General features: G+C 39.2%; 2 protein-coding genes across 2 annotated transcripts; one reads left to right on the top strand and one right to left on the bottom strand.

The window, feature by feature from the left end:
• Window positions 1-87,531: 87,531 nt before the first annotated feature.
• On the top strand, window positions 87,532-177,713 carry MBP (myelin basic protein; the record flags this gene model as incomplete). The annotated part of the gene is made up of 8 exons (XM_082015653.1): window positions 87,532-87,582; window positions 119,457-119,547; window positions 157,810-158,240; window positions 171,774-171,914; window positions 173,162-173,197; window positions 173,789-173,821; window positions 174,794-174,919; window positions 177,538-177,713. 8 exons carry the CDS (start codon window positions 87,532-87,534, stop codon window positions 177,592-177,594), a joined length of 966 nt encoding a protein of 321 aa, XP_081871779.1. The 3' UTR covers window positions 177,595-177,713.
• Window positions 177,714-182,908: 5,195 nt separating this feature from the next.
• On the bottom strand, window positions 182,909-271,458 carry ZNF236 (zinc finger protein 236). The gene is made up of 31 exons (XM_081996443.1): window positions 271,316-271,458; window positions 259,238-259,380; window positions 257,774-257,938; window positions 253,285-253,463; window positions 249,985-250,109; window positions 246,456-246,628; window positions 244,030-244,176; window positions 236,720-236,923; window positions 232,474-232,702; window positions 230,377-230,649; window positions 228,030-228,233; window positions 224,802-224,946; window positions 221,618-221,878; window positions 221,119-221,369; window positions 220,316-220,417; window positions 218,767-218,832; window positions 215,209-215,360; window positions 213,993-214,099; window positions 213,747-213,898; window positions 213,419-213,631; window positions 212,717-212,996; window positions 212,145-212,248; window positions 208,240-208,605; window positions 207,285-207,430; window positions 205,804-206,047; window positions 205,188-205,367; window positions 202,120-202,310; window positions 200,275-200,406; window positions 195,852-196,049; window positions 187,947-188,076; window positions 182,909-183,652 (listed from the first exon to the last, which is right to left on the bottom strand). The coding sequence occupies exons 1-31, from the start codon at window positions 271,374-271,376 to the stop codon at window positions 183,468-183,470; spliced, it is 5,508 nt and encodes a 1,835-aa protein (XP_081852569.1). The 5' UTR covers window positions 271,377-271,458; the 3' UTR covers window positions 182,909-183,467.
• Between the last annotated feature and the right edge of the window lie 7,937 nt (window positions 271,459-279,395).

The following is a 279,395-nucleotide window of genomic DNA, read 5'->3' as shown; positions in this document are numbered from 1 at the left end:
CATATTCAAGAGCAGGCTTAGAAATCAAAAGGATTTGAGAAAAACCGAGCACCAGTGCCAATTCCTTCGTGGCAAGGTAGCATCTACACACATCCAGGTGAAGAGTAACAGGTGAGGCAGTGGTGCAATAGAAGAAGTTCTTGGGACCATTGTGGATTTTAGGCTGGACCATTACTAAACAACATGATGTTATTACGAAAAGGCAAATACATACTTGAACATATAAATAAAGCTGTCTCCTAAAATTCTTGGCTAAAACAAAGCAAAATGTTATTTGATTTTACTATGTGCTTTGTGAACTACTGAAGACACATTAATAGACGAAGTTAATTACTGAAAGCCTACTAGTTTATAAACTTCATCTGAAATGGGAAGCAGAAAACAGCCTCCTATTTATATTTTGTTTTGTGGGGTCACATGCATTTAAAATAAAGTTTGGGGTAACCAGCTTTAAATGGCTGCTAATATTGAAAAGTTTACCAGAAAAAACAGAAAAAGAATTTGGCTTTTGGGAGCGCTTAAACCAAACACCTGTACTAAATTTGGAAACTGAAGTCTTAAGTTTTCATCAGTGTATTTAGGCATCAGTGCTTTGAAAACTATTGGGATCTGCATATGTAAAATAGCATTTACAGTCCTAAATGTTAATGGTGGTGATCCACCATAATTTTCTTAGCCTTTTTCTCACAGTAATAGATGAAATATGGGGTCATAATTGAAATGAATGTTCCTTTTAAGAGATGATTTCTTAAGATGATGGTCTGAAGAATTCAGCAATGTCACTGGCAGCATATCCAGACTCTCCTGTGTAAGGGCATGGGTTCACTTTCCAGCAAGTTGAGTTTTAACACTGCCACATAAAATTAATGCTGCCCTTTTCTGCATTTTTTTTATACAGTATAAAGTGAATCAAGTTTTTCTACTTCATCAACTTAATACTTCTAAGGAAAATGAGAATTCTTTAACTTTCTTACTGTATTGTCATTAATCGTAGAAATTGTACAAAAACATGTTTGGTTTTCTTGTTTCAAACACTTAGGATTGCAGCCTTAATGTGGTATTAAATAATCTTTTAATTGCATGCTAGCTCATGCAATAAAATTGGTATTTGAGATAATTACTTTAAGAACTTGAATATAATCCAATTTAACATCAGGCCGAGTACTATTTTAATTGGAGTTGTAGCTAATCCAGTGAAAATACCCTGCAAGAGCATGTAATGATTTAGGAGTGGATGTGCTGGCATTTTGAGTGCTCCTCAATAGCGGGACACCATGAAACAACTCGCAATGATTGCATGGTATAGGAAATATGACTGCAATTTACCATCAGAATTACACTTTTTTCCTCTCAGAGGTAAAATCTGGCACTTTATGTGATGCCATATCCTCAGTTCCCAACATCTGTTTGAATGTTTATATCTTACCCTCTGAAAAGTCCAGCAAAGGTACGATGTACAGTGTTACTGGTGCGATAGCGTCTCTTTAGCAGTTCCTCTGAGCGATTGTAGGTACCGAATAAAGAGTAACGCGCTGAAACAAGCCTCGGAAATTGTGGGAAAGAAACAGCTTCTGTTTGCTAAACCTCCTGCTCTCTGTTTTATGGTACAGCCTCTCGGATTCACAAGTTGTTTCACGGTGTGACAGGATCCGGTCCTGGAGAACGGCAGATTGGCACCGGAGCAGAGGGAACTCTGTGGTTGGAGTTTCTGCACTTTCAGTAAAAACTCGGAGGAAACGGTAGGAATTCCCTTTGTTTGCGGTCGCTGTTCCTGACTAGACTCTCGAACTGGAGGGCAGAAGGGAAAAAGCCAGCCTATTTCACATATTAGCACTATCTCTAAATAAGACTCCCTATATAAGACTCTCGTATCGTACATTGTATTGTCTTCTTAAACAGGGAGGGCTGGATTGATTCTTCACCTTTGATTAGGTATCTTTGTAGGGCAGAAAAAGAAACCAGCTACCCCTGGGAAAAGGACTTACAGCTGGAAGACTGTAGAAGGTGTAGACTCAGTTCTTCCCATGGCAGTTTTTAATGCTATACTGAGGAAGTAATGAGAAATTTTTTCCCTCCCTTGCCATTAGTAAATTCCCTGGGAGATTTTCAATTGCTCAGATACGTCGCTGGCCAGAGATGTTTGAATACTAATGCAGAAAACAGTCGCAATATAATTTTCCTTTCTGGACCTGATGGCAGCGGGTGAACTGTGTATCAGTTCCCTGCTCGTGCCTGTGAGTTGTCATTTCTCTAAAAACAAGCCAGCGCAAAGAATAGTTTCCTCATTTGTTCCCACAATGTGAAAGTGAGTCAATTAATAAGAACAGAAACCCTGAGCTCAAACATGCAGCTGTTTCATCTTCCTAAACAATTGCATCTTATCAGCAATTCTAAAAGCTCTCCTGGGTTTTATTTGTCCTAAAGCAGAAAAAAAACCTTCAACTTTAAATTACTGTTATGACAAGTGTCCATGATCAAATAATATCTAATTACTTCATATGTTGAAAGGAAATGCAAATGCTCAATTGCTGCTCAGACAGTCATGTGGAAAATAACTGTACATGTAGTGAGCTATATAGCTCCTATAGATAAGGAGTATCATAGGATATCTTACCGATTTCTGTAGAACTAACAACCAGCTAATCATGTGCTTAAGTGGTAGTACCACCAAAACCTTGAAAGCTTAGAAGACATTTTGTTAAAGCGCACCCAGGTCTAAAGCTAAATAACCAGCTCTTAATGTCAAAAGGTTTTAATTCTCTTTTTCCTTTCCCTTGGGATAATGTACATACATAGCATGCTATTGCTACCAAAAAAAAAAAAGTTTCCTTTCAATCAGTACACTTTTATCACTAACGACAGTTAAACCACTGGAACTGGAGTTCTTGCCTGCTTGGAAAGATTTATAAAAGAGCATTTGTTGCCTTTCATGATTGGAAGGGTGAGAGCATTACGGCCCATTTCACAGATGAAGATTGGGCTGAGGTCAGTTCTTACAGCAGTGAGCAGTAGCTGTCTGCATTGCACATGACGTTATGAACTGCAGAGTCGGGGGGGAGAAGGAAAAGGAAAAAGCAGAGCATAGAAATGTGACTGTGAAGCAGGAGAGACTGGGAAACAACTCACTGTGCACCCACTGCCTGAAAATCTTTCAACACAGGGAAAATTTAGGGTTGATTTACAAATTTAGTCTAATGCAAATCCCTTTAATAAGGCCGTCTTGTGACATTTCATTAAGATCTTCAAACATGAACATGAAATGGGAATACAATAAACTTCAGTTAAATTTTAACTCAAGGGCCATACAAACAATAGAAAATACACCGGTAAGGAAAGAAATAGCACCCCAAAAGTAATTTTCAGGGAAAATGGACAGAACTTCATTTCATGGAATGATCTCCAGTTTATCAGTTATCCTGAGTCTTTTTTGTAAGGTCTACACAAGAGATACTGCTGTATAAATAAGCCATCGGTATTGCAAAAAGAAAAGCAATTTGATTTTGCAGTATTGAAGTCAAAGGGAAAATTTTCCATCAAGTTGCTTGGAAAGAGAATCAAATGCCAAATTTGGTTTGTCATAGTTCCCACATTTTCTGCAAATAAGCCTAAATAACACTAGAAAGGGATGAAGTTTTGTAGGTCTGGTAAAGCTAATAGATTTGTAGTGACTGATTTTAATACTTGAGCTGCCATCTTTATGCTCAAACTCAGGACATGTTGACCAAGAAAGACATAGTGTAATGAGATGTCATTTCCTGAGAAAACTGTAATTTTAGGGTAATATTTCTGTAAATATCTGTTTCTGCAGGGATTTCTTTTACTCATATAAATAACATTGCTACACTGTTTCTCTGGGATAAAGTTTTTTTAATCACTGATTACTCAAAGAAGATTATGTTCATGTTGGAAAAGAAGAATAATTGATTATGATTTCAAAGGCAACATTAAATTTGAGGAAAAAGCAGCAAGAACTCTAAAAAGACAAGAGAAGTTGCTTAAAATTATTGCTTCTATAATGATGTTAAACACTTTACTGGTACTAGTTATTTGTTGTAATGCAGGGGTGTATGAACAGGCAGGAATAAGATCAGGAATAACAGCAACAGATGAAATCAGGCTGCGAGCTGCAATGCTAGAGGCATGTGAAGCTTAGCTAAGAGGTGTAACAGAAATCACAGCGACATCCACGCTTTGGACTCTTCACACTACTTAAAACCGTCATGATCAGGATCAAATCCACATGCTTTCAGAACAAGGTCCTTTCCATTTGAAGCACCCACCTGCTTCCACATCAGTGACTGGCTGAGATACAATCTCAGGTGGTTCATAAAGATCTAAACTGCGCTCTGCCTGTGGGCTACGTAGGCAGCAGTTCACGTGAAGGAGTCGGGACGAGCCCTGGTCCATCTCTAGTTCATTAGACATCTGTTGTTTCAAGAGTAGCATCCTCTATGCCTGCGTTCCCCCTTAACAATGTGTATCTCGTCAAGACCATACACAAAGTGCATAGAAATACAAGGTATCATGGAAATTACCATAACACTGTAGTTAATGCAAAACTTGACAGTTTGCACTATTGACAGTTTGACTATTTGACTTGACTAGTCAAATAATTCTAGGTAATGAGGGGAATCCTACTGTCAGAGCAATCCCGGTCTACTGAACAGAATGCCAAATTGGTCACTAAAATTTGTGTTAGAAATATTCATTCTCATCACAAACTATGAAAAGAAAAGTTTCAAAAACCTTTTTCTTCACCAAGTTTATTAGAATTAACATTAATAGTCTAAGAAATACCCCACAATTAATGTGTCTTACTTCGGCCATCTCCTTATTCTGTGCATTTTCATCTGAGAACGTGATTGAAATTTTGGATAAAACAAAGCTAAATGATACTGAACTCAGGTTCAGGCCAGTACAAAGATACTGGAAGGATAAAATGACATTGCTTAATTAATCATCATTAATCAACATGGTGGAAGGTCTGTTATTTTTCACTGTAAATTCAAAGGCAGACAATCAAGGAATGGCTTCTCCTACATTTAAACATATTTTTTAAGCACCAAACATTGCCTTCTTTCCATGCTGGCCATACTATAGAACCATATTTTGCTCTGAGAAATTTGGTTCAAATTTGCTGAGTTAAATTTATCTCACACACACCAAGAAAGAATTAGTTTCAACTGCAACAGACCCTGGAGTCAGTTACTTGAGCACAATTAGCAGTACAGGTCCATACAGACTTTTTGTTATAAACCCCGCACAATAGATTGTCTTATGTATTTGTTTTAAAGGCTAATATTCCCTTGAATGACAAGGAGCTAATATGTTGGAAGGGCAAACCAGTGAGTTTAAATGAAATAAGGAACTGGATAAAGAATTATGTGCCAAGAACAATCCCTGTAGCAGTGGAACGTAATGTATACAAATAGCTTTAGATAAGGTTATTTGCCCTAACGTTACAGGTGCAGTTCAGCCAGAGATTTAAACTTGCATAAATTAGGCTCTGGAGATTTACTCCCAATAATTCTTGCCTAAATTCTTTATTAAGTACAGAAAACACATACAATAAGGCTGAATGCAAGGAAATTGCAAGTGAATCCAGGGATTCACTTAGGCTATACCTACATTAGCGTATTTTGATCAAGAGTGTGTTTTTGAAGCAAATCCCGGGCTGACCCTCGTTCCTGTCCTTCGGTTCTCCCCAGGCAGGCTGAGGCTGGGGGCTGCCCTCCAGCTGGAGCTGCGCTCCGGAGTGCACACCGTGCGCTGCGGCAGCGGATGGGTGCTCGGTGCCTCAACCGGACTGAACTGGGCGTAGGGGAAAACCCCTGGAAAAGTGTGTCTTGTGGAGTTCGGGTCCTCAGGATTAAGTGTTTGGTTTGACCGACCGGCTCCCCTTGTGCCATGCTACCTGGTCCCATAACGCTGCCAAAATGCAGCTCTTGCCTGAAGGCAGGATGAAAATCATCTTTTTAGAGCAGTAATTAGTCTGAATGACAGGTTAAACAGTTGGTTGAATTTGGGCCAAAGTTAGGTCCCTTAGTATAACTGTGGGTACGTTTTATACTCAGCAGAATAATTGCAACAGGTTTTGCTGCTGTGCTTGTTGTGAACAAGTATGAAGCCCGTCACTTGAACAGCAGGTGTTTACGGCTGACATTTCCGTAGCCCAAATATCCCTCCTGAATGGGTTTGCGCAGGGTGATGAGTGTTACACTTGGCAGTGGATCTGCCCCTCTGTCTCCTTTACTGAGGGCAATGAGAAATAGTGAAATGAAATCTGGAAAATAAAGAAGAATTTGCAGAAAGGATTTGTGGCTTGCATCCTTATTCAGTTGATGATGCTATTATATGACATGTAAAAAATAATAATAATCAGATAGTTATCTCAGCCCATTCTAGTCTTTCATAACTAAAGCAGTTTCATAATAGTAATCTTAGAGATTTGAAGTGATGTTTAGAAGGGATTTCATAAGAAAAACAGATTTGAGCAGTGCTTGCCTGAGTCCCCCTGTTAATCATCCCTGAAATTCGCTTAAGAGTCTGTGCTAAAGAAATACATTGCAGTGGGAAATAATTATGCTTAGCTTCTTGCATTGCTAGATTCACTTAATGAGTTATTAAAAGTCAGGGCCTTTCATATTGAACTTTATTAATTACATAAAATATAGATATAGAAATAAACCCAGATAGTGTTTACTTTGAATTCATAATGGCTTGCAATAAACTTACTTCTTCTCTGAAAAATAATAATCAGCTGCAGCTGTGGGTCTGTTTTTTTAAAAATGCCAAATATTTTCCCTCTTTCCTTCACATGCATCATACAAATACTGTGAAGATGCTTATAAATACTGAACAGAATTGAAAATAATTTGAATTGATTTCTTTGTCAGCTATATAAAGGAATCCAGGTCTAGAATTCAGGTCTAAGGCCTTCTAGGTCAGTGTATTGCAGGCAGTCGCTGTGGAAAGATGAGGTACAGTCGTCGTAGTGTCATGGAGCAGCAGGAATTTCATCATTATTATCAAAGTACTGCTTCTTTGAAAACATCCAATTTTGTTTGCCTTTTGCTTAGTCCATGGTTCTCAGAGAATGTTGATTTCAAAAAAAAACCACTTTAGAAAAAAAACGCATAGACATCACCTATGTAATTTTCCTATTAATTAATAAAGCAATTCTGCATTTTTATGACTTTGGTTTTAAAAATTCAAGAGTTGGGAACCAAAATTTGATCAGTTCAGACACCCAGTCTGGTATGTGCAAGGTTCTCTTTCATACGATTCTTCCAAATTCTCACATCATGTTGGCTTTTCTTCTCAAGGAATTTAAGTACTGACCGATCGTAGGCATCCTTTGGATCCAAACAAAGGGCAAAATCAGCAGCAAAAGATGCCATTCTTTGTACATCACCTCATTACTCACATGAGTCAACCTAACAGGCAAAATGGGTTAGAAAAGCAAACATTTTCAAGACACGTGTAAAAGAGCTTCCCAGTAATTTATATGAATGGGGGTATTCTGATAAAGTACATTCACATGTACAAGGCTATGTTCTCTCATTCATTCTATTCATTTTATGTGAATCAGTCGTTAAAAATATGGTTACCAGGTAAAGCTGCTTAAAAGCTCTTGCTGACTTGCTCACCTTGACAGAAAAAGATTAAAAGCAAATTCTGACCAAGGTCTGCACTTACTTACGAGATCAATATACACTACTGAAACTTTAATGATGCAGCATTTTTTTAATGCTCGGAGATTACCTAATTTATGTGCCTTCACTAGGGAATCTAAGCTCCAAGTAAACAACAGAAAAAGATGAATTTAAGTACTCTAAAATGGCCTCCAAAGGTCAACTATCTCTGCTGACTACCAAGGAAAACTGGACTACTCACCCATGTGACAGCTCTACAGCAAATGATGGTATGCACCACACTGAGAAGTAAAAACATAAATAGAAAAAGACGCTCTCAAGTTCCCACAGGTTAAAAACACTGTTCAACCCAATTGCTCTCACATACATCAAAAGTCAGTGACACTGTCCTGTAAACACACGGTCTATTGGAAAGACGACACACCAGTTATAATTAGAGTGTATTACGTGGACAGATTCCAGACTGCTTTCCCACTCTGTGTGCTTGCCTCCTGTGATGTGATGTCTGAAAATTAACAGAGCCATCTTTGAGATGAGTCTTTTTGCCTGATTTACCAGCAAAATTTATTTCTGGAGGATAACTACAAAATATAAAAAACAAATAATGATTTATTTTTATAACTGTGGGAACTCAGTTATGTGCTGTCAATGTATATATATTAAACTAATCGTCTTTCCAGTTATTCAGTCAGCCCCAACAGAGCTATACCAAGGTATGTGGACATTATTTTACAAACACTTCTGTAAAGTGATTGGAGCACTAAAAATAAGGTAAAAATTCCTCCAAGACAATTAATCTTTAGTTTTTCTTTCTCTTTTTCCTTTTCTTTTTCTTTTTCTTTTTTTCTTTTTCTTTTTCTTTTTCTTTTTCTTTTTCTTTTTCTTTTTCTTTTTCTTTTTCTTTTTCTTTTTCTTTCCCTTTTTCTTTCTCTTTCTCTTTTTCTTTCCCTTTCTCTTTCCTTTTTTCTTTCCCTTTTTCTTCTTTCTCTTTTTCTTTTTCTTTCCCTTTCTCTTTCCCTTTTTCTTTCCCTTTCCCTTTTTCTTTCCCTTTTTCTTTCCCTTTTTCTTTCCCTTTTATTTCTATGCTGTTCCAAGGAACTTGATTTTTTTTCCTGCTAAATGGCTTCCATTTTATACACAACATTTTCATTTTCACACTGTCCAAAAAATAGTGCTCACATAATTGTATACATCCTAATAGATACCAGATTAAATTCAGCTACAGCCTCCTAAGTTTTGAATACAGGTACTCCTGCTCTCTTTGTCCGGTTTGGCTACATTGGCCCATACCCTACAGAAGAGCAATGGGTGACCTGGGTTGCCCTTCTCAGCAAAGGCATGTCTCTGCAAAGACAGCTTGGGACTGACTGAGAGAAATCTCGCTCTGGACGGTGCAGAATTGTGCAGGACTCAGGAATCTTTCTGGTAGGAAGACGCAGCTGTTCAACCCTGGCACAGGTCAGTCAGCAACACTGAACTATGCCGATAACCTTCTGATCAACAAAATGTTTTTATACAAACTGCGTGACACTGCACCTCTACCACCAAAGTTTTACACCATTTCCTAAACATCTAAAAACTACTGACTCCCTTGTCCACAAAGTAAAACTTACCAACTTACTTCCAGGCTATACTTGTTTAATTCCGTGAGAGAAGAGGAAAGAACCCACTGAAGGGTCAACACTTCACTGTTTAAAGTCAAAGAATTAGGCTTTAATCAAATCCATGTGAAAATCAGCACTAGTGTAATCTTACTTTCTGCTTCTGTGATACGTTACATGGGGTTGGTTCCAAAACATGTTTAAAAAAGGGGTAGTCAATTACTTTTAGTTTAAACAGACAAAACAAGCTTCTTGAATTGCACATTAACTGATTTTTTTTTTTCATAGATGTCAACTTAGTAGCAATAGTCTTCATAAATACTCAGTAAAGGCACTGGATTATATGGCAGAGCTGCAATGGTAAAAATGTCACTATACCACCGATGTTGAAGTGCACAAGAAATGATCCTTAATCCCAGCACTGAAAAACTGCTGGACACTTCTGTGCTTGCCACTGGATTCTTGTCAGAAATAAGGAAATAAAATAATTCGTTTCTGAAAAAGTATCTGGGAGAAAGTCCTTTAAATTAGAGAGGAGGTGGATGTGACAAGGGAGAATTCCTTTAGTGCAACGCCTTTTTCTGTTTTCCGTGCATTCAAACTCAGGGGAGACTGTATTGCTGGTAATTATCTCACTACCCACAAAACTGACAGCAAATCTTGTTCCAAAGATTTGAAAATGTTGTATGTGAGAAATGTTGAAAATTTGAGGCTTTATATTCTCAATCGTTTTTTTAAATTCTGAACTGTTCTGATAAACCCGATAGACATTTTTCCTTTGTAAACCATGAAGAGCACTACCGCAAGAGTACTCAAAAAAGCACTACTGTAAAGAGAGAGAGAGCGCGCTATTTTTGAATGAATCCAGATGTAATTTAAGAGGCTGCTTGCATTTGAAGGCCAGGTTGCCATGAATTGCCATTCATGAAATTCATTTTCCTATTTATCCCGTACTACTCTACGTAAATGATCTTCACTCTTTGCTTTTTTTCCTTCAGACATGCATCTAACTGTGCAGGCCAACCACCCAAGGCCAATTAGAAGAATTTTGAAATTTACAGTAAAATCCTCTATTTCTGAATTCTTAGTCTTACCCTTTTTTTCTCACTGGGACTACTTGAAAAACAACAGAGAGCTCTGTGGAGTTCCTGGAGGTTTCTTGGAACTTTCTTAAATATCAAAAAATAATCTGAGAATTTTGTAATCCTACTGCCTTAAAGAGTGAGACTTTTGTGTTTTAAAACCTCTTTATCAGGGAGGATATGTTTCACCGGTTATATCCATGAAATCTGTACTAGCGTAAAGACACGACAAGAGAAATTAAGGTCAATATAAGTCGGTATTTCCTTGGCAAGAGAAACTGTGGATAGTCTTCAGTTTACTGTCAGAAGTACAAACTTCCACTTGGAATGCAAGCATAACTTCGTAACTTCAGATGCTATTTTTAGCCTAGCTTTTTCTGCCTAGCTATCCAACGTGTGTCTCCCGTGTATAATGCATAATCAGGTAAAAGCAATGCTGAAGAAAACAAACAACTGGAAGCCAAGACTTAGGCTAGTTATTACTACTCATGCTCTAAAGAGAAGAAGTTGTGAGATTTCCTTAAGCAGGAAGTAAAACTGGAAGACTGCCTCAATTTTTCCCAGCCTTCACCTTGCAGAGAGTTGAAAGCTGCTGAAAAAGTGTTTACATCTCCCTTGTGTCTTGTTTTACAGCTCCTGGCAGTAATATGAAAATCATTCACAAAGTATTATTATGCATTTTCTATTTTCTTCAAGCAAAACACTTGTGTGTGTGTGTAAACATTGCTATGTGCATGTCTAAAATCAGTGTTTGCTGTGGTAACAATTCACCAGCTGAGGCCCTGTGGGCAGATGTGTGATTACTACTCATGAGTTCAGAGCTTTCAATAGCAATTTGCAGAAGTCTGGCCTTAGTTCTTCTTCATAATGGTGCTGTCTTCTGGCACCACCGGTCCAGTTGTCTTTCAGCTACCCAGCTGAGGGCGAAATTGGACCAAAAGTAATATTTTGATGATATTCTTCCTCACTACATTGTTTTTTCAGGTTGTAAAGAATTAATTTTTTTTTTAGGGCTCGCGCCTAAATTGCCTCTGCAGTTTCCAGTTTCAAGTATTTTTCATGAACATGAATTATATCAGCAGCAGTTATGGCTGCAAAATACCAATTTCAGCTTGTTCTCATCTCGATAATTATTTTGCTCACTCTGTCTTGTTTGTTGGGTTATAATAATTGCATTATTAATATGCTTATGCATATCCCTTGTGCTGCTTAGTGGGCTGCCTTCTCTCCTCAGACAGGATTTATCTTAAAATCCATATATTTCCCTCAGAGGGAAAAAGAAGAATTTCTTATTTGAAATTCAAATACAATGTTCATGCTAAGGTACCTAGTGTTTTAGGTCCACTTTGGAAAACTGTGGTACCAAGCAGTTAATAACTCAGAGAAGCTGCATAAGCAGGAGCTGTTCTCAGCCTTTTCCTAAAACAGCAAGTGCACAAGGCAACTTACTCGTTCTGCTGAAAGTTTTGTCTTCATTTTTTAAACTTAAATAATAACTCAACTGAGATGAAGGTTGTTGATTTTTTTTTGTTTGAGCAAGCTGCTTCTCCTTGCATAAATGGGCTCATGGGGTTTGCATGCACAGGTTGCTCAGCACAAAAACCCCCAGCAGTCCAGCACAGGATTTTAGGTTCTGGCAACTAAGTCTAAGAAGCCGTGTTAACAACAATCCAAGGGGAGTTGAAAACACAACAAATCTACAGTGCCTGAAGTTTTATGAATCTGTTGTAGCCGAAACACTTGTGGCTGCCTTCCCACTATACCTGGTCTGCATGACAGCTCTTGATACACTTGTGTGGTAGTGAGTGATTTGAGGACCAGGCAATTGGAAAGGATATTTTCTAAAGAAGTACTTGACTTTCTTTTATAATCTTTGAAGTGGACACTTAAGAAAAAGACATAACCATTGAGAAAATATTATTTACGTCTATAAATGTCTATGTACTTTAGAATCTCGGTTCCTTTTAAATTCTGCTGACCTCAAAGTAAGTGGTCCCACTGAGTATGCTTGGGTCCTGGGTCAGACTTACATAAGTAAGTATATTCCCCTTCCCCTCTCTGTGTCGTACTATGGCAATCAGCAGAGCTGCTCCCAGAGAGCTGCTCACACAGAGCCACCTCTTTTATCAAGTAGGGAGCTATTGGCAGTACATTCCAACTAGGAGTACTTTGACTTGCTGCAATTATTTTGGCCTGGGTTACTTAATCTTTTAATTTGACTTCCTTGGTGAAATGCATGGGAGACCTTGGGAAGTTTAGTTAAACCAGTTTTACGGGGCCTGTTATGAAAAGTTTCTTTATGGAGCAGGGGTGAGGGTGAGGGTGGGGGTGAGGGTAAGGGTAAAGGGAGAGGAGAGGAGAGACATCTTATAGGGATCAGTCTGCTGCATTTAACATTGCCCACTGTGAGCCCTCTCTTTCATCTCCACGCCCTGTGGAGAGGACATAATGTGACTGGCCTGCGGAAGGACCAATACTGTTACCACCTGTTAAGCTAACGCTTAAGAAATGCTCATTATATTGATTTCTGCTCTGGGTCAGATAAAATACCAGAAATGTCCCTTTCTGCCTATGATTTTCGAAGTGTGACACTTTATACAGTCATTTATTTTATTAACCTTCTTTGTGTAGCTAAAGGAGAAAGACAGGATCAGGCCCAGCCAGCATGGGTTCATGAAAGGCAGGTCCTGCTTGACCAACCTGATCTCCTTCTATGACTAGGTGACCCGCCTAGTGGATGAGGGAAAGACTGTGGACGTTGTCTACCTGGACTTTAGTAAAGCCTTTGACAGCGTCTCCCACAGCATTCTCCTGGAGAAACTGGCGGCTCGAGGCTTAGACGGGTTTACTCTTCGCTGGGTGAGGAACTGGCTGGATGGCCGAGGCCAGAGAGTTGTGGTGAATGGCGTTAAATCCGGCTGGCGGCCGGTCACGAGTGGTGTTCCCCAGGGCTCGGTTCTGGGACCAGTCTTGTTCAATATCTTTATAGATGATCTGGATGAGGGAATCGAGTGCTCCCTCAGTAAGTTTGCAGATGACACCAAGCTGAGTGGGAGTGTTGATCTGCTGGAGGGTAGGAGGGCTCTGCAGAGGGATCTGGACAGGCTGGATCGATGGGCAGAGGCCAACTGTATGAGGTTTAATAAGGCCAAGTGCAGGGTCCTGCACTTTGGCCACAACAACCCCATGCAATGCTACAGGCTTGGGGAGGAGTGGCTGGAGAGCAGCCCGGCGGAAAGGGACCTGGGGGTGCTGGTTGACAGCCGGCTGAATATGAGCCGGCAGTGTGCCCAGGTGGCCAAGAAGGCCAACAGCGTCCTGGCCTGTATCAGGAATAGTGTGGCCAGCAGGAGCAGGGAAGTGATTGTGCCCCTGTACTCGGCACTGGTGAGGCCGCACCTTGAATACTGTGTTCAGTTTTGGGCCCCTCACTACAAGAAGGATGTTGAGGTGCTGGAGCGTGTCCAGAGAAGGGCAACGAAGCTGGTGAGGGGTCTGGAGCACATGTCATATGAGGAGCGGCTGAGGGAACTGGGGTTGTTTAGTCTGGAGAAGAGGAGGCTGAGGGGAGACCTTATCGCTCTCTACAACTACCTGAAAGGGGGTTGTGGCGATGAGGGTGTTGGTCTCTTCTCCCAAGTAACTAGTGATAGGACAAGAGGAAATGGCCTCAAGTTGCGCCAGGGGAGGTTTAGATTGGATATTAGGAAAAATTTCTTCACTGAGAGGGTGGTCAGGCATTGGAACAGGCTGCCCAGGGAGGTGGTGGAGTCGCCATCCCTGGAAGTGTTCAAAAAACGTGTGGATGTGGCGCTTCAGGACATGGTTTAGGGGACATGGTGGTTCTGGATTAATGGTTGGACTTGATGATCTTAAAGGTCCTTTCCAACCTAGTGATTCTGTGATTCTGTGATTCTGTGATTCTGTGACAGTTCCCAAAATAGCTCATATATCTTGTTACTACAGTTTTTGGAGTTCTTCTGCACATTTTAAGTCAGCTGCTAAATAGACATGAAAAAGGCATGATAAAAATTTTAGTTATTTTATGTAGTTGAATGACCTTGGACACATTAAAAAACTGTGCAGCACTTTTGAAGGAGTTTTGTACAAAATATTCATAGGAGAGAAGATCATTAAGAACAAAAAAAGTGCTAGTGAATTTCTACTTTATTAATTCTCCATTTCTTTTAAATCTCCATGGTGCTAGGAAAGGCTTTTGTATGATTTAGTTTCGAAAGTCCTTTTGAGCAACTCACATCCCCTAGTCTGACTGAAAAATATGTTTGATAGAATACATTGATTCAACTTATTTGAAAAGTATCCAGTCTACTAACCTGATGACTCCCAATGAAGTTCCATTATTATACACGGGAGCAGAACGAAAATATTTTTCTGTATTTCACAGTCCAACATTTGGTCTCTCTGGGGCTTGGGTGAGGGAAAGGAAGAGGTTTAATCTGTAAAGTTAGTATAACTACTTCCCCACACAACTGGATAATTAGACTTTTTGTTAACTGATAATGTGAATGTTTGTCATCCTTGGCTAGATGTGCAAAAAAGAGGGGTATGTAGAAAGAGTAAAAATTATTTCTCTTCATAGGTAGAAGTAGCCTAACTTCTACAGACAGAGGAGCAGCTACTATTGATTTTCCTTGTCTTTATTACTTCAGGACCAGTGGAGGCATTACTAGTGAGTGGGAGAGGGAGGGGAAAATCCTAGCAGGAATTGCAGTGATGTTCTCATTTAAAGCATGAGAGTGAAATAGCCTAAATGGAAGAGACAGTGACTTTCAGGACTTTTAGCCAGCTTGTTTTCTAGAAATTCAGGAAAATAATCCATTATTGATACTGCTTAATTGACAGAACTATTCCAAAGGAGCTTAGTGTCAGCAAACTGCAGTTTCCTTGTTTAGACATTCATACAAAAGCTGTGCTTTTGTCTGTACTGAACCATTCTCCAAGCCATTGAAACAAAAGACGAAGTTGCAATTATATATGCCATGGGTTTTTTTAATCCATATTTTCTGACAGGAGTAAACTGTCAGCGTCAAACAATCTGAACATTCAGCATGTCAGAAAAGGTCCCCAAACCAATTTGATACCAGTGTACTTTTCAGCCATTAATTTCAGATGTATCTTGTTTTTATGACATGCTGAAGGAACACTGTTACAGATGTATTTTTCTGCAGCTTGGCCACTTTTGAGTCAACTCTGGATTTCCTCAAGAAATGCCCATGGCCACATGCCTGCTTTATTTAATCTTGAAATCAGAGCTCGCTCAAGTGCCTAACTACAGGTCAATAGGCTATGTGAGCATTTACAGGTCCAACTAATGGATAAATGACTCATATGCCTAAAGGTATTGCCCAAGGTAGCGTGTCTTTGGAAGACATCATAATGCAAGTGTCAGGTTGTACTTCCTCTGCTGTTTCTTCTATGTCACTTTGAAACCTGACTAATTTTTTTATCCATGTGAGATTCCTCAAGCATTCTTCAAGTACAGGTATGCATCATATGAGTCAATACAGCTGTTGTCAATGCTCACTGATGAAACAACATTTCTTCCTGGAAAAGTATTCCTGTTGTATTATAGCTGTGAACATGTTGCTATTATCACCTTCAAAGACCGATGGGATCTTCACTACTACTTTTCTACTGTCCTGGTTTCAGCCGGGATAGAGTTAATTTTCTCCACAGAAGCTAGTATGAGGCTCCGTTTTGGATTTGGGGTAAGAAAACGTTGATATCACACTGATGTTTTGGGTTGTCGCTAAGCAGTCAAGGACAGTCCAGCTTCTCGTGCTGGCCTGCCAGCGAGCAGCCTGGGGGTGCACGGGAAGCTGGGAGGGGACACAGCTGGGACAGCTGACCCAGGCTGGCCAAAGACATATTCCATACCATACAACGTCATGCTCAGTATATAAAGCTGGGATGAAGAAGAAGGAAGGGGTGGAGGGACGTTCGGAGTTATGGCGTCTGTCTTCCCAAGAAACCATTACGAGTGATGGAGCCCTGCTTCCCTGGAGATGGCTGCCCATGGGGAGTGGTGAATGAATTCCTTGTTTTGCTCTGTTTGTGTGCGTGGCTTTTGCTTTACTTATTAAACTGTCTTTATCTCAAACCATGAGTTTCCTCACTTTTACTCTTCCGATTCTCTCCCCTGTCCCGCCGTGGGGGAGTGAGTGAGCGGCTGCGTGGGGCTTAGTTGCCGGCTGGGGCTAAACCATGACCTGTACCAAGATGCAAATATAACTGATGACTAGATGGGAGTGACACAGAAGTGTGGCAAGTTTATGGAGGAATTACTTTGCAGGAAAACAGAGGTACCACATCTTAGCAAGGCCTTGTGTAAAGGTCCTGTAAAAAAAATGCTTGGGACAAAACCTTTGAAGGTTTTCAGTAGAACCTGCACAAATTTATTCCACAAATCATATAATTTAACAGAGAATAACACATTTTCTAGACAAAAGCTTTCTTTATATTTCTATAAAAGGAATGCAAAATGAATAAGGGTAATCAGAGAGGTTGGACTAGATGACCTTAAAACGTCCTTTCCAACCCAAAGATTCCATGATTCTATGATAACGCCATTCTCTACTTTGAGACCGCGCGATTTCCCAGTGAGAGTGTGCTGGGTGAATTGTGCTGTACAGTGCTTCTTAGAAGCGTTCATGGAAAAAACATCTGTGCAACCTCCTGCACTAGGACTTTTTCTTATCATGCGGATGACAGGACCTTTGATATGGCCCGTGTTTTCATAGTTTGCTGATGGCTGCCTGTGGAGATGCATGTGTGTCAAGACCAGCACTCTACCTTCAGTTCTTAATGCGCTGAAGTTAGGGCAACCTTTTTAATACCTTCAGTGGTACAAGGAACACCAGAAGCTTTGCTCAACGCCATTCACTCTTGCACCAAAACTTATCCATGGGCACCAAGCCAGAATCTTGCCCTTTTTGCTGCTTAGCTTTTTGCTGCCATTTTACATGATATTGAATACTTTTTCCCCCTTCTTTATATACTTGTCATCATGAAACCAAGGCTGCAAAATAATCCCTAAATCATATCCCTGATAAACTTTTCATTATTTCTGTTGGTGTTTTCACCTACTACAGATCAAATTGGCAATAAAAGAAGTCCTACCATGCACTATTTAACAAAGTGCACATAGCAGCTCTTCCTCTGATAGCACTGGCTGCCTCTTGTCTTCAACAGTTGCAATTTTTGTATAAAAAATTTAGTTTTAAAAAATTTCACAGAATGCATTTAATTAATATGGAATTGGTTAACTGTCGCACTATGTGAGTTGAAAAGTGCTTGAGATATAAAACATGCAGGGATGACACTGTCTTCTTAAGAATTTCAAGAAAATGAGCTTTTGTAGAGGAACTGATTTCATAAGGAAAAGCACAGTTCTTGTTCAAAATTGGAGTGATATCATATGGTTTACGGCTCTTAATTTAATCTTGTTTATAACTTGAAATACCTGCAACAACTTGCTTTGTCTCCACAGAGCTTTAAATCTTTGTCTCTTTGTTCCTTTGTTCACTGAAGATACCATTCGGGAAACAGGGTGTTTGTTCAAGCGCTCAAGCACATTAGAAGACTACACACTCATTCAAAGTGCCTATAACAAAAACATTTCCTCTGAAGTCCTGATGGGAATTACAGTAAAAGAAATCTTCTTTCTTTAGCTTCAGAAATGTTTTAAAGGAAATCCATGAATACAAGATGGGGGAAACTTAAAAGAAATGTTACAAACCCGAGGATAATAAAATGGAAAGCGTTTTTCACACTGACATTTCAGAAAATGTTGTAAGAGAAATAATCATTTTCACACAAACTAGCAGCCCATAAATGTCTTTTGTGTTCATATACAAATGTGGACTCTCTTTTCTTGAGGAAGAATAATTTTTCTTTAAGAATAATAATTAGTGCTAGAAATAAACTCTTACAGTTAAAACAAGCATCAATGAGTGCAATTACTATAGAACTGTGAGCCAGTAACATGTCATATCGCTGTATTATCTGGGATCTTATGTTTCCTGAGCTATTTGCACCAAATTTCTTGCAGTTTTTCAGGTGAAATCACAGGGATTGCTCATGTTTGTTTGATAAAATAAGATTTCACTTGTCATACATTCCATTGCTTTCAAATAAGGATAATAGTTTTAACAGAATATTGTGGGGTTTAGTTTGGCTTTTCTGTATAGTTATTCATTAATGCTCTCTTTTTAAAGATTATTGGTATTGGAACCGATTAAAACATAGATTTTTTTATGTCATGAAAATTTTTCACGTTGTCAATTTCTTTGTAAATGGAAGCAAAGACAATTTAAAAAAATATCTTTCTCACAAAAAGTATGACATACTTTCATCTGGATAGTTAACAAAAAAAAAAAGAAATAAATTTTTAAAATATGCATTGCACTTACCTCATATTTCATACCATACCATATCACTTACTGCTGTTCCGAGCATCATCATAAAAACTATACCATGTCATGCAATTCTACCGTGTCGTGAATTACTGTAAGAAGGTCATGAAAATTGTTTTGGTATGATTTCTTGAGTTTTCTAAAACAGATACACTTTCATTCCATGAGGCTCCATTTGCAATTCCTTTGTTGTTATTTGTGGGAAACGTTGCCAAAACCGGTATCGCTTTTTGCAGAACAGGACTTGGCTGAGATGGTGGGTTCAGCCAAAATCTACTTGGGGAAGCCCCTCTGGCCAGCTCGACGGCTGCGCACGGTCTGCAACGGAGCAGCGCTCGCTGCTGGGCTGCCAGGGTGGGCACCGGCTGTGGGGCTTTACCCCTCTCATTTGCCCAGGGCACAGCAAAGTCCTATCATTCGCCACGCCAAACTGTTTGTTTTATCCTTCCTACGCGTCTTTTGCTACCCAGGATTGCCGTTCGAGCTGGCACCACGCGGCACGGCCAAGTCAAGGTTGCTGTCGCGATTTAGCCCGTTTCCAAGCAAAGACGCCAAGCTTGTCCCACGGCATACTGCGTTTGAAAGAAAACAAGTGAATTCACACGTTCCCTGAGCACAAAGGCTAACATCTATTTTCAGAGCATATCATCACAGAGAAGAACAACATGTTTTCTGTTTAATGTGACTCCATCGCTTGTGCTGGAAGATAAAAACACGAAGTATTTCTTCGGAGAGGAAGCTCTTATTAAAAGTATCGTGTAGATAGCCCACATAATTTTATTCAAGTTGTCAAGTATTTGATGCCTTACAAAGATCATTTAAGCTACGATGAAGATTATTTTTACATTGTTTAATATAACTTATACCAGTTGTGAGTGAGGCTTGTAAGGCTCTTCTCTAGCTCCAGGGGTAATGTCACAGAAGATGATTCAAGCCCTAAATCTGTATCACGTGAGAGAGGAAACATCAAACAGGCGAGGGAAACATTCAGCATCTGACATGACACATGCATGTAGGTTTATCTCTGCAGAATGGTCACATGCATTTACCAGAGATAAAGACAAATGGTGATGATTAATTTCTCTCCCAACAAAAAAATCATTTTCCAGTGATTTTCCTAGAATGTTTGCAAGACAGTTTATTTGCAGCACCTGCTTTGTATATCTGTTTTTCTCACAGGAAAGAAAGAATTTTATCTAATGAAAGCAAATCTCCCCTGGCTGTGTTGAAGGCTCATGCACTGAATATTCCTGGGTACTCTGCAGCCATAGCTAACAACCCTGACATGGCTCGCCTAGTACAACATTATTTTCTTCTGCAGAACTCTTTTATCTGAGAACTTTTGGCTTGTTCCTAATGAAAAGGCAAATTCTTCCCACCAACTGCAAAATTATCCTCATTCACAGGGTGATATAAGCAGAGTCTTTCTTAGTATGTCCCCTCCAATAATGGAGAATAAAAGAACTGGTATAATACGAACTTCACATTATTGCTCCTACTGCTGCCACAGTCCCTGCAGAGCTTCTCTAATAAATCCCATGGGCGGTACAACTGCACTGTTTCTTCTGCCTGAGAAATCTGATGGCCCATGAATATGGCAAGGATGGTATTAGTATCGGTTGGCAGAAAAGTTCCTGATATTCTAGTGTTTTCTAACCTGCAAAAGTCCCCAGGTTCCTTTTATGATTTAAAGAGGATATGAGAGTGTTATACACTGAAGAAGAGCATGCACTGTGAAGCTTATATCAAAACAGGTGGACCCACTATTATTTTTGAGTCATGTGCATGAGTGTTTACGTGTGGATATGCACAAACATATACTAGCCCTATATTTTGGTAGGCTTTTCTTTATGGGAATAATATAAGAGCATGCTCAGGCCAGGAAGGAGCGATAGGATGTTCGTCTACCATGGGTCAATCTCAGAGCAGCCCCAGAATTGTTTTTGTCAGTGTGTCCAGATGAGCTGTTATTGCTATAGAGAACTGACGTAGAGAAGGAGAATGATGCTGAGCCAAAGAGAACGGGGGAGCTCCTGCCTTGGGAATACTGGGGTCCAACCCAGCAGAACCTCGTACATCATACTAAAACCTTTCTTTGTCATCCTATCTTAAATGTAATGTGTGTGCAGCACAACACAGGTTGTAACAAGGAGGAAACATTCCACAACAAATGCAAGATGTCAAAAGTTACAGCATCTACCAACGTGTAGTTTCCATATATGTATTTTTTTTATTAGTGCTTAATCCCATCATAGAGTTTTCACACGTTTGTCCACCTGCAGTGGACAGTACCACTCAGTATGGAATTTCTGGCTATCCCCAAGCTTGCAAAGATGAGCATGTGGCAATTCAGTCTTAGTGCAAAAAGGGGCATGTAGCAGAAAATTACAAGGCCTTTCCGAAAGTAATGGTTATTTTATCTGTTTTCCAAAATATAACATCTAAGTCACCTTGTTTTCTTAGTATTATTGTGTTACTGCTAGGAATAGCATATACTGTTCTTGTTTTGTGCCGTGCTGCTCACTGAAGTATCAACTGTGTTACACACACAGAGGTTTGCACTTGTGCACAAATCTACCACTAAGTTTTCTGCTGAGACCTTCACCAGTCAAAATGTGTTAGATTTACCACTGATGATGCTTCATGCTAACTAGCCTCTAGTGAAACATCATTCTTTACTTGTGTTGGAGTGGTTGATAGAAATATCTTTTTCAGAGCCTCACTGAAAAACTCTTTTAATTTTCTGTGTACACTAGTTACACTTAAGAAGGTAAAAAACAAGAGAGCTAAGTTCATGGCTGTTGCTTACATCCAGTTCCCTCCTGCAGTGTGCTTAGTAATTGCACACATCTTTTCATGGCCATCCTTCATGGTACACAAGAGCAAGAGCGGGAAGCGTTCTGTTGGCAATGATGTAATGAAGAAACCAAACCAAGTATCAGGGAAATGGTCCAGTTTCAACATATCAGCCAATCACATCAGATCAGCCAATGCACCTACCTGTCCAGCAACTACGAAGAACAACAAAAATGTCAGAAACTCAAAGGAAAGGTGATAGAGCCAGTGGCATTTCACATGGCAAGTGTTACTACATGTATGTTTTTAGTGGGCTGCGGTCATTACCCTTAGAGGCATTAACGGTTGATTTAGACTGCCTTACATGGTGTCCTTCTGTCGATGAGAGACTGCAATTCAGCAACGTAGCCCTTACAGCAGACTGCAGAATGAAGGAAAAAGTGTAACTAACCTTGAGGAGGAGAGAATTAAACATTTCAATAATAATAATACCGACAATAATAATACCGACAAAGGAATGTACAAGAACAAGTGATGCCCAATACAGCAATTGCTCACCACCCTGTGATCGACAGCCCATCCCCGAGCAGCGATTTCCGCCCCCCGGCCAACTCCAGTTTATGTGCTGGGCATGACGTCGTGTGGTAGGGAATATCTCTTCGGCCAGCCTGGGTCAGCTGTGCCGGCTGTGTCCCCTCCCAGCTCCCCGTGCACCCCCAGGCTCCTCGCTGGCAAGGCAGCACGAGAAGCTGGACTGTCCTTGACTGCTCAGCAACAACCCAAAACATCAGCACATTATCAACAGTTTCTCATCCCAAATCCAAAACTCAGTCTCACACTGGCTTCTGTGAAGAAAACCAGCTCTATCCTGGCTGAAACCAGGACAAGGGGCAGTGCCGGGGTTTGAGTGAGAAAGGCTAAGGCAGAGCAGGTGTATCGGCAAGGTGTTGGCAAGGACTGCGAAGTGATTTGGGTGGGGAATATGGTGGCCCCTCAGGAGGACACACCAAGGTGCTTCAGCAGCTTGAGAGGACAGCCTGAGAGGTTTCCTCTCCTACCTTGCATACGCTGTGGCTCTTATCCTAGTATCCGGGTCTCTTCTTTTATGCTTCTTAATACAGCTTTTCCAAACTTCCCAGTTTGGAACCTTGTACGTAGAGACGATTACATTCACAGTTGTCTTTTTCACTCCCACCACTGTTTCATTAGTTTAGGTGTCACCGCTGTCCCAGTCAATGCCCAGTCTCACCCTTTTTTCCCCAGTATCACATCTGGTGGAGCTTTGCAGCCAGGACTCAAGTTTCCTCCTCCTGTTGTAGAAGACATGAGATTTTTGTTATGAAGGAAAAGTAGGGACTGAGGAGTCTAAAATTACCCTGGCAAGATGTTAGTTTTTACCCTGCTTCTACATATTGAATAATTAACATTCTCATTTTCACTGGAAGACAACAATTCTTGTTTTCCCCATCGCAAAATATTTGCTGCACAGTTATGTTACCAGGGAAAAAGCACTGATTACTCAAAAAAATACCATGTCAATCTGCAAGGTATACACTTGAAAGCTTTGAAACCAAATTCTGCTTTAACACACACCAATAAAATTGCACCACACAGCCATGTTAACTTTGCAACAAGCCATTGGAGTGTTTCGGTATTGTGGACCTAGCCTGTTTTTGTTTCTCTATTGGTTTTATTGGTCTCTCAGGGGAAATTAGGAAGTTTTCCTGTAGGAATTTGTTGATATGGAGTGTTACTGTAGGAGGAGTGATTTATTTTGTCATGGCTTACCTCTGAGGCGCAGTATGGAAGGAAAGAAGGACACCAGTTTAGGGAGAGCAAGTGGGTAGTTTTGGGCAAAGCTGAGGGTGCCTGAGCATTGCTGTGGAAAGCTAATGTGGGGGTGGGCTTCGAAAAGTGGGGAGCCCCCAGGCCTTCCTGGCTACCTCTGCCTCTTTTCTTCTGCCTAACCAGCCTGAGGAGATAGATCAGTGCTGGAGCATTCCCCAGCATGACAGTGAATCCCTGCAAACTTGAACCTCAAAAAACCCCACAGAAAGTATGAGTTCGTTGCTTCTCATATCACTATTATAATTAAATAAAGATCAGAAAGAACCTCAGGCTCATCCTGATTAAAGGGAGGAACTGGAACGCAGCACTCAGCCCAGTGGTGTCCTTGAGATAGAAACTCCATGACCTTGAAGAATATATTATTATAATATCTTACCTATCGATATACTTTATATAATAATGCATTAAAACTCAGAAAATCTCTTGCTGTCTTTACCTAAACAAGAATAGGGGTGTGGAGAGTTGTGGGGGAGTGGTAGTAAATTATATTCACCTGGGAGAAGGGTGGTGTCTTGAAACTGGGAGCAGTCACACCAGAGCTGGGCAGCTGGGAAGAGAGGACTGGGTAAAGCATTGCTATGAGTATGGTTGTGCTCTGTTTGTGTGAGGTGAGTTGTGAATTAGAGTAGAGGTGGGAAGAGTGTAAATTTGATTTTACTATGAATTAGAGCTCAGATTTAGTCTGGATCCATTGTTCAGGCTCTCTTTATGCAGTGTCATGATCTGGAGCCACTGGTAGTGCAAGAGCTAAACTGGAGTCTTTGCTTCAAGATGGGAAATGTACCCATGAACCAGTTTAAGAAAAGAAATCACACTGATGCGTTGCTATACTTAGGGTTTCTTTAAGCGGGGGAGGTCATCTGCGCTTACCACTAGATCCACAAACCTATTACTGTAAAAGCTAAAAAAAGAAAAGGAGATAGAAATAAAAGACAAAATAAAAGCAGGTAAGTAAATAGTAGAATAATATGCTATTTCTAGATTTTTAAAGCTGAGTAGTATTCCAGGTTTATCTGGACTTTGAACGCCAACTTGAAGTAGCTTGGTAGCACAAAGGCTCAGAAGTACAAGGTATCTGGGGCATACGAAAGCTGGCAATACCTCAGGCTGTTGCAAGGAATATGTGGTTTGGGTGAGGAAGAAAATTACACTGTGCCTAGAACACGCAGGATATTGCTACGCTGTTGACGGCGATGCACAGACGTTATAAGCAAATTGCCATCGGTTTACAGAACAGATGCTTCGGTACCCAAAGTGAGAAATCCTGAACCAGGGCTGAGTGTTGGCACAGACCTACTAACCCTTGTTTGCTTCTCTCCCTGCTTGGCAAAGGCATCGCTGGTATTCTTGTATTACCTGCCTGCACCTTTTTTGTTGTGGATCGCCCCTACTTTGTTCAACGAGTGTTTCTTAGTACTATCAAAAACTACCTTGAAGGGAAATAATTTCTCTTGGAGCTCGAGAAAGTTTCCCTCTCTGGGAAGGGAAAGGACTGCAGCTGTGCAGCCGTAGTACAGCTGTCCTGAGTCATGCATTTCCCCTGGCAAAGATAAAAGTCCAACCTGTGTAATGATCTATAAAAGCCACTGAAACTTTCCTTGATTTCTGCAGAATTAGAGGGCTGTTCTTGGCAGAATCAGTAGTATCATAAATAGGCAAATTGTTCAATGAGTAGCAGAGAGGGAATGTTGCTGGCCATGCTCCTTTCCTAATTTTGTATAAAAAGGGGGGTTTTTTGGTCTCTGCTTGTATGTAGATCAGCCTGCTTCCCCTGAGTTGACCCTCTCCACTAGCATCGGTCCTAACAAAGTAAAAACATATCCAAGGGGTTCAAAAAGCATTCAGCAGTTAGAAAATGAAACGGTTAACTAAGATTTAAAGGTCTCATATGCCTAATTATTTGAAAATATATCCTGTTCATACACTGATGCTGGAGGAAGTTAAACAAAGTTAATTAGCAGGTATTTTGGCAGTCTGTTCAGTTTAATTCTCTTGCTACATCCTGCTAGGTCAGAGTATCCAGATGGTAATAATAAAAAAGCTTTGGAAAATTCTGTCTTGGCAGCGTGTCTGTACATCATGAGCGATTGCTCTTAAACCCTTACTGCATGTATTATTTTATAAGTCACCTAAGCTGTTAGAGAAGCAAGTGGACACTTTCCCACATTGTTAAGGTTGGGAAATAGAAGGAACATTTTTTTCTTGATTCAGTTATTTAGACAAAACCACAATAAAGCCACAGCATTCAGGTGGTATTCTGTTACCCGACTCACCTGAGCCTCTTAAACTGAGGAGGAAGAGGTGCTTGCAATGACAAGACAGAATGACAGAATACCCATCAGAAGATAGCCCGGATCCTTGGGCCGAGATCTCTGCCACAGGTAGAGTAATGGTGCAGAAATACGGGTTTAACAAGTCAGGGCGTGTGATTTCTCAGGGTAAGTTGAGATATTACAGTTTGTACACTATACATATACAGTTCTTGGAGCAGATAGCATGTTTGGTAAAAAGAGATATGACTACTGTAAATGCAAAGAATCATCTTTTTAGAATCTAAAATCTGTCTTTTGGGTATCCCTGGAAGCCTGGTGCTAGACTCTTGAACCAGAAGCTCACAGTAGCCTAAGCGAGCAGGCTCACATGGCAAAAAAGCCTGAAGTGCCAGATGCATTTAGTGCACATGGCTCAACCATATTTCAGTTTTGCAGAAACACCAGAAGTAAACGGTGTAGAGATGTGCTTTTTCCAAGCATCCACACTCATGCAGTGGAAGAGCTCTCCCAGAGAGCAGGTCCTCATGATCACATAGGTCTCACCAGCTCCCTCTCTACTTTCCCACTGCAGCAGCCCAGGAGGCAGGAACCAGCTGCGCAGAGCAGTTTCTGAAAGAGTCCGTCACTCACATAGGCTGTGTAAAGCCGTGCTGCGTTTGCTTAAGCTCCTTCTTCAACCCTGCTAGATGAGGAGCTGCACTCTTTACCGCGGATAGGGTGGTAGGACCTGTACATCTCACCCAAAAGCCAAGTGCAATTTGCTTCGGCTGGTAGGACAGCGTTTCCCACAGGATCAGCTGCTCAGAGGAGAGCAACCTTTCCCTCATGCAGCAGTTGTTCCTTCTCCTAATCTAACCTGCTTCTTGCTCTCTCGCTCCAGCTCTGGCTGGATATTCCAGATGCACAATGAAAATCAAAACATCCTGCAGAAAGCCAAACCAATGAAAAAATCCCTGACTTGCAACGCAACTTCATACCCTGACAATCTTGCCCTGAGTTCCAACGCTAGGGTCCAGTCGACACGCTGGTTTTTGCAGGAGTCATCCAGCACAGGCAGCAGTGGCTCTGAACTCCTTCAGCCTAATCTTTTCACTAATACCAACATTTTGTGGCTGATTGTGCATCTGGCAACTCCACAGGCTCCAGTGGAGCTGCATTCCTTGTTCCAAGGGAACAGTTCCTCTGCTGTACCTTCCTTTATTTTCTCGTGAGACGGAAGCCGCTCCATTCCAACCAGAACTTCATAAATCTCACTAAAATCTTTCTTTGTCATTCTGTGCTAATGAACGTTGACACGCAGTGGCAACATAACTCAATGGAGGTAATGTGTAATTACAGAGGTAACATCTAACAAGTTTTCATATGTGTGTATATATATATTTATTTTTCTAACACTGAAATGCGTCATAGAGTTCTCATGCGTTGGAGCACCTGCATAGTAGTCTTCACTGGGATTTTGCTGACTATCCCCAAGCTTGCATAAGGCAGGCTTGTGGCAACTAGGGCTAATGAAGGAAGGAGACATGTGAGAGAGAGTCACAAGCTGGCCTTTTACAAGGAAACAGCCTTTTTTTCCACTCCCCTCCCTGTGTTCCGAAGTATAAAAGCTAAATATTTTAATCTTGTTAGTATTATGTTGGTAATGAGTCACCCATACTGCTCTTATTTTCTGTAATGTTGCTCTCTCAAACTTCCATTACTTGTACACATATGCATGAGTCCACTGCAAAATTTTATAAGATCAGGTAAAGAGCACTGCTACCAGGGAAGATGAAGTCTAGGTTAGCAAAGGGTTCAGATTTAAACTTTTCTTTAGCAAGTATAGGGACTAATTAGTCTCATATTTGTTTCTGGAACTTAATTATTGTACTAAATGACTTTTGAGTGATGTACTGTATACAGAGGATAAGCATCTGTTTGGGCCTGTGGTATGTTTTTTAAAAAAGTAAATATTATGCAGTACAGTCTTTGAATCTGCATAATGTCACCACAGACATCTGCAGATCTTCAATTCCCTCTAATCCCATTACTTTCCTGACAGCTATAAACGGATGCCTCAAAATGCAACACTATGGGCAATAAGGTTTTTTCTCACCAAACAGAATTCCTCTGCTGGAGAAATAGTCCAGTGACAACTGTAGCAGTAAGCTAGGGCTTGAGGCACTGTTGTGCTGAAGAGGGAACAGAAGTCATTCACAATTCTTATTAAAGTGCCAAAGTCTCAGTCCTCTACTGTGGCCCTTCAGATATTAGTGGGTTTTTTTCCTTAAATTATCAGCTGTTCATGACACTTGACTGCAGCCTCCTCCAAGTTATTGTTCCCTCTTGCAGCTGACTCAAAAGCCAGAATGCAATGAAAAGGTATCCATGCTTCCATTGTTTTAACAGTTTTTAGATCAGTTTCATGGTTTTAGGTGCTGGACTGGCAAGATTTTGTCCTTTTTAGACTATTTGGGCTAGCAATATTTTAATAATTAGAAAGCAGCTGCAGATGGATTGGGCTAGCCTGCTAGCCTTTTATCATTACAGGCTTGTATTTTCACACATGGTTTGGAATGGCCACCAGTGACTTCAGCCGGTTGCAAGAATTGATAATTCTATAATGAGGAAGAACAATTTGGATAAGTACTACCCGCTAGTGGGATAAAGTTCGCATAGATGTTCACAACAGATAATTTAAAGTTCTCATTCTTTCTATTATCTAGTGTTATCTAACATGACTTGTGTTATGTTTGTGTTTTCTGGCAGTCCCTCTTTCTTGCCTGCTTTAATCAGAAGTGACAGGTAATTTCAGACACGATGCAGTGAGATGAACAGTTAAACTCATGATGAACTCATAAAGCTGTTGGGTCAGTTGGCTAACAGAAAGATTGAAGGATATTGCACTGTTTCACAGTTAGTCCAGACTTTGCCGGGTTCCTATCTAGTCCCAGAACAAGAAGCTTTAAAGCATTACCTGCCATGCACAAGACTGCTGAATCACCAGGCTGTTTCAGTCTGGTGAAACTATGTACGATCAGGTTTGTGATACAGGTGAAAGAATGAACAGAAGTTTGTACCTGGGTCTGCTACTTTCCAGAGTGTGTTAATTCACCATTTTTAAATAAAAGGCGTTACATGTAGAAAACCAAGTCTTCCCCTTTTGCCAACATATCCAGTTACTATTTCAGGCTTGCCATGCTAGTTGAGAGTCCCATATCTTAGTACAGAGGCATCGTCTTCTGAGTGCAGCAGAAGCATATGTAACCCTGCCAGTCAGGGTTTTAACTTTGCCCTGGGAATGTTCACATGGATGGAGCTCAGTGGCATAGAGTCAGCTGGGTCTTGTCTTTCTCCCTACCTTCACCCTTTCTACTTGAACCAAATCACTCTGTCGCTTCTGACCAGTAAGACAAAACACTAAAATTGACTTTCCTTTGATTCACCATATGTGGCAGTTATTATGGAAACATAAAAGATTGTGGAATTGTTTTCACAGGTTTATTTCTGGTGCTATTGTTGGTTGGGAAATAGTCACTGTCAGAAGGATTATTTGACACAGCCATAAAAAATATTGCGTGTCTACCAGGCAATGAAGGTACCAGGAAAAATTGTAGACAAGAAAAATCTCCGTAATCGAGGCAGAGCAGATCTAGTGCTTTAAAAAAATACCTTGACTACCTGATCTAAAGTTGTCCAAAGATTCAAAAACAGTGAAGAAAAACATGAAGACTTAAGACCATTTGATTCAATAGTGGCTGTTAAGTGTGACTTTTTGCAACTTACATCACTTTCAGGAATTTAAATTAGAATAGATTTTCTTTTTAGCTTGATTAATTCAGTTGGGTTAACCATTATAATATTTTTTAATTAAAGGTTGGTTTAATTGAAAGTAAGAAGAAATTTTGTCATTATAGTAAATCTTTATCCATTGGAGTCAAGCTTCTAGAAACATGTATAGAGGGGTTTTAACTGGTTTTAAGTGGTGGAACTAATGCTGTGGGCTGAATCTTATGCAGGAGATAAAAAACCAGATTATTATAATAGTCCTTTTCAGTCTTAGTCTTAAAAATTAGTCTTTTAGTCAATGCATAGTGAGACAGATGTACAGCTATATGTGAAACTCTGGCAAGGCAAGGCGAGAAATGTATTGGACTAGAATTTGAAAATTCATCAACAAACCTTTAAAAATAATGCAGGTTGAACACATTCAGCAGATCAGAGGAAAACTGAAGTAGGATAAAACTGCCGAATAAAGGTGCATACTAAAAGCCAGTTTCACAGTAAGTAGTTCAAGTTCCCTGTAAGCAGTTCAAATGCTCTGAAGTTTGCCAGCACAACTGCAACCATCGTTGCAGTTTTATTTTAGAATAAGAAATCCACTTTCTGATACTTGCAGTCTCCCTAAAAGGTTTATCATTAAATTGTCTGAACATTCCTTTATGAGCAAAATGGATGCTGACAAAGTTCTAGGGAAAGGAGCGTTTTCCTCAGCTAAAAGCAAAGAGAAATTCAGAGGTTTGTGTCTTACATTTTAGCAGTGAAAGAACCCTTTCTACACTCAATGGGAAGATGAGTAATAAATATGGGAAGCCAAACTATTTTCTTCATTTCTTTGATTAGCTTTTTTAACCTATTTATCGGTGAGGATATGCTTTTCTAATCAGATATAATGGCTAAAACTTGAAAATATGAGAAGCAGTTACAATAAACCAGTGAAGAAGAAGTCTAAACGTGCTTCAGTTCTTCTGATTTAAATGACATTGATCTTCTATGCTAGTAGTATGAAAAGATTGGTGGAAGAAAATGTTGTTTTGAGATGCAATTATAGAACATACCAGACCTGGATGTTTGATTAGATTCAATTTACAAATCCTATTCTGTATATTCACACCCATAACTCAAGTGTATACAGGTCTTTCTTCTAAATTCAGAGGCTGCCAGGTGCAGACGATAAACATGAAATAGTAGAATACTTGCTACAAAATCTGAATGTACTACTTTGAGGTAACATCATTTGACCCACATGTGTTAGATAGCTGTTATCTGATTTTTTGAAACAAGTAAAAATTCATTCTGTGAACAAAAAGGCCTCTGCTACTTTGCTTGTCTGATCAAGGCGATTGTATTTGTCTGGTTTTGCGTTGTGCCATATTTAAGGGCCCAAAAATGTTGCAGATTTTGTGCCATAGACTGATTGCATCATTCATATAGGTCAAACTGTAACTGTCAGAAAGCCAATTTGTAGCTGCTATCCCTGATGTGCATGACGGCAGTTATAGTAATCTTGTCTCCTATTTCAGCGGTATAAACAGTCGTGTGGAATAAGGAGAGTTTTTATTTTTCGTAATCAAACGTTAAGGCGAACTGCACTTCAGATTTAGAAAATCTGAGAGCTTATCAACGTACAAGCTATGTACTTACAATGGGGGTTGCAGTTTCATCTTGCATTGGCGATAGAAGTTTTAATGTAAATTTAACACAGGTTACAGGGTAAGCGGTATCCCCGGCCCAACCTGTGGGGCTGCACAGCCATGACCGTCCATACTAACAGCCAACCTACATTTTTGCACCTTCACTATCAAAACCCCTGGGTGGATAACATTCATGCAGCTGATGCTGGAATCAATCCGGTTACCTTACTCCTTACCTTGTTTGATAGCTCCTTCTGACACAATCTCAGACGTAGGTAAATGCCAAATCCCAAGAATAAATTGCTAGGAAGAGAGAATCAAACTTCTAAGGGATGGTCTTGCAGAAGAACTTCTTGCTTGAATGTAAATGCTGTACAACAGAGCTGCTTAAATCTTAATGCAGTAAAACCAAGTGTGAAAACAAATCGGATGTTCGTACCCTCAAACTGAGAAAGCCTCCATTAGAAGAACGAGAAGGACAACTCTAAGTCCATCTTCTTTTGTGCTGTTGTAGCGTGCTCACAAACTAGTAAAGTCATTGCAATACCAAAACGCAAATGGAAAAGGCCTGCAGCTCGTCCTTTTAGGTCTACCTACAAACTTTATTGTAGTTCATTCTCACTTACAGAAATGCAAGACATTCAGGCTACAACTTTCCATTCCCTGCTTTTGTACCAGGTTACATTTTTTCAGAGGGCTTGAGCTAGACCAGTTGTGCCATCTGAGACTGAAATAAGGAAAACGTGGACCTTTCTTACGAATATTAACAAATAAAGCTGGGAAAACTCTACAAGGGTAATCTCCAATCATATCTGCCCTGAAATATAACGCTGCAGGCAGAATCAGACTTTGGTGTGGGGTGGCAGAAGAAGCAGTAGTGACCTCAGAGTTTGTGCAGGAAACTGGTACCTGTGGCCATGAGATGCTCTTGTAGCTGCCACTGTCATTCTTGAATTTTGGCAGAAAAGCATACCAGTGTTGACTGCTTTTCTTTTGGGCCTGTAGTGTGCTGCTTACATAGTATGATAGTTTATGTAATCACACTATATTTGCTCATTGAGGCGTGGTTTCACTAGAGTGAGGCCATTAAATGCTATGGGCTAAATTGAATTCTCTTATGCCTCTGCTCTACAACTACAAGCGAAGCCAAGGAGACCTGTACTTTCTACATCAAAAATGTGACAATCCAGTATTTATTAAATACTTTGAAACCAAGCTGTGGACATTTCAGATTTGGTATCTAAATGAATAGAAACCTCTGTCTTCAATTTCTGGCTGTATGCTTCTCTTTGTGAAAGCAAGAGAATACCGTATCTTTGTATCATGTGAGACTTGTGAAACACCCTAGTGCTATATTTACAAGCAGTATAAAAATTTGTGAGAAGATAAACAATTCTGCTTTTAGAACAGCATTTCTGCAATGCAGGGTAAACATGAGAAGTCATAAAAAGGCATTACCTGCACATTGATCAGAAGTGGGGAAGAATAGACAAAATACCAAATAGCTGTCTAGCTATAGCACACTGGCCGGCCCATATGCTGAATGAGACAGGGGTCCCGCTGAAGAATATAATTTGATTATGCAGTTAGACAGTTAATTTCTTTGCATTTCTTAACTTTAGAAACCTTGACTTAATAGCCTTCCTGCCTTAGGTTACTTGGTTTTGTAAATATTAAGTTTTCAAGGAATACTGAAGTTCTTGTAACATGTAAACAACAATCAGGAGTTCACGTTTCCTTACTCAGCAGTTGCAAAATAATGACTTCTTTCACATCATTTAAAAATGGCCTTAAAGGAAGAGGCAGAACATAGAGGAAGGTTCATAAACGTTACAAGAAAGTTGAAAAACTTTGCAGTTTTATATAATTTTGCCACGTTTTTTCTTTTTCCTTTTTTCTGCTGATTTTTCTTCAGACTTTTTCTTTTCTGCTTCTACATTCTGCGTTGTCACCTGCATTTCAGCACTGTTACTGCTGAAAATATAGGTGAGAATAACTATTTCTAAATCTCTTTCATCTCTTCCAAATCTCTCTGTGTTTCTCTATGTAATATGTACTTACAAGTGTCAAAATTTCACAAATAAGATCAAAAATAAAATAATTTTTTAAAACCTGTGGAAAAAATTTATACTGTACTAACATTTTGAGGGATGTTTTTCCATCAATGTCAAATTCTGTACTAAAACATTGCATTAGTTCCTGGCCAGTCAATTGCAAATCTGCAATAAAATGGAAGAAACTGTAAATCAAATGCAGTATGAATTGCTAAGAAGTTGTTAGTAATAGACATGCAAAAATGTATCTAAAATAAACTGTTATCTTTAATAACAAGATCCTGATTTTTTTCTGTTCAAATTTAGAAACGACTGCGAGTTTTGCTTTCCAGATTGAATTGTCAGCTGAATTCTGAAAAATTGTAAACCAATTTTTGTAAAACTCCTCAGATCCTAAAAATTCAGTAAGTCTCCTTTATTCATTCTTGTTAAGTCTTCGAGCCATTTCCTACTGTAAATTTTAGTACTGTACCATTGGGATGTGACAGCAATAGCTGTTGTAAGCTTCACATAGATCAAGACTAAAAAGCTTGTGACAAACAACCTGATAACATCATGTATGTTTGTCAACAGTTTGTAGGCAAAGTTCCTCTTATTTCCATGTTGTCGTAGTTGCTATAAATTAAGCAGACTCATTCAATGCAAAGACAAAGGAAAAAGGTGTAAAGTTGCATAAATATTCAATTACTTGCAATTGTTTAAAGCTAATAAATAATTATGTAGCTTCAGACAAATTTATGCCATATCTGCCAAAGATCATCATCTAACACGTAAATAAACTGTCCTGTACATCTACTGTCTTAGCAACGTGCAGTAGTTTTCTGTGTTTTACACAGTTTATATTTGAACCCGTGCCATCTGCATGACACTGACAAACGTCCACAGTGATGTCAGTTTTTCCTGACGCTGCAATGGCATGCCAAGGATAGAGCATGAGCATCAGTGCAAGACTGCAAAATTCAGGAGGAAGAGAGTTTAAGAATATCTGCATAGGCTGTTAGTTTTCTTTCTTTTACTCAGGAAGGACAGTACCACCACCAGCCTTAAGTTCAGGGGCACCTTCCAGGACAGTAAGTGCATAACAGCATTTTCATGTTTCACAGAATTGATGTTTCATTTGTCTTCATATGCCACCAAGTATCATAGCACTGTTTAAACCTTCGGAGAGAGGGTTCAGTGAGTGTTGGGTGGAAGACCACGTCCAGGAAAGGCACGCTGGTACCAGATGGCACAGGGATGGTTATTTAGGGCAGTGTAGAGAGTCGTAGGAGAACTCAAGAGACCTAATACCCCAGCAGTGCTGAACAGCATTGCCAACTGACCCTTTTTATGTCATCTGGAATCGCAGACGCTTAACATTGCAGTACTGATGTAGTAGAAGAATATAGCCCATTACTTTTAATCTTGAAAAAGAAGTTTCAAGAAATAAAGGTACTTCCTTGACAGACCACAGGGATTTGTGAGGTTTCCGCTGGTGTTCCTCTTCCTTTCTGCTCAAAGTGGGCTTTCTCAGCCTTTCATAGGAATTACCCAAACCCTTTGGAGTTACATCTGCTAATGGAACACAGATGCCTGGGAGAAAACCTACAGTGTCCCTAAGGCGTAATTCTGACACAAAACAGTTGCTAAAGTTTATTGTCGCAAAATGGTATTGTCTTCGTAATCGATGCCTAAATCAGCTGTTGGGGAAAAGACTGGTAAGTCTTGGGGCTCTTCTGTCCAGAGGGCCCTCCTTTTTGCTATGGTCCTCTTAGTTGCCTGCTCTGGGGAAATGACTGACAGTAAGGATAATAAATGTACTGACTCACACTTCTGTTAGTGATTAAGGCATATTAAAGATTCTCCCTCTGTGTGGGTGGAGGAAGCTGGGCGTCATTAGGGGTTCAGAAGGAAAGATCGATTTATTAATTAACGCACTAGAAAATGACAGCCGGGATCTCTGGATCTGATTTCAGGCTGTGTTCTAGCCTGTAATATTTTCTACGACAGTTCTTCTAGATTCAGTCAGAATTTATTATGTTAGAAGACTGTTCATACTCACAAATTTGAATAGGATTTTCCATTGTTAAGTATCAAGATTAACAGCTTATATTCCTTCTGAGAAAAAAGAACTTATGAAAAGTTCATCACTGTATATCATTGACATAGCTCTAGTTACCCTCTAGTTACCTCAGTGCAAAACTGAAGGTGAAACCCAAATAGAATTATTCCCCATATTCTTGTAGTAGTGTAGCCAAAATACTTAAAAATGGAAGCGTTCGATTTATAATGATTGTCTTTGCTCAGGAAAGGCTCATTATCATTTTCTGTGGCCCTGTAAATCATGATAAGTAAACAGGATAGGAAATTTTGTGGCGCTTCATTCTGCAGCCAGACAAAAACATTTGGTTTTTTACTATTAATTTTCAAAACCTTAAAAACTTATGTGCATGAAGATGCCATTTTTTAAACTGCAAGGCTTTCTCACAGATGTCAAATCTTGTGTGTACTGAAGATTGGGTTTGGATTTTGGATTCAGAAAAGGATTGCTTATACAGGCAGCAAGGACAGAAAGAGTTCTGTAGCTGGTAAAAACTACCGTATTTAGAACCTGGTGCACCTGATCTACTATGTCAGGTAATTATCAGTGTTGCAACAAGACCTTCTTCTAGATGGGCTATCTCACCTATTTCTAAAGATTTGCAGTGTATTGTAAAAATATTTGCATCCTCCACTGAAATATTTGGAGGTGGGTAACAGAAAATACAGTAAAGGAGAGGCGATGGTAGCTGATCCACCATATTCCTAAGTGCTAAGCTTATTTTCTGGTGTTTACTGTACCCTCTGTCATTTTGGGGCAATCAAATTACTGCTGCCAGCTAAAGGAACAAGAAAGGTTATTAGAAGCCAACTAAAGACTTCGCTGCATTCAGCCCTTCTTTCATTCAACTTTTGTTGAATGCCACTGACCTTGCTCCCTCTTCCCCAAGCTTTCTATTCCCATGTTTCCACTGTTGTTAAATACTACTTTAATGCACTTTTTAGCTGGATGATGAATGATTGGAGTCCACAGAATATGGTAAATACAGTTGCCTTTCACATGATTTTGTTTGCTTGCTTGTATCACCGATTTCTTGTCTATTATCTTTTTAAATTGTAAGTTCTTTCAGGCAAAAGCATTATATTTTTCCATACATTCACTTGCTTCATTTTCTCTAGGTTCACTTTAAATGTGTTTTAACTGGTAATCCCAAAAGAAGATTATTTTTTTTTCTAATCAGTTTTACCTGTATTATTAACTTGCTTGTAAAATACTTAGTTTAACTTTTTCTAAGACTTTTTTCCCCATACATTTTTTCTTCACCTTAGAAAGTAACTGCTCAAACTGCTGCTCAGGCTTTGAAACCACTGACAGTCTGTTATGCCTTTTCAGATGTTGCTAAAACTCAACCTCATGTTTAACGATTCTCATTAGAAAAGAAATAATTTCTTAGATCCATTAATTTAAATGTACTTTGGCAAGAGCTGCTTATGACAGTTATTAATATTCTGTTCTCATATTGCTCATCTCTGAGTGACTGCAACTACCAGCAAGTATTTTGGGATGCATATAATTAATGAGAACCAGGAGTATGCTTGGTTAATGAAAAAACATTAGAGGAAGAATTAACTGTCCTCCTGCTGAGTCATACTCTTTTATCCAAGGAAAGGACAGCTGATGGGCCTGGGTGGTGTTCACCTTAGCATCACTTAATTCTCGCATTTGGAAGGGATTATGCTTTTCTTGTTTGAGGCAAGAGGGGCAGAACATTTTCTGCTGCGGTGTATTACTCAGTGTCCTTTCTTTACCTGCTCTCAGCATTTTCACTCCATCGTTCACCTTCAACATTTCAGAGAATCACAAGCAAGCAAGGTCCTTGGTGTAGAAAATGTACAGGAATAACTAGGTCTAAATCATTGTGGATACATTTCAGATGGGAAGAACAGAGTTTCATACTGGCCCATTTTCTGTGTCTAAGTTGGACCAAAAGCCTCAGAAAATACATACCCATCCCTCTGTTCAGCAAGAGCAGCTCGAGTTCTCATGCTATTTTTCCAGGACCAGGTGAGGACAGGCAGGCTGGTGGTGCCTCATGACGCTGGGCCATGACATTGCTGTTAGAAACAAATGTATTGTTTCAGCTTCTTCCCCACCGAGAGGAAAACACTGTGAGTACAAAAAAGACCAAGAAACTATTTGCATTGCTGGAGATATTCAACTACAGGTAACGCGGTGAAGAGATGGGTGCATACGTTGCCAAGCAAGAGTTGCAGAGCAGTGAGAGAAAGGTGGGACCTGTGGCATGTGGTGGAATAATATCATCTCTTTTAATGTTGCAGAAGAACCTACCGGGGTGAAAGAGGTATATTAAATCATGAGTGAGTTTCCAGAAGAAGAAGAGATTTGGCCAATAAGTGAACTTTTTGTTGGCACAGGTAGTCTTCTTTAAGGTTGACTGTGCTTGCCTGTGTACCAATTGCACTATGTTACAGGCAACAGCACAGAACTGTCAATGATTGAGACAGGGTGAACACTAAACATTCTTTGACTTTACCTCTTCCATGCTCCATTATATGCGTATAGAATCATACAATTGTTTAGGTTGGAAAAGACCTTTAAGATCATCAAGTCCAACTGTTAACCCAGCACTGCCAAGTCCACCACTAAACCATGTCCCTCAGCACCACATCTACATGTCTTTTAAACACCTCCAGGGATGGTGACTCAAGCACTTCCCTGGGCAGCCTGGTCCAATGCTTGACAACCCTTTCGGTGAAAAAATTTTTCCTAATATCCAGGCTGAACTTCCCCTGGTGCAACTTAAGGCCATTTCCTCTCATCCTATTGCTGCTTACTTGGGAGAAGAGACCAACACCTGAACTACTTTCAGGTAGTTAAAGAGAGCGATAAGGTCTCCCCTCAGCCTCCTCTTCTCCAGGCTAAACCATCCCAGTTTTCTCAGCTGATCCTCAGAAGACTTGTGCTCTAGACCCCTCACCAGCTTTGTTGCCCTTCTCTGGACATGCTCCAGCACCTCAGCATCCTTCTTGTAGTGAGGGGCCCAAAACTGAACACAGGATTTGAGGTGCGGCCTCACCAGTGCTGAGTCCAGGGGCACGATCACTTCCCTGCTCCTGCTGGCCACACTATTTCTGATACAGGCCAGGATGCTGTTGGCCTTCTTGGCCACCTGGGCACACTGCCGGCTCATATTCAGCCGGCTGTCAACCAGCACTCCCAGGTCCCTTTCCGCTGGGCAGCTCTCCAGCCATTCCTCCCCAAGCCTGTAGCGTTGCATGGGGTTGTTGTGACCCAAGTGCAGGACCCGGCACTTGGCCTTGTTAAACCTCATACAGTTGGCCTCTGCCCATCGATTCAGCCTGTCCAGATCCCTCTATAGAGCCTTTCTACCCTCCAGCAGATCAACACTCCTGCCCAACTTGGTGTCATCTGCAAACTTAAAATGTTCTATTGATTTTAGTTTGATTAATGAGGTGACTTTTGGATTTCTAGTATTTCACTGTTAGCTGGTTTTCTGAGAGTGAAGGCTGAACTTGTTATCACATATCTAAGAGGAATTCTTAAGTTACCAGAGCAGATCCTGACTCTCAGTGTAGTCATCACACACTATCGGAAAAGCTTCCTGAAGTGACAGTGTCAGAACGCCGATTTGTTCCCAAATCTTGTCCAGAAGTTTTGGCTAGAGCTTTAGTAACCTGCCACAGTTGGATGCCACCGGATGCAGTAATAGTGGTACGTATGTTGTAGTTGCTGACTATAGAAAGAAAAATATATATTAGGATTACGCATATCCACCTAACAGCAGAAAACAATACATTTTTTTCCTGTTGATCTGCTTTGGAGACTGAAACCAGGTGTTGTGTGCCAGTCAGTGAGTATACAATTTATATGTAGTACATTTCCTTTAAAAAAACAAAGCCTGTAATGGATCTTGTCTGTCCTTTATTTCTTTACCTTTCTCCACACTCTTCTAACGGTAGTATTGGCTCTTTAAGAAAGAAATTCTGTCACATTTCTCAATAACTGCGTTCCACTATCAGACTAGAGTTCTTCACACAATAAGCATGCAGGAATGCATTATATTGTATTTTTCAGTTCATAAAGTGCAAAGAATGGAGCAAGCTATTCCATTATTGATTGCAGCTCCATGCCTTTTACTCCTCCATCTTCACAGGTGTGCAAGCCCGTACTAAGACAAAGATGATAGGTTTTGACCGCTTTTTGGTGAAAAGCATCTTTGCTCCATGCCCATTGCATAGCATTCAAAATTAAGTGGTGAAACAGTTTTTTGAAACCTTGTTTGATTTCATCATGCTTTGTTCACACAAAGTACTCGGCCATATGCAACGTAGGCTAAACGCTGCGTAGGGATTTCTACCTCAGAACTGGATGCTTCAAACGATGTATCTTCAGATGATTTATGGGAAAACTAGCAATTGTCTTGGTTAATTTTTCTATATTTATGAAGAGTGACTCATGTTCCCTACCCACACAGATTCACTCGGGTTTCTCATTACTCTTTAGCCAGAGCGTACCACAGTGCCTTCCTTCTGATGTGAGGCATCAGCCAAAACTTAGGGATTATGTAATGCGTGATGCTTTCTCTTCACCATTGACCATGACCCTTGGGGACAATTTGCTTACAGGGAGTCATCTGATTCACAGATGATTCTGTCTGTAAGCTCATTTCTGTACAATTTTTCAAGATCTGGAGACAGATATCACTAGGCTGAAGGGAACTAGTGAGGAATGGAGAAGCAGTTTAATAAAACAAATAAATCAGATGCACATGGGTTGTTTCATGGTTTTAATTTTTCCCCGAATAGCTTTTCTGTAGACTTTGATTTGTGAAATTTGAGTGAGATTAACTGTGGATTTCAGATGTGTGACCAAACTTTTTCAAAGTTTAATTCACTCAGATCTGACAGTTTTGTTTCAGTAAGATCCAGGTTTTCTGCAGCCACTGTCACAGATAAGCTTTGCAGATTTAAGCAAGCAATTTCATCTGTCTTCGCATCCATTTGTCTCTTAATTTGGCTTGTCCACCTAGGCTAGTTTTGCTTCAGCACTATGACCATTACTGTGCTGTTATGACAGGCAAATATAATCTTGGCAGGATCTTGCAAACAACGCTGTAATAACAATAATTAAAAATGTAATAACCAATATATACTTGGAGACATTGACTTAAATAATGACTACTTTGTTTCTGTAAATGATTGCAGAACATACAAGTGTTAAAGACATCTTTTTGCTTCTGAGCATCAGAGACCTCCACTTAAGCCTACGCTTTCAGAGAGATATAGAGAGGTAAAGGCAGAGTAAGAGGATGGAAGAGCAATTCTAGATTATGAATTCTCATAATACAGATAAATATGAAGTCTAAATGTCAGCTATATACAGTGATTTTCCCATTTTGGTTTTGAATGAAACATCTACTTCTCTCCTCCCTTTACAAAAACTCCTGCCTTTGGAATTCATATCATTCCACTGATCAAAAAGGAGAAAACCGCTGGGGGAAGCAAGAGCAATGCATTGTAAAGCTTTTGGAAAGAGCCTGCTGCATTGGAAGATGATATTGTAGGCCTACTGGTTCATTGAATGTTTATGCCTTATCTCCTATATAGCTTTCACTCTGAAGTTTCTGAGCAGCTTGTGGAGCATGTGGCTTTGTTCTATTTTTTAAAAGATTCTTTCAGACTTTAAGGCAGTGGAAACCAGTAATGATACTGTGACATTTTCCCTGCAAGCCTCATGTTTAGCCATGACTCTCTCCTGACGTCTGTGGTGCGAGCCCCCCATCTGACTTGCGTGACTGAAATAGCCTGTTCTGTTTGTTACCCTTTCAGTATAGGAGTATGTACTAAGGAGGCAGGGTTTATTGAGATAAACCGGTATACAGATTTTTTTAGGCGAGCAATGTCGTACTCTTCCAGTTACTTCATCCCACTCAAGCTCAGTTATGGTAGAATGCAAATACAAGCATTCATTCACAACATCCCAAACCATAACAATTACAAATCATTACAAAAAAGATACACGTGCAGAAGTGACAGAAAACCTTGTCTAGTGTACTTAAAGCAAGGTCATGTAAGAAAAGTCTTTCTCCCTTATTCATGTAATACTATGGCCATTCTGCAAAGTGATCGTTTGAGGCTTGGGTCTGTCCCTCCTGTCTCACATTGCATCTTCTCCGTAGCCTCCACCTCAAGTCTTGCCCATTACAGCTTCTTTTAGCTTCCAACACCTTCACAGTGCACCTTCAGATACGCTCACATCTCCGCTTGCTCCCCTTCCTACCATTTGGTGGAGTGTTAGCTCTCCTCCCCTTCAATCCTTCAAGGATATCCAGACAGACCTAACTCATGTTAATCCATGCTTACACAGGAGATAATCAGGCCATTTTTCTTAATGAAAACCAGAATTGTTTCCCCTCCTTCAATATATATACATTGCTCTGTTAGCCAAGGGGTTGCTGCCTATATACAACTAGCTAGTAGACAATACTTTCCTTCAGTGAGTAAAATTCTTTCCTCCTCTCTTTAATGGCTGCTTGCCATGTTTCAGTGTGGGATGTAGCTTTCACTGTACTTTGTATTCTATGTCAATCTGTACATTAAAACCATAATTGAGATACTTAGGTGCTTGCCTGCATCTCATTATTGGCTGAGTACTGCCTGGACTGACAACAAACTTTGGTGACTGATCTCCAACCTACTCCAAAGCATTCAATTGTATGTCCTAATGGTCTTAGGATAACAAAGCTATAAATGTTTTGGGTTGTTTTTTTTAACTTAAGAACATGGCTATATTAGGAGAGATGTAAGACTAACTTGTGCTTTTAAAAATGTTAATAATATAGGGACTTCTGATCAAGTTTAAAAAAAATATTGAAAACTCCAGATTTTTGTAAAAAGTTGCATTTTGAAGACTAGACAGACTCACTACCATCAAAAACACAATTCAATCTTTTATTTCAGATGTGGAAATGGCAGGTTTTCTCTGAAATGATACTGGTGTTGTTGAAAAACATCTTAAGGTAGGAAAATGCCGTTTGTGAGACAGAGCTGAAAGAATAATTTATACCAGGGTCTTCGATGAACAGAAAGTGAGGTTAAACTTGTCAAGAAGCTTCCACACTTTTCCCCAGTATTTTTCAGTATTTCAGTTTAAATTTACTAAGCAAATCTGACTTGATTGCAAAGGGATTCTTCTACCTAGTCAGTAGCATCTAAAATTGAAGCTTTTTGAAGAGCCAGAAGAACTAGTCACTGTGCGATGACTATTGAGTCTATGTGCTTATTAACTTTGATTCTTCGAAACACCATTGATATCCAGCTTAAAACACGTAACTAAATCCCACTGGAGTTGCTGTAAGTGCGTGTTTAAATGTCTTTTGTGTGTAAAGATGGACAGAAATCTTGTAGAGCTGCTTTTCAGATCTTGTGCCTTCTTTCCATCCTCCAAAAGTTAAAATCCCTGCGGCTGTTACAGCCCTGAAATGGTTAGGGACTTCCAGGAGATGCTGTCTTCTAGACAATCTTTGCTTTTTTGGGAACGTAAGTCCTCTATCTGAAGCATAACTCCGAAAAGAATTAAGATCCTGACAGTGTAAGTGGCTGAATGCAAATTTTAATTTTCTCCTGTCACTGCTGGGCAATCCACCGTATATGCCTGAGCCTTCCCAGTAATGAAGGAGAACTTTGATCAATAGCTCGGTTCGTTAATAGCCTCTCTACCAGGGCTCTGACAAGGCTTAAAGAGCTCTCGTCACTATTTCACTACCCTGCAAGGTCTCTCATCTAATCTATATGCCACCTCAAGAGTGAGTAACTGTATGAGCATTTCACTTCAGCCTTCTTGACTCCATGAAATACTCGTCCCAAACATTTATGACAGGAAGCCTCAAGCAATGACATCTTTTTCTTCATGGGAGCTCAATATAAAAATGGAGAGAAAGATGGAAAAATTAATGTTTTTGGTTTCTTTTTTTTTTTTTAACTTGATTGAATGCATTCAGAAAGCATTGGCAATATTTACACAATTCAACTGCTAACTTTTCACCTTATTCTGTTCAGAGATCCAATCTAACAATTTCACGGACCTGGTGGAGGGAAAACAGTTTCATACTTGACAAAACTGATCTTATCCACCAAAATAGCTAATGGGCACAGCGGGTGCTAATAGCTGTGCATGAACTTTGTGTGGGGTGTCATGATTATCACATCATCCTTTCCCAAACCATCTGCATTTATTTCCCAATGACAGCCTTTTTCTCTTAATTTAATTGAAAATAAATAGGAAAAACAAAGGAAAATAGCTGAGTTTTTCCTCAATGAGACTAATTTTTCAAGAGCAAAATGTAAATTACCTTTCTTCATCAAATGAAAAAATCTCAGAATATATAAAATGAAATCTTCTATCTCTTGCCCCAGAAAAGTGTAACATCCACAATTTTTATCTCTTTTCAGAGTGATTCAATCTGAAGCCTGTTATAACTGAAAAGTTAATTATCAGTCTCAGCAGAAGCTAGACATTGAATTGGGCCGTACAAGCTGAGGACTTAACTCACAGGTAGCCTTGAAATGGAACGGCTGTGACACTTTCTGTGGAAGAAGGCAGGTGGCAGTGCATCTATATTACATAGTTTTCTAATCATGAGGACAGACAACAACACTTTCATAGGTCTATTAGCTCTGCACCTCTCTTGAGCAGTACATCCACATGTGAGAGGCTCTTGAGAAAACACATCGTTGTACAAAAGGCAAATTCACCTATCCTAACACTTCATATAGTAAATAATTTTGCAACTAATGTAATTGTTTTTTAATAGGTGTTTTTGTAAAAAAAGTCCTCTATCCCGCATTAAGAAGTTGCAGGATCTAATCCTAAATCTAATCCTTGTTTTTTTCCAAGTACAGGCATGTAATAATGATGCACTGTGTCACCAATTCTCAGTATTACTGGGTAAAGCAGAACTACATATTTACTTTGTGATCTAATATTTAAGACACGGACACAGAGAGAGAGAGAGAAATTGACAACACAAAATTAATTTTCTTCCAAATTGAGTACTTTGCAAGGGTATTAACAGAGAATGTGAAATTGGTAATTATTATTGTATTATTGAAGAAACAGAAGACTTCATTGATAGATAGTGCTGAGAGACATGTGAAGTATCCATAAATATTAGTTGATGCTTGATCCATATTATTTTAACCTAATATTTCACTTGAACAGCAGCCTTATGACAGAGATTGTCATTAAAATAGTCTTTTCTCTACGTAATAAAATAGTTTCCAGCCTTTTTTGTAACTACTGTTATCATCCTGAATTAAATCTCTGGCAGCAGGCTGGATGCCACACATCACAGAAAGTTCAGTTCCTTTCCCTGAAGAGCTTACGGTCTCATTAAGCTGACATTAAAATCAACATAGATCTGCTCATTAACTTAAGAGAAAGAGACTGATTACATCGGTCCAGATTTAGAGTTAGGGGTCACAGTCGCATTCTGCTTTGAATAGGTAGCTTCAGTGACTCCAAGTGCAAGATGACGTTCAGCAAGCTGTTCTTTGCAAGTGGAACACCCAGTCGAAAGCGCCTTTTTCCCCCCACCCAGAGATGCTTTCCACTGAAGAGGTGGGACGCTTTTCGGTGCCACTCACAGCACTCAGCGCAAGCAGAGCAAAACACAAGATTTCCAGCGACGCTAGAGACATTCCGCTTGGCTCGTTCAGCCTTCAGGATCAGCAAAAGGGCCTTGATCCTGAAAGGGATCCTTTAATTTTTGCAGTTTAGTTTCAGCAAAGCAAGTGGAATCTTATTCTATAAATATATTACTTCTCACATTTACTGACAGTTTTTAAAGACATGCATAAGATTTGAAAACACCAATTTAGGTAATTTCTGTCACATTTCATGGGAAAACCAGGAGCTAACTAATAGCCATGAACTAAATACATTCGTTCATTGTTAAAACAGACATTTTTCCCCCATCTGGCAGCAAATTAGATCGTATTGGAGCCCTTGGCTTGTGCCAAACCAGCAGAAAGGAGGTAGTACAGAATTTTCTTCAAAGATCTTCATGAACTACAATCCCAGAGCATGAGAATCCGATGTAGTAAAAAAAAACCCAGCTATAATAAAAGTGTACTAGCTGTCATAATGTTTCTTAAGGTCACAATGAACCCAAGACCTTTTCCTGCTAAATGCTGTTTCCAACGTGAAAGTAAAAGACGGCAGCTACTACAAAGACTTTAAATAATAGACAAGACGGCAGATGGACACAGGCAGATGGGAAGGAGTATAAAGAGGCAAATACTATCGGTCACAAATACGATCGGTCAGCTTGCCTGGCTGTTGTCTCAGCACACCAAGAGCTTAATCAGAGTCATGCTGAGGGTGGGTGTTTTCATCTGGGGAGGGGTTGAGTGGGTTTTGCATGTGTTGGGGTTTTTTTTACCAAATGCATTATTGCAATTGAAGGTATTTATTAGAGGAACTGGAAGGAGGATAATGAGATAGCTCTGCAGATGTTTATAGGGAGAGCGGAGGGTGCAGATAATCTCACAATGTCATCTCTACCTTCCCCTCCAAGGATTTGTGTCAGTTTTAGTGCATTATATAGCCAATAAATAAATAACTGGCTTCAGACTTTCCCACTTCACACGATACGCCTACCTTCATTTTGGTGAAGTTCAACTCAGAGAATTTTAATTGCAAGGGATTTTGGTAATGGGGGTGAAGTGTGTGTTACCTGTAAAACTAAACGTTGTAATGTAAAGAGTTGTTCAGTCTAAGGGTCTTGTGGTATTAAATATGTACCCGATTTAACTTGGATTGGTGGGTCACTACTGTCATCAAAATCACATTTTCCCTTAATACTCTTTCCACAGTAGGACACTTCAATATTCTTCACTCTGTAATATGTCTTTTCTGAATATGTCGTTTTCTCATGCTGTGAGATGCTGACACTTGATGTAAAAATTATATTAGCTATATTACTAATAAAAATATATAACTCTCTTGTGCTGTTCTGGACAGGCTGGTGGCTCCAGTACATGCTGATTTACACAATATTTTCACAAAACTTATCTTTGAACAAAGTTCAGAATAGAACAGTGAAGCGCGTTGATTTCCAAGTGTAGTAGATAAAATATTTTTTAATTATCTTAAAGTGGCTATTTTAAAATTACTTTAGCAGTTTTTTATTGCATTTGTTAATTTCAATATTAAAAAAAAAATCTAGAAAAACACTTTTTATTTTGTTAACGTCTAGGAACTTTTGGAATTTTTTAAGGTTTTCAGTGACCATGATGGAAAACTGCAGAAGAGAAACCTATCCATGGCCTACAATCACAATTGTATGAAAGCCAAAATTTAATGAAAGATATACAATGGTTTATGACCTGTGAAGGAAACGTTACACAAGGTAATCTGAAGACAACATATGTAGTCTTAGCATAATAAGGATGACTGAAACAGAGCTGTTTTCAGACAAAGACTTCCTTGGGCTAAGGCTGGACAAGCTCAAGGAATGGGCCCGTGGGAACCTCATGAGGTTCAACAAGGCCAAGTGCAGGGTCCTGCACCTGGGTTGCGGCAACCCCTGCTATCAGTACAGGCTGGGGATGAAGGGGTTGAAAGCAGCCCGGCCGAGAAGGACTTGGGGGGACTGGTGGATGAAAAGCTGGACGTGAGCCAGCAATGTGCGCTCGCAGCCCAGAAGGTCAACTGTATTCTGGGCTGCATCCAAAGCAGCGTGGCCAGCAGGTCGAGGGAGGGGATTCTGCCCCTCTGCTCTGCTCTGGGGAGACCCCACCTGCAGTACTGCATCCAGCTCTGGAGCCCTCAGCACAGGAAAGACATGGACCTGTTGGAGCAGGTCCAGAGGAGGCCACCAAAATGATCCGAGGGATGGAACAGGTCTCCTGTGAGGACAGGCTAAGAGAGTTGAGGTTGTTCAGCCTGGAGAAGAGAAGGCTCCGGGGAGACCTGATTGCAGTCCTCCAGTACTTAAAGGGGCTTCTGAGAAAGATGGGGACAGACATTTTAGCAGGGCCTGTTACAATAGGACAAGGGGTAATGGTTTTAAATTAAAACAGGGTAGATTTAGACTAGATGTAAGGAAGAAATTCTTCACTGTGAGGGTGGTGAAACACTGGCACAGGTTGCCCAGAGAGGTGGCGGATGCCTCATCCCCGACAACATTCCAGGTCAGGTTGGACGGGGCTCTGAGCAACCTGCTCTAGTTGAAGATGTCCCTGCTCATTGCAGAGGGGTTGGGCTAGATGACCTTTAAAGGTCCCTTCCAACCCAAAGATCCTGTAATAAGTGTGGTCTACAAAAAACTTCTCACATTGGTATTTTTACTGGGACAGTTTCAGCCACTGGCAGCTCTTCTGCTGTGATTTGTTTTTCCAATAATTTGCACCTATCAATATAGAATTACAGCCTATAACTATCAGTGTTGGCCTTCACAGGTTTTATTAATTCATAAAGACTTTTCTGAACATGTACACAGAACTGAATGCTCTGGACTGAAACTTTAAGATTTGACTGTTTTTATGAAATTATTAAAATATGCCACAGTTTATGAATATATTAACTTTAATGCTAAACACATTGGCTCATTGAATTTGGGGGCTCCCCAGTGGAGGTGCTGATGGTAAGTTTAAAAAGTGTTCACAAAACCACCTTGATTTGTTTTGTTTCCCTTTGTTTTGTTTCTTCTTCCTGGAAATTCAGCTTTGTGCAGACAAGCAACTAGAATTTTTTTTCTGTTTTCCATCTTAAGTATTTTTTTCCCTTGAAATGTCAAGTTTTCAGTTTACATCATCTCTCTTGGTGATGCATCAGATTTCAGTCTTTCCACAGCTGTGAGCTGTACAACAATGGAGTATACTTCACATTTTCTTCATTTTAGAAAAAGGGTATTCCTCTAAAATATTGAACATGGGATGTTTCATCCCACTAACCAAAGATACTCTTTATTATTACATAAAGTCATTTATGCAATATTTAAGTAGCTAGTTTTGCCCCTTCAACATTGCTGTCACCCCTCTGCTTACTGGCAGTCATTTACATGCACAAACATCCTTGTTTTAGTTACAAGTATTACTGGAGCAGAGATAGCATAACGGTGCACAATATTTTTCTTCCAATACTTAGCCTGCCCCTCATTTTGATTACCAGTTTTAGCAAAATTTAAAAAAGAGATTTAATTATATTTAATACCACAAGACCCTTAGACTGAACACCTCTTTACATGACAACGTTTAGTTTTACAGGTAACACACACTTCACCCCTACTACCAAAATCTTTTTTTTCCCTTTTTTTAGGAAAAAAAAAATCAGTTCTACTCAGGAAAAAATGGCAGAAAGAAGATACTTCGTCTGACAAACAGGTCTCTCAGCTAGCATCACTAAATCCCTACCCTGGACTTGCATAAGAAATTTAACAAAGATTTCTTCCCTGTATTTGATCTTATGAAAAGCCCTGCCAGCTATTTGGGCCACTTGATTTTGCCTCCACAGAAGTGCCACAGCTGTAAGTAACATCAGTTGCGGTCTGGCACTGTGGTTGCATTCCTTAACCCAGTGAGCATCATCGTGCCTCTTGATTAGTCCTCATCAGGGTGTTTTGGACTACCGCAAAGATCACGTGCGTGTGACTTTTATGGCATGCATGCCATCAGGAGTGCAGAGTTTGAGGACTACAGGGGTATCGGGAAGCAACCCCATGAGAGATCATCGATTGTACCCATGCACCACTGCAGACAGAACGTGTCCAAGGCATAGGCGCTCATTCTGGTACTTCACCCCATGCTTTTAGTTAGTGTTCCCACCTCTGATCTCCTTTGCTACAAATGAAACTTCCTTCTTTCTGCTCTTATTTGTCCTGCTTATAACGATCTTTTATACACTGGAAGATTTACAGGTTGACCCCCGACAAGCTTGTCTAATGAAGTTAATGGTATACTTATAAACCCCAGCCATTTCCTATAGTACTGCTGCCTATTCCCTATTTGTATTAATACCTTTGTTTTCCCTTTCCTAAAGGCATTACCTAGAAAGCGTTTCATTTCTTCAAGATTTCCATTTTCATCTTGTCCTATCAAATTACTTGCATCCTTCCTCAATTGGCATCTTCCTCCCATTTTATGGGCATCCTTTTTATCTAGCTCATATTAAACAGGAAAGAATCCAGACAGACAACTGTAGGGTGTGTCCCTGTTGAAATGCATCCCGAGTCCCAAATCTTTCTTTAGTCTCTAAGCGTTCAATAATCCCCACTGACATGACACTGGCTGTTGCTGAAGTGCACTGCTACTGCAAATCAGCTCATTTCTTCAGACTGAAGAGCTCATTTTAGGCTCCTACCCTCAAAAAATCCCTATTTATATACTTGTGCCAATGACCATTATGTGAAGTAGTGGGCATTTATGAATGGTAGTAGCTTGTGTGTAGAAGCAAAACACCTCATATAACTGGATTATGAAAAAAGTGAATCGTCATGAGCATAGCTCTTTCTCTTGCTCAATTTGTGATACAGAAAAGTTCAGGGTTTCTTCCTTGAGACAAACTTGCACCAACAAATGTAGTCACTCTTTGCTTGACCAAGTCATAACTGTTCATTAGTCTCAAAATAGTAAAGTTTTCTTTACATAGGCAGTAAAACTAGCTAGTATTAAGAGAATTTTTAATGTCAATGATCAGTAACAGTAGCTAAAAATCAGATACAGCTCATCTGACAGATAAATCCTATTAATCGTTGGCAATTAATTATTTCTCCCACAGAATCAGCCAAGTCTGAGCTATGAATTATTTTCATTGGAAACTGCTCAAGCAAATCTTCATTTCATGGAATAGGCACTAAGTCCTCTATCTTCTGTTATCTACTCAAGTCTGCGTTCTCTCTGAATTACGGGTTTTTTAAAAAAAATCTGTTATATTTTCCTTCTCTTTTTTTGTATTATATAGCTTATCTTTTTTAAGTGCATGTCCTCTTACTGCCACCTTCCTTCCTATTACCTAGTTAATCTATTTTTTAATTGCCTGGGGGTTTTTTCAGTGTAATTCTGTTAATGAAAATGAAGTTTCATACTAGTAACTAGAGCTTATCAGGAATGGAAAAATTTACCAGGAATGTGGTAGACTATTGTTATCTCTCAGCCTATTCTTTTTCCTTCAAGAGGCAGATTTAGTATCCAAACAACTAAATACAAAGAAGCTGTATAGTTTGCACTATGACAAAGATTAGAGAATCTTTTAAAATCTGTACAGTAGTGTATTTTGGGAAACAGCTGGATGTATTTACTCCTGTTTCTAGACAGCATATAATTTTTCCCAAGACATTTGTATCAAATACATTGTGAAACACCTAATAATTAGCAACAGAAAAGATCATAGCTACATCTGGAAGTATTGCTAGGTGGTCAACACCACCCTTTGGAAGACTCAGCTTTGGCCACTTACAATTTCGACAAATTTCATCTATTTGGGAAAATAATTTATTTGGGCTATGTCCTTCCCTACAACCTCCAAAACATAGTTTGAGGTATTATACTAGGATTGTGCAGGAAGTTGCTTTCTCCATGTAAAAAAAACAACGAAGCAAACGCAGGTTTTGCAAAGTACATCTAAAAATCCACATGGGTTGTTAGTATTTAGAACTACCACCCATGTTGAAATTAATATCCAGTAGCATTGCCCTATCATACCTTGTATTTGTTTTGGCCCAGAAATGGAAAGGTTGGCATAGACAAACCCAGAGCTGATCTGAGATGAGGTTTTCAGTGTTGGCTCTGGAGACAAGATAACAATTAACCTGCTCAAGCCCGTTTGAAACCTCCAGGATAGTCCTGTATCGCCTGAATGTTTGGAGGCTGTGGCTTTCCAAAGTTGAGTCTCACTACATTGTGACTGGAAAGAAGGTCTCCTGAAGACTGACATGTGGACAAAATTCATAGAAATACTAAGAAGGGAATTGAAGACAATACTATTCAGTCTATCATTGTTCATGAAGACAAGATCAGAACTGTATTTACAGCGATTACTCAGTATTGTATGTGTTTTAATAGATTCAGACTTCTACACTGCTCTTATTTTCACAGTCCTTTTCATCGGCAGTCCAAATAGCAGTCTTCTATTACAGATAAATTTGTTAGGTGTATAAACCTGAAGCGCTTTCTGAGGTTTGAATCATCCTCCTATCCACCCTCTCTGAATTTGGGGTAAACTCTAGTATTAGGCAATGCAGTACAGTGCACACTGTGCTACTGAAAGCCTCTCTCTTTCTACTTGACTATCTGCTTACCCCACAGCAGAAGTCAATACATACCTGTTGGCCAGATGTGCTCACCAGGAATAGGTGTTCTCCGGCACAAATTGGGATACCATTCTGCTTATCTTTAAAAATGCTACCGACACACATGCTTTCTGGACCTGCTTCATTGCAGTGATGCAACACCCTGCAAGGGTACTGTATTCTCCTTTTTAAAAACAAACTTTAGAGGTGCAAATAATTTCCTTTTGCTGTTCACGTTCCCCTTGGGGGGAGGGAATGTTACACATTGACAACTCTAGCTAAAGCTGGTAGCAGAACAAAATTACGCACACTATATTAACAAGCATTGTAAGCATAGTTGATAGAACTCCTTCTTATTTACATTGCACTAGGTATTTAATCTGCTCTGACTGAAAGAAGAGATAAGAGAGTGGTTATCACACTGCCATGTACAAGGGAGAAAAGTATTTCCCAGTGGGGGAAAAGAGAAGGCAGTGCAAGCAAGCACATGCCCTATAATTGTGCACTTTGTATAGATTTATACTGAAAACTGCTTGTTGTTTTCAAATCCCTCTAGACTATGCAACAGCAAACCAGAAAAATGGCGTGATTTCCTATCCTAGAAGCTGAAGCCCAGCTGCAAAATGTGACTGTGTTTGTAGTAGGAGAGCCGACGGTGAGAAGGGGGAGGCCCCAGTTCAGTTATTAGAAATGTTTGCTGGTTTTTCTACGCTGATACGGGCGCAGCTGTATGCAGGCATTCTGGAGTATGTTTTATGTGCGAGACTGGTTGACTTCCTCTCGCTGGAAACACGCTGAATAGCAATAAAGCAGGGCTTTGTAGATGTCTGCCCACACAGACAGCTTCTGTGACTACAGTGACTACAGCTTCTTCTCCCTTCAGCAACAGCAGAAAATAGAATGATGGCTATCATGTTTCAGATTTAATGAATGTGTTTTACTTAGCGTAAAACTGATCTGAGCACACATTAGATTCTACTGTAAAGACGTATCATATTTCAGCTGCATTCTGTGATTTAGTTTCAAAATACGGTGAATTCAAGAGCTGGGTGATCACAAATTGTATGTAATACAAATCTTAGCCTTTGCAGATTTTCATTTCAAGAATTACAGTGTAACAAACAAAACTGTATTGTTGTTATATCACATATTTTAATATATCTTTTGTTTTCCTTATTAAAAATGAACTTGTAATTTCAAATGTCAGAATCTTATGATTATGTAAAGAATGATAAATAAAGTTATTTCATTGTGGGTGCCAAGCACTCATTCTTACTGGTAAGTACACTAAATCCATTTTTATGTTCTAAACCTGTTTTTTTCCCTATTACCCTTTTTGGAAACTTTCACTTGGGGACTTGTAAATCTTTTTTAAAACTGAGCAAAAGCATTCTTCCTCTTTTTTTCATGAGGAAAAGTGAAAGGGCTTTTAGCTGGACAGCCCCACATGTAACAGTTGTTTCCAAGTTCAGTGCGATAGGCAGTTGGAGCTTTCACATCTCTGAAATAAGGCTGATTTTCCCAAATGGCTCCCATGAACGGGCGTTTGTAACAAGCCAGCACTTCTACACACTGCAGGTGGATCTGAGAAAATGGACATTGCAAATGGAGACACAGAAGGGCAGAATCTCCTCTGACACTGAGCTGAGCAAGGACTGCTATTTAAAAAACATTTATGCTGAAACAGAGGAAGTGTTATGCTGGTCGTCCCAAAGAGAAGTCCCAGTTCTGAAGACATGCAGTTTAACAGCCAAGGTGCCACGAGAAGAACAGAGGTTCAAAGTAGGTAGAGTCCTGGATACATCCATTTCTGCCCCTCTTCAAGTCAGCTTTCTGTCTGCCCACAGAAGCCTTTACCACACTCTATCATGGCTTAAGAAAAAAGGGGTATACATGTATCATATGCATTTACATGTGTGCGTGTGCATGCATCTCTAAGTAATTAGTGAGAACACAGGCACCTTAATTTGTGTAAGCTAAGAGGAATTTATACGCAGGCTTGTTTTCCATTAATCCATTTGTAAATTAACCACCGACATCAGCCACGTCTTCTCTACTGATTAAGTGCTAGTGAAAACCAGAAACATGGTAATGTGCTTAATAGCACTTAAATGCATCAAATATTTTCAACTAACTTTTCCCTTAGCTGGAAGGTTCGTGTTCGAAGAAACAGAAGAGTAAAAACTCCTTTTATCACAGGACTTTTTTGACCAATATTGCAGCAGTGCATGAGATCCGTTTGAAATGTCCTGTGAGATGATCAGTTTTGCAGAATACTGGGTTGCCGGAGGCAATAATTAGACAGAGACAAAAAACTACAAAATGGTGAGAACGAGTTTGAAAGTCTGCTACGTTCATCTTCACAGTCCTGTGTTACTACAACCACCTGTTACTAAGCTTTTTGATCTTTTTGGCAAAGAGAATATTGGTGTCATAAAAATAATGCTCATCTCTTGAAAAATGCTTTAGAATTTGAAGAGAAAATATTTAGGTAAACAATTCTGAACAAAAATTCTTGTTTGATCATTATTAGGTTGTTTCTACTCTAAAACATAGTATCACTCAGATCTTTAAATGCCAGTATTTCTGTAAATTATTATTTTTCTTTCTCATTCAGGCAAGGATATGATGTATTATTTGCAAGGACTGTCAATATCTATTACATTGTCATCCATCCACTGCTGTCTTCATCCAGTAGGGAATCCTAGTTTACCAGGAGAAAGATTTTATTTCCAATGCATATTTACAATAAGGTCATATGCCTTAACACCCAGGGGTAGTAAGAAAACAGGAGTTCTGACAAGATTTCTGAAGACGGTCTGTCCCCTTGTGGCTGCAGTACATGTCCTTGATTCTCAAGGTTCATTTGGAAAATAAAAATGCAATTTTTTTAAGACTCAAAGGCTTCAGAAACAGCAGCTTTTTCACTGCCCATTTTGCAGCTATTTTCTGAAGAAGGACACATTTTGAACCCTTTTTCTAAATATTTGGCAGAGATCTTCTAAAGTTTAGCCACCATGACCATACAGAAAATTCTCAGCAACCAAGTCTAACTTTGGGATTCATCAATTACTAACACATAGCTCTCAGTGTGTCATAGATCTCAGCATCTGCAGGCAATCGTGTTCTGTTTGCCTAGGTACACAGTCTGAGATTACTCAAACAAGCAATTGCTGAGACTATGCTCTTGTATCGGCGTCTCCTTGGGAAAAAAAAAATTATCAAGAACTTGTTCTGATTCTGCTTACAGAAGTATGGTAGGCATAGTGTTGTTGTTTTCAAGGACTCATAATAAAAGGTTTTATGAAATACACATCACAAAAGGTTTTATGAAATACAGCAACCTCATAAGTCTTTATAATTAAGACTTGATTTTAAGACTGAAATAAAAGTGTTATCATCTGGAGTTCACTGAAGGCCCATTCATGAAAAATTTCAAATGAGTTCATAATTGGGTCTAGATTATGTTTCCTCTGCGTGTAGGGCTTGATATCATTAATCTTGCATTGGCAATCACCACTGTCTCCATGATGGTTCCTCATTACGGCATTTTGCCATTTGCCATTTTCAGTTCTTGAAAGTGAATAGCTGTTCTTTCATCTTAATTGAATAGCATCCCGTGAATTTTAATTAAATCATTCTTTGCATTTATATGACATTGGTCTGGTTACCCATTATGAGGTTTTCACGCACAATCTATACTTTCCCTAATAAGTCTAACCTATTGGCCAGCCAGGTCAACTGTTTCTCATTAGAAAAAATAAATGGCCAATTTTAGTACAAAAGTACATATGAAATATGTACCGCTTTCCTTCCATTCCCTTTCTCTGATTTGCATAAAGAAACACTTTATACTTGACTCAAGCAATTTTTACTGGACAGTTAATTAAAAAAAAAAATCAAGATTAATACTCCCATGTTGCTTGTTTTCATACTGTCGTTCATTCAGGTAGAACTCTTTACAGTGGCCCAAAGAGCAGGGGCAAAATAGTGTGTGGGGAATATTTTAAAAAGAAGATGACGTTTTTCTTTTCTCTACATAACAGGAAGCAAACAGAAGAAGAAATGATACTGGCTTTGTAGACCGGGACACATAAGCATTGCTGCTGAACGTACACACTCGCTTTCTTCACTGAGAGTTTCCAGGAGCTGGCATTCATTAGTAGCAGAATTCTAAGGGACAAATCAGAATGTCTAAATTTCTAGCTACCAATGCTGTCCAGTGATTCTAGTGTTTTTACAGAAGTTTAATTTTTATGAGTATATGGAAACGATCATACTGACATCTGGCTACGTACAAAAATCCTGGAACAATAAGGGAAGCTACAAACTGGTAAATAGGGAGATGTTCAACACATTAAGAGAGAGCTGATGCAGCTGTGCCATATAACGCAGCCGTACAAGGGCAATAATTTTTTCAATTATTTTTTTCTGCATACTGTATGACAATCCATATTCTGCAGTTGTGACTCTCCTTCACACCTTTAGGCCTCAACAGAGTAACTGTGCATAACTGTATGTAGACACACACACACCTATTTTTACATATATATATTTGGAAATGTATAATTTGCATATGAACATCTATATGCAAAGATATGTTCACTTGTGTACATACATGAGTCACTGCCAGCAGGATAATTATTCTAGCTCAAAGCTACATGTAATATGAAAGTATGCAAGATTGGGGTTCTAGTCTCTTTACCTTGATTTATTCATATGCCTTCTGAGAGTGCATTCAGATGAGATTTTGGATCTAATTTTACCCTGAGATTTTATGCAAAAAAGGCAGAGATGACCACCTGAAGACTAAAATTGAGGGTTGTCTTTTAAAGCTGATAAATATTGGTTTCTTTTTGTCATGCTTTTTAACAAAATTATCATTAAAAAGTAAAAATATGCATAAATCTTAACTATCAAACACATTTAATGTGCTTCTCAAATTTCCGAGAAAAGGAAGTGATTTTTTTTTGCCAGTGAAGGAGTATGAGGACAGAGAATGGTTCAAAGCAGTATAGTCTGTATTCTTAAAATAAAATTCTCAGACTTGGAATTGCTCATACTGGTGATATTCCATCTATTCTTTTCCTCTGCAACCCTTCCTTCCTTCTGTGATCTTTTTAACTCGCGCTCCAGCGTTTTATCTTCAGGTTTTTAGCATGCTGTACGGTAGTCTTCGAACTCACAATAAAGACTTACATTGCAAACTTCTCACTTCGCACTGTAAGGAATTACCGGTAGGATCTTATTTTCATACAATGGAAACATTTATCAAAATAACTGTTTATCAGTCCCAAAATATTTTTCTAAAACCTCCTCCATTTTCAAAGATGAATAGCAAGCCAAAAAAGATTTACATATTGAGGAATTAGTGGGCAGCCGACTTCATAAAATTCCATCTGTTGAGGTTTAAACACGATGTCCTTGACAAGTGCAACAGACAAATACAGTAATCTCCAATGAACTTTCCAAATAAAGTGACTTCTTAAAAAAACCCCAACCCAGCTATACATTTACTTCCTACTTTTGTATTTTTGCACTGGATGGAAACAAATATTATTTGCCCAAAGTCTTCGTAGCAGTGAACTGCACCTCCCCAAAAGCGGGAAGAAATTCAGAAGGCAGTTTCTCTTCCCTCTAAACCCCAAACAGCCCCACCCTCGAGGCTCACGCTGTGAAACTGCTTCCCACGAAGGCGGATGAAGTTTGCCTGTGCCTCACGCTAACGTGACACCAAGTCATGGGGCTGCAGGTTGCCCGTCCGACAGTGTGTGTCTCCTGTTCAAACGGTGACTTATGCCCTGGGACCCAGACCAGGCAGAGCACGGAGTCATAGAACCATAGAATCTTTGGGTTGGGAGGGACCTTTAAAGGTCAACCTGGTCCAACCCCCCTGCAATGAGCAGGGACATCTTCAACTAGACCAGGTTGCTCAGAGCCCCGTCCAGCCTGACTTGGAATGTTTCCAGGGATGGGGCATCTGCCACCTCTCTGGGCAACCTGCGCCAGTGTTTCACCACCCTCAGTGTGAAAAATTTTTTCTTTATATCTAGTCAAAATCTACCTTCTTTTAGTCACCCAGCTATCCATTGTGGGCACATGACTTTGAGTCTAAAACTGCAAGTAGTTGTTGGTTTGCGGGTTTTTTTTTTCTTCCTCCAGGAGTCAGGTTTATTAAAATCCCATTAGGCCAAGTTATGTGGACCAGTTACCGGCCCATGGCTGTCAGGCCAGACAGGGCAGCGTGCGGCCGGGCCGGGCCGGGCCAGGCCGGACAGGCAGGTTGCCACCTCTTGCCTCACCGGACAAATCCAGCTCCCGGTGTCCCAAACCCACTCGCCTTGGCGGGCGAGCGGGGCCCGCCCCGCGTAGGGTAACGGGCTCCCGTTCCTCCGTTGCCCTCGGGGGCCCCTGTCCCGCCCGCCTCCGCCGGCGAGCTGCGGGGCACGGCGGCCGCCCTCGTCTGCGCCTGCTTCCTGGTTGCCGGCCCTGCGGCCGCCGGGCCGCACCTCCCGCGCAGGTACCCGCTGGAGCCGCCGCGCTTCCAAGGGGAGGGTCGGGGGAAGGAAAAAGCGAGGGAACAAACGGCGGCGAGAGGGACGGACGGACCCACGCGTGCTCCTGAGCGCGCCGCGGAGGTTTCTTCTCTCCCCTCCCCTGGCTTGCGAAGTCTGCCACCCGCTCCCCTCCCCATCCCTGCCTCCCCCTGCACCTCGCCGCCGCCGCCTCTCCCCGTGGGTGGCGGGGACGGGGCGGGGGGTGCTGCCTTCTGGCCCCTCGGCTGTCCCCTGCTGCATGCAGCCCCCGGAGCGCCGCAGCCCAGGAGGACACGCCGGGTGCGTTGTGATTTACTCCTTTCTTCTTTTTTTTTTTAATTATTTGGTGGTGGTGGTTTTTTGTGTTTTTTTTTCTCCTTCTCTCCGTGTGGCTTCGTGGAGGGGAGCGGGGCAGGCCGGGGGGGGCTGGCGGCCTCCCCCCCCCGCCGGCTCTGGGGCCGTGCCCGCCCCGCACGCCGGACTCCGCCGTATTTGTTGTTGTTGTGCGCCGGGGAAGGAGGCGGTGGAGCGAGCGGCTCACCGGGGCGTTTCGCCTTGCTTCTCTTCCTCTTCGCCGTGTGCGCCCCGCGTCCCTACTTTTCGGCGGGGCGGCCTCGGGGGGGCTCGGCGGAGGGCGGGCGGCGCTGCGGGGCACCTGGAGCAGGTGGCGCCGGCACGGACGGGCAGCGGTAGGTGGCCCCTGGGCTCCCTCTTCCCCTTGATTCCACCTCCGGGACAGGTACTTACGGACCGGTCGAGCAGCGCTCGGGGCGGCCCGCCACGATCGGCGAGGCGGCTGGGGAGGGCAGAGCAGGGCAGCGCCGCCCGCCGCGGGGGCAGCCGCCCGGCCCGGCCCGGCCCGGCGGAGGCGTCTCCTCGCCGCCGCGGGCGGGCGGGGGGCGCGGGGCTCCTGCTCCGGCGGAGCCTGTGCCGCCGCGTTACGTAAGCGGGCGGGGGGCACAGCCTGTCGCGCCCCGGCCAGCAGCGGGAGGCCCGAAGTCGGTACCGTAGGCTTCCGGTTTCACATCGTGGCTGTGCCTGGAGTTTTAAACAGAAACAGCCAACTTCTCCTTTTTTTTTTTTTTTTTTTCTTTTCTTTTTACCTCACGGGCCAAAGCCGCGCGGCAGGCGCTGGCGGGGAGCTTGGGAGCGGGGCAGGTGCTTCCCCCGCCGCCATCCCAGCGGCTGCTCCCCTCCCCCGCCCGGGCACTCGCCGGCTCCTGCCAGGGATTATTCCCTTGAAATTTCTGTGAGGAAAGGGCGAAGCGCGCCCGGTGGCGGGGAGCGGGCGGCGGCTGCGAGGTGCGGCGGTGGCGCTTCCCGCCCTGGCTCCTGTCAGCGCCCTCGGGTCCCTTCCCCGGGTCCCCGCCGCCGGGGCCCGCCACCTCCTCCTCTCTGACCGGGCTGGAAGCTACCGCACCTTTGGTGCCTGGCCCCGGCCGTGCAGTTTCTGTGGAGGGTTTGGCGGTGTTTAAAATAACTCCGTGTCTGTCTGTCTGTCTGTCAGCGTCTGTCTGCGTGTGCGGTGGGCTGCGGCGGGAGCGAAGGCTGCCGTTTTCTGCGTGTGCTTGTGGGGACTTTTTGAATGTTGCCGCACGATTCGTCTTGGGAAGAATGTAAACGTGTGTTTTTTGTAGTTTTAAGTAGGTCAGTCATTATCTGTGAGCATCAGATTTGCCCTTCAATATATCAGATGCTGCATTTGGAGTAATGTTGATTGAAAAAATGAATAACAGACTGTGAAAATAAAGGCTTTCTCGTGGAGAAACTGAAGTTTCCCCCTTTTTCAGTGGGAATTGAGTCTCGGGTGATCAGGACTGAACACATGTATATTGCACTGTTTTATTTCTGTGGTATCTGCTAATTATTTTTAAAATGCTGAGGTTAATAAATGGAACTGTGTGTCTACAGAGTACTGCTACTTCACAGATACAAACAAGTTCACGTGTAGATTGTGGGGCGATGGTGTATAATGCTTCAAATCCCTGGCTGGAAGGATGACAAAGTGCTCCCTGTCAGTCGAGGGACATAATAACAGAGTAAGGGAGCAGTCTTGTGTTATGTTAGTGATTTGATTACTGCTGGCAGTTGAGTAGGAAACAGTTCTCTCAAGTCTTTAAATGGTCTTAGAGCAGTTAGTGGTAACTGGTTTGTGTCTGTCAAAGCTCTGAAGCATCACGGGTTATATCCTTTTTTGGTAGATATATATGTGGTATAAAAATATATATATACTTTTTTTCCGCTCTGCCCATATGCATTCTGAATTTTTCTAACGAGCACCTATGAGAACATTAGAAATGCTGTACCGGGGTACACCAAAGTTTCTACTGGCAGCAGCAGCCAAGAGTAGGTGCCTAGAGAGGACCACGGTAGGGAAAGCTTGCAGTGATGCTTCACTAGAATACTCTCTCCAGACAGCTCAAGGATTCCCTTGGCTGGAAGTGTTGCCTTTGTCTTTGACAGACATAGTTTGCTCTCTGTTTGTTTGTTTGTTTTTATCTTCCACTTCTGAAGCCATGTGGACTTTTGGTAAGACAATAGAAAGGTATCGGAGGAAATAGGTAATCAGATGGAGCGTTTTACAGATGTTATTGATCACTAATAAGATGGTCAAATGGCAATTTCTAGTTTGCAAAGGCCTGTAGAAGTTATATTAATGGATATTAATTTACCAAGAAATGTTCATGCTCTGAGATAGTCCATTTAAAATAAAGCTTGATATTTATAATGCCTGCCCTGCCCCTGACAAAAAAACACCCAAAAGCAGAGAGTGTTATGCTCTTCTAATGTATCCTAATGAAACGGATTCAAATTCATTTTCACTGACCTGGGAGAAAGCCATGAGTAAAATGCAATGTTTTGTCAGCTTCACTGGATTTATAGTAAGTAGAAAATTAAGAATAGAAATTGAGAGTTTATGGCAATGCTGTACAACTAAAGAACATACACAAACTTTCAAAGCCCCTGTTCTATAATGATAAGTATATGAATAACGTGAATGTTAAGGTCATTGTTGTAGTGATAAATTTTGGCTCACCACAGACCCTTTATGATAAAAATTGCAACACATTACTTAAAAATAGTTTCATATTTTTAGTTGCTTAATTTTCTGTGTTCATGAAAATTTTCATGACAAAGTTGTTCTTGTGTGGGACTTTATTCCTCATAAAGTCAGCTCCCATACGATGCTTAGCTTTCTCGTCAGCTAAGGCCTTACATCATTTTTGAAGACAAGCTTGTCAGAATTATAAAAATCCTGGACTCAAAATATCCTCCATGCGCAGAGAAGCATTGCATCTGTTTTCAAGGCATGGCAACAACCAAGGCTTGACCGTGGTTACCCTGTGAATCGATAGCATAATTGGGACATGCTTCCATTTCTTTCCAGTTCTGAGCATTTGAAAAGATGAGTGTTAGTGGCGTGTTGGACTACATGTGAAGGTACGTGGAATGGTAATGGATTGGGCAAGAGAGCAACGTGTCCTAGGGGAATGCCGGTGATCTCTTTCAGTGTTGCCTGGAGAAACACAGAATTTGCAAAATAGATGCTTGAGTCTCAGTACCGCTGCATATGCACAAGTTTCCTGTTTATTCTTTTTGTGCTGTCTTTATTCAGTACTCGATATAAATTTCATATGGTTGAAATAGCCACTTCAGTTATTTATTTCATCAAATAGAACATAGCATTATAGCCTAGGTTCTATTTGCTACATGATTATTATGACTATAATGAAAGAAACACTTTCATTATAAACTGTTGAGAGAAGGCAGATTAAACTGAAATCCATGTCTCATGCTTACTTGCAGCATAAGTAGTAAAAGTTGTTAAGTGTTCAAAATGATATGATACCCATTTTCTGTTAACTTCCTACCTGTCAAAAGGAAGTGCTGTGAAAATGGATGAGTGCTCATATATTAGAACCTGGGCAGTTTGGTTTAAATTTTTACTTACCAGAGCTAATCTGATTTATTTTAGATGAGAACATAATTTTTGACAGTCAACACAATATGTGGACTAATGTGGATGAAATCTATTATTCTTTGGCTAAAGCACTGAAAGCATAACCAGTGTTTAATGGAGGAGAAGGCTAGAAAGTTTGCAGTCTAAGACTCTGGTCTTGCCTACAGGTTTAAAGTGTAAACTCTGTCATGGATTAAAGGATACCACAGTCTTCTGGATCACTGCTGAGGTGCCCAGTCCTGTGGTGTTTAATTACCTGAATAATTTTTCTCTCAGGCAAGATGTCACGTTGAAGCTGTGGTCCGTGTTTTCTGTGGTGAGGCGCTTACTTAAATAAAAGACACCAGTAATAAACAGCAGTAGGTCAGGAACTTTTAGATGCAGTTTTGAATGCAGTCAGCTGATAGTCTTTTATAAAACTGGCGTTTGTCTGGTTTCTTTAAAGTGCTCTGTTGAAGATGGAAAAAAAATGTTGAAGATGGAAAAAAGCCATTATAGTTTTCCAGAATAGTTAGGTGCTTCCAAGAAAAAATCATTTCTGAAGAAGCCTGAATTTATATATATTTAAAAAAAAATAAAAAGTAGTTAGCAACCAATGGAGGAAGAATCAGAAAAAGGATATATGCTTTAGAGCTCGGCTGCTCAAATAACTTGTACAACTGGAGTTTCAGACGGATAACACTAGGCTCCCGTACTTTATTTGCATATTACTTGTGTTAATATCCATTTTCTGGGGCACGCAGCCTTCTGCACAAACTGCTTAATTTGGACTAATTAGATAATCGGTATAAAATGAATCAGTTGGTCTCTGAGAGACCGATCCAGTTGCCAAAGGCAGTGGCTGACTTCAGTGGAGATTACATTAGAGCTGTATTACTGTAGCCTTCAGTCGTAGTTCTGGGTCTCGCTGTACTAATCATTCTGCAGGCAGATTGTTCTTACCCTGATGAGACAAGATGTGAGCGCTGCGTTGGAGCTAGAGGAGCACAATATGGTGAAACTGAGTCGGTCATAAATTAAAACGACGCAATCAAAATCTAGTTCTCTAGGGGTTTCACCCACCTGAGGATTTAGACAAAATGTTCTTAGTTATGCTAAGCACTGTCAAAGTAGCTGTATTGGAATGAGTTGCATGAAACTTCACTGGCGGCTCTCCCCCAGCAAGACACTGATGGTGTCTAATCTTACATATTCAGTGACGTTAAATAAAGGCTATATCACACTCACAGTAGAGTTTTCTTTACTTAATCTTCTCTATTCAAATGGCTGCGGATTTTCTCTGTGTGTTTCTCAGGTTATTTTCCTGTCTTTCCTACCATCTGATGACCATTCAAATATTAACTGTAATCCTGGTTGAATCTTTGTGTTACGTGGGCTTTTGGGTACAGTAGTAAATAATTTTGTTGTTAGTTATGTAGATGATTAGCCATTTCCTTAACTTTTCTGAAGAACAAATTGTACTCATGTTTTCTTGCTTTTCCAGCTGTTTTCAGAGTCTGGCTTTGGGGTTTTTTTAAAAAAGAAATTTCCTGGTTGTCTGGGAGATATCAGTCACTCTCATCTCAATTCTCTACACCTCATCTTCTTAGTTGAGACATTTGCAGTCTTCTGTAAAAGGTTGATCATCCTGGGTTAACTTTTCTGTGGAGATTGACATACAACTTCCTACTATTTTCTTTAGGATTCAGAATCTATTATGAACAATTTCTTGTGGCTAAAGAATTTCTAAACAGCAGGTACTTAAACAAAACAGTTCCTGACAACAGTAATTGTATTTTAACGTTCTGGGTTTCTCATATTCAGAAAAAAAGCTTTATGCCTCTTAAAATGCTCAGTTAAAAATAACTGGACAGCTCTGGTTAATATAAAGTGGAATTGTTCCTATGAGGCTTCTTGCATCAGTTGCAGTAACTGTGAAATCCCAGCTCTGTTGCTTGGAATAGCTGTAAATCTTGGACATATCCCAGGAAAGCCCACGCAAAGGGCAAGTGAGAGAAAAACAAGAAATAACATGGAAATTTCCAGGCCTTTTTTTTCTTCTGTCCTGAAGTGATTTTGAAATAACTCAGTAGGGAAGTTAGTTTTCTAAATCTTTACTTCACCATTGATTCCACTCCCCTCAGTTCCCCCCCCCGGCTTTACTAAGGTCTTTCAAAGGGGAGAAAGAAGTGAAGTAATAAATCTGCAAAGATTGATCAAATCAGAGTTTCTCTTCTTTTTTCTTTTTTTTTAACACAGTGACTGAAGGTACAATAGTGATTTTTATCCTAATTTTTTTTTTTTTTACATTTCAACAGTTTTTTATCAATGTATCAGCTGTACTAGGTTTGTTTTGCACATTGGAAGGAAAGATGGTTTTTAAATTTTACTTTTTTGTATTTTGTTCCAACACTTGCAAAATTTCTTAGTATGTAATTGCAATTCTTAATATTTTTTGTCTTAAACTTTGGGAATGTTTAAATTCAATCCTTTCCAGATTGCTGAAATGAAGAACTGAGGGAATCTAGTGTCTAACTATTACGATTTGAAAGTGAGAGGGAAAGGAAAATCAAAGCAAATACACGCCAAGATATATTCTTAAAATTGATTCAGACATGTAGTGTATTTTTATATGCTTACCTGGTGCATTATCTATGGCTTCTGCTGAAGAGTTGAAATCTTTGGATCACAAGTGAAAATATATTTGTTCTTAGCCTACTTCTTGTATAGAAGTCACAAAATTCAGGTAAAAATGCAGTTGGACAAGTTATAGCTATCTTTGAAATTCAGACACTTGAACAAAGAGGCTTGGCAGCGTGAGAGATCAGTACTAACAAACACATACAAACCTGTTCTGGAGCAAGTTTATGTATTGTTTACAACCTTTGTACCTGGTCTTAATGTTTGCTTTTAATCCTTGAATTTCTGAAAGAGATTTTTCAAGAATACAGGAGAGGGAACATTGTTATCAAAGATATTGACATGTTCATCACACCTGGCTGCATTTTTGAGTCGGTTCTCTTGATTGTGGTCCTGTGAATACACATGCAAGACCATGAAAAATAACAGTTATTTGCAATGGATTAGGTTTGATCTAGGACTCGTGCAACAGCAGCCTGTTATCTCATGGTAATACATCAAAAAGCCCTGAAATACAGCTCCTTTGTAGTTGTCAGTGCCCTGCCAATTTTTTTTTCAGTTATAAATTGGACCATGATAGTGTGCAGATTAGAAGGCAATAACATATTCTGGGTATCCGAGGGCCTTTCAAAGGACAGCGTATAGCTGCTGCTTCTGTTGTGTCTAGGGATCTACTGTCACCCCTTTCTGGGCATGGTATTGCTAAAATCTGGTATGGTGGTAAAAAGCCGACCCTGAGGTAGGCTCATCTTGGGACGTAAGGTGTTTTGCTGGTAAAACTCATGGTAAAATCATAGTTTCCAATGTAATGAAGGCCTCTGAGCACTAAGGACAGTTGTCCTCTACCTTCATGTTCAGAGTTTTCCTTGGTAGATTTCAGATAGATGTACTGAAGTAAGGTAGAGTGGCTTCAGGTTGGTAATGCTGGTTGAGTGCATTCAGTGGTAGAGACGGTCTTTGCTGTCTTCTCAAATTTTCTTCCTTGTCAACCTAACAGTATCACTTCCACCTTGTCCACTACAACTGACCACATCTCACCCATTTCTCAGGCTTTGTATAGGCTGGGTTAGTGTCTTGATGAAGATACAGCCTAGACTTTTTTTTTTTAAATGCAGCAATTCTGCAGGTCCCAGTGGCAGCTGTTACTGTCCTCTGGCCTTAAAATCTGTGCATAAACCTGAGTGTCATCCGCACACCCCTAGCCCACAGCCAATTTCTCCTGACTAGTATATTTAATAATATATATCTTCAGAACTTCTATTGACTTCCCACAGTACCCACTCCAGGAAGTGTTCCTGGAGTGCATGACAAATTCCTTGAGTAACTGAGGCTCTCAGCTCATCTCAGAAGAAGCCCGTTAGCTTCTGGGATTGCAGTTAAGTCCACAACATCTCATGGTTAATAGCAAAATATTGCTTTATGGTGTTATGTAATGTATTGTAATGCTTTTCACTTATCTTTCTCCGTCACTGTAATTTCCCAGATGTCAGCGTCCCTCTTCTGATTCTAAAAAAATCAGTCCTTAGTTAAACTCTCTTGTCAAATCTTGTTAATTCTTTGGATCAAAAGTAGTGTTAGAATATCATCTGAAAAACTAGCTGTATTGGGTTTGCATGACAAGGTTTTGGTAGCAGGGGGGCAGTGGGGGCTGCAGGGGTGGCTCCTGTGAGAAGCTGCCAGAAGCTTCCCCCATGTCCGACACAGCCAACACCAGCCGGCTCCGAGACGGACCCACCGCTGGCCAAGGCCGAGCCCATCAGCGATGGTGGCAGCGCCTATGGGGGAACAGAGTTAAGGAGAGGGGGAACAGCACAGCAACTGCAGCCGGAGAAGAGAGGAGTGAGGATACGGGGGAGGAACAGCCCTGCAGACCCCCAGGCCAGGGCAGCAGGAGGGGCAGGAGGGGCTCCAGGTACCGGAGCAGAGGTTCCCCGGCAGCCCCTGGAGAAGACCCTGGTGAGGCCGGCTGTGCCCCTGCAGCCATGGAGCTCCACGGGGGAGCAGATCTCCACCCACACCCGGGGAGGGCCCCACGCCGCAGCAGGGGGATGCCCGAAGGAGGCCGTGACCCTGTGGGCAGCCCGCGCTGGAGCAGATCAGTGTTATGGGATAAAATACTGATGAAACAGTACAAAACAGTAAATTTGGAGATTGACATGTCCCTCAAAGCTTTATCCAGAAAGAATAATATAATCATTATAATAGGGAACTTTTTGACCCTTACTGCGTTGCATTTTTAGTATTTTGACAGCTCACACCATTTTAGGGTGCTAAAGTAGGAGCAAAAACCGTAATCCCCAAAAATACTAAAAGGCTCTGTCGGGTTACACAGTGATCCCATTTTAGTTTGGCTCTTTAGTGAAATGGTAAAACTGGAAAATACTCAGCAATTTGATTGCAGACATTTTCATCTCTACATTGCTTAGTTCAAAGGGAAAAAACCACAAGGCTGAAAGGCTGACCAAAAGAGGATGGTGTGCTGCTGGTGAAATGGTTGCCTGGAGTGCTTCGAACATCAGCAAAATTGGTGGTAATGAAGATGGGCAGAACCTTTTCACATTTCTTAAGTCAGACTTGACGTTAACTCTCTTTTTATTTTCGTGAAAGTAGGAAGAAACAGCACAGTGATGTTTTATTCATGGTTGTTTTTTAGCTTAATACACATGCTCAAGTAATTTGGGCTGACTTAGAGGAAAACAATTTATAATTATCTTTTACTTTGGCTCTTGTTGGGCCTTTTACCCTTAGACTCTTTTCCCCAAATGCTGGAAGTTACTGTATCGAGGGACTTGTTACTCGCCAAAGTGTGTAGTTTCTACAAATAGAAACTCTAGCTTGTTTTTTTCATAATCTTTCATCTGTACTATTACTTCGTCCTGACTTGCTTATGGAAAAGAGATAAGTATAAGCTTCTGCACAGCTTTCATCAGCATAGTCTGACTCAGCACTGTTCACCTGGAGGGTAGGCAATAATTTGGCTTTGTTTTTGTTTTTCAGAAAGGTAACTCTTGTCAAATGGGAAAGAACCCCTAATAGGTTCACAGGGAAAAGTTGCTGTTGTTTTAATGGCAATTTTAATAGGTGCTCTTCAACTGAACGCAGGACTGTTGATGTTGAAAAGTTCATCTTAAATTTTGGCTGACTTGCAGAGTGGGTTGCAAAGCATTTCTATTCTCCTCCTGTCGTAAAAAGCTTTGTATGTGGTGTGGTTATTGGTGTGTTTTTTGTGTTGGGGTTTGTTTGGTTGGAGTTTTTTTTTTCATTTTTATTTTTTTAATTCTAACTCCTGAATGCCACAGCCTTCTTTATTAATGAAAGCACTGCAGGAAGAAATTTGCTTCCAACTAAAGACGGGAATTATAGCCACAAGTAATACTTCTGTGTGCCCCTGGAAAGCGTGAGAAAGGTTGCAAAATACTTTTTGTTACTTCTAATTGGCCTTTTATTGTAAATGGTTTGTACATTTAATCTCTGAGTAACATTTTGTCCAACTATTAGGCCTTAGTGAGAAGGGTAAAATACACCTACCACAATCAGCATATAACAACAACAAAAGTATGCTGCTCCTTCGCTTAATGCAGCCATTTGGTATAATGCTGAGTAGCATCATATTCAGAATTCTTAAATGCTGTTTATATTCTACTGTTAGGGACTGTTGTAGCAGCCATGAAGTATATGCTTGACCTGTAGTCTCTTCTTCTTTATAAATACTGTCTGGTTTTGGTGGCTGCCCCCCCCCCGCCAGCTGCAGTGCTAGTAAGTGAATTTTGGATTAATTGCAGCTAAGGTGGTTCAGTCCTCCGGGCTCAGTGAATCAAGTGGCTTTGTAGAGGCTTTTGGAGGAGATCTTCTGTGGGGCCGTTGTCAGTCGCATGACTAAATAAATACATGCATATGCAGTTCTTTTGATCTGCATAAGTGCATACAATTCAGAGAATAGTGAAGGCACTCAATTTACTGCACGTACATAGATCATTTGTACAGTATGCTTTGAGTATGCCTGACGTTTCTCTTGCCTTCCTGCATGCATTGTGCCTAAACGTGCATGCTCTGCTTAACATATGTGTCTTCAGCCTCTCCTTACAGGACGTGTGCTCCAGCCGCCAACTGTCTTTGTGGCCTTTCACTGAACTTGCTCCAGTTGACAAATGCTTCATAGTGGGGATCCAAAATTAGAGCCAATAGTCCAGATGCCAGAGTAATGGATTGCGCATGAAGCAGAACAATTGCTTCCCTCAGTCCACTGGCTGTGCTTCTGCTGCCGAAGCCCAGGATGCTGTTAGGTCTCCTTGCTGCCACGTGGGCTGCTGATTCATGTCTCACCTACTGCTGTCCAGGACCCCAAGGTCATTTTCAGCAGAGCTGCTCACCAGTAAGTTAGTCTTCAGATTGTGCTCTCATGATGTTTCTGTCAGCCCTATCTAGGTCACTCTGAACGGCAACCCTGCCCTCCAGTGTATCAGCTGCACCCCTAAGTTTGGTGGTGTTTGCAGACTTAATGTTCTATATGTACTGCCAGGTCGCTGTTAAAGATACTAAGCAGGATAGGGCCCCATACCTATCCACTTGTAACCAGGTTATGGGCAGATTGTGAACCAGTGACAGCTGCTGTTCGAGCCTGATGATAGAGGTAGGGGTTTTTTATCATCCAGCAGTCTACCCATCTAGACTGTAACTTAGATCAGGTTAGGTGCAAAGATACTTTGGGAGACATTGTTGAGCCTTGTTGAAATCAAGGTAGGTGATACCACTGATTTCCTCTCATCCACAAATGCCATCATTTTATGACAGAGGGCAATCATATTGGTCAGGCATGATTTAACCTTGGTAAATCCAAGCTGGTGATTCCCAGCCACCACCTTCTCCTTCATATGTCCAGGTGGACATATGTCAGAACATACTGTGGGAGTAGACTCACCAACAAAGTAGTCTGGACTGTGATGCTTTCTTTCCTAGTGATCCCTCAGACTTGGTAACCTGTGCATAATCCCTTTCCTGCTCTTCTTTTCTTGATGCCCAATTGTTGTCCATCTGTAGGTGATTGAGTGCGTGCTGGTCACAGGATGGAGCACCTGCATCTCAGGAATGTGGTGATGAATGAGTTGGGACTTCATGTGACCTGGGGGAGCAAGCTTGTTAGGAGCAGGATGTTGCTGCTAGAGTGATTCTTGTTCCCTGTGTGTGTTTGAGGAATTTGGAAGGAAGGAAGGTGGTAGCAAGTGACAGTAAGTTTAATAATTATATTGGTCTGATCGTTGTCTTGGTGATCTGCTTATAGCCAGTGGGCTTTGTCTTGGATTCTCTTTTGTATTGTTTTAGGCCCATAATCTTGCCATTAGCTTGATAATAACAAAAAATGCATATGAAGGTGTCAGTGAGGGGGCATGTGAAAAATCTTTATTTGTATTCTAATACGCATTTAAAACTTTTTTTTTTTGGTGGTGGTTTTTTTTGTAGTAGTTGTTGTTGGTAATACGCATTTAAAACTTCTCCAGTCATGTGGTGGCTTTTTTTCTTCTAATAATCATTTTGATATTCCCTTTTTACTCATAATTGTTTAGGTTATCTTTGGAAAACACCAGCAATCCTCACATGCAGTAAGACCCACAGTAAAACTGAGACTTGCTTGCTTTGCACATAGTAAGAAGCAAACAAATTTAACCTGATTGTATGGTGCTGTGCACTAAGTTCACAATAACTTATTGGGGAACTTAGTATTTCTCAGATCCTATCATTGGCACTGCATGCCCTACTAGTTTAGACATTTAATTTTCCAACTCTTTCTGTTACTGATAAACAATGATTACTCTGTGTAGTTCATCCTGTATCAAAATAATTTCATCATGTGATGATAGTTGTCCTTAGTTTCATGCTGTATATGTTTTAGGTATTCATGTTTATTCATTGCAGTATTATTTAGCATCTGAAAAACCTCTTGGGATTAAGGTTATAAATATGTTTAATGAAACATTTCTCTAGGACCAGTAGCTGAATGGAATGTAAGAGTTACATTTTACAATTTAGAAATGTTCTAGTAATGATCCTGTCAGCAGTGAATTAATCAGAAATACAGCTTTCATAATATGTTTTGAATGGCACATGTAATTGACTCATGATTTTAATGCTTCCAATAGTGTTAAATTGCAGTAAGATTTTAATACTTTAGGAAGAAATTATAATAGATTGCGAATGATCGTACTCAATCTTACATGTAACCCAAAATCATATTGACGATTTCTAAACTGAAACTGAAAAATGCACGTAGGGGAAAAAGTCAGATGCTAAAAGGTAAATAGTACCTCCATAGTAAGTTTTCAATGCAGAAGTTCTTACTTTTATTTCTAATGTCAATGTCTCTTCATATTTTAGGAACCTGTTTTAATGCTTTAATTATTTGTGAACTGTAAAATCACATTTTCCTTTTGTCCAGTTTAGTAAATTAATCACTGCAAATAAAAGATGAACATGAAAATATGACATTGGTAGAATATTACATTTGAAGATGGCCAAATGATTAAAGGTATTTCACAATCAGCCAGCTCTGTACTTTATAACCTGACAGAAATAACCAGGGCTCTGGAAAGAGAGCAGTTAAATAATTTCATAATCACTCATGCATTACAGCAATAATACTGGCACATACAAGCATGAAAGCTGGTTTTGTACTGTCTTCCTGATGCAAAACAGTATGATTGTTTTCAGTGGGCTTGCTTCTGTAAGAAAAGATCACCCAAATAAGTAAGATAAATCAATGCAAGAAGATTTTAAGATGTTAATGTTTGTTGTCACACTAATTTTAAATAGATAATAAATAGATAAAAAGGTTATTCTGCATGTGTCTTTTTGCAGTATTGAATCATCTTGTGATGACTCTTTTTATTGATTGAGGGAGGCATTGACTTAAGAGTATGTTGACTCAATTCCAGCTTGTAATTACATTCTGGTTGTATAAAAATTCCTCCTGTAGTGTCAGTTGAATAAGTTGCCTGTCATTTACTGTTTTAAGCATTTTAAGTATTCTCTATTCGAAGATTGCTGCAATTCAGAAATGTTTGAAATTATTCTCATTTGTATTTGGTTGGGAACCATGTGCTTTGAAGTTATTGAACAGATTTTAAACTTTGTTGTAACTAGAAATTGCCACTGTTAAGAGACCGTATTTTTATATTAATGGTTTGTGATCTAATGGTCCAACTTAAACATACAATACCAATTTTTACGAGGTCTGGTATCACTTAAGTTCCTGAAAATTAAGCTATCATTAGATGAAACTAAAAGATACACTTAAATTATTTCACTTCAACCTTTGTCATAAAGAACAAGACTAGCCCCTCATTAGAGAGATTCTTGTGATTGATTGCTGTCCTAATAGAAATTCATAACAAAGAGCCTGAAGTAGGCAAGTCACAAAATTAGTACCAGTTCACATGAAACAGAAAATAAGAATGATGTTCAGGGGAAACTGAGGCAAGAAAATAGAGTTCAGGCTGAACAGAATGCTGAGTAGCATTGCTGTGGGACATACACAGCATGTTTCTGGCCAAGAGAGATGATTTCCTTCCGCTTGCAATATGGTATTTATAATACGAGGTCAGGCAGGTCGGGGGGAGGGAAGCATGAAAGAACTTATCTCCTTTGTGACAAATTACATATTCTGGGTTGTGTTTGGGTACGGGCAGGCTGCAGTGTGCAAAGGGTAAGCAAGTGATGGGCAAGATACTAGTATTGCAGGAGTCTTAATGACTTGAAACGAGGAAAATAGTAATCAGTACCAAAATTATTAGGTGCCCCTGTTTCTGCTGTGTTGTGATACCATTCTCGTATCAACCTGCATGTGTCCTAGTCCCACTGGGCCTGGCATCGCTGTGCGTCTGATTCTGTTATTATCTGCTTATACTTTTTCCCCCTGTGGCATTTGAGAGAACCTTTGTGGTATGATCTGCAAACCTTCTCCATTCTAGCAGACAACCAATGTATAGTGCAATTTTAAGGGCTTTAGGTCTGGCTATTTATATGGTGTAGTTGGCAAATAAGGGAAATTTATATGCCTTACTAATTGAAATTAAGAGTGAATACAAGTGAACTCTGACTTACCCAGACTGATGAAATGTTTACATGCGGCTGTGTTAAAAAAACAAAACAGTTGTGGTGGTAATTGCTTTTTACTTTGCTGAACTTTAAACTAGAAGCACTGCAGATTTTGTATGTTTATGTTTTTAAACATCCTTGCCAGATACTATGAAGCCTGTGGTTTGGGGGTGGAGCTGTGTTTTTGATCAGGGTAGGGTTTTTTTCTGAGTGAATATTGCGTGCTTCAAGATAATGAAGAAAACATTATTTATTTATTTTTCCCAGCATTGCTGTATTTTTGTTTCGGACATTGGCATTAATTTGGAAGATGCTTAAATAACAAACTGGGAATGGATTTACTAATAGATACTTACTTATAAATGGTAATGCATTAGACTTACTGGATGCACCAAAAGAAGACCGCGATTAAAACTGTAGCATTAGCTTAGTAAGGGCAAGTTTGATCATTCAGAATTATTACAAGGTTTTAAAGTGCCACAGACTAAATATTAGGGACCACAGCTGGGCAGCGTTGGCACAAAGAAGGGATTGGTGCTGTATGTGGGTCATCACCGATATCTTTGGGAGTGAAAGGCTCCAGCTGCAACATCTCAAACTAATCATACCCACTAACTTAGAATAGCTGGATTTCTACTCAAAAAAGGAGTTACAGAACAGTTAAAAGCTGTCAATATAACCTAATTGCTTGCAGACTGGTTGATCCCTTACCTCAGTAAAAGCTGGTTGAAGCAAGATGCTACTTTAAAAGACCCATTTTTTTTTACTTACAGATAACTCACGTAAGTGTTAAATGACAGTTTCTGATTCAGGTATCATGTAATTTGTACATCAGAAAGTAACTTCTTTTAATGACTGCACTTTTAGTGCTATGAGCTGCTGTTGCTTGAGAGTGCTATAGGTGAATTAAGAGATGATAGTAACAGGTTGGATAGAGGTATTGTTTGAGGTGGGAAACTAAGGATTTCAGCCAAACCAGTATTTATGTTGTGAAAGGCTTTAGCTCTGTTAAGGAGTGGGATGAGAGGCACCTTTATTGATTGAATAAATGATTCGGTGCACATAAGTTTAAAATGGCTGTTGCTGGAGGGTTTGTTATTTTAGTGGGCTGACGCTGTCTGGACACCAGGTGCCCACCAAAGCCGCTCCATCACTGCCCTCCTCAGCGGGGCAGGGGAGAGAGGATGTAGCGAAAGGCTCATGGGTCGGGATAAGGACAGGGAGAGATCACTCAGCAATTGTCATGGCAAAACAGACTCAACTTGGGGAAATTAATTTATTACCAATCAATACCAGAGTAGGGTAATGAGAAAATAAAACTGAATCCTAAAACACCTTCCCCCCCCACCCTTACCTTCTTCCTAGGCTCAAATTTACTCATGAGTTCTCTCTCTCCCCCCGAGCAGCGCAGAGGGACGGGGAATGGGGGCTGTGGTCAGTTCATCACACGCTGTCCCTGCCTCTCCTTCCCCCTCAGAGGAGGGTCCTCACACTCTGCCCCTGCTCCAGCCTGGGGTCCCTCCCACGGGAGACAGTCCTCCACGAACTGCTCCCACGTGGGTCCTTCCCACAGGCTGCAGTTCTTCACGAGCTGCTCCAGCCTGGGTTCCCCCACGGGTGCCGTCCTTCAGGAACAGGCGGCTCCAGCCTGGGTCCCCTGTGGGGTCACAAGTCCTGCCTGCAACCCTGCTCCAGCCTGGGCCCCTCTCCCCATGGGTCCCCACAGGTCCTGCCAGGAGCCGGCTCCAGCGTGGGCTGCCCACGGGGTCACGGCCTCCTTCGGGCATCCCCCTGCTGCGGCGTGGGGCTCTCCCCGGGTGCGGGTGGAGATCTGCTCCCCCGTGGAGCTCCATGGCTGCAGGGGCACAGCCGGCCTCACCAGGCTCTTCCCCAGGGGCTGCCGGGGAACCTCTGCTCCGGCGCCTGGAACCCCTCCTGCCCCTCCTGCTGCCCTGGCCTGGGGGTCTGCAGGGCTGTTCCTCCCCCGTATCCTCACCCCTCTCTTCTCCGGCTGCAGTTGCTGTGCTGCTTTTTTCCCCCCTCCTTAACTCTGTTCCCCCATAGGCGCTGCCACCATCGCTGATGGGCTCAGCCTTGGCCAGCGGTGGGTCCGTCTCGGAGCCGGCTGGTATTGGCTGTGTCGGACATGGGGGAAGCTTCTGGCAGCTTCTCACAGAAGCCACTCGTGCACCCCCCGCCCCCCTGCTACCAAAACCTTGCCATGCAAAACCAATACAGTTTTTTATATATATATACACATATATGTGATTATAAAGTGTCAGTCAAAGACTGAAATATTATTCATTATTGCTTTTCCATGGTGGAGCATTTACTGCAGAGTACTAAAGGAGGAGAGGGGATTTTAAGGACTATTTTGGAATATAGTCTTGGAGGAATATTATGAAAAGAGCAGTCAATTTCTAAATGATACGTGAAAAAAAGGGGTCAAAGTGACTTGCAGAGCCTTGTATAAAGCACCTAGTGTATCTTGTGCTGAGAGTTAGATGTCTCAGATTATTATCCAACATAGCCAACAAGCTGACCAGAAGACTCCTTAAAGTCATTGTCCATCCAAAATGTGTTACCCTGCTGTTCCGGCTCCCAGAGCTGCCGTGGGAGGGCTGTGTGGGTGTCTCACAACCCCTTCCTGAGGGCAGATGCCCACAAACTTGCAAAGAGCTGGCTAGCCAAGACCTTACCGTGACGTGTTTGGGATGGAGATCAGCTCCATCCGTTCCTCAAAGGTTTCAGACCTGCATTTCCCACTCCAGGGAGCAGGCTGTAAAGGTAGAGGCTGTTGAGCAGGAGTGATGATCCCTTTCGTGTAGAGAGTGTTACAGTTTTCCTGTACTTTATACTGATCACTTGCAGGATAAAATGGATGAACAGGAATTCATCAGTGAACTCGGAGTGGGGGATAAAGTCTATTTGCCCAGTATCCCACACCCCAGTGAAACCTAGCTGGCTAAAAGCATCATTTTTGCTCTCTCTTTCCAGACTATCGCTGTGTTTGTGATTTTATTTTGGTTTGGTTTTTTTGTTTTTTTTTTTTTTATTATTATTATTTTATCTTTTTTAAAGTCAGTTGTCAGTACATGAACAGGCTCAGCAACAGGTAATCCCTCTCTGCTCTCCTCCTACCCAGCACTGCTCCAGGTGTACTGTCCAGAAACGTGGACTGGAATATCCTCGGGCAAAAAGAGTTGGGGCTGTTCTGCCATGGCAAGAACTACACCGTTCACAGAGTCTCTGAAACACAGTAGCCACACTGCTGCTTTCTGTCTTGAAAGTAGATAGGTTTTAAAATCTCCTCTGGTTCTTCCAGAGCCCTGCTCTTCTGATGTTTAGAAATACCTGACTTTCTGCTTAGATTTATACATGGGCAGCATATATTTTTCTCCTAACACTCATTTAGCTTTGTTTTACTTAGGCTTGACATGTCATGGGCTTTTAGTCTTATCCCTGTATAATGGGCTCCTATTGCTCTCGTCATGCTTGCATCTGTTCTAGTAAAAAATTCATGTTGTTAAATATGGAATTGTACCTTGTATTCAGCTGAGGTTATGCTAGCAGCTTGTATGATGACATTAATTCTTCCCTATCTTGACTGGAAATGTCCCCTCATGATACGACATAGGTCTGTTTGTCTGTCTGTTTTGTGTTTGGTGTTTTTTTTGGTGGTTTTTTTTTACCCTGCCAGATCACATTGGTGACTCACAGTTATCCTGTGATCAAGTCAGACTGATCTTTCCCCTCAGTATCTTCTAAAACGATCCCTGGTTTCCCACATCCTGTGTGAGTATGCTAATCACAAGCTTATTATCTAATGGTATGGGTGACCTGCTATAGCTGTTTAAAAAAGGCAGGGAGGGGGGCATTACAGTGGTTTCCACTCTATCTTGTGATAAGCCTGAGCCTGATGGTTAGCATTTTCTGTGTCTGAGAGAGTCTGCTGAATTAAGACCTAGGATGGCAGAGAAACAACCTCATTGTATATTCATGGGTTCTGGTGTAAAATCAGGTGAAGCTGCTTGGCTGTGTCATCAGGGCTGGAGTGTGATTTTTGTATGGCTGATGGCAGAACTTGAAGTCCATGAAGCACTTGTAAAATAAGATGGGAGGTGTCTTGTGATCACAAACCCCAGCATTATGTGGTAGCTGAGAACAGGTTTTCAGAATTACAAGTCAGGATTTAAGTTTCTAATGCCTGCCTAAGCTTCTTAAGTGGGCCGTAAGTAATTTTTCACATATTGCCCTTAACTTATTTGTTCTGTATCTGTAATATGGGAGAAAGGTTTACCTCCTCCATACCGTAACACCTCCATGTGTTTTGTATACTTACGTTGCAAGACCTCTAGGGAAGGAACTTCCTCGCTGTCTTTACATGCTGTCTGGAATGAGACCCCCTCTTGGTTGAAGGCTGTGGACCCTGTCATGATTTTAGTGGTGGTATTTGAAACATTTTCTTCTTTTAAAAGCATTCAGTTCACAATAAAAGTAAAATAGTTTATCCCCATACTTCACAAGTACAACTTGTTCAAAAACAAGATACTCTTGTGAAGGGTGCTGTGACTATTATGTATAAGCTTACTTAACTTTTAATCATATAGTGGATTTGAGGTATATTTTGGTAATCGTCTTTGGAAGTGAATACACTGCTAGTCTCCTTATTGAAACATATGTTTTCTTACTCCATTATTTTGACATGTTGCCAGATTTTATAATCTTTTTTTTGGTACACTGAATTTGACTTAAATGGTGAACTGCATTGGAAAACTATGCCGAAGAAACGAGTGTTTGGGCTGTCACATCCTTTTTGTCTTCCTTTTAACATGAAATAAACAGTCTGATTTTCTTTTTAATGAAAGAAGGGGAAGTAATTTTCTGGTGTACATTTTGTACATTCTCATGTTCAAACAGAAATTTTTCACTGGGTCTGTCATTGTTCTCTTCAATAGTAATTCAGTAATGACTGTTTTTATATTGTCTTTGTACATAGCCTGAATAAAGGTTGGGAAAGCAACATTAGTATACAAAATTTAAGATTTAGATAAAATGAGGCAGTGTTCAAGTACGAGGCACGAGTACTTGAAAGCATATTTGAAGAAGCACACAAGTACCATAATTGTGTCAGGGTGATCTAAAGGCTTAAGTGGCTTCTCATGCAGATTTCAGTGCCAGGATTGCTGCTGTTACTCATTAATGATTTAAAATTCCGAGTGCAATAACTCACAGCTTGGTGGCTGTAACCTGCTGAGCCTCTGACCTAAAACAACTAAAGCCCAAAATACCTGGACTAAAATTCCATTTGAAAAGAAGATAGATTTATTTATTTCTCAGATGTACAATTATCCTTAGCAAAAAATAATTCTGCTTTCTCTGTTCAGAATGGAAAGCAAACCATTGTATCATTGCCAGAGAAAATTCCAAACTGGTGTCATAGTATCTGTGTTTCCAGGTAGACATTCATGAGCACAGAAAACTGCTTCTCTACAGCTTTGTAAATCACTTTGTTCTTAAATGTATTTATTGATTTAGGAGCAGAGGAATTTAAAAATCCTTACTTAAGCTTCATGAGGTGTCACTTGCAACTTGCACAGCAAACCGTTTCGAGCTGGAGAACTGTCTTGTTTGTGCTAGTGGACTGTGGGTAATGGTAACCTGTTAGGAGGCTGCCACATGAACCTTGAACCTTGTTACATGTCTTAAGCATAGTCACAGATGAACATATTGAGGACTAAGCCTCCATCAGATTACTTTAAAAATTATTTTCAGAGCATCATCTCATACATGAACCCTCTGGAAATCAGGCTAGTAAAAGAAAAGGCAAAAATAAGTGAGAAACATAATGCACAAAAAGTGAGAAATATAAGTATATAGTTAAGGATGCATTTTTTTATGTCAGAAAAGAAAGATTGGGTTTTGTGCCTCTTGGGCAGTGTGTTTGTGGGAAGGGAGGGACCTGACTTTGCAGCAGGAGATTGAGTCAAGTGGGAGTCAGCTTGGAGTATGGTGAAAGTCAGACCCTTTCGTAATATCAGTATTTATGCCAAATGTAACAGAGGAGCATTTACAGGAAACCCATCTCTTGGTTGATATGTTTACAGCATGGATAGATTATATATGAAATCAGAACAGAGGGAGAGAAAGGCCATACAGAGAGAGGCTTTTTCCTCTTTTTTTTTTTTTTAATTTGAATTGAGTTATTTAATTGAGAAGGATATAGTGGTTCAGTGTTTTCTCACAGCAAAGTTAACGGTGTCTGGAGAGGGTGAATCATCTTCTTGTCCCATCTGTCAGTCTGTTGAACATGAGAAGATAAGAGCCAGCATGCAGTGCCTTTGATTCATGAGTATTTAGAACTGCAGGTGTGCATTTTGTCATCAGTCTCTCCAGTGTGGTAATGAAATGCTGATCATCAAAGTGGCTGCGTTCACTGGGAAGCTTAGGTGACCCACCTCACTTTAAAAGGGAGAATACGCTGTTCACCATTTGGAGACGTCTTGTTTTTCTAAAGCAGAGAACGAGGGAAAAAATGTGAGTCCTCAAATATATCGTGTTTTTATTCTCATGGTATCTTTTCATTTTTACATGAAAACAGATGTGAGGTCTTGCCTGATTTCAGAGTACCTTAATCTCAAAAAACCAAAAAGTCTCCAAGTAACAAATGGTGGTACTTGCTTGTTCGGTTTCTTGATTGCTCCATGCTTTTTTGCCTCTGGTCCTGGTAAGATTATTACTTTGGCCTGAAATTCTCTATGATTTGAATTTCATTCTTTTTTCTTTTTCCTGGTTAATACTGCATTTATGTTATATATTCTTGTGTGCTGGTTCATCTTTTTAAAAAAATATTTTGGCATTTAGGACAAGTGTGTACCTTTTATTCGTTGACTCATTGAGGCCAAGAGGTAAAGCCCACAGCTGTGGAGATGTACTCCTAATACAGTACTTCAGAAACAAGGATAGTGGAAAGTGATGATCTTGGGAATCTACTGCGTATCTTCACAATATATATAGAATGAGGTCTTTGTCCTGGGTGTTGTGGGGTTCTTTTTTTTTTAATCAGAGAATTTATTTTACTGCAATGTCAAATTGTTTTGTCTTTAGAGCACACAGGTGCTGGAAGAAATCACCGATGATTATGTATGTGTCTGATCCATTTCACAGGGTTGGGAAAAATTGTCCTTGCTTCTAGATTTGTATGCCATGCAGACCTAAACAGTCCTCCAATATGAAAAGAAAAAAACAAACAAAAAAAAGCCTGTTCTGTTGTGGTGGGTTGTGTAAAAGACAGTATGTAGCAAATTAAATGAACCTGTTGGTATTAGTGATTGAGACAAAAATAGACAAACCCGTCTTTATTTCATAGCAGGGCAACAATTCCTTTTTGGTATAGGTTCAAGGGAGGTGTATGTTAGACATATATGTAGTCCTCTCTGTTCCCTGGACTGGGAGCAGCTGTGAAGCGCAAGAATCTCGGCAAAGGCATGGAGGACGTACAAAGAAATCCACGTTTTGTCAAGCCCCTGAGGTGTAGGTGCCGTGGTAGAAGTGCAGCAGGCAGAAGGAATGGCGTGGTTGGGTGCTTGGACAGATGCTGCGGGCATCTGTACCCAGGTCTTTGTGGGGGTATCTAGCTCCCCCATCAAATGCACCAGCCTGTCTTTTAAAGTGGAGGTGATTAAGGAAATTTCCTTACGACCCTGCAGGTGGATTGACATGGAGGTCATGGTGCTCCACTAATCTTAGTGTTTTGAAGACAAACAGTAAGTGTGTGGCTAATGCCAGTTGATTGTAATCACTGACGATTTGTGTTTATATAAGGGAGTATAGGTACCGGTGTGTGCTAAGTGACGTTGGGTGAGTGTTTTTCTGTTCGTGAAGGGAGGCAGAAAAGCCCTGTTGAGAAATTTGGTTTAAAGTTTTACCTTTTTCTTAGTGGGCAGGATGATAGTGATGGTGTTCTAGCAAGTAGAGTGGAGTGGGTTGAAGGGCGAAAGAAGAGAAAAGTAAGAGAAACCTAAGCTACAGAAAATAAATATATGCGGTTTAGCAATTTCATTATAACTGTTTTTACAGTCTGCTGTCTATAATCAAGTTTGGGCTATCTTTAGCTATGCTGAGGTGAGATTCCTGAATATCACAAGCTTTTACAAAAAATAATATCCAATATTCTTCTTGTTGGCAATAGATAGAGGAAAATTGTCATCAAAGCAGTCAGAAAAGATCTTAGAAAACTGTGCTTACCCCATGGCAATTTTAGAAAATAGCTTGCAACAGCGTTCTTTCCCAGCATATATTCTATCTCAGTGTTGTAGTCTTTCTTCTGTGTTGTACTGCTAGCATAAAATTGTAGTGAAAATTCAATAACTTTGGTGTCTTGTGCAATGATATATGAGGTGTATGTAAATCATTGAGCAACTGTGCTAGCACTGGGGAGTACTTTCTCAGATAAATAGTGTCTCAGAACTTGGTCCATCACTCAAGGGTGGTTTTCTAGATCTAGCATCCTTGCTAAGGCACGTAGAGTTGTCTGTTAGCACGGAAATTGTTGTAATGTCTGGATAGGCCAGGAAGGGCAGGACTCTGATATGTGAGGCACTGCACAAGCATGGTTAAATACACCCATTGGTACTAAACTCCTGGTGACTTCTCTGATTTAAACATTATGGTTGCCACTGAAATCTTGGTTTTGATCATTCATGACAGAAATGTGTCTGGAATAATGCATTTTTTCTTTCAGGAAGGGTTCCTCAGAGAAATATCATTGCGGAAGTCAAAAGTGAAATAAGGTTTGATCTAGCAAGGATTACACAATTTCATGAGTGATGAAAAATTAAATCTGCATTAAATAACGATGAAACTTCTAAGGGATATAAGGCACTATATTTTATGAAATAATTTAACACTTGAATTAAGAGGGCAGGATTCCTAGGAAGGAGTTTGCCCATGAGGCAGGTTACTTTTGCTATGTGATTGCTCGCCTCTGTCTCTGAAGCATCTGGCTGTGGCCGCTGGTGGAATTAGCTGCAGGTCATTCACCTGCACCCACCAGAGGTTTTCTTTCTTGGTGCATTGGAGTACCAGGTTACCATGATGAGAGAATTCTGAAGAAACAAATGAGGTGTGCCCAGTGTCTTGATATGTTTTGAGAGAAGGCTGAAGTGATGGGCTTCCTTCCACAGGTGTAGATCACACCGAGAGCCTAAAAAACCAGCTGAAACATTTCCAGCTAGCTGGTAGCCAGTGCTGGGCAATGCGTCAACTTGCTTCCCAGGAAGCTACGTAACCTGGACCTGACGTTAGGAAAAAAAAAAAGTCTTTTGCGTGGTACTTTGCTGCGTAAGTTTGTAATTACAAGTCTACGTTAAAGGGCTACCAAAATTAGACAGAACTTGCACGTTTCTTGAAAGTAATTACACTTTTTACATTGTTTAATAAGATCTGGATATAGTAGTAAAATGTAATACTTATTTGGGTAAGAAGAATCATTGATTTAGCAGGAATTTTTAAATAAATTCCTCAAATATTTCTATGTTCTGTCATTCTTTTTCCCATATGTGAGTAAGGCCACGAGCACTCGGTAAACGTATCTAGCATTGTAGCTCCACACCATTATCCACTAACATCAGTCTGTGGTGAATGTGTATTCCTAGAGAAGGTAATAATTATGTTCTGATACTTGTAAATATGTAAGTACTTGCATACCTTTATTATTATGTGTAGTTCTGTTGAGTCATAATTAAGTGTGTGGGAAGAGGTAAGATTGAACCCTTATTTTACGTAACTAAATTACTCTTCAAGGATCATATTTAACAATCCATTTGCAGCATCCTGTGATTTACATTTGGTAGTTTATGTATTTTAGTATGAAGTAACCATTAATGTTCAATAAAGGTGCTCCAGGTGCATTGGCTTATAGCCTTTTGTAACGCCTGAATTACAGTAGGTGAGCTGTCACTGTAAACCAGCTCCTGGGATGAAGTTTATTGTTTGTATTTAGAATATACAAAAATTATAATGTTCTGTGAGATACTGCGGGGGAAGGACACTTTTCAGGGTCCAACGATTACAAGGGGTGAATTTTTCTCAGGCTCCCATGAGTGAGAGAAAATGCTATTTTGCAGTTAAACCAGCATAACCTGCAGAAAGTGGTACCATTGCATTTCTTGGTATATTCAAAAACTTTAAAGAAGCATTTTCCTGCCTTTCAGTGAAAATTCTAAATCATAATTTAAACCTTTTCGTAGGATAGTACGTGTGTATGAGAAGATGATTATAACCTGTTTTTTCACTATAAATACCCATTTAATTTCAACAGGCAGACTAGAATGGGTTAAAAAAAAAAAGATACGATATGTGTTCCTAAAACCCTATTTTTAATCACCTGTTCAGATGAAGAGAAGTAAGTTACATGATCCCAATGTAAGTGTATTTTTATGGCTATTGCTTATGAATGTGATGTGTAGGACTGAGTTTTTCCTCCCCTTTTTGTATTTGTTTGGTTTTTATTTTGTGTTTGGCAGACAGCAAGATGCTTCTCTCCTTGGGTAAGGCAGTGGTGTTTCTGTAGCTGTTGCTAGTTGGAATATGGCTTCCCACTGAGAAGCGGGGAAAGCAGCTTGGTCTAGATTGCCATCAGGTTACCTGTTAGACTGACTCCGTAAGAAGGTAAATTGATGGGAGGAGACACTTCATTTTAATTTCCCCGGGCAAAATCCCTGGGCTGTTTTTGGAATTACTTGAAGCAGCGTGACTCTGCCAGCGGCAGCTGCAGCGGTGGTTCACAGCTTCCTGCCGGCGTCCGCTCACTTCATGTCAGGGAGTTGTTGGGTAGCAGGAGTGTTTTCAACTTCCAGTCCTACCAAACGGGCTTGCTCGCATGGCCTGCGATTTCCTCAGCCTCTCGGACGGTTCTAATATGCTGAAACCCACGGGCTGGGTGAGGAGTGGTTATGGGGCAGCTGGTGCCGTACGCTGATGGCTGCAGACCTGCGTAGTGTCTCCTCTCGTTTTGCGACTTAGGCTCACGTGCGAAGTCTTTCCTCTCGCAGGATTTACGAAACTTGCAGGTTTTCACCAGGAAGGTTTCGGACAAATGCTGTTGTTGCTGTCATGAGCTTGGTCTCGTGCTCCAGCCTATTTTGGCAGCTTATAGTTAGAGGTGATTCACACTGGATTCAAAGGAAGTTACTGCACTTCTACAGTACTTCTGTTTTTGCATTGTTTTGGAGCTTCGTGACTGTTCTGGTGGCTTTTTATCAGTGCTAAAGCATGTACGGGCTCAAGAATGTTCATCAGTTGTCTGACATTTGTTAACAAGTGCAAGAAGCTGCCTCTTAGCTATATACAGACCTGCTTAGTCTGGCAACCTGGATGTTATAAAGGTGACTAAAAAGAAAATGCAAACCTTTTTCCAGCTCAGATTTTTTGAATAGTTGGCTGCAAGTTCCTACAAAGATCGTACAATGAATAATCCCGTTGAAGTCAGTGACTCAACTCGTTGCATAAAGACTGGCACAGGTAGAAGCTGTGCAGTGTGGTCTCCTCACGACAGCAAGAACCAAAATCAGTGTTTAGGTCTTAACACTTTCGGGATGTACTTGCATCCTGAAGTGAAAACGACCTGTGTTTTTCATCAAGTAAGGCAGATTTCTGCTTGGGGCTAAAGTGAAAAATTAGGTCTTTATTGCTGTAAATCAATGTTTACAGGCTTGTGTGTATGTATGTTTTCACTTCTTAATCAGATATCTATGGAACAGTTGGCACTATATGTTTCCTTTCCTAATTCGTGCCAGATTTTTTGGAAGGCTTTTTTTTCCCCAAGGATTACTTAACAGTTTTTTCTCCATTTAATAGGTAGCACGAAGAATTCTGTAACTTTTAGGATACTCTTGCTACCTGGCTGGTTGCTTTTGTTCTTTGGCTAACAAGTAGCTTTATCTCTACATAAGGAATTTATAGCAGTACCTATAGCTAACTTATCTTGAGTTTAAACATCTGTGTTCATTTATGCATGAAAAAGATGAAGAAAAATCTAGTTCTCTTAGTGTTTGTTTCTGGATGTGAGGTGAGAATAAGAAGGGGTCAATCATGTGAATTTTGACTACACACTGTCCCTCTGACATTTTCAAAACAATAAAGGAGCAGAAGTGCAGATCTACAGGCTTAATCAATGCCATTAGTTTTCAGCTTTTAAGTCTGTTGCTGTAGAGAAATGTAACACTCTCCCACGTATAGGTGTACTCTCGAACCACACTCCTAAACTTTGAATAGCGTTTGTGCATTTCTCCAAACCTTTTTTCTTTTTTTATTCCCTTCCACGTGTAATCCTTAGCGTCTTGCTGAAGGAATTATGCACACAGAAATCAGGAGTGCATTTGATCAGCCATTTCATACAGTTCTCTGTTTGCTTGGGTTTTGTTTTGTTTGCTTGCTTTGTGCAGACATTTGAGCAGAAAATTGGCCTTACCATGTTCAGGTATCTACAGTGTGGCAGCGTGGAAGTTTTTACTGTTTTTCTTTTGACTGGCCAACAAATGATTTTTAAACATTTACCTGGCTTAGTTTCACAGCGTAGCTCATCTGTATCCGTGTCGTGGTTTAGCCGGTATGTTATGTTGCAAAGTAGGTGATGCAAGAGATGAGCTGCTGCTCATAATTTGTAGAGGAAAGGCCAGTTTGAGGTAGTTCAGCTCTGAAACTCAGTGTCTATGAATTTATTTGTATTTTTCTGTGGAAATTTTTATAATCTCACAAATATGTGATCTGATTGTGCTGATACCACAATTTGAAAGGATAGAGTTTTTTCTTCTAATCTTTTATGCAATAGATAGTGGTCTTTAACGAAAAATCTGTTTCCAGTTTACGAATAAACTCTACGTTGAGTACACTTACTGAGTTTGGATGTTTTTTAACTTTTCCTTTGCAAGACCTTAGAAGTGAATATTTTTGAGGAGTTGTTGAATCAGATACAGTGATATGTGGCAGTTTGATTTTGGAGCGAATGGAATTCAGTGAGTAGTCAAACGAGCACTGCAGACGCTCACTGAAATTTATCATTGGGGGCTGGGGGGAGGATAAATCTATCGGTCTCTCCAAAAGTTGCAGCTCTGGAGCCCTCAGCACAGGAAAGACCCGTTCCAACAGGTCCAGAGGAGGGCCACAAAAATGATCAGCGGATGGAACACCTCTCCTGTGAGGACAGGCTGAGAGGTGGGATTGTTCAGCCTGGAGAAGAGAAGGCTCTGGAGAGACCTGATTGCAGCCTTCTAGTACTTGAAGGGGCTTCTGAGAAAGATGGGGACAGACTTTTTGGCAGGGCCTGTTGCAATAGGACAAGGGGTAATGGTTTTAAACTAAAAGAACGTAGATTTAGACTAGATGTAAGGAAGAAATGTTTCACAATGAGGGTGGTGAAACACTGGCACAGGTTGCCCAGAGAGGTGGTAGATGCCCCATCCCTGGAAACATTCAAGGTCAGGCTGGACGGGGCTCTGAGCAACCTGGTCTAGTTGAAGATGTCCCTGCTCATTGCAGGGGGGTTGGACTAGATGACCTTTAAAGGTACCTTCCAACCCAAACTATTCTATGATAGTGACACAAGACAAGATTGCTTTTGATAAAGTACACATTTCTGTGATGGAAAATCAGAAGTAATCAAAGTCGCTGTCTTTAGAGTCCTTTGGTACACAAATTAGTGCATCTAGCTGGGGCTATAACTATATTTGTATGTTCTGCCAAGTGTAACTGGTTAATATCCTACTGTTTTACTTCGTGCATTTTCTCTCACAGCAAAGGTCTGGTTATCCTTTTCTCCGAAGCTTTTTCAAAAGATTTTGCTTAATGAAGTAACTTAGCCTTTGGATAGCAAAAGCGTTGTGCCAGGATTTCTGATGCTAAGGTTTTAGGGCATATCCCTCTCTTTATTGCAGAGTAATGAAGTGTTACTCTTAGCACCAGAAATTGAATTTTATTACTGAAAGTTCAGCGCATAATTCTGAGAGGAAAAAGTTCACTTGAAACTTCTTTTGCATGTAGTTTTAAGTTTCGGGACTTCAAGTGCTACCTTGCATTGCATTAAATCGGCTGAAGGCAGCAGCTGTGTGTAAGTTCCTATACAAATGCCTCTATGAGAAGAAATATGTAGTATAACCACAAGTGTACTCTAAAAGCTGAAATTTCAGTGTTGTGGTTTAACCTACATAAGCTCTGTTAAAGCTGAGATACAACAGGATGAGCCAGAAAATACAATGAAAGAGTTTACATTCCTTTCTTATGTGCTTCTCCTGAAAGTGTGGGCTGTAAAGAACATGTCCATTCTCACCTCCACAGCAAATTGTTAGCAGTTTAATGTGGTGCTTTTTTCAGTAATTGCTGTTTATATAATGGCAAATGTGAATTCGAAAGAAGTAACTTGATCTCTTATGGGATTTTATAGCTACAGATCATTTGACACATATTGCACTGTTTTGGTATTTGAAATGTAATACTGAAAGACAAGGCCACTACCTAATTTCTAATCTAGTCTTGTTTTATGTGCAAATTTCACAATAAACACTTTATTTTTCCTTCTCTGTGTGTGTCTTATTTTTTAGAAGAAGGAAAGCTTTCCGGTATTGCTTAGATTTGCAAAATAGACCAGATAAGCATTTTTTTTTTTTCCCCTTAGGATCTTTCACAGATCCTATCTTCCACTATGAAAATGCTTATTGTATGAGAACAATCTCTTTGTTCTGTGTCAGATGAAAAACAAATTTGTATTTCAGTACAAAGGTATTGGTTTCAAAAATGCTGTTTTGGTTTTGCCTTTTCAGAATTTGAAGTTCTGGTGATCCATCATGGGGAACCATGTAGGAAAACGAGAACATAGTGCTGACAAGTCGACCAAGGTAAGTGTAGAAAATTGAAGAGGCAAGGCCACTTCAGAAATATGTATTTTATGAAATATGTAATTTTTAATACATTAGTATGTTTACCAGATGACTTTCACCATTACTATTTTGTAGTTGTCACTTCAAAATTACCACCTTTTTTTAAAAATGGTCCTATGAGATGTGGCCAAACCAGGGTTTTGTTGTGCTGGATTTAATGAGAGATGTGATGTTTTCCTGCATCAGATCCATAGCTGATAAAAAGCTTCTCAGTCATGGTGGAAATGAATGAAATCAGCCTTATAAGCATGATACTGCAGTGAGAATTTTTTTTTTTTTTTTTTAAGAGCTAGTAGCTGAATTATCTTCTGCGTGTTGACCGTTTTCCATGTGGGTAGTCATTGGCTTTATCTATAAGAAAGAAACTATATAGAAACATGTAAAGTAAGAGAATTCTAAAGATTGTCAGTCTAAGGAGATACAGCTTTAGAAATCTCATCAGAAGAAAAAGAGAAAATGTTAAATAAAAGTTGGTATTTGCTTTCTAAGCCTCTGCTGACACTGTTGTGTATTTTGCACATAATGTGGTATTCTGTTTGCCTAGTGATAATATCTTGTTGATTTGTTTTTCTACATTGTACCGGAAAAGAATTCACACATATCTTAAAAAAAGACATCTTCCTATATATATAAAAAAAGATGCTTCTTTTTGCTAGATATTGCTAACTTCCTTCTACCCATCCCCACCCAAAAATAACAGTTTACAGTGTGAGCCCACACTGTATAAAGCTGTCGCCCTTTGCATTGGACAGGTGATATAAACAGATAGTTTTATGCTTTGTCTGGAGGAATGTGGGTATTTTGCATTGCTGTGGCAGATAAGAGCTATCCCTAAGAGGCATACAAACTAGAATTCATACAGTTATTAGTTATTTGCCGTGTCCTTTAGGAAAGTACGTAAGCACACTGGAAGGAATAGGGAGAAAACAGCAGGAAGAGAGGACAACTGACTACGTATGTTTTTGTTTTGTGTTTGTGCAGCATTTTGGGCCACAAAACCATTCTGCAAATTTTCAGTACAAACAATAAATTGTGGTCTTGTAGTGACAGGTCTTATAGACTTCCCCTCTGGGAAACTCTGTTGTGCAGCTCCAGCAAAGTCAAATGCACTGAACAGATGTATTTAGCCAAGTATTTTGATCTTTTCTGACTAAGGGTGTGAAAACCTGCAGGTGTGATGCGGCAGGTACACAGAGCTTGATGGGCTGTTTTGCACCACAAATCCCCTGCTTTGGTCTTTGAGGACAAAATGTGGCTAGTAAAATACTTCATAACTGTTTTCCTGCTGTGGGATCATGTGTGTCTGATGCATCTGGGTGGCAGGTGAGTGAGTTGTTGGGCACATGGGGTCTCAAAAAGGATCAGATTCTTCCAAGTGTAGCAGCCTATGCAATAGGTGCAAGTTTGCAGTGGTGAGCAAGAGTCAGGTGGACAGGAGTCTTGCACTTAGCATGTAATGGTCTACAAGTGTCGTGGTTTAGCCCCAGCCGGCAACTAAGCACCACGCAGCCGCTCGCTCACTCCCCCTCCCACAGTAGGGTGGGGGAGAGAATTAGGAAAAAAAAAACCTTGTGGGTTGAGATAAACACAGTTTAATAGGACAGAAAGAAAGAAGGAAACAACAATGATAATACCGACAAAGGAATGTACAAGAACAAGTGATGCCCAATACAGCAATTGCTCACCACCCGGCGATCGACAGCCCGTCCCCGAGCAGCGATTTCCGCCCCCCGGCCAACTCCAGTTTATGTACTGGGCATGACGTCGTATGGTAGGGAATATCTCTTTGGCCAGTCTGGGTCAGCTGTCCCGGCTGTGTCCCCTCCCAGCTCCCCGTGCACCCCCAGCCTGCTCACTGGCAGGCCAGCATGAGAAGCTGGACTGTCCTTGACTGCTCAGCAGCAACCCAAAACATCAGCACATTATCAACAGTTTCTCATCCCAAATCCAAAACACAGTTTCACACTGGCTTCTGTGAAGAAAACCAGCTCTATCCTGGCTGAAACCAGGACAACAAGGAAATGGATTGCTGCACTTTTTAAAAATTCCTTCTTTTACTTAATTAGTTCATGGAGAATACTTGATTCTGCAATCAAAATAATATTCATTTACCTAAAATATTTTTAGGGGGGAACTTATTTTTGTAGTAATATCTTCTGTCCATCACTCATCCTTCTAGAGTGACAAAAACCCAAAACACCAAACCCTTAAACTTTAAGATAGGCAATTCTTGATCAAAACCTCCCTTTATGCACGTAAGGCAGTAATCATGTCACAAGAAATGGTAAGGCCACAGATTTAAAGTCAGGAAATACATGGTTACGGTGCTACTACGTATTCCACATAACTAGTCATCTTGATTCAGTTCTTACAGGCAGCATTAAAGTTCTTACTGGCAGTAGTAATCATATGTCATACTTTTTTTCTTTTTTTTTTTAAGCTGAAGTAGCCCTTTTTTTTTTGTCATTCAACATAGCTGTAAATTAGAACTGTTTTCCCACCAGTCTTCTAGTGTGCTATGGAGGACAATCACTGAAGGCTTGCGGCAACTACAGTGGAAACGCTGAACTGCCTCTCCTCGATCTTAGCAATGAAAGAGGCTAGCATCTCATTAAGGGTCTTTCTAAAATTTATTACTTTTAACTTCAGGCTGTTTACTGTATTTCGTTTCCCAAAAATACAGTACCAAAGAACAACATCATTTTAGGCAGCTGCTCTCAACCTGTGATGTCAGATTTGCTGCACAGACTCTGTACTGGCTCCTGAACTGATGACCAGTTCTCCAGACAGCTATTTTATGTATAATGACATTAGAGAGACTGTTGCCAAACTGTAGCAATCGTAACTCTTGGTAGTCCAATAAATGCCCTGTAATCCAGCAATTACTATTGGGTGTGGTTTTTTTGAGTTGGCATCTAGCTTTGCTTTACTTTCAGTAAATTTGGGTATTTGAATTACAAAATTAGAAATAGAGATCTGGAAAGCAATTATTTCACCAGCTGTCTTACATGACACCAAGATGCTTTCGAATTGGGAAATAGGCAAAAGACAAAAAGATGGCTTCCCAAGTTGTGATACTTCTTTCAAAATATTATGCTTCCCTTGATTTATAAATATGCCAAACCACAGTGATTATTTAATAAATAATGAGATACTTTGAAATTAAGTGGATGCTTTGAAATATGGTTGGTCTATTTGACCTAAATAATGCCAAAAATATTTACAAATCCCTTACCTTTTACTCAAAGCAATAACATAATCCGTCTCATTTCTGTCAGATCTCTTTTATTTAATGGATCTGCACAGACCTAAGCTGTATGTGTGGTTTTCACCAGGTGCTTCCTCTTGGTATGTACCATAAAGTATCAAGAAAAGAAAAAAGCTTTATTAATTGCTCTGAAGTGTTATTTTTGTAAGACAGAGGTTTATTTTTTAATACTTACAATTTGAGAGATACTTGACATACAGATGATGTGGATTTTGCAGACTGGGATAAGCTTTTCTGTAAAAAAAAAAAAACCAAACCCCAAAACAAACCAAAAAAACCCCCAAAAAACCCAAACCCACAAAACCACCCCACTCAAAAAACAAAAAAAAACAAACAAATGTGGCATTTGATTTTATTATGTTTAAATAAATAGTCTTATTACCATAGATAAATTAATCAGAGTGCAGCCTTGTCGCTTTTTCCCTCTAGCGAAGTTGTATAAAACTGTTTTTATTTTCTGGTACAATTGTGTGTTTTCTGAGAGCTTTACCTTTTGCTGTAAAGCAATGAAGAGCACAGGGGTTATAGTAGTGTATTCTTTGTAATTTGATATATTGATTAAAACACTCCCTCTCAAGCCAATATCTTTCTGAAGGCAAAGGAAAAATAGAGAAAAAAAAACTTTAAAATGTTGAGAGTGCCAGCATTTTCTGTGGGAGATTTGATGAGCATTTTCACCAGCCAGTGTTACAGGTTGCACACTGTAGAAATTCTCGTGACCAGCCAGTGTCTGGTTAAGCCGGTGCCTGGTACAAGGAAGTGCTGCTTTTGGAAGAGTCAAATCCCTTTCTAGGGTGAGAAGGGAAGTCCTGGGCAGTCAGGTTAAGCAAGACCAGTTCAGTTTGACAGACGTCTGTCTTCTTCAAATTCTGCCGTCAAACTAGCTTTGGCCTTGAGCAAATCCTTTTGTGCTCGCTCTATCCTCCTATTTAATTTCTTAACCTTCGTACTGGATTGTTTGTTGGGACAGATGCAGTGTCATTCTGTATTAATAGTAGTGCTTGGAGACCTTGAGTGGAGCCTTCAGGCACTGATGTGCTTCAACTAGTGAGATGGTATCACAGTACTGTTGGAAGCCTCCGAGAATGCCAAGTATGCGGTAGCTATGACATCTGTCCTCAAAAATTAACCTTAAGACCATCATTCAGTATGGTATTGGAAGTCTTATGTCTAATGGTGAAGTAGGCAAGTAGCTCTACTGTAAAGTTAAAGGGAACAACTCGGGTCTAAATCCAAGTCGTGTTTGAATACTTGACTGTTCATTAAACTCTTCAGGTGCTGAATCTAATAGGGTCAATTGTAGTTATAATATTTAATCTTCCTAGTGTCTAAAATATGCTAAGCTCATTGTAAGTATGCATGGAAGATAAACTGTCTCTGGATCAGAGCTGGTACTTTTACACTTGATGTTCCCCTTCATTGTGCGTATGTGAAGGCCACTGAAGGTACGGGGCTCCGCTGTGCAGAGCAACTGGTAGAAGAGTGAAGGTGTGATGTGTGAGGAGCGAGCTCTGGTCAGAGCCACAGCACCTGCTGCTAGTGTTCAAGGAGTTGCCCAAGTTGTATGATCTCGGCAGTATGTCACTAGGTCTGCATTTCAGTGAAAACGTCAGTAAATATGTAGGTAACAGTTACATGAAATAAGTTGAGAGCTTGTTTTTCTGTTGTGCACAGAACTGCTAAGCACTAAGCCTTTCTTGGTTTGGGTCTCAAGCTGGTTGAGCTTGCACGGGTGTAAAAGGAAGAGGCGCAGTCGCTGTGGTTTTGGCTGGTGGGGAGGTAGGGTCTTAGGCTTTGTCCTCCCCCCTCAGGCTGCAGAACTGATGAGAAGAAGAGGGAAGTACACTCTGTACTTTTTAAGGTCTTGTGCCTCAGATTGCATGCTGTTGTGGTATAGTTTCCTATAGTTCCCTTCTTGTTAGCTTTGATACAGACCTTTGATAAACGTCCTTTCAAATGAGTTTAATGACAGTACCACTTAAATTAGCAAGGAGTTGGAAGAAAAGGGGTGTAATGCACTGCCCGTTCTTTGTGAACACTCTACGAACTGTTCTAGTTGCTGAGAGGGCTTTTCTAATCAAAGTCGGACCATACCTCAGCCTGACAACATGTTGTGCAGTGCTTTAGCATCTTCACGCTGTAAAAATGAAGCCTAAGTTGTTTATATTTTTAGTCTTGAGGAAGCAGTAAGTGACATTGCAAGGCTGAAAGGGAGCAGTATCTTCTTCCTTCCTTACGTAACCTTTTTGTGCTTTTATTGTTGTGGTGGTTCATAGATCAGCCTGCGGCGATATGTTGTATTACCTGCTCTGAAAGTGGGTGAGATAGGTCGAAGTTACAAACTAGAATTTCCATTAGTTATATTTGAGAAGAGCCTAAAAACTCTTTTGCAGTAGTGTACTACTTTAGACTGCAGTTATATCTATAAAATCAGTTACAGTGAAGTACGTTTTTCCTGGTGGAGAGCTTGCCAAGCTTTACCTATGTGTACCTGGGACCATATCACAGCAGAATCTCCAGTAGCTAAGACAGCGACTGATAAATCTGTCCTGTAGCACTTACCAAAGGATTCAAGCCCGGTAAAAGTGCATTTTGAAGCTTGTCCTCATCTTCTTCCCCTAATGTTGTTCTGTTGTCTTTGATGCTCCAGGGCAGCAGCTGGGAAGAAGAGTGCTGCTGGAGCCATGCTTCATTTTAATTCTCAGTTTCACGCGCTTGCGTTTCTGATAGTGTAACTAGTTGTGAGACATGGTTTTACGCTATGCATCGGTACAGAGCCAAAACCCCAGCTCTGCTCGGGTCTGATGCTAAATGTTCTGTCACGAGAAAAGAGGAGTTACACATTGCTAAGATGAGTTGAGTCGTGCTCTCATTTGTAAATTCAGCAAGTGTGAAGTGGACATCATAAGGAAAAAGATACAGGGCTTTCCCACCCAAAGTATCACTTTAACAGTAGCTTTTTTTTGCACTTCTTATGTAATTGCAGTTACTTTGTACGCTGAGTAAATTTAACTTGTCTGCGGCTACGGTTCAAAACCTGATTTTTCCACTTTGAGCTAAAATGTCATGGAATGTTTTTCCTTTTTACTTAACTTTCTCATGCTTTTGCACAAAAAAGTTTTTTTGCAAAAGGAAATTGAAAAACTTTTGAGCGGAGTAATACGGCTTTATTCTGTATTGCTGCGATAAGGTTCACCTTTAAAAACAATCTGATCTTTTAGTGCAGCATCCCATGGATGTGGCCATAAAAATACCAAAATTTGCATAGAGCTGAAAGCCACAAGACACATACCACTAACCCTGGGTAATTAGGGGGGCTTCTGAGCATCAGTTTTAATCAAGACAAGGCAGTAACGGAAATCTTGCATTTTTGTCACGGTGCCACAGAGTGATGTTCAGGTTGGTGTAGCTGGACTCAGCTAGAACTGAAAGATAAATTTAGGGAGGCTGAGGGCACTCGGTTTGCTCGTGAACTCTATGCAGGTCAAAAGCCACAGAAAAGACCGAAGAGTCAGAAATCTTCACAAGATTTCACCGATGAAATCTGTTCTTAACCAAGTCACTTATTACCAAACCAGTAGTCACCATTATTGGGTCTTCACTTATCCCCGTTCTGTGTAAGAGCTTCAGGATTGGATTCACTGTCTGGTAGTGCTGAGGTTTTCAGATGAGTTACAGAAATTCCGATATACTGGAAGTGTCTCGCTTAAAAGGTACTATCTGAGACTATTACATTGAAATCTGAGTGATTGCTTGTTTGTTTGTTTGTTCTGTGTGGTGGTGGTGTTTTTGTGTTGTGGTCATAACTGATTTATATGTCTATCACGTTTTCGCAGCCTTTCACACACACCCTCTTCCTTCCTCCCTTTATCTTTCTTCTACTCCTCCTTACACCCAGTTTGTTTCCGCACGCTACTTTTTGTCAGCATCTCCATCTCTGATGCAGTCTAAATTCAGTGCTGTATTTTGATTTTCCTGGGGCATTAGAAATAATACTTACTTGCTAACAGTGCAGTTGCATGTTCAGAAACTGTGAAGAGGTGGCCAGCTAACAGGCAGTCTGATCAGAAAGGTGAGAATGCGGTAGGGGAATAGAGAGAAAGCTTGCACCTTTCTGACAGCACGTATCCTCTTGAAAAATGGTTTTCTCTTCCAGCCAGCTCGCTCTCACCATGTTAACATGTGACCTGCAGCAAGTATCCCAGCCTGCCACCGTATGTTGCTTTACCGAGTAATCCAGTAGTGCCATTGCCAATATTTCAAAGCTGAAAATCAAAACTGTCTGCGGTTATTCTTATGACCAACTGTCATCTTCACTTACATGCTGTTTTGTCATAAAGTAGTGTTGCTTTTTTGCATTTGTACCTTGTACCTGTTAACGAATTGGTTTTATGCAGAAAACAGAATTGCTGTTGAGTTCTTCTGGGGAAGAAATGGCTAAAATTTGTCAGTGTGAAGTGGAACTGTGTGCAAAAACTTTAAATCCCACTTTAATTCCTTGTGTGCAGACACACCTATATATAAAAAAGTACAAGTGAATATTAAAAAAAAAAAAACAAGCATATATTCAAGTATAAATACGCTGCTTATATCCCTGTATGGCTGCAAATGTCCTCACTATGTGAGTTATAAAAGGCAAGAGCAGTAGCCTTCCACCCTGGGGAGTCTGGCTATCCCTTCTGATCTTCCCTGTGAACTACAAGCTAAATGTTTTCTTAACATTGAGCCACAGCTTTCTACTGCACATGAAACTGTACAGTGATAAAGTCTGAATAATCACTGGGGGGTTTTGTTGTTTGTTGTTTGTTTGTTTTAACCTGATGACTGAAATTCCAATTTTTTTGAGACTTGGCAGATGAAAGGTTGGTGAACGTAGGACTCAGAATTTCAAGTCGGTGCCTGTAACAGCTAAAGAATGTTTATATCATAAAATATATTAAAGATATGTCAGTAATTACTACTAGTATGTGTTGATTAAAAATTTAAATATCTTCATTATATGTAATATGTAGTACTAGTATAGATAAATATATTTTGTTGTTCTAGGAAAGACTTCAGAGCTCACAGTAGGTGAGACCCAGCTGTTTTGTCTTTGGTATACTGTTATATAGAAAACTCAGTGTGTTTAGGATGATCGGTGTTACTTCTGGAGCTTGGTCAGATGAGATGAGATTCTGGGTCAAAAGCTGCACGTAATAAAGACTAAAACTTAGGTTTCTTTCACTGAGAGAAATAACTTGCCTTATGCTGCAGGATACTTGCTGATAGAAAGAGGTCCTCTCGTATGATGTGATGCTAATCTTCAGTTTCTTTCAGAATCAGATCTGTGTTCAGGGAAAACTTATGTTATACCTTTCATTTGAGAAGGATCTGAACCACTGTAATCCATTACATTCAGATTGATTTAAATTAATCATGTTGATTTGTAGGTGCTGAAAATGTAGACCTGCAACATTTAGCCTTAGGATTCTTGCAGGTTCATTTACCCAAGTTACTTTTAAGGCTGATTATTTTTTTTCTTCAATTCAAGAAAATATAATTCTTAGAAGAGGTTTTTTCTTTCTATTTCATTCACCTAATTTCTTAATTAAAAAGCAAGTAGAAAAAAAATAGGTAAAATACCTATTTAAAATTAAGGTTTGACACTTTTTCCTTTTGCTTTAACCGCCCTGCTTTGTGTTCTCCTTTCCTGCAATTCCCTTGGGAAGAGAGGGAACATGAGTCCGTTCTGGAATTTCTTCGATGTACCTCTTCTGCCTGTTGCACCCTTTTCCTTTCCTCTGGCATCTTGTCTGGTTTTTATTATTTTATTATTATTCTATTATGCTATGCTATATAGGCCCTGTAAGGATTGATAAAACCATCTAAAAATGAACATTTTACGGTGCTTGGGGGGGAAAGGAGGCCAAAAGGTCCCTGTCAGTGGATACCTTCAGGTGGGGTGGGGAGCTCTGGGTTCTGATACCCCCTCACCAGATTGTCCAGGTGTCCTGGCCAGTGACATTTAACTGGAAGTACACCAACAGCCAGGGGAACGAGTGCCGTGTTTGCCTTTGAAAAGGGATGACGAGATCTTTCAGGCATCGGATTCTACTCTGGGATTTTTGCAGAGAGGGTTTATAATGCAATAGCATGATGCAGTCGATACTGTAATAGCACTGTATTGCAGCTGTTGAGTCACCTGATGATGGGAGAATGAAAGATCCGTGGCATTTTGGAAGCTTATGGGGCTTGACATACAGGCTTTGTATCAGGTAGGTTGTGTGTCTTTTGGTCACTTCTGGTTCATCCTCCTGCTGCTGTATATAAGGGACAGGAGACCCTCTGAACACGTCTTACACGGAGCCCACAGGGGAGATGGCTCCAACAGGAGCGGGGGGGCCTTGGCTTTGGTCCCAGCTCGTGAGCGCTGGTCTCAGCAGCTGACAAGTTGTTCTGGTTTTGCCCTGATCAGCTTGCTTTAACCAATTAGGCTACGAACCGTGGGCTGGCAGAGCAGGTGCAGAGCTGCTTTCTCCTGTGCAGAGAGCCAGATGGCCAGTGAATTGTCCCAGTCTCTGAGTAAGACTTGGCCAAGCCTCCTGTTCAGTTCCCAATTCTGCTGCTGTGCTGCCGAGTTGGGCCTTGTGGCTTTAAGAAAATGAGGACTTCAGGAACATCTCTGAGCGTCTGGACTTCCCTTAGTCACGATTTAGTTAGTTTCAAAACTTGAGATGGTTCCTAGCTGGTTTTTGTTTTCTTAAATGAAAAAATTGCCTGATGCTTAACAGGAGTAAAGACTTCTTGGTCTGAATTAGGACATCTTGCTTGTTACAGTGTTGTTAGTATCAAGGTATAGTTGTGACAGAAAAAATTTTAAGTAGGAACTCATGTTTTGAAGGATTGATTCTCTGGGATTTTGCAAGGAGAGCTTGTGTCTGTTGAGTTACCTATTACAGGACAAGAGTTATGGGGGAAATTTTGAGGGGAAACTGTTTTGATTTGCCAAAGTTTCCAGAATCCTTTTTTTTCTATAATTATTTTTAATTGTTAGGAAGAAATAAGAAATTATTATTTCAATGCTGTACTTAGGAAGATGTGTTAGATTGTAAGCTTGCTAATGGAGTTGCAAATTAAATATGTTTGCTTATCTATATGCTTAGTCACTCAGTGTAATAACTGCAACTGTAGTTTACGTGTAACCTCTTCATATGAATATATTTGTGTGTGAAATGCAGTTTATGTAACTCAGTTGCTTTTGTGTCAAGACAATCCACTTTTGTAACAAGAAATCATTTTAGGAAATAAAACTGGGGGGTGCTAGCGACAAAGGATGGGACAAAGCAGAGTAATGGTAATACATCCTTTGCAATGGGTAGGGAATTGAATTAAAAAGGTGCCTAGGTATTTCCAGCAGGCCACCTGTTTTGTTCAATGCTGAAAGGGCAGTCTCTTGGTCTAAAGTGATTCTGAAGTCCTGTTGTCGTGGTTTAGCCCCAGCCGGCAACTAAGCCCCACGCAGCCGCTTGCTCACTCCCCCACAGTGGGACGGGGGAGAGAATCGGAAGAGTAAAAGTGAGGAAACTCATGGTCTGAGATAAAGACAGTTTAATAGGTAAAGCAAAAGCCGCACACGCAAGCAAAGCAAGACAAAGAATTCATTCACCACTCCCCGTGGGCAGGCAGGTGTTCAGCCATCTCCAGGGAAGCAGGGCTCCGTCACGCGTAATGGTTTTTTGGGAAGACAGACGCCATAACTCCGAATGTCCCTCCACCCTTTCCTTCTTCTTTGTCCCAGCTTTATATACTGAGCATGACGTTATATGGTATGGAATATGTCTTTGGCCAGCCTGGGTCAGCTGTCCCGTCTGTGTCCCCTCCCAGCTCCCCGTGCACCCCCAGCCTGCTCGCTGCAGGCCAGCACGAGAAGCTGGACTGTCCTTGACTACTTAGCAACAACTCAAAACATCAGCACCTTATCAACATTTTCTCATCCCAAATCCAAAACATAGCTTCACGCTAGCTTCTATGAAGAAAATTAACTCTACCCTGGCTGAAACCAGGACACCTGTGTTGATAGTTGTTAAAGCAGCTTGAGTAGTCTGTCAGTTTGCAAGTAGCCTGTGTATGGAAGGGATCAACTAAGTAAGTTAATACAATACAGATATTTAAGTTTTTGTGTTTAGAGTTGATGAATTCTAATCTGCCCTTTCCTTTTTTTAAATTTTTTTCTTTTTTGCTTCCATCATGCTCCACCTGTTTACTTCAGCCCTGGATCTGTTCTGCACTACTTTTTGTAGTAATGTTTTGACTGTGGATCTGATGGTCCCAATTCCACCTAAAAGTTATGTAGCCAATGGGTTATCCTATCTCTAGGGGAGAGGGTGAAGAGCTTTGCCTAGTCCATTCTGCTTATGTCTGAAGTCTGCGCTGCACAGGGTATCAATAATACCAGAAAGTCTGGCCGAGGTCTAAATTCTTTGATGTTGGACCTGCTCCTTTTTTATGATGAAACACCAGTAAGAGAATGGCAGTAGAAACACTTTGTGCGTGAACAGGTCTTCTCTCTCCGGTTAAACTCTCTGCCTAGGGAAGCAGCTGAACGTAGCTGGCGCAGGTTTGACTTGCAGCTCGCTGCAGGACTCCTTGAACTCCTGCGTGCCCGTAGGATTGAGGCATGGATTGTAGCCTTCACAACACATAGGCAGTAATGTAAAATTCTATTTATGTGTAGAGGGTTACTAAGTAACAGTTGCCGAGGGAAATGCAGTCTTTAACTGGATGATGGCTGTGCGCTTAAAATTGCCAGCCACGCAGTACATTAGCATAGATCTTGCACATTAACGTAATGGCATTGGCTGTGGGCTATGTGTGAGCAAAACCTTGGGAAAAACAGCCGCAGGGTAGTTTGCAGAGCTGGAGTCTTTCTGCAGCCTGGTCTTGCAGAAACCCAGTTTTCCCCTTCTACCTCATCCTCTCCATACCGTGCCAGGATTACGGACCCTGATATATTTGTGTATTTATCTTTATAGCCATATCTACCTATAAATGTGAAGGTTTCCACGTGTAATCAGTATGTTTTGCATGTTGTGGTGGGTTGACCCTGTCTGGATGCCGGGTGCCCACCAAAGCCGCTCCATCACTGCCCTCCTCAGCGGGGCAGGGGAGAGAGGATGTAATGAAGGCTCATGGGTCGGGGTAAGGACAGGGAGAGATCACTCGGCAGTTAGCATCACAGGCAAAACAGACTCGACTTGAGGAAAGTTAATTTAATTTATTACCAATCAAATCAGAGTAGGGAAATGAGAAATAAAAACAAATCTTAAAACACCTTGCGCAGTGGTGTCATCCCCCCCGCCCCTTAAATATGTTATTCCAGAGGTGCTACCACTGATGGGCTCAGCCTTGGCCAGCAGCAGGTCCATCTTGGAGCCGGCTGGCATTGGCTTTACTGGACATAAGGGAAGCTTCTAGCAGCTTCTCACAGAAGCTCCCCTGCTACTAAAACCTTGCCATGCAGACCCAATACACATGCATGTATTTCTTCAGGGGGAGGGAGGTTAAGTGGCAAACAAACAAAAAGCCTGTTGTGACTCAGGCATAGATGGGGTGTTGATAATGGAAGGAGAAGTTTGCCTTGTCCTCTAGTAACTGTCTTTACCTCTAGATAGAGGTAAACATAGAGGTTATCAGAGGATTTGTTTTTTCTAAGGATTTATTTTCAAGGAATATTACTTTGGAAAGGCCGTGTGTCTAGCCTTGAGATGGAGTTTATGTATGGAGAAAGATTCTACTTAAGTGATCAGCCTTTCCTTTGAATTAAACCTGGTGTGACTTACAGTAGGGGTTTGAGCTGGAGACCTTTATGAGCTAATGAAAATGGGCTGTTGAAGTGTCACAAAGTCCTACAGCTTATAACTCATTTCTCTGTTACAAAGCTACTTCTTGCCTGCAAATACTTGGAAGATGGGGGTGGGTGTACATGCGCCTGTGTGAATAATTATTGCAGTGGGCAGGTACCATGAGCTTATTATGAGGCTGTATGATTTGATGATTGTGGACTATATAGAATTTCATTTCAGTGAGCTGCTTCTGTTAATTATTATGTCAGTGTACATAAAAGATGTGCAAAAATAAATTTTGATAAGTAACTTCTGCCACAGTCCTTTTATAGAAAAGTGGCATGAATATCTATCAGGCATATTTAGTCATTAGTTTCTGGGATTTTTGTAATGTCATTTTAGCTGAATCCAGGGCTGTTCTGTGTTAATCACTGAGAAATACGTTGCGCTATCAACTCACAGCTGTATTATTTACCTGGGCTCTTCAGTAGCCAGCATTACTACTGTCGTGTGGATAGTATGGTAACTTGTCAACCCTGCAAAATTCACTTCATCTATTCACTCACGGCAATTGATTTTTTTTTTTTTTCCTTGATATGGATGATTCACGAAAAAAACCCAAACCAAACCTACTGACATCATCACTGTAAAAGCTGTATACATTGATTTTTTTTTTTTTTTTTTTTTTTTTTTTTTTTTTTTGCTCCTGGCTTGTAAAGTCTCTTGATATCTTTGATGGGATACAATTCTGAAGTACTGTCTGACTGCATTTTTTGCCTGTGCTTGAGACACTGTAGTATCTGAGCTTTTTTGGTAGTCTTTCATACAGTCCGCTCTTTTGAGTCCAGAAACCTTTCCCTCTGAGGAGAAATCAGTCCCAAGTTCATTGCTCAGTCAGGCTCCTGTTTTTCTGTAACTCTCTGTGACCAGCTCTGATGTTCAAGTGGTTTTAAACTGATGTATTAGCCACAGCTTTTCCCTCAGGAGGCTGGCATCTCTGGTGACAGTACTGACTCCAAGCAAAGTATCTTTAAAGTCTATAGAAGAAGCAAAGCAGAACAAAGAGGAGAAAATCTGTCAACAGAACTCTTAAATACATATCTGTTCTTCCAAACCCCCTTCTTCTTGCTATACAGGGACTCATGCATCTTTTCTTGCAAATGCCCAAGTTCAGAAGAACTGGGGTTAAGCCTTTTTGCTAACAGTGCCTGCCTTTGCCATGTACTTCAGGAGCTGTTCATTAGTTCCAGAGATTTGTCATACAATAATTTACAGTCTTTTAACTAAAATGGATGCAAAAAATAAACAAAACCTTTTCTGCAAAGCTACTTTCTGGCCAATTGGCCCCCAGCTTATACTGGTGAATGGGATTATCCCATTTCAGATGCAGGGCTTTGCATTTACCTTTATTGAACTTCAGGAGATTCTTGTCAGTTTATTTCTGTAGACTGTCAAGGGCCCTCTGAATAGCAGCTCTGCCGTTCAGCGTACTGACCAGTTCCCCAGTTTGTTATTATCTGGGCCTTTATTAAAGACATTGAATGATATTGGCCTTAGTGGTGATCCCTGTGGCTCCTGAATGACTGACTGCCAGTTGGACTTTACTGCCATTGATCACAGTCCTCTGAGCCTGGTGGTCCAACCAGTTGTCCTCCCCTTGTATTCCACCTACCCACACCTTATCTTCTCAGTTTGACTATAAGGGTAGAGCAGCAGACCGTGGCAGGCTGTGTCACAGGCCACGCTGAAGTCAGGGGATATAATGTTATGCTTTTCTACTCCTCCACAGAACCAGTCATTTCATCATAAGAAGCTATCAGGTTGGTTAGATACCATTTGCCCTTCTATCCTTCTATCTGTGGAAAACAATTACTGTTAAAACTGTTATGTCATCTGCCTTCAATAAAAAGATAAAAAAACCTAAGCGTTTGAAATGCTGTGTGTTAAGTATGGCTCTCACTTTACCAATGCATTATCGGCCCTTCACTGTAGGTGCAGAGTTTTCTTTTGAGCACAGAATGTACCCTACCTTTGACAGTCTTTCATACTTCAATAAAGTACTGTACTTTGGGATCATTGAAAAAAAAAATACTGGAGATGGGGCCTTTTTCTTTCAAGACAAATCCACGTAAAAGAGAGAAGAGGCATGAAGTGCACTTTCTAGTTCAATGATTATCCTTGCTTGCTTGAAACCTTGCTAAAAAGATGGACACTGGTCAGAATTTCACAAAGACTTGACAAATTGGTACTAGCCTGTATATGGTAACTCTAAACAGTCAGTAACTCTAACAGAGTTAATGTTGAGTGGTCACAGAAGAAAGGCAATGCTGACTGGCTAAGCCAAGGTGTTTTTTTGGGTGTGTTTGTTTTTTTTTTAATTAAATAGCTAAAATAGAGGAAAGATCTGAAAACAGGCAGTGAAGAAAAAGATGGAAGTTGAAGATGAGAAGAACATGTGTTCCTGCTTGGAGTTTGAGACAGACCCACGCAGTGAATAGAAGTGCTCGCTGGTCGTGCTCTGTTCTGCCCCCCCCCCCCCCCGCGCCTGGAGCTTGTACGGATGATGACTACAAACGGTGCAGAGGTAGCACTTACTTAAATCACTTTTTTTTTTTAAGTATAGCTCTTGAATTTCAACACGACACAGATATGTCTTTGTTCCTTCCTGCCCCCACCATGATACGTTTCTTCTCCTGAAGGTGTGCAGGGTTTTTACTAGAACTACATTAATGAATCAAACTCTATTAAACTGAATCATTTTTTTAAAGTCAGTTTCTATTTTCTTTCTGGCTCACTGAGTGATAAGGTGGCTGCTCACAGATGTGGTTGTATTTCTAGTATTACCATTTCTCCCGTCTGTACATGCACATGAGTCTTTCATTGTCATCACTTCTGACATTTCTTTACATTGGTAGTAGAGAAGATGGACACTTATTTTTACAGTCTTTTTTCTAGTCTTTATAGTCTTTTTTTCTATTGCCTGGTTTTTCTCAGGTTTTGTTTCTTCGTCTGCCTTTATATATTTGAAAAGTGGTAGCTACAACTGTTTAAAACAATACTGTCCCTGTAAACTGTTCCATTAAAAAAAAAACAACAAACCAAAAAACAACAAGAAAACAAAAAAGTGCTCCTGAAGAACAGGATTATGTATAGCGCAGGCGGCATCTTTCTTATTCAGTGATTAGATTATCTTTTCATGCTTTTCAAAAGGTATGAGAACAGCCTTATGAAACATTTATATTATGGAGCATGTATCTCATCATATTGGAAATCTGAAGACGCTTTGGCTAAATGGTTTTTGATCGCAGTCTTTTTGGGGTGTGCGTGCGTGTAAATGGAAGCAATTAGTTCTACAGGAAAACCTCCCCTAGTTTCAGGTGAGTAATAGTGTGTATTTGCTAATGAATCAGGTGTCCCCTGTGACTGAAGAAACACTAAGTGTGAGACCTGAGTCATTTCCTCGGGCTCTCAGGGTTTGTCTTGCCATTGGCTCATTGTGGTAAGCAGCAACAGGTAACTTCAGGTGACTATTTCTGTAAGTTAGGAATGTGTTAAACTCCTGAAAAATGTAACACTTTACAAGACGTGTTAGAAACTAGCCACATCACTTTACCAAAGTTTAGATAAATACTAATAAGAGTGCATATGTAAGTATTTGACACCTGCATGTTACAGTCTGGGCTGCGTTAGGGTGTAAGTGTGCTCCATGGGAGGGCACCAGTATCTGAAGGTTGCAGTGGAACTGGTACAACAAACCACTTGGTGGCCTGGTAGCCAGAACTCACGGAGGTCAGGCTCTGAGTGATAGCCCTTACAATGTCTAGAAGCCACAGTGAGATCAGGTGCTCTGATCTGGTTTAAAATATGTGCTCATTAAAGTGCATTTATCTCACTACTGCATAAACATTCTGATATTATTGCTGCTGAATGAAACAATGCGTTCTTCCTTTTCTTGTAGCTTGTTTCTTGCTTTAGAGGACCTTCATACACCAATTGTGGGGCAACTAATGAAATTGGCCTCTGCCATTCATTAACATTGGTAGATCTTCAGGGTTTGTTTTGTTGTTGTTTTCCCTCTCACAGTGGTTAGTACAATTTGAACACCAATTTAGACATTTTAAAAACAGACTGAACAGCTGCCTGAAAATAAACAATTGTCATCTCGCTAGGCATGTTTGGGTAAACAATTGTGTCTGTATTTTTTTCCAAAATGTTTTGCTCTTGAGACTTTGTTATTCCCTTCTGAGTTGGATGTTAGGTGAACAAGTCCCTGGGATAGGACTGTGGCTTTCTGAAAAGGTAGTTGTTTCTGACTTACGATTTTGATATAAAAATTTAGCATTTGGCTTTGTGTTGCTTCCTGATAATTGTTGCTGAGAGTTGATGGGCAACATTTGTCTTTTAAAATGAAGTACTTTAAAATGTATGTTAGTGGTAGTGCCAGAGGAATATTGTTGAATTTGTATTTATTGGATTTCTTTGAAGGAGGAAGAAAACTTTTACACTACAAAAGTGTAAAAACACTTTGCAAGAACCATTATTGGTGAAACCCTTCTTTTTTCTTTACAGAGTTGCAGCTTTCTGATTTACCGGGGCAGGGGAAGATGATTCTACTTTAGGTTATATCTTTCCTTTGCAATTTTTGCAGTGTTACGTTCATGTAACTACTACCCAAAATCTGTGATACTACTTTTTTTCCAAAGAAAAACCCAGGGAAGATGCCTACTTGGCCACTTGAGTTATTTTTAAAATCTATGCCTGCTGTTATTTTGGAGTACAATCTGCCTGCATATGTCCTTCTAGGAAATAATTCTTGATGAAAGGGTTTATATACAATTTCTTAAACTACTGTATTTTGTTAATATAAGAGTGGGAAAGCTCAAATTCTCTTACTTTTTAAAATCTGTTTTTGTTCAAGATCTGCAAAGGTGACTAATTCGTGTAAGAAAGTCTTCTTGCAGTGTCTTTGGTGAGGTGTGAGAAAGGGAGGTAACTTCTGGTTTTTGAGCGCGTTGAGAAAAAAAACACCTTGAGGTGTCTTAATATGGTTCTAAAAATTAACATATACTGCCCCTTTGTCCCTCCTTCCTGTATCTGTAAATCCAAGGTCATTATTTAATGTGCAGTTACATTTTTGTACATGTTCTCTTTCTCTCTCATGCACTTTCTCTTTTAGGAGAGAGATTTGGATCCATGGTCTTGTGGTGAGGCTGCTGGGCCTTGTTGAATCCTTGGACTGTTATCCCCTTGGTGCTCTTCCCCATGGGCACCCTTGATACTGGAAGGGAGATGTGGTGCCTGTCAAGCATGGTTATATGGCTCAGGGCCTGAGGAATAAGGGCATAGAGGCCAAGGGTCTTCTCTTTGATCCTCGCAGTGGAGGTGTAGGGCTTAAGAAGAACTGCATGGATCCTGGAGGTCAACAACTGGTTGCACAGCTGGTGCTGACAGCAGGGATTTGGTTTTTACAACCATGGGGACCCTCTTTGAGGGTCAAGGACTGCTCAGAAGAGACTGAATCTACCTGACCAAGTGGGGCAAAAGAATCTTTCCCAACAGGCTGTCCAGCCTGGTGAGGAGAGCTTTAAACTAGGCATTTTAAAGGGAGGGAGATGATGACCCACAGACAAGGGAGGAAGTGGTGGACTGAGTTGGCATGCATGTGGACAAGAGGAACCTTGGAAACACCACAACAAGGCTGAAGGCAGAAGTTTATTCAATAGAGGACTGAGGAAAATAATCCTTCAGCAAATAGTAGTTTTTACTAAGTGTCTAACATTCCTGGTGAGTCTCCATTAGACTCAAGGTTTTAATAAGACTTAGTATCTAATGTTTGTGGCATTTTTTTTTTTTAATACAGTCTTACAGTGAGGAACTAATTTTGACACATTAGTATCTTGATAAAGTGATCCTTAATAATGTGATCAATGTCTTGCCTTCACATACCATAGAATCACAGAATATCTCAAGTTGGAAGGGACCCATAAGGATTGAGTCCAACTCCCTGCTCCTCAGAGGATTACCTAAAACTAAACCATATGACTAAGAGTGTCATCTAGACACTTCTTGAACTCTGACAGGCATTGATAGTGAAGGTAACACTAAGCTAGAACTCGTGAAAACAAGGAGGTAGTCTTACTTTTGTGCTCATGCTGTTGTGCGTGGGGGGTTTTCAACACCAGTGGGCTTTGCTAGATGCACTTATTTTTCAAATACAACAGAGAAACCAGACTGACTGCAGGAAATCATGTCGCTGCTCTTGATAGCTACCCTTTCCTGATCACTATTCTGTGCCGATGACTTAAGCTTCAATTTGTCTTCTACAAAACCATACGCTTCTGAAGTGAGTAGAGGTTGTTTGTTTGCTTAGTTTTTTTAAATTTACTTAAGTGGCAGTTAAAAGGTGTCATACCAGTGTTTTACAATTACATGGACTATTTTGAGTCTTTAGCAGTTTCCTTTAACTAAAAAAACTTACTTCCATGCCAACTATATTTCAAAACAAATCTTTATTTACATTTTGAAAAGGGCAGTCCCATTTTGATTATTTTGTAAATATCACCCTCAAGTCTTGACATTTGAAAATGTTTTCTTTTGAGTGGAGTTTGTGCATTTATTTATGCTACGCAGAGGACCTGTGTTCATTCTGGGAGCACAGAGTAATAAAACTCAGTTTCTTTCAAGGTCATGCTTTTAATACTGGCCTAGTTAAACAAGAAAGAGGAAAAGCTCGTGTCATTCAGTTACAAAGTCCATAATTTTCTGTCTTGGGTGAATAAGTGGGAATATCTGTCTGAAGGCCTCGTGCTGTGTGACTGGTGGTGAGTTCAGGGCAGCTTCCCCCTTAACCCAAGGTTGTGTAGCAAACCTTGTTGCTCCCCTTAAAACTGGGTGGGGGGAGGCTATATGGTAGGTCGGATCTGAGAGCTGGTTTGGTTCAGTTCTCTCCCTCTCTCTCCCCTCACGTTGACGAGAAGGATTATTTTCAGCCCTCGTTTGGCTCCTCGAGTGCCCAACAAGCATTGGGAGCAGCCCAGCTTGAGGGGGTGGTGCAGAGGGAGGACACAGGGCTGGGGAGTGGGACAAGGCTGGGGCCACGGCGGAGCCCACGCTGCTGAGGAGCTGAAACGTCAGGTTTTCTGGGTTAAAATACCTTGCCGCTTCTGAAAGACAAAGGCATCGTCTTCTCAGCAAGCCACCACCCCCCAAAAGACCCCAAACCCTTTTCGTACAAGATTTAAGAAACACTTGATAACTTTGTCACAGTGCAGAAGCAAACACAGTGGTCAGTACTGTGGTCAGAATTCCCTTTGAACCTACAGGTCTTGTAGGTAAATAAAATATTTTAATGTCAGGCAACTTGTGCATAAAATTTTTCTTAGCTTTGGCCTAGAAATACCCTTCACAAAGGCAGAGACTGCCAAGTGACCTAAAGCAGTGAAATTTATCTTCCTTCCAAATCAGTGTATTAGAAAAATTCCCTTCTAAAATTAACTGCTTGGTCTTATATTTAATTCGTCTTTTAATTCTTGGCAAATAAGTGTAAATTATGCTTTTTAAATGCTGAAAATGTCTTGGTAGTTTTTAGGGAGTTGAAGGCATGTAATTTTGAATTTAAAGTGCTTTTTTTGTGAGCTTTCCTCATGAGCTAAGACTCAGGAGATGAAAATTAAATTTGTGAAGCCGAAAGTCCATTTTTAGTGTGCAGTGGCAATTGTTTCAGGGCGTGTTTTCTACTCATTAAGCTCAGATAAGATTTGGATCAGTATAATGTACTGCTGTGAGTAGAACAGCGAGAAAGTACTTTAAAGTTGCCTACACTTTTTAGCCTTTTTTTTTTCTTTTTTCTTTTTTTTTTTGTGGTACACTCTTTACACAAACAAGCCCTTAAAAGATACTTTTGCTGCTCAATAAAGCCAGTCTTCAACTACGTATAGAAATGAGCCAGACCTATATGCTGGTGTATTTATTTTGCACACTGAAGGACTGGTTCTTGCATGTAATGGAATTAAGAATAAAATACCAGAAGTGAAATTCTGGCCTCCTTGCAATCTGTTTTGCAGCTGGGGAACTGGGCAGAGCTAAGCGGTCGTGTCGAGTGCCGAGTTCTTTCCCTCTGTGTTTAGCTGGCACAATTACGCTTCAGCTCTTTGTAGCCCACGTAGTCACGTGCGTTCCACTTTGCTTCTGCAGGCCTGTGGAGTCAGCCGTTTACATTGACAAGTGAAACCGTATCTGTTTTCTCTTGACAAAGGCAATGCTGGCTGCAGTCAGGATGTTAACTGTGTTGGGTTTTTCTCAAAAATACCTGTCGGCTGTCAGTCAGAGTCCTGCAAAAGCCAGAAGGTTTTCACAGCTGGGGACCCAGAAAAGATGTTCTTTTGCTGATAAGGTGGCAGACTGGTTTATTTCTAATATTTTTGTATTGTTCTTAGGCCTGACACTTTTACAGTGGATATTTCTGAGATGCTCTGTAATAACTTTCGTTTTATAATATATTTAACTCAAAATACCTTCTAGGTAATGGGAGGAAGAAAATAATATTTGATTCTACTGAATATTTGGTTTTTATTTATTTAAGACACTGAGTATCTTCTTGTTCCTGGGGCACTGCAGGCATCCTTTTGTGTGATGAAGCAGATTTGGATGTCACTTCAGGCATGATTTCCACACCCACCCCATCCATAGAGCCAGTGGTTGGTGGGAGTCTGGGAAAGGGCTGTACTCTCTGAATATCACAACATCAGGTTATTTCTGCACTGAATCGTAGTTTGGAATGATGGAAGTCTCCTTTGTGGCCAGCCATTTCTAAGTTGCCCACAGGGAATCACAGAATCATTAAGGTTGGAAAGGACCTTTAAGATCATCAAGTCCAACCAGCAACCCAACACCACCATGCCCTCTAAACCACGTACCGAAGTGCCATGTCCACACAGTTTTTGAACACCTCCAGTGATGGTGACTCCACCACTTCCCTGGGCAGCCTGTTCCAATGCTTGACCAAAGCGTTTGAAGTTTAGTTTGAAGAGCTCTCTCAGTGCCTTTGCTTCCTTTGCTGTTCAGTGCCGCTGTGTAAAAGTGCGCACACGTGGCTGTGCAGCCCAGCACCCTGCAGCAATCCTTGCAGCGTTGCTTTGAGGCAAGCTTGTGACGCTGCTGAGTGCCTTGCTGTAGCGTTGTGTTGTGCTCCCCATAGAGAGCTGCCACCTCTTTTACCTCTCTTCTCTCTTCCTGTGGTTAAAACGGGCAAATCAACAGGTTTGCGGCCACAGACGGTCCTGTGTAGACCCTGAAGGAGGAGTCAAGGCTGAGAATCTCAGTGGCAAGCAGTTGGCTTTTCATTCATTAGAAACTGCCAAACTCATACCTGCGATATGAGAAGCTCAATGTACGAGGTTGAAAGGCAATTTTTGCCTGAAAAAAAGCCCAAAATATTTGTAAGCCTCTCTCCCTGACTAGTGGATTGTTATTTTGCACTTTTTAACAGCCTTAGCTTTGTTGGGTTTTTTTTTTTTTCCTCTTAAATATTGTGCATAATTCTGTAACTAGTTGCTAGTTTTTGCATCTCTGTTGTGCTTTTAGCATAGGTGGAGTATTCGGATGTTTAGATGACCTAAAAGATCATCTAAAAAGATTTAGATGATCTTTTTCTGGTGTATCAGATATCTATATGAATTCTTTTCAGATTTTATCAATATGCTAGAATATAGAAGTGGTTTCATCAGCAGAAGAGGATTGCTTTTGTACACTTTATTATTACCCTTCAGGAGGACCTCAGATGGTGGCATTTGAAAATCAGTAGTCTGCTGGGGTTACGCACTGCCCTTGTTCAATGTATTTATGAAGCCCTTAAGGAGATACACTGAGAATTGAGGCTGCAGCATCAATGTTGTGTTTATGTCTTAAACCACATCCTTTTCTTGAAGAAACTGAAATATTGGTAGTTGTTCAGCACATGGCTAAAATGAGTGCTCAAAGGAAAGTAAATTAGCAAACACTCTGTCTAGATAGGATAAAGGTAATGAGTTGACTGTGAAAGCATCAGTATTGATAGCTGTCACTCTTCAGATTCTTCTGGAAGTCTGCTTAAACACCTTTTCTAAAAAGAGATTTGCTGTTGTTCTTGCTGTCCAAAGTGCCTGTTTTTGTTTTTGCGCATCGAGTGTTGTTATGCTTCCTCTTTTAACTCATTAGGTCAAGAGCTGCATCCATCGATCGGTGTGCTTGCCAGATGCTATTTGCAGTGGCACTATAGAAAACCGCCTGGGTTCAAAGCAGGCAGCACCTGTGCTTTAATAACATTAATTTCAGGTCAACTGTTCTGGAGGCTGTCAAAAATCTGTGTGTTCCCAAGTGTGGTTTTGATCCTTATATTGATTCTTCACAGCTTTGTATTGTGTGTGCCACTGCGCTGCTTGTATGGCTGGTGTGGTGGTGGTTGCCCTGCTCTGTAGGACCAGGGTGGGATTAGGAGAGGAATTAGCAAGTCATAGCTCTGCCCATACTTGTCTGAATTTTCTGTGATTCACGTTCAGGTTTCCTGTGTACGGTTTCAGGATTAATGTGCACAGAGTGAAAGACATGTGACAGGATTCTTACTTCAAATTGAAAATATTGACCTGGAGCATATTTTTGTGCCTTGTCTTAACTTGTTTTGCAAATTCCTTGCTGTTTTATGCGAATTCCTGATTCTGGCAGTGTCTTAGAGTACCTACAGAGTAACTGGTTATTTGCATAGCTGTTCCTCGCTCTCTGCCCTTATGTATAGGGTACATGAGTTTGGGGTGCAGGGGGGGTCACTTCACGGTATTCATGGGAAAAACCTTGATTCTTGCACAAGGTTTTCTGTTTCTTATTTTGTTTTGTTTCCCGAATGAACTCTGTCGTTTTAGCACCTTGTTCTGAAATGCAATTAGCCTGTGTTAGTGGTATGGATGTAGTAATGTAGTCCACTTGTTTTCTCCCTACTGCATGCCTGAACCTCAGCACTGGAGGAATACCTTACGGACTACTAGAAGCTGACTAGTAATAGTGTGGATCCATTAGTTATCTTTGTTACACTCTGAGCTGAAGAGATTTTAGTTCAGTTATAAAACATGAGAACTCCAGTGTGGTCAGGAACCTTTTCTCAAAATGAAACAGAATTGCTATAAAAGTAGCATATCGTGTGTATTAACCCAATTTGTAAGAACTTCTCCACAAACAGAAGTGGATTTTTTTAATGCCTTTCATAAATAGCGGGAAGCACATAGCAAAATAGTGTGGTACTGATAATGGGGAATGTAGCAGATTTTTCAGTTGGAGTTCACTCCCTCAGTATCTTAAGTTTTTAAAATAGACTGAATGCACTTCTTCAAAGACCTGGATAATGTGTTTAAGGCATCTTAAACCTTTTCCAAAGGACCTTTGTCTGCCTTCCGGGTTAGTGATGGGATCCTTTTGTTGAAAATGTCTTTTGAAATTCTCCGTTGGTGACATTAGCAGCAGTAGCACTGTACTGTTGAAGCTGAAAGGAAGAGAAAACTGTCCTTGGAAAACTCTAGCCCCCTCTCTTCCCATCACTCTGTCTTTTTTTTTTTTTTTTTTTTTTTAAATTCTTTTACCTTGTATCTCAAACAAGATTTTGACACATGCACAGGAACATAAAAATAATGACTCTATGACTCTATATAGAAGTTACCAAGTAGAGGGTATTTTGAGTATTGCATTTTAGAAACTGAATGTAGAGAATCTGTAGAAATGAAAATTAAACTGAGAATATAAGGTATACCAAAAAACTGGAGGTAATGATTGTGATTAGCTTGCTGTTTAAAAGAGTTATTTTATTTATCTGAAAATTAATGGAAAAATGTAAATCCTTTTCATGACTGGTGGGGACTGAAGAAGGAACTGATGCAGGAGTTCCTGGAACATTTTCAAAGTCTTAAAGCTGTAGAGGTAACATGAGCCCAGCTTCAGTCTGGCATAACCCTGTTCTGAATGATGGCAGTAGTCTTGCTTGGGGGAGTATGAATTAGCTGGTATGGCATTGTTAAAATTCACCGTTCACATTCTGTGCAAGAAGCCTGATGCTTACTCGTATGTGTATGAGTTTCTGTATTAATGGAAAGGGGGCTGGAAAATCTCCACAGTTAAGAAGAATTAATGTGTGAGTTCAGGAAGATGTTTGAACATACTTGTTAACGCGGGTCCAGAAGATCTCTGCCTGCCTGAAGAAGGCCAACTGCCATTCCATGAATTCCTGCTGCTAATAAGGGTTGTCCATAGCATCTGTTTGGGTTGTGTTAAGCTGCGCCTTGCAATGGACAAGGAGCTAAAAACATTTGAGACTGGAGGTCCTTGAGAAGAAAATAACAACAAACTTTTCCAACTTTCATGATAGCAGTGTTGTTAGTCCTGGTTCTGGGGATACAGAACACAGGGCAAAAGTGACAAAGAAAATTATCCCTGTTGAGAATTACTTATATCCTGTCCTGCCAATTGCAGCAGTATTTGGTATTTAAAGGAATATTTGTGCATTTGACAGACTTAGCTACATTGCTCTCAGTCGTGTTACTGTCACATTTTTGAAGGAGCACACATCCATGATTTAAAGCTTTTCTTGTTTTTTTTTTTTATTTCCTTGGAACTCTGTGGAATATCAGTTAGCACTATTGGGAGGAGGTAACGTATATAATGTCCTAAAGGTATACTATAACCTGTACATCTGTTGTGGGTTGACCCTGGCTGGATGCCGGGTGCCCACCAAAGCCGCTCCATCACTGCCCTCCTCAGCGGGGCAGGGGAGAGAGGATGTAACGAAGGCTCATGGGTCGGGGTAAGGACAGGGAGAGATCACTCAGCAATTAGCATCACAGGCAAAACAGACTCAACTTGGGGAAAAATTAATTTAATTTATTACCAATCAATACCAGAGTAGGGTAATGAGAAAATAAACCCAAATCTTAAAACACCTTCCCCCCACCCCTCCCTTCTTCCTGGGCTCAACTTCACTCCTGATTTCTCTCCCTCCTCCCCCTGAGCAGCGCAGGGGGACGGGGAATGGGGGCTGTGGTCAGTTCATCACACGCTGTCTCTGCCGCTCCTTCCCCCTCAGGGGAGGGTCCTCACACTCTGCCCCTGCTCCAGCCTGGGGTCCCTCCCACGGCAGACAGTCCTCCATGAACTGCTCCCACGTGGGTCCTTCCCACAGGCTGCAGTTCTTCACGAACGGCTCCAGCCTGGGTCCCCCCACGGGTGCCGTCCTTCAGGAACAGGCAGCTCCAGCCTGGGTCCCCCACGGGGTCACAAATCCTGCCCGCAACCCTGCTCCAGCCCCCCATGGTGCCACAGGTCCTGCCAGGAGCCGGCTCCAGCCTGGGCTCCTCTCTCCACGGGTCCCCACAGGCCCTGCCAGGAGCCGGCTCCAGCGTGGGCTGCCCACAGGGTCACGGCCTCCTTCGGGCATCCCCCTGCTGTGGCGTGGGGCTCTCCCCGGGTGCAGGTGGAGATCTGCTCCCCCGTGGAGCTCCATGGCTGCAGGGGCACAGCCAGCCTCACCAGGGTCTTCTCCAGGGGCTGCCGGGGAACCTCTGCTCCGGTGCCTGGAGCCCCTCCTGCCCCTCCTGCTGCCCTGGCCTGGGGGTCTCAGGGCTGTTCCTCCTCCATATCCTCACTCCTCTTTGGCTCCAGGTGCTGTGCTGTTCCCCTCCTGCCTTAACTCTGTCACCCCAGAGGTGCTGCCACCATCACTGATGGGCTCGGCCTTGGCCAGTGGTGGGTTGGTCTTGGAGCTGACACTGGGGAAGCTTCTAGCAACGTCTCACAGAAGCCACCCCTGCAGCCCCCCACTGCCCTCCTGCTACCAAAACCTTGCCACGCAAACCAAATACAACATCATACGTACCTATGTGAATGTTATATGAAAGCCAGCCTGGCGTGATACAATTCAGGTGAATATCCCCGCAGAATGGAAGATCAAGAACGTTTTGCTGACTTCCTCAGCTAGGTCTGGAGTTGCATGATCTACTGCTATGGATACAGTTTAGATCATGAAGATTGTTATTGCCTACAACAATTTACCCTTTTTCTGTTCTTCCAGAATGGAGACTTAGTGCCAGGCAAATCTGGTTTTATCCACTAGAAACTCGTCTGTCTTTTGAGGTGGTGTCTGTTTATCTTAATTCTGTAAATCTAGTGTAGAGGAGGAATCAAGTGTTCTACCGTGGCCCCAGTTCTGCCAGGTCTAGCGGAGTTAAGTGCAGAGAAGGTAACGTGCTATGGACAGGAATGCATGACCGAGAGACGGAACTGGAGAAATGGCTGTGCTGCCAAAAGCAGCAGTTTGTCTGCTCATGGTCTGTGGTGCCTTACTGCATTTAGAACTTTTGATGTCAGTGTGCTACTTTTCTGAAAAGAAAGGAGATTTCACTCTGTTTTTATTTGTGCCATTGGGATGGAGCTCAACATATACGAGCTGAGTACGTAGTAAGAAAATAGAATAGATTGTAAAAGGTAGGAATGAGAGCACAGGCAATAATCTCTGCTTCAGATTGGATTTCTTTAAGTCTTTTCGCTATATCACTAATGCTTTCTTGAGTAATTGTTTGGTTTCTGATGAGAAGTTTTAGCTTTTCTCTCGAAAGTCTTTCCTTTGCAAAATGAAGTCATTGAGTAACAGCTTTATGGTTAAAGGAAAAGAAACAAGTCCCTCCTAACTAGCATGCAAAACTGGCAAGTCCTATGTTTTCTTGAGGAAATTGCTGCTTCAGTAAATGTCATACGCTTCACTGCACTTCTTAGCCTGCTCTGTTACTGTAGTGCCTGCAGAACACAGGTCATTGTAACTCAGCATTTCTTAATATTTCCCGTTTAGGTAAAGATCATCTAAATAGGCACTGGTAGCAGCAAAATACAAATAACCTTGCTTCTTGCACTAATGGATGTGTCTGTAAATAACCAAACCAGAATTTTTGATACCGCTATTCGTTTGTTGCAAATATTTTTATAACTGTCTGTTATTTGTGTACTTACCTACCAAAATTTTAAAATGTTGCATAATATGGAGGCTGTGGTGTTCGCTTGGTGGAAAATGGGGAGACAGGCAAACGGAGTCCCAAGGCATTGCTGAGCAGCTGCAATGGGAAGCTGGGCCAAAAACGTCTTGTAAAACGTTTATATTTTTATAAAATATAATGAGGGCTCAGATCAGGGCTGAGTCAAAAACAGCTGTATATATACATATTCACATAGATACAGCTGCAGTATGGATGCACATCTTATTTTGTAACTGTTTTATAAAATGGTAAAAGTATTTTTATTCTGTGACCAGCTGTTAGGATGCAGTAGGAGCTGGCTTGCTACTTAGGTGTTTTCTGGTATTTTGGAACATAAGAGGCCTGATTCATGTGAGAAATGCAACTCCAGTGTGCTTTGGTAGTGATCTTGGTGCTCTGTGGTTTCTCTTCTGATGTCAGAACACCTGCGGAATGGGACACGTCCTCTTCACTTTTTCTGAAGTACAGGTTGGAGGCCTTCGTTCAGAGAAGGGTCTAAGCACACTGAGAGTGCCCACCTCATCTCAAGAAACTTGACTCGAGTTCCAGTTTAATGCTAATTTTTGTGGTGGTCAAGGAGATGCTTTTTGGGGAGAGAGAGTGAGTTTTTATGATTTTAGGCCTACATAATATTTACTTCATGCTACAATCAGGCATAATCTATAGTTCTTGGGAATGGATACTGTAAAATAAATCATATTTTGCTCATCACTTCTGAAACTGCATTGAATGCTCAAGCTGAAAGTAAGAGCTAGATAGGATTACATTTACTGTGTTATGTACAAAGGGCCTTTATTTTATAACCAACCACGAGCACTTTATAACTGTAGGTAAAGAATCTCTTTTGGCACAGGCAGTGTAAGGGAATGTGTTTTCAGTTTTTGTGTTCATTGATAGAGACACTTAGGCATTTTTTAGGACACTGGAAGAAAGAACTAAGCAGCTGGCTAAATCTTGTCTCTTAAAATGCTAGCTTGTAATATAACTTGTTTTAGAGCATCTGGATCATCAATTGTTCTTTTGCAGTGATTTTTCTTTTATTGTTTCTGGCAATACGAATATTAGATACACCACTAATAGTGTGTAGTGTGAGATTTTTTACTGCAAATAATAAAGCAAAAGAAATCTTTTTGAAGTTTGCATTTTGTGTAAGAAGCTATGCCAAGTAGATTTACGTCCAGCCATGCACTGTCATGTTTTAGGCTGATATATCACACAACTTTCCTGTCAAAATCTTGGAGCTGCTATCTGTCAACACCAACTTTGTGGCTTGTCTAGGGAGCAGACAGCACAGCTGCTGTTTATTTCTCCCCAGTGATTTAACTCAAACCACAGTATCTCAGGGCTTTCTAATTTCCCTGAGACTGCCAACACCATGTTTTTAAAGTAAGGGATGCAAACATCTCCCTAGCAAGAACTTGGAGTGACAACTCGTTTCATAGACACTGATGAGTATCTGGTGGATACTGTTGCTACTGCTCTTGATGCCTTGCAGCAGGTTTCAGACTCCTTCAGCCATTTCCAAGACAAACAAGACCACAGGGAACAGCAATCCCTCTCCTCCTGCACCACCAGCTTTCCCATAACTTAAATACAATGGAATAAATTTGAAAATGGAGCTAACGAAGCACTATCTTTACAAAACCTAGAGCAATAGGTCTGATGAGGAGTTCAGCAGTCCCCTTCATCTGGGAAAGCCCTGAACTTGGCTTGATCATCTGACTGTATAAATTTTGTCTCATCCATGATCGCACAATTTTTAGCAGCCTTTTGCTTTGGGATTGGCTTACTCTACTGTAGCAGATGTCCTCCTCTGCCTTTTTCAGAGTTGAAGGCTCTTTTCCATCTCTTTCTACAAAGAAGGTGTAGTTGAGTTGCGGCTCACTATAGAGCAACGAAAATAAGATGGAGAACCCAACTTCAGTATGCAGCTTATTGAATCAGCGGCCTCTACATGCAGGTGGTTCTGTAAACCAGTACAGATGCTGTGGACTTTGGCATGTCCCCCTTGTGTGGGCAGCATCTAACGCATAGCAAACTGGGTGGCTCCACAACTTACAAACGATATCTGTGGGAACAGGGCTCAAGTATTTGTGCTGACTGCAAAGTTGTTTACCCAGAGCAAGTTGTCTCCCAGTATATCAACTGCTGGTTCTGACTGGGTCCCTCCATCTTCCCAAGGCACGCTAGTTAACCCAAACTGAGGTGAGCATCTGCTAAAACTGTCTCCTCAAGCTTTGAGATATATAGCTGGTGGGTTTTCTGCATGGGATGCCAAGGTTGGTTCCTTGAGGGAGTGCAGAGTCCTTTCTCTTTTGCAGGTATTTTTTCCTCTGAAGCACAGTTTCTCCTTTCTTTCCTTTTCTTTCTGCTTTCTCTAATGCTTGTCTGCTGCTGTGTGATACCAGTAGGCTTCGTAAGTCTGTCTTTCATTTTTTCCTGACAAAGCTTGCAGTCTTGCTTCAAAGTCTCTTGAGTTTATGTGCCCTAAGTTTGTACTTCTGTGTCCTCTACGGAGATTGACAGACTTGGTCTACCTGTCTTTTTATATCTTCTGTGTAGTTATTAATACGGGGACATGAGACCACTTACAGTTTGGAAGTGTGCTACGTTTCTGAGGGCAGAACTGGTAATTTTCAGAGATAGATTGTGTAGCAGCATTTTCAAAATATAAGTCAGAATTTGTAAATTGTACAAAGGTAATTTCTCCAAAACAACACAGGAAGTCTTCTGAATGAGCATGTACTTGAATAGAGCAATATCTGTTCTTCAAAAAGCATAGGCATACTACATTTCTCTTTTTTTTTTCCTTCCTCAACTCTTAGTAAACTCTTTCCAGCAGTTTTTAATATTGCATCAGTCATGTCATATCCGTCACTCAACGGTTGACTGCATATGCAGTTTACTGTCTGCATTGCTGCAAGCACACATACAGATTTCTCTTGAGTACCAAAGCAAAACATTTTGAAAACATGAGTTATTTTTTCTTTAGTAGCGATATAAATATTTAAAACTAAGTGTTTCACAGGTTACGTGTTCTTCAGTCTTGTCTAGCTAGGGAATGAAATGCATTGACTTCTGGCAACGTTAGTGCTGAAGCTATTGACTTCTCGCTAGGCCCAGTCTAACACCACATAGCTAATTGGCAGATTTGTTTCAGAAATAGGTAAGTACTTGTGCTTTAAACAGGAAGTACAGAAGTTGGTTAAAGACTTGAAGATGGCTGCTGCTAAGCAACAGTAGCTCTCTCTAGCTCACTTACCTTTGCTCTGTAAGGAGAAATACTTGTGCGCTATCTTATGATCTCTTGGTTCACTAAGTCAACAATGGAGGATGTCAATAGAAAATTAAACATGAGGAGGAAAGGTGGAAACTTACAAGTCTCTCACGGTTTTTAAGATGTCCCTCTTATTTGGATGTCTTCTCTAGTCCTCCATTTTATGTCCTCTAGTCAGATTAAAACAGACTAAAAAAAAAAATTAAAAATCTGTGTATTCTGAGAGTATTTTCCCTCAATATTTTGCAAAACCACGTGTATATATAGAGAGAAATAGTAAAGATACAAAATCTCTCTGTGTGATACCAAAACCCTTAAATCTTCTGTATTCATTAAGAATGTAATGTGTGCATAATTAAGAAGTTTGAAGAATGTTTATGCTTGATAACTATAAAAGTTAGACCTAATCTGAAGAAATGTTTGTTTTACAGAATGCTGAAACCAAGGTGGAAGAAGCAGCTAAGGAGAGTCCGAAAGCAGCCAGACTAACCCAGCAGTCTTCAGAGGATAATGAAGTATTTGGTGAGTTACTCAAGACAACTGGCGAACGTTATTTGATCTGTTAGTTCAGAAAAAAGAATTTCCACAAAGTCCTTGTGACCGACTTAATGTTGGTGTATGGCATGTGGATGCGGGCTGTACAGTTCCACAGAGACCTGGAAAGGTGGAGGAAAGGACCAAGAAAGAAACAAAGAGGGATCAAAACTTTAAAATAAACCATCTTTGAAGAAAGATTTGCAGTTGATTACCACAGAAAAGAAAGATTGAATGCAAGTCTTCAAGAAAATTAAAGATGTATGCAGTAAGAGCGAAAATAAACTTTTCTCTGTACACGATGGATAGAACAAGCAGTGAATTCTTTAAATTCCAGAAAAAGAGATTTGATTAAATACTGGGAAGGGGAATCCTAAAACGAATACTAAAACATTGGGATGCATCATCTGGAAAGTGTGGAGATTTATTATTGTGGGCCTTTAAAAACAGGTTAGACAAGTAGCTGTCTAAACTGATGTAATATAGTTCATCCTGTGGCAGAAGGATAGACTAGATGACCTTTGAGGATACTTGGAGGCCTAGATTTTAGATGAGCTCCTCTTGGTAAGTTTTCTGTGAATTCTTCCCCCTGCTTCCCCCATAGGTTTTGCTGGTAGTTTTAATATTTGATCTGAAAGCTGTATTTGGCCTTTTCTTCTGCATTAAGATTCAGAAAAGAGACAGGGCAACCTTATTATTCCAATTTTATGTTGCTTTTATGCTAGTAGAACTCCAGTAAAAAAGCAGTAGTCTAACTACTGGTGAGAGCAAGGCTGAAAGCTTATCAGTTGATGTAGTATTTAGCTCCGTTATGTTTTGGAGTGGAAGCTCAAAATCTGCAGAAGTCATGTGGATTTTATTAAGGCTGACTAGCTTGAAAACTTTTGGATTAGTCAACTATTTATGAATACAGTAAGGAATTTTTCTTTCAAGGTACAAAAGGAATGGAGCATGAATAATTAAATCTCTCTTACTATATATGGAAACAATGCTTGTGACCATTTAAACTGGTTTTGTTTAAAATCAGCTTTCCTGTATGAGATAATGTAATGTGATTGGCACATGAGCCTGAATTCCTGGTATGAGTGTTTCCAACACTGGTCATATAATGCCAGTGTCTGAAGAATCCACAAGTGGGCTTAAGTGGACTTAAGAACTAGGTTTCAACTTTATTAATTCAGTTGTGAGGTTATTACTTCATTTCCTCTACATCTGCTCTACCAGTTATTTGCAGTAGATCCAGTGTTTCAGGTTATAGAGCCCCACGGCACTGTGTCATGTGCATCTCCAACTGTGTCCTTTCTCAATTTGGATCGCTCTGGTTTTCCTTCTGTGAGAAGGATGGAGACAGCAAAGGAAGGAGACCTCCGCCTGCCTCTTTCTACCAGCAAAATCTCAGACTTTTAAACCTTTTATCTGTTCTGACCACTATCCCCAAGCACCAGTGAACTAAACCAGTAGTTAGTCAAACTGGTGGCCCGTATGGGGACTGTGAACCTAAAAAATGGGAATTAAAACCCATGAAGTAGGTTTAAACTCACCATCCAGTGATCCATACCCTCACTACAAATTCTTTTACTAATGAAAGAAGGTCAACATGCAGTGTATTACACGTTCTTTAAAGCTAATAATTTACTAACAAATTGCTAAATATTTACATGTTCCAAATCTATGAACTGAACTGCTTATCTAACATAAGCCAACGATCAACCTTTGATAACTTGGCACTGCAAGGAAAATTTCTTTCCAACTCCAAAAACATCAACCCTTTTACCACTTTACAAAAGAAAGTCTGGTTTGTTTGTTTGTTTTTAAGATTAGATCAGAATGGTAAAAATAGAAGAGGCAATATGGTGCAGATGGAGTCTGTAATCTTTTTCACCCTGGTCAAGCGAGGAAATCAAAGTGAACTGAAGGTGTAAATGAAACCACTTCAGTGCGAGACGCCCTGAGAGTCAGGGAGGAAATTTTGGCAGATACAAGTTTTATGTCTCTGAGAATGATGCTACTGTATGGAACTCCCCTTTCCCTGCAGTTCTGGGCAATTTCTTACAATGTTCAAATCCACCTCATAGGGGATATGTAATAAGCTTGAAACAGTGTTCCCTAGGTGAGTTATTTGTTGTCCTGTGACTTAAATGATTAGATTACAGACCCTGCTCAGTTTTCTCCCTCTGGCTTGATCTATTTCAAGCTATCCTCATTTCTTTTTTTCTTTCTTTTTCCCCAGCGACGCTAATTATAATGAGCATCAAGTATGCACCAGGAGTGGGTTAATTTATAGCTTCAGCTTTGACTAGAATCCCTCTTCTGAAGAATTTTAAATAGCCTCCAGTCTCTTTGAGTGGGTGCAGCGCAGCGTTCCCTTTTCACATAGATCGCTGTCTTCTGTGCCATATTTATTTTTCACAAAGATCACTTTCCCCAGCTTTATCTGGACAATGCCACCCCCTACAGAAGGGTTAGCACAGGCAGCAGAGAAGTCAATTCCTGCCCGAGGCAGCCACTCGGCCCCCTTCAGAAAGAGGGGCAGCACCCCTGGGCTGCTGCCTGCCTTTTCCGCCTCGGTGGGTGGGTGGGTGTGCAGCAGGCGTTCAGAGGAGTCGGGTCCCCCAGAAAACACTGTCTGTCCCTCTTCCCTGAGCCGCCCGGTGGCAGCAGCTGCCAGTCCCTGGCAGCCACCGGAGAGCCTGGACTGCCAGGTTGAAGGCTCTTTGGCAGAGGAGACGGAAATCTCTTGCTTTGCTTTTGTACCTGAGGGAGCTGTGCTGTTTGAATACAGCAATATTACTTTTGGAAATACTTGTTTCCAGAGTAAGTATGGTTTCTGCAGTCCCTATCAGCTGGGTACAGTTTTGGAGGCAAGCACATACTATTGATTGAAAACATTGCGGTGATAAAGAACCAATAGCACTCTTTGTAAATACAAGCAAAGATTGATCCACCGCTGTGGAGTACTGCTTGAGAGCGAACATGAATGTCTTTATTTTCTTCTTCATATGAGTTGAATTTGGAAATTAGCACTGTGGAGGGTTTTTTTGCATTTCCCTTTAATATTAAATTTTTATACTGGGGTATGGCTGGAATGTCCTTATCAACAATGGAGCCGCATTGTACCAGCTGCTTTACAAAACAAAGAAAGAAGTCAGGTATGTTCTGTGTTTGACAACTTATTCTCAAAGGCAATTAACTTTTTATACTAGAGGGTAGAGTGGAGAAATGGAGCGGAAGGGTAAGGATATGGGAGAGAAGAAATCTAGTACATACAATAATGGTATTTGTAACTATGAAATTCTGAATTAACAAGAGTTAGTTTTGTTTGTCTTTTGAAAGGATTTTCTTGTGACACCCAACAGAGTTCTGTTGTCTGATATATACTGAATATGCATCTGTGATGTGGAACTAGAATATCTTGCTTGCTACAAACTTCTGTTGAACTTGCACGTAGTCAACATGGTCTCTGTTGCAACCAGTATGTAATCAGAAAAGGATCGTGAATAGACATCTCAGTCCAAGCAAGAGAAGAAAATTGCTGGGTAGAGTGCTCTGCATTTAAAGAAATGGATTAGGAGGTGACTGCTGACCTTTCAGGGATAATTTTAGAAGTTTATTAGATCCATTGCTACTCTACAACTGTGAGGCAAAAGCAGGGGGCCAAACTGCCTGTCATTCTGACTGCGAGGATTGGACCTTCCTTTGGTGCAATCCCTTATTGCATTAACATGGAGAAGGACAAATGCAGTTTTTTATTGATACTTTTTTTCCATAGGATTGAACTAGCATAAAATTACAAGTAAGGAAAAATTCTTCATGAGGGAACTGTGATATGTTGACAGCTTATTCCCTTTTCTGATAGCAATGAAAAGTCCAAGTGTACAAACTTCTCAAGATACAGTAAGTCTTGATCTTCTCAAACAGGAAAATTTTATTTCATCTAGTGCATCAGTTCCAAAACTTTATCTGTGAAAGTGGCCATGATTCTTCATGGCTTAGTGCTTTCCAGTGATCCGTGCTGTGTGGCTGGAGTCATACTTGTGGGATGTTGGGGTTTTTTTGTTGTTGCTGGGGGTCTGGGGGGGGGGGTGTTGTGTGATTTTGTTTTTATGAAAAAGGGAAAATGAACTCCTTCTATGCCCACCCCTCAGAAAGATCAGAATTGTGGAGCTTCCCCCCCCTGCCCCCGCTTTCGCTTAAGCAGGAGGTAAGCTCTGTTCCGAGCATGGCTAAGTGGCACTGGACGTAGCACCATCCATCATTCTGCTGTTTCTAACTGCAGTGCTGGGTACATCCCAAGATATCTTTTGTATGCAGAGCTCAGGGATATAACTAGAAACAGTACATCCGGCACAATTCCACGGTGGCCCTGACTGACCCTGATTCATTGCTTATGCTGGTGCCTGCTGCTGCGTCCTACGCAGAATGTCCTGTGGATATTTGTATAACCCTATGCAGGTTGAAGAACTTCTGTCTCCATGAGATTTCCATCTGGAATCCTTTGACAGATGTAGTCATGCTCATCGTTGGCCTCCCTTAACATGGTGGGACAAGGGTAGCTGCAATTGCTGCAGTCCCACCACATCCACATACAGGAATTTTTGGATGCTGTGTATCGGATACCAGTTTTTGGGTTTTATTTGTTCAGTTGGGGATTTGGTTATGGTATATAAAGCCCATTCTCCCGAAATAATAGGCAGTGTCAACCTCTTACAAATTGACAAGCACTTGTACAAAATATACGTACAAGGCAGGAATATATATGATTGTGTGCTATATCTGTATGGATTTTACTCTTTTGTTGTATCCATTTTTGCTTTTTGATTCTTGTTTAAGAAAGGGAGAGGGCATAATGCAACAGGAGGAGCTGGAAGGCATTTAGCAGCTCCTGGCTGCACAATGCCTTTATCAGGAGGCGATTGGTCATTTCGGGAGCTTGCTAAAAGCTGAGGGTTATTGTAGTTCAGTGACCTTCTTACTGGGAAGCTTCTCTTTTTGTAAACACAATCATTTGTGGGACACAAGCTATGACTCTAATGCAAAATAATGGAAAACTTACACCAAAAAAAATCAATCTGATGAGACAGCACATTGTCCTAAAATAGATGTTATTACCATGGTGCAGTTATTCCCTCTTGCATGAGAGGTAAATGGGGGGATTTAGTCTCCTGTAGTTTTTCATTAAAAGATAAGTAATGATTCTGTCGTCCCACCTGTCCACATAGTTCCACTTTCTTTCACCAGCTCTCTTCCCAGTTTCTTGCAGGACTGAGCCTGTCTGCTTCCATCCAGAGACCACTGGTTTATCAAAACTATAACAGCAAGACTGGATTAACTTTCTGAGATGGAAAGGATAGATTTACATTTTAACAAAAAAATCACTTGGCATTTTTTGTGCAGTTGTTGGGTCTCAGCAGTACGGCAGAAACTCTGTTCTTGCAAGATCTTATGTATCATAAAATGCTTTTTGCAAACTATGTGTAGGGAACCTTGCCCAGTTTAGATATGGACAAGAGAAGCTGAACACTGGAGACCTGCTGTGTGGTGGAAGGAGGCCCACAGGATTTCAGAGGCAGCAGTTGGCCACCTGGTGGGATTTTTTTGTTATTTTAGGGTTTGAAGCTTTTTCTAAAGTATAGATAGTTGCATTTTGATTCTAATTCTGTGGTTGGTTTGGTTATGGCTCATTTTTATGGATTTTCATACTTTTTTTAACAGTGGCATTTAAAACTTTCTTTTTTTCCTGGCAGCTGTCTGATGCTTTAAACAGTAACAGTAGCTCTTGGACGTCTAACTAGTTAATATGCCATTATAATTAATGTACTGTTCTACAGTAGCATCTAAACCTTTATGATTACTTTTAGCATGGCACTGATGGTTGCCACAAAATTAGTGCGCAAGCACTTAAAGGCATTTTAACAAGTCTGATCTGGTATGATTTTTCTTTTTTTTTCTCATCTGTACCACATGCAAGCTACATGCAGAGCAGAGGTTTGGCTTTTTCTCCTCCTTTTGTAGAGGCTGGAGTTGTTACTTGATTCCTTAGTGTAGGCAGGGACCTCAGCCAGTGATGCCTGCTGTATTTTTAGCAGTGCAGGGCTGGTGGGCTCTGCTGGCTGTAATTAATCAGCACAATAACCATAAAATAAATGACCTATTCATTATTTTAATGCTTGCTATACAGGATCTGCTGAATTTTTTCCACTTGTTTATTCAGTAAGAGTGAGTCTGTGTGCGAGATGGGGAGAAGCTCAATAGGCATTTACCATCCTGTTGTTATCCAGAGCACACATTGTAGCTGATTGTAAAAGTGAGGATGGCTAAGGGTGGTCTAATGTCACATGTTGGTGGGTGGTGATATGAGGCCTTGGGCTAATTAGCTAGCCATGAAGACAAGTTACTCCTTTCCCAGTATATTTTGTCATCTTTGTCCTGTTAGCAGGCTGCAGCCCAAGGGAGTATTCTGTTTGCACAGAAGAAACAGAGTCCTTAGTGTTCTCCGTCGCTGATCCTTATGTACCATCCAGTTTGGACAGGGCAGGATTTTATCTGTAAATGAATTAAAAGTGCTTCTGAAAGATCATTATTTTGGGGAAAGTAGCTGGGATGTTGCTGTTGTCCCTTTTCCAGTTTTCTTGAGGCTGAATAAACGCTCAGTTCTGCTTTGAGTGAAATAAGAAGCAGAATAGTCCTGCGTGGGCCAACCGCTCTTCTGTCGTGTTAACTGAAACAGATGTTGTCATTAAAGTTTAATAACGATGTGACTCACTTCTTAATGCAATGGGTAGAAGAGAACCAGAATGAGTTTTTGTACAGTCCGTTAGGAAAATACGGAAACACCAGCTGAGACTGATAGTCCTTTTGTGTCTTAAGAAAAAAATAAATGTGAAAGCCACCAACTTTGTCTTCCTGCCTAAGAATAATTACGGAATTTCATTGGGTAATTTCTGGATCAAATCCGTAATACCTGAGCCAGAATAATGTCCTATTGCAAGAACTGTGTAAAAACAATGGATTCTTCTCAGGCTTTCAGTGATCAGTTATCCTGGTTAAAAAGAGGTACTTTGCTGGTGGTCTAGGCCCCATAATTACCTCTCATTGTGTGACCAGGCTCCTTTAGGCTACCCATAGCACACCTATAGAGGGATCCTAAACCAGATTTTTTTTCTTATCTGAATGCAAAAGACAGAAACTGGGGGAAAAAGGGGATACAGAGGTAAGCATCTTGCCCTCATAAACAGCAGGTCAGTGTTAAGTTGGTGCTTTCCATCCAGTGTGCTGTTGATTGGGTGACATTTCAATTCCTTTTAATTCCTTGTGAGGATCAGATGGGCCTGAGAAATTCAGGCTTGTATTTCTTAGTGGTACTTGCCACTGACACCCCCATTTAAGCCTCGTTCATTGGCAAAATTGTAATTAGCCCTATTGAATTTGGCAAAACTATAAAGATAGTGAGTTGAGCTTAAAAATCAAAAATCTATCAATCTGTCCTTCCAGCATTAAAGGGGTGTGCTGGAGTATGAAAAGAGGTGTAGATTTTCTTGTGTTCAAGTTGTTGCCCAAAGACTGTGGAAGGGCGGCAAGAGAGGCGTTGTAGCTGCATCCTCTCATCTAGCAGCAGCTCTTGTGAGAAAGCATCAGACTTGGTACGTGATGGGTGTAGCTCTGGAAGCAGGTAGCAGTAAGCCCACTGTGAAAGGATTATGAAAGTAGAGAATAACAGCGTATTCAACCCATGCAAGCTGTTGTGGTGGTGACCCTGACAAAATATTTTTATTTCTATGCTGAGTTAGTGTAAATTATTCTTCAGCCTAAGGTATGACATTTGCAACTGTGTCCGCAAGACTGATAATGAATCTAATGGTGGTGAAGAGTGAAAGCAAGAAGGAACGCAGAGCTTCTGAATGAGGGAATGAAAATTTGCAGGACTTGGCATCTGTTGTCTTCTCCTTGGTACTCCCATCTCTGTATCCTGGAGCTCTGTGAAACTCCAGGGCTCTGGTAACATGTCAGGCAGCACATCCAACCCATACTTGAAGCTATGGCCTTCTGTTACGCATTTGTTCAAGAAGGTTGACTGTGGTTTGGCTTAACCCCTTCAAATACATAGTAGACAGCACTGGTGCAATAGTTCAGTTTTATGGGTGTGACAGTGTCCCTTTAAGTGCTGACAAGGAGACACAGAGCAGAAATTCACATCTGAGGTATCTATTTTTGATGAGGAAAATAGAAGTGAAAAGGACTAGTATTGACTGGTGTGCACACACTGGTACTTGTACAGAAACATCCTGGTGGTGACAAGACTGCAGTCGCTTACAAGCCCCGCGAGGAGCAGGGAACAGCCATGATAATGCTGTTCTTTATCTTCAGCGCTGTGCAGAGTGGGCTCCCCCTCTAGAGCCTTCCCTATGCTCCCCTTCCCTGTTGCTAATGAAGAGCTTGTCTTTCTCTAGGCCTTCTAATATTCCCACTTAACTAGAAGGAACCATTTTTCTACTGGATACAAAGTATCTCCATCAAAACAAGAAATTTAAATTAGTCTGATTTTTAGTAGCTGTCATCTACTGTGAATTTTTTTTTTCTTTTTGAGCCTTCTTGCTGTAACATCTTAAAATTTCAGCTGTCCGTGAAATTAACCATGGGAAACTAAACAATGTCCCTCGTAGTGCTGACAAGGAGGATTGCAGCAGAAATCAGCATTTTAAAGACTAAAGTCAGTTGTTTAAACAAACATATATGGACAGTGTTTCAAAAATACTTACAAATCTCTGTTTATCTCAAGTGCCTTTAGTAGAAACTGGCTACAGATAATTCACAAGAGTTCTCATTTCAGTTCTGAATTATCTGTAATAGGATTTTCTTTTTAACCTTTGCTTGTGGAAAAGCATTTGAATATGCTCTTGAAAGAAAAATGATAGGTTTTGGACTCCTAACTAAGCCACCATGCGACGTTACCATAAATAGACCTGGTTTCACTGAGCTCAGTGGAGAAAAACTGAAAATATTGATGCTTCTAAAATAGATAACTTAACATTTGACAACCTATTCCTTCCTTGAAATAAATGGGCTTCCCTGAATGTTTATCAGGATGTGGCGTCTCTATTTGCCTTGATTTATCTACGCAGGACCTCCTGCTTTTTCAGCACAGTAACTTTACTGATTTCAGCAGAGCTATGCGGTGGTTATGCCCGAGTTCCTACCAGGGAAGATGCTGATCTTGGGTCCGTGGTACGTGAAGTCCTTGGCGTGGCTAGCAGGCTTGAAGAAGCCATCTTTCGCATCAGGCATCCTACATGCCGCTGAGGCAGCGTCAGGCAGAAAGGCATTTCCATTTGCTTGTCTGCAGTTGTCTTGCAACCCAAAGTCAAATTGGAGAAGTAGAGAATTTTAAACTGTTGAAGGGTGAAGTTTTAAATGGAGTTCTGATGTTTACTGTCGTGAGTGGGCTGAATTTTTTGCAAAGCCTTTTCGGGCGGGATTAGTTCTAGACATGATACGTTTTTGCTGCCTCCTGCTTCACCTATTCCTTGGGTCTAAAATGTTCCAGTATTTCATTTTTGCAAGATAAGGTTATGGCATGAGCAGGACTTTGCCACATTAGTAGCATTATTCTGTTACATTTTACTTTCTTTCAGGCCGTCCTTTGTTTTGTGTTCAATCTTCTATATAAGCTGGCCATACTTAAAATGACCACCAGACTCTCTTGTTTGGTCTCCAGATTTTATACCTTTTAGATAAGGTATCATATTCCTCCTACATTTGTCAGCACAGGAAATCTATTACAAAATAGGATGAAATGGAAAACTTAAGATGTGTTATAATGCAAGCCTAATTTCAGTCTGAATCCCCTACTCAGCATTAGATATAAATTCTGAAAGTTTACTTATTTCAGTTGATTTGCCAAAATTTCTTGAAATAATTTTACTGCTGTTTCAAAATATATAATTCTGATATAAATACTATATATTTTTATATATCATATATATTTCAGATCTTCTGAAAGATTTGAAAAGATCTGAAAGCAAATCTGTTTCAAGGTCCATGCTGAAATAAAAGCCTCAACCAAAAACTATCAAGACCCCTGAAAAAAACAAAAGCTTCCCTCTTCTTTTTCCACCAAAGTTCTCTGCCCTTGCTGTGAGGGATCAGGGGCTGAACAACATCATCGTGTACTGCACAGCCTACAAAGGCACAAGGATAAATGAAACTAAGCAGAGGACATTCCCTAGATTTCAGTAGAATTATGAATATGCTGTAACACTTTGCAATACTATCCAGATTTTGACATAGATATTTTGGTGGATCTGGGCTTAAAGTGAGAATGAGAAGATTGGGCAAAATAACTGTTTTGCCCTTTTTCCTCTGTGACAAATCTCCCTGGGCTCCAGTAGAGAGGTGGTGCCTCTTTTTCTGTATGCCAGCAACAATAAATCTGGCTTCTATTTCAAACTCATTGCTCACCTGATTGTAGTAATTTGTATTTCGTGGCCTGTTTTCAGGAAGTAGATTGGAGCCATCAGTGGAATTGAATCTAATTAACAGGATTTTCTGACAGTGAGAAGCCCAGGAGGTGACGCTTCTAAATGCACGCATGCTTGGGATTTTTCTTTTTCCTTTTTAACATCTCTATTGTTTTCACGATGCACGTGATTTTTTCCCTTTATTACTAAAGTACTGTAATCCAAGTGCAGACTCATTTCTAGCATTATTTCAGTTATTATTTGTACTGCAGAAGCACCTGGTCGAGGATTAGGAAGTCACTGAGCCTGTTCACCTATTAATGTAATGGGAAGTCTCCGAGAAAGTTGCTCAGGACGCGTTACAGCCGATTCCTGTTCCTCACAGTATGTACTTCCTCTGCCAGGCAAACGACTTTTTTTTTTTTTTTGCACCAAGGAGTTTGTTGCTCTCTAACTGTACTGCAAGAATCAAATTGCTCTAGTTTTTGCAGATGAACTGCAGTTTTCAGGATAAAGCTTGTTCTACTTCGGGGGAAAACTCAGTAGCTGAATCACAAGAGCCCAATTATTCTATTCCCATGTCAGCTCCATTAGCACCCTCTCTATGTGCTATTTCTGCTCTGGACAGAGTTACAGCTACAATGTTGTACCTGTACCAGTATAGTTCTGCTAGTGACTTCTCCCTGAAGGCGAACATTTACATTATTTTTTCTCTCCAGCCCTTCTCATCAACAGTCTTTCTATATTGATTTGTAATTTTTCTTTCAGTTCTAAATAATTTGAAGGGGTGAAAAATGTCTTTCTAGTTTCTGAGTTACATTTTTCCCCACCCACTTTTTTTTGTTTAACATATATGCTGATTACAAATGTCTCCTTCAGTGAAAAGATAAGGCTTTTTCTAATGTATTTTCTTAGTTCCCTTGTAAAAGGACCCTTTTTAGCACTACCTAAAGATACCTTTAGAGGATTTCTGGGTCTGAATATTCTTGCAAGTTCTTTAAATAAGAAAAAGAAAGCATGCAGAGCTGTTTCCCTGAAGAAAACAGAAATGAATGTCTTGAAGTCAGCATGTTACTCAAAACCACACACTGCTTTGGGTAGTCATCGTGACTCCCCACCTCTTCGTAATAAATTACTACTGACCTATACAAATATCTGACTTTTTCTGGTCATCTCCCTGTGTTTTTCAGAGTATCATTATTCATGTTCTTTATCAGAAATGAAGTGTGGTAAAAGGCTGACACTAAGCTAGTTGGACATAGGGAGCTATTTAAAATTAGAGCATTTTCTCCACTGTCTATATTAGTCTGCTTACGTTGACATAGTTGTGATGCAGCATGCAGCACTGCAACATAAAGACTTGTATTTTAAGAGCCAACTTCATAAATCAAATACCCTGATTTAAACAAAAATATGACCCCTTTAACAGGTTCCATTGAGAAAGTATTGAAATATTTGATCCTTATAATGGTTTTATCTAGGTGTTTTATTTACTTTTTTAATTAGAGAATAAAAAGAGGGTTGATTTGGAGGTTCTCAGTCAGAATGTTGGAAAGGTGTTAGTTTATTTTGACCTACAATGTTAAAGTAAAAAATACCTGTGCAAAATAATGACGTTTTCATCTGAGTGAAATATTCTAACCTTTCTTGGTTGTAGAACTTTTAACGAGGTCACATCTTTCTGAAAGTTGCAGTTTAGTTGCATGAAGTATAGGTTTTTAGAATCCCTCAGACCTCCTTAAAACGTTGTGGTTACAATAATTCATTTATTTTAAGACTATTATTTATACACAAAAATAAGGAATCATGCTAGTAACCCATGTTTTCCACGGGGGGTGGGGAAAGTACAACTCAGGTTAAGGGGAGGAATTTGTTGTCCTTTTGTGTGCTGTAGATGCATCTATTTAATTCCCAGTGGGGCCTAGGCTGGTTTGTGTGTTAATTCACAGAACAGTAATGTGCGCACAGTGGAGATGCACAGGCAAGTTCCTTGACTGTCTCAAGCATAAGTTGGAAAGTGGATCAGTCTGCTGTAGATTTTAGCACATAGTACCGATGCGAGTTCTTGTCTATATGCTACTTGTGCTAAAGTGGCATGAATCAGAGGTGTGGTTTGTGTATTTTTTTTTAATATATGTATGGGTAAGAGGCTAGGCATTTTATTTTTGAGATTACTGGTAAACAATTTAATGTTTTCAACAAAAGAATTCAGGAATCATTAAAGTGCATTACAAGACTATCTTAGTGACTTGAATGGAATATTGTAAAACAAATTTTAAGACATCCGAAATAAAAGCTTGTACATATCCTTAGGAGATGGTAGGAGAGGGCAGCATGGTGTAACCTTGTTCTTTGCTAATTGCATTATCTTTGTGTGCAGCTTTTTAGTCTAGTGTGTTTTGAGTGTAGGCGTTTTCCTTGTGTTCTGGAGTGGTTTGGGGTTTTTCGTCCCCTGAGTTAGTATCTGCTTGTACTAAGAGCCTTGGATCAAATGCACTTAGAGTTTTCTGCCTGTGGCTTTGGGGAGAGACAGGTGGATCTGGGATTAGAACCACATCTGTATCTATTTTGTCATTCTGCTTCACCATTCAACACACAAGCTCTCAAACTTGTAATCTTTAAGTACAAGTTTGCTTGTACACTTACACCTTCTAAATTAGCCCGGTGGTCAGCAAATTCAGCTGTTGTCTGAAAATGCAGAAGAGAAATTCCAGGTCTATGACAATCCTTCACTTAATGTCCTGCCAGCAGTTTTACCTCAGCCTTTATATGTGGTAGGCGACATATCTCAGATGATCTCAGCTCTCAGGGGAACATAAGAATAGAGGCATTCTCTGCGTTCATGAGTGGTTAGAATAACACTGTGCTTAGTGATCAAATGAACAATCCCTTTGAGCTTTCGAGATAGTACCCCCTCTCACAGGGCATCGGAAAGCATTTCTTTAACAATTATGCAACAACAAAGCACAATAGGATCGCTGGTTGCCATGATTTCTTTTGGAGGAGAAAAGTCAGAGTTTATACGTTACCTTGTTGTTACAATCTCAAATTAAACCACTTTGGCAGCCAAGGAATGGAACCAAATCTGTTGCCAAATCCCTGATATTAAGTGGAATAGGCTGCTGCATCAATAAGTGTTCAAGATTTTTAGCCTGTTAACCCATTGATTTTTTGCAAAGATGTCACCTGCCTGGTGCTTGGGGGTTTTTTTAATCTCTTTTCTGGCCTGCCGGCTTTGCGTTAATCAGTTTAAAAATCCTCCCTGCGTAAACAGAACCTGTACCGCCAACTGCTTTTCTTACACTCTGGGTCATTTCACCAACTTACTGTTCTTTATTTACTGTGATTTATTCCTGGTATGTGAGTCTGCTATTTTTACTGCTGTTCTCCACTGTTGCTTGCTACCAGTCCTTTCCCTGTGCTTTCCTCCCCATATTTTCTTCTCACTTACTGATCCATTTCTTTCTGCCAGACCTTCTTTAGCTGAGTTTGCATCATTTCCATATGGCCATTCCTTCCTTGTCTTCATTACTCTCTTCTCCTCTTCATGGTCTTCCTTTACTGCCGGGGTCAAATCTACATCAGCTGCTTTCTAGCAGCTACTCTACCCTCCTGGCGAGCTTCTTGATTATTAGCCTGGGTGTTACTACAACCATATTACACAGTGTTATCCAGTCCACATCTCTTCTTGCATCCCTGAACATCAGAAAAAGGGGAGGGGGGGGGGGAGTCCATATGTTAAGGATCAATTTTAGAGTTATTTGTGTTTTTCTTTTCTGATTTTTTAAAAAGACAAATGCCCTTCCTTATTTGTAATAAGCTGACGGGATATACGCTGCATGTGAGATGCTGCAAGCCACGTGCCAGCAAGTATTCCAGGCTTGCACAGATGGATACTGGTGAGGTGACCTGGGTTAACAGCACTGCTTGTGGCTGTTGTAGCCATTCTGCTGTACGAACAAATTCTAATCGAGACTTGAGACATCTTCCACAACAGGATGCCCTTGAAACAGAAAGTTTCTTTGAAAAGTTTCTTCCAACAAATTATACTCTTTTTTATCATAAAAGTCCTTGTAGTCAATGAATCTTTAACCAGATTGGGCCTGAGATACAGAGAGTCAGAATCAGTAGAAGCGTACTATCTTTCCAAATAGGAAAATAAGTTATAAATACCACTCTAGGTACATTCTGTTACAAATTGGTCACACTTTCCAGAAGTTAAAATACTGTCATCACTGAAGGGTTCATTTGTTTTGCAAATAACAGAAATCTATGTTTCAGTTGAAATTGGAATTTGACCTACTGTCTCTCATCTGCTTACGAGACTGAGGGGAGGTTATTTGTAGTTGCTCAGATAGCAGCAATTTTTAGGTAAAATTATGCCAGTGGAGAAAAAAGATACTTCTGCTCTAAAAACACCGCTGAAGTATTTGCATCCTGAAGTACATTTCATAAACCACGAATCCCTTGTACATTGCAATGCACAGATCTTAATGTGATTGAGCCACTGAGGTCAATACTAATAAAATGAACTAAGTTTTTTTTGTTTTATGGTTATTAACAGAACTTTCATTAAATGGTTTTAGCAAACACTTGGCATCCCTGAAAAGCTGAAGCTTTAAGAAAGCCATCAATCTCCTAAGCATGTAATAGACCACTTGGCCAATGTACAATGGTTGAATGCATGTATTTGAAAGGCAAAGGAATTAGCTAACCTGAGAATTTTTAAAAATGCTAAGTAAATCAGTTCAGTCTTGAACTTCTCTTTGAATCTGAAAACTAATAACAATGCCAAGATTTTCTTACATTGTGTATGTGTGTACATAAATGTGTATTTGCATGACAAAAAAATGTTGCACAGTTAGCAGTAGAATAAATACAAACATATATGTGTTCTGTGTTCTCATATTACTTAATCTTTTCGTTCTAGATAAAGAAGAATAAAAGTAGAAGATTGTAAATTGCATTAGTTTAAAATTAAGATAAGGTGCTTAGATTTTTTGCTGGCACAGTGCGCGTGCCGCATTAAAATCTCAAAAAAACCCCACCAAAACTTAAGGAAAAGTGATAGTTCCCAGCCACTGAAATGCGCCTCAACCTTATATTGATATTCTTTGTCTTAGAGTTTTACTGGTCTTTTTTTTTTTTTTTTTTTCCTCCCTTTCCTCCCCTTCTCTCCCTTCTGATGCTGCCAGTTTACCATCTTTGGACCAAGAAACATGTTTTTACTTTATCTATACGTCAGGTTTGTCTGTACTTTCTAGGTAAGGGAATGAATTTCAGTCTTAGCCCTAGATTTCGGATATGACCTATTATTGTGTCTGGAAACTGTCCTCACTAGCTCTTTCTACTGATGCAACGACTTCGAGAGACTTTTTTGCTCTGATAGTAGTTTTAAAGCATCTTGTTCCTTACCAATCCTTTTGCTCTTACTAGTTCAGAAAAATCCAATACTAGCTGTTACCTGCATGTAACCTGTATTACGTCCTGCTCTGCTTCAGAAGCCCTCAGTGCTCTTAAATCCAGCCAAATGGGGCTGACAGGTGCTTGCAGCTTCCTTTGTCTGAAATAGAGCTCTGTGTAGATTGAGACATTTGTAGTCTGCACTCTAATGAGCCAGCTGATTTAATGAGAACTCTGTTCAACAGCATAAAGGTTAAACATGTCTTCACAGAAAAGTAATGGCTGTGAATTTCCTATGTTGTTTTATTTTTCTTGAAATTAAAATTGAAGTCTAGGTTTTATTAAAGCAGAGTCTTGCAGTGGAAGTTTAGTAGTTTTTTGTGGGTAGAAATGAAGACTAAACCTATTTTTATATTAGAAGCACATGATGACAAGTAGGTAGAAGTGGCTTTGAGCTTAAGATATTTTTACGCTTGGTTTTTCCCTTTCCGTTGCCTTGCAAATAATTATCTTCACCATTGTGCTCTGTATTCTCAGTTCAGGCACCACCTTGCAGAGTTCAAGATTTTACTGTGCTCTATTTGGGCTGGATTACTCTGACCAACTTTAAAGTTTTGAAGTAAAACTGCGTTACTTTAAAGTAGATCACTAAGAAAGGCATCTTTAGCAGGGACCATTCACACAGACGATGCCATTGATGCTGCAGGACAGTCTTGTAATATTCCCCTTCTTCCAGCTCATCCCAGTAGAAAAGACTGTGTTGGTTGGCTTTGAGCTGGTCATAATCAGGAGACACACAGTTTGTTAGGTTTTGTATTGTTGGAATACCAGAGACTGGAAATGGGGGCATATAAATTTGATATTTGATTTGATATTCTTTATGCATTGTCATGTTCTTTTCCTTCCATCAACTTTATATTTATTCAACTTACAGGCCTATATGTAGGTGCGTTCAACACTGAATTTTCAGGTTTTGACTTGATGAAATTTTAGAGACAGTGAATTAAGTTTTGCACCACTGTTAGTAGATGTGCTAATTACATGCTGAAGAGCCTACCACAAGCTGTGCTTTATAATTCCTGCTGAGTAAAAGCTGCACACATTTCTTTCTTCTCAATCTTTTCTCCTGATGGAGCAGAACACATCTGATAATGAGTCCAAAAGCAAGTGGTTATTTAGGTAGCAACAAAATGCTGCATAACTGTGGTCCCAAGGAAGAATGGGAAGGTGGGAAAGTTGTGCTGGTTTCATTTTATCTTGCAGAGGGTGCGTAGCACAGCCAGTTTTCTTAGTGTCCTGCTGGGAGATTTTTTTAGTACGTAGACAAGTAGTTTTAATGTCAGAATCTACTGCTGACCTTTTTTCCTTTTTCTTAATGTATTTTGAGTCCTGTGGGTTAGTATCTTGCTTCAGATTTAAAAGTTAAATAAAACAGATGATGATAAATTGACAGTATGTTACCCAATCTGTTAGAGTATGAAACTGGTACAAAATAAAATGCAGATGTAAAATTGTTAAGCAGGCGATTTCTACGTTGTTGATGGATTTTTCTGAAATACCCAAGGGGAATTTTTAAATACTCTGGGAAAAATTATCAGAAAGATCATACCTGTGTGTTTTGTAAATAACAGAGAACACTAAACAAAGAACACTAAACACAGAGGTGAGCTCTGCAGAATATCCTTAAGTATTTTCACATTCACAGCTCAGTCTCGAAGAAGAAAACTGTAAATGGAAGGGAAGGACTAGGAAAATCTGGACCGTGCAAGCATTAGTAATGAAGACTATGTCAATACCACATTCGGGGAACGCAGCGATGTAAAATAACTGTTGACATTTGGGAGTTTTTACTGGTTTTTTTCTGGAGAGTTGAAGGTCAAAATACCTGCTGCCAGACTGCGTATGAGCTCTAACCTGACAGGTGAAACGCTGACACCACTGAAACCTTCTGGTTTTGCTGGCAGTAGTACCCCTAGTTGTGCGTGTTTCCTAAGGACGATACCGGGGACAGCCAAGTGAGATGGCTAAATGGAAACATACTCTGAAACAGCAGCTGTCTGTAACATCCAGTTTCACTTGACTAAGCACTAATTTGATCTTTTTCTACTACTATTTTTTAATTTTTTTTTCTTTTTGAGCACATTGTAATCTATTTGGAATGGTTGATTAAGTTAGCAATAATAGTCCAAAAGCAGAACCTGACAGCCGCTGCTTTATTGCCAACTCCTCCATACAACTCATTTCAAACAAAGCCTATTTTCAGGGTAGAGTGGTTATGCATTTGGCTAGTTTGCTTTTCATTTCCATTAGACTTTACTGCCAAACCAACGTGGCCATATGAGTGACAAGACTGAAAGTTGGCTTGCTAACAATTATCAATGTTTGCCTTAAAAAGCAACTCGACAAAGAGTCATACAAAAGCCCTCTCCCAAGAGAGAGGTGTTTTAAGGCAGTATCCACACAATAAAAATATTGAATTTCACTTTTGGAGACCATTCATTTTTAAATTGCTATGGGAGAATATATGCCATTGTACGCTGAAAGAAGAGACATAGCAGTTGATTTGTTATGCCTGCATGGGGCCTGAAGAGAAGGGAAGCAAGTGTTGTACACGTATGGGGAGTACATTTCTGCTGGTAGGGGAACAGGATGTTTCCTTCTTCTGCAGCTAGATCTTGGTCTGAGGCGTGCGTCTCACACTGGCCATGATCATGGATGGAAAGCTTCGCGTACTTGGCTCGTTGCTGTGTTTCGGACAGATACAATACCAGAGTGTTTGCATCCTAAGTGGGATAGAAAAGTTGGCTGCTGAAGCACATAACTGATCCTGGAATCTAAAGATTTATTTCTCTACGTGGAAATTTTTTCTCAGTGAATGCTTTATTTTATATGTGCACTGTTAGTGTTTCTGCTTTTAAAGTTGAGGAATAACGAGATACAAAGGATCCCTCTGAACTGCAGGACCCAGGAACATTTTCCAGCTCTCTCTTGGGGCTGGGTCCTGGCTTCTCCCTGTGTTAGTGTGCATGCAGTTCCTTTGCTCCCTCCCTTCCACATCTCTGTGTCTGTGTTCCCTTGTCAAAGAAACCTTAATGTGCCGGCTGGGTGACAGAGGACGTCAGAACTCGCTTCCTGCCGCATAGCATGAGCACAGCTATTTAACCTGAAAGCATCCAATATGAACCAACAAAAAGGACAGACTGTTTTTCTACATTCAGGCCATTGGGAGTATGGCTAAAGCTGCCTCCTAATTTTTAAGATATTTGCAGTGATTACTAGCTTTGATCAGTTTTCAGTTTGTGTAAAATAGATGTCAGGAATGCTTGGACAATACAATGGATGTTTCCCAAGCGTGGATCAGCTTAGTTCTGAATCATGATACTGTGTAATTCCTGTAGGAGAGATGAAGCATGTAGTCCCTGATATGTGTGCTTGGTCAGAGGTAAAAAAGTTTTACTCAGTCATTTTTTTTAAGACTTTTTACACATGGTGTAGGGCAAACAGTCTTTCTGTAGAGGAGGAAAAGACATTGCTGTAGCTGTTTCTCTGGTATCGTTGGCATCACTGGCATCTCTCCAGTCAGCATTCAAGTGCAATGGCATTCATTGAGAGTTATGTTTTTCAGAAGCAGAGCCTCTTGCTCTATTTCAGCTGGTGCTACAAAACATGAAAAGACAGTCTCTGAATAAATTTCCTTCTTGCAATCACTGATCCTTTTAAACGTATTTCCCTCTTTCATTTTGATTCCTTTTCTGGCTATATGCCTTTCGAGGCATATTTGAACTAGTTGACTAATCATTCTGCAGGGTTAATTCTGCTGGTACTCTTATTAATGCTCATGTTCATGTAGATATTGCTAGAGAAGCTGTGTGTACCCACTGTGAGAAGCTTCACTGGCAGAAGGTAACCTGGTGCTCCTCTCAGGGATATGGTGCCTCTGCTGTGGAGTACATCCACCCTTGCCTTTTGCTGATATTTGCTTAGGGTTTATGTTTATTACGGGAATTGCCTTTATTCAGGCAGCGGGTAGACTGGAGTTTACTAATTTCATCAAATTTGGGTGTGTGTATATGCAGGATAGTGGTGACAAGAGACTTCTGCTTTCAAAACTTAGTGATTTTGTTACATAAAATAAGTCTGTTGTCTGTGAGTCTGTGCTGACTTAGAGCTGTACAGATGCAACTGTTTTTTTCCCATCATGGCTCAATAGAGTTCAGATTTGTTGTTGTATACAAGGTACATCTTGGATATACAAGGTTGTTGTACATCTATCCAACTATGTTAAAGTGCCTGTGACCTGGGCTAGATGGCACAGATCCTGCCACTAGCATGAGCGCAAGTGGCTCATAATGACTTGTATACCAATCAAAATAATCTTAAAGACGATTTGCAGATTTATACTGCAGTGCAAGCAGAAGAGTGGCTGAAGATTATGCAGTTTTTCTCCTGGTTAGAGGTGATGATGATGACAGCACTTAGCTAGCCCCATGCAACTTTCAAGGACTGCACAAAGTGTGCACTAGTTAAATGTGAACTACACTTTCAATTCGCTTTTACTGTATTTAGGAAGCTTGAAGAATTTTATTATGTGTGGCAGACGTGGCAATGAAAAAAGATGTAACCAGCATGACTTTGACTTGCAATCATCTTAGTCAAACTGTAGCAAATCATAGATTAGATACGTATGAAAAAGAATAAATTCCCAGATAATGGCATGGTACAGCTCCAAAATCAAGTTACCCTGTATGTTCTTCTCATTTTCTATATGGAGCGCAACACATACAGAGCGCTTGTACCATCAGGAGAAGTGTCAGATAATTTGACAATCACCGATTTCAAACAAGTTTTGTCAGCCACCTGCAAAGAATATGGGCCTTAATTTTATCCCTTTCAGGTATATAGAAAATATTTTCCTTGTCAGAATAGAAAATTTGGAGTTCAGAAATGGGGTGGATGTTCTTCTATTCCAAATATTAGGTTTCTCCTAGTTTCTTTGTTGCTTGATAGACCTGTCTTATTTAGTGTCACAGAAAGAATTGTCAGGAGGTGTGGGTAGAGAGGAGGGGATTTGTTTCACTAAATGACTGTTTATGCCACTTTCTGAAAGGCAAGCAGTCAGAGCTGGAGCCTTTTGCAAGTGCAGGTTTTTGTTCTAATTATGATCTACTTATTTTCTTTTTTTTCTAAAAATGTATCTTGGTTTGTTAATCAGTAATGTAATTGCTTTCATTTTGCTATTATTTCTCAGGCAATACTATCCTCAGTGAGCTGCTTTTTGATTCTGGAAGGGATATCCTTGAGGTTCAACCCCTCCTCTGAGTGTCTCATTTTATTTAGGTGGTTGGGATAATTAAGTGTATACTGAAGGCAATTCTGTAAATTGAAATTGCAGATGGAATCACAGAATCACTAAAGTTGGAAAGGACCTTCAAGATCATCAAGTCCAACCATTAATCCAGCGCCACTGTGTCCCCTAAACCATGTCCTGAAGCGCCACATCCACATGTTTTTTGAACACTTCCAGAGATGGTGACTCCACCACCTCCCTGGGCAGCCTGGTCTAATGCTTGACCACCCTCTCAGTAAAGAAATTTTTCCTAATATCCAATCTAAACCTCCCCTGGCACAACTTGAGGCCATTTCCACTCTTCCTATCACTAGTTAGTTGGGAGAAGAGACCAACACCCACGTCACCACAACCCCCTTTCAGGTAGTTGTGGAGAACGATAAGGTCTCCCCTCAGCCTCCTCTTCTCCAGACTAAACAACCCCAGTTCCCTCAGCTGCTCCTCATAAGACTTGTGCTCCAGACCCCTCACCAGCTTTGTTGCCCTTCTCTGGACATGCTCCAGCACCTCAACATCCTTCTTGTAGTGAGGGGCCCAAAACTGAACACAGGATTCGAGGTGCAGCCTCACCAGTGCTGAGTACAGGGGCACGATCACTTCCCTGCTCCTGCTGGCCACACTATTTCTGATACAGGCCAGGATGCTGTTGGCCTTCTTGGCCACCTGGGCACACTGCCGGCTTATATTCAGTCGGCTGTCAACCAGCACCCCCAGGTCCCTTTCCGCCGGGCAGCTCTCCAGCCCCTCCTCCCCAAGCCTGTAGCATTGCATGGGGTTGTTGTAACCCAAGTGCAGGACTCAGCACTTGGCCTTGTTAAACCTCCTACTTTTGACCTTGGCCCATCGATCCAGCCTGTCCAGATCCCTCTGCAGAGCCCTCCTGCCCTCCAGCAGATCAACACTCCCACCCAACTTGGTGTCACCTGCAAACTTACTGAGGGAGCACTTGATCCCCTCATCCAGATCATCAATAATCTTACTGAATAAAACCTGCCCCAGAACCGAGCCCTGGGGAACACCACTTGTGACCGGCCACCAGCCGGATTTAATGCCATTCACCACAACTCTGGGCTCGGCCATCCATCCAGAAGCGAGGCGGAATCCTCTGTTTTTCTTACGCTCATCAGATTGAGCACGGATTAGTTTTCTTTCAGTATTTTTTGAAAGACCAAAGATAATAAATGAGGGCTCAAAAATAAATGCATTCACTTGTTGTGTTTTGATGCTTTCGGGCCGTCAGGGAGCAGCAGGCATAGCCTGCCCACTGTGGGGGTGAGCTGGGATCCAGGGTGACAGCGAGGCCGGCAGGGCAGGCACCTCAGGTACCCGAAAAAGCAGAGCAGAGCGGGTCCAGGGATGGCCACTGGGGTCAGGTGCTATCTGGTGACCACCAGGCAAGTTGGCGGTGATGGGGCCAAGACGTGAGGCCTGGCACGGGCAGTGTCGTGCAGGCCAGGCCAGGTGTGGGCCGGAGCCGAAGCGTGACTGCAGGCCAGCTGCCTGGGAGCCTTCCTGCAGCTCTGCCATGCACCTGAGCTATTTCCAGAGATAAGACTAACACAGCTATTTCCTGTCTATGAACATTTTTTTACCTTTCTTGAGTTGTCTGCACAGCTTCCTAGGATGTAGAAAACCTCCTGCTGAGAAAATGGAGGCAGAGTTGTTGTCTTTGTTTGGAAACGCAGGCATGCACACGTTTCTTGTCATGTGAGCACAGCATCGTTTAGAACTACTAGTTGTTCAGCTTTTTGCAGGCAGGCACAGGTCTGCCGCAGCTGAGGAACTGCCAGCTGGAGGCTGCAAATCCCAGGTTAGCACAGCACCAAGACCACTCCAGGTGTCAGCCAGGTTTATTGGCTGGGATCAAGCATGGTGCTGAGAGCCTGCGACATGACTTCTCCTGGCCTGGAGTGTGAGTGCAGCAGTCTCTGCCCACAAAAGGTACGGTATTGCCTGGCTTCCTGAGGTTGTATCTTCAGTTAGAGTAGCCAGGAATGTGTGGCATGTGCGTCTTTTTGTATAGATGTGGTGATCTGTGAGATTCCTTCTGGTGAGACCTACTGAGTTGCTCTCAGGCTCTTCCTAAATTGCTCTAGAAGTGGTGGTTTTACTCATTCATAATTGCTGGGTGGATTGAGAGGGACATACCCAAATTACACTTGGAAAAATGTGTTTGTAGCATTTCTTGCCTATTAAAATATTTCAGAACATGTGTAGCTTGATCATACTATCATTTGAGTCTTCAGAACTAATAGTTCTTTTTGCTGAGTGTGTTTTTCTTCATCACTTAAAAAATGACTTTATACATACTCAAATAGCAAAATAAATTTTGTGAATTCTTTTTTTTTTTTCTTTCTTCTTTTTTTAATAGCAGTAACTCCCACGAACTGGTACAAGGCTTGGTACTGTGCAAGCAGTTTTTCACTCTTAGAATGCTGCTACTGAAAAGCAGATATTGTGTAAAGTACCATCGATCACTGCCGCGGTTTTATACAGTTTGTCACCATTGTTCTTCGTATAGCGTTGAGTCACATTTAGAACTATGGTACAGCTCACAAGTATTCAGCAGGGAAAAAAAGTGCTGGGTTGTTTTTTTACTTTAAAAAATAAACTTCTTATTTATAATCCAATATAATATAATATCTATACACTAATTTGTTAGTGTATAGAAAATATGTCTAACGTGGCCTAGTCTAGATGAGGTTTGTTAAATACATTTAGAAGCGTATAACATGGTTTGTAATGATGGAGAGTGGGATGTTCTAAAGACCTGAAATAGTTGAAGTTAGATACTGAAATATTAAAGCAGAAATCTAGAAGGCTGTTCTGACAGATGGCAGAAATTGATTTTTGCTGTATGTCTTGATTTACTTTATTAGGAAATCCCAAAGCCATTTCCTATTTGGGTTTTTTGATTTTTTTTGTTTTAATAAGAGCATACTGTATCTTGGGTAAAATCCAGCTGAAACACTATCTATCTATCTATATACCTGTCTTTAATTAGAGGTGAACTGTGTAAATTTTGGTAGTTTTTTGAGACTGGTATTCCCATAGAGTTCATTGTGCTCCCTGGATATGCTGCTAGGGCACGTTACCCTGTGCTTTTGACAACTAACAATGCTAAGTCTACTACAGCATTCAGATTTTTCTTGAGATTTTATTTACTCCTTCTCATGTAACACTGATTTAAACAAATTGTTTCCCAGTGCATGTGCTTTAGTGATTCCACCAGGAATTTTGTTTTCATTTGGCAGATTTTCTGGCTGCATTGATGGAGATGCTAACTGACACTACCATCATTACCACATACCACAGTAAATAAGTTACTGTTTTTGTCTATGCTAAGCATGCCTCAGTTTGTATATATAAACTGGTTTCTGTACATTCATTGCTATAATGTGCATTCTGGAGTGGGGAAAGATAAGACTAAGACTACGAAATGTTTCTTTCGAAGGTGAAACAACGTGAAAAACTGACAATTGGAAACTTCCAGCACTTGTAGGTTAGAGAGGTTTAATTTTGCAGAGAGGGCACAAAGCATTCGTGTGAGTTTTCTTACTAGTTCTTACCTTAAAAAAAAATTAAAAATTGACAGCAATTGTCAGTTTGCATGAAGAAGTCATATCAATTCAATTTAATCTGTTACAGGAAATTTTCCTTGTGTGCACTTGTGTACCTGGGAATTCAGCAAAAGGAAACAGACTATTTTGAAGATATTATTTTACATGTTTTAGGCAAAACAATAATCAGATAAGGCAAAAGAAGAGAGATAAATTAAATCGACTGCTATACTGAAGACCACTGAATGCTTAGTAGAAGGACTGGCCAACTATATTGGTCTGGAGTATATTGGCAGGAGCGAGAAGAAACGGGAACTTGTCTCCGTGTTGTGTATGAAAGGAAGTTTGATATTGGGATAAAGTACTATAGAAAGGTGAAAAGTGGGTATCATTTCTGCAAGCAGGGTTGAGAACGGAAGACTTCCTTAAAAAGTATCTACCATCCAGACTTTGAAATGAGCAGAAATGAACAGAGGAAGGTGAGAGGGCTAGAGAATTTTAATTTTTCTGCTTTCAGTTAGTATGCAAAAAGTACATAAAATTTGCATGTAAATAGTGTGTTATAAAAGTGTAGCACCTCTGTGACCACCTCTGTGCTAAGTTCATCTCCTGTTTTTCCTTTGATCTTCTAGCAGAAGAATATTGAGGAGTTAGTGATTGCCCATGCTGTGTGCTGGAAATTAATTCATGGAAAGAACCTGCACCACGCTTTTGTCCAGTTTAGGCATGCTGTGAGACTTGGAGCTTGACTACTTCGTATTTCACTGCCAGAGGGATGCCATGTTAGCACTGTGCTTAGCTTCAGGTAGTTGTCAGGATATTGAATTGCTTATGCCTTTTGCCTTAGAGAAGCTGTACAACTTTCAGGTGGCCTCAAGTGCATGGCAAACAAGATGACTTTGAACTGATGCACGAGCAGAGCACATTTGTTCTCAGTCTAGCAAACACCGTGTAAATACAGCTTTTAGAAATGTGAGATTTCATGCTGTGCAGATGGTACCAAGGGCCCAGGCTGCTTTGGAAATCTTGTCATTTTTGCCCCCTCCTTCAGCCAATATAGAAACGTTTTGTTTTCCTTTCATGAACTACCAGTATAAATGAACTTGCTAAATGAAATGGGGAGAAACCTATTTGTAATTGGGATATGGAAGAGGCATTGCTCTATGGTCCTTGTGTTAGGACGGCCATTTAAATCCTTATGGAAAGGATGAGAAATGAGCTATGTCGTCTTTCAGTGCAGATTCTTTCAGATCAGTCTGTGGCACCAAGCAAGTGATACTTAAGGTTGGATAAGAGAACTGTGGGTAGATAGTGACCTGGCAGTGCTGTTAGCAGAGCTGTAGAGTGTTGATGGGGTACTGCTAGAAAGCTGTTTGTGAAATGACTCTGAAAGCTCCTAGTTAACGTAGACAAATATCAGTAATCCAGAGCAGCAGAAGGATTTGAGAAATGGCAGAAGCCCACGCAGTAGTTATTTTCCAAGTCATAACCATTTGAATTTAGACGTTCCATATTAACTCTTCACCGAGGAAATCACTTCACTGAGAAGGCTCTGACTAGTTTATAATTGCTGTGTGATCCAAACTACCTCTAAAACTCTTGGGGTTTTCATTGTATGGATTATAAAAATACAAATGCCTTGAAATCATTTTTGCTAATAGTTTAACAAACTACCCACTGGTCGTTGCATTGCCCTCAGGACCTGGAGGTACATCTTCTACCTCCTGGACACAGCTGGAGATGTGGGTCACCACATGGGCCTCTGCATCCTCACAAGGCAGGGAGCTGCTCTCACTGTTGGCACTTGTGGGCAGAGTGGGTGGAAGGTGTGGGTCACCACCTGGGCTTCTGCCTCCCACAGAGCAGAGAGGTGCTCACATCTTTTTACAGTAATCTAGCAGTTTCTAGGATGTGACAAGCTCTGCAATCAAACTCTGTGCATCTGGAAGAAAATCCTGCTCTCTTTCACTCCTCTGAACTTTCAGCACAGATGTAAGATGAAAATTAATTCCAAAGTTAAGATAATGTCAAACCAATACAGTGTCTAACAGTTGTGGACGTGTTCTGACTGTAGAGAACTGCAGTTTAGGCAGCCTTGAACATCTCTACAGCCCCTTTTTGGCTTTTTTGAGTATTTTTTTTGTCAATCTCTGTAGAGGCAGATCTTCAATTTTGTTTAACATGTGCAAGAGTGTGACACAATATGAAATGGCCTACAGGCTTATTTGTATCCAGGTATTTGAGATATTTTTAGAAATGTTAGCAAATACGTACTTCATACTCTGAACGTATCATTTATACGACTGTAGTATATATGGGAATTTTGTGGGAGAAAAAATGTTTCTGAAACCTACCAAAGTAACTCCCCTCACTGCAAATTCTATAATGATGGTGACTCCCTGAGATTAAGTGGGCTATTTAAAGCTTCAGTTCAGAATACATTAACAGGGAAAAATAGAGAAATCCAGAGGTACAGCAAGGTACACCTGAAGGATGCATGAAAATTTCAAGCATACAGCATCCTGCAGGTAATTCACAGCTACCAAATACCCAGCTTGTGTTGTGTGCCATGCTGTTCTCTCTAGGACTGCAGCTTCCCTGTAATTTGTTTTTTCGCTATGCCTGCTCTATACAAAGCTATCTTGGAAATAAAACTTTGAAGTTATGTCCCCAGAACAGCAAATCAGTGCATTATTTTCAGGGGAGCTACAAGCATTCGTGTTCTCTTTTTTTAACATATGAAGAACTCACATGCAGTACTTTAGGCTCCATTCACTACCGTGAATTGTTTTGTCAGGGTTAGGTTTAGGTAGTGGGTCTTGGGAAAATTTAGCACACATGAACAGTATAATTCTGTAGGACTAAGACCCCCATATAAATAGGGGTGTGTAGCCTCATGCTGCAGGTAGTTTCCCTGTGATCACAATCAAAGTTTGTTTCTTAAAGTTAGCATGTTCGGTTAACTTACTAAAACTGTATTTTATTCTGCAGTTTATACTTCCTAAATAACAATCTACCACTCAGACACTTAATGCCTGCTCAAGAAAAAACAGCAATGTTATCAAGCCCTCTTTTGGAGAGGTTACGTGATGAGTTTTAACAGCAAATATCCAACGGCTGTTTTTTTGTGCTGCTTATCATGCTCTGAGCAACTTCCTTTGAACCAGCAGGTTCAGTCACTGTCCTCACCTCACTCGTTTCCCCAACATTTCTTTTTCTGCTGGTTTTAAGGCCCCATTTCGCTATGGTTTAATGAAAGAAATCTAACTGTAATATTGTGTATTCACTTACACTGACAGGAATGGGTTATTTTTCAGAAAAACATAACTGATGTGGAAAATATGAAAGATAGTGTAAATTGTTGCAAAATCCAATGTAAGCGCTAGTCATTTTGTTGTGCTATTACTTTTGGAGGGGGTGGGATATGTACAGGTTTTGCAACCTAGCGATTTTTCAGGCTCAATGTAACTGTAGCAGAGAAGAGGGATAATCAAGCAATCTTTGTTTAATACTAATCAGTTGCACAGTTTTTAAAGATGACAAACGCTGATGGATCAACCAGGTGATTTAATTTTTGCTCTTTAAGTACACGAAATTGTTACAAATGATGCCGCAGCTCACTTTGCTGGAAGGATTCTTTGTGAGATACTCGAGGTTAAAACAAACCTGTATGTTCTAGTAACACAAAGGAACATTTTTTCTTTGAAACTGGTGGGTAGATAAAATTCTTTGGTTAAGTTTTAAAAAAACTCTCTGCGGGCTGTGTGGACAATTGCCACATGCTTCTCATAGATTCCAAATTTCTGCCATAGCAAGTCCCACTGGTTTCAACCACAGGCTTTTTTGTTTTCTGTACTCTCCTTTGTAACCCTCAGCAAATGGAGGCAATGCCAGAAGTTCTGGAAAACAAGAGAGAGAGGCTGCGAGCCAGGCCTACACTGCTGCATTCCTCTGCAATGGTAGGCCACCGTGTGGGCTTCGTTTCGGCTCTTCATTGTAAATCAGTGGCACGGATAACCAAGTGACCAACTCTGTGAAAACATGCAGAGTATAAGGCAGCTTGTGTAATCAAGTGGATTTGTTTTAATTACAATCTTGAGATCAAAAATTGTTTTCCCACAGGGGATAATTTTAACTTTTTTCAAATGCCTCTTTCTACGTGCATATTTTGTGACTTAAATAGGCTCACAAGCATACACCACCTTCGCACACCCATGAGGCAAATGACAAAGTTTAGAGCCGTTTTCTTGTTGCTGTGGTTTGTGCCCTGTATTCTGCAATGGGTGGCATTTTTTACATGTAGCTGGGTATGCAGTTAGGTAAAGGCAGCAGATGGCTTAGTAGAAAACTTCTCTGCAAGACCTCAAAAGTTAGGAGTATCTGGCAATTTCTTACAAAGATGCATCACTGAATTGCAGAAATACGTATGTAGCCTGTACTATAAAGCCCCATTAGAACAGGGGAAGAGGAGGAAATTAAGCTCAGTGCAGTGACAGACAATGTGTAACTTAGGCCCCCCAGTTAATTTCTTGCATGTTGAATCTGGTGTGGCTTTCGGAGTAGGTTTATGAAAAAAAGGTCTGTTGTACCTCTGGTTTTAAGCTTCAGCATCATCTGTAATGGGAGAGCACACAGAGTTGGTATGCAATTACTCCTACAGTTCCTGTGGTTTGAAATGCATTGCTGACTAGCTTGCTTTGATCTCTTTCCTTTGACATGGCCAGAATGGACATCACTATTTCAGCTGCTGCCACTACTCATTTTGTTACTTTAGTCAAGCATCTGTCTGAAGGGCTAAGTTTCTTCAGTAAGAAAAGAGAGGAAAGAGGATACTTAAAGACATAAATAATACGGGATGTACATGTTTTGGGATGATATGACATTGTTTTTCCCTCCATGAAGTCTAAAACCTGTCTCCTAGAGAGCAGCCCCTCATAGTGGGTAACAGGACATTAATGCATTTCAATCCACAGTAACCACACATGCTTCCTGTTAATATCCAGACTTTGGGCACGGGCTACAACACTGGATTGTTACTGCATGGACTGCAAGTGTTTTCACATCTCTGTCATGCAAGATGCTAGGAGTTGTGTGTGCCTTGGTGAAAAGCCAGCAAGAGGACCCCTGGTGATGGTGTATCAAAAATCTCTGACTCAGATAGTATTACTGCTTTTTACACAGCGATACTGTAAAACCTAGTTGCCTTCAGTGGAACAATAATGCTGAACACAAGCTGTAATGAATATACAGAGTATTTTTAGGTTTTGGTTTTATTTTATATTTGTTTCATAGAACCAACCCTCTCAAATTATAAATTATAAAGTCAGCAAAACTAAAAATTATGTGCTGTTTGCTAATTCACAAGATAAGACTTAGGCATGTTTATTACACTGTCACCATTCCAGCTGGATGTCACATTCCTGTTTTCATTTGATCATTGACTGATTGTGTCATGGTTTTACCAGGTAAGTTGAAAAAGTCACTATAGTTACCCTACCAAATGGATACCACAGCGACAATTCCCCACAGCACCAGTACCACCTGCCATAGGGATCCCTCTTCCAAAGGCTGTTAAGTGACAAGTACACCTTTGTTAGCTTTACTGCAGAGCAATGCTTAAGGAGTGTAACCACATCTAGTACTCTTGCAACAAGCGATGGTTTGCAGTTACATATTAAACGCTTTGTCTGGGACAATGAAGTCTGGCAGGATTTGGGGGGAAGGAAAAAAAAAAATATCAGGCTGTTGATTACTTAAATGTATGTGCAAAATTAATACTTCTTATTGTTTATCACTCCATAATCCAGCACAACTTTTATAGATTAAATGTCTATTGACTTTTGTGTTGTGTTCATCATCTAGCCTTTAAGTATTGGGTCCCAATGAAATGAAAGAGGCAAACTTAGGAAAGCAGGTAAGACTCATGGTATTTGCTGTTAAAAGACGGAATTTACTGGTTGTGTTGTATATAATTTTATAGTTTGCCTCAGTATAAATAAGACCTTAAAACAGTTGCTGCCATAGTGAAAGAAGTGAGTTTATTTTAACCAGATTCTGTGGGACCCATGCAGACTGGTACTGCTTGTACAAACAGTGCATACGCTAGGCCCAGTACTTAAAAACTAAAAGTCCTTTCTTGTCCCCTAAGCAGGGGATTGATGATTTTGATTATTTTTATGCAGATCAACAGTGACTATGTAGTAGAGAATGTTTCTGGCAGATCACCTCTCGTATTGGCAACCTTCAAGATAAACTACTTCACAGGTAGATTTTTCCAGCTCTACTTCCCAAACTCTGAGGATTATCTTTCATGTATCTGAGGCAAGTCCTGAAAATGGTACGTCTCAGGATGATGATGAGACCTACTCTCTTGTGCACTGAGGGAACCAAGAAGAAACTGTCAAGTCAGCTTGGAGGGTTTATTTATCTCAGCGTCAAAAGAACAACTCTGTTACAGACACCTTTGGCAGCCAGCAAGTTTTTCATTGACTGGCCCCTTGGAAAGAAGGTTGCTAGTCATTTCAAGAGAGGTTTTCCTGCGTCTCTCACCCAGTAAAACAGCTACTTGTGAATTGATGCCAAAGTATGTCAGATGTTCAAGGGTGGGAGGGGGGTTCAGCAGATCTGGAATACACTTTAGGTTACTGTCAAAAATGAAGTGAGAGGAATGGCACTTATTTTTTCATACTGTAGTAATTAGTATCTGAAAGAATTGTCATTCTTCTATGCAGTTTTCATTTTTTTCCTACAGCATAGTTTTATGCTAAAAAGGGCATATTCCTATTCTACCTGAGTGAATGCAGTATTTCTTTCCTTCAAAATACCAGCATAAATAACATAGGCATACTGTCACTCCTTTCTCCTGCTAAACCTGCAAAGACAGCTATTTCCATAGTAGGATGCAAACTGGCACTTCCCTTCTCTCCATCAAAACCTTTTTGTGTTTTCATGTGAGCTCTGCTGCGTGGCCAAGCTCTGCTTCCGCAATGGCCGTTCTTCAGCAGGAGCAGGCCAGGGAGGGCTTGGAGAGATGAGATCTTTCCTGAGTCTGAAAGCAGCTGTGACAAGACTTAGGTATTAGCGAAAGTCTAGCAATTAGTAGACCCTATTTGACCTATTGGGTTTCAGACCGGTAGTAGCTTTACGGGGGCATAAATCTGCCTGCAGAGAACGGCTAAGAACTGGTATTCCAAGGCATCAGGGATTCAGGGAAAGCAGCATTTGTCAGGCTCTTCTTGTAAAATGTTAAGTGGAAGTTCCATTCATCTGGCCACAGCAATGCAGTCTAAATGTCAGCTCTAAAAATGTATCGTGCCTGTACCAACAGCAGTGCGATGCTTTTCAGCAGGCTTAGCCAGTGATCTTTATTGACCCAAGATGTGGTACAGAACTAAATTTGGCCTTTTATTCAACTTAGTTCAATAGAAGTAAATACAGCTCTGTAGTAACAGGTATTTATGAGACTATACAGGGACAGGTGGGGTTTTCCCTTTTTACTATATTTTTAGTGTTAAGGTTTATTGTAAGGAAAATTGTGCCACAACAGACCCCTTATTCACTGCTTCATCAGATCAGTGTAGAAGTGTACTTAATTCACCAATGGAATGGAAACACATTCACAACCTTTCATTCTTGTCTGGTAAGAGCCTCATATGCTCTATAATGTCTAATGTATGCAGAGAGGGAGGAAAGTCAAAGGAGTGCATGTTATGCTTAGCAGATGGCTTCTCATTTTTGTGGAGCTTTGATTAGCCCATAGGAAAAGCTGAGTTTCTTGTGCAGAAAAATATTCTTCTTTCAGTTACTCTGAAGAAGTTACTACAGAGAAAATTTGCCTTTGGGTGCAATTTTTTCCCTAAAAGTGATAAGCTTTGGCAAGGAGGGAGGTAGGAGAGCAAGCTGTAATGGAAGCGGTCTCTTGGCTAACTGCGGTAGGAGTGTTAAACTCATGTGAATCTGTATTACGAGACACACTGGCATTTCTCTCTGCATTCATTCTGCTAGCAAATGGGAAAAATGTTTGTGTAAAGGCTAAATGCACTAGCAGATCCGTTCTAGTTGCGTTCAGAGCTGTGACCAACTGTTTGTTTCACAATTATGCTGCATGCCATCTATTCCTAACAGAAATATTTATTCAAAATTGATTTCTAACAGTTTGACAAGCATCAGACAAACCCAGTAATTAGATCTGTGAAGTGAAATGTCTGATGGCATATTGCCTTCTAACCATATTAGTGAAGTTGGGCTGAGAGCCATTTTTTGTCTGCATTGTCATAGCATAATGAGGGTAAATCAAGCTTTGCAATTCAGATTTAACAATGCAGACGTAATTCTTTCCTTCCTCTCCCTAAATACTTACGTAGTGAAGCCGAATGGCTGTAGACACTCCGTTCTGCTGTGAGCTGTGCTGCAGTGAAAGTCAAAACCAGGAGCTGGCTTGTACTTCTCATTGGTGCTCAAGGGCGAGAGTGGAAGATCAAGCATTTTGATCAGATAATTTGCCACTTGGCAAATGACAAGGATATCGGTAGCCTTGTTCACTGAACCCTTCTCTGCACTGGTTTACTGGTTTGCACCCATTCTCTCATCCTCATTTTCTCCTTTTAGTCTGATCAGTGGCTGCTCCCAACTGCATGCTAACCCATGCAGCACTCCTCGGTGCCATCTCCAGCGGTAGAGCTCTGGCTGGCAGCCAGGACTGGCCTTGGTGTTTCTGACAGATGACCTGCACTGGTCTGCAGGATGAACAGTTTTTGCTACACTTGCCTGTGATACTTGATACAGCTGAGCACCAAACAGTTGGATCCTTTTCCCAAGGAAATTAAGTGTTAAAATGGCCTGATTTTTATTTGATCCTGGCTTTTGTGTGTAATTACTGCTGATCGTTCAGACTCCTCGTTTACACACGGACCCAAAGCTCCATTGTCCCATCTACTCAAGATCGTTAAGAGTTTGAAGCAAGGTGTTTGACAGCGCAGGAAAACTGGAAGTGTGCGGCTTCATGACAGTATCCAAAGACAGAGTTGAATTAGGGCTCCCAGCGGTGCCTTACGCTCTACTTCCTGCAAAACAATTCCTTAAGGACCTTTTTCTAGAGAATTTAACTGCATAAAAAGGAAAGGTGAAATGTTGGGAAACGGTTATCTTAAATGCAGAGTTGGAACCCAGACATCCTCAGCTGCAGCTTTATATGTAGTGATGATGGGCATGCTTTTTCTGTCTTTTTAAATTCTTTTCAAATGTCCTGATATTACCATGAATGTTACTAAAAGCCACGTGTCCCAGAATAGTGGCTTTCAGTCTCTTAAATAATGCAAGGCAAACTATTACTAATACATTGCACCTATGCCTTACTACTACAGCTTACTGAAGAACTTGAAATCGTGTTACAAAGCTGAGTAATTTTTAGGTGTAACCTTTTGTTGTTTGAGTGACTAAAACCAGGTGAGTCAGTACAAAATTGCAGATGTTTTACTTAATATTTTATTATCAGCATTTCAATAAACATATAGTTGACTCAGAATTGAGAACTGTACTGCATTATATTTAACTATCCAGTAGTCTTCTAGAAGAGATAGGACCAAAGAAGTAGAAAAGAACGAAGACACATTATATTTCATATACTGAAGAGCGCTGCTTTATACATATATATGACTTAAGCTAAAATGAAAACTTGATTTAAAAGGTCCCTAAAGTGAAGTGACATAATTTTCTTCTTCATACCCTGAGAAACGAAGGCCAAGAAAAAAGAAATTGGTAATCAGTCACAGCAATCTGTAGTTACGATAAAATATATGAAGTATTTTGTGTTATAAATTTGATCAGTGTACTTTCTGTTGTTTGCAAGGAGTAAACAATACTTAATTCTTAAGATTTTGTACAAATATTTAAGCTGCTGTCATGTATTATTACAATCAATATTTGCAATATGCTGTGACTGTTGAACTAAGCCTCCCCTGAGAAGCCAAAGTAAGGGAATATGCTTCAGCTTTTATCAGCCTCATTCTCCTAATTTATTTTACAGCATTTGTAGAGCGAGCAGCAGTAAGAATGTTAGAGGAATTACAAGTATCTGCAAGAAAGCAAGACTGGAAAGGGGTAGGAGGAGATGAAAAACTTGTAATCCTTTTTTTTTTTTTTTTCTTTTTTAAACTTAACACATTAAAACTCTTAGCTTAACAACCACTTTCCAGGTTGTCCTTGGAAGAAGACTACAGAATTCTGTATACATAAGGAGAGACTATCATAGAGCAGCTCTACCAAGTGACCTGTGAGAAAGATACTTGTATCAAAGGACTCTCCATCAGAGATAGTACTTTGTGTAAAATAGGTTTCCATGGTCTTGACAGTAGCTACCGTTTGAACCATGGGGCTGAGAGGTCCCAGCTAATTAGAGGCTTATGTAAAAGTGTTATTTTGATTCTCAAGAAATGGGTTAAACTATTGAGTATTAAAGCACAGTGGTTTTTGAAAATACTTATATGTGGCCCAACTCCTATTAAAAGCAGTGGGGGGTTGGATTTAACTGTTTCACTGAAAGCACCTTCGGAATTTCTGTTTTGTTTCATTAACAGACTGTTCAGATTTTTTGGTCCATCTATATTCCTTTGTTCCAGGAGTCCCTGTGTATACAGGGAACAAATGTCTTTGTTCACTCTGCCCAACACGCACAGGGAACATTGTGCCAGCAGCAGGCTCCAGGGCCACAGAGAGCGAGGGGAAGTGGAAAGGTGGTGTTGCCTTTGGGAGTGCTCCTCGGCCGCGCCTGGAGCGCCAAATCCTGGCTTGGCGTCTGGCTTCCTCCTGCTGCTTTTTGGGCTAGAGCGAGGATGTGCTTTTCTCATGCTCTCACTTGCGCGGCTTTCAATGGCTTTATTCACTTCAGTGTAAATAGATGACACTTTAATAGCCTTCTGGTAATGCCTATGGCAATGCATTCTGCTGTACTTACTCTTTAACCCATTTTACAGGGGTTTAAAAGGGGGAAAAAAAAAAATCATGAAGACCTCCTCCTCCCTGGGCAGCTTTCTCTTGTACCTTTTTCTATGGTATAGGAAGGGTACTGTATTTTAACAGGAGAGTTTCATCTTGGAGGGAGAACAACAACAACAACAACATATTCACAGCATTTATAATGGGTTTGAATAGAAGTTGTCTAAATATTTGTTTCTAAACGAACAAATAAGCATATGTTTACATGCTTCATTAATTCTGGATATCCTAAGACATTATCACAGTGATCTGTCTCTCCAAATGCACTTGAAGACTTTCATCAGTTAGTTCAACTATTAACAATATCTCTCTGCTACATATTTTTAAATATTGGAGAAGACTTAAGTGTGCAGGAAGGAAAACTTAAATGTGTGCTTTCAATACTGAAATAAAGCATACAGAAAGATTTATACTTTATAGCTCACTGTGTATGCATTGGGAGAAGCTACTTTTGTGGCACAAATACCCTTCTTTGTTGCTTACCAATACCCGTATTCAGTGACACAAAGAACAACTGTTGTAAAAAATATTAGTATGCAGATGCTCTGGTGTTTTCTTAATACATTTAATTAAACACAATAGCTCTTTTGTTTGTTTTTCTTTTTCTGTCCTTGAATGGATTTGTATTACGGTATAGAATCTAGGCTTAGAGTTGCTATGTAAAATGTTTTGCAGTTTTAGAATTGTGTCATATATCCATGTTAGTTACTTTCTCTTTCGTTCGATTAAGAAAATCATTTGGGGGCTTTTGTAGTTTCTAATAAGTTTGAAAGTATCTTTTCAGGAAAACCAAAATCCCAAAGTTGCCAGCAAATACTTAACTTTTCCCCATTGATGACATCTTCAGTGACAATTAGAGTTGGTTAAATAATTGTGTTCCTGCGAAATACTTTCAGATGTTTTAACCAAAGACAATTTTCTTGAAGTTCCCCAACATTTTCTAGGTAGTTTTCAGAGAAGGAAAAAAAAAAAAAGTTGCACAGCAAAACTGAATTTTATGGTTATATATGAAAAACTGTAGCAGACTGATTACAACAAATTGTAACCTAAGTACCGGTATATATTTGCAGAAGCCATCATTACTGCCATGTGTCATTTTCCATAAAATTATTTCAGAATTATTCTCAGCCTGAGAAAAGGTTTCTTTAGTGCCCTGTGGGTGGGCAAAATGAGATGAAATGACTGTGCCAAGTCTAAACTGCTCTGGTAAATCAGTGAAGTACTTGACCCCAGAGGACTTTGAAAACGTAATGTTATTTGCCAGATCCTATCCCTCTCATGGCAACAAGGACCAAATCTAAATGGGATTTAATGGGGTAATTAAAAGACCCTGTAACTTATATCTGAAATTTTGAGCCCTGTTAACTCCAAAAAAACATTTCTGACACAGAGTGAGTGTATGGAAGGTGTCTGCTCAGAAGGTTGCTTCTCAGGCACTGACCTACTAATGCTCTTTTGGTGTTCCTTGGAGGCAAGACATATTCCCCTGGACGTGCAGTTTCCTTTAGAACAGTAGAAATAATGGTATAGACTATAAAAACCTCCATAAATCTTTCTGTCAACGAGAGAAGGAGCTACTACAGGTTAAGGGTTAAGTCAGCTGGTTCTTTTCAGGTATTTTACTGCTTACTTCAGAACACAACTGTGGCGAAGGGCAGCAGACATTTCACTTACACCATGGAGGTCTGTCTTGGTGCATTTCTTGGCTAAAAGCTCATCAGTTTCTAATAACTGTTTTTGTCACTTTTCACAAGCACTAAATGCAAATCAGGCAGTTTTGCCCTAGGCCTTCAGCATCAGGACATCGTGCGCCAAGTGCCAGGATCATACGTGGAGGAAAAACTGTTATGGGAGGCCAAGCAGAAATTGCAGTTTAGTATTCTCTGCCTTTCTGAAGTGAAGACAATTTAAATAGTGAAAGAACCTCCTTGCTACACTTGTTTGATCAGTATTGAAGTTACAGTGAGGGATTCCAAATGGGGCCAAAACCTTCAGGTGCAAAAGCTCTGACATCATGGAGAGGGAACATGTGCTTGAAAAGGCACAGTCCTGCAATGTGGCTTTAATAATTTAATCCCCCCCCCCCCCCCCCCCCCGCTTTGGAGAAAACCAGCACATTTTAGAGTTGCAGTCTTCAAGGGAAAGTACAGGGATTCTGGTTGTTCACCAAGAGTCTCCTCATCAGTAAGCCTTCCACATAAATAAAGTTACTTTCAGTTGTGCTTCGAACAACCTGTTGATCTATTTACAAATACGTTTGTTTAAAAAAACCACCTAGAACTACTGCAAATTTTGTGTGAGAACATCATCCCAGTTTCGGTTCCAAGATAGCTTAATGTTCTTAAAGGCTGGTAGAGAACATAGTTTCATTACAACTGCACATATTACGGGTTTTGTATGAAATGAGCATCTCAAGGCAAGGGAAAGAAAGCAGCATTGTTCCAGGGCTGTTTTTCACAGGCCTTTATTCATATCTCATCCTTGTTGTTTGCAGGAGAGGCAGATGTGAACCAGAACAATGGGACCTCCACGAAGAGCCCAGCGGTGACAGACTCCAAAGGCACAGCAGACCCGAAGAATGCCTGGCCCGAGGCCAACCCAGCTGACACGACTGGTCGCCCCCACTTGATCCGCCTCTTTTCCCGAGATGCCCCAGGGAGAGAAGACAACACCTTCAAAGATCGGCCCTCAGAGTCAGACGAGCTACAGACCATCCAAGAGGACACTGCAGCAGCTTCAGAGAATTCGGATTTGATGGCTTCACAAAAACGCTCCTCTTTCCGGCACGGATCAAAAATGGCATCTGCGAGCACTACAGACCATGCTAGACATGGATCTCCAAGGCACAGAGACTCGGGTCTACTTGACTCGCTGGGCAGATTCTTTGGAGGTGAAAGACACGTTCCCCGGCGGGGCTCCGGCAAGGTGAGCTCTGAGGAGTAGAGAACTGCAAAGCTACAGCAAAATAAAGTACAATTAAACAGGAAGGGTGGGACTAAAAGGAAGGTGTAACTGCTATAATGCAAGAGTTGATTTAGCCATCAAGACAGTACTTGCAGATGTGTAATTTAATGCTTGGCTTTAAACTGAAAACAAAACAACAAAAAGCATAGATTTGGGAAACAAGAGGAGCTGTTCTGGGTAGTATTAGAAATCCAGGTGGCTCTAGAAACATTACCGAGAGGAATTTTTATGAACATTTAATGTGGTGCACTGTATGCATTTGTATGTCGTGCCATTTAGAGAAACTTCAGCCTGCTTTTGTGTATTCTTAAGTATTTGCAAAACGGAGCTGGATGAGAGCACTGAAGGCAAGACAATCTCTAGATAGTTTGGCACTCAGGGACAGACTTGGAAATACATGTTAGAAAAAGAAAAAGAACCATGGCCAGATTCTCAGTCTGCTTGTGCAAGAGCATTTTTAAGGTCAGTTGATAGCATTGCTGAGGAGGTGGCTTGACAGATATTATCCTGAGTCCCAGGTGTACAAAATAGTCCATCTCCTTTATTCTGGCCATAAGTGCGCATTGATGTTCCAAGCGTTTCATATTACAAATTGTGTAACAAAACAATTCTTCATTATGAATTGAAAAACAAGGTATTGATGAAACGATATTACTTGAATTCTTTCATTTTCTGGGATTAACTCACCTCCTCTAAGTTATGCAGATGGCATGTTAGTTCACTGTTGTTCACCTGGCAAAGTCAAGGGTATTTTCACTGTACCCGTTGCCATGCAAATGATAAGTGGAGTCTTGTGTTAGTGTGTTCACACACTACATAAGCATTTAAATGGAACTACTGTAGGGATGTAAAACCTTTGTTTTAGCTGAATGTATTGCTTGATGTTGTTGCTCAAATGATGTGTTGCAGAAAGCAATGCTCATAGCTGCTGGCTGGGCCCAAATTTCTCAATAACCTTTGACACAACCTTTGCTGTCTGTTCATCAGTTCTAACCTGTGCTGCTTGCTGGGATGGGTTAGCATGTGCAGCTTGCCCATTTGGGCAATCTCAGTGTTGCACTGGGACGTGATACATACTGCCCTGTGGTTTAAAACTGATTTGTGATCATATGGCAGCTGCAGGCTGGCTGTGTACTTACAGCTCCGCACTGGAAGCACAGTGTAATAGCCCTTCCCTGAAGAGTTGTAATGTATAGGCCACTGGATAAAAAGTACTCTAGAAACTTAAAGATAGAAGCTTCTCGCGCTTGGCAGCCAGTACGAAGCAAGCTGTATATTTTGGTCTTTTTGTTTCTCATATTGACAAACTGGGGACTATATATGCTTATGACACAGATTGGGCAATTACACAGTCGTTTCTGTAGGTATGTAATGTTCATACATGCAACAAGCAGTTGCTGTGAGAATGAAGAAAACCACTTTTCTTACTGTAACTATCAGAAGCTGTTCCCAACACTGCTATTTTCTGGAACCTGTTTGGCTAGCTCAACTCTTGCTGTTTTATTCATATACTGTATTGCTCGATTAAAAAATAGTATATGAAATGGTCTTTGTATACCAAGGAAACAATACCAAAAACTTAGATTCTGCATACAGAATATAGAGAGGTGTGTACGTTCTTGCTTAGCAATAAAACGAACTGACCAACTCACTTTTTAGTAGTGGTGACTAAAAAATGGCTGCAAGTTGTACAGATCCTTTGGTGTGAACACAATTGCTATGATTCTCTACAGATCTCTACGTAATTATGTATGAGACGACAGGATACCATCTGTCTTAGCTCTGTTGCTCTTCAGTAAGCTGCTCTTTTGAAGCACTTAAAGTCTGCAAAACAGTACAGAATTACAGACAATTCTTTTTTTTTTAACCTAGAAGTAATTTTTTTTTTTTAAGAACAACTATATGTAATGCTACAGTTCTGACTTGCAGATTACAGCTGGAAGCACAGAGAATTTTATTATCTTGGCAACAGTCCATCACGTTAGGACTTCCAGTGCCAAAGCATCTCAGCACTATTTATTTCACGCAATGGTAATACTGATGCATGAAAACATCTCCTAGGAACCTCTGTCGTCGGAGTGTTTCAGTGCAGAAAATGCTGAGCAAGTGGTACAGACAGTTGTTTCAACTATTATTTATTTAGCCTTTGAATCGATGCCTTTTGGTTTCTTGTATCAAGGAGGGCTTGTGGTGTCGTTTATTTATGCATGTGTATCAGGGGAAATCTAGGTGGCTAATAGTCTTACTTGTACTTAAAACTTGAATCGTTGTCGCTTGCTGAATGCTGTGGAGTGTCAGAGTAGCCATAGATGCTGAAGGTGTTCATGGAAGAGCTGAAACGGAATAAAGTTCCTTGGCAGTTCTCCAAACTCCACTAAGTAAACAGGTCTTGGGTAAATAAGAGGCCATGAAAAGCACCTTCAAGGATGAATTTCAAAGGCTTGAAATTGAAAAGTTCCTGGGGCTGCACTGCTTATTTGCTTGCACTTGTTTCTGATTAATTTTTGAAGCATTTCAAAGCAATTCTGCAGCTGCCTTTCTTGCAATCTTACTTTTTCAGCCTGTGCCCCAGTGGGAGCGTGTGTATCTCAACTACCCACACCAGCAAGCACTGGAATGCAAAGACAACACTTGCTCTTTGTACAGCTTTAGGGCTGACATTCAAGCAAAAGGCATTATAAATTCTTTGTGGAGGCATTTTCATCTTGCAGCCATAGCTGAAAAGTACATTAAAGAATAATATTCACTATTGTGTACGGAAAGGGGGGGTAGGAACAAAGCGGGGACTGTTTTGTGGCCTCCTTTTCTCCCGTGGAGCAGGTTCTCCCTTACCCTGGAATTCTGAAGTTATATTAAGAGTGTGTGGGAGGCCCAGGGGAGTAAATAAAAATAGAAATACGGGAAAGTACAGAAATACTCCTTCTCCTCTAAGGGGCAGCAAAAGCATTTTCCATTGTTCCCCCTGCCCCATCAAGATTTTAGATAACAAACTCAATCAAAAACAGTTTGAATTTTGTACTTCTAAGAATTTTTTTGGAAGGTAGAATATTCCAAACAAAACTATTGTTGTGCACAGCCTAAATTGTATTGTGTTAAAGAAGATTTTAAAATAAGGGTGACAGAAAGAAACTGCGGTGCAGGCATTTTAAAAAGCATGCAAGACAGTCGTGTAACTGTAAATTATTTCCTTTCTAATCTTTATAGAATATTTATCTAAACATTTGTAAAGCATATAAGCACGTTTGTTAAAATGATCGAGTCTTTCTTGTGCCTCCTAGATAGTAGCCTGTATTCAACTGGAGTATGTACTGAGTGTTGTTTTGTTTCTTTTAGGCAGTTTACACTTTTGTAATTCTTTTGTTTATGATTCGTGTCTCCCCCTAAAGTTTGAATTGTGAAACAAAAACTTTTCTGTCCTGGTTTAACATTATACATTAACGTACTAAACTCTAAACTACTTTTGTGACACACATGCACCAGACCAAAATGATGTGAATGGCAGTAAATAGGCTGAGACCAAACTTAGTGAAAGATTAAATCAATCTTACATTTTGCTTCAGTTTTGTATGCAATCTTGTAATGTGCTCCTGTTGCCTGTATGAAGCCTTGCTCCTGTATTTCTTTCCCAATATATATGTGTTTGGGTGGAAGGCGGACATGGGGCTTCCTCTTCCTAGAGAGATACAAGGTGTGGGGAGTACTGGGCTGCAGAAGTTCTCGAGCAGAACTGGGGTTTAGGAGCAGCATTTCTGAAACAGCAGCTCCAAACCCACCCCAGAGTTAAGCAGTTGCTGGAATGGGGATCTGCAAAAAGGGCTGTGGCAAACATGCACAGGCAAAAAGTTTAGGAACCATCGTTTAAAATGATGACCAATACAAGTGCCAGAATATCCAGGCATATTTTTTTTTAATTATTTTTTTTGCACTTGAACTCTCTTCACATTTCTTGTGTGAGCTTTAATGTATGCTACCACACCATGAAGACTTTGAAAAGTAGTTAAATCCATGCTAGTCTGACTACTATGTGATGTGATTTAAGTAAATACTTACTGTGATTTTTATTTCCAGGTCTTAGTTTTCAGGGAGTGCTATTGCTTGTGACACTGTTTCGTAACACCTGCTGTGCAAGCAAGATGCTTGTAAAAAAATCATTTTTTTATATAGCTTATGGTGGTTGTACCAATAATTTTGTTTTAATCTTTTGCTTTCTATGTGCTTTATGTATTCATTAAACTGTTTACATCACAAAACCGGTGTACTAATGATTTAATTTGTTCTAAATACTTTAATCCATTAACAGAAGTTCCAACAAACTACTTCACAGTACCTGATGGGGTTTGAGATCATTAAAAAGAGGCTGTGTGTCTTTCTACAAAATTCAGCTACAACAGGGTATTGGACAGAAGTGAATACAGCTTACCTTCTGCAAGGCAATGACTAGGTTTTAAGTAACTGACGTTGCTGAATCCGGTGTTCGCGCTTTACGATAGAGGGAACTGAATCAGGCCTCTCTTTTTTTGTAGCAGGTAGTAATGAACGACCTAACAATGAATTAGTGCGTCAGAATTGCCAGTATGATGCAAGCTCATTTCACAGGGACGGTAGGCCTCCGAGCGCTTTAGGTTTGTCTGTTTTAAAAAACAGTAATCCGTACGAAACAAGTGGGTACCAGCAGGTGACAAGTGGAAGGCTTAGGAGCCAGCCTTACAGAGGATTGAGATTGACACCTTCATGGAACACACGTATGACCACATACATGTCATACATGCTTAATAATGAAGGCATTTAATGCACCAGAACTAATTATCTATCTCCTGCATTTTCAAGGAAATTGCTGCTTGACACAATTATTGCAAAAGCTGAGAGGAATTTGGAAGTCAGACTAGGTTAAATGCCACGTGAGAGCTGCTTGGAAGAGCAAGCACCAACGTTTGGCAAAGTACTAGCAATGCTTTGGGCGGGCGCAGGCCAGCAGCAGATAGAGGGTGACATTTATTCAGAAATGGGACAAAGTAGTTGGGGCTCACAGATTTGTATGAGACGTTGAAGAGAAAATCCTGATTGGGTGGGCAGGAAAAGCTGATGTGCTTCACTGCTCTTAAATTCAGATGTGCATTTAGTAACCTGTTCAGGCTAAAATATTAATTAGTCAATTGAAACATTTGAAAGATCACTGTTTCTAACCAGTCTGCAGCAAAAGATTTCATTAAACTTCTGATGGTATCTTCCAGTTCAGTCTTTGCCAGACTATTTCTAGATTCTTCTATCCACTGGCATGATACAATAATCTGTTTAAGAGGGTGCTCTGAAGAAGAGCTCCAAGGCTTCTTTCGAGTGCTTGGTGAAGTTACAGCCCTGCTGCTCGCCTTCGCCCCGGCCTTGGCATCCCAGCAGCGCAGAGCCCTGGGAGAGGCAGCGGTGGCAGCTTCAGGGTCTTCTGGTAGGAACTGGCCTTGGCTCTTCTGCAGCAATTCCTCTGTTTTTCAACTGCACGGTCCCACTTCCCCATTGAGAGTAAGGTCTGGATTTATGTTTATCATGATATAGCCAGCTGGGGAGGTGTGTGTGTGTTTAAACAAATAGGAGGGGCAGGCAGGAACCCCAAAACTCACCTACAGAAGGTCAAATGAATGTACTCAAAATTCAGCGTGAGGGTTTTCTCTACCCAACGTGAAATTTTTCTTACTGTGTTTACTTCTCTGCAGATGAACTGAATTTATAAATAAGCAATTGCCTTATATTAAAGTCTGTTATATTGGGGTTTCTTTCTATCACATACATTAATTCCTCGCAAATGAAGAACTGCATTATCCCTCGCACTTTCCATCTGAGAATGCCGAAATTAACGACTGCTTTGAGATTACGCAATGGTAAACACTGCCCAATAAAGAACTGAGGCAAAAGTTAATACTTTTTTTCCCTGACCTTGTTTTGTACCTCCCTCACTGCACACCATTAGCCACAACTGCTGGCTTTCATTTGTGTGCCAATGCAAAATACCTTGCCTTGTCCCTGAAGTGGTCCCCAGTTAGACAGACATGTTCAGTTACTCATTTCACTCTAAAGTGACCTGGTTTCACTTCTGAGCTACACAAAATCCTCCACAGCCATTTTCAGGTGCTTTTACTGATTTTCTCAGAAAGCAATTTAGAAAACGTTCATCAAACGTACTGAATTACTGCTGTGAACCCAAGGTCATCCTTAGCTCTGTTTTAGCATCCTTATAAGTAGATGCTTATGATGCATCTACTTTTTAATTGCTGGTATGTCATACAATTAACATGCCTTGGAAACTGTACAAGCCTCAGGTGATCTGTCTTCCCCCCGCCCCTTAATACTGACATCACTACAGATTTTACCTCTGATTGATAATATTTGTTTCAAATAAGCTATTAACCATACCATGCCTAATTATTTCATACTAGTAAACTCCTTACTGTTATATTCTCCCTGTAAGTTATGCTGATGTAGGCAATAATACTTTTAACAACCTGTACAAACATCTAATAGGTAAGAAAATGATAAGCTAAAGGTGGAAAATAAATAAAACTGGGCCAGTCCTTTCAAAGATGAGAACTGATAAAATAGTCTAAGGGCGGGGGAGTGGGTGCAACCTGAGAGATGAAACGTGTTTCAAGAAATCAAAGTGGTGGTTTAGCACCATTTTTACTTCCACTCAGGGCTCTAAGGTTTTTTTTCCTCTTAATCTCTGGTCAGCAGCTATATAGCTATAGCATACACCTGGTTTTTGTAGGGTTTTTTCCAAATAATTATCATCATCATTTTTTATCAGATGAGCATCTTGACTATATGAAAATGCTAGGCAATGGGCCTTTTTGAAAATTTTCCAAATTTCTGCTTTCATACTGACAGACACCACCACAACGTTATGTTCTTCTGCTGTAGCGGCACCAACAGCTGCATCTCCACCCAGTCTGTAGTCTTATCAGTAAAAATTGATCACCATGAACACTAATCTATGATGCCTTCCATACCTTGGCCATGTACATTAAGCCCCTAAGGCTGTGAAGTTTGTTGGTAGCAGAAGCTACCCTGGAAACTACCCGAAGAATACCTCCTAGCCAAACTCTCTTTTCTGCTGGAGCAATCATTCTCGAAAAGACCCCAACCCAAAGCTTTGTACTAGGTTTCCATGGTGGGTAATTTCAACAAGGCTTAACCTGTGTCAGTGTCTGACTGATACCAACTTGGTAAAACGGCACAGAGAACAACACTGACCATGCGCCAGAGACTATGTCCAAACAGATAAAGAGCCTCCACCATGGAAAACAATTGAATAAAATGATTAATGCTAGGCAGAAAAAGGCTCCAAAAAAAGCAAAGGTAAACTAAAGCATTGGGTTTTGCCCCAGAAACCATTTATCAAGTGTCACAACAACAGAATAAAATGGACATGGAGGAAAACCCAGAAGGTGTGATGGCACCAACCTCTCACTCAGGACCCATCATAAAACAGAACGACTATCCTGAAAAACCATCCCAATTCTTCTTTATTTTATTCCCCAATAATTGTTTACTGTCGCCTAATTTTCAAGGGACTAAAGAGCAGGAGGGTTATAGAGAAACGTGGTTCTGGATTAATCGATTATCACTTACCTCTCTTGATGGTCAGTGTTCTCCACTGTTTCCTTCTTCATGCCATTTTTCTTCTCATCGTCCTCGGCTTCTTACTTTTCAGTCACCTCTGCTCTTTACTCCTGTGTGTTTTATTGCCATCTTTCTGCTACGAGTTCCTCCTCTTTCTGTTCATCGCCTATTTCTAGACAAAGATTACATGAATGAATTCAGCACAATGCTGGAAGGCAGAATCATCTGCTGGACTCTGAATCACACTCTCTCTTCTCACCAATTCTGCTCTGTCACTTTGAGCAAGTAATTTCATTTCTGCCCCAATTGCCATATTAGTAAAAATTAACAGTACCATTACAAGGACACGTGGTTCATCCTTTCTAAAGTGATTAGAAAAGCCTGCTGAATTAGCTAATTATAACATCACCATCAGACCAGCATGTGGGTAAGGCATCAGCATTCGCATCATTTTTTGTAACAGATCAGTGAGTTGTAAACAGCCTGGAACAAACACCGAGCAGATTGGTACTCGGGTTGTACGTGACTGAAAGCATCGGCTGCACCCGGGAACACCAAGCCCCGCGCGCAAAGCGCCTCCAAATCCCCAGATGAAGCAATTTCCATATTCAAACTATACATAATCAATTTCCTCGTTTAAAAAAAATAGAGCGTATCCATTCACTGAAAGGGTACATCTCAGTTCCTCTTTGGAATATTATTTTGCAATGGTACCAACTACAGAAATTCAAACCTGGGTAGGAATTTCGTGAGAGTTTGGATGCGGAGTCCATTTCAAGCACCAACACGAAATTGGCCGAGTGGCTTCACAAATCGCCAGTTGCTCTTCCACCTCGCTCCTCCCACAAACCAGCACCGACAGAGTTTCAGCACTTCACACTGAAAGGCTAATTTTAGTCTACCAGTTGCAAATTCCTTCATGGGAGCTAAGCATGACATCCTGTAGGTTGTGGAACAGTTTGGTTTTCGAAGGCAATCTAAATGTACTTTTCATATCTATACGAATTTGAAATTTGTAGATTTTTGTATGATTTCTTTAAAATTCATGCGCAGCAACTCATTGGGTATCTTGTGAAGACAACCCACTGGAAACCATGAAACCCACCGAATCCATGAAAGTGGCCGTTGTGTTTCATTCTTACTAGTGTCCGAAATGCTTACTTGGTTTGATTACATTTTAAATCTGTTATTTCCACACTTCATATGTATTTGGATTTTGCCATTACAGAAATGACACGTGATGATCTTCTTTAGCTTTTCATTTCACACCCTAAAGTAGGCGACAAAGCTACGTAGTAGTGATACTGAAAGGAATTGTGAAAACTATAAATTCAGTACTCCAAGCCAACAACTTCTTAGTACTATTATTTTCACTAATGCATATCATCTCTGACTCGGAACTAGAGCTTTAAATTTATATTAATGTGTGTATGTGATCCTTAGTTATAAGCAATCGTCTTGCGGAGGATGAGAGCTCTTGGGGAGAGCTTATAATACACACTTTTAAATCCCCCTTGCTTATTAAGAGTTGCATGATCTAACATGTCATGTTTATACCAAGCAAAGTCAAATATGTATTTAATGGCATTTTATCACTAAAAAAATGCTACTGCTTAGCCACATTTTTGACACTTCTGCATCAAATCTGAAAATCAAATCAAGTAGGACGTGTAGAATACGTAAATTGCAATTGTGTTTGTATGGGAAGGAATTTAATCCCCCAAATCCTACCACGTCTCGAGTGCAGGTGCATGCATGATCACAAACCTGGATTATCAAACACGGTGTCCAAATGTGCAAACCAGAAGGGCCCGCTCCGTTTATCAAAACCACAAGACCTCTTTAGTCTCCTGTAGAGTTACGACACAGGCGGTAACACCCCTTAAACCGTAATTAAGTGCCACAGAAAACACCAAGAGACTTGGACAGGCCTGCCAGCTCAGAACATTGAGGAGCATATACCCAGGTATCTTCACCTCAACTGGAAATGTAATAATCTTGCACAAAACCCCAAATGGAGCACATTCTGAATTACATATGGATTCTTGTTACTGTGGTTGAGAAACAGCAAACCTCCCCCCCCCAACAGCTCTTTCAAAATACCAACACAGGTTGTGCCAGTAAATTTAATTAGTTTGATGTGAAAGTACATGGCTAACGCAGGGGATGCAATGCCAATGTATAGCTAGTGTTAAGCCTTAAAATACCTGTATGTGTTCTTTGCACTACATTGAAAGTTACTCTTTTTTCCCTTTTGTCTTAGTGGCCAACACAAGGTAGGTGGCACAGGAAAATAATGCAACTTCCCCGTGCATCGCCAGAAAGAGCTGCAAAGAATTCCAATACTGAATCACTCCCCACTACAGAATAACTGTGGGTATTGTGCATACATTTTAAAGAGTGTTCTTATTTACATTATTAATCCTTAAAGCTACTAATTTCATGGTGAAGTTGCAAACTGGCACAGTTTGCAACTGTCATCAGCTCTCTCAGATACTGCTTAAATTCCCAGTATTGGCAAATCTTCTTCTCTTAAATTATCTTAAATCTTCTTCTCTTAAATTATTATCTTCTAATCATTAAGAATATTCAGAGGAAGGGATCGTTCCTTTTTAGCTTTTTGGAATGTACAGCAGAGCTGACTTAGTAGGGATCCTTTATTAAGGTCAAACAAAAAGTTAACTGGAAACAGTGAAAAGGTGAGCGTACTCCTGTGTCTTTTTTTTTTTTTTTTTTTTGAAAGAAAGACTGCTCATGACTACAAACTATTCAGTTACCCTAGAAGTTGTAATTTTCAATTTTTATCCTTCTTTAAGGGCACAGACAAACATCTGTTTTAAACTCCGCAAACAGTACCCGAGGGCTCCAAATTCAAGATTATACTTTGCGAGCACGTTTCATAATATATAGATGTGGAAGCCAAGCTGGCTTTTTATTGGCAATGCTCTCAAGATGGACATTCATGACAAGGTTGCAAGAGGTATGGGGAGAGCTCGCTGCAGCCGCCGGGCGATAGAGACCCATAATGCAAAGACACAAGTAAATGCCACCCCTTCCTAAAACGTGGTTGCTCTGCTGTATTCCTATTAGGTTTTAAGGTTAATGCTTACTTAAAGCATAAACGGTGGTCTTCCAAATGTATTAGTGAAATGTGCTGCGTCTAGATGAGCTTGTGCAAAAAAAGTCCAGTTATAAAACACACCCTCAGTAGCCCATCCTAGCAGGATAAACCAGATTTCATTTCTCTCTCATTCGGCAAAGCATTGCCTGAATCCATTCAAATTGAACTTCTAACACCTATGGACATCAGTTATTGCTCTTTTGAGGAAAATGATTTTTGTAAATCATGTATGTGAGCAATCTCAGAAACAACCTACTTGATCCCTGCCCCCCGCTTAGGAGTCCAAAAATTGAATACAGGTGAAAGAGCAATTCCAACAGCTTATACACTAGAGGGAAACATGTCAGTACCTCCCACAAATTTAGAATAATATCGGAAGATTCTGACCACAGATTAAGTTTGCTGATGATAATATGAAAGGGAAGCACTTTATTTGTAACACTGGGAAAACCATGGTATTAAACTCGTACAGAACTAGGACTAGAAACGGCTTCAGACTTGTTACTACCCAATGAGCTTTAAAAGGGGACCCAAAGACATGAAGACAGAAGGAAGTTTGTATGTACTACATGATAACCTTTTCAAGAAGCCAAATTTAGCACCTAATAATTGAACAGAACACTAAATTCAGGAAACTCAACCTCATCTAAGCTGTAAAAAAAATATGGCCTGGTGGCAAGCCAGAGCCCACTGCGAAGTTGCAGGCTACATGCAAGCAGATCTGATGCTGAAGTTTTCTGCTTCACGCACTGCAATAATTTCGTGGTTTGATGGTGACCGGTGCCCGCTGCTAAAGACGGACGTTCAGATCTGCAACAGCACAGCATGGATGGTGGCATTTATCCCAACGACAAGGCAGTCAGCTGGCTCCGGAGGCAAAGCAATGCTTCATTTGAACATAGATTAAAAAGACGAACGCACAACTGAAGTAACTTGTGCTAAACACATTACACGATGCCTTACTGGCTCCCTCTTCCTAATCACAACAGCAGAGGGTATTTTGGCAACACTGGAACTAGTGATGAAGTAGGAACTGCTGCAGAAGTATAAGCAGGACTGCCTGACACTACAGAAATCTTGCAGACCCAATAAAATTCAGAAACCCCTGCTTTTTAAACAGTAAATCTCTACATATCATCGGCATGCAAAAAATGATGCTGAAAAATATCCACTGCACTTCTCTGCATCGGTTCATTTTTCATCCCAAGGAAACTCATCTTCTAAACAATGTATCTGAAATTCATTTCTCCTCAAAATTACACAGCTTAAAGGGCCACTCATGAAGACGGGTATTTAATCTCATTTTCGATGGTCCAACATAATATATATCCAATTTCATTCACGTAAGATCACAAGATCTGACTCCATTCACTTAAAAGTAAAACTTCCATGTAGCAGCTTTGACCAGTAACACTAGATGGTTTCATGGGACCATTTATTCAAGAGTTTCAGACCATGTAAATCTCTGTGCAGCCATTTTCAGTAGTAATAGCTTGAGCCATTACTCAGAATGACCTAGGATGACTTGGGGTCATTCTGAAAGCTACTGATGTCACGAGACTTCACTCGAAGTGCACAAAGGCTGTTGACATCTTCGAAAAATCTGTTCTATCGATATTAACTTGTCAAAAATCACCAAACCACTCACAAGTCAGGAGTCCTGCTCCAACAATCAGACTAAGCTTTGTCCCTGGCAAGTTGCTCAACGTTTCTCTCTATGTGATGAAAGCAAAGTATATTTTAAATACCTACTCATACTGTTCTACAGTCAAATGTTCATTCAGTTGGTACCACTAAGGAAGTGCTTAGGTGAGCTACTGTCTCACTACAGATTTCCGTTTCATCTTTAGAGGCCAATGAAAATTTTTAGTACCCGCATGATGCTTATAACAGCATTGCATTTTCAAGGAATTCATTACGCTAAGAGAACCATTGCAGCACTATTGTTATTTTCATTCTCACCTACCTTTTCTGTTCCCTATTGCACGTACTTAGGATCTGTCGCATTGAACACGAAGCCTTGTGCCTCCACATATGCAATGATGGGCAGATGCCTGTAATTTGGGCCAGTCATATGTAACAGTTCTTTTTTAAACTTTGTCATACTGCATCCGGATAGCAGTACTTTCGTCACCACAGATGCATCACGGTCTAAGTACCACTCAAGGTCTTCACTCTTCACAGTGTGCTACTTCTGTTATTTACTTTACCTTCGCTTACTGGACTTCTTGTTGTACTGCTCAGATGGCACCACTGAAAATAGAAAGCATAGTCAGTCTCATTTGATTCCCTCATTGTAAAAAAATAAATTAAAAAAATCCAAATTGTTGCTCTTGCAGTTTGTCAGTGTTAGATAGTCTTTGAGAACCGAGAAAATTATATACCGTCCTTTCCTGCTCTCACATGGAGAATGACCCAACATAATTTTTTCTTCATTTCAGGTTTCATTTCTAAAATCACATTCTACGATCCTACTTCGAAAGAAGGAAAAATATAAAGTTTCTGTTATCAGAACTTTCCAATAACAGGTTTAATTCCACACTGCGCTGCAACGTTAAAAACGTGTACACCCATATACACATGCACAACACACGTCCACGTACATACTGTGTATTTCCTGTTGTATTAAAAAATTGTTCCTCCACGGCACTGACAACTTTAGGTTGCAATCTCTGCAGATTTCTGAGGCATTTTTCCTCCTCTTTTTGCTCCTAGTGAAAATGACTCTTCTCTTCGTTCAGTTGCAGATTATCTTGCCTTCCTAGCTGACTCGGCGATATGCCTATTCTGCTTTTCAGGATATACATGCAGCCAGGGCTAGCCACCACGTAGGGTCCATCCCCCAGAGATCTCAGCATGGCCGGCCTGGTGATGACAACCCCGTAGTCCACTTCTTCAAGAACATTGTAAGTCTCCTCTCTCCTTGTTATGGACCAGAATGACATATTTTCTTTAGGATTTATCAGTAACCAAATAGTCGCCAATCATTCGCCATTATTTTGAGCGTTGTCATTTGTCCTGTGCCTTTCAGCTCATCATGCCATTCAAATACGAAAATAACTTTACCTGAAAACGGAAACAATACTGAAATGCTACCCAAAAAAAGTGGGTGAACCCTCCATTAGCATAGTCAAATTTCAACAACCACCATACAATTACACAGCTTCACCATTTACAGGTTTTGTCCTTGTGTCTTCAGCATTGGCTGTATTTAGGCATGCCTCCTGTTTAAAAACAGACAAAAATCCAGTGTGTCCTAGGCAAAGCCTAAGACAGCAGAGGAGCTTCTTACTGCGATCACTTAGGTAGGATGTAATGGATATGCCAAGTTTACTCCCAAGTATGAAATATCTTATAATTTTGGGTATAATCTGAATCCATAAGCAGAACAGCCAAACAATATTTCCTGATGATTTCATTTAAGATGCCAATAATTTTGTTCAAGCTCTGAATTTGGCTGGTTTTATACCCATAAGTTGTTTTCACAGAAAATATTCAGGAAAGATGGAATTTCCTCAGATATTAAATTCTTGAGTACTGCGTAAATACCCAGTGAAATATAGTACTCTATTTAAAACACTGTACAGCAACTAGCCAGAGAGAGACACTCTACATATTGCATTTGCAATACTTTTGACTTGATCTGCGCAGGTACTCCTACCAGTTTTATTTTTCAGGTTTTCTTCTGAAACAAAGGTCTTGGTATTTTGACGCCCAAATGCTCCAAAACGTAATAGCAGCCTAAACCAGGACAGAAGTATTTGAAGTAGCATGGTCTCTCCTAATAACCACCTTGACAAATCAAGTTTCCCAATGCTGACATCTAAAGCAGCGAAAGTAACAGGTCATCTGCTTGGAGTAGAACACGGCCATCACTGATCTGAAGTGCAAGACCTACAATGGGTTTAGAAAAAAATCCGTCAGTGATGAGAACATTTTTATGATGGGAAAATTACGCATGCTAGGATTCATTTTTGAACTCTCTTTTAACAACGGTCATTCTGAAATAGTCACGAGGCAATAAAGAGAAGGACGAAATTAAACAGTAACTGATGCATAAGGCCTACTAACTCATAGGTAACATGCAAAAGGCTTGATGATTCCCTACGTTTATTGTTGCCTTGGTTTTACAACTTTTTGTGTTGGTTTTTAGGTCTCACCCCGTACACCTCCCCCAATGCAAGCAAAGGTAAGTGTTTTCAGGGGCTCCTGCAACATCCAAGATTTTTTGTGGGCTCATTTATACCAATTCAACTGCCACCCTGATCCATTTTCTTTAATGGCATGAAGTGAAAATCTGGAGTTATCACTGGTAATATTTAAAGCAAGGGACTAAGACAGAAAAGCCATGGTTCTCTTCTGCATGCACTTCCTGACTTGCTGCACGACATGTAACAAATTAAAGGCACTCGCAGGGATCTTTATATTCAATTTATGTTGTGATTGCTTTATGTAATGAACTAATAATAGGTAATGCTTTCAAACAAGCCTCACCCACCAGAACTGTCCTTACCTTTACTAAACTCACTGGCTTCTAAAGTACATGATACTGATAAACCATGGCTGGTGAAGTCAGTCCTTGTAATTGTAATAAAGAATTTTGCCCTTTTTGTTTCATGGAATGACAGTATACAGATTGTTGTTTTCAACTCCTGCCTCATTATCTGCCCATTATTTCATTATCTTTACTGCATTTTCATCTTCTCTTGTGTATGGTACATCCAGATGCTATGTTCCATAGTGATCATCATGTCATTGTTTTTATTTCTTGCATGTACAGGGAAGAGGATTATCCCTCACCAGATTTAGCTGGGTAGGTGATGATTGTGCTTTCGATAACAGCCGATTTATTTACCAGGCCAAAGCATATCTTACTCCATTGCCTCAAGCTGTTGCAGCAACATGATAATTTTGTCTCAATTTTGCTGTTTTGCCTTTCCTGTTGCACTTTCCTCCCTCCTCCCACAGCACGTTAAGACGGTAATTTTGTTGCTTGCTCTTATTCAGCAACTTGACAGCCTTGCAGCGATAACGTCTTTTGCTTTAGCGGGAAGGGAGCAAAATCCACTGCATGGCCAAGCTCTCTGCCCTTAAAGACTTCTGGAAGACTCATCTGCTGCCTTTTTCTTTCCCTGGGAAGGACAACAATGGGAGGGAGGGCTGGGGCAAGATGGGCGCTTCTTCCACAGTTCCAATTGCTCTTATACAGTAAAGTTTGCAAAACTAACACTGTCACTAATTCAAGTATTTTGTCCCACCTCTCCCTGCAACCCCTTTCAGTAAGAAGGGATCTGCCTGAACAGCTATTAGACAAGTTCTTCCCACAGTTATACCACAACTAAATTCTATTTCTCTACTACAGGTTTGATTTTATAGGAGATGGACATGCAAATTACCTGCATTTTAAGACAAAATATTAAAGCCTTCAAGCCATTAAGCATTTCTTTCACTATCGGAAGAACACAAATTAGTTGACATGTTTGACACCTTAGAATCTCTGAAATTGAAACAGTTTTGTCATGCAGGTTAACCTTCTGAGTATCTATTTTTTGATTATTAATTCCTCTTTTACAGATTGGCGCTTGCCTCAGACTTGAGTATATTATTTCCTAACATTTTCCTTCATCCCTGTTTATTACATAAAAGCTTATTTTATTCCATTATAATTCCATAATATGTATTTTATAGCCATTACATTTCAGTGATCACAAAGATAGATTACAATGTGCATAAGACTATTTGAATGTGATTAATTTGCAATATATATGTAAATCTTTCTTTGCAGGGTGGTGAAGGACACAAGCCAGGATACGGAGGAAGTGGAAAATTCTACGAGCATAAATCTGCTCACAAGGGACATAAGGGATCCTATCATGAGGGCCAGGGCACTCTTTCCAAAATATTTAAACTGGTAAAGTACAACTGAACTTACTCTAAGTACAAAAAATTGAGTCCAAAAAAAAAGAGAAGCCAAACCTTTCCAGAACCTGCCATGTTTGAAACAACCACATTTCATTAAAGCTTCCGAAGGAACTAGATTTGCATGGATAAAACAGAAGGTTACCTCATGGCCTAATGGCTACTTACACAATAGGGAACAAAGGTAAAAATAGAGTCCGTTACCATCAGGAAAGAAGGTAAGTCCACAAAGTCCCGCAAAGACCCGCACCAGGATCGGTGTTGCTACTGACCTCACAAATGGCCTGGAACACAGAAGATGAATGAGGCGACACAGCTTGCTGCTCCAGCTAAATTATTTAGGATACCCAGCAAAAGCAAACTGATGAGCTGCAGGATAGTAGTACAGGGCAGTGTTGGACACATGCTGGGTTGAGATGCAATAACAACTTGAACAGTCCCTGCTCATTCCCACCCCAGGTGGAAGACCTCCTCCAAAATGTCACTGCAGTGAGTTGTGACACCACATAGTCGGGCAAACTGGGAAACTGTGTCATATGAAAAATAAACATTTTGTCAGATTATCTTTAATCTGGTTCAGTTCACCATTTCGAGTCACCACACAGCCCCACCAACACAGTTAATAAATGAAAACAGAACGGAGCGGAGGGGTGGGAATCAGTCATGAGGATTTTTCACATTCTATGTCAGGAAAAAGACATGTGAAAAGCACGTCACAGCCACTGGCAGCTACTGTAACCAAGACTGTATTTTTCTTCCACGGTAGTGAAGCATCCACAGGTAACAAATCATCTAGTAACCTATTCGCACATGAAGAACACCATGAGCAGTAATCCTAACCTCAAGACAGAAGGTCCGAGATTCCATTATAGCAGAATTGATCATCTCAAACTCTTACTGCTCTTACTCCCCAACAGGAGAGAGTCACAGCACCATCACCTGTCACAAAAATACACTCTTCTCTCTTACTTGGTTTAGGGTAGGTAACTTTCTTTGTATAGCTGTTTATCAAACATATGCAGCACCAAGTGACAGCTGATGAAACTTCAAGGAGGTAGTAAGAATTCTTGTGTTGCAATTTAAAAAAAGGAATGAGCCCTTCAGAGGCTCAGGTAAAAATCAAACATTTACCTTTTAAGTCTAACTTTCTCGCTGTGCACTTGTAGCTTTTTAGTGGAGTTCAGGTACATCAACAATACCGTGGCTATATACTGACGTTATTTGTAAAAATTCTTTTGAAGATCTGAAAAGATCTCCCAAAACTTAACATTCTCCTTTTTGCACAACCATCACAACTATTTTTGCTTGATGTATTTATCTGATAATATACAAATACCAGTTCTGCTTTTCAGACAGCATTTTCTGAGCCATTATAACTTTTGGAACTCCTATCTGAGTTTTGCTCAAGCCCATTTGATTTAGAGCCATTGATTATAGCAGGAGGTATTGGTAACTATTTCTTTACATAGTTTTACAGTCTTTTACAATAAAAATGATATCCATTCTTTAAGATAACTTGGAAAGAAAAAACGCCAATTACCTAATGGATTACACTAAATCTTCCTTGAAATAGTTCAGTAAAACTAAGGCAGGAGCACTGAAAGATGAGACAAATATAAACAAACAAAATCCCAAAGTACACATATGCTTAATTTTTTTTTTAAGTAAACAGTTCAGTTATCAGCGGATTACAGTAACAATTACCACAGTTTCCTCACATTTGTGGTTGTAAGTTTATCATTCAAGATTTGCCAAGAAAGCTGCTAAAGCTACTGGAAAATATACCCAGTTAGCCTAACCTTAACCTAACCTTCAGTTCCAAAATGAAATGCCAAAATTTCAGCTGGGATCATCTTTGCTATAAAGCTGCTGTAAGGCTTTCATAAATCTGCAACTGAGAAATTGTCACAAGTGGTTTTTTCCCAGTATGTTGTTTTCTTATTAGCTGCAAAAATAGGCCACGTTTCAGCCCTTTATATTTTCTTATTTTTTTCCCTGTATTTGCATCTAAGCTTTCCATAAAAGACCTATGTTCAAATGATCACATAACAATTCACCCTAATAAATATTACAGAGTAAAAATTATTACTTTTCAATTCTTTCAGATGTGAGACTAGCACAACTTCTATGCAAGGTCTGGAGGTTTTGGTTGGGTCTTTTGGTTTTGGGGTTTCTTTTTTGTTGTGTGTTTTTTTGTGTTTGGGTAGGTTTTTTGGTGTTTTGTGTGTTTTTTTTTTAATTAAAGTATACATACAGTTCAGAGGTAGCCATAAAAATGAAAATTTCCAAGAAGTCTAAGTAAACAAATTGCTTTTATTAGGAAGGCCAGAATATGAACATGCACCTACAAATAATTCACGAGAGACTGTCTAGTCCTATTTGAGAGATTTAATGAGGGTAAATTAATCCTACATGATAATCTATGAAAAGCAATCATCTCTCTGAAGTGACCATTCCAGTAATATTTAGCAATATACTAGAGGCCACTGCAAGCCACCTACATTAGATAATATTTAAAATTTTCTCATTCTACAGATTGATGTTTTTCAATTTATAGCCCCAAATATACAGTACCTTTTAATTAACTGAAGTCTGTTCTTCCCTCCACAGGGAGGCTCTGGGTCCCGACCTGGATCACGGTCTGGTTCACCGGTTGCTAGGCGCTGAAGCTCTAAGATGCCATCCAAGGATCATGTACTCTGCTTCATAATGTAACTGCCTTAAAATTAGTAACAACTGCAACAATTACCTAGATAGATGCAATCCATTACTTAATGCCAATTAGATTCTGCATGCAGTAGATTATACGAACTTCTATTGGCAATCCCTGACCAACAGTTGAATGAAAGGAACACAAAAAGTAGCTTTACTAGTATTTTCCTTCTTTTATGTGAAGTAACAAGATCTCTGACTTTACTCAGTCTTCTTCAGGATGCCCTAACTGTATGCTGGACTTCATTATTTCTCCCAAGCACCTAATCTGAGCTCAAGTCTTCTGGTTTTGTTTTAGCGAACATCAGAATTACAAATAAAGAGCTAATGTCTTGGATACTGAGCACTGCTGTTAATGAATTTCTGAGACACTGCTGTTAAAAAAAAAATCCACCATGTGCAGAAGTTGTAAGGACTGTTTATCCAAATACTTTTTTTGGGTTTTTTTGTTGACGTTTTTTTTTGTTTTAATCTTCCTTCTCTCACTCACAGAATAATTTATTTTCATAACAGGATTAGGCAGTCATGGAAAGGTTTACCAAACACTGGGAGTTTAAGGTATGTGAAGTGTGGGAGGGGGCAGACGTTGTAGAATCAATATGATGCAGAGCAATAGTAACAAGGAAATTCTTTCCATACCATGAATTGCTCATCGCATCCAAACCATTAGAATTAAAAGCAGATGAGGGAGAGAAAGAGGATTTAAAATTTGAGTTAGACTAATGTTAAGAAACAAGGGATATACCCAGAGAAGAAACATCTAAGATTGCACAAGTGACCACTGGACGTCACTAGTGCTCCACACACACTCTGCTGCGACAGCATTAACTCTGCAGTACAAGAAGTAAGTAAATAAATATATAAACAAGTAAGTCTAATTTCTGAAAGAAAGCCCTTCAGTACTGGTATCTCAGATAGCCCTGCACATCTCATGTTAGAATTTCAAATCTTTCTCTTGGTATTGCAGCAGTGTTATATTTGGTCGGCTCATCTTTTGCCAGACTAACACCTGGATGCCTATTAAAGGCAGTGCACCAAAGCAAACTCATAGTAAACTACTGTGAACATTTAACTGTTGTACTGTAGTTGCCTTATAGAAATAAATTATAGCTGAGTTAGATTTAGATATTAATTATTCATAAATTACTAAAAGGAATGTGTGGCAATGGTATTTCCAACCACACTTAGGGAAATAAAAGGCTCTTCTGAATTGCACTGTTTTATTACTTAAAATTACTATTTCTTCAAGCTGTCATCTGTCTGATTAATTATTTTTTTAGTTTTAGCCTATGCATTGTAGACTACAGTTAATGCTTCCCAGGATGAAACTGCATTCCTAATAAGTGCCCAATAAATGTTACCTATAAATATGTATGTCAATTGCATTTCACATCTAAATCTACTGTAGGTTTAAATCAGTGTCCATTAATATGAAGCAATGAAAGATGAGAGGATAGAAAATACATAGAGACTAAAGAAAACAAAACCACCAAAATTATTAAGCATACACAAACACATTACATCTTGTATTACCTACAATGGTTGCTATATGTATTTTTCTATTGTAGCTTCATTCAGATGTATACTCTGCAACGTAATAGTTGATTTAATTTGAATACGTATTGTTCTTATAGGAACACAGCTTTTAAAAATATTCATTAGTGAAATAAAGTAATCAACTTGAAATGAAACTTGGACCACTTTTGTCTTTCCTAACAGAGAAAATCATATATATAAAGTTTGGTGGGTTTATTTCATAATTGACAAATAATGTCCAGATACCAGAAGATGACACTTTGGGACCCAGGACCCAGCTGCCCACGCACAGGCTTCTGGTGACATTGCTGGTGACTTAGTGTGGCCCACAAGGCTGACAATATGACACAGGATTTATGGGAGACCAGCGTCTCTCAAGTGGCAGCTAAAGGCCAGATGAGATACTGCAAAGCACAAAAAGCCTATATAGAGACCATAAAACCCCACCTTTCATAAACAAGTATAGCACAAAGTATCTTCTTTGAACAGGGTATATGAAAATCAAGCTGCTTTTTAAAGCAGCTTTCAAAAATGGGAAAGAATATTTAAGGTAAAAAAAAAAAAACAAACCCCACAACTTGAGAAATACATCTTTCAAAATGTATTCAAAATACTACTACAGAACTTATCCAAAGCTTCTTCCTTGCCTTCATCACTCTGCTTTCCCCTCAGTCATCTTTTCCACAGGCTGGAAGTGGCTTTTTTGGATTTACTTCTTACAGAAGAAAAGGTACGGTATTTTAAAGCATTGTTTTACCAACACAAGTCTCTGTCAAGAGATGAAAACTTCGACTGAAATCTATTCTTTTAATTACTCATTAGTAGCTTTGCCAAAACCCAGCAGTTTAAATGGCTATTTGGCTTGTAAGCAAAGGATTTTACCTGAATTAAGAATGGACAACCGGTACTAGGAGTGTGCCATTTCTTGTGCTGAAGGAATGGACATAAACCAAAAGAAATATTTGAGCAGACACAAGCTGAAAGGCCTGAGGCTAGCATAAGCCTACTACTGCATCAAACCAAAATGAACAGAGGCATTGCTAAGCGCTGTTCACTCACCCAGTACACAGTCTGACTCTTCAAACAGGCCTTAGAACAAGATTTCTTTCCGTTTCCTGAAAAAACGCATCTACTTCAACATTCCTTTGAAAACATCAACATATTGGTTATAGTGTCTGTATTGGTACTGAGCATCAACAGATACACTGCTCCGAAAACCTCCAGCGCAATCCTACCAAGGGACCTGGGCTATGAAAACCTCTGTCAGGATACTCAAGAGTGAATTCTTGAAGTTCATCTTGAGGAGGATGCAGGGAAACAAATCAAATGCCATGTTCCAAAGAAACTTTTTTAAAAGTCTATTTACTCTGACAGGACTCCAAGTGCTGGAGGAGTAGCAAACTGAATTCAGGAAAAACTTCAGGTGACTCTGTAACTCACGCTGCTTATTTAACACTTCCAAGACTTACAACACACACTCATTGCCTCTAATCAAGACATAACACTTTTGAGAAGTGACCAGTTAAAACTGGCACTTTTTTACTCACGAGAGTTGCATTTAGCACATGCTCACCAAGTATCAACCACTACCAGTTTTAACATGCTGGCAAGGCAACCACAGCTAGAACAGACCAAATACTTTCAAGCATTCAGGAATCACGTTCCCATTATGAAGGATGGATTTGCATCTGGATGTGACCAGCTGTAAATCATCATCTGCCAAACTGTATTTGGCAACCTCTGGAAAGTCTCATCCCCTGTGCAGCAAATCAACTCCAACAAACTTTGCTGTGCATTTACACAGTATTTTCTGAAAGAACAGGGAAAAGGCTTTATACACGGTACACACAACACAGCACATTTTACTATATTATTACAGATAAACAGGGCACTATGCCATGGGGCCAGTATGCCTTCAGACAACTGTAAGATATAAAGTCTGTCATCAACAGCTGAAACACTAACAGTCTGTCTGGAAGGAAAGGCACTGCTGGAAGAACTTCACATATATTCTTTAAATGTCATATTGAGACACGCATTTCTGTTGAATGGAGTTTTTAGAATTTCCTAGAATCCAGAGTCAACTGTTTAAAAAAAAATACAGGGAACAACATTTGGAAAAAAAGTAATATTATTTAACATGTTTCTGAATTAAATATTCCACATAACAAAAGTGTTATTTTCATGTCACCAACTATATTACTTATATACATATGCTGAAGAGTTAACAAAAGAATTAAGAGATGCCCTGTCAAAACCAACAGTGGTTTCTTGCTTCAGCAATCTGAAATAACTATCATAGACAAAGTATAGACAATATTTACAAAAAAAGGGCTTTCTGGATCTGAGAGCAATTATCTTTCAGAAGGTAAATTAAAATCCAGCTCTGTATTATAGTACAACAAATCCACCACTGATCTAGAAGTACTTGAGGCAAACAGAAAAGATGAACTTCCTGCAACTGGGATTAGTATTTACAAAATATACTGATCAGCCACACAGAGGCTCATATAACTTTAAATATATATATATACATACAAGCACACATATATATATATCTATATATATGTAACATATAAATAAAATTCAAAAGAACAAGGTAAAAATAAGAAAAGAGCTTCTGTCTTTGGAATGTCTAAAAGATGACTATGTTTTTACTCCAGTGTTTCTTTGTTATGAATATACTTTACAGGTGGCACCTTTCAAAGCATTACTTAGTCAACTAGGTAGTTTTGCTGAAACAATGACTTAAACAACAACAAATAAAATTCACTAAGAAAATAATGAAGAATTTACAGATTTGAAATGATGACTGTTTACAGCACTGGGGAATATGGTATAATATAGATGACCTAGTGTGCATCTAACTTTCTCACTGCTAATACAAAATTGTATGTTTACCTCCCAGATTTAGTATATGGCTGTGTTTTCCACAGATACTGAGATATGTATCTGCTGATCCAATACAGCAAACAAAAGAAGAGGTTTTCATTGGAACTTCTTCTAGTTTAAATTCTCTTTAAATAATTATTGCTGAGTTTAAAACCTCAGACTTTTAATGTAAAAACTAACAACTAACTGCCTCTGTGGTTGGAATGGAAATGAACATGCTCCCTCTCAAGAGTTTAACTCAAGAAAAGCCTTAAGCTCGTGGCATTTTATTTTTTCCAACAAATTCTCAAAACATACTAAAAAAAAAAGCTTAAAACAGAAATACAGCATTTTTCTGTGCCTTGTAAAAAAAAACCCAACCAAAACTATTTTATACTGCATGCATCTACTCTAACTTTTTGTTTTCAACCTCAATTGTTTCTTTAAACATGTAAAAAAAAAAAAGCTGACCAACAGTTTCATGGTTTTCCCATGAAGTTATTCTTCACCTCCTTTAAAAATGGGAATCATTCTATTCTGATATAAAGTTCCAGTTTATTTTTCAAATAGATATACTGGCTGTGAATTAGAAGATGAAACTGTATACAGTATTACCTGAGTTCATTGATTCACAGACAACTTAGCACAGACTAAATGATGTTTTCCCAGTATTCTTCTACAAGCTTAAAAAAGAATGATTCTTTTAGGTAATTTTTGTAAATAATTAAAAAAACTATAATATATTATTCTATTGTTAATATTTTCAATGCTCGAAGCTTTAACCGTAAAAATCCATTTTCTACTTTTCTGAAAATTTGTTTAGAGAAATTTGAGTCCCAGAAACATTTTTAACTTTCAAATTTTAAGGTGTCATCGAAAAACATTGCCTATACTTTGCCATTCATTTGAAGATTCTTGTACCACTTCTTCTAAATTCAGAGCCCGACTAATATCTTCCCCTTCTTGTTCTTGATGACTAGCAGGCTCTTGTACAGGACCTACCAAAGCACAAAAAAAAAAAAGACAAATGAGTATGATTTGATGTATAGTGTAAGAAAAATGCAAATATAACGCTTGGGAATAAAGGAACCATGCTGGGAAAGGTATGACACAACTATTTCAGATTCTGTAAATTCATTAGATGCTTTTTACAAAATTTAAAAAAAAAAATCTCATATAATTGATTGTTTTCCTGTAATAGTTTTTGAACTTTCTATTTCTGTACTACAGAGCTCCACAAAAAAAAAACAAGGAAACATAAGCAGTAACCAAACTCTGTTTCAACCTGCTTTTTCGGTTGCATCTTCAACTACTCTGGCCTTTGGCTATTAGTGCCTAATTCTGCAGTAACTTAAGGGAAGCGTTTTGTGCTTTCCTAGTAAAGCATATTGCTTTCTGCACTCACCATTACTATCATTATGCTACATACCAGTGTAACCATGAGCTCGTTTCATATGCAGTTTCATATTGCTTTTCTGGGTAAATCCCATTGCACAGTAATCACATTTATAAGGCCTCTCTCCTGTGTGCTTTTTCATATGGACTTGAAGGGCACTCTTCTGGTTAAAAGCTTTTTCACATAGTGTACACTGAAATGGCCGTTCCCCTTATAAAAAAAGAAAAATGTCTTTAATAATTTCTCATTTCAACATAAAAATACAGTTCAGAATTCAGTAAAACTCATCAAGATGACCTAGAAATTAAGCAGGCATGACCTTTTTCCTTGCGACTTTCTCAAAACAGTGTTATGGCTCCATATCATCAGCAAAACATCCCAAATTAAATATCAGAATATTTACATAAGTCCTAAACCACTGATACTGTTAACTTTCCTATCCAATTTATTGTCTAATTATTTAATAGAGGTGTAAAAATCAGTTTACCAGTTTGACTTTTCTGTACTCAAGGGGACCATCACATTTTTACATCATTTACAAATAACATAGATAAAGCAATATTCTAGAATTCACAAAGCTGATGTTTGTAAGAAACTGGAAAGCCAACTGTGTTTTAAAACAAAACCCAAACCAACAGTCTGGTACATGGGACCTGTGGTCTCCTATGCCAATAGCTATTAGTGATGCCCATATCTAACCAAAGCAGGCATATTCTTCCAAATCTGCCAGAATACTACTAATTTCTAAATATAAAAATATATTAATTACAAAAATATTTGGAAAATTTATAATACCTACTTTGCAAAACCAGACCTTTGCTTCAACACTCAACACCACAACCTCGACATCAACACAAGACACATTGCTGTATGTCATTAAAGACTTCTAAAAGCACTTTCTGAACTTAAAAACACACTTTATTATTAGTTAGCACAATAAAGCACAAGCAGGAGTATAAATACTTTTCCACAATTTTCTTTAAAGCTGCAATTTCTCTCCTCCTTCATTACCTGTATGTTAAGTGTCCCCACATGCATTGTAGCTTCCATGCTAAATACAACTTCTCAAAACAATCAATAAAAGATCCTTTAAAGCACAGGAAGTGTTCTTTCTATTTCTGTTAACAATGACTTCACCAGTTTGAAGTGAAATCTAGGTTTCCTCAGATACTTTTGACTCCAGGTCTTCTATTCTGTTAAGATGAACAGCCTTTTTGGTGTTGTGTAATGTATTACCACCTAGGTTTTTGGTAGAACTAGAAGAATCTGCTTCCCTTTAATTTCGGGAACATTTCTCCAAACTGCTCTTCATTGATAAATCTGAATGTACAAGATATTTAGAGCTATTCACAGAAACAACGTGTTTTCCTTCTGGCAACTGGTTCAGTAGGTACTGCCCACGAGAAATCATTAAAAATGTTTAATCAAGATAGAAATCACAAACATTTTCTCACAGATCATACCTTTAGGAAAGCAAATCAGTTTAGACTTACATTAGTCTTATGTAAGAACACCCATCTAAAAACTGCTGTGCAGCACATTTTCACTCTTTTGGTCTCTAAGTGATTTTTAAAAGAACATTCTCTTCTGAAAGAATGACTACCATGTGGATTGACTTACTATTTCAACATCATCAGACAACAGTAATATAAAAATGAATTTAGTATGGATTGTTACAGTTTGTGGTGCATCCCTAGCACATGAGCACCGAAGTACAAGAAACCCCAAAGTATCTGAGGATTTACTGAGTAAATTATAAGTCATTCCAAAATAGAAAGAATTTTTCCTATGATGGTACAGATTTATGAGAAACAGATGTATAAAGGGACTCTGCTCTGTTCCCAGCCTTCCTGAAGTGCTCTGTGTGTATTACAATGGGCAGCATGAATCAAAGCAGGGAAAAGGGAAACTGGTCTTTCCTGCCTTCAGGTTACTTTATGAAAGCTTTTATTCTTAACCAGAACATTGCCTTTTTTAAAAGTCTGTATTATTTAAGTCAGTTATGCAGAAAGCAAGTTATTGGGGAATTCTAAAGACTTTTAATCTCCTTGGATTTTAACTCTTGCGTCTCTTCCTGCACCCAGTATAACCACAACGTTCCTTTCTACCACAGTAACCACAAAGTGGCTCTGTTCCCCTTCTTCAGTTATACTCTCAGGAAGAGCAGTCACCATTTCTCTTGGGGCAAGGGGTGGAGGGAAGAGAAGCATAAGCAGTCAACACATTAGATGAAAATACAAAGGGTCAGCAGAGACCCCCTAACATCTAAAAACAGCTCTAATGGATCAGATTAAAGTTTCCTCCCACAGTCAGATGAGAAAACACCTTCAAATAGTTGGTAGGAACACCCCTTATAAAACATGCTTATACATACCCATAGTATGGTAATTGCAGCTAGTAGCAATTGATCAGCGATGAATGCTGCTAGCTGACAAATGGCTGCAAATACCCATTACCCTTATCAAGAGTTATTACTTATTTACCAGAAGTTAAGTTTGCTGGAAGTGGATGACCCAGCCCACTGAAGTCCATCTTGTCACACTTGCACTGAAAACTTCCCCTCCTAATAGTCTCTAGTAGCCATAACCAATACATATCACTCGCACTACAGTATTTCACAACGTGATACATAAGGATCTCATCCCTTCCCAGCTCAATGATCACCCATGTTCTTCATCTGCTTTTTATGCCCAGTACCTCCCCTATCTATACATGCCTTCCCATTGCAACATCTCTAAACCTGCTCTTAGGATTTCCAAATCTCAGAATTTCCTGAGCAAAAAAGACTCAAATCATAAATTCACCAAGCTCATGAGTCCTCTTTAGCCAACCTCCTATCCCTTCCTGCTAGAGAGTTCTCAGCAACTGAATGGAATGTGAAAAAAAGTCAAGGCCAGCAGAGCCTTAGACATAGACTGAAACTTTACCATACTAAGCGCTTCACAAAAAAAAGCAGAGACGCAGATCCTACCTTTAAAAACTTGCCATAAACATAAGAGAAAAGAAATCAGCAAATAGACAATTATATAAGGACAGATTAAGAAAATGTAAATTATCAATACTGGCAGTGATCCCAAGACATCAACAGCCTCTCAGATGTCATACAGACACATGAAAAGAGTTCAAAGATACTACTGAATAAACATTTACATCCCTGCCAAACATTTGGAACAGCATGGCAGAATGCGCACGTGTGTGTTTATGTAAGACTTCATTTGTCAAAGCCAGAGAAAAGAAAGTTTTGATGCATGAAATGAGAGCATGCACAAGACACCTGGATACATAGGCAAGTCTGTATTTCAGACATGCAATACTAAAAACTGCAAAACTGAATCTGAGGGTGCAAAGTGAAGACCCATTCAAAGATGAAACTCAAATTATATGCCACAAGACCGGCAAGTGACACTAACCAGGGAAAAATTACAGGGTTAACAAGATAACTTAAAGGAAGAGATTAGGAACTTTGCTTTAAATGCACGAAGAGCAGCCGAAAGTTGACTACCAGAAGTTGATATGGGGGAAAGAGAAAGCTCTGGCTGACTCAAAGAAAGTTATCCTTTTTTGGGAGTCGTTTTGTGCTACAGCACATCCAGTCAAATTCTTTGGTCCTCTCCAGCTTAGTAGCAATACAGGTAACTTTCCCCTTCCCTTTTTAACTCTAGCAGCCATGACAGCTCTTTACTGGTAGCAGTGATATGGAAAAGAGAGAAGTTGTTTTGGAGAACTGACTCGTATTTAGAACTCATGTTCTTAAGAAGACTGTTCCTAAGATACAGAAGGTGAAGGGGAAGGCAGTTGAACTATCCTATGTACAGCTTTCAGCTTGTAGCAGGGCAGAAGCTGCAACCTGAAAAGCACACTCATCACAGAAAATGTGTGCTCTCTGTGAGAAGTCAGTATAGACTTTTTATAGAGTAACAGTTGAAGAAAATAATTAAGCAGAAAAGAACAAAACAAATTAAAAGCACTGGCATTAGAAACAGATGAACTAAGTAGTAGTTCAATGACAATGAAGCACTGCATACAGCAGTCAGTATGAGCAGTCAAGACTATCCCTTACTTAACATCACTAAGCACACACACTCATTTGCACGTTCTCCTATATGCTTGAAGGAGATCATATTCAGAGTCTTTACACCACTTCAAACAAAGCTTTAAAATATGCTTTTATTAATCTGTTTCAAAAAATGACAAACTTTTAGATACAAGCTCATGCATTCACATTACCATTGCAGTGGTGCCAGTTCGAAAATATGGAGAAGCTTAGTCACACCACTAAGCATCACATTCTGGCTTTAAACAAAACATCACAGTTTCTGAGATGTCAAGTCTCCTGTTTCTCATTTTAATTTCTAAACTCTTTGGGTTAGAAATGTACTTGTTTTTTTTAAGCTTAAGTTGATACTCAAATGCAATTACCTGAAACCATGAGCAAAGACTCCCAATATAACATCCATATATTAATGAGAAAATCTTGCGAGATGAAAATAATTTCTGATGTTACCTGTGTGAATGCGGCTATGTCTTTCCAGCTGACTTGGCTTAGCGAAAGCTTTTTCACAAATATCACACTTAAACACTCTAGGCTTCTGGGAACTCAGTGAAGGTCCAGCCTGATGGGTTTGCATGTGTTCCTAAGCAAGCAGAGGAAAAAAAATACATTCAGACCATTTAAAAAAACTTAAGTATTTAACACAGAAATATATCCACACTTTCAAGAAAAAAGCAGAGGCTCTTAGTCATCAGCAGACAAGCTGGAAGAAGATGGAAGTCTGCATAATTTTTTTCTTTCAAATGAGAGGTTGGTTTTGTATATCAACTCTTTGTAAGGGTAATGCATCAGTATCTTTACATTTTGAAAACCTCTGTCAATAACTGTATGCATTGCTTTTTTTTGGCATACATTAGTCCCTTCTCTAATTATCTGAAACAAAATAAAATAAAATAAAAAACAAAACACCAGACCTCTTGAAATGCTTTGTTCAGTTACAAACATGGATTTTGGACAACTGTGCATTCTAAGTTAATACTGGATTTTTCCCCCTCCCCTCTACAGTATCCATCTCCTCACCTTGCCTGATACACAGGTATTCCTACTCGGCAGCTGAGTAAGTATCATTGTAAAACTACAGACCTCAGAGAGGGCTATCACAACATACACACATGCAGCTGCACAATGTCAATGTGCAAACAGAACCACTTCACAATGAACTCTTAATTAAAAAAAAAAAAAAAAAAATCACTAACATCCTTACAGGTAAGAAAGTAGAATGAGGGTATGACATGTTTTATCTTTATCAAGAAGCATTAATAACAGTCCTGACTTCAGTGTTTTTAATTCACTGTTTCTGGGCCCAGAAGTTTTTCAAATTTAAAGGAGTATCTTATGTTATTCATTAACTTTTTGATTTAAATCTCTCTACTAATACCAAGATACAATTCAGAGTACAAAAGAAAGCAAATACAAAGATATTGAATTAAAAAAATTTAATCAAGAATTGTATGTGAAACAGTACTGTACTTGTCCAGTTTCTAAAATGTGTGTGGGTATTTTTCTCTAGCTTATTCATTACAGACTAAAGACTACTAATTAGTCTTTACTACATCTAAACAATGAGCCTTCTTCATATGTATGCTCACTCCATGAACTGAAGTAAATTGTCTCTGCAGAATTTGTTTTCACTAAAAAATCATGAGACAGCTACAGGGAAGAATATTATCATAGTAATTATAATAATATAGTATTATAGGGAAATAAGAAAAGGTCTTCTCAGAAAATCACAGGAGATTCATAAACCACAGCTTAGTTGGAGATGAAGAAAATCTTTTGCTTTTATCTTGTTCATTACCTCCTGAAGCAGTGAAAGGGTAGAAGCAGGCTATGACTGACTCCAGAAAAAGTACCTGAAACTGGCTGCTTCTTTCTGTCCACCATAAAAAAAAAAAAAGCACCCCAAAATCCCCTCACCCCCTTTTCTAATTGAAAGCAAACAGGAGAGCATCCAGCTAGCTGCCACAAAAATTTCTCTATCACCTTTCTCTGAAGAAACAATCTATGACGCAATTCTGTTCCACTGATCTGCCAATCCCTTATGCTTTTCCTGTAAAATACCTGCTTTTGAAAATAGTTCCTGGGAATAAAATGCTCTGAAATACAAGTACTTCATACACATACTAAGTATTTCTTCGATTGTTCATACCATGTTTTACAAGTTTGTGCAATTCTCATATTTATCAGATAGGAATTATCTTGGGGTCCCAAACAAGCATTATCTAATTAGGAAATAAGAATAGGAAACCTTCTTTAAAAGGGCCCTTTACCCTCCGACTCATACACTAATATGAAATTCTTCTGCCCCACTTATCTTGAAACATGCATTGTAACTGCCTCTGAAAGTAAGGCAATCAAAAAGTTGGTTTCATGCCATTGTTTTAATAAGATCACAACCTCATTCTATTTTCATCTTAGAATGATGTCCGTGCTTTATTTACTATTTACAGTCACCTTGCATGTATTTCCACTAATGATATGGAATTGGACAGTTTAACTATGGCACATGTCTTAAGATTCTCTTCTCTGAAGCTGTAAAATCAGGACAGCTGCCAACATCAGAAGGGGAACCGAAGACACTGCACTGAAAGTTTTTGACACCGGGGTGGGGTGGGTGGCAGAGGTGTTCGTACGTAATATCTAAAGCAGCTTTTCTTGTGCAAAATTGTGAGATTGCTGGAACTGATGGCTTTGGAAAAAAAAAAATACAGTTAAATACTGCAATTTAAACATTGGCACCCTTAACTCCTACCGGGTGTTTCTGGAAAGCTTGAAGTCTGGCAGTGGTCAGTACAAAATGAAGGCCTTGAGTGAGAGCACGGAACCCTTCCCAAAACCCTACGCCAAAACCCATGGTTTCATTTATCTTTAACTTCCTGTTAAAGGCTGCTCACAGATGGTGTTCTGGAATATCTTAATGAAGAAAAGAGTTTGATGAAGAGGTGGAATTTGTTTTCGGACATGACTGACAAGTAGTAAATGGAACTGTCTTTGTTTAAAACATCCTCTGCTCCTCCTCACCAAAAGTGAAAAACGGTGATCTGGAGATTCCTTTTGACTTTCATCATCAGAAATCCTGGATTGGGTTTGTACAGGATACAGAGAAAACCCTCCTGAAATAAGATTTATCAGCTTTCATAGCCACTAGTTGGACTGATAAAGATCAAACTGTTTACGCTGGTCAAAAAAGGGTCATAGTACTTCCACGGGATCAGCTGTATCAAACTGCAAACTTCTGCCACATTTTTGATGAAGTGTTCCAAAAACTCAGCTGGTCACCCTGCTGGTTTGTGTATGTCTGTATATATATATGGGAAAAGAAACTGCTGAAATTTCCTCATCATCTGGTGAGGTTCACTCTCCAATTTTTACATATACATGCAACATTATCCTCCTTTCTTAGGAACTAACAAAATGTGATCTTTTGCAAATGCTGATGTCTTTGGATCTGAAGGTTGAAAATGGTCCACTGCACTGAGCAGGAAGGGTTTCCTGGTATAATGCCGTAGTTTAAGAAGCATCCCAAATAAAGCAAATAAGGCTGTCTTTCACGTCACAAAGTACCCACTCAAAAAGTCAACTTTCAAGTATGTTTTTCTATCATCACCCAAGCTTCATCTAGCAAGCAGGTTTTTGTCCATGTTGTTCCTGATCTGAGTTGAACAGCAGATTTTTTTCAGATCTCTTTTGCAGAGGAAGTTCATACAATCATAGAATCATTTAGGCTGGAAAAGACCCTTATGATCATTGAGTCCAACTGTAAACCCAGCACTGCCAAGTGCACCACTAAACCATGTCCCTCAGCACCACGTCTACATATCTTTTAAATACCTCCAGGGATGGTGACCCAACCACCTCCCGGGGCAGCCTGTTCCAATGCTTGACACCCTTTCTGGTGAAGAATTTTTTCCTAATACCCAACCTAAACCTCCCCTGGCGCAACTTGAGGCCATTTCCTCTCGTCTTATCACTAGTTAGTTGGGAGAAGAGACCAACACCCTCATCGCCACAACTCCCTTTCAGGCAGTTGTAGAGAGCAATAAGGTATCCCCTCAGCCTCCGCTTCTCCAGATTGAACAACCCCAGTTCCCTCAGACACTCCTCATAAGACTTGTGCTCCAGACCCCTCACCAGCTTCGTTGCCCTTCTCTGGACACGCTCCAGCACCTCAATGTCCTTCTTGTAGTGAGGGGCCCAAAAATGAACACAGGATTCAAGCTGCGGCCTCACCAGTGCCGAGTACAGGGGCACGATCACTTCCCTACTCCTGCTGGCCACACTATTTCTGATACAGGCCAGGATGCTGTTGGCCACCTTGGCCACCTGGGCACACTGTCGGCTCATATTCAGCCGGCTGTCAACCAGCACCCCCAGGTCTTTTTCCACTGGTCAGCTTTGCAGCCACTCCTCCCCAAGCCTGTAGCGCTGCATGAGGTTGTTATGACCCAAGAGCAGGACCCGACACTTGGCGTTGTTGAACGTCATACAATTGGCCTCAGTCCATTGATCCAGCCTGTCTGGATCCCTCTGTAGAGTCTTTCTACCCTCCAGCAGATCAACACTCCCACCCAACTTGGTGCCATCTGCAAGCTTACTGAAGGTGCACTTGATCCCTTCGTCCAGGTCACTGATAAAGGTATCAAACACAACTGGCCCCAATACTGAGCCCTGGGAACACCATTTGTGACTGGCCACCAACTGGCTTTAACTCCATTCACCACAACTCTTTGGGCCCAGTCATCCACCCAGTTTCTTTACTCAGCAGAGTACACCCGTCCAAGCCATGAGGAGCCAGTTTCTCCAGGAGAACACTGTGGGACATAGTGTCAAAGGCTGTACTAAAGTCCAGGTAAACAACATCCACAGCCTTTCCCTCATTCACTAAATGGGTCATCTTGTCACAGAAGAAGCTGGTCAAGCAGGACCTGTCTTTCATAAGCCTATGCTGACTGGGCCTGATTACTTGGTTGTCCTGTACGTGCCACATGATGGCACTCAAGATGATCTGTTCCATAACCTTCCCCAACACCAAAGTCAGACTGACAGGCCTGTAGTTCCCTGGATCCTCCCTCCAGTCCTTCTTGTAGATGGGTGCCACATTTGCTTACGTCCAGCCAACTAGGACCTCCACAGGTAGCCAGGACTGCTGATAAGTGATGGAAAGTGGCTTGGTGAGTACTTCCCCAGCTGCCTCAGTACCCTTGAGTGGATCCCATCTGGCCCCTTAGACTTGTGTGTGTCTAAGTGGTGTAGCAGGTCACTAATCATTTCCCCTTGGATTATGGGGGCTTCATTCTGCTCCCCATCCCTGTCTTTCAGCTCAGGGGGCTGGGTACCCGGAGAACAACTGGTCTTGCTGTTTAAGACTGAGGCAAAGGCGGCATTAAGTACCTCAGCCTTTCCCTCAGCCTTTGTCACTATGTTCCCCCCCACATCCAATAAAGGATGGAGATGCTCTTTAGCCCTTCTTTTGTTGTTGATGTATTTATAGAAAAAAATTTCTATTGTCTTTTACCACAGTAGCCAGACTAACTTCTAGTTAGGCTTCGATCTTTCTGATTTTCTGCCTGCATAACCTCATGACATCTTTGTAGTTCTCCCAAGTTGCCTGCCTCTGGAATTCCAAAGGTCATAAACTTTTTTTTTCCTTGAGTTCCAGCCAAAACTGTCTGTTCCACCAGGCTGGTCATCTTCCTCACCAGCTCGTCTTTTGGCACATGGGGACAGCCTGTTCCTGCATCTTTAAGATTTCCTTCTTGAAGAATGTCCAGCCTTCCTGGACTCCTTTGCCCTTCAGGGCTGTCTCCAAAGGGACTATGTCAACCAGGCCTCTAAACAAGCCAAAGTCTGCCCTCAGGAAGTCCCAGGTAGCAGTTCTGCTGCCCCCCTCCTCCTTACTTCTCCAAGAATCAAAAACTATCATTTCATGATTGCTATGCCCAAGACTAAGCCTCCAACCATCACATCAACCACAAGTGCTTCTCTGTTCACAAACAACAGGTCCGGCAAGGCATCTTCCCTAGTTGGCTCCCTCAGTAGCTGTGTCAGGAAATTATCTGCCACACACTCCAGGAACCTCCTGGACTGTTTCCTCTCTGCTGTGTTGTATTTCCAGCAGGCATCTGGGAACTTGAAGTCCCCCATGAGAACAAGGGCTAGTAATTACAAGACTTCTCCCGGCTGCTTACAGAATATTCTGTCTGTCTCTTCATCCCGGTTGGGTGGCCCATAAGAGTCTCCCATCATGGTATCTGCCTTGTTGGCCTTCCCCCTGATTCTTATCATGAACACTCAACCCTATTGTCACCATCATTAAGCTCCAGACAATCAAAACACTCCCTAACATACAAAGCTATCCACCGCCTGTCCGTTGCCTATCCCTTCTGAAGAGTTTATAGCCATCCACTGCAGCCCTCCAGTTATGTGAGTCATCCCACCATGTTTCCGTGATTGCAACTCTATCATATTTTTCCAGCTGCACAATGGCTTCCAGCTCCTCCTGTTTGCTGCCCACACTGCGTGCATTGGTGTAGGTGCACTTCAGGCTATTGATCCTGCCACCCTTTTTGGAAGAGAAAGCCTAATTCCTGTGTGACTGTTCTGAGGAGCTTCTGTGGTTTCTAACAAATCAACGTTTGTGTCTTTGCCACCATGTAGATCTCCTTCCCCTGCCTCCACTGAAATGGCTAGCGTGCTGGGTACATTAGTACAGAGACATTTCAAATGTGCTCCAATGTACTCAGCACATCGTGAAGCAAACCAAAGGACCTTGATAGCACACTGTCCCTCAAACACTGGTATGCCACCCTCAGGCGTATCTCTAGTGAGCCTGGTTTCATCCCTTTCCCCCTTTAAATCTATTTCAAAGCTCTTTTAATGAGCCTTGCTAACTCCTGTGCAAAGATCCTTTTCCCCCTTTGAGACAGGTGGATCCTGCCTGTTGCCAGCAGGCCTGGTGTCATGTAGACTGACCCATGATCAAAAACCCAAAAATTTTGCAAGTGACACCAGTCTTGGAACAAGGTAATGATCTGCTGGCTCATCCTGTTTCTTCCCTCATCATTCCCTGCAGCCAGAAGGATAGAGAACACTGCTTGTGTTCTTGATCCCTTAACCAGTCATCTCAAGGCCCTCAAGTCTCTTTTGATCACCCTTGGACTTCTTATTGCAACTTCATTGCTGCCTACATGAAAAAGCAAAAATGGCTATCAATCCAAGGGCCATACCAGGGCAGGAATGTTCCTCATCATATCTTTAACTCGGGCCCAATATATACTAGAAGTCAAGGTTTAATTATGAATCAGCAAGTTCTAAGAAAACAAATTGAAGACAGACTGATATTTGGGTTTTGTTATCGTTACTTAAGGAATACAAGCATCAACACTGCATTTTTTTTTTCTGGAAAATTTCTCCTAAACCAGAGTTTAACAGTTTCACAACACAACATCTTTTGAGTTTCCCCAAGGACCAATAGTCTGGTTGACACACATGATCACTCGAAGGGGGTAAACTTCACAAACAGGGTATATTTCCTAAAAATATGATACTGAAGTGAAAGGAAATCTATTGAAAAGCTCTCCTAAGAGCTACTTAATATAAATACATTGCCTCTGGTTCCAGAAATTTCTTACTATAAATTCTGGGAAGCTGGCAAAATTCTGGGCAAGTTATATTATATGCTTGCTCTCTTTGTAAAGCACTTCTTCAAATCACTGCTTTTTAGTATCTCTGAGATAACAGATACTGGCCTGGACATAACACTTGCGTAGTACACCCTAATATTCCCAACAGGAACACACTATAATCTAATTAAAAACTTAAACACACCACTAATTTTTTTGAAAATACTTGAAAATATCAGGTTGTTCATAACCTAGAGAAAACTACATAGAAAATATCACTAGACAACAGAAATAATATAAAGGTGTTTTAAAATAAATGCTTCCTCTGCAGAGGTCACTTGTACTCACAAGACAGAGCATCTGAAAATCAAGTGATAGAGTGCAAAGCAGATAGCTTCCTATTATTCCAAAAGCTTATCTGGAAATCAGGATTAGCAGAGATGACATACATAAGGAAATAAAGTAAGTGAAATCTTTTTCTGGCACTATTATTTGCATGACAGGCATTCATATTTTTCATTCTGTAGTTGGTATATGCATTAAAATCCTCTCCATGCTCCAGGAAACAGTTCTCTATCTGTGTATACATTATTATTTATGACCCTCTCTCAGATGCACACACCTCACACTGTAAAAGGAAAGGAAAGGTAAATGGATAATAGGTACCTTTCATTAACATCGTAAAAATTCCAAAATAAAAGAATGAGTTAACAGAACAACCGTTATTACCAAATACCTTGAGATGTGTTGCCCGCTTAAAGGCTTTACTGCACATATGGCAAACATGTATTCTTTCCTTGCCATGAACCTCTTTACTATGGTGCATCAACATAGTGGCTGAAGAAAAGGTTTGACTACACTCAAAACACTGGTGCACGCGACCTTCTTTTTCTGCTTGACTGCTTTTAGTCACATTAGGAGAAACCTCTGTCACCTACAACAATTTACAAAAACAGTGTCAAATAATTTCATAGGCACATCCACAACACTGGTTTATTTTTCAAAATCTATCTCAGTGTGATCAATTTTTGGAGAGTACTTGCAAGCAACTTACCAACACAAAGAAAATAAATATGTTGAATGTAAATATGAACTTGCATTTCATTGCTCTTAAGAATGACATATATATGTGTTTTAAGGAAACAGAAAGATTATAGTAACTATGATCAAATTCATTTATGCATTATAAGTAGAATATGTTTGTATCAATATTTTCCTATATTCAGTTTTATATTCCTGAGCATCTCATCTGATTCTCACATTTCTCCATGAACAAAATTCACAAGCAAAAACATTTCAGACACAAAAGAAAGTATCTTTGATTTTACAGAGAAGAATATTTTCTATTTGTTTAATTTCTTCACTGGGGACTCTATTTTCATAAGGCAGTAAAGCTCTGAGCTACCAACACAAAGTTCCAGAAGTATTGAAACACAATGACAAGTTGGCAGAATATCTATGGGGTTGTGCTACATTTTTGTTTTGTTTTAATCAATGAGGGGTGTTTGGCAAGTGGTATTATAGTAAGCCTTAGGAAATGGCACCCTGATTTATGAAAGCATATATATTCAAAGATACAAAATCTAGTTTTAAATTCATAAGAGTAAGAAAATATATTCACGTTCAATTTTAAAACATCAGCCTTCCCAGAGCAGTTGAACACTAACATTGTTAAGAACTCACACTCATAAGCATATGCAAATGTAAAATCGTATGCATAAGATGTTACTAGAAACACAGAAAAGCTCAAGTTGGAAGGAAGGGCTTGAGATCATCCAGTCCAGCGTCTCAGGGCCATGGACATGTTTTGAATATCACCAAGGACGGAGACTCACAACCTCTCTGGACAACCTCTCCCAGGGTTCAAGCACCCTCACAGTGAAACAGGGTTTCTTTGTGTTCAGATGGAATTATTTTAAATTGTGCCCCTTGCCCCTTGTTCTTTCACTGGGTATCACTGCAAACAGCCTATCTCCATCTGCTTCACTCCCTCCCATCAGGTATTTATGCATATTAATAACAACCCCCCTATCCAGAGCCTGCTCTCTTTTCAGCCCTCCATTACCTTTACTCATGTATATCCATGTCTCTTTTGTACTGGGGGGCCCAGGACTGGACACAGCACTCTAGATTATGTGTTCTCTCTGGTATTGACGGGTGGATCAACCCTCCTGACCAGCTGCAAACACTCTTCTTAACGCATCCCAGCATGCTGCTGGCCACCTTTGCCACATTGCTGGCTCAGGGTCAATTAATTGCCCACCAGTACCTATGATCCCCCTTTGAAAAACTGCTTTCCTGCTGCCCTCAGTGCCCGTACTAGTCCATTGGGTTATTCTTCAGGGGCAGAACTTTGCAATTCCCTTTGCTGATCTTCATGACGTTTGTGTTGGCCCAATTCTCCAGCCTGTCAAGGTCCCTCTGCATGGCAGCACACCCATTCAGCCTGTCAACCACTCCTTCCAGTTTTCTATCACCCGTAAACCTGACAAACATGCACTCTGTTCTACCATGCACATAACTAATGAAGAGCATTAATACTAGCCTCAGCATTTGTACACAGGGGAACACCACTAATGACTGGCCTTGAGATGGACTTTGTTCCATGGATCACCATCCTTTCATGCCCAGCAGTTCAGCCAGTTTTCAATCCACCTCACTGTTCCACTTATCTAGCCCATACTTCATCAGCTTGTCTATGAGGAGGTTATGGGAGACAACATCAAAAGCCTTACTAAAGTCAAGACAAACCATATCCACTGCTCCCCTCACCCACCAAGCCAGTCATCTCATTGTGGGAGGCTCTCAGGTCAGTTAGGCATGTTCTCCCCTCTATAAATCTCTGCTTCTTATCCTTCATGTGTGTGGAAATGATTTCCAGGATTATTTGCCCTATCACCTTCCCAGGGATTGAGGTGAGGGTGACTGACCTGTACTTGCCCAGATTCTCCAACCTGCCCTTCTTGAATGCAGGATAACTTTTGCTTTTTCTCAGTCCTCAGGAACTTCTCCTGATCGCCATGACCTTTCAAAGATAATAGGCAATGGTCTCATGACAACATCAGCCAGCTCTTTTAGCACTCATGAGTGTATCCCATCACCAGTGGATTTTTGTACGATTCTCCTCTGCTAGGGTAAGTATCCACTACTCCACCCTTTCCCACTGACCTTGGTGATCTGGGAACGCAGAAGACAAATCTTACCAGTAAAAATGAAGCACAAAGAGACACTAAGTACATCAGCCTTTTTCAAATCTTCTGTCACCAGGTCCTCTGTGCCCATCAGTAGCAGGACAATTGATCTTCCTTTTGCTGCTGATATACCCGTAAAACCTTGTTACACTTTATGTCCCTTTCAGAGTCAACTCCAGGTGGGCTTTGGGTTTCCTAAACTGATCCCTGCCTCCTTGAACAGCATCTCTGTAATCCTTCAAGGTCACCTGATCCTGCTTCCACTTATGTGTGCTTCTTTTTTAAATTGTTTTGTCAGGAGCTCCTTGTTCCTCCATGCTGGCCTCCTGTCACCTTTGGCTTCCTACACATTGAGACTGACAATTTTTGAGCTTGGAGGAGGACAACATTTAAAACCAACCAGCTCTCCTGGTCCTCCTTCTTTCCAGGTCTGCTTACCATAAGATTATTCCAAGCAGATCCCTGAACAGACCAAAGTCTGCTCTCCTGATGACCAGGGTTGTCATCCTGCTATTTGCCTTACTGCCTTTCCTCAGGATCCTGAGCTCCACCATCTCATGGTCACTACAACAAAGGATGTCCCTGACCTTCACATTCCAAATCAGTTCTTCCTTGTTTGCAATTATCAGGCCAAGAACACCTCCACTTGCTGGCTCCTCAGTCATCTGTATCAGGAAGTTATCATCAATGCACTCCAGAAATCTCCTATATTCCTTGTGTCCTGCTTGTTCTTCCAGCAGATCTTAGGCAGGCTGAAGTAACCCATGTGGATCAGGGACTGAAAATCACAGTTTCACTTAGGTTGGAAAGCATCTCTTGAGATCATCTAGTCCAACTCCTCTACTCAAGAAGGGTCAACCAGGCATCCTAAGACCAAGATGAAAGCCCCATCTTCTAGGTCTTCCTGATCAGGTGATCTGTAGCAGATGGCTAGTATTCATGACAGTGTCATCCCCGTTGGTCTGCATGCCAATCCTTAACCATAAGGTCTCATTTGGCTCACCATCTGGGCAGAGCTCTATGCATTCCTGCTGCTGTTCTTGCCAGCCTGTCCTTCCTAAAGATCCTGAATCCAGCCATGGCAGTGCTTCAGCTGTATGAGCTGTAGCACCTTCTCTCTTTGCTTCCAATGAGATCGCAGCCCTGTATCTGCATGCAGACCTCTAACTCCTGTTTGTTCCTCATGCTGTCAGAGAGGCACCCAGTTGTGACAATTTTTCCCAAGACGAGTGTTGAAGTTTCTGCTATCAGTTGTCTCAGCACTTTTATTCATATATATATGCTTGAGGTAGACACTCTCCGGTTAGCTCCTTCCTATTTTTTGAGGTTTCTCTTGCCCATATCTTGCCAATCCAGTCCACCACTTCTTCACATGGCTGTGGGTCACCATCTGCCTCTCCCATTTTTCCTATTTTAGAGCTTGCATTACCAGGTTGGTTGAAAACATTCATTTTACCTTCAACAAGAGAAGTCTGAACTACTTTTTCTAATATTAATACTATATTACATATGTAAAAGTTTCTCTTGAAATTCAAATACATAAGCAGCTGAAAAGACTTTATGTTGCTCCACTATTAAAGCAATTTGGTTACAAAAAGAGAAAGGAATAGGTGTAGTACAGGTGCTATTTTTTTTCCACAGCTCTCAACTTTTGTCTATTTTTGTTATCTAATTACAAGCTTACTTGGAAATTTTTGGAGCAGTCTCTATTGAAAGCATGGTTATGTAATTTGTAGAAAGAAATGCATTATTAATTGCATTTCTTTTTTGTATATGAAAATGTGTTTTTAAATCAAAAAACTTAAAACAGAATCTGGGTGACTAGGAAGTCGTAATGAACCTTTTCCCGATACTCTTATTTGGGAATGACATCAGCCTTCCTGCTTCAGGAGATAGAGGAATCATTCCAGAATTTTGATTAAATAATGCCCTTTACCCACAAAAGATACAGAAAAATATTGTATCTACCTGATACGTTATTTCATCAGAGTTTGCAGATGCTGAATGGGGTGTATGGCTCACCAGTATGACTTGTTGTGAGCCTGACCCACTTTGGCTAGCGAGACTGGAATCTGTGAGTATAGCAGGGAACTGCTGACCCTGTCAAAGAGGGGAGAAACAAAAAAAAAAAAAGGTACAATAACTAAATTTGAACAGCTAACTGTAGTCATGTCAATTATTTTTATACCTCAAAACTACTTCTTTAATATCCTTGAAAAAGCCCATTCCAGAATCCTATCTGAACAAATACTCCCATTTTCTCTCCTTTTCTCTTTCCATTTTAAGCCTACCAATTTAAATTTGCCAACACCTGGAAGTCTGTAAGAGTAGAGATTCAGGTCTGATTAATTTTTCCCAGTCTTGCATCAGTTGCTGAATGTCTCAGCCTTCCCTTGTCTTTGCCTCTTCAACTGATACTTTCTTTAACCCCTCTATTCTGCTTTCCTGCATAGTCTTCTCACAATATTTTCCCTTTTTAAAAACCTCAATCAAACCTACTTCCAAAATACATGAAATCAAGGTACAAAATCATTAATTAAGATACACAGTTACTAATACCACAGTGCTTCTATTTCTACATTACTGCTAAAGACTTTTCGATTTCCCCAGGAAATGCACTAACTTCATGTACTACCTGTCTATTTATCAAGATTCCTGCAACACAGATTGTGTTTGCACAGCACCCAAAACAAGATTTCCTTTTTATTTAATGCCTGCCTTAACTCAGGCATAATGTCTTATTAATAAACATCAACACTGACAAATGTAATTGCTTAAATTATTACAAAGTCTGGAAAGAAACCACATATTGCTTTGTTACTCTGTGATGCCAGAAATCACAAACATGTCACAAGAACTATTTAAGAAGTCTTTTTTTCCCCTCCCCAGAGCAAAACGGCAGAGAGGGAAGCATATAATCATCTTCACAGACTTTGCTTCACCAGGTTTAATCACACCATATGCTAGACAAATAGTCATTCATTTATATACATTTACACATTTGAAGTTGGGTCAAAGAGTAAGTAAAAAACAATCGAAACCTAGTTCAGCCAAGAAAGTAGAAGAAACAGCCCAGGTTTTCAGATGTCAAATCTACACTGAAATGCCAACCACACAATGACCCTAAATTTCCACTTTGTAGTCTTTTAATATCATTTATTAACTTTTTTCTTTTTTCCTCTTTGCTTTATACAATCTATTTGTCAACATATCTTTGGCTCCTGATGATACCACAAAAATCTTAAATTATGATAAAAACAAAACTAATGCTAAAGCTACTGGAGAGGTGACAGTCCATGCAGCACTGCTGTTATAAAATGTCTTATAAAGCTGCCTGTTATTAAAGACAATTTAATTTAGATTCTGTCCTGTTATTTGCTGTGAAAGGAACTGTCACAACTGCTCTTCAACTCTCATGTTCACAAGAAGTAAAAGAAAAATTGACCAGATTAAACAATAAAAAGTATAGGAATACTAAGATACACTACTGAATTATGATGAAGTACACAGTTTAGTTTATCACTAAAAATTGATCTCAAACAGTGTTTGAAACAGTAGAACCTAGCTGTTCATTGAAAAAAAAAAAACCCCACAAAAAAACCCCTGCAAAATTTATCTGTTATTTCTGTTTAAATATTTTATGCTTCTAGATGCCAGTGTGCACACACTGTGGGCAGAAACAAGGAAAGTTAAGTGAATTTTCAAATACAATGTATTTACAGGAAAAAAATATTTTCTAAGCAAAATCTCCAATTCCTACCATCTAGGACAGTAATATTAGTTTATCTGTCAATTCAGAAAAGCATTTCTTACCTGTGAAGTAATATTAAGTGTAACTGCATCCAGACCACCTGACAACATTCCCTGAGTGTCAGCAAGAGTCAAGGTGACACTACCATCTCCTGCAACCCCTGATGAAGACATTACCAAATTCTGGGCAGAAACTGTAGACTGAGATATGGGTGTTGTTGAAGGAAGGTTTGTTCCACCTGCTGTATTAAGTTCTGGAATACATGCAAAACAGTAAAAGAAATAATCTGTTACATAAACTCTTAGCTGCAAACTTAATTGAACTTCATTTCTATTTATCCTTTGCTAGGGCTTTCTATTTTGAAGCAAATAAATCAGTTAAACAGCTAATCATGTGTCAAAAAGTGTAAGGGAGTCAGATGATAAAATTACATCTAAATGTAGCTTGATGGACATCATACTGCAAAGCAGTAACTTTGTAACATGGTGTGTGGGAGATGACTCTTTGCCAAAAAAACACCTGAAGAAGTTTCAGTTTACACATTTCTGTAGTCTGACCACTTTCAGAATTCTCATTGAAATATACTTTGACTCAGAGCAGTAAACCCAAAATTTGAAAATTCCATAACCCAATGCTCTCATCCTATCCTTGCAACATGGTTGATAATCCATAACAGCAAAAAAGGCCAGTGAATTGTTAATAGGTATTTCATAACATCTTATAGATTATACAGAATATAGAGATTATAATAGCTGTGTAATAGTTTATTATAGATTCTCCAAGATGTGACTAGAGGTCTCACAGCTCTCAGTTTATGATAAGACTCAAAAACCTGAGAAGATGAGCCAGAAGTTACAACAAAACTGTCTCATTTTACTATTTCATTTACTAATTCACTACACAGGAGCATGTCTTAACATTCAAGTTGTACAGGATACTCTGGGGTAGGCCCCCCCCAGTAAGATATTAAAGCAGATTTGCTTTACAGATGTATATAAGCACTGAAGGAAGTTAAGAATGAAAGGAGACAGAAGAAAGGAAAAGGAAGACACAGAAAATTTAAGAATGCATAAGAGTGAAGAAAGTTATTTACACATCAGTAATAAGTCTGTAGTAGTGCAGACTGCTGCAACCAACCAGTGCAACCAACGCAACCTGCTGCACTGGTTGGAAGCATGAACGACTATACGCACACACACGACTGTGTGTATATTAAACAGAAATTCATCTGCACATTTAAAATATCAAAATTTGAATACTAGAGCAAATTTGATATAAAGGGTATTTTATCATCTGTCTGCAGCAAATGTATCAAATTTCTTCATCCAGCAATTTACAGGAATATTGAAGGAATACTTCTGTAACTGCCTCAAAGTACTAATTTTATATATGTGTTCTTGTTTTCATTTTCTTCTTACTCTGTGGAGTAAAGCTCATTTATATTGGCATAAGAATTTAAGGCTAGTGAGAAAACACACAAAGCCATGTAGTTCCTGAACCATAATGTGCAAGATTATACCATTTCAGATTTAGTTACCTCGTGTAAAATCTGTTTTTTTAAGTAAATGTTATTATTGTTAATTAGAAAAATCACCGTATGCATACCTGGAGCATTTAGAGAAGTGCCCTGAGAAAGAAGCTGGTCATTGCTTATAGTTAATGTAGCACCCGTAGTCTGACTGTTGATGGTTGGCGCTGTCAGCCTCAAGCCACTATTGAGATCACTGCTTCCAGAATTATGCTGAATAAGATCTTGGCCTAAATAGAAATTAGTCTTATTATAACTAGGAATGTCTCAACATTATTCTGCTACTATACTTTGAACTATAAGTAAGTAATCATAAAATAATAAAAGTAGAAAATACAAGCAAAATAAAGAAATCATTTCTATGCATGCAGATTTTTATGCAGAGGGTCAACAAGTTTTTAATACAGATGCGATTATGCATACCTAGATACCAACACGTAGTGAAATGCCCGTGCTTATTAATAATTAGACCAATACTGATCTTGCTTAGATGCAAGGCACCAACTCCATGAAAGCATAAAACCTAGCACACTAAAGGATAATGGTTAAAACGTGATTTTTTTTTTGTTTGCTTGCTTTCAGATCTACTATATGGATAATGAAGTGCATTGAACATGTCCTCTTTTGAAAAAAAAAAAAAATCACTTTCACATGGTGTTAATTTTGTGGAATGGTCAACAAACACAGAACATACAGAAACTGAAAGCAGATTGTATCAGTTGTTGGACAGGTATACTCCAATTTTCTTTAATGAGTGAACGTCCATCAACAAGCAGGAAAAACAAACGTGGGGGAACATGACACCTTAACACAGACATTATTATTATCATGACACGTAAAAAAACCTGAGGGGGTAGGGACCTTTAGCCTAAAATGCTTTTAAAGTGAAAAGACAAATTGCAATTTAAAAACACCTTACAAAAAACAGAAAAAAAGATACAAAGAGAAAAGAAATAAGGAAAAAAGAAAAAAGGAAAAGAGAGAAAAGCACTGAATAGAGTATTGGATCTGTTAAAGAAACATAATGATAGAAAATACATATTGTCTTTGGCAGAAGTGGAAAGCTATTTATAATGTATACAGGATCAGTCTCTTAGAGTCGGTAAGAAAATTGGTCTAAGTTTTTTCAAAAGAAACCTGAAGTATTAATTACATTTTATAAAGACTGAATGGTATACCTCAAAAAATGGTCACAACATCTATTAGAACATGGTTCCACAGGCATTTAAACAAAATCGGATTAAGTAAACTCATTCCCAATGACTGCCATACTTGTTCCCATCCCAGTAGTACCCAGGAGCTGCACTACCTCAAGTTAGGCACTGCAAGGAAGTAAGAACTGGTTATATGGGCTTTGCCACCGAGAAAAATATCCGTTGAACCAACGCTATCAATAAAATAGGGAACCAATCTAACATGCATCCTCAAAGCAAATGTGTTTGGTTTTCAAAAGCAGATTTGGGAAATAGCTTTTAAAGCTAATGACTGTAAAAAATACACCACAGGAAAACTGTGGACAGTGAAAATATCCTCAAATGCTACTGCATAGCTACCTTATAAAATGGAGATCTGGTACCATTAAAGATCATTAAAAATACCAACCAGATATTGTAAGAGTGATTTCTTGAGGACTTCCCGATGAGCTTGTAGTAGCAGAACCTGAAGCATGAGCTAGAACTTGACTCAAACTGGAATTATTTATGGTCAATGTTATCTCATGTTGTCCATTTGAAGATGATACCATACCCTGTGAAGTCATGACTTGAGAGATGTCCTGTGCACCTAAATATAAGGGGGTAGAACAAAAAAAATTCCATTAAGATCCTTTCTTTATAATAGATACAATTTTTAAAGCAATTAAGACATCATTTTCTAAACTGCGATTAAAGATGTAGCCAAGGTAAGATGTTAAAACTTGCACCCTAAAGAAGAAATTGTTTTCATAACCAATTCAGTCCTTTGCAGGTTAAGATCTTCATAACAAAGATTTTGTATGTTTCTAAAGACTATAAATGTTCTTCAATATTTTCATTATATAGTCCACCTTCTGAAAAATAATCTTCAAAAATGGTAAAACAAAGTTGTAAAATTTGCTGAAGATACTGATACAAGAACTCTATGCTGATCTGGGGGTGGGGAGCAGATTTTCTCCCTGTGGGTAATACCATCATTAAAATGAAGACATTCAAAGCACAATAAAACTACTGACACTGCTTACCACTAGCATTGGTTGTCAGCACAGACTCTTGCTCTGATAGGGATCCTATTGTCATGTTAGTGGAAGATGTTACTGTGGGCTGCAAAGACAGACCTGATAAAGGCTGAATAACCACATTAGCTGGCACTGCATTTTCTGTTGGCTGGAGGGAGGGATTCTGTGGAGCCATACTGGGATCTCCAGTTAGCTGCTGAGCAAGTAAATTACTCTGCTGTAACGTCTGCTGTAGAATACTTGGATCAATCTGAAAAGCAAGTTTTCAATCTGATCAATGTGAAGTTAACAAGTATGGGTTATGTGAACAGCCTTAACATAAATCTAGAAGTCAAAGGGTTGCATATAAATATTCAAACTTTATAATTAAACATTTTAAACTCAAATTTATTTTTTAAGTGTCTGTCTATAGCCAGTCTCCAAAGTCACTGTGTAAACAGTCTTCAGCTGTAGATTCTTCCCTCCCTTCCCTCAGCAAAATGTTTGGGAAATCAATACGTATGAGCATGCTGGGCACCAGGTACCCACAATGCCGGCATTCTGTACTTCTTACTGTTGTATGTAACACTTAGCACTGTTTTCAGGTCTTTGAAAGTGAAAAGGCACGGAGCAGAGAGAAGACTGATGTCAGAAATTAACTATTTTTTCAGCTCCTCAGTTGCATTAAGGTCTCAGTTCACAGTCAAACATCTGTTCTCAGTAGTTAAAAACAGACATTTTACACTTTACAGATGGAGACAATGTTTTGCCTCCACCCTCCTTATGGGAGGAGACAAAACTAAAATACAGTTTTCTTCATTTTATGCTAAAAACTTCTTGAGTAAACAGACTCTGAGCAATGCAATGCAACTCTGAAGAGGACCCTTCCCTGACCTTAGGGTTGGATCTGGTGACCTCCACAGGTCACCTCCAACCTCAATGGTTCTGTGAAATTCATCAAACACAACCAAGTTCATCAAAATAATTTTTAAACATACATTTTTACATGTAATCATCTCACCTTTTTCTGTTGTTCATTTTACAGCTCAATGGGAATTTAAGTTGTTAATCCAAACATTAAAAAAACTTGCCAAATAACACCGGTGTCTTATATTAAGGAAAAGGACATTCTGTGCAATAATTTGGGTTGGTTTGTTTCTGAGGGTGATTCTTTTGGGGGAGGGGGTAGGGACCTTTAGCCTAAAATGCTTTTAAAGTGAAAAGACAAACTGCAATTAAAAGAAAAAATATAGATTTTACAGCAAGCTGCCAAAATCCAAGCAGTGTAAAAAGAACCTGAAAAACTAAAATACACCAGCAGAAAAAACCTACCACTGTCCAGCTATTATCTAAAACTTCTAACATGGTACAACTGATATAGCATGGTATTGCTGCGTGCTTCGCCTAACTCAAGGGAATCTTTCCACAAGTACGTACACTCATTAAACATCCTTTGGTCCTCAAAGTGACTCTATAAAATGAAAAGCAAGAAACCACGAGCAACCTACCTGTAATGTTATGTTGTTAATACTAGTGGCATCTATTCCAGATATTTGAACATTTTGTCCAACCAGATTAGCAGCAAGTTGTAACTGTATTCCTTCAAGAGTGGCCAAGCTACCATCTGTCAAGGACACAGTTAAGTCACCTCCAGCTACCAAAGAAAACAGTCATATTATAATGTTTTTCTTTATCATTACTGACTGCCTCTTTTAGCTTGTTTATTTTTATAAATTACAACAATGCAAATACACACACATTTATTTACTCTAAGAAAAATAATTTGAAGCAGATGACTGCCTATTTCAAAGCTTCATAAATTCTATGCAATTTAAAGTTTGTTATTATTTAAGCACTATCTAGCATCTTACAAAACAAGAATCACTCCAGAGTAGTTTTGGAAACCTGGAGAAATTTGGTATAAATTTCCTTGGAGAGTGTGCCATGCCTAAATACAAGCAGAACTTTCACATTATATGTACACTCTGACTCTGAACATACACATGAAAGCTACTGCCACATTTTTGCGCAGCACAAACATTGTTCAAGAAGGTATCAAAAGTTCATCATATATACTCACAGGGATGGAAATGAAGGCACATCAGCATTTGAAATAAGACATCTTTGAAATTAGAATGCTCCTAATTTCAAAAGTTGAACAGATCATGTCTACAAAAGGTCTTGACAGAATATAAGGAAAAAGTTATCTGTGTTTTCTTGCTTTCTGCAGTGTAACACCACAGCAGAACCAAAGAGATCTTTTTACGTGAACTGCATACATTCTCCCCTTCATTCTTAAATAAATACATTTTTATTTATGTCACCGCCGTGCATCTAATCATGAATTCAGTACAACTCTTACCTGTTTGGAAGTAGTGTTTGGCATAATTTTCTGAACTCTAATAGAAAGCAAAGTTCAGTACTTGACCTCAACACCACCACCAAAAAGCCATCCATCTTTACCTGACACTGAAGCAGGCAGGATAGCCTGGCCCACAAGTCCTTGCTGAAGTAAATTTTGATCAAATTGACTCGTCAAAACGGAGTTATTCATGATGAAAACATTAGGGTCTGTTGAGGATGAATTAAGAAGACTGACTGGTTGTAGTCCTTCAGCTGAAGTACGGGCAACTGGCTTCCTAACTTTCTTTGTCTCTGGTTTATAATGACACTGTATGTGGGTTTTTCTGCGCCCTGAAGTACGAAACCGTAAATCACAGTGTGGACATTTAAAGGGCTTTGCTCCTGTATGCAGACGCATGTGGACTTTTAGACTCCCTTTTGTAGAAAAAGAATTACTGCATACATGACAACTGAAGAGCTTCTGGCCTGGAAAAGTTTCAAAAACAGAAAGATAAGTGATAAAACCTCTGAAAATTAACAGCACTGTAGCAACAATTAAAAAAAAAAAACATACAGATTCTTCACTCATTTGAACAGAATAAATTTGAAATAACTACCCTTTTTCTTCATAGCTTTGGCTGCTTTTCAAATGAATTAAGGATCTCAATGAAGGGTTTCCTAATTTTTTCCTATTTCTAAAACTTAATATGCTGTTAATAGTTTCATGCAGAATCTTATTGGGTCACCTTGATGCATCTGTCCTCCTCCTCATCTCTCACCTTCCTGACAAATCAAGTTGTTTGAACTACACAGCTCATAAAACTGGAGAATTAAAAGTTTCACCTCAACCTCTTCAGCATTTGGCTTCTCCTTACTTAGATACTCACTTTCATTTTACTTCCAGCAGCTTTATTCTTCTGTTTCAGCCTTTACCTCAATACTGAGTAGTATTAATGGATTGCAAGTAGGAAATGAATAAAGTTTATACGTGTGATAATATTCTAAAACAAAATACCAACCAACTCAATGTCACTGAGAAGGACAGAAATCTGGTCTATACACATACAGTCTTCTTTCCCTGCTTGCCTTTCAGATTCCATAACATTTGAAAAAATCCTTGGTCTCAGATGGAATTTTTAATGTACTACAAATAACAATAGCTAACTCTAGAGTTCATGTCCTTAACGTTATGTGCAACTGTAAAATTCACAAAAAGCATAATGTGAATATCTGGCAGAAAACATGTCACTGTAGCTGAAAACCCACTATAACTCCTGAAATTCCCAGGCCTTCCAGCATGATATTGATTCCTGGCTAAGCAAGGGGAAGAAATCAATGTTATTTTGTACAGCTGTCTTACTAAAGAATAAAATCAAGACTTCTCTATAGCTTTGATGGAAAAATACACTGGGGAAAAATACAAAAAAAATTAAAAAGAGTGAGAAAGAAAAGTTAGCAAAACAAAAAAGTAAGCAGTGTGGAACAGACTGAACATCTGAAGTCCTGTTTAAGCAGAACATTAAAATCAGATTATGACCTCACTCTTGGGCTTTTTGTATAAATATCAGGAATCTGAATAGAGAAAGATGTATGACCTAGAACATAAAACTATCTATGGACAAGGAGGTAGGGACCACAAGGGAAACGTGGAGGGAAGATGATCACAAATTGGGATGAAAAGTCATACAGGAATGGACAGATTGGCATTGCTTCCAAACATAGTAAAATTAAGTGTGTTTTATTGCATCTACACTTATGCCATACTGCTGGCTACCCAAATAAAATGTTAACAAGAACTGTTATATATACAGGAAATTCGAAAAGCAGTGAAGGCAGAAATAAAGTAACGTGCGACTTCAGTTATCCACTATATGCTATGCCAGGATACAGGAACTAAATGTTCAGACAAAGAACCATTTATCCCACAGAAAAACTTCCAGCCAGCCTGCTGGTCTGAAAGGTGGTGATACAATAGAAGTTACAGTAAAACCCCAAACTAGTTCTTTGCATCAATGTTTATTATAGACAGAGTCAGGTAGGTTTCTATCCAGGCAACATTCTTTTACAGGGGAGAAGCAGAGTAGCTTCTCAAACTGAACTGTTATCAGGGGAGTTTCAGACAATCACACTGTAATGTTTTTAAATTATTCTTTTAAAATAAAATAAATATGGCTCAACATAAAACTGATGACCTGTTCAATGTAGGTGATTCCTATAGATTAAAACAGCCCTCTGAAGAGGGATCCAGGCTCAAATACAGAGGCAGCACACCAGTTAAACTTTATGTTCATCCAATACAAGCTGGTGCAATTATAAAAGAAAATGGAAAAAAAAAACAAAACACCACAAGATCAAATGAGTTGTAACAGGGAAAAGTTGATGTGGCTTTTGTAGTGAAAATTAGACTTCACAAATCCATGAGACTTCTTTGAAGACGACCAGATTTTCACTGCCAAGACTGTACCTGGATTTTTGGAGTTTTACAGTGGTTTTATATGAAAGGACCTTAGAAAAACTGCTGTCACAGGATGAAAGGACAGAGTCTTTTCCTGAATTAAAGAAAAATAGTTGTAAGACTGAAAACAAAAGGTAGGATTTTATGGACAATTTTCACGAGGCTGGAGTCAGCAAGGAAGTTCTTTAAGCACCTGAGCGAGAACCTAAGTTAGTCGAAATTGTAATACACATATTGTGGAAGAGAGGATGAACAACAGGCTGGAAAAATCTGTTAAGGATATTGAAATACTCATCTACAAAGCTCTGTTTTATATTATTAAAAAGACTAAAACCATAAAAAGCTTGAAAAAAGAAAAATAGGGAAAAATTTCTCATTATTTTTCAAACAAAAGAACTAATAGGCTTAGGAATAAAATCATCAGATGGCACATTGAAAACCAAATCTGAATTAAGGAACTTATTACTACTGGATGTACTGGAGGCCATTCATTTTTACCCAGTTTTTCTCAGCTGCAAAAACAATTGCATAGAACTAATGTAAAATATTCCATTGAAGGTAGTGAGAAAGATACAATCTCTAGTTCACAGCCCCACAACTTGCAAACTGCTTGAACCTGGAGGACCATGATCAAATCCCTGCTTCCTCCTTTTTATTACCCTTAGCATCTGCTACTATCTGAGACAAGATACTCATCGACACAGAGATCTGGTATAAAACACAGAGCAGTATTTCTTACTAAACAACAGTAGAAAGTGTGAATACACTGAATTGGAAAGGTAGCTTCCATAAGCAAAATAATTGTATCTTACAGCATTAAAACTTTCTCTTTTGTTTTGCATTTTTGAAAAAAGCTTATAATGCACCTTAGCAAAACTGTAGCCAGCTTTAAAAATTGATTGGTTTAGGATTACGAAGAAGTTCAATGGTAAGAAGAAAACAAGTATGAAATATTTAAAGAGGTTTTTTTTTAATTCATGCAAAATTTGAAAATTTGAAAAATGCTACTAATTAAAATTAGACCTCTCTCAGGAATACAAAGAAACTACTGTAAAAAACTAAACATTACAGCAATTAGATTTACTTTCAATTTGCACAATTCAAATAGCTCAATGCTCAAATTTTTTTGTGTATATATGTACACACAAAAAATATAGACATTCTTTCAATCTGCTTAGCAGTGCAAACATTAACGTTTATAATTTTTTATTCTTTATCAAATCCTCTAATTCCACCCTCTTGCTCAGGAAAATCATTTAGCATTGAAACGCTGCAGCAGATCTGAAATTAAAATATTATAGATACATACATAGTTTTTCCATGAGCCAAGACTATGACTGCTTTATAAGGCTACTGATATAGAAGGCTGTAATAATATGGTTTATTAAAAATATCATAATATGATTCATTTGATGATGCAGTAAGTACCAAATTTCACTTAGCGCTGCCATTCATATTGCAATCTCCCAGATCATAGTGAAGCATACCACTGCGTGCAAAATCTTTAATTAAAACAGCCTGTCAAGAAAGTAACCAGTTTCTAAACAAAGACATTCAAAATCTTACTGACCTGTGTGCGTTTTAACATGACAATCCAGAGTGGATTTTACAGTGAAACTCTTTCCACATTCTTCACACTTATACGGCTTCTCTCCAGTATGGATACGAACATGCCTAGTAATTCCAGAACACGTGTATATGTGAATATCTACTTTTATGTCAGTCTGTAAAAATACTTACTTTGTATCTTACTAATTTTAGAATTAATTGAATACTTTGATTAACATTACATTAAGCAGAACTAGTAAAGATGATGATTTAAGCATTTGCCATTTTTCAAACTGATTTTTACATGTTTTTATATACAAGTCCTATAGCAAGAAAAAATAATTTATTCTAAAACTCTGTAATAATGACTTTAATACTGCAGGAAAAGAAGTATGAAAAGGCTTATTTAGTCATATTCAGAATGTATACCATTTTGATACATTTTTTTAAACCATTCTGAAAAAGAAAAATATATTTAAATATGACTCAAACTTTAGCTTAGCCATAAAAAAGGCTATATTAAACTCTAACTGTTTAAGTTTATGGTGAACAATTTAGAAAATTGAAAATACACAAAACTTTTCCATTTCTTACCTGACTAAATCACTGGGTTTTTTAAAGCTTTTGGGGCAATAACTACAGCAGTTGGCATATTTGGGTTCTGCTTCCAGTTCTGCTTGCTTATCTTTGATCTCACTAATTCTGTCTTTCTCTGCAGCAGACTGGACAAGAACTTTTTCTGAGACGGTGGCACTTTCTCGAGGCCTAATCTTTGCCAGTTCTGCTGTTTCTTCTTCTGTAAAAGTTATGACACCAGGGCGAGATTTTCTGGAAGTTCTTTCAGAGTTTTCATCATCATCTTCAACACATGCAACTAACAAAAAAAAAAAAAAAATACACGTCTGTTTAGTTTAATCGGTCAGCTGAAATTGCAAAAATAAAAGGTTTATTATTAAACACATGGTCACTACATTACATGCTTGGACTTAAATCTCTTTCAAAGGTCTAACTACTCGTGTCTATTTCTTTTAAATAAAGCTGGATTTATAGTTCTTATTTTTACAATAGTTAAATACAGGTGTAAGTAATTTAGGACAAAAAATGTTCTACTCCTGGAAAACTGGTTTCTTTGAACGAATTACATAACAGAGCAATTTCAGTGGCTGTGGACATTAGACACTATCCATGCTGGAAGGCTAATTTATAACAATACTGTTACAGCATTCATGCAGTCCACTGAAACATTTGTACTTGTTTTGTAGTAAGGACTGTAAGAGTAAAAATGAAGTAATTTACCTCCCCCTCCTGTTTCTGTAGCTGCTGCTACAGCTGAGGAGACTGCCTGATGTTTTTTCATATGTTTTTTGCAGTGAACAGTTGTTCGAAAGCTTTCATCACAGAATGGGCACTTGTAAGGCTTCATGCTCATGTGAGTTGCCATGTGCCTCGTAAGGCTGCCATTAGTTGTGAAGGAGGTATTGCAAATGCTACAGCTGAATGCTTTAACTCCTTAAAGTAACAGAAACAAGTAAGTAGCATGCCATTTGTTTAAGTTTACTTATACAGGACATTTACAAAATCCAAGCATGAGTTAAGCTAACATAGAGCTGGTATACTCTGTTACCTGTATGAGTCTTCTCATGTGACTTAAGAACTCCTGAGGAAACAAAGCCACGGCCACAGAGTTGGCATTTATAAGGTTTCTCACCAGTATGTGATCGTACATGTTGTTTCAAATGGCTGGATTTCTTAAAACCCTTGTTGCAATATTCACATCTATTATAAGAAAATTGTTTTCATTAGTTGTATATAATAACTAGCCAGAAAAGATTCAGGAAATTCTGTGACAGAACCTAAAATCCTAACAAACCTGTAGGAACGCCTGCTTTGATCTTCATTATCCTCAAGAAAATGAGGCCGCTGGGTATGCAATTCAAGCTCTTCTTGTGATGACTGATCTTGTATCAAGCGAGTAGTCTAGAAATCAAAGTCTCAAGTAAATTTCAGTAACATAATACTGAAATAAAGTCACACAAAGAGGCAAGAAAATATTACAGCATTTCCAGTCAACACAAGTAATCAAAACTATGCTTTCATAAATTTTTTACAAGAAATTAAGAGTGTGATATGATACCTCACTCCTTCATAGTGAGAAGCAGCAAAATGTCCACCTACTGAATTGGAATAGACAGACAACGTGGTGCACTTACACCTCACTGTGAACCTAGACAAAAATGTGTCTCAAGTCTCATAGATTTTCTGGTGTATCATGGGTTAAATTCAGCACTAAAGCAGCCATTTTAAACAGTATGAGCCCCACGCTGAGTAGCAAAATGCACGGTGGTGCTGACAGACTTGAACAGGATTTTCCTCTAAGCAAAAACCACCACAGAATAATCCTCGAGAATGACGGCATATTGTAAGATTTGAAAAGAAAACTCCAAAGCATGTAGGCTGAAATTACTCAAACTATTCCAGATCCTAAAAGCCACCTCAGTTCTCCAAGATTTGCCCTTTGCAAACAAGCACTAAGGGACAATAATTCATGCAGGTCATCACGGTAAACCCATTACTACAGATGGTCTTCATGCTAGGTACTACTACCATCATGAAGAGTTGGATTTAAACTGTAATTTTAGCAATTAAGCTCTTTTTAACCAGATAAGAACCACGAAAGAACATCATACACTGCAATAAGCAAGCGCCATCACTACACATTTGTAATGTTATTTTTATTGCTTGATCATATCTATGTCCATAGAAATTAAAAGAATTAGGACAAAATATAGTGCTATAATGTAAAATCACTTCTATAACTTTAGGTCCTTTCGTTAGTTTTAGACTTATCATCCAACTTCATAGCATTACATCCCTTTCCAAGCCCACAGCATGAAAACTTATGCTTTTTTAGAATGCAGCCAGGACACTCATCCTTTCCCCAACCCATTATTTTCCAGTTGTTAAACATAAGCAATCTAGAAAACAAATCTAGAAACTTTGCTGACTTCTCAGTTTACCTAATCATCAGTGAAAGAAACTCATCACTGAACACCAAACAATGAATTTTGCCTTCCAGCAGTACTTACTACGTTAATAGTGTCTGTATTTGGAACCTGAAGAAGGGCTGGTGGATGGTAACTCGTTGAAAGAGCCTGAGACTCAAGTGTGCTTGAATCCTGCAGCTGCTGTACAGCTGGAAATTGAGTCTGTTGATTGTAGCTGTCATTCACTGTAAAACCTGTCAAAAATTAAACAGTCACAAACCTGGAAAATACACTGACTTGGACTCTGAGTAACACCACACTTTTCTGAAGACTACCTTCAAAAGAAATTTAAGTAGTATTACCATATCGTAATACTCATTTTATACTCTTCACTGTTGAGTGGCAAAATACACAAATGTTTCTGGCATCTACATAATATGCATAATAGGGTTACTTACCATTAGCTGGAATTCTATTGGAAAATCTCCTCCACAGAAAAACACTGTTTGAAGTTTCTTCAGGGTGCCACAATTACCTTAGAGCCATTGAAATTTTGAATTTCTTGTATGTAAGCATGCATGTGTCAAACAGGTTGACCCATCTCCCTTTATCCACGTTGGTACCACGCTCCCTTAACTACACTGGAAGCCGATCACAAGGATGCAAAGCTCAGTGGGGAGGATGGCGGGTGAGTGGAGGAGACGACCCAATAGGAGAACTCCAGTTTCTGATAAAGTAACCCCATTTTCTCCTACTTTGTATCTCCTCCACATATTCCCACTCTTTAGATAATAGTAAAGTAGAGCCTCTCAAAGGCAAACTGCAAAGTAAAAAATAAACATTTTTATTCACATAGTATAAGGACCTGAAATTTTTATTTGGTTTTGTTCTTCTGAAATATCAGATCTTAATCACCCCCTTTTCTAAATGAATGAATGAAATGATAGTATCAATGATTCAGATGGCTCAGATTGCAGGGCTTTTTAATGCTATTAGAGATGCCCTTTTATCAACCTAAGCCCTAACACTTCTTGTATTAAAAAAAAAAAAAAAAATCAACATTATGTGGGGAAAATTGAAACCACAAGTATCAGTAATTAAGGTAAGGGCAGCAATTTTACTATTTCTGTGCAGTTTGCCTTTAGTGGACAAAAAGGGTGAAGATTATGGAAACAGGGTAGAAACAAACCCACATCAGATGACCACAGCATCAAAGGCCAAAAAGCAATGCTTAAAGAATGTTTTGAATTACAGTGTATCAAAAACTGGGATGTGTTAAGTTTAAGCAGAAAATTTCCCAAAAGACACTTTTCACAGAAGAATACTGTCATCCATATAGGAAAAAACCCCCTACTTGTATGCTATTGCTTACACCATAGAATGAAAACTACAAAATGTAAACAAAACTTGAAAGCATTATTAGTTAGGTTGTAACTTATCACCAAGCCTGGTGATACAACTGGTATATTATTTTCTCTCCTAGAACTACCAAGATTACAAGAAAAAAAAGATTCAGCACGCTGAACCTTGCATCTCAATTACTCTTAGTGAAATGACAAAATAAAAAAGTAGCCTGAAGAATAGCAATTGAAAGCTTTATGGTGATAAGAGGGTTGCTAATTTCTACTTTCAAATACATTTTAAAAACATCTTTATGGAAAAATGGTATTCCCACTACACCTGACAAGAACACAAAAACCAAGCCTCAAGAAACTGAAGCGAAAGTGATGCCACTTCCATGCCCTACATAAAAAAGAAAAAAAGGACATAACTATTAAATGTACAAAGAAACAGCTATCTAAAAAACTTGAAACTTTTTTTAATCAGTAAAGTAATTTTTACTAGCTAAGAAGGAAAATACCATGACCTGTTCCACTTCACTGTTTTAAAAACGCAATTATTGACATCTGGAAAAATCTCCCAGGATCATGCAACAAAATGCTCAGAACAACAGTTCTGAATTTAGAGGTATTTTGGGATAAAATGACAAAAGAAATACTACTACTGAAAGTAGTTCTGGAATAAATATAAACCAATGCTGTAACAAGAATATACACGATGCATCCCCGTTTTGCTCAATACTTAGCAAGAAGGTAAATTTCCACTCAAAATTTTAAAAGGATCTGACAATTTTTAGCACACTAAAGGCATTTCCTACCATCATACTAGTTCTACAGAACAGCATAAAAACAACCCCAAAAAACAGAAAAACAAACACCAAAACCCAGATGTTCAGTCTGAGAGACAGAAATAAATTTCAGAACCTTTATTATCCGCTCATTTTCATCATTATTTATTGTTACTCAGAAGCTTTTGCTTAATCTGCAAAAAACAGAGAGCATCTTAAACTCTGTATAATGAGGAGAGTCTCTTACTACAGTCCTCTAAACTAGGAATTGGATTTTGTGTTCTTTCAGTACAAGTACTCATTTGCATTGCTTGTTTTTTCTTGGCTTTAGGACGACACCCAACCTATTCTCTTCTACATAAACAAATCACACTGAAAGACCAGAATACTCTGGAAATGAGTTTACTAGTGGAAAGGTATGTCTTGCACATGCGAATCAGAAAACAACAGCATGATAGTTCATAGCAAATACAGTATTTTAGTTTAGACAAAACTTGTAAGTCTTTACTGACTGATCATTTGAATTCTAACATTACAAACATATCTACTTGCACATGTGCAACTCTGAGGGTGTCAGTGACTAGCAATTAAATGTTGTGCACATTTACTCCTAGGCAACTTTTGGAACAAGCTGAACAGCACTGACTGGAATAAATGTTGAAAGAGTTACTGAAGAATCAGAATTCCAAGTCCCAAGATTGCAGATCAACTTCTTAGGAAAGCAAAACAGCAGTCTGGTGGCAAGGGTATATTTGTATGGGCTACAGAGTAACAGTATTGGGACTTATTGTGAATTTTCCAAGATCACTCTCCTATCACCACTAATTGAATTATTAACATTCAACCATGCTTACAGGGATACTTTAAAGGAAGAAAATGTGCCATAATCTATATGAAAACACATTTGGTGACAGATGATATTCAATAACACAAAGACATTTTTTGAGAAAAAATCCATTTGGTTGTTCTGACCTCACCAAAAAGTCTTCAGATGAAGACACCTGAATATGTAAACTACAAAGAACACTGAAATCCTTTTTCTCAGGCTTCAAATCTAGCTCAAATGAATAATAGATTATGATACAGCAGCACCCTCATGAGACTTCTTTACAAGTCCAAATATATCAAGAAGAGAACGTATCTGAACAAACCAGATATTCTGTAGAAGTATTACAAACAAACCTGAAAGAATAAACCAAGTTCTGACAGGTCTGTGCAGACCTAGAGATCATCCTCATCTGCCTGAAATGCAAGGAATTTCTTTTTTTTTTTCTTAAAAAAGGAAAAAAGATAAATCAAAAAACCTACTGAAAACTTTTTGAAACTCCTACGTTGTTTTATTAATAAACACTGAGCCACAATATTTTAACAAGAATATAGCCTATAGAAATCAAGGATAATAAAGACACCATGTTTTAAACTTGAATGTTCTGTCTAGCTGATAGGAAAAAGAAATTAGGAGCATGAAGCACAGATGCAGACATAGGGAGAGGGTCGACCAATTTAACGCATGCATCCGCGCAAATGCTTACCTACCTGAAATTCAAAAATTTTGAAGGGCTCCAGGATCTTCAAGGAAACTTCAAAGAGTTGGGAATCTGTGGATGAGATTCCAAGTAGAATAGGAGACATCTTACACAAATGAGACTCAAAAAAAACCAAACAAAAAAAACCACCACCAATGTTCTGATTCTCTGGACCAATTTTATAATGTACCAATGATCAGCCTCTATTTCTGATGATGAAAGCATTGTTTTGTGAGATCTAGAAGAGCCTCCCTCCTCCCCAAGAAATCACTCAGTATTCAATATTTATTTAATGGAGAAAATACACATACACAGAAACTTTAAGTCTAAGTAAGATAACAAAATAAGGACTACGTATTGGATTTGCAAATTCAAAGGAGCTGTAAAAATCCAAACAAAAACGACCACCACTCTTGAGAGTAACACAGAGTGAAAGGTTGCACTTGTTTTCTGTAGTCTCTTTTCATTCATTTGGAAAACTGTACAAGGTAAGCAATGAAAATAATCCATAGGGTTTTAACAGGACCTGGTTCAGTCTTGTTTAATAAAAGGCGGAGACTTTAAATTTTTCTCAGTTACATACAAAGCAGCACAACCTAGAGAATTAAAATCGGCAACAAATTATACTATTTCTTCACAGTGTCACACAACTTAGCACAGTCAACTATGTTTTTACAAAAGGCACCATACAATTAAACAGGGAATGAAATTAAGTACAGAAACGTTTAAACAGATGGAATACCAATTACTGGTTACCAGTTATATAAATATGAAGTTACTTGTTGAAGTCAGAAACAAGGAGGAAGAGATTAACTGGCCAGCCAGGTAGCTATGCTTCCCAAACAAAACAAATGAAAACCCCTTTAACATACCCCCCTTCCCTGCCCCCCCAAACCAAAACTAGTAGCTTCATATCAAGCCACAACTCAAGAAATCCAGTAGTGAAAAACACAGTAACACAGTCATTTTGTCATTCTCTGTAGGCTACATAAGCATTACACACATTTCTCAGTATTTTGTATGTAAAATAAAATAATTGTTTCCAAATTTTGGCAATCTCTTAATTTGTTACTTATGTAGCTTTATAAAATACAAAAGGAAACCGCTGTGATTAGATGAAAGTATGATTTTTACGTGACTATATTTTGCATTGTCTTTTACCATAATGAATCCCAACAGCTACTCAGTCAAATCTTAGACCATGTTTCTGATCATCTCAGGTTATGAGCAAGTATATTTAGGGGGAAACTGTGTAAACTGCATACTGCCACAGCAATTTCAAACACAATCAAAGAAAGAATATGAAAAGCCTGACTATAAACCCCATACTGTAATGACTAAGCATCAGCTCATAAAAGCAAAATCTCTTTACATTTAAGTATTCAAAACATTCTACCAAATATAGTTTCAAAATAGTAATTTAAGACAAAGATTTTGCAAGTTCTCTGCCTTGCAGTTACTTTGACTGTGGATGACCACTTTGAAATACTTTATGATAGCTATGCTGTAAAGCCAGATTTATAAAAATCACTTTAAAACCTTTATTATTACTAACCTTGTGATAAGCCCTGTTGATCAAATGGCTGCGGTGTTATAGCTTGTTGTTCAAATTGAGTGATGTTCTCCTGTAAAGCATGCTGGGATGTCACAAATCTATCTGAAATGGGGAAAGGAAGAGGAGAGAAAAAAGAAAAAAAGAAAAAGAAAAAAATATCAAGGAAGGAATATGTAATTAACTGGATAATTCAGTTGTTCCCAAAAACCTACCGTTTATAGTCACCTAAATTTTTACTGCATTAAAAATAAATAAAAAATTATGAGCTGCATAGGTATTTAAATTTCTGCTTATTTTAGGCTTTATTTATATCCCTCTGTACACCTGCTAACTCATTACACCATGAAAAAGAGCAAATAAGCAAAACCAAAATACTTTGTTCCACTATTACTAATAGAATAAATACATGAAATATTTTGTATTCTCCCACCTCAAAACATAGGTGTTACTTCCTAAGTAGACCATATAGAAGTGCTTTTTATTAATAATAGAGGTCATATGGTAAAGTTTTGTGCACGTAGTATTACTTTTCTGTATATTTGTTTAGTAGTTTTGTTTGATACAACTAAATGGTGCAAACCTTAATCAATCCTTTTATATTTTTAAAAGTAAACCCAAACACCAATGAATTAAAGAAATTGTACAATACACTTTTTAAGTAGTTAGCTTTTACTCCATGTATTTTTCTAGTTGTTTACTTGCATTGTCTTGAAACCCAAATCATTGAAATTTGTCAATAAAAAGTTATTTGAGAACTTGTAAACATACCTCATTATAAACCTTATTGTATTTCAAATACTCACCCTCATCTTGCTCTAAAGGCTGATCAGCCAATTGTTGTTCTAGCGCTGTTTCTTCTGTGCCTACTACTGGCTGCTGGTCTAACTCTAAAATAGCCTGCTGATCTGTTGCAACAGCTTCCGACTGCTGCAGCTCACCACTTTCAATCTCCACCTGCATCTGTGTAGAAACATGAATGCTCTGCTGGTCTACTGTAGAGTCATCTATTGAAGCAGACTGCTGATGCTGCTGAAGTTGCTGTGCAAGTTCGTATCTGCAAAGAAAGGTAAGAAAGTCTTTTTATGGCTTCAGTAAGACAGTTATGCTAACTATTTGTGTGAGCAAGTTTTTATTATAAACTATAGTTTACTATACTTTCAGAGCTACCTAAGTATTTGCTACCCATAAACAAACATCCTTATTCAATTACCATTTGCTACAAAGCAAAGCTGCCTTTCAAGCATTTTTAAGGAAAGGCTACTGAAATACATGGAAGGATTCATGTAAAAATTATAAACGTACCTGTGAGTCTTCATGTGTTTTTTACAGTTTAGTGATGTTTTGAATGTTTTTTGACAATATGGGCACATATACGGTCGAAGGTCATTATGGATCCCCATATGTCGCCTGAGGCTACCACCAGTAGTGAAGGCCCCGTTGCATATAAGACACTTGAAAGCTTTCAATCCAGTGTGTGTTCTAATATGTGCTTTCAGAACTCCAGCTGACACAAACCCTCTTCCACACTGAGAGCACTTAAATGGCTTTTCACCGGTATGTGACCTGTTTAACAGAAAATAGAAGTTAAAGCAGACTTAATAGTTTGATTTACAAAGTTATTAAAAGACTAAATTTTAAAATGAGCAAAATAAACCAAACTAAGGTGACTGCTGTATAGATGGAAGAGGCCTCAGTTAACAAAATCCAGAAATTAAAGCTTTAATAAATTATAAACAACCTGCATGTCATCGCTGACAGGGCTAGAAGCAATACTGTCTGACAGTTTTAATTACGTTCTACAGTCCAATCTCCTTCTCTGATCATACTTTGCCTCAATTAAAACATCTGCCTTGAATTTTTCCATGCCATAAATTTTTCATTCACATGTATATTCCTCAATTCAGCTAAAACAATGTCCACAAAAGTTTGGAGAAGAATATACAGTCCTCCTCATATTATGTACTACTACTACATTTAATAATGAAACTTTTGGGAAAAGAACCGTGTCTATCCTGAATACCCCCTGAACAAGGAACAATCCAACTAGTCTTTTGGACTGCTATGTAGAAACAATATTCAAGTGGCGAAACTCTCTCATCTATACTGTCAACACATCCCACTCACTATATCCTTCTTTCTAGAGGTGCTAGAGGAGTTTCCCTTTAGGACTACATCAAGATACGGAACAGACTGAAGGACAGGTTAAGAAGTGGAGTGCAATGAGAATTTTAAGGATTACGACTGTAGCGTCCCAGGAGTGAGAGCTAGTAGGAAGGCAATGTGAATGCCAGGCAATGGAAGATAAAGGAAGCAGGATTTAGTAAAATTGGAAAAAGTTAGGGATGGCTTATGATTACAGTAGCCTTAGAAGTCTATGACGACCACATCAGATGCCATAATAAAGAAGTGTGACAGATACCAAGATTACTGTTTTGCTACCAACATTCATTTATGGAAATCAGCAGCAGGGTATCCCAACCCTTCCCTGGTGTGCCTGTGGGAAAACCTGACACACTAGTCAGTCACTGCTCAGTTGAAAATACCCCTACTACAAATTTCCCTCTGTTTCAGAGAGGGAAACAAGCTTTCTAAGCAATGATCAGCATCATTCCATGAAGACAGACTGACCACACAAGTGTCAAGTTTAATAGTTCAGGTATAGCAATGCCAACTTACGAAGAACAAACATGGAAAAAAAGAAAAGTTTCTAACTCCTCTACAAATCCCTGAACAAAGCCAAGCTTCACTCAGTATTCTGTTGCAAACATCAATCACAAAGCAGCACAGTGGCAAGTGATTGGTACCCCCATCACATCTTGTTTTTCAGTATGGGACAAGAAAATCAAAGATGCACATAGTAAGTAATGAGGTTTTTAAAGATAGCTTATCCTGAGCTGGAGTATGTGTATAGCCAACAGCAGAATGAAATCAAGCACAGGCATCTGAAGAACAGAATTTTCAAACACAAAAAGTATTCTGACAAGAAAAAAATAAATAGTTGTGAGTACTCGGTGCATGTAAACCAATGGTTTGACTAATAAGCTGTTCATGTTCTGTGTAACTAAAACACTTTCAATTTCCATTCAAAGGATGCTGACAAAAAAGTGAAAAGAAAAATGAACTAGGTAAATCAGTCAACTACGTTTCTCTAACACAAATGAAAGATGAAAAATTATTAATCTAAATAAAACTGTGAACTACATAAATGCTTCAGTAAAATATGCATAAATTTCACTTATATTTAGGTTAAATAAGGCCATCTTTAGGCAGATAAGGCCCTCTTTAGTTGCAACTAACATTTTAATGGTAAATAACCATTGACAGTTACACTCTCTTTAAGAAAATAAAGAGACAAGTGTAAAACACAATTAGAAGCAACTATTTCAATGAAGGACAGTGATGATGCAGACCAGCAATCTAGTCTAACTTAAAAATTATTTAACTTACTAACTTAAAATTATTTTGATTTAAATCAATCCAACTTGATTATGTCTACAAAATACAGTGAAAAATTGAGGTAGGATATTACAAAAAGAAAAGACGTGATATTGCAACACTTCCCCCCCAGCCCCGTTAAGACAGCATACAGTAACCAAGAACTGTTCCAAGCCAGTTTCAGAACATACCAATACAGAACTTGATTTGTAAGGAGAACATGAGGAACTCACCATGATTTGAATTAGAGACAAAGTGCAGAGTCTACATTGCAGAAACAAGCAGATTGCCACCTGCTTGTTTGGAAAATTTCCTTAGATCCTAGTAATGATCTTTGGTGGGTTTTTTCACATTTTTTCCTCCAGTTATTCATAGTTTACAAATCAGGGAGCAATGTCTGACAACTCAACTAAATGTCAAAGCTCACTGCCTGCAAAACTGCAACCCAATCTAACTTTGAAGCTAGACTTTCTTTTGAAAACAAGGTTGGATCAGTTACCTCCACTGGTTCCCTTCCAGCCTAAATTTTTCTGTGGCTCCAGGACCTTGTGGTTGTAACAAACACCCACTATATGGAACCTGAACTAAACTTCAAGCAAAAAAATGATCCCCAAGAACATTTACCCGATTACAATATAAGCCTAAATTCTTTTAGGTTTAGTACACAGAAAACAGCACACACAACAAAAAGCTGATTTCCTTCTCAAAAAATAGCAGTTACATACAAAGCAGGTGATCTGGAGCATGCAATTACAAACTTATGACAAGAATTCACATGCAAGGCTTGCTGTTTTCTACACACAGTTCAGGAAAAAAGAGTCCAAGTATTAATAAGCTAAACTAAAGACAACTACTCCTACTGCTAGGACTACACATAGGTATGAATCAGTCCGAAGTTTCCTCCAACTTTACCAGAAAAATCAGTGATCACTGATTCATTACTTAGAGATGGTAAAAAAAGAAGTCTTTTCAGCAAACACTATATAAATTTCATGCTTTTCCATAAAGTTGTTACTATATACATTTCCTTTCTTTTTTGTATTTATTTTACCTGATGTGTTGTTTAAGATGACAAGATTTTTTATAGGCTCGATGGCAATAAAAACATTTGTATGGTCTGTCTGCATCATTCACAAAATTATTGTTAAAATAATTTTGGAAGAACTGGCTATTCCTTGGGATTGGCTGGATAAGACCTGCACACATAAACACAAAAAGGAAAAATTGATTGGCAAAGTTATTCCAAAGTTGCAGTAGTTTGAAGAGCTAGTATTTGGGGAAAAAAAAAAAAGTGAGTTTTAGTATGCAAGAATGTAAAGAAAATGAGCATGTTTTCAGCATTTATTTAAAATTATGCATCTATTTAGCATTATACATATTATACAGCACATGCTATCTATTTTAGTGAAAGCTCTTTTATCCATAGGTTCACCTCCTTACATTAAGCCTCACATACATCCAAAATAAGCATTAACTTGAAAAAAGTTAAGGTACTAATTCATTGCTAATCAAATAATATTTTGCTCTTCCAACCTCCACCTTAGCCAAATGATATTTAATCAATGTACCCCAGATATACATTAGAACTTGTCAAATATTTAATACGCATTTTGTGAAAAGTACAACATACCATGATATATATCTGCCTTTACTTAAAGGATAAAAGAAGTCCATTAAAAATTGTTGTATTTGTACATCATCTATTTTGGCTAATCAGTCAGTCTTGCTAATTCTCTGGGTACCTCAAAAAATTTTTTGGGGAAAAAAAAAAAACAACCAACCCAACCTCAAACCAACTTGTTGAAACAAATGCTCTTTATACACTGTCCCCTGAATTCAGTCAAGTGTAGTTTTGGAAAATCCGTTAAAAGTTCCTGCTGCTAAATGTCCAACTGCTAACGCAAGAGTATTGTGTCTCGGAAGCAGCCAACAAACAGGCATCATCCCAAACACCCTGATAGAATGGGAACTGTAGCAGACTCCTCAAATTAAAAAAAAAAAAAAACAAAAACCAAAAAACCAACTCATATCATTCACACAACTGTGAACTCAAAAGTACTCATCTCTATGCTAAAAAAAAGGCTGAAGGAGTGATGCAAAGTTTCAACAAATATGCAAAACATCCCTTTATGGTCCTAAGTATTCACCACAGAAGCCTTTTATGCCATCTTTTCTTTCCTCAGACTGCTTCATCTATCATGCTATATTTCATATTGAGACGGAAAAGCCCAAAGGGTTTCTGCTGATTTCCAAAGGTACTTGAAAAGTAGCAGAAGACAAGGAGAGGGAACTTCTTTCAATTTTGAGCAGAGATGACAACAATGAAAAGAGAACAAGTTCATCTGTCTCAGACTTGAAAAAGTTTATCAACCTATACAGATGTATGTTATACATATATATATTTATAAATACATATATGCCAAAACTTCCTTCACCTTCCCCAACTAATCAGTAAAAACATTTTCTCTTAAAAAAAAAACACCAAACCCGAACAAAACCCCCCCACCAAAACCACAAGCACTACTTTCTAAATTCCTTTCATTCTTCTGTGGTGATAATTAGCAGTAGTGTGCAGAAGAGAACACAAGGATTCAGAAGAGAAGGAACTCTGTATGACAAATATTTACTCTCAGTTATTTCTGATCATATAAAAGCAGAATAATTCAGTTAACTCAGAATGAATGACAGCAACTTGTGAGCATATGCCAGGTTACAATGGTTCTGGTCTGCAGAAGCACTGCAAAATTTCTTAACAACATACGTAAGAGAACAGAAATAACAGAAATGCCTGAGAAAACACTTCCAAACTCTTTACTCAACCTTTTCAACTCAGATAAATGAAACATTTCTCCAAACTGTTAGAATAGCAAAAGGTGGCTTTACACTGGATGTAGCAAGTCATCAAAATAGTTCTGAGTGGGAACATTCTTTAAGAAGGTATTTTCCCTCCCATCAGTTCCATCTTTGTAACCACAGCACATGCTAGAAAAATTACAATTTTTTTTTTAATTTCCTAGTCAATAAATACCATCAACTAATGCAATAAAATGAAATAAACACTGTAAAAGGCAGAGAACAATCTGCAGACTTTTTTAATAGACATAGAATAATTCAGACTTTTTTTAAAAAGCAAAATATTCATCAACTTTTTTTTTTTTAACCAAAGTTGCCACTCAAAGATTAACACTAGAAGGGTTCCACCTTATAAACAAATAGTTCAACTTATTTTTACATTGAACACTCCAATATCAGCAGAGTTCTGATGTTATCAGTCACTGGAGGAAACAACTTGTGTAAGTATCGCTTTTTTGTTAATATTTTTTTTTTCCCAAAAAACATAATTTCACTGCACAGATCTTAATTGTATTGAAATGGTTTCTTCCTTAAAATCAAGCAATAGGACTGTACCTGTCTCCAGGGTTCACTCAAGAAAGAAATATTGTGTGATCTGAATATCTGAAGCTGTCATGTTAAGTCTTGTTGCTACTCTAAAAATTTATGTTTCTTACACCCGATACCAAAATCACCACTACTCTTGCATACAGTAATTCTTGGAAGCACTGAAAGCAGAAGTATTTTTAAAGAGTGATAGAGATTTTAGTCTAAAGATATCACCAATATAATATTCTGCTATATAAAGATGACTACACAACAGACAAGGCAGGGGTTAGCAGACTGGTGAGTCAAACAACAAAGAGCAAACGCCTTGCCCACTACATTGACTCTACTGGACAACAGTATATATTGTCTTGATTGAGCTGTACCAACTTACCTTCTTCCAAAAAGTGGTTTTACGTAATGTTGTAACAATTATTCTACAACAAAATTAAAATAACTGTATGAATTCTCTATAGCATGTTCCAGAATTATTCTGCCCTTTTTTGAAACATTACCACTAATTCAGTTGAGGTCACAATTATACTAAATACACTAAAACGATAAGACACACCAACTCATTAGTATATGTAATTTGAATAAACAGAATCATCTCGAACAGTCTAACAATAGTTAAACTCCTCTCAATGTAATGTAAAAATGCACACACTTTTTTCTGGTAAGGATTATACAATGTCTCTGTAAATAAAACCAACTCTTATTAATTCTAGTCCAAGCAAACTATAAAATACGGCACTTTTCTGAAGCCTGATTATTTCTGATGACTTATTTCAAAGTGCATCTTTCTGAGTAACCTCTGAACCTGTTTGCTTCATTAAACTGTGACCTCTATTTTCCAGTGAAATCCAAATTTCAAGCGAGCATGAATTTACTTGCTTTTTACCTAAATCAGTTATGAGTATGGGCTCTTGCAAAGGAATGTCTGGTACTGGAACACTCGTCTTTCCTACTCGAACTTTTGCAGGTTTACGCTGATGTCGCAGCTTTCTTAGTTCAGTATGTTTAAAATGTGAAGCAATGTGAGTTTTCCGGTGGCCTGATGTTCTGAACTTTTTGTCACAGTGGGGACAAGCAAAAGGCCTAACACCTGCAAAAGATTAAAAAAAAAAAAAATTAGTTTGTGATTTTATTTCCACTGCCCTACAAACATAGCTTTGGAATACAGACTCTCATTTCTGTATTTTCTTTTTTATTTTCTAGCATGGTGTTCATTGTTAAATAGGTTTTCAAAACAGATCCATAAAATCCAATCAAAAGTAAATATGAAAGTGCTGAACTATTAACTGGTTGTAACACATCACTTTAAGCAAGCCTGTTATCAGCAAACTGGATGATGCAAAAGTGACAGTGATTTTCAAAGGGTTCCAGAAGCTATCCTAAGAATTACAGATAGCAGGTCAAATGTCCTTCCAAAACAAACAGTTAAAAAACTGTGAAAAAAGGAGTAAACACATAGACAAATGATGTATAATAGGATAAAACATAGGAACAATGATGTGAAAAAGTTTAAAGAAATTGTAGATTGGTCTCTGAAAATGTCAACACTGTTTGATCACAGTCAAAAATTCTTAAAAAAAAGACTTTTGCAATGCAAAATCTGGTAGAAATCTTTCCTTGGAAAGGATACTGGAGAACTTGTTAAGTTACAGAGACAGGCAAAGCTGACTAACTTTCAGGTTTTGTTCAAGAGGAAATCTTGCACTTAGAAAGTTAGGAAACATGACTGGGTATTACAAAGCAAGCTCTATAAAAATCATCGGTGGAAGAAATGCACAAGAATGAACCATTCTTCACAATACAGTAACTCCAACATCATATGAAACTACCAAGCAGACTATTTAAAGGAACAGAAAGTACTTTACTCAGCATGTAGCTAAACTTTTGCATTCATTATGTTAGGTTGGTCTAGTAGTAAGTTCACATGGGTTCAAAATCAATTAGCTAAGTTCTTTGGAACAAAAACCTATGAAGTGCTGCTTAGTGCAAAGGTACAGCCTGCTTCATAAAGCCCTCAACCCAAAGATTAGCGGAAGCTAGTTGCACACTGCTAAGAAGCATTATTGTATTACCCCTTTTTCACACCAGCAGACAGCAAACAAGGCTAGATGAACCCGTAACCTGATCCAGTAAGCCTAACCTGCTAGACAGAGGAAGAAGCAAACACCTCCAACAGGAAAAACAAGTGTGCTGAACAATGGCTAACTACATGCTGCAGTTGCATAAACACTGTACTAATTTTTGAAGCCACCCAGTGCTTTTGCTACTTTGAATTCAGAGTTGGAGTTCTTAAACAAAGTAAGATTGACTTTAAAGTAATATAAAAAATACTTGCTTACAAGTTTGCAAAAAACAAAGGGAAAAACTTTCTGCAGATGAATCCGACATTGATATTTCATGGATTAAAGGCACCTGACTGTAAAACACATTGAACACCAGGTGCATACAGGCAATGAATGCTGCTTTTGCGAAATGTAAATACATAAACAGGAGTAAAAGGAAAGAGCAGCACATTTACGAGCTTATCTTGCTGAAAGCTTACTGACCTGCAAGAACAAAGAAAGAAAAGGGGAAAACAACCAGGTAGTCCACCAAGAGCAGAAAATTTATTTTTCTCTACGCAGAGGACAGAAGTTCAGCCGCAGAAAAACAAATATTGAAGACATCATATATGACATAAACAAGGACCGTATGAACAGAGGAGTTGTAGGGTATGCAGCTTAAGATATTGAAAACAGTTAAGTTGGTGAAAATACAAAGCAACACCCTATTGTAGAAGATACAAAATGGGAAGTAACGAAATAGTCCTGAATGATAGAGTGAAATTATCAAAAAGTATGGGGAAGGAGAGGGAAGAAAAGATGCAGAGTAAATATGAAAAATGACAGGGGATAACTAAAATCAGAACTCAAATGCTAAGAGCATGACTCCTTAGAAAGTACAATTAAACACACTCAGAAGAGAGATATTAAAAAGGAGCAACAGCTGATTCATCAGCAGAAAACTAAACGTCCAGGGCTTTTGTAAGAGCCCAAAGTTTCAAAGCCATGAAACACTAGAAAGTTATGACAAAAATTTAAGTTCATGATATAAGACACTAAAAATGGTTCATTCTCTGATGAGATCAATGACATAATAGACATCTCTACAATTAAAGCACTTCACATGGTCTTTTCTTCATTCAAGGTCTTACCCACATCATAGAAAACACAAAAGCAATTTTGAGGCCTTACCTGTATGTAGACGAATGTGAACTTTTAAACTCCCTGAGGTGGAAAAGCATTTCATACAAAATTGGCACTTAAAAGCTTTAATGCCAGTATGTGTTTTTATGTGTGCTGTGAGAGTACTCTTAACGGCAAAGGCGCGGAAACACTGGGGACACTTGAACGGCTTCTCATGGGTATGAATGCGAATGTGGCGCACTAGATCACTTGGTTTTTTAAATTCTTTAGAGCAATATGGACAAACATGCCACCTTATTCCATTTTCTTCACGTATAGAACCTAAAATAAGGAACATAAAAATGAACGCTTTTTAAACATTTTAACAGCTCTTAAAAAATTCTACTACGCTGACACCATTATACAAAGCAATCGAAACACAAAAACATTTTGCAAAGTAGATGCCATTACAACATACTTCGTAGACGATTAACTTCTCTACCAGATACGTTCTACTTCACAAAAATAGTAATGGGCTGGAATGACAAAAACAAACCCCAAGAGAATCCTGTTGAAATTCAAACTTTTTTATGCCATTGAAAATGTAGGTGGTAAAAAAAAAGTAAAGAAAGATAAAGGCTAAGAAATGTCTGACTTCACAGAATAAAAAGAATACAATTTGTATGCCACTTAGAAATACAGAATGTAGCTGTAATGCAATATAGTATACCAGTTAACTTATAAATACGTCTAACACAAAATTATCCAACAATGAATAGAACTCCTCAACCATAACCACACCAAATTACTTTAAGCACTAAACACTTAACTAGCTGGAGGAGATACTTTATATGGCCCTCTTCTGCAAATTCAGACTTAAATTACATTTTATAAATTTTTAAAAAGGAGAAAAAAAAATCCATAAAAAGTCCTTCTGAAAGATTTACAACTGAAGGCTGCTTTTTCACAAAAGTTGTTTTGTAATCCAAGAGCCCTAAGTTCTGTCCTAAAGCAATAACATACCTTTTCTCAACAAAAAATTCTAAATCCTATCAGGGTTTTTTTATTCCTATATGTTGTTTAATATCAGATATTCTCTCATTTAAATCAGTTCACATAAGTGTTTTTTTCTGTAAAACATGTCAATACACTGAGGCTATGTTATTTAAAAAAAAAAAAAAGGCACTTGTGTTTGACTGTACAGCAGTGACCTTTTATTTTTATTTGCAGTCAGAGTTAGAGAGTTGTTACTGTTACACACAAGGAACAAAACCATCATTATTACCAGAGGAAAAAGTTAATGTTGATTTTCAGCACAGTTATTCTGGACAGGAGGAGCTTTTGACTTTGGATCAATTTCTGCATCGCTTGCAAAGAAAAAAGCAGCATCGATGTATCTATGAAGATACTACAGAGAGAGCTTAATGACTGCTTATTATAGCGCTGTCTCCACCATGCCAGCCATTAAAGTATGATAGCTCTATTTGGAACAAACCACTTCTAGCAACCTTAAAGCTTGAGCAGCCTTAACAGTGAAATTGCCTTTAAGCACACAGGGACAAAATCCAGGCTTGCATACACACAATACAGTATGGAGGTGGAATATTAACATGTATTTATGGTGACAATATCACATCAGTACTGTGATTCCAAACACAGGTGATGAAATATTATGCACAATGACAACTTTCATCCTTCCCTATACAGCCCAGATCAGTGAAGGTCTGCATAAGGCAGCAGTACTGCACTTCTGCCTCTGCAAGGCTTAACTTCCAAAGAGGAAGAGTAGTGCTTCCAAGAACTGTCTGCTCTGGGACACACCATGAAAACTCAATGCTTCTCAGAGAAGGATGATGGGATAAAGAGAGGAAAAAGATTCATATTGTTTCTTCTTTGTCTGTTTCCCAAAACTCCACTGATCTAAATCCAGAAGATTTAACAGTGTAATTTCACTTAATGCCATTCCTACGTGTCTTTGTATCAGTATAATTAAAGTTATCAATGTTACTGATCATAACCTCTACACATTATGTTTTAGGTAAGAGTAAGTTAAGTTCATAACTGATCCACAACATGTTTTGGTAAAAGCCTTTATAAAGCCATCAACACACCCACAAATACTACAGTCCATATAACACAGAAAGTAGCAAGCAGTGGCAACATTACCAGGTAAAAATGGTGATTTTTTCTTAATAACCTTTTTTTCTTTTTTATCCAGTTTATCTGTACTCTCTTGCTCTTTATCTTGTTCTGCATTATTACAGTCAGGCTGATGATTTGAGAGAGTCTGGACATCTGGGTTCTGATCCTGGGCCCCAGGAGTCTTAGCCTGGCTGCAGTCAGTAGAATGTGCAGAAACAGGAATCGAAGACAACCCACTGTTCTCTAAAGCTTGCTAAAAGAGAACAAAAAACTTCTAGGTTAAGAAAGAAACATTCCACAGTTGCCCCAACTTTTCTCAAACAACTACTTAGAAGACCGAATACAAATATAATTAAAGGAATTAAATGTCTCACCCTCCCAGAATTTCAGCTGAATTTCAAATTTGCAAAAGCATTCTTGCACAATACTGACTTCTGATTGTCTGTGAGATTTTAAGTTGGATTTCCTGAACTAATAAGTGTTCCAACAGCTGCCTTTCAGAAAAGTGCTGGGTGTTTCTACAGAATCAAGCATTTGCCAGGAATATATAGCTATCTCTTACGCCTACTACACAAGAGAACAGTTCCCCATAAAAGGTCAAATTTGAAGTCCATCAGCTTGTGGAGAAGCCATAAATGGTATAAAGAAAAATGAAGAATGCTAAACCAAAGAAAGGCTTGGAAAAGGTCAAAAGTCTCTGTTAACAAACCACCAACACCCCTCTGACTGAGGCAAGAGCTATGCACCCATTTTTATGTACACCTGGAAAGGACTGCAGTGCAGACTCCTTTACAGGTACTACTGTATCTGAAAACGCTCTGGATCAAAGACCTCAAACACACATTTTAGTAGGAGTGTGCAGCTATTTGATCACCTGGAAGGAAACTACATTTTGTTTATTTTCTAAAACAATGTGATTAGTGATTAAATGCTCATACAATAACTTAAAGAACCAACCTCAATGATTTTTATTTATTTTTAAATAGCTATCAAGTTAATAGTTAAATTTCATTTGTAATTTGCTGCAACTGCATGTCACTTTCCAGAGAACTCAGCACAGGTGACATGGTGAACCTGCACATAGCTACACGTAACATTCAGGTCTTCCAAAAAGAAATGTAAATGCTACTTAAAAGACTGGAGATGAAAAAAAAGCTTAAAGGTTAGCAGGCTTCCACCAATACTAAAGAAGAATATCCTCTGCCCTGTTCCTTTCTGTTTGTGCCTTTATGCAGTGGAGGCTGCAGAGCAAGCATAAGGAGTTGAATTACTGCTCTACATCTCTTATGTTACATAGCATCTCCTACTGCCAGTCTCTTTGGGAGCATGGGTTTGTTCCTGTGTTTCCACTGCCAGGGCAGTCAATTCCAGGTGTACTGGACACCCCTCCAAGTGAAAACAAATTAAGGCCTGGACTCTGCTGCCAAAGGGATTGAGAAAAACACGTTAGCAATACCAGTTGTGGCATACCGCATGGCTGCCTTTAACTCCAGTTCGTACTAAAGTTCTAGCATGTCCGGCATGGCAGCACTCAGTGGTGGCGTGACTTCATTCAGGCCACGATAGTCTACTGTCAGTCTCCACTTGCCATTCGACTTTTGCACTGGCCATATGAGACTGTTAAAAGGGTGAGCGAGTCTTGCTGATCACTCCTTTGCTCTCCAGTCAATGAATCAGCTTATGGATGGGGATCAGGGAGTCTTAGTTGGTACAATATTGCTGCCGGTGCACCATTTTGGTAGTGATCATAACATCTTCCTTGAAGGTGACATATAACATCTTCCTTGAAGGGATACCCTTCCTTCACACCTGACAGGAGTTGCCTCCAGAGGCTAAGAACTTGTGCCCCTTTTCCAATTGCTTTGTCAGTGCCTCCTTCCCTAGAAAGGGATCCCCGCTGGTTGGATTCCCTACCCTCTAATTCCATGCTACTGGCCCCATTATCCCAGCATCGGAGCAGCCAGGTGACAATGCGCTTGCCCAGATGACAGCTGAAAGCTTTTCACTTTTTCACTCACTTTTTGCTCACTCGGGGATCGGGTGGTTATCGCCTCGTTTATGAGTTCTGCCTCTTCCTCCTCCTGTTCTCATGATGGCCCTTCTTCAGAGTAGTCTGCCTCATACACTTCTTCCCTAAATGAGCTGACTTTCGCTTACAATATTTCTTCTTGTGTATAGGGGCAACTGATACTGGCACGGGTTGGTTCTCTGGTTCAGCTGCAGTGCCTATTGCTGGGGCTGGAGTAGCTGCAGTGCCTGTTGTTTTGTCATCAGATCCAGAGACCTTCTCTTCCCCTTGAGGGTACTGAATAGTGTTGAACAGGGCTTGGTAGGCAGGGACCAGGCCCCAGCACATTGCAGTGATCTCTGTCTCTCTGGACTTGCCAGGGTGACAGCATATGTTTTCCAAATACTTTCCTAGTTTTTCAGGATTCTGTACTTGTTCAGGGGTTAAGTTCCAAAACACTGGCAGTGCCCACTGTCCTAGGTACTTGCCCGTACTATCCCACACACCCTGCCACTCCTAACTATCCAGCCTTGGGGTAGGTCTCTGAGTGGTATTCTTAAATAGTTGTTTAACTTTAAACGAGACCTGAAACACATTCAGGAGTAGGAGACATAGCAACAGGAAGATGTCGGTTTGAACATCCTGAGGATATTCAAAGTTCTCATGATCTACTGTAACTAGCTTGGAGAAGAAGGGGAAGGTGAAGGAGAAAGGGAGGGTGAAGCGGCAGAGGAAAGTGTACCCCCTTGTCTCCCCCATATATGGGCTCTCCGAGGAGAAGAGGTGAAGCATGTAATTATTAATAGTATCCAAGAGATGGCTCCTGAAGTATGGAAATGACAGCAATGCTGAGTACAAATACCAGACTCACAATCAGCCATTTTATCATATCGTAAGCCAGTGTTACAAAGTATGGCAAAATAATAATCTTAACCCATCTCCCAGAGATAATAAGCAGCACAACAGGGAACATATACTGCAAAACAGGGAACAAATACTGCAAGTAAGGTGTTACATAACAGAACTCTGAGAACAAGCTCAACTTTGAGAGCACGTAAATCAACACTCTGACCAGTGACTATTAAACTAATATAATGAATGCTTGTAACAAACTTGTTCTAACACACTCTGGTCAGATTTGTTGTTATCTCAACCCGTCATGACACACATAGGACACCAGAAAGGACTGTTGTGGTTTAACCCAGCAGGCAGCTAAACGTTAGCACACAGATATTCGCTCACTCTACTCCCACCACAGTGGGAGGGGGGAGAGAATCAGGGGGGATTCATGGGTTGATATAAAGACCATTTAATAAAAGAGAAAAGGAAGAGATAATAACAATAATAATGATAAAAGAATATACAAAACAAGTGATGCACAACGCAATTGCTCACCACCCACCCACCAATGCCTAGCCAGTTCCCAAGCAGTGGCCCCCAGACAGCTTTCACCCTAGTTTATATACCAAGCATGATGTCATATGGTATGGAATATCCCTTTGGCCAGTTTGGGTCAGCTGTCCTGGCTGTGTCCTCTCCCAGCTTCTTGTGCCCCCTACCAGCCTCCTCACTGGTAGGGCAGTGTGAGAAGCTGAGAAGTCCCTGGCTTAGTATAAACACTGCTTAACACACTGACGTTTTAATTGTTATCAACATTATTCTCATCCTAGATCCAAAACACAGCACTATATCAGCTACTAGGAAGAAAATTAACTCTATCACGGCCAAATCCAGGACTCAAGGACAGACTAATGCATTAGAAAACACACTGGTCAAACCAGGAAGAAATTTTCTTGCACCAATAGGAAATATTCAAATAGCCCTTATTAATTAGAACAGGATGAAGGCTCCTATTCTAATTTTTTAAGCAGATAAAAATATTTTTCTCCTCTTAAATGTCATCATGTTTTAAGCACGGCATAACTTAAGGACATGCCACAAGCTGCTTCTAGGCAACAGAAAAAAATAAAGCCAAAGGGATCAATAAAATGTCCATGTATGGGTGTGCATACTTAAAAGTTTTCTTCTGGGTCATATAATCAATATTTATAACCTTGCTTTTGTAATATTATACAAAAAGATATCTTGGTGCATTCCATATCCATTCAGTAGGTCTTTGCAATTCTTTCTTGACTGATAAATCATTTAAGAAATGCAGAAGGAATGCTATCATTGAAAATACAGAGAACAAATTTCACTAAAGTAACAACAATGAGAAAGAAACCACTGAAATGTAAAGCTGTTCTCACACAGAGCTCTTACCTGCAAAATATCTCTATTGATTCCCACTGCAATGTTGAGTTGTTGACCAGGTTGCGGAGGCTGGTTATTTTCTGCAGGACCTGGTTCTGATAACTCAAGGAGCTGCTGGATGACATCAGTTACAGCCTGCTGACCCTGGTGAGCAGCAGCTGAAGACACCTGATTTTCTGTCTGTTGAAGAAGTGGAGACCGAAAATGTGTGGCCTGAAATATACAGCGGTACATTTGTAAAGGAAGATGAAAAGTATGAACGAACTCACCTATTCCGCTCCCTTATCTGAAATGTCTGTTAACTGTCCACTACAACCATGCCCACTTGTTTAAGGCAGAAGGATTATACAGAACTGTCATTCAAGGTCTGCTCACTCCACTAAAGAATTACTTCTGTATACGCCTTTTCTGGGGTTCTTCCCAAGCTGCGTAACTGTAAGCTTACAGCTTGAATTAACTTTATCATAAGTACTGAACCTTCAACCAGTTTGCAAAACACAAGGATAAGTTACTGAGTTCTACAAGTAGGGGCCACATGAAAAGTAATTCCAAAACAAATAAACAGCACTGACACGCTTGTCTTTTTAAAGCTCACATTCAACTAAAGCAAGTCCTTTGGAAAAATAACCTTCTATTAGTTGAGATTTTTTTGTATGACTATTTGTGCTGTTACATCAAAGCCTTTCAGAACAATCAAACTACTAACTTTTTCCCTTCAACTTTCAATCTTCTAAATTTCTTAGCTTTAGAAGAATCTCTTTATACTCTGAAAATTTAAATACACATGGAGCTATGTCAAAACACTAAAAAAAACCCTTCAAGTCTAAAAATCAAATTTCTTAATCTTTGATTCGATAATTGTATCTTAGCCTATCTTAGTAACAAATGTGAAGGAAAAAAAAGATTAAAAGCCTTGTTGTTTTTTTTAAATCAGAAATAAAGACGACACCAGTTCTGCTTCATTTATAAACTTCTCTTCCTTATAACAAATAGACTGCATAAGTATACCATTACTGAAACAACTGTTTTCATTAATTTTACTGCAGAAAAGAGAAATATATATTTATATAATGGCTAGCCCCATAATTCTGTTTCTTAGAACCCACTGGATATTTGCTTCTAATATTCACTTCTGTTCTCTAAAAATAATCACTGCCAGGTGCATGCACGCAGACACACACACGCGCATATATATATATAAAAAAATGCTATCTTCTTTCAGATTATTTTTAACAAAGAATAGTCTTCGGCTTCACATGTGTAATATTTCTTCCAATCTGAAAACTGCCCTGAGATATTCTTTATACTGACACATTAGACTGGACAATTAAAATGACACTGTCATCATATTTAAGGATGGTTACAAAGAAATATGTTAAGAAAAATTAGCTTGACTAGTTACATCCTGCTAGTTTGATGACGTATTCTTAATGCCTTCTCATGAGATGATATAAAAGAAACCCTTATCTCATTTCTCTCGCATGCAAGAATAGCACTCGCTATTTTGCTGATTTAACCATTAGATCATTTTTTTTTCACCTCACCAGTGGAACAGATGGAAAGACTCCATCTCTTCAGATTCCAATTTAGCAAAAGTGCTATAAACATTTCAATATGTATTTTACAAAATAAAACACACTCTATGCCATTTTCATGGCAATAAACAGGAACTGAAGCAAAGCATTTTGCTAAAGAGTGTAACAGCTCTTTATAGAGATCATTCATTTTCTTGAACCAGAATGCAAAATTCTCCCAGGCTTTAGCAAGAGAAAAAGAAAAAAAAAAAACCAACTGTTAATGAAGGGACTGCTCAACATCATCTTTGACATGAAAAGTTGTATTACATGTATTTAGCCAGTGTGTTCACATATTATACAGCAGTTTATACATAGTCTCATGGAGGTTATCTTTTTTGAAAAATAATATACGCATATGCATGCATGTAAAGTTTGTTACCATTAAGATACCCTGCTCATTATAAAAAGTTTCAGAAGTCTCTTTGTAGGTCTCACTTCAATACCCAACTTTAAAAATAGAATAGAGAATGAAGTGTTTTATTACTACTTCATAATTCCACATTTGTTCAATTAGAGTAGCGGACCTTGTGATCACTCTTAGTCCGTCTGATCTGCTGTGTAACACAGACCGCGTGACTGCTCTGAATGAACTACTCCTTCAAGTAAAGTAACTGTACAGAAATTAGAACACTTCTTTAAATCAAGTAGTTTATTGTGGCAACTTTTTCTGTTGCTATCCAACTTCAACAAGTTGCTCTAACAGTAAATTATCCACACTAAAATTCCATACTTTATTTCAAAGTGTGAATTTGTCTAGCTTCAACCCTCAAAACCTTTTTTCTCTATTGAAGAGATTACAATTTTTTTCATTTTCTTGAAAACAGATCAAGTCATCCTTAAATATTTTTTCTAATGGGCAAAATAGATAATGCACCTTGAATCTCTTCAATAATAAAACACATCATATCATACTTTAAGAATTCTGATGACTCAGATTCCTCCTGCACCTTTGAATACAGTTCATGAATAATGAACACTATAAACAGACAACCAACAACAGCAAAAATTGCCAGAATGAAATACATAGGACATACAAGCTTTTCATTTCTATGCAAAGTTTCTTCTCTAAATAGAAAGACCAAAACTAATCTTTCCAGGCAAGGAAACACAACTTTTAGTTGATATATCAATTATGACCTCTCCCATCCCTATTTATAAAGGGAATTAAAATCCTTGAAAACTCCTATCCTGTGAATATGGCCTACTTTTCCTGCTCTTCTATATGTAATTTTATTCTTGGCTACATCAGAACACATATTTCTTGTTGCACCCAGCCCACCAAGAAATCCAGATCACTCCATATCAGTGATTTGTCCTCTTTATAAATTACCTCAATATTTGTATCATCTTTATCAGCGACGATTTTATATTTTCTTTCCGATTACTGATAAAATATTAAGTAGTGTAGGGTCAAGAATTAATTTCCAAGGGACCACAACAGAAACACAGGAACAGTGGTGATTCCCTGTGCACCTCTTTTACAAGTTCTCTGAAAGTTTTAAAAATCACTCATGGTGCCTCACATTAATGTTTATGTCATTCTATTTGCAAATACAAAATATATCCCTGCTATTTCATAACCTCCATTACAAGAAGGAAAATGAAATCATGAAGGATGCAACTAGCTCTACTTACCCAAAAGCAAACATTAAAGAAAAGTACCTGTATGTTTTCTTAAAACCATGCATGCAGTCCCATGCAGGAATGTGAGCACAGGTCAACATATGCGCGTAGTTCAACACAGTTCAACAAATGCACAGCAACTGTACATAAACAAGCAGGCTGTGCATCTGAAGGCATGGAAACAAGCAGATAGTACATCAAAGGAGAGGTATCTGAAAACATGTAACAAAACTGCTGCTGATTCACCTCAGCATTGAGGTCTGCCTGCTTTCCTTTTGAGGTGATGCCATGTATTCCTTTTCTGCAAGATTTCCATACATGTTACAGTATATAGTCACTATTTTAAAAACAGAAGGTACCCTAGCAAGTGGAAGGAGAATTCAGGTTCCTGCTCTAACTGCTAGACTACAAAGTCAGGCTTCTGCTTGCTCAGTTTCCTAGATCCACCACACGTAATCTGAAGTTGACTCTCTAAGGGTTCATCACACTTAAACTGCTTGGTGGCTCAGAAGTTACTAAGTCATTCTCTGGAGAAGAAACAGTTTTGAAGATGCCAAGACCAAGGATAGAACTGAACCAGTTCTCTCACTTGGTAGACATGAGTATCAGGCAATGGGATCCACTGCTCCCAACTGGCACCTCTCACTAGGGGAAAACCTGGCATTCCGCATCAAGTACAGGGAACCACACAATGTGACACTCTGACACAGGAGCCTAACTTCAATATTCAGATTCAATGAAAAAAATACAAAAACATCCTCTTGACTCCTGAGAAAAAGGTAGGTCATCAGTTCATCTCTGGAACTTGATTTGCTGGAGAGCTTTTGAATATAAACTATCCCACACAAAACAAAGTTAATTTATTTGGGGTGGGGTGTGGAGAAATGGGGGAGACTACGCGAGACCTGAGTATCAGTATCACATTGGTTTTTTTCAAAAATTATTTTTAAGAGGTCAATATGAATTGACAGGATATATTCTAGGCAAGTTTCCCCCTCCCTTTCTAGAACATAAATCTGGCACAACTATATGCAGATTGTAATTTTCTAAAACTTCAGTATTTAGGAATAAGTTACCTTTAATCCAGTATATTTTCAATAAAGTGTATCTTAAGTTGACGATTACCTTCTTTTCAGACCTGTGCTTTCACACACACAGTCCCTCCCCCAAAACCTGGCATCACTTCTGATACCACTCATTACCAAAGAAAATAATTTCAATTGGTTAAAAAAAAAATTATTTAAAAAAAATGTTTTTTTAGAACAGCCATTTTTAATGGTTTCTAAAATATTGTAAGAAACATATAAGCAAAAAATATAAGGAAATCAATTTGGTAATCAATTAGTTCTGTCCAGCTCTAAGTTAACTGGTCCTGGAACAATGAATTCACAGTAAAAAATACAGCGAAAGTGGACAGACTGGTTATGGTGACTTTAAAGCAATACTGCCACATTTCTTAGTCCTTGGTTTTGCGGATACTAGTACATGATAAGACAATCAGTGGCTGAAGTTGGGAAGGGGGGATGGAAGTCAAATTAATCTGTCTCTAAGATACAATGCTGCAACCTATAGCTGACAAACAACACGCTACATAGCTGCAGTAAAACATGCTACCACTCTGGCTGTGACTGGCACATAAACACCTGCCTGTACATCAAGACTGCTTGCTATGGGGTTCCAGAAAGCCAGCCCTGCATCATCCTTCCCTGGCTCCACTGCTGTCTCAATTCCAATCAACTCAACCAGCATGAACAAAGCTCCTTGCCTCTCCACCCAAAGCATGGTATCCCTGCGAAGTAAAGTCAGAAGGGCAGGATCATCTGGTATTCATGAGAGTCCTTACTTTCCCTGGTCTTGTTATACAGGGAATATTTGCTTCCATTTTGAAGACCTAATGAACAGAATTATGTGCAAAATCATGACCATAACATGAATGAGGGAATATAATCCATTCAAGAGCTGTTCCAATGCTAAATAACCAGCTGCATTCACCAAGAAGTTTGCCTTCACATATTAGCTGATCAGCTTATCACAGGGGACAACTGCATATCCTTTTTCACCAGTTAGATGAAAGCTTACAAAATTCTGTAAAGCTTCTCCCACTTTTAGACTTGACACAAAAACATGACAAAAACTCTACACTTACATTCTTCCATTTGTTATCAACAGGTTGCAAAAGATTAGCAGGGGATGTTAAAGGCTGGGTGACAGAGTCCTACAAAGAAAGGAAAAAAGTATTTTAAGCCTTTGTACAAAAAGAAGAAAAACATGGCTAATATCATACATAAAAGTAGCACAGTTCATTTTCCCACAGTATAGAGAATAGGGACAGAAAAAATGAGACTATGGGGAGATAAAAAAGTACATAGAATCACTAATGTTGCTTCGTAGTTTATATACATTAAATAAACAAAAGTTACATATACCAGTACCTTAGTTGTAAGCACTGGTGCAGCAAAAGACAAATAACAGCCTTACAGTAAGCATATTTTACAAGATCTACTCATGTATCACACAAGAATGCATTCTTCAGTAGCACTGCAATTCAGAAGACTTCAACTTTGGGAATGCATATATTAAGTACATAATCACTGTTCATCCCCAGGTACATAAGGGATGACAGAGACTGATCGTGAACTTCAGAACAGCAGAATTATACTGGTGGTTTGTTGTTAAAGAAGCTCTGCAAGTTGTGAGCAGAATGAAGAAGTTGGTTATAAGAATGCTAGTACTAATCCAAGAATGTACCATCTTTTTATAGCAATAAAAACCCAATCATTAAATATCTGATCTTAAATCAAATTAAATATCACTCTCTTAATATGCAATTGACATGTCAGTTATTATCTTTGTTCTTCCTTGTTAAAATTTCTTGGCATCTGTTTTTAGAAAGAAAAATTTGTCTCCCATTTTGCTTATACTACCATACGGAGGGATTCTTTATTTTTCCCCTCCTTCATGCAAGCACAGGAGTATGCACGCAGCAAAGATAACACACTTCTGTAATATCAATATGCAATACAAAATACTCAAGCAAACTAAAACAAGAAAAACGCAGCTGGCCATGGAAAGCAAACATGAGGCAGTATGAAGGACATCTTTTCCATTCTGTTTTTAAGATTAGGCTTGTACAAATGAATGTAGAAATATACAAAAAGGTATAGAGATTACATATACTTGCAAACAAATAGGACACATTAGGGATTTTTTTTCTTTCAATTAACCTGAAGAGCATATATAGCATCTGCCATACAAAAAACCTTCATGAAACCTAAAAAAGAAAACTGGTTCTCCAAACAATGCTACTAGACACTTGTTTTCAACAAGATACAGATGCATAATGAAATTGAGACTTTAAATTTTATTCCTCCTCTTCAAAGTCTGATATTACTTGTCAACCATTAACCTTTAAAGCATAGAAGTTGGAAATGATGCGAAACAGAATGGAATAAAGGTAGAAAAAGCAGCTATTCGAAGAAAAAAAAATACTATGATACATTAAATATGCACTGGCTCAAAAAATAAAATAGTCTTATGAAGCCAGAAACATTTTCTGAAGTTTAGCGTCTATCTTGGTAAAGAAAAAAAACCCCAACATTCAGTGCTTCCAATAAAGCTAAGATTTTTCCTTTAAGAAGCTAACATTTAAAACAAGTAATCAAAAATACTCAGAGGAAGAATCCACTATATCTTTACGTGGACTAGAATTATATAAACAATTTCTGGAAATGAGTTAAAACTAACATATAATTTGAATAGTTCTAGATTTCACTGTTCCAGCAAAACTTCACAATTATTTTTGTTATCTGGGGAGGAAACCTTTCCTCCACACACAACTTGTAATCACCAGAATTATATTTTACTTAGTTGTAGAATAAAATGCTCTATTTTCATCTAAACCCTCAATTTGTAAATCCTTTTTTGCATATACTTGGCCAATCTACATTCCGCCAATATTTAATAATGCATATCAATTCAAAAAATGACACAAAACTTTAAAAAGACAAAACACAGCTACAGGTCTTTTAGTTCCAACCTATCTGAAGAATTACTGGAATTAAGATATAAATCAAATTAAACTCTTAAAGGCATTTTCACAATAAACCAAGCAAAGCTTACCGCTGTAACATGAGATACATCTGTTGAAGAGCTTGCGGAATTCTGCGGACCACCCATGTGCATCTTGCTGATATGTGTATTTAAACTGCCCAAGCTTTTGAAAACACAGCTACATTCTGTACAGTTGTATGTAGGGCCATTCTTTACCTTTGATAAAACAAACAAAAAAATTAAGTACATTTTCCCTAAATCTACCAAATTTTATATTTTGTATTTTTCATTCTTTATCCACAAAACAAATATACTCTGAGAGCTAAAATGACCTATTTTTCCAAGTTACTGATATCCAGTTATGGAATCAGTCTGGTACCTCTCGGATATCAAGTCAACTATAACCTACGTGCATGACTCATCTCAATATTACCACTTCTCAATACTGGGAAGCACCAGAAGAGCAAAGCAAATGTTATCTGGCAAATGAGTCCTCAGACTTTTCCCTCCTTACAATTTCCTACCATTACACATTTAGAACTGAAATGTAATTTTATCAATCAAGATGTGGCTGAAGTAGTAACATCATATGAAATACAAATGGAAGTTTAGAAATACGAAGAGAAAAAATGCAGATAGTTTATCTTCAAACTTTGGCTCTCTTCTGTTTACTTTTGCAAACAGATCTTTTATAAATTTCCAAGAAAAAATAAAAAAAAAATTTCAGGTCAAAGTAGAAAGAAGGCGAGAGAGATTGGGCCAAAGGCCATAGGGACTGCATAAAAATAAAACAACACAACACACCACCAAAAAAACAACACTCTGAAGGGCAGGGAAGTTTAATACATAGTTTGAACTGAATTTAAACACAAAGGAGGAGAACGAAAATCAGGAGCAACTTGTTTGGGACTTTCAGGCCAAGGGGTTGAAGTAATGAAAACAGCTAAACTTGCAGACTCCAACCATCCTCACTTCCCCCTCCTTCTCAGTCTATCACATAGCATTAAGATCAAGTGCAGTAAACAACAAAGTCTTCAGTAAGAAAACAGGCTGCACTGCTTGCAATATAGCATGGAATTTGGTATTTTCCGACATTAGCTAAGCTGGTAACAAGACTTTCAGAAAGAGGTATCAACTAAAAATACAGTCTTGAAGTAAACACAGTGACAGCAAGAAAAAAAAAATAAACAAATGATCCAAATCAATAACTAAAATGTAGGCTCAGGATCATGAAACACAGCATAAGACATGATAAAGAGGCAGCATTTATTTAAAGTCCCTTATCCCACAACCTTTCTTTTCTTTTTTTGTTACAGAAAAACAGTAACAGCAAAAAAAGTGAAAAATATTTTTGGCTTGATCCTCGACAATCTTGTAATATTGAAAAAAAGTCAATGTAAATTACAAAATTAATGTTGGTGCATTTTTTTTTATGTAGCAAAAGCTACCACATATCAGGAGCTGCAAACAGTGAGGAAGACTAGTCACACAAAGTTACATGAAATGTAAACATATGATTTAATACAATTAAGTACAACACAAAACACTAAGACACGTTCTATAAAGGACAGTATCCTAAAACTAAGAAACTCTAATATGCTAAAAGGATCCTTAGTAAAAAAAATCCAATAAGTAAGATCTACCATTGTAACACAAAAATAGAAAAGAAAAAAGCAAATCTCAGAGTTAGGGGAAAGAGTGAGGGCAGAGATTATATTCTGCATACAGAAAAAAAAAAAAAAGAAAAAAAAAGCTGTCTCTATCACTTTATACCTTCCAAATCAAAACTAGGTCTCTTTCTATGGCTATTTCCAACCACAGATCACTAAAGTCAGCAAACAAATTACTGAACTAAGTTGCATGGCCAGCGTTCTTCAGACTATTATATTACACTATCATAGGAGTACCTTTCGAATCTTAAAAATTGTCTGTCACAAATAATTTAAAAAATCAGCATAAGGAGGTCTGAAACAACAATGTCTTTTATCTTATTTTGTAATTTTCTTTTATCTGTAACTGAAAAACCTCTGAAAAAGGCTGTAAGATATATACTTCAAAGACAAACTGCAAGTTTGCTCTATGATGCAGTTAGTGGATTGCTGTTTGGCCTTGAAATTTCTCACCATTTTCTCCTTTGCTGCTTTTGGCTTACTTTCATCTGATTCTAGCCCTCGTTCTCCCCAGACTCATATAGGTACATTTTCATACACCTAAAATCACTAATAATTTATTAATCTATCAATGTACTGAATAGATAACGGTAAATAAAGGTTTTTCTAATTATCCTAAGTATACGTTTATTCAGATTAAGCAATTTTAGGAAAGCTCAATTTGCAGGTAAAACCAACAGACTAGAATCGATACTAGACCAGTAAATCTATATTGACTGCAGAAAGCACCAGAGAGCATAGAAATAGCAAACAGGAAAAATTAAATACTGAAAATTAAATAAGCAGTATATTAGCACCAACCACTTTATGAATAATTGTATTTACCTCTGAATGAACTCTCTGTATGTGTGACTGAAGATTGCCTTTCTGAGAAAAGGCTGCAGGACAAAAGGCACAAGCATGGGGTTTTTCACCAGTATGCTTGATCATATGGGTCTGCAATGCCCCCTTCTGGTTAAAGGCTTTTCCACATTCACTGCATTTGAAAGGTCTTTCACCTGAAAGCAAAAAGGAGGAAGATGTGTGGTAAAGAGCGTTATATAAACATTAGCAGTTTCCTGTATCGAAATGAAAAATTGCATCAGCTAAAATAAAATATTGTATACAGATATCTGTACATATGCACACACAAAGACAGAAACATATGTTATTAGGTGTTTTGACAATGGAATTGTTTACCTTGACCACCAGTCTCAGCATCTACTCTGATGAAGATGTAGCTTTGTGAAAAAGTTTTATGACCTAGCTGATGATTATCAGTTAAAATGGGTAAAACAAATGAAACCTGTATGAAACAATTATTTAGAACATCCTTCCTCAACTTGTGGTTTGGAAGATCTCAGAAGTTGCTATGCAAAACCACTGGAGGAAAAGAAAAAGGGGAAAAGAGAAGAAAAACCAAAACACGCATACACCATTCTTTTAAAACAAATCCTGTAATACACATACACCTCCGTGGAACAAACAGGGAAGCAGAGGGTGGAATGGACAGTAATAAACAATAGTCAAAAATGTAACCTTTTATTTAGTCTAAGATCAAAAAGTCTTACAGAAACACTGCAAAAGATGGCCTATGGTTCCACTGCCCAACAAATATTAATAGCTAATCATTCTTTACAACCACCTATTGAAAATGTGCAATAAAATAATGTTTTTATTATATGATACATTGTACAGCCCTGCTCAGAAAATAATTTTAAAACCTTGAATGTTCATAATACTACCGAACATTAAAGAAAAATTAAGGAGGATTGTTACAGGAATGCTCTGTCACCATTTCCTGATTTTGGTGTTCTCAGTGCTATGCACACTTACAGTTATTTGTACATTCACAGATTAAGCATGAAAATCTCCCCAGAAAGTGTAAATGACAAAACATAATAGAACTGCATAAACATATTACAAAGCTCCTTATTTTAAATACACAGATACTAAGAATAAAGTTCAATTTCATACAACCATGTGTCTTGACTACTGGAAGTCCCCACAGTGAACTCAGTATCACTCTTTTTTTTTTTTCTTACAGTGAAATAGTTTAGCTGTGGTAACTCCAAGACCTTGAAAACATTTAACACTTTACCTTTGCCCATTTCTATAGCAAAACCACTACGAACATGCTGTACATCATGTCTGCTACGCCAGTAAATAATAGCATGTGCTAAATATTATGCACACTAAAGCAGTTTTAATGAATATTTCTGTATGACTTCTAATTAAATAGCTCTAATTACATCTCATTAAAATTATTAATTAAAGTCACATTCTTTGAAATAAAAGTATTTTCTGAAATAGATACAAGCATACAACTCACATGGTATCAACTCTGAAGGAATGTGTATTTTCTTTTCTGCTGCTATGGCTTTTGAGGATGCTTTAAGGTCTGCGGATTTTAACTGTGTATTTTTCAATATAGAGTAACATACAGAACGCTGATTCAGACCTTCTTGAAATACAGTGACAAAATTCATATTGGGCATTCATGGGTAAAGGCTTAGCTTCCACTAATAGCTGCTGGTGGACGCATGGAAATACTGCTTCAGGTTAAGTTTGCCTATTTACGTAAACTTCATTATAAAAAGTAAATTGTAATTCTAGTGTGGAAATGTGGGATTTCTGTATTTCTCAAGAATAACTTAATAAAATACAGATTTGGGAGGGGGAAATGCGGGGTTCATTACTTAGTTATTAATATGGGAATTGCAATCCCTGAGACTTAATTTTTTTTTCCCCCAAAGGGTGTAAGTGCTTGAAATTAATAGCTATGAACAAAAAAAGTATTGCAATTAAGACACTAATGTAATGCTGCACATGTAGCACAGACATGCTCTTTCACAATTAAAGATTTAAGTATTCTAAATTCTTTAAAGCAGAGTTCATCTTTCCTACATATTTTACAGTACCCCAAGCAACTGGATGCCAGATAGATTGTCTGCAGATTTAAAGTAATAAAATACTTCACAAATTGAATGAGTGTTCGCTAGCCACTTGGCACTTAAAATCACCTACCATCGTGTAGACTGGGATTACATTTTCTGTCTCTGCTTTCCCTATAGACAAGTGTCTTCTTATTCTTCAAAAGAACTATAAATGCTCTTGAACTTTTTGATACTTTAGAAAAATGTCCTCAACCAACTGTAATCTTGTTTCTTTTAACTCTGACTAGAATAAGCTAAAATAGCGTATCAAATAGATACAAAACTCTAAAATAGTAAAGTTAATTTTCTATTACTTTTTTTGGATATTACTTTGAGGCAACTTTTAAAGCAGGTACAAGGGTGACCTCTTGTGTTACTGTTTTATAATTACATTATAAAGCTTTAAAAGATTCCTAAGAAAGAGTCATGCAACAGAATTTTTATTTCTCCCTTGGCAAAGTCATTCTTGTGCATGGCAATCTGTCACATCACCATCTGAACAGACTGCTAATACAAACAACATTGCACACATATAATTTACTACTTTAATTAGCTAAAAACTAGACAAACAGCAATTTATTTACAAGATGGAAAATACATATATATTGCACATCACTGAAGCACCTTCAATGAAGGTTTTGTTTAAAGCCAAACTTGTTCTATATTTTGTATGTCTGGTTAAAACTTGAGAACTATTCTTACAGTCCTCTGTACACTTCAAAAACTTTTGTATTATTTTATACTTTGCATTTTTCAGTTATTTAAATTGCTTAAAGGTTAAAAACATGCACATATTTATTGCAGTAATTTTGTAAAAACCATCTGTTATTCATTCTGCAAAACGCAACGGTCACCTACTCTTCTTCAAGTATCAAAATTACAATCTAGGCTTATCACCTCCCAAGTTCACTTTGGGCATCCTGAAAATGGCAGTTACAGTAAGTACAGAAAATATATGGCACTAACTTTAAATAAATCAATCTAAAAAGAAAAATAAGGCCACTATGTTTGTAGTATTATTCATACTCACATATTTCTACTCTTTTTGTGACTGTAAATTTTGGAACCTGTTCTCTATAGAATATGTAATTTCTGTTTAGAGCACCTGATTGGCCCTGATCTAGGTATTCCAATTTTAGGGCCCATTGAACCTTTAAGTACCAAAACTGGTATGCCGTAATGAATTAAACCTGTAAAGTACTTAAGTTCCAGATGTATATCATTAGAAACAGTTAAAAAGATTTTTAAAAGCATACAGATTTCCTAAGCAAAAGAATTACATAAAGCGTGTTTTAAACCAACAGGTAACAGCTTCTAATGAGCCAGATGTATTAACACTACTTCAAGTCCCAACCAGGAGAAAAATATTTAGCATTCCACAGATTAATTGAATTTTGTAAAACAAACACAAACTAAAATAATTACTTCCACAGTATTACCTGTATGTATCCTAACATGTCGCGTTAACTGACTCGGCTTCTGGAAGGTCTTTCCACAGTGAGGACAGGAATAGGTAAAGCCACTTCTGTCAATGTTTCTGTTATAAGATCTGGTATTAGATACCCTGACATTTAAAAAAAAAAAAAAAGGAATGTAAATAAAATCCTCTTAATCCTGATATTGAACATTATTTTGCAGAAGCTGGTTTTACCCCATCATTTTTTAACATACAGTGTAAATTTGATGCCAATGTATAGTATCAGCTGCAACAGTCAAACTCTAATGATACTGAAAGAACAATATAAACAGAGCACTCTTCTAAGTGCCTACAAACACCCATAATTTTACAGTTATTTCTGTAATAAAACTGATACTTCTTAGAGGTTCTCTAGAGACATTTTCACTATAAATTCTGCTAGAAGTATACAGTCACTTCACAATTACTCTTTTGGTGGGAACTTTCAACTATGCAACTTTTCTTCTTTTGCCTGAACACAACAAGAATTTTGTTCTCACCTAGAACAGGAAGATCTTATGAACTAGAGCACAAATGCAGTTCCTGAGGTCTTAACAAAAACAGGTTAAGAATTTAACAACCCAAATATTCACCACCGCTCCTCAAATACAAATCACAATCTCCACAGAGACGTGGTAACAGATGATATAAACTCACATAATTAATTTCTCTACAAATAAAACTAATGAGTTTAAATGACTGCTGAAAAACAGCAATGTGGAAAACACCACTGATTGTATGCGGGGGGGGGGGAGGGCGGAGAGAGAAAAAATGGAAACCTAGGGGATATTAAAAGACCATTAAAATAACTCAGCTAAAAAAGATGAAACCAGAAGGCAGGCTAAAGCACTCCACATTTTCCATAGCAGCCGAGTATTTACACCTACACCCTGATGCAGCTTGTCAGTACTGCTTAAAGCTAACTGAAATTACACAAATTTAAATACCTAGTGTTTTTCTGAAAAACTGAGAAATGAGAATCAGCTAATATGGAGCAAATGTGCAAAATACACCATCACCTTGAAACACAGGCTGGTATAACAACATTAAAAAAAGGAGGGAAGTAACAGTCCATGTAGAACATAGAAAATAATTAGACTTCTGCTCAAATAAGGCATCTTTTTACTCTAAGAGAACATAGATATTCCATGTATATTTAAAGGAAAGCACTTTTTCCCTTCCAATTACTTCACATAAATATTACATGCATTTTTAAAATCTTTTTATACTTTTGCAGAGAGAGCACAGAGTCTGGGTAATGTAATTAATATGTAAAAGTAAAATATATCTATGAAAATTTACTGACATATCCAGAGTAACGTCAACTGAAGATTGAAGAGCAGGAGAGAGAACAGCAGAGATGTTAGAACCTCCTCTTCTTTCCATCTCAGGACAGATCTAGACCAGCCTGATTGTCAGAATATGCTCTCTGATGAGCAACATCTGTTTCAACTATAGCTGTGGCATTCTAATAAAGGAAATAATATCCAATTTGGAGACAATTTGTAGGGACAATCCTTCAAGATCAGATAATCTTCTAGAATATTTCACCATTTAGAGTTCTAATGACCATTTTCTTTTTAGTAAAAGTTAGATACTAAATTTAAATTATAACTTCATAATAGTTCTCTGTTCAAATGTTTCAAAGACAAAATAAACACCTTTTTGGGGAGGAAAAGTACAATCACTTTATGAAAAAAAACCCCAAACCAAAAAACTTAAGGAAACAAGGGTCTTCATAATTTTAAATCCTAAAAAGTTTTTTAAGCTTATTTTACAATGAAAAGCAGGAATCAAATATGAAGATTTTTAGCTACTGATGTAGGTCTTTGAACTTTATATATAGTCAGACAAGTTAGGTCAAATGTTAACTTTCCATCATTCATCTGAACAGTATGAGGGGATTGTGTTAAATAACAAATAAATAAAAAAAAAAACAAATTACCACGTACTTCCTTTCAAAATCTTTTCTACTAAAACACAGACAGCGGAGTGGGATCACTTATGCAATTCATTAACCTGACTCACATACATGGGTTGTATTGGTATTGCTGGTGAAAGAACAGTAAAGCACCATTATGGACAGCAGTTTCTTGAATACAAATGCAACATGTTTCTACGTCTGAACTGAGAAATAAGGTGAATCTCATATAAGCAAGCTCTGAATCCAGAAATAATCCATGTTTTTGAAAATACAGGTAAACAAATTATCATGGAGTGCTTATATCTCATTTCTATCAGAATGCAGCATATCAATACTCTCAAAATCACAGCCATCATATTAGATTCACTCATCCACTCTTTATTAATTCATCCTAACTTACATAGGAGATTTCCACAAGAGCATTTTTTTTGTGTGTAGTATTATGAAATCCAATAGAAAGATAACTTTACATCAATTTTCAGTTTGCAAATGGAAATCTACAACAATATTTTTTTAAACCTTCCGGAACACAACTATTAAGATCTTAAAACCTGCATCATTTGCTAATAAAAATAATTGGAAACACGCAATATTTTTCATTTTAAAATAGATTTTTAATCTGTTTTTTATAGAAACAGAGTAAACATTAAAAGAGAGATCACCTGTCAAAAACCTTAGGCTTTCTTAATGTATAACCTAAACCAACAGAAGTAAGTTTATCCTTCTTCTAACTTAAAGTAATTTTCACCTTCCTAAAAGTGAAGTTAAACCAGAGAGCTGAAAGAAAGGACAAAACGAATTTTCAACAAAAGTAATAACAGCATTTATTAGGCCTCTTTTTTCCCCTTCATTTTTTGCTTTTTCAGATTTACAAGAAACTCATAGCAGGTTGTAGTGAGGACTGCTTGCAAAAGATGATTAAACTGCAAGAAACAACTTATTTCTTTGCAGAAGGCAAGTATTAGGAATTTTGCAATTACAATAACTGCTATGTATAATTAATATATATTTGCTTCAATATACTGCCACTAGCCTTTAAAACCACAAATAAACACACTTCAAAAAGCACTCTGTATCAGAAAAACTTAACTTGTGCTTACAAATAGCTAGCAGATGGCAGATGGAACTATGCTTAGTATGGGTGCCTAAATACGAAAAGAGAAAAAAAAAAGGTTACCTACTTTAGCAAGGTTCAAGGTTTTAAAAAAACAAATGCCATTTTGTAACAGCATACCAAAGAAAAGGCATGATCTGCATAGATCATGGTACTTTGTTGACTGGAAATGCTACCCTTGCTTTCCCCAGCTATCACCATAAAAGTAACATCTGCTCATTTTGTTACAATCCCGCGATTATCACCTTATTTTATAGTGAGTTTTCATATGCTCCTTTAGCTGTGAGGAAGTTTCAAATTCCTTTTTGCAAGACTTGCAGCTGTGGATCCTAGTGCCTGCCAATTCTTGACGATGTTCTTCCATGTGTATGGACAGCTGACTCTGTAAAGTAAATTCATCTCCACACTCCGAACAGATAAGGTTCTGAAAGAGATAATAGAGACTGATTTTTCAGAAGATTCCTCAACAGCAGCACACATGCACAAGCGCTGCGGAAGTAGATGACTGTACCCTTTTATGGACATGGGCAGCTGGAAGCAAGCAGCAGTAAAAGCAAAAAAAGTTTGAGGCCCATAATACGAATCATGAACAATAATCACTGCAAGCTTATGGTAATATTTTTATTTTAAGAAACTCCACTGAAACCGAATACTGAAAAAGTTCATACAGTATCAGAAACGAGTGGTTCAGTACCATCATCATCACCATTGCCTACTTCCTTGATAAGCTAGTTCAAGAAACTTACCTCAGTGCCATTACGCTATGGTCTACATAAACATTTGTAAAAAATACTACTTTTTAATCAAAAACATCTTAACTGTAAATTCAGGAATTTTGCACCTTTACTGGATAAAATTATACAGATTGTCACTTATTTTTTAACAGCAATCCCACCACAGTTACTACCGACTTTTCTTAAGCTATCTTTAGAGGAAAGATGAGAGACATGAATAGGGACACGTAAAGTTTTTGACAGATATCACTTCAACCCATTAATTTTACAGCAGTATTAAACATACCACTTTCCAGTTGTATTAGAATTCCGTGTCATTTAGAATGGAAATGATACTTGTGAAGTTTAATGCAAAAGCATTGCCATTTCTCTGAAATTCAGAGGAATAATCAAAGTCAAATATTATTTCAATGAAAACAAAAGGTTCTGCATTTATTTGACTTCCTTTTGCTTTTCAAAACCATTAAGTTTATTTCTTTGTATATCTAAGCGAAGAGTTAAGATTAAATGCCTAAAAATATTCACCATCTCTTTGGCAATACATCTGTTACATGTTCCTTACTGGTGTGTGTAAGAAACTTCAGATAGTTTTTGACTCGGTTCATTTTTCAGTAATTGTGATTATCACTGCAAATGGAAATGTTTTTCATCCTCCCTCCCTTTTTTTCCTCCTTGAATGATCAACACAGGAAGGGGGGGGAAACAGTGTTCATTTAAATAAAGATATTGACAAGAATGTTTTAATCAAGAGGAACAATGATGTAAGTGCTATTTTTAAATGCTTTGACAATACATTTGTTCCTCAAGTCTGAAAAAAACAAATATTCTGCAATACCAACAGCCAACATTTCCACACGAAAACTTAAAAATCTCAAGTCTTGTAATGAAATGAAATACTACCTCAAAAATTATTTGTTTAATCTAACCGAGAGATCATTACTACCAGACTCAAGTTACAGTGTGGGACAATAAATAAATATATATGACTTTCTTCCCCAGGATCTACATTCAAATCTGAATAAGAATACTTCTTACTGAAAAATACTGCTCTTCAACAAATTTGGTTTATGATGATCCTTTTGTATAAATGGGGAAAAATTACCTGAAGAGAAGCTTACAATGTATACTGAATGAAGCTCATGGTATCCAAAATTGAGAGTTTGTCAATTGCTTCTCAGGATTTTTCAGATACACGTTATCTATGACATTAAGTTGCTATTATAAACAAAAGAATAGCCTGAGAAGTATTTGACACAGTGAAAGTCTATGTGTTTTTATTCACTCCTGTAGAATTTGCTGTGGGAAAGCAAGAACACAGTAACATAGAAAAACTGTACAAAAACCCAACAATATATCAAGCCAAATAGCCTCCCTCTGGAATAGGCAGTACCAGATTTATTTTTTTGCCCCTCAAGCAAACAAAGAATCCCCCACCACACAAAGAACACGTAACTGCACATTGTTAACCTCACTATGGTTAAACCCACCTTCTAACATTAAATAAAAGGGCCTGTTCATACATTGCTAGGTAATACTTTAAATTCCCAAACTCAGAAACAATTTTATCAAGCTATACTCATCTAATTCCACCTGTATTAACTATCTTTATCTTATCATCAGATGCAGTATCTGAAGGAACACTTTGGAACTCGTCATTGTCACCTGTTTAGTATCACTGACTATAAAAGATTTTAATTTGCACTTTTTCAAAGACCATTGCTCCCAAATTATAATACAGGACAATTCAAATACAGCGAACATTATTTAAAAAACAACAAACCAACTAAAGAAAAACCCAGGATTTTTTAGTAACAGAATTTTGACTTTATATCCACCAAATATCAGTTTTAACTTTTTCAATATATTAAAGTTTTCCTAAAGTTCAAGAAAACCTCATGCTCATGGAGAAAGAAGACATATTACCAGTTTTAGTGCAATAAATTGAAAATTTTCAGTTTGCATTTAGGGTGTCTGTCTCACCAGCTCAAAAAGTAGCAGTGGATATGACTGTCTATTTCCACTGAGTAAACGGACAAAACCAAGAATCCTCTACAAGGCTGAGCATATTTACACAAGGGAAGTTCTTTATGACTTCTTAAAAGAAAGCTATCCGGAAGTGAGGAATTTCAAACATTTTTTTTTTTTCCATTACACTAGCTTACTCAAAAAAAAAAAAAAAATCACCAAAGAACATGAAGAGAAAAGTTAGTTTCTTGCAAGCTTGATTTCAACAGCCCAGAAAATACCTTCTGGAACTTCTGACAGGAGCAATCAATCATGAAAAACTGCATTTCAGCACACAGATAGATGTACAATCCCAAACCTAACTGGAGGGCTCAAGAAGATAATCGCACTGGTTTCTTGTTATTGCCCTTCTGCACTCATCTGTAGATAACGCTGGCTGATGCAGCATAAAAGAAGGCTAAAGTCATCCAACCCTCAGCTTAGTGCAGCAATCTCTTCAACTGCTACATATGTTCCCTAAGTGAGTATGTATCTTTGCTCTGTTTTCAGACTTTCAACCCTTCTAACAGCAAAAGAAAGAAGAGCAATCAGGAGGGAGAATGTACTCCACTGATAACTTAACTTCTTATCCCGCACATTATGAAAAATTAATTATGAATGACAGCTAGTGTCATCGTCAAAACCCTCTGCTTCAAGTTCAACTTCCATCTCTCCTACAGGCCCTGTGCATAACTACTGGGAAAGTCATTCTTGCAATTCTCTGTGTATTAATTGTTACATTCAACTCTGTTTTATCACAGAATTATAGGGCATTATAAGAAGACATTTATTTGCAATTGAACGGTGCTCATATTTTTATAAATTTAATTTTCAAGCAGCAGACTGAATTTTAAATTGGCTGGCATCACACAACCTATTCTTCTGATATCTGTACCAAGTATCAAAATCAGAGCTGCTGAGGTGGATGAAAAATCACTTAGTGATAGAAATGAATACTAAAGATCAAACTGAGGCGTCTTTCTCGATGCTCAGTTTCCTTATTCTGATGTGTTTAGCAATTCATAAATCAAGTTTCCTCAATAAATAAGCATTAAGCTACGTATCATTATAGATACATTTACATGCAACAAAATTGTACTCAGGTCCTCTCATTTTATCTCAGTAGTGTAAGTGATAAAACATGAACTGATAACAAGATTAAAGAAGGAATACAATCTCTACAGATGGCATCCCTGCCTGGTTTAGGGAAAAATGCAAATAGGCATACCATCCCAAACCTACCGGTCAAAACTGCTGTAAACTGTCTGCAGTTGTTATGGAGAAACATACAATTGTTACATTTATGATTAGAAGCCTGGCGTTAAAAGTGCATACTTGACTCGGCTCCAATTCTCCAATGCAAAGTGCAATTTTAAAAAAGTCTTCACAGGAGGAAGAGGTAATTGCATGATTGAAAACTTGGTGTTTTGGGTGGTACAATCAACTCTGGCAACTGCAGTAACACAGTAATGACTATAAAGTGTGCAAAATACTACTATGCATTAATTGTTTGCTAAGAATTTAGCTAATGCCTTAAAAATGGAAAATTACATTGTTAGAGGGAAAGAAACAAGAAGTCTTCTCAAGCAAAATAACCACTCAAAAAAGGGGTGGGAGCTTTAGATAAGGGAATAGCTTCATGATGCAAGAAATAGATTGTGAGAGTGCCTCACCATGACATCTGCCATCAAAATTGGTCACCTAGACTATTACATATGGGCTTATCAATGTACACGAAATCACAGAAATTGATTCAAAATAGAAGTATTTGTAAATAACTAATCAGTTAGTAAAGACAGGATGGGAACACTTGATTATATCCAGTGTATTAATTTCTGCTACTATTATTAAAACAGACTCCCTACCAAGTTTTTTATTTCTTCTGAATGAGACCAGTTATTCAATCCTCCCATCTAAAGCATATAGGTAAGGGATTAAGTACAACCCTTAATGACATGTCTTTTCAAAATTTAAATTATGAGGTTTAATGAATTACCTCTTCTTTCTCATGTAGCATTATATGAGCTTTCAGACTGGCTACTCTGGAGAATTTCTTGTTGCACACAGGACACGTAGGATCTTCACCATTGTGAGTGCACTTATGAAGTGTCAAGTTGAATTCAACATTAAATGACATCGGACACTGGTCACACCGGTGAGGCTGTTTGTTAAAACCACAAAAATGAAGACAAAAATTCAATCTTGCCATACTTACATATACCCTAAGTGACACACATAACCATACAAATCAAAATGTTCAAAATAAGAGCAATTCAAGTACCTACGTATGATAATGATCCACAATAATACCAATCGCCTTTGCATCTCACTACTGAAAATGTAAATACAGCATTTCAAGAGCACATGGGGAAAGAAGGCAGGGGAACTAAAGAAAGCAGAGACTCAAAATTGAGACTGTCTAAGGAGCACGAAGGTAGCAGAAGAGAAGAATGAGCAGGAGGCAGAAATAAATTTTCCAACTTTAACTCAGATCGTGAACTCTCCTTAAAGCAAAATTAATAACTGAACCAGCAAAGAGCTTAGTTTATGCTAGGATCGGCTGCTGTTCAGCTGGTATCTGCACAATCGGTTTTCTTTCTTTAAGAGCACCTTCACTTTACACAAGCGTGCCATAGCATGGTTTTAACAATATCAACTTCCATCTTTTATATACCAACTTTACAATGTTGAGACTTGTAAGTAGTTCTTTGTATACATGAGCAATCATCTCAAAATACTACATTTTGTAAAAATTAAACTGTATCTACATCTACCTCAAACAGTAATAAAATTATTTTTCCATCACATGTAAAGTAGTTTTAGCTTTGTGAAATAGAAAGCAAGGAACAGAAATGAAATGCTTCAGATTACAGATGAAACCCTGTGGCAAAAGCTTCATTTAAAAAGTCAGTCCAGTTTTAAGGACATATCTGTATTTTTCTCATTCTTTCCAAAATCTGATTTGTAAGCAGCTATAGCGATGACATTAATGTGCTAAGACATACATACCACATTAGGTTGCTTGACATTATTGAAAACAGCTATAAGAGACTAGCTGGGTCCAGTTAATCAGTAAAAGCATTATTTTCTTTTTATTGCTAATGTGTAGAATCAGTTAGCAAATTCGATTAAAGGAAACCCATACATTTTCTCATCTACCTGAATATTTTACAAATCAAAGCAAAGGGTTAAAATTAAAACTTACTGAACTGGAAACAACAATCTAACTAAATGGTACCAAAGTAAGGTCCTGTCTCAAAGGAAACATGGAAGAGAAACTTCATAAAATTCTGAGGTCCCCAAGTAGTAATTATTAGTGATACGATTTGGAAAAAAAACAAAAAACAAAAACACACACACACTCAACCAAAAATGATTTCTTGTTAGCTTTGCTTGTCAGTATATGAAAATATCAATATACACTTGTATTTTCTACATTTGTATCTACTAAAATTCATACCTTGTCATTTTGCTCATGATCCCTCATATGGCGCTGGAACTGGGTCTCTTTTGGAAAAGACAGCAAACAGATCTCACACTTATAGAAGTTAGGTACTTGGTAGGGAAAATTACCGTTCTCTCTATTCAGTGTCAGAACACCATCTAGAAAACAAGCATCGAAACATTTGCATGAAGTCACATTACATTTACTTATAATTTACTGTAAAAACAGAATTCTTTGAAGCAGAAACTATTCAAACTCCTGCAAAATTTTTACTTATACAAGATTCTAACTTCACTGGATCTTGAAGATCTTAAGCATGAACACTAGTGCTTCCATTGACACAGGATGAAAGGAATATATCCATCCCTCTAACTGCCAGTCACTAAGGAGATAAATAATCATTCTTTCTGTGCTTCATAAACACCCATCAAGTTTGCAACAAGATAAAATGCTGCCAAATATGCTAAGATACTGTCAGGGGTTACTTTGCATAATATTACATCACGTGTTTCTAAAGAAAACAAAAAACTTTTTAATACAACATGCTCAGCAGTTCTGACTACACAGGTTTTTTTCCCCCTCCCTTGCTCCTTTCTCTCAATTTTTTTCTTTAAGAAAAATTTAGGCATCTTTTCTGTCTTCTACTTCTGGCAATGCAAAACCTTTATTAGTTACCTTTACAGTTGTAAAACTAACACCAGTGTTTCAAATAGATGACGCATGCAGTAAACTACAAGTCAAACTGTGTACACATTCATTCCGTGGAGAAAAAGATTATTTTTTTATAGACCCAGACTAAGCCCATACATCTTTTTTGTTTTGAACTCCCACACAACTTTTTGATATCCAATTTGCAAGCTTCTATACCTTCTTGCTCAAATGGCTGAAGTCAGTCTTCTAATATTTTCCTTATTGTGTTACATATTTATCCAAGTAAGTTAAACACATTTTACACTTGAGAAAGTACTGTATTACTAAGGAAGTTATCCTTATTTTACAAAAACTTTAAGAAAAGTGATTAGCAGGAGGGGTTAACATAAGATCATTCACAGCAGTATTAATAAAACAAAAATTAAAATCAATTGACACGTGCTGCAGATTAAGGACAATAAAGAGAAAAAAAAAACACACCATCCAGTTCAGTTTCAAACACTACCATAACTCAAAGTACATCAACAACAATGCAACAGGATGCAAAAAAAGGGAACGTTGATTTTATTATCTAGACATGCAAGGCCTGGTGTTTCGCTTTAAGAAAGTCAGTACTTCTCACCAAGTATGTAAGAATTAAGCATAGGAAGCAAAAACACAACTAGAGGTTTAGAGCATCCTGTTTACATTTCCTCACAGGAAACCAAGACTACACTTTATAGAGCATTTCTGCACAGTACTGCGCCTACCTAAAAGTCCTGTCTCATTCAACACACGATTCACAAGAGGGGGTGGGAATCAGTACCTGACCATCCTGGCCACCTTTTTTCCCTGCTAAAACTCTCATAAACAAACTCAAAAAGCTTGTAGTTGAGGACGCTCTAGGAAACATTTCAGCACAAGATATTTTGGCTGAGAAATCACAACTGAAAACAATGTCCTGGGGACTAATACTTCCCATTTCTGGACTAAGTTGCCCAACTAACTTTTGCTTTGCAAAGTTTAGTTATGCATCTTTCTGTTACAAAGAAATACTTTGTTTAAGCATCACAAATCTTTAAGATGTATATACTTAAACCTACTGCATCCTTTGAAGAACTCTCAATTGTAAATTCATAGTATATGCAAACCCTATCAATAATAGGTATCCTTTATATTCCTGAAATGGTCACAATTCTTTAAAAGCTGAAAAGCACAGCTGTAATTACAAGACACTGTCCTTTAAGCGTCCTTGTGATAAATACACCCAAGTAGAATAAAGGGCACAAAATCAGTTCCTGTAAATATTGGCATCACAAGAAAAAGAGAGGTGAAAGAAAAGTCTTCTCCAATACTTAGATTATATGAAAACTTAACGTAAGAAGCTTTCCTTTCCCCTAGCAAAAGGAGAATTCTTCAACCCCATGAAGGCCTGACCTCTCATTTTGACAACTGAAAAATGATCCAATCCATGACTGTAGAAAGGTCTTTAAACCTTGTCCATGAACCAAAGAGATGATTATCTTTAAACATTCACTCTTGAGATCAAAGGCACCATAAAACATACAAAAACAATGCCTGAGCAACTCAAGTAGCGAAAGTGTAACTTTGAAATAATCAAAGGTGCAAACTTTTCTACAATTTGAAACACAGAAAAAGCAACATGCTCACTAGTGTCTGAATAATATTACCAGATTATTTACACACTTCAATAAAAATTATATATAGAAATATTATTGACCTAAAAAGTATTGTGTCTGTATCAACCGCAATAGTGATTAATCTACAGGCTATGAATTTTCTGCTGGAATTCAAAAAGGAGTTTAAATTAACTGTATATTAATAAAAAATAAAATATCCTGGTGATGTTTCAACAGAATTTGGTAACTAAAAGCATATGAAATCATACCACCCGATGCAGAGATATACAGGAAGAAGGAATGTCAGCTTTTCTTTAAAAAGAAGGAAATGAATAAATAAATTAAATAAACAGAAAGGTGTAACAAAAGCATAATCTTAAAATATTTCATAGGAAAGAACAGAGAAACAGCCTGAACTTTGGCAATTGAGGAGTTGAGCACATCACACCCTGTACTGAAGCATAAGGAGTTTCTCAAGACTAATTCACAGGTGATTATATACCCTGAGCTACCTGCAAGCCTTTCCACCTTCCTAACAGCCCTCAGACCCCAGGAAACAAGAAATAGAAGGCACACATAGAAAATTTGTTATTTATGTCTGTAACAACTTAAGCATTGCTCTTTCAAAGAAAACTTTTGTGGCTCTTTGCCACACCAAATCTTATGCTTTTTTTGGTCCTGTCTTTCGTATTGCTAAAGAGCAAAAGAAAGATGTTTGGGAGTCGCAATTGGACCCTAGAATCAGCAACTGGACTGTACAGCCCAGCTTGAAGGCGGCTGCTTGGCGGAGAACTCTTACTACAGAAACACATCTAAAGGCCTTTAAGGACAAGGCACAATAAATCAATTTAGGTTAGATTCCAGAAATCTTCAAAGGTTCAACTATTGCAAGATCAGGCTGAAGACTGCTGTAAGTAGTTACAGCCAGTATGAACAGAAAAACATCCCAGTTCAGATTTAAAAGAACTCTGAAATTTCAGTTGTTTCACTTTGACTCAAAGGGCAGGATTGAGATCTAACACAGATCAAAATGTGTGAATTCATTTCTTTATTAATACTATGTCTGAACTGGCTTAGGGGAAAGATGAGACTATGATAATCTTTTTTCACTTATATTCTCACTGAAATACAATTTGGTTCTCTATTTATTACCAGCCAAATACTGGGTGATTCTGGGAGTTGCACAGCTCCCTTTTATTAAAGGTGCAGGAAGTGACTTTCTATTTCACTCTTCCAGTAGTAACAAGGGGAGTATTCAGAATATCATCCCTACTGAAATCAAGCAATTGGGTAACAGCAAGGACAGAACTGTTATGTAGTGTTTAGAATTGAAAAAACAGAAAAACAGAAAAGATATTCTCAGTTTAAAAAGTAACAAGCAAGCAAGCTACATTTTAACTTTTCAGGCAGCTGTCACAGACTCAAAGTTAAGACTTGCGTCTGTCTTCATTTCAATGTAAAAACGAAATAAGTTTGACAGATTTTTGTTAGAAGAATTAATACCTATACAAAGACATTATTTACACTGTTACAGCTATATCATAGCAAGTCAAAGTAATAACATACATTACCATATTTCAGGGAAATCAGCAATAAAACCTAGTTGTGCAATCATCTTTCCTTGTATCACAGAAAAAAATGCTTTTAGACGCATCGGGTTGGATCATGAAACCAGCCCAAACATTGCAAAATACTGACCTATCTTAAAGGACAACTTTTTTCAATACCCAAAATCACAGAGATGGTGCCAATTCAGTAAGTTGGCGGTGGGGTTTGGATCCTGTACTTTTAAATGCACTGAGAAATTTGTTAATAATATATATTTAAAAAAACCCAACACCCCAAAACAAAACATACAGAACTCTATAAACATTCCCTGTGTACCAAAGGGAAACAAAACAAAAATACTAATATACATGACATAGTGTTTGATGATCACAATTCATCATTTATCAGATTAGCAACCCCATCATAAATAGCTAGTACAGTGCCTATGTTTTCAGAAAAATATAAATACTACGTACACAGATTAAGCAATCTATTTATTGTCAGATATACTCTGTTCAGATGAAAACACAAGTATGCTGTCTGTTAATGAACTAACAGAATGCCATTCAAGTCAACAACACAGAATTAAAAGTTTGAGTTTTCAGTCGGAGAAGGCATTAACTGATTCAGCATATCATGTCAGCAAAACCACGTGCAAAACTGGCATGCTCTTACTAGAGAGAAGCTACTTATTGATATCCACAAATACACACACAGAGAAAACAGAATATCAGAGTTAACAAATCCCCTGAAAAATAAGTGATTGTTTCGGCATTGCACACTACAACACATGATAAACCTCACTGATCAGCTGCAAAGTTTCAAACACTGCCATTTATTAATATTAACTGCATGGAAACAGTGCAAAAGCTGTTGTCATTTGCTGTTGGGTTTGGGGTTTTTTTTGCAATTTGCATATTTGTCTAGTTGCAACATAAATCAACCCTATTCCATCACAGCTTGAGAGAGTCAAGTATTACTACAATCAAACTAAACATGGACACTTAGCTCATTATGCACTGTCAAACACACATTTTGTCTGTATTCTTACAGTTTTTCCAAAGTGCCCCAAAATACCAGAATCGTATTTGCAAAGTACCAGTTTAAAGATGGACTTATTTAAATACTCTTAATGTTACAAACTTTAAGTTCGTTTCAAAATAATTCTCCCTCACAGAGCAGCAGCAATCAAGTCTCGGTTCAACTTAGCTACAGATTTCTGTGATACAGCCTTCATGAATCTTGACCTGGAGAGCTGAGTCAGCAAGCAGGTGCTCCCTGCTATAAGCCACTGATGACAGCTCAGTGTGGAAGGAGGAAGACAGAATTAGAGCACTCCCAGCCATTCCTTCCTTATGTAAGCAGCACTGTGCCTCATGGCAGCCTGCAGTCCTCTCTGCAAGGCACAGATGGAACTCATTCAGCTGTAAATGTAGCACAGCCTTCTTCGATCTCTAACAGCCTACTTGCATCCGACTGAAAGGACACTGCGAATACAACGCTCAAGCTTGCAGAATTCACAGATGAAAACTTGTCACTGAAGTTAAATGGCAGCTTGCAAGTTTAGGGACAAAAGGGTCTGACTCTATCAAAACCTATTTACTCATTTATGCATGGAAAGAAAGTGGTAGGACAAGAGAACAAAACAGGGATGGCAATATTGATGTTTCCTCCTACCACGCTAGAAGTCATCAAACACAGATGAAAATGAGTAATTAAAACATTTTGCTTAGTTCTGCAATCATGCAAGAATCAGGTTAGTTTAAACCTAACTCAGCACTTTCTTACAGAAGAACAGTGAACAGTCATTCCTCATGACTTCTAAGGGGAGACTCAGCAGGAAGACTCAACTCTCAGTCCTTGTATCAGACCAAAATTAATTAAGATTTTCTCGTATAAGAAAAGGTAGATTTATTACATTTTGGTCAATACTCAATCTGGAATTTAAAGTCATGCCAGTTCAGACACTTAGCTTCCAGGACTACACTACTGGGATGGATGTCCAGGTGCCAAATGCTCAGCATTTGCCAACACAAAGCAGCTGCACTCCTTTGTGGACCACAGATGACTCCAGAAGTTGCACGGCCACACTAATGTGCTATAGGCAGCAGAGAAGCCTGACAGAACACAGAATTAATAGCTCCATCATAGCTGGTTAGGTGCTGAATAGCTTGTACCACGTCTGGCTGGGATGGAGTTAACTTTCTTCACAGCAGCCCATATGGTGCTGCGTTTTAAATAGGTGACTAAAACAATGCTGATAACACACCAATGTTTTAGCTATTGCTGAATAGTTCTTGTACAGCGTGAAGGCCACCTGTTTCTCGCTCTGCCCCTACAATGAGTAGGCTGAGGGTGGGCGAAAGATTGGAGGGGACAGCTGACACAAATTAACCAAAGGGATATTCCATGCCATACAACATCATGCTCAGCAATACAAACTTGGGGGTAGTCTTTGCTCAGAGACTTTGCTTACCAGGGTGAACCCACTACATAGGTATACCATCCGTATAATCTTAATCTACACAGGTAACAGAAAACTGGCATTTCCTTAACCAACTCTGATAGCTTCATCTGACATTCAGGTAAATGCTGCTATATTTATTGCCAAATATTCCAAAACAGGAGTTACAACTTTTTTTTTTTTTTTTTTTTTTGGAAGCTGCATATGAATATACCAAGCTAGCATTTTTTATCTCTTAGTTTTTATATGATTTGGATGTGTCATGCTTGAGACCTTAACCCTTTCCCGTGCCCAGCCACTGCATTGTTAACAGAAATTTAAGAATTAACTGAATGATTTGCTAAATGATCTTTCCTCTCCCTGAGAGAGAACACAATCCAGCTACAGCAGAAAAACTCAAAAGGACATGAGAGGTGTCAAATAAAAGTTTAATTACATTTTGAAACAATGCATAGGAATGACAGAGGTATGAAGGTATGAGCGCAATTGCAACAGGGAACAACATAATGAGGATCTGCAGTTGGCAGAAAGCTATGGAGAAGGGACAGAACAAGGCTGAAGTTATCACACAGCCATAACTTAAACACAGGTTATTTACCTGTATAGATTACTGGGAAAAAGGCATAGACATATTTCAAGCATAGGGAGGAACTAACATGGAATTAAAGAACACCAGTGTAATCTAAGTCTACCTTCTCACTAAGAGCCAACATACCCTTCCTGCACAAACTTAGATTTTGTTACTGTAGAACACCGAGATGACCAAACAAAAGTATCACTATTAAAGCCTAAATATTCTCTTCTCTAAGGCAAAAGTTTCAGCAGTTGTCCCTCCTGTATGTTTTAAAAGGAATTACCTATACCGATCATATTTAAAAGACTTAGACCACATTACAGTAGCAGTACCACAACCTCTTCATTCTTGCCTGCACATCACTCACCTATTCTTTTACTTGTCAGTCAGAGGCCACCCCATAAGATCCTAGTACACAACTACTAAAATACTGTACATTTGTCTTCTCTAAATTTATATTAACCAATGAGTTCAAGTCGCATTTTTGTTCAATAATACAAAAATTGGTATGTAAAGCCTCAGAACTGACTTTGCCCTAATTCAATACATCCACACCCTAGCTGATGCTAGACAACTGACAAAGAAAACAAAATACAGCCAGCTCTGCAGAGGCAGACATAAAGCTACATCACCTTCTCTGTTTCTTACTTTTGTGTATTTAATATTGACCACTCTCCATATGTGAATTCTGTTAAAATTCATGCCCTCTGAAGGTACAAAATACTCAGTTTTAACTGCACTCATAAAGGAATTCAGTTTAAATGTGTGTAAAAGTAGCCTTTGGGTTTAAATAGGTGACATACACTCTAGGCTTAAAAACTGCTTCAGCAGTTTGTTGTTCACTTTGTTGTTCAAAGAATTCCTCTTCTGCTATTTGAAAATGACCAGACAGCTGTGAAAGTAAAAAACTGGTAATTTCATGTTGCTGCTACTCAAACAGTGACAAGCAGTACTGTACAAAAGCTGTGACTACCAACTTATAGTAACAACATTTATCAGGACAAAATGGAAACTCTCAAAAATTAGCAGAAAGAACCAGTGATAAAGTCTCAAGTTTTCACCAGAGTTTTCACAGCACCTACAGAAAACTCTTAGTCACTACCGTAGCTAATAAACTAGCCATAAGCACCCAAAATATTATTCTGGATCTATAACAAATACGTCTTCAAACATTGTCTTTTCATTGGCTACCTGAACAGTAAAAGCCTGGTATTCACTTCAATTCCAGCTCAATAGCAAGTGTTCATTGCTAAATTCTTATTAAAAAGTTAAGTAAGACTTTTCAAAATAACATCCTTACAATATGAGTCCTACCACATTTTTAAAAACTTTTCTGAAAGCAAAAATCATATTGCACCTTCCAAAACACTTGTGTGTTTCAAGGCTTTTTCTTTGCAATTTTCAGGCACTTCTCCCAAGCTCCAAAAATATTTAAAATTGGCATCTTCCATTACACTAATACTGTAAAGAAAGCAGAGAGAGTATTTTATGCAAAAAATCAGTAAGTAAAACTAAATTTAAAGGTAACAGTTTGAGGAATTTTTACCAAGAAAGTATCGCTAAGGTATCCAAGCTTAAATTTGAGAAATATATTGATAACAGGGCACGAGAAGACATGTATCAATAGGAAAAGATGACAATAAATGTTCCCCTGTGTGCTTTCCTTGTGTTACCTCACCTGCACAATAGCAGTGGAAATCGCTTTCTCATGTCTTACAGAGACTCTTAAGGGAACAGAACTGCCCCTGAGCCAGTGGTTCTCGAATGCTGGCAACGATGCACAACAGACTACAGAAAATTCACATAGCCTAAAAATCTTGACGGTTCAAACGCTGTAATGTGGGTTACTTAGAACCACAGCAGCCACACTGGAAACTCTGAGACCACACACACGAATAATTCTTTTTTAACTTCCTTCTCAGGTTAGAGGTTATGTCACGAGAATCTGTGTAAATGTGTTACTAGTGTGTTAACACTAATTAGGTGCTAAGAGCTGCTTGTCCATTTCTTTCTTTGAAAACGTCTGCATGGAGTAGCATTTTTTCTAATGCATTTTTCTTGTGTCATATATATTCAAGGTCTCATCCTGAAATTTTCAGAAAGGCAAGAGCCAAGGACCTCTCGCATGTCTGTAAAAGGATTTTCTATACAACCACTGCTAAGCAGCCACAGCAAGACTCAAGGAGCAGCAAAACCCCAAATCACAGAAGATTAGGTCTTTTAAGCTTCTTGAGAATCATACCATATACTTCATGCACCTCAAAGGAGAATCACAGAATAGTTAAGGTCGGAAGGGACCGCTGGAGGTCATCTTGTCCAACCCCTCTGCTCAAGCTGGGCCACTACAGTCAGTTGCCCAGGATTGCGTATAGATGGCTGCTGCATATGTCTACAGAAGGAGACTCCACAACTTCCTTGTGTAACCAATGCTAGTGCTCAGTCACACTCACAGTAAAAAAGTGTTCACTTATGCTCAGACAGAACCTCCTGTGTTTCCATTTGTGCCCATCAGGGAGATCAATTTGAACAGTTCCCCCCCCCAAAAAAAGGAGTGAGATAATCGAAAGACAGTTTTGGGAAAACACTACCAACGCAAAAAAGTTCTCTTAAAATAGAAGCCATTGAGGTCAAGATACTGTTTTGACTATTTTTGCCTAGAGTTCAGTTTTTTATCTAACATTTAGTTTTCCTAGAACAAAGAACATGTTCTAGTATTTGACATGCACAGTGGTTAAAGAAGTTTAAGGAAGCTGCACACCAAAACATTACTGAGTGATTCACCCTTATTTTCTTCCAAACAAAGCTGTATTACCATTAACATACAGACTATACAACTACAGAAAGCAACACTTCTCTTCTGTGAAAGAAGTTAGTGTATGAGGGCTGCAGGAATTCTGAGAGCCACACTAAAAAGGAACAAAATGTACAATTTCCTATGGAAAAGATGTGAAATTTATTTTTGTAAACAGCTGTTTTCTAAATAGAATTCCTCCCACTAAAAGTGAAGCCTATGGAATTCACAATCAGTTTTCAAAGTCTGTCAGCCTGTATTGGAACAGGATAAACAGCCAAATGTCCTGCGAACATAAACTCACCAGATTCCTCTGCTCTGCCAGAGCTGCTTCATTCATGACCTGCTCTTAGCCACACATAAGCGTAGGAATAAAAGGTGACACTTGCCAACACTGACTTTGCTGTTTTCCCAAACTGATGAAATCTCAAGGACCAGACTCCAGAACCCACAATATTTGCCCATACAGGGCAGAGTCCTTGCAATTGCAGACCGCCTAAGTCTCTGGATCCCTGTGGTAGCCCTACACCCTGTAATTCTAAACTGCTGTCTGCAATCAAACCGCCTATATGAAACAATGTAATAAATTGAGAACAATTCTTTTTCAAAAATTAAATACATGAAAAACTCAAAATATGGTTGAACTCACAGTAAGTCCTGTTAGCCATACCTCTTACCATAGGAAGGGTCTAAGATGAAGGTCCAATTACAAGCAAAAGGGATACAGCGACTAGGCACTTTTTCTGGGCAGCTTGTCTCAGTCTTGATCTTTTTCTCATTCATACACCATGCCATTAGTACAGGAGCTTACTCCCATACAATACAGGTGTACCCTTGCAAAAACTTCTACAGAATTAGGTGGACATTTTAGTTAAAAAAAGAAACGTGAGCTTCCAAAACTGGTGACAGCCAAAGCTCTTTGGGTCCCTCTCTATAAAAAGCAGAGATCAACAGCTCCAACAACCAAAAAAAAAAAAAAAAAAAAAAACACCCCACAAACTTCTGGTAGGAACCTGCGGCACATTTGGCTTTCCATGCTGGAGAAAACATTTTACTCAACTTCCCAACACTCATGTAACAGTACAGCATTATTTTTTTTTTGCCTGCCAGCACATTTCAATTCTACAAAAAGTATGCCACAGAAGGCTTGCCTACACATTCCTGTTGGAGAGCCAGAGCTCATCTGCAAGCATTCAGAAAACCAGAGATTCTAAATATACACTTAAAATATTAATTAGTTGACTTCTCATTACTGATATAACCATGGAATTCAAATGTCTTGTGAAATCTTTCCCCATTCTACCTAAAAAAAAAAAAAAAAAAAAAATCAATCTACTGCTACATGCTTATGCTGAAAGAGAAATAATTGAAAAGGGTTTCAGGTCTATCTGAAACACAGTATTTTTTCAGTTCAAGGGCTTTATTGAGATACTACTCATAGAGCCCTAGTAACATCTTCAGGAGTGAACTACACAAAAGGGCCATAAAACTCACTAGCTACAAATTGCTGTCAAAAAACCCAAGCCCATCAAACCAATCCTTCCCTTAAGTATTATCTAGTCATCAATGACACTAAAAGACACGCAAAAATTTAAAGTGTGAAACAGACTAATACATGTTCGGGAAAGAAAACCAGTTCTTTTTTATACACATACAAAGAAAACGACTACAAGAGTGTTTTCGAAAGCCAAAAAAAAAGAAAGGCTCTCCTCCTTGTAATCAGAAGGATGGAAGTGTTAAATGTTATTTTCACTCGTTTATCAGCCTTTATTTCGGAGCTCTCATTAATTTGGCCCGGGGGGGGGGGGGGGAAACAGTGCGAGGGGAAGGGGAAGAACGGCGGAAGGAGTTGGGAGCCTTCCCGTACGGCCCGCCGCAAACCTGCCCGGACTCTCCCTCCGGCCCTCACCAGCTCCAGCCAGCCCAGCGCCGGCAGCTGCGGTGGCAGCACCCACACCACGGCCGGAGGCGCGCCGGGAGGCAGGGGAAGGCAAGGCCGCTGGCCTGGGCCGAGAACCCCTTCTCCGCCCAGCGGCAGCCTCGCCGCCGCCGCCCCACGACGAGGCGGCAAGCGGAGGCAACGGCCGCGCCACGACCAGTTCCCCCCGCAACCTCCGTGGGCGAGGGTCTGTTACAGCCGCCGCTCCCCGAGCGGGAGGCGAGAGGCTGCGGACAGGCTGCGGGGCCCGCCAGCCCACACCAGCTCCCCAACCGCCGCGCCGTGTGGGGCGGCGGGAGCTGCCCGCTCGGTATCATTCCGCAGGGCCGGGCCGGGCCAGGCTCCCCCCCCTCCGCCCTTTCGCCTATACACTCGCACAATAGACCCGGCCTTCCTCCCCCATATCCGGGGACTATATGCGGAGCCCGCGGAGGCTTTTCGCCTTCTCGCGACGCCCGCGCTGCCACCCCCGGGCGCGTATCGCGCTCGCCCGGCCGCGCTGTTTACCTGACTCGGCGCCGGCCTTGCCAGTCTCCCTGCTGGGTTTGGGAGGCCGCCCCCTCGGCATGGCTGCCCCCTCCCTCCCTCCCCCCACCCCCCCTCCAGCCCCCACCCCCCCTCCTCCCAGCGCGCGCACACACACACACACACTTGGCAACGGCGGAGGAAGCGGCGGTTGGTGAAGGAGGGACGAGGGGGCGGGGACGAGAGAGCGAACCCGGCCCTATACACGGGCCGCCGGGGGCTCGGCGCTGTGGGAGCGCGCCGGGGGAAGGGAGGCGGGCGGCGCAGGCGCAGACGGGACCAACGTGGGAGGCGGGGGGGGGGGGGAAGAAGGGCGAGCGGGGAAGAGGCGAACTCACGACAAGGCCGAGCGGCGCAGGCGCAGTGAGCGCGCCTCGCCAAGGCGGGCGGGGGTGCTGGGGAAGGTACACGGCGGCGTGAAACAGGTCGCGGAGGGGCGGTGGCAGGGACGCTCGGTTGCGCATGCGTCAGCCGGGAAGCGGAGGGGGGGGGCCTTCATTGTGCCTACTCGCCTAAGGTGGAGGGGGTTGGTACATCCGGATACGGAGGCGCATGCGCCGGCGCGCGAGCGGCGTTGCGTGTTGGGGTTGGTGGGAGCCACTGGGCAGCGCCGTGAGCGGGGTCGTGCCTGAGGCGGCCGGGGCCTCCGGGTCGTGGGAGCAGGCTCGGCGGGTCTGTGTGCGGATCGCTCCAGCGGAAGGGCTGTAGTTTCCCATTCAGAGCATAGAAACGGGTGGGGAGGCCTGAGGCCGGGCTCGGCCAAAGCTGCGGCGCCGTTCCCTGGGGGGCGGTCGTTCCCTGTTTTCCTCTCTTACGCTCCCCGTGAAGTCCGGTTTTGGCCTGAGAGGTGCATAACGTGAGCACGGCGGACGTGGGGCTCACCTCGGCCCCAGAAAGGCCTTTGCTTCCAGCACACGTTCCTGTCATAGCTGGCGGGGTTTACTGCTGAAATTCTGGTCGGTCTGTGGCCTGAGCTCTGCTGCCTGGATCACGTACTGCGTGAGGAGATCTTGGGAGGTGGGGAGGTCATAAAAGCTCGCTGAATCATTTAATACCAGTTTTGGGGTATCGTGAGTCATAATATTTAATTCTGTCACCTGTAATTTGTGTCCGGAGGAAGTGTGCCCTCTGGAAAGTTATCAGTAAAGATGGAGATGTTTTCATCCATAGCTTGTTCCAGCACTTCATGGCTTTCATTGCTTCCAAAGACAGTGCTGTATTTCATCTTTGAATTCTTTTGTCTTTGAATGAAGGACTTCAGCTTTTAAAATGAGATTTTTATTGCACCTCTTTCTTGCTAAATAAACTTTTAATATAAAACACTTTCTCTTTGTGGGTCACGAGCAACTTTTTTCATTATCTCAATAGTTTGACCTAGTTAAGGTTCTGAAGCTTTTTCTGAAGCTTTTTCCGAGTTAATGTTTTCTTTCTGCACCTTTTAATTTTTAAATACCCTGTTAAAAAGGGTATATTTCTGTATAAAGGGAACTGCTATGAGAATACTGCCTACAGTGGTAAAATTACCTTTTTTTTTTTTTTTTTTTGCTACTCGGTCTTTCACCCAAAGAGTAATCCAAAACCCACTTCTCACTGAACCTGGTTGCTGAGAATGCTAATGTTCTTCTCATGGCTTTCCAGGGTACCTGATTTTTCCTCCCCCCATCCCATATGGCCAGCACCTGGCCGATTTCTTTATTTCAAACCATATAGTGTTTCAGTAGCCTGTATTAAAACACATTTAATAGGATGTAGGCTTAGTTAAGCAAGCTTCATGACCTAGTCCTCTTTTATTACATTTGTTACTTTGATGTCACTTTCTGTAGTCTCTGCAAATAGTATTAAGCAGGTACTTCAGATACTGAAGGGCTGGGTGGGTACTGTTAGCTGCAAACTATAGTAACAAAACCTTACTTAATAGTTTTCTCATCGTTGAATGTTAATTAACACTTTGTTAATTCATGTATCTTGTTCTGTTGCAAATGTATGGAGCTGTTTTTTTAATCAGTTCTAAGCTAAATGCCTTTCAGATACCTAATTAAATTACATCTGAAAACTTGCCTTTAGCTACCAAATTTAATCATATCAAAGAATGAAATCAGGGTTTTGGAATGTGAGGTTTCATTTCTTCCTGAAGGCTAAGGTTGGGTAAACAATATTTAGAGATCTTTTTCTTCTTCTACCTTCCAGTAAAAAGTATACTGTATTTAATTTTGTCTGCAGAAGTGCAGCACTGATAAATACGGAAAGGAGAACTAAGGCTACAGTGACCCTTGGCTGGGGCTCCTGCAGCTGACTCTAGCTGCGGGCAGGGAAAAGGCAAAGAACAGCAGTGGCCTCTGGTGGTTATAGGCTAGTTATGTGCTGAAAACTAAGGTTGCCGGTCGTTTCAGCAGTGAACTAAAGCCTACAACTACATGAGACAAGGTGACAGTTGTTCACAAGATCTCAGTGAGACCCTAGGGATGGGACTCAAAGAACACCAACTGAATCGGTATCTCAAAAAACTTTGCACAATCTCATTATTTTAACTACTACTCCTAATTTTGTTCTAGCTTTGTTACCAGGAATATCTGTATTTTTTTGTTGAGGTCTTCTGCATTAGGATTAAGAACTTTTAATCATGAGTTTTGTTTCGGTTTTGAAAAGAACTGATGTACACTTCACAGGGATGTAAGTGGGGTTGCATGTGCAGGCAGCTTCTGTCTACTGATAGTAATGAAAATTGTACCTCATTTTTCAAGTCTAATGTCTATTTTAGCTTTCAATATTATTGTTCCCTGCATGTCTTTCGGTGTTCAGCAGCAGTATATACAACCATGGTTCATTTCGTATTGCAAAACTCTGTGCATCAAGTGTTCCAAATTTATGTGGTATGTTTGTTGTTGCCTATCGGTCTTCTAGCACTTCTGCATCACTGTCTCATTCTGTGCAAAACTAACTCTGCTTAAAAGTAGGAAAGACATCAGATTTTACTTCAGATCCTCAAGGAACCTGTGGTACTAGGAGGCAAGTAACAGTTTATGAAGAGTATATGGAATAGGTGTTGAAGAGCATGTGAAAAGAACTTCTTATTAATAAGGAAATGCAGTGGTAAATCATGTGCTTAAAATACTGTCTTTAACTTTACAGCCATTTTCAATCTATTTAATCTCTGTGTAATTCCCCTTCTTTCTCTATGTGATTGACGTAATATTTTTCACCTGCACTTTGCAACTCCCAGAAAAAAGGCACTGCATGCATAAATAAAACTGTTGCTCTACTCGTTAGTGAATCTATTGACAACATCTGCAGAAATGCTGATATTTCAAAATATTTGTTGTTGTATTTTGTAACTAATAAAATAACCTATTACAGTCTTTCTCTAAGGTCTCTGGCATTGGTCTAGAGATATTTCACAGGAAACTTTAACAGTTTTGGGGTGTGCCCTAGCATTGAAACCCAGTGCCGCCTTCTTGGGTGAGAGGCTAGCAGACCACTATGCATGCTCTGCTGTCCATGCAAAGGAATTGTGGGTCTGTTCCCCAGATGGAATCTGTAATGTAATACAGAGAGTGCTAGGTCGTTGGCCTTTAACTCTTTCTTTCATGAATTTTTTCTGGTATCACTAATTTCTAGGAAGAAAAGCAGCTATAGCGTCAGCCCTTAAAATACGCAACGTGGAAAGTTATGCTTGGTTTCTATCTACAGATGAAGGGTATAGCTATGGGGAGAGCAAAGTTAACACAAGGCCACAGGACGAATTGAATTCTAGGTTTTACTACCAAGTAGTAGTTCTAGGTATGCTGCTAAATTTTAAGGCAAAGTGATGAAATCCAGTGAACCACCTCAATAAAGCTACTTACTAAGTAGAGCGCTATTTATTCTTATAATTGTCAGACCCTTACTGTTCTAAGATACTATTTTCAGTTGCTTATGGATTTGCCACAGTGGAACTGTTTCGACTAAAGTTCATTTTTTTTTTAAGAGGGCACATAAGATTATTTGCTGCACTCACCAGTGAAACTAGTGATTGAAATTTTGTCTCTAGCATGTTTTAAGTCAGGGTGAGTCCATTACTCTCTCCAATAAAACTTCAAATTTATCCTTTTCATTTATGCTTCAAAAAAAGTGACTAGACTGTGCTCAATAATTTTCATTTTAAGGAACTGGGTCACCTAACAGCTCTCTGTCCATGTTTTCCAAGCTGGGGCAACACAGTACTTTCCCTGAGTTAAAGCTGTAGGTGTATAGTGCTCCAGGTTGGCAAATCCCTCTACAATTTGGTTAAAATCATGATATTTAAATAAGTGTTACACCTTTGGAATTCTCATGTTTTAGCTTTTGCATGTCTGAATGCTTGCGAACTAGAAACAAATGCACTTCTAATGACTGTATTTTTATATCATGGTTTGACTTTAGGCAATGGCATTGTAAGAAAAAAACATTGCCATTTTCCCAGCATGATTTTAGAGATGGACATACTGATAGACAAAAGTATTTCTGTGTTCAGCCAGAGGCGAGAGAAATAAAGGCCGTCACAATACCCTATGTACACAGTATAGCCAGGCCTCCATAGCAGGGTGTTTCGATAGCTGTACCAGCGCGTTTGCCCGGTGTAGGCACAAAACTGTAAATGCACTTAGGACTGACTTACGCCTGTTGCCAAGATGGAAGAACCTGCACCAGGAAGAGCAACTTTATGCTTCTAGGGCATAACCCGAACTAGATCCTGCAGTAATGTGGAAATGTCAATAAAAGCAGCAGTCTTCTCTCATATTACTATAATAGCAGAAGCTAGAATAGACCTGGTGTATGTTTAGTACGGATGTAATTGTTGAAATTACACGCTGTAAGCACTGCAGTACACATTTGGTAAGAAGGATTTCACTGAAGAGGTAGTTTTCCAGTGTTAACATATAAGTCTCCAAGGACAGAGAAATGTCTTCTGCTTTGCTGGGTTGGTTTGTTCATTTGTCAAAGAAAGGGTGCCTTCCAGTCTTCCGTGATTTGATTTGGTGTGGCTGAAGGACTTGGGTTTCCAGCTCTGTCCACTAGCTTGCTTCTAAAAGTGCTATTCCAGTGGAAACCACTGTTTTGATTAAAAATCAATATTCTATAAAAATCTAATGTTTACACTCATTACAAAAAACGTTCAATGGTGATTGAAAAGAGTAATTGAACTACTGTTAGCCATTTTAATAATATCCCTAAAATTCTCATTGTCAGCCATAAGGCTGCATGTACAGTTCAGTATTTTGAAAGAATTAGAATAGTGAGGTGGTATACTGTTGTACTGTAGTATACTGCGATAGTACAGCTGTGTTAGAGGTGAAATCTTAGTGTATTTTGAGACCAGGCCCACTAATCCAGTAAGAACAATACTAAGTCTAGCGGCTTCTTTTAATATACACCACTGAACTTAAGATGTGTGACTTTCACTTGCTGTCAGCTGGGCACTGACTCAAACCGATCGTCTAAAAGATAAAAATTACATTTTTTATTGGTGTTGCAGTTCTAATTGGACAGCTATGAATCCCTGCAAAACCATATTATCTATGCTGGGTCCTACCCTGGAGTTTTAAGGCTCATTCCATGTTTAAAACTGAACACAGATATCACAATGTTCTTGTGCAGCTTTCCTAAATGCGCCATTATTACCATCACATTGATCAGTCTGAGGCTCTATGACTAGTGTCTTTTCTATTGCATTTGGTGCTCCCATTTTTCTTCTCTTTACGTAATGGATGCCCTGTGGTGCAGCTACTCTGCTGACTGAACTATATTTTCTGTTTGTGGGTGTAACATGCCTGGAAGATGTTCCAGTCATTCACATACAACCTGATAATCTTTCAGCAGTTTTGCTGCAGGGATACCATAGGGTATTATCTGCTCTAGACAGTATGGGGTGTTGGTTTCGGTTTGCTTTCGAATCTGTTTTAAATCAGTTGTCAGAAATTTGCTGTAATAAGTTTTGTGATTTCTTTTAGTGACATCGGTTTCTGTGTTGTCTGTACTACCTGTAGTTGCAGCCTCTAAGCTTTCTCTGTATGTTTTCTTTGTGCGTCCTTTTTTGAGGGGTAATTACATGATCCTTGTGGTTTTATGGTCGTGCATTGTATAATTTTAATCTGTCTTTCTGTGGTTGCAATTTTGCTCTCTACTCTCAAGTAATAATACAGAAGTCTTCATAATCTACTAGGTTCAGTGATGCCTTACTGTGTACTTGGCGTTTAATTTCCTGTTTGTATGCTGCCTCGTCTTGATGTCTTATGATAGGCTGAGGTTTATGTTTTCTGGTTTATGTTGCCTTTTTTCTTCCCTTCCCCTTCCCTCCTCCCTCCTTTCTCCTTCCTCCTTTCCTCTTCCCTCTCCTTTTTCCTTTTCCCTTGTCTACAAGTTTTGGCATGGTAATTTCTTCTGCTACAAGTATATGACCGCAGGCAGAAGGTCCTTCCATCATCTTCTTTTTCTTCATAGTACACCATGAGCAATTTTATGTGATCTTGTGATTTGCTTGGCTTCTCTGCTCCGTATTGCTTTTCCATGGTTTTTAGTGTTGGGGGTGGGTTCTTGGGCAGGCTTTTTGCTGTGTTTCTGTTCTTTTCCTATGTTACATGCCAAATTATCTCCGAGACTGCTCTGTTGGCGGGTTGCTGTCCATATTACTCTTGTCTATATCTCTTCATAATGTTAACATGGAGCTTTTGCGTATTTTCATTCAATCTCCTGCAGCTTCATTCCTATTTCTAATTTATGAGGATTTTAAACTGACAGTTGCAGAATTCAGCTATCTTATATGATTCAGAATATACTGATCTGTTGCTTCCCCAGATTCTTGACCACAGTTGATTTTTTTAAAAAATAAAACCTTTCATGAGTTCTTGAGAGAATGTAAAATCCTAGAAGGCCTCTAAAAGCATGAACTTCTCTTGGTATATTCAGATCTTGTTGGAATATGTAGTAGTCTTTACAAGTAATGACCAAGATACACCTTTTCAAATGCATTCCTATGTCCATTTTGTTGTAAAGAATGCCCAGTTACTAAACATATTATCTTTGTGCCTACAATGGATTCATGATTTCACATGTATGCAAGAGTAAACTTGTTTCTGACACATGCATGTTTCAAATGTTGAAAGAAAGAGTACAGGACTTCATTCTGTCCTCCACATATAAAGACCTCTCCTGCAAAGCAGTTTCTGCAATGAGGCTTTCTGTTCATAGAAATGACACTTCACTTTTTTTTTCCCCCCACTATGAAGACTATGTTTGGAAAATCCATCTTTTCATGTGAAGGATGTTTTTTACAGGAAAAAAAAAACACCTCTACATCTTTATATTTGGACACAGTACTTGTGTTTGTCCAAATACATTCTGTTCACTTGTATTTGGACACACTGCTGAGCCCTGGCATCTGGATGCTGCACAGAGCGTAGAAGCTTGACAACTCAAGTGCACAGGAATTGTTTTGCCCCAAAAATTTTTGATGGAAACAAACTTACAGACTTTAGAGCTAGACTATGCATAGGAGTTACCCCAAAATAGGAATTTAGGCTAAATAATCTGATCCTGAAGAAGCAAAAATAAAGTTTTCTGGCTTCACTCAGGAAGGGGGGAGATCTTAGCTGCTGTAACCAGTGCTAATCCATACTTTATTTAGATAGGTAGCTAAGGGATTTTTATAATTTCACAAGCATATATTTTTCCTACTTGTTGATGGGAGTCTTTCATGCTGTATCACAAACACAGGTATTTATTAGTATAAATGAGCCCTCAGTGAGAAAGCACAAAAAGAAGTGAGTATGCGCTTGCAGGGAAGGTGAGAGTAAGAAAGTAAGCAATTATACTTCCTTGAACAATAGAAATATGTTGCATTTATTAGAAAAATGTGGTAACAGTATTTCTCTTTTAAACTTAAGCCTGATGTTTTCTAGGGCAATATAAGTATCTGCATGTTCATGTTCATAGTCTAGTATAATTTTGTGCTAGCAAACAATACAATGCAATTGATGATTGTTTTGTGGTTTTGTAGTGTTAATTCATGTGAAGGAACATTACTGTATACAGAGTCCTTCCCTACCAC

This window comes from Phaethon aethereus (genome assembly GCF_964289735.1).
Source record: "Phaethon aethereus genome assembly, chromosome: 2".
NCBI lineage: Eukaryota > Metazoa > Chordata > Aves > Phaethontiformes > Phaethontidae > Phaethon > Phaethon aethereus.
The sequence above is the reverse complement of the archived record's forward strand: the minus strand, read 5'-3'. Positions and strand labels throughout refer to the sequence as shown.

Bases quoted from the DNA above. Each gene is read 5' to 3' on its own strand.
- ZNF236 (XM_081996443.1), bottom strand. From the start codon at position 271,376: ATGCCGAGGGGGCGGCCTCCCAAACCCAGCAGGGAGACTGGCAAGGCC. The intron at 218,833-220,315 runs GTTAGTAATAAT...TCTCATCCACAG, and splicing joins TCAACAGGGCTTATCACAAG to ATTCCCAACTCTTTGAAGTT. The intron at 208,606-212,144 runs GTCAGTAAGATT...AAACTTTTCCAG, and splicing joins TCATGTTAAAACGCACACAG to GCCAGAAGCTCTTCAGTTGT.